Source organism: Echiichthys vipera (assembly GCF_963691815.1).
Source record: "Echiichthys vipera genome assembly, chromosome: 22".
In the NCBI taxonomy this organism is placed as follows: Eukaryota; Metazoa; Chordata; class Actinopteri; order Perciformes; family Trachinidae; genus Echiichthys; species Echiichthys vipera.
Genome location: NC_139847.1, coordinates 19,629,218 through 19,885,272, shown reverse-complemented (window position 1 = coordinate 19,885,272; position 256,055 = coordinate 19,629,218). Strand labels below are relative to the sequence as shown.

At 41.6% G+C, this 256,055-nt stretch overlaps 8 protein-coding genes across 18 annotated transcripts; 7 read left to right on the top strand and 1 right to left on the bottom strand.

The window, feature by feature from the left end:
* Positions 1-6,773: 6,773 nt before the first annotated feature.
* On the top strand, positions 6,774-8,875 carry cth1 (cysteine three histidine 1; the record flags this gene model as incomplete). The annotated part of the gene is made up of 2 exons (XM_083937291.1): positions 6,774-6,782; positions 7,916-8,875. The coding sequence occupies 2 exons, from the start codon at positions 6,774-6,776 to the stop codon at positions 8,873-8,875; spliced, it is 969 nt and encodes a 322-aa protein (XP_083793417.1).
* Positions 8,876-13,639: 4,764 nt separating this feature from the next.
* Positions 13,640-23,198, top strand: taf6l (TAF6-like RNA polymerase II, p300/CBP-associated factor (PCAF)-associated factor). Of its 2 annotated transcripts, XM_083936762.1 has the most exons (12): positions 13,640-13,740; positions 14,781-14,950; positions 15,141-15,227; positions 15,907-16,057; positions 16,160-16,210; positions 16,562-16,656; positions 16,733-16,807; positions 17,088-17,308; positions 18,214-18,346; positions 18,636-18,764; positions 20,736-21,232; positions 21,315-23,198. In XM_083936762.1, the coding sequence occupies exons 2-12, from the start codon at positions 14,804-14,806 to the stop codon at positions 21,664-21,666; spliced, it is 1,938 nt and encodes a 645-aa protein (XP_083792888.1). In that variant the 5' UTR covers positions 13,640-13,740; positions 14,781-14,803; the 3' UTR covers positions 21,667-23,198. The 2 variants fall into 2 exon arrangements, with proteins under 2 accessions (XP_083792888.1, XP_083792889.1); XM_083936763.1 differs by lacking the exon at positions 13,640-13,740 and having other exon boundaries at positions 14,792-14,950; positions 15,146-15,227.
* A 144-nt stretch (positions 23,199-23,342) lies between these two features.
* kcnk7 (potassium channel, subfamily K, member 7) lies at positions 23,343-29,431 on the top strand (the record flags this gene model as incomplete). The annotated part of the gene is made up of 3 exons (XM_083937290.1): positions 23,343-23,679; positions 26,649-27,044; positions 29,175-29,431. The coding sequence occupies 3 exons, from the start codon at positions 23,343-23,345 to the stop codon at positions 29,429-29,431; spliced, it is 990 nt and encodes a 329-aa protein (XP_083793416.1).
* Positions 29,432-45,256: 15,825 nt separating this feature from the next.
* On the top strand, positions 45,257-97,616 carry ehbp1l1a (EH domain binding protein 1-like 1a). Of its 9 annotated transcripts, none has more exons than XM_083937443.1 (33): positions 45,257-45,528; positions 57,240-57,297; positions 58,210-58,305; positions 61,121-61,174; positions 61,289-61,467; positions 61,589-61,728; positions 63,732-63,800; positions 64,181-64,405; positions 66,748-66,924; positions 67,789-68,004; positions 68,131-68,259; positions 71,009-71,224; positions 71,461-71,520; positions 71,604-71,697; positions 75,494-75,943; positions 76,071-79,958; positions 80,049-80,114; positions 81,358-84,686; positions 84,776-84,830; positions 85,059-85,265; positions 85,538-86,125; positions 86,586-88,967; positions 89,215-89,308; positions 89,786-89,952; positions 90,067-90,115; positions 90,216-90,725; positions 90,826-90,880; positions 91,076-91,119; positions 91,215-91,326; positions 91,644-91,743; positions 92,034-92,107; positions 93,265-93,379; positions 94,405-97,616. In XM_083937443.1, the coding sequence occupies exons 1-33, from the start codon at positions 45,425-45,427 to the stop codon at positions 94,496-94,498; spliced, it is 14,196 nt and encodes a 4,731-aa protein (XP_083793569.1). In that variant the 5' UTR covers positions 45,257-45,424; the 3' UTR covers positions 94,499-97,616. The 9 variants fall into 9 exon arrangements, with proteins under 9 accessions (XP_083793569.1, XP_083793570.1, XP_083793568.1 ...); XM_083937444.1 differs by having other exon boundaries at positions 64,172-64,405; positions 85,574-86,125; XM_083937442.1 differs by having other exon boundaries at positions 64,172-64,405; positions 90,829-90,880.
* Positions 97,617-104,674: 7,058 nt separating this feature from the next.
* Positions 104,675-131,373, top strand: LOC310963738 (tyrosine-protein kinase receptor TYRO3). The gene is made up of 15 exons (XM_083936655.1): positions 104,675-104,859; positions 108,319-108,380; positions 110,312-110,933; positions 113,556-113,711; positions 114,347-114,679; positions 118,369-118,561; positions 120,837-120,928; positions 121,249-121,362; positions 122,372-122,452; positions 122,537-122,629; positions 128,153-128,274; positions 128,981-129,090; positions 129,374-129,533; positions 129,659-129,795; positions 130,407-131,373. Exons 1-15 carry the CDS (start codon positions 104,754-104,756, stop codon positions 130,732-130,734), a joined length of 2,709 nt encoding a protein of 902 aa, XP_083792781.1. The 5' UTR covers positions 104,675-104,753; the 3' UTR covers positions 130,735-131,373.
* Positions 131,374-132,110: 737 nt separating this feature from the next.
* On the top strand, positions 132,111-149,329 carry rab1ba (zRAB1B, member RAS oncogene family a). 2 transcript variants are annotated; one of them, XR_014593715.1, is made up of 7 exons: positions 132,111-132,383; positions 138,630-138,702; positions 138,861-138,956; positions 140,974-141,069; positions 142,421-142,552; positions 144,033-146,035; positions 146,110-149,329. XR_014593715.1 is itself a non-coding variant. In XM_083937066.1 (6 exons), the coding sequence occupies exons 1-6, from the start codon at positions 132,370-132,372 to the stop codon at positions 144,225-144,227; spliced, it is 606 nt and encodes a 201-aa protein (XP_083793192.1). In that variant the 5' UTR covers positions 132,111-132,369; the 3' UTR covers positions 144,228-149,329. The 2 variants fall into 2 exon arrangements, 1 of the variants encoding a protein (XP_083793192.1); XM_083937066.1 differs by having other exon boundaries at positions 144,033-149,329.
* Positions 149,330-158,452: 9,123 nt separating this feature from the next.
* On the bottom strand, positions 158,453-192,928 carry peli3 (pellino E3 ubiquitin protein ligase family member 3; the record flags this gene model as incomplete). Its single annotated transcript, XM_083937363.1, has 7 exons — positions 192,696-192,928; positions 175,737-175,937; positions 171,563-171,692; positions 170,469-170,570; positions 165,881-166,105; positions 160,826-161,014; positions 158,453-159,052 (listed from the first exon to the last, which is right to left on the bottom strand). Exons 2-7 carry the CDS (start codon positions 175,907-175,909, stop codon positions 158,453-158,455), a joined length of 1,419 nt encoding a protein of 472 aa, XP_083793489.1. The 5' UTR covers positions 175,910-175,937; positions 192,696-192,928.
* A 5,403-nt stretch (positions 192,929-198,331) lies between these two features.
* On the top strand, positions 198,332-209,117 carry rce1a (Ras converting CAAX endopeptidase 1a). The gene is made up of 8 exons (XM_083936703.1): positions 198,332-198,648; positions 201,777-201,879; positions 202,023-202,106; positions 203,183-203,261; positions 203,814-203,981; positions 205,987-206,058; positions 206,186-206,248; positions 208,017-209,117. The coding sequence occupies exons 1-8, from the start codon at positions 198,479-198,481 to the stop codon at positions 208,244-208,246; spliced, it is 969 nt and encodes a 322-aa protein (XP_083792829.1). The 5' UTR covers positions 198,332-198,478; the 3' UTR covers positions 208,247-209,117.
* The last annotated feature ends 46,938 nt before the right edge of the window (positions 209,118-256,055 follow it).

Below are 256,055 nucleotides of genomic sequence, written 5' to 3'. Positions count from 1 at the left end.
GTTATTAATTACCCCTGTAGTGTCTCTACGGTCCCCAGGCATCACAGCGGCCATTTTTATAAAAAATGAAATGAGGGTTTCTTTTGCGGTCAGGCCACATTTCATCTTCAGCCTCCCGTCACTTGATCGCCATGCTTTTATAGACACTTTTAGCCGCTTTGAAAGACAGAAGTTCCCCGGCTTCTGTTCTCTGACCCTCCCCAATCCGTTGGAACAGGCTGTGCTGAGTCAGCGGTGAGAGGATGAGCGCTCAGGAGTCTGTAGGTTTACAGTGTAGGACGCATCGTATGTAGTGTTTGAGGAAAATCCAATGAACGGAGACCATGGATTTGCACAAGTCCCTGTGTGACTTGCCATGACGAGAGAACACATTTGGCTTTGAGGTACTATGTTTGCAAGAGTCCAAAATGAAGCCATAATGTGCAAAAAAACAAAAGAAGCTGACCTCTTTGTGAGGGGACACTTGCTCCTGGGGTAGTATTAGATTAAAGCCACGGCATTTCTGACGACGTGCTGTTTGGTTGGTTTGAAGGAAACTGATGCAATGATGTTACTGATCAGTTGAGAAGTCTGTTAAAAAAAAAAGGCAGCAGTATGTAAATTTACAGAAGACACTTAGGGCCAGAAATGAGCTTCTGAAATCATGTTAGAAGTTGCAGAAAGTCTCCACATGTGGATCCATCCGAAGTGTTTTCATGAGGCGCTGGTGCTCTTCTGTAAATGTGTGACGATGCGGAGCAGAGTGATGTGTTGGATTGTGTTTGGGGGCAATCATGTGGAAGGAACCTTCAGCTGTCTCCACGTGCTTTCCTTCCCTTCCTTTATTTTGGTTCCCCCACGTTCGTACCGTTATAAAATGGTGAGTACTTAAATCAAGTTGTCAATTGGATGATTATAATTCCTGGGAAAGCCTGGCAGCAGCGAGGCCTCCCACGGGTTTTATAAGCAAGTTTGGTCCCAATGTGGGCTTTGTAATATTTCTCCCAAAAAAGAAATTTGAAGTGTCCAGTTTGTAGCAAATACTAATCTGTGTAAAGCCGAGTGGGAAACGGGCATCTTTTAAACCTTTTTTTACATCTAAAGTGTGTAATTCTGCTCCATTGTTGTGGAGGTGGCTCTGACAGGCTGCTGTACATGGGAAACGTTGCTCTCCTTCATAGGGCGGGGGGGTCGGGGGGTGGTCCTTTGAACCAGGGGCCACATTCAAAAGGGACGGGGTGCTGATTTTTGTATGATGGAGAGACAAACATGCTACAACTGAAAACTTTTTCTCAAGTGTTTTTTATTCCAATGTCTCTGTATCCTTTAATGTATCTTGATAAGAAAAGAAATAAAGATTTTTTTTTTCTTCGTGGTCAGTCATGGACTCTTTCTCCGCTGTCTTTCTCTCGCTCTTTACACAACGCTACCAAATCATTCGTGTTCTTGATTTAATATTGCAGGAGAGCTGCCCCCACCCCTCGTGTTTTTCTAAATATTCTTCCATCTTCAGCCTTTTGTCCCTAACATGGTCACGGGGGGCTGGAGCCGATCCCAGCTGACATCAGGCGTGAGGCGGGGTCCACCCTGGACAGGACGCCAGTCTATCACAGGGACAGGGACAAACAACCACTCACACTCACATTCACACCTATGGACAATTTAGAGTCATCAATGAACCGAACACCTGCACGTCTTTGGACTGTGGGAGGAAACCGGAGAACCCGGAGAAAACCCACGCAGACACAGGGAGAACATGCAAACTCCACACAGAAGGGCCCAAGCCGGGATTCAAACCAGCAACCCTCTTGCTGTGAGGCGACAGTGCTAACCACCACACCAATTTAACTAATTTAACCTCCAACTTTTTTTGTTCAACTGACACCAAAGTGTGTCCTCACAAACAAGCCGGACAGATTTGTAATGATCCAAAATGGCGCCCAGGTGCATTGGACCGTCACTAAATGATTTGACAGTATTTTGAATTGTTTCCTCTTGTCAGTCCTTAGAGATGGAGCAGTGTCCCACTCACTGAGCCATCGTTCTTTATTTGCTCCAGATAAAATCTTTTTCACACTCATTTGAAATCAGCCTTTCCATTTAACCTGCAACCAGCCATCCAACACACACGCACACACACACACACATACGTCAGGAAACGCAAAACTAAAAAGGGTTGGGTTTCATTCTAGAAGGAGGTCTCACTGCTGTGGCTTCTGATCCGTTTCCTCTGGATTTATTAAATCCAATGTCTTTAACCCTTTTAAACCCTCAATTAATGATCTTCTGATTAGGAATAAACCTTCAATAAATAATCTTCTGATTAGGAATAAACCTTCAATAAATAATCTTCTGATTAGGAATAAACCTTCAATAAATAATCTAATTAGGAATAAACCTTCAATAAATAATCTAATTAGGAATAAACCTTCAACAAATAATCTTCTGATTAGGAATAAACCTTCAATAAATAATCTTCTGATTAGGAATAAACCTTCAATAAATAATCTTCTGATTAGGAATAAACCTTCAATAAATAATCTTCTGATTAGGAATAAACCTTCAATAAATAATCTGATTAGGAATAAACCTTCAATAAATAATCTTCTGATTAGGAATAAACCTTCAATAAATAATCTGATTAGGAATAAAACTTCAATAAATAATCTGATTAGGAATAAACCTTCAATAAATAATCTGATTAGGAATAAACCTTTAATAAATAATCTGATTAGGAATAAACCTTCAATAAATAATCTGATTAGGAATAAACCTTTAATAAATGATCTTCTGATTAGGAATAAACCTTCAATAAATGATCTTCAGATTAGGAATAAACCTTTAATAAATAATCTAATTAGGAATAAACCTTTATTAAATGATCTTCTGATTAGGAATAAACCTTTAATAAATAATCTTCTGATTAGGAATAAACCTTCAATAATTAATCTTCAGATTAGGAATAAACCTTCAATAAATGATCTTCAGATTAGGAATAAACCTTCAATAAATGATCTTCTGATTAGGAATAAACCTTCAATAAATAATCTTCTGATTAGGAATAAACCTTCAATAAATAATCTTCTGATTAGGAATAAACCTTCAATAAATAATCTTCTGATTAGGAATAAACCTTCAATAAATAATCTTCTGATTAGGAATAAACCTTCAATAAATGATCTTCTGATTAGGAATAAACCTTCAATAAATAATCTGATTAGGAATAAACCTTCAATAAATAATCTGATTAGGAATAAACCTTCAATAAATAATCTGATTAGGAATAAACCTTTAATAAATGATCTTCTGATTAGGAATAAACCTTTAATAAATAATCTTCTGATTAGGAATAAACCTTCAATAATTAATCTTCAGATTAGGAATAAACCTTCAATAAATTATCTTCTGATTAGGAATAAACCTTCAATAAATAATCTGATTAGGAATAAACCTTCAATAAATAATCTTCTAATTAGGAATAAACCTTCAATAAATGATCTTCTGATTAGGAATAAACCTTCAATAAATAATCTTATAAGGAATAAACCTTCAATAAATAATCTTCTGATTAGGAATAAACCTTCAATAAATAATCTTCTGATTAGGAATACACCTTCAATAAATGATCTGATTAGGAATAAACCTTCAATAAATGATCTTCTGATTAGGAATAAACCTTCAATAATTAATCTTCAGAATAGGAATAAACCTTCAATAAATGATCTTCTGATTAGGAATACACCTTCAATAAATAATCTAATTAGGAATAAACCTTCAATAAATCATCTTCTGATTAGGAATAAACCTTCAATAAATAATCTTCTGATTAGGAATAAACCTTCAATAATTAATCTTCAGATTAGGAATAAACCTTCAATAAATGATCTTCTGATTAGGAATAAACCTTCAATAAATAATCTTCTGATTAGGAATAAACCTTCAATAAATGATCTTCTGATTAGGAATAAACCTTCAATAAATAATCTAATTAGGAATAAACCTTCAATGAATAATCTTCTGATAGGAATAAACCTTCAATAAATTATCTTCTGATTAGGAATAAACCTTCAATAAATAATCTTCTGATTAGGAATAAACCTTCAATAAATAATCTGATTAGGAATAAACCTTCAATAAATAATCTTCTGATTAGGAATAAACCTTCAATAAATGATATTCTGATTAGGAATAAACCTTCAATAAATAATCTTCTGATTAGGAATAAACCTTCAATAAATAATCTTCAGATTAGGAATAAACCTTCAATGAATAATCTTCAGATTAGGAATAAACCTTCAAAAAAATGATCTTCTGATTAGGAATAAACCTTCAATAAATTATCTTCTGATTAGGAATAAACCTTCAATAAATAATCTAATTAGGAATAAACCTTCAATGAATAATCTTCTGATTAGGAATAAACCTTCAATAAATGATCTTCTGATTATGAATAAACCTTCAATAAATAATCTTCTGATTAGGATTAAGCCTTCAATAAATGATCTTCTGATTAGGAATAAACCTTCAATAAATAATCTGATTAGGAATAAACCTTCAATAAATAATCTTCTGATTAGGAATAAACCTTCAATAAATAATCTGATTAGGAATAAACCTTCAATAAATAATCTTCTGATTAGGAATAAACCTTCATAAATAATCTTCAGATTAGGAATAAACCTTCAATAAATGATCTTCTGATTAGGAATAAACCTTCAATAAATGATCTTCTGATTAGGAATAAATCTTCAATAAATGATCTTCTGATTAGGAATAAACCTTCAATAAATGATCTTCTGATTAGGAATAAACCTTCAATAAATAATCTTCTGATTAGGAATAAATCTTCAATAAATGATCTTCTGATTAGGAATAAATCTTCAATAAATGATCTTCTGATTAGGAATAAACCTTCAATAAATGATCTTCTGATTAGGAATAAACCTTCAATAAATGATCTTCTGATTAGGAATAAACCTTCAATAAATAATCTTCTGATTAGGAATAAACCTTCAATAAATTATCTTCTGATTAGGAATAAACCTTCAATAAATAATCTTCTGATTAGGAATAAACCTTCAATAAATTATCTTCTGATTAGGAATAAACCTTCAATAAATAATCTGATTAGGAATAAACCTTCAATAAATAATCTAATTAGGAATAAACCTTCAATGAATAATCTTCTGATTAGGAATAAACCTTCAATAAATGATCTTCTGATTAGGAATAAACCTTCAATAAATGATCTTCTGATTAGGAATAAACCTTCAATAAATTATCTTCTGATTAGGAATAAACCTTCAATAAATGATCTTCTGATTAGGAATAAACCTTCAATAAATAATCTTCTGATTAGGAATAAACCTTCAATAAATGATCTTCAGATTAGGAATAAACCTTCAATAAATGATCTTCTGATTAGGAATAAACCTTCAATAAATGATCTTCAGATTAGGAATAAACCTTCAATACATGATCTTCTGATTAGGAATAAACCTTCAATAAATGATCTTCTGATTAGGAATAAACCTTCAATAAATGATCTTCAGATTAGGAATAAACCTTCCTGTCCGTAGCTGCTGTATTTGAACATTGGTCTTAGTGGTGGGACTGGAGAGAGCCTGATATTTTCTGAGGTGGTTCGTCATGGACACAGTTTAAGAACCACTGGTGTAGCCTGTGTGGTTATTCAGTTATCAAAAAGTATTATAAAGATGTTAAGGATGAGCTCATACCAGTTAGTTTATCTGTGTGGCTGTATAGAGCCTATTGACTACCACTGTTTACTGCTTTTAATAAGAAAGATTGTAAATGGGGAAATGGAAGGATCTGTGTATTTAATGAGTAATTGTGTCTTTAACTTAAATAAAAACTTTTCATTCTTATTAGTTTTGTATCATTTTCCATACTACACATGTCCTCTCATGCTGATTTTATTAATATGAAGAGAATCATTTTCAGCCTTACATTGAATATTTTAATTAAACTCCATCCGTCGTGGTTTAAAATGGCCCAAACTATTCAAACAAAAACATTTGAAGGGGGGGTAAATACTTTTTTAAATGAATCCGGGATGAATGTGATTAGTCGTGGAGGGCCGTGATATGAGAAGGGTTCCTGCTAAAGAAAACATTAGCCTAGCTAAAGGAAATGTTGGTCTATTTGTACTCAGCTGCGTTCCTATCAGACGCCTTTTAATTAGAACGTTTGTTGGGACTACTTCCGACGGAGGTGTTAACCTCGACATGATAGCAGAGTGCGAGGCTCACCTTTAACACTGCGGATGTGGATTGAGCCGAGATAAACATCCGCCGGCTCGCGACCTGCTCCGTGTTTCTCTGTAAAACACGATAAAAAACAAACAACACAAATCAGTCACACCATTAAAGCTTCATACCACACACGGAAAGTTGAACGCGATGATAATTCATTCAGACTAACGCGGATATTAACGGAACTACTGTGACGCTTACGTTCACCGCTAACTGCCGCGTCACTGAGCGCGTTCCCCGCACGTGGACGTGATTGGTCGCTCCAGACACGCTTGTGACGTGGAGCTCGAGCGCACCTGAAGCTCGTTTGAAGTGAAGGCGGGAGGCGAGAGCCGGTTTAAAAGACACACGGGAGCTCTGGCTCTTTGCTTGTGACTCTGTAGCAGCAGGAGGGTGAGGGTCCAGCCGCTTCACCAACTCACACACACCGGGACACACACATACACAGCGGGGCACGGGAGGCTCTTTTCTGCCGCACTTCAACCTCCAGAATCCTCGCAACTCCATCTGTCTGCAGCCATGTTTGAGGTGAGTCCACTTGGACCGTGCTGTACTTTTACATTTGTGTTAGATATGACTTTTTGTTTTGGTGACGGTATTAGTGAGGTATTGTCAAGGTAACATCATTACAACATGGTTCAGACAAACAGAAGTGCCATGACTCACTGTGGGTTCTTGTACCTGCACCTGGTGTGTGTGTGTGTGTGTGTGTGTGTGTATGAACCACTTGGTTGGTTAACTAACAGCGTTAGGGGAGAGCGGGGTGAGCTGTGCCAGTCTTACTTGGTGTCTTTTTAAAGTGGAGGCCTGACAAATTCCTCCAACTGAAATATCTACATGTGTTTCAGGATGTGGTGAATCCGTGACAACCATCACTGTGGATCTAAAATAAATGGCTTTCAATTTATGACTTTCCAAAAAAACTCAATGTGCCCCCAACAAGGCATATGTGTATAAACTTGATAAGCATTTCCTGGGAAAATGATTCCCTGGTTTTATTAATACATTTTACGTTTTTCCTCCTTAATCCAGCTCATCTTTTTGTTCTATAACTCAAAATGTTGTCATTTTGGTAAAGTAATGTAAAATAATACTTTAATTAATCTAACAATAAACGAAGCTGCTATCTCAACTTGCCCTGCCATTTTAACACTAAGGGTGTCTGCAGCAGCTCAGAGCTAACGTGTAACTTTCTGAAGCACTAACTTGTATGAATGACAAATTTGATCTTCATTTTTCTTCCCACTTATTCGATAGGTCAATCTGTCACAGGGTGAGTAAAACGGCTAACTCTTAAACTGTGTGGTCACATGAGCGATTTTCTACAGTTTCCTCAAACTAAGGGGTGGCTGAACTTTCCCACAGGCTCAAATCCCCCTCTCCCCTACAGTCATACTCAAATCTGGAAATTTGTGATGTGCATTTTCATTTATAGGTAACTGAATAAAATAACCTGTGTTGATCATTAGATGTAGGTGGCTATAAGGAGAAAAACAGGAGTGAGGCAGATCCTGTAGTGGATACTGATGAGTTCTAAATGACTATCCTAATTGTATTGTCTGCCTGACACTTCAGCTATTGAGACTAAAGTGAATCTTCTAGCACTGTTCTATCATGCTCATCTTAACCTCTGGACTCTCTTTTTTTTTTTTTTCTCTCAGACCAGTAGTGATGACTTGTTCCTGCCTTCCTACCAAGATGAGGAGCTGGTGGACAACCTGCTGGCCAGTGAGGACTCTGGAGAGGGTGAAGGGCTCTCCCTAGCGAGGGCCCTGCTCCCCCTGGTGGAGTCCTCCTCCCCTCCGCTCATCCCCTGGGTCTGCTCCACCCGCTACAAGACTGAGCTGTGCACCAGCTACTCAACTACCGGTTTCTGCAAGTATGCCGAGCGCTGCCAGTTCGCCCACGGCCTCCATGAGCTCCATGTCCCCTTCCGCCACCCAAAGTACAAGACTGAGTTGTGTCGCAGCTTCCACACAACGGGCTACTGCTACTACGGCAGCCGCTGCCTGTTCGTCCACAGCCCCACTGAGCAGCGCCCGGCCCAGCGCTACCGCAGGAATGTCCCCTGCCGCACCTTCCGCTCCTTTGGCGTTTGCCCCTTCGGTACCCGCTGCAACTTCCTTCATGTCGATGGTGGAGACGTCGGCGGCAGTCCAGACTCTCCTGATGTTGGCGAGGAGAAGCCCTTGCCCGTTTCCAGTCCCCAGCTCCAACCACAGGCCAAGGAGTGGAAGCCACGAGGAGCTCTGTGCCGCACCTTCAGCTCCTTTGGGTTCTGCCTGTACGGCACACGCTGCCGCTTCCAGCACGGCCTCCCCAGCAAGATCAGAGCCTCTGACCAGAGCCCAGGAGGGTCCTTCTTCCCTCAGCCTTCCCTTGGCAGTTCTGGCTTACCTTCCCCCACGTCCCTCTTCCCTTCCACCTCGCCAATTTCTTCCACCTCCTCTTCTCCCCCACCGGCCTCCCCTTTCCCCACCCCGCCTGCAGAGGGCACGGCCCACAACGCCTTCACCTTCTCCAGTCAGCACCTGAGTGACCTGCTGCTGCCGCTGGCCCTCCACCTGCAGCAGCTTGAGAGCAGCAAGGCCCAGGGGATCTGGGACAACCGGGCACTCTAACTGGATGGGATTAGACTCCAGAATCAGCACTGAACACCACACCCCAATTCAATCTTTTCTTTTATTTTTATTTTTTAACCCTCCCCTTTCCCTAGGGCATTTTTTTAAATATATATTTTTTAATTTGGTTGCTTGTGTCAGCAGGTCAAGCAGGCCTTGAACTGTTCATTTGCAGATCAAGCAGTCTGGTACAGGTGGTCAGTCTCTGGAATCACTACTGTTGCTGCTTATGAGTGTAATATTTTTTAACTATTGTAAATACTTATTAATGAACTGAGTAAATGAAAGGTCTGACCTCAGAATCATGAATAAACTAATTTTAACCTAAGCTTTGTATCTATTGGTTTTTACACAGGTCAATGCCACACAGAAGTGAATATGAAGTGTAGTGTGTATTGAATATGGTTAGTTCAATGACAGGAAATATGAATGCTACAGCATACACTGATTTCTCTTTCAATGTTGTGTTTGGAAGGTCCTGTTTAATGTGGGAGAACACGGGCCTCAGTGCCCTGGGGGCACGGTGCACACAAAACGCAGTTTAAAAAGTCTTTCATGACTTTAAATTGAAACAAACACAGGGGTTTCCCCCAAAAAAGTCTACACATTTTAATACTCCTACTTAATTACTTAATTTCGTTTTCAAAATGTAATAGCCTTTAAAAACCTCGCTTTGTCACTGCCTGTTCTCAAACTGACGTCCGTCTGATTCAGACACTGCTGACAATGCCAAGCAATGGAATCGCACACATCACCAAACGATTCCGTTGGTATTTGTGTGCGTTCACGTTCAGTGGCTGCCCTCAGTTCAGCGACTGTTGCACGTCTCATAGCATTGACTAAAAAAAATTAAAATAAGACCACTGAATATGTATATATTTTTTTCTGAAATCAGCATCCCAACATGTATGCCAGCCCTTCTGTTCCGGTGTCTGTTAAATTCCAACACAAGCGCACCTCATTTCTTCTTAATGAGGTGCTGATTAAGTCATCACCTGAACCCAAATATGAGAATTCTACCTAAATTGATGAGGAAAAGTAAAGAAACTATTTTGGTCATCACTATCTTGCAATAGGACCAATTGAATGGCAAAAAAGTGCTGGTAGTACCTTTTTTAAAAGTAATCACACTCTAAACATAACTATGGACTATGCCAAAAATGTTTTGAGTGAGGAAATGAGGATTGGACCCTAGAGGACTGGAGTAAGGTCATCTGAGTTCACCTTCTGTCTAACCAGGTGTCTAACCCGACACCTGGTTAGACAGAAACCTGGAGAGAGGCCTAAGCCAGTGTCTCACCCCCACTGTGAAGTTTGGAGGCTCGGTGATGATCTGGGGGTACTGCAGCAAGGCTGGAATCAGGCAGATTCGGCTTTACGAAGGACGCATGAGTTCAATTTTATTTAAAGTGCCAAATCATAACAAAAGTTATCTCAGGACACTTTACAGAGTAGGTAAAGACCACACTCTATGACTTATTTATGATTTACAGAGACCCAACAATTCCCCCCTAGAGTACGGTGGCAACGAAAACCTTCACTATAACAGACAGAAACGTCAGACCGACCCAGCTCTGTGGAGGACGCACATCTGTCTGCACCGGTTGAATGAATCAAGCCACGTACAAGGTTATCCTGGAAGAAAACTTTCTTCTGCTCTGACAATGTTCCCCAACTCCCAGGACAATGCTCCATGCCATGCAGCTAAGTCAACCGAGCTGTGTATGAAGGACCATCAGATCAAGACCCTATCATGGCCAGAGCACTCTCCAGACCTGAACCCCCTTGAAAACCTCTGGAATGTGATCAAGGGGAAGATGGATGCTCACAAGTCATCACACAGTATACATACAGTATATATATATATATATATATATATATATATATATATATATACTGTATGTATACTGTATATACAGCTCTGGAATACATTTTACTGTATCTATATATATATATATATATATATATATATAGATATATATATATAAATGAATGTAGTAGTGCCAAAAATACATACAGCATGCATATCATAATATCATATTGTGTGTGTGTGTGTATATATATATATATATATATATATTTGTATACTGTATATTAATAATATGTTAATTGTTATAGCCTAATACTCTTTTTTGTGTACTGTCCGAATATTTGGACTAATTGTTTATTGATGCTTTGGCAACATTGTTATGGAAACTTGCATCCAAATAAAGCCCACTGACTTGATAAACTGATCTATCCACCCCCCCCCCCCCCCCCCCCCCCCTACACCGGATTGGGAGCAACTGCCTGGAGCAGGGTTCCAACATCAGGCTGAAATCTGGAACCAGAAGAGTGAGGCCGTTCAAAATAGAAGCACTTCATTTCCTGGCAATATCTGTGTGTGAAGTTCTCAGCAGACCGATAACATCCCTCAATTCCAGAGCAGCCACCTGTGTCTGACTGCTATCCAATTAACCAATCTGTACCTCCACATGCTCTTCAATCCACCAATCACCAGCCTTCACCTCTTGGCGCTTCACAGCACACATCAACATGAAGATAAAAAGAGCTTTTCTCCATGAGGAAAGCTTGATTGGCACTGTCATTCAGAAGACACAGACTGGGAGAAAGCATGGCCTTTACCTCCCAGATACTGTATTCATAACAAAGTAAAAGAAGCTCATTTCAAACACACTCACAGAATACATCCCGTTAAATCACTCATTTCAAAGGCATGGGTGTGTACCGCTCTTGGGTTTTTTTTGTGGCCGTGCTGATGAAACTTTCAACCATTTGTTTTCTGAATATCAAAGTCAAAGTCAAAGTCAGCTTTATTGTCAATTCTTTACACGAACTAGACAAACAAGGAATCTTAATTTGGTTTCTCCCTCTCCCATGCGTAGACTAGACAAGACAAGACACAATAGGTAAAGTGGCAAGACACAATGGTAAGTGACACAACATGAATGATCTAACTGCTATAGTAACAACAAAACAATTCAATAATGAAAAAATAATAATATAAAGTGCAGATGGTGGCATAATACTCTTACAGGCTTTGAAAGAATAATATATATATATATATATATATATATATATATATATATATATATATATATGATATATGATATATGATATATGATATGATATGGATGTAAACACACTGATGTTCCAGCAGATTACTGTGAAAGAGTAGTGTCTGTGAAACATTAGCAGCCATATATAGTCACAATGCAAATTTGGTCAATTTTTCCCTTCAAGATGTTATATTTTAGTATGAAAATCAAAACACGTGTCTTCAGTATATCATTTTTAATTTTATTTGGTAAATATTTTATCCACAAACGAAAATGTTCAAGCTTTTCTCATTTTTGTATTGGATGCGATTCCCTTTATAAATCCCTAGCCTCAGTCAAAAACAACGAGGATGCAACGTTTTTAGACAACTGTGAAAATGTATTTGATATACCCGGTGGCATTTAATGACATGTATGACGACAGGGTTTATTACATACATCTATGTATTGACATGACAATGTTTATTTATTCATTTATTTTCTTTTATATGACATCCTTGCTGTATGTACTTTTGAATGTGAAGACGCTCTCCTGTGTTGTGTTCTATGTTACTTTAACACTTTCTGTAAACTCTGAATATTCAAATAAAGAGCAAAAAGAACCGAACGGAGTGAAGTTAGCCAGAACTAAACCGTATGTGTGTTTTTAGTCAAATGTATTAACTTCGATTAAGAAACTTTTGAAAATACATCAATTACATATTTCCGTTTTACAGACTGCATATTTTAACTTATTGTATCAACAATGGGACATACCCATGGATGTATTCTTTTTATTTTATCTATTTTTGATATTCTATTTTATTTGTTTATTTATTTTAAATTCTTTTTCAAAAGTTTTTTATTGGATTTTGCAGACAAGAACACAGAAACATGTGTAGTACATGTACAGTATGTCTGCTTTAAGATGGAAATAAGAAAAAGAAGAAGAAGAAGAAGAAGAAGAAGAAGAGGAAGAAGAAGAGGAAGAAGAGACGAAGAAGAAGAAGAGGAAGAAGAGACGAAGAAGAAGAAGAACAAGAAGAGGAAGAAGAGACGAAGAAGAAGAAGAAGAAGAAGAAGAAGAGACGAAGAACAGACGAAGAAGAGACGAAGAGGAAGAAGAAGAAGAAGAAGAAGAAGAAGATGAAGAAGAAGAAGAAGAAGAAGAAGAGGAAGAAGAAGAAGAAGAAGAAGAAGAAGAGGAAGAAGAAGAGGAAGAAGAGACGAAGAAGAAGAAGAGGAAGAAGAGACGAAGAAGAAGAAGAAGAAGAAGAAGAAGAGACGAAGAACAGACGAAGAAGAGACGAAGAAGAAGAAGAAGAAGAAGAAGAAGAGGAAGAGGAAGAGGAAGATAAGAAGAAGATGAAGAAGAAGAAGAAGAAGAATTCCTTTTATTTATCCCGCAAGTGAAATTCAATTTTTTCAATCTGTTATTCATGTTACACACACACACGCACAAACAGGACCTATACATGCAATTAAGGAGAGATGTCAGAGTGAGGGGGCTGCCAATGGCTCAGCGCCCCGTGCAGTTGGGGGTTCGGTGCCCTGCTCAACAGCACCTCGCCAGCGCCCAGGACTCTCCCAACAACCCACGTCAGACAGGGTCACAATAAAAAATTAAATAAATAAATAAATAAATAAAAAATACAGTTCAACAATAGCTTGCCTTTATTTTGAAGGCTTTGCCGGAAGTGTGCGTTCCTCCTGCTTGCTAGCTTGACTGTGTTATTGCAGCGCCTTGTGTTGAGAGCAGCAGCTCCACTGATGTAAACCTTCCCTCCGTGTGATGAAACTCAGCATTCAGCCGTTCCAGTGAAGAAGGTAAAGTCTGGTTCAAATATGAACGTGTTCACGTCGCATTGTCTCTGCGCTGAGACAGCTAACTTTAGCTGTTAGCATGTGCTTACTGTGGCTAACTTCACGTTAGCTGCCACCGGTGATGTCCCGGGCTAGTACCCATAACTGGTTTCCTCGCGCTATATTTTACCTGGATTTTAGTTTGAAACAATAACGAATGGTAGTTGTGTTTGTGTCACGTTAACTTAAATAATATTTCCCCCAGTAGTTACTTTTAAATAGTTAGTTACATCTGATAGATGGGACCTTGATCGTGTTAGCACTCCGGACACCGTGTACCATTTCCCATTGAAAAATGTGGTTATTTAACAGTTTGTCTTATTGCCGTTAATATACAACAGATCCACCCAAAGTGAAGACCTGCAGCCAATCACATACATGCTTTTGTGAATTCGGGATATGTCTGATCCACCAAAACCACTCAATTTCAATACCGTCTTCTAAATGTAAACTTTAAAGCAGCAGCGGTAGCATGGTTGTAACGCTAAAGAGCTAAAAACAAATCTTAAAAAATATAATTGAAAATATATTATTCAAAAACATGTGTTGTGATGCATGAGGAATATTAGTCTTATTAGACCTTGCACAAGTGGTTTGACATAATTCAATGAAATGGTCACAGCAAGAGGGTTGCTGGTTCGAATCCTGGCTGGGGCCCTTCTGTGTGGAGTTTGCGTGTTCTCCCCGTGTCTGCGTGGGTTTTCTCCGGGTTCTCCACCTCCACAGTCCAAAGACGTGCAGGTGTTCGGTTAATTGATGACTCTAAATTGCCCGTGAGTGTGAATGGTTGTCTGTCTCTGTCCTGTGATAGAGTGGCGTCCTGTCCAGGGTGGACCCCGCCTCACGCCCAGTGTCAGCTGGGATCGGCTCCAATGGTTTAAATGCAGAACAGTTTTTATTTGAATATCAAACTGACTCAATACTGGCCCTTTGTCTTCGGTGTAAAAGGCCTTATGAACGGCCACAGGTAACAGATGTTAACGTAAGGTGCTTTTTCTTGCCAGTTTCCTGGTGGGTGGCCTTGAGCATGGCGGACCGGGAAGAGCGCCGCTTCGCCGAGGTCTCCCGGGAGTCTGTCAAACTCATGGCCGAGAGTGCAGGCGTGGAGCTCGGCGACGATGTGGCCGCTCTGTTGGCCGAGGACGTGTGTTACCGCCTCAGGGAAGCTACGCAGGTCAGTGTCGCCCGGTGCTTGGAAAGAGGACTGAAACATTTCTTCAGGAGATTCAAAATGCGTGCTTGTTTCATACTAGAAGAGTCATTTTGGGTGGAGCTTCATCAACTGATTACATTAGGAAGTGCACACACATGAACAAATGTTCCTAACAGGCTGTGTCGATCTGTGTTGTTCTGGACCCACACAGAGCAGCTCTCAGTTCATGAGACATGCCAAGAGGAGGAAGCTGACAGTGGAGGACTTCAACAGAGCGCTGCGCTGGAGCAACGTGGAGGTGAGGAAGTTGTAGTGCTCACCTCGGTGTTCTCTCCCATTCCACTCAGGGCGCACTCACACTGTCCGTCCGTACCGTGCCCCGTGCTTTAGGGTACTTGTCCTCCCCTCCCTCTCCCCCCGCTCCCCAGGCCCGTTTGTACTCACACTACCTGGGCCTCAGTGAATGCTTCTTGCTGCCTATACGTCACCACGCCGTAACACGCCACACGCATTGATGACGTCATTGCGATGCGTCGCTTTGTTTACAAATCTTTCCGTAGACCTCAGAGTTTTTGTGCGTCTTGTCGACTGTTTTTGAATCTTTTCATCGACCAAATCTGCAGTAAACACTCCACCTCCGCATCACACCAACGTGAACCTTTCGCCGCCATTGTTTTAAATGTCCGCGCATGGTCCCTCCTTCTTTTTTCTATGTCCCAACAGGCGCATAGAAAATGACGTCAGAACCGCCGTAGTCCTCGTGCTCCTACACGTGCGCACGCTTGTGCTCGTGCATGTGCAAACATGCTTTACAAAAGCCCACCTCTGCACTCACACTGGTCAAAGGAACTTTAGCAGTGAAACGTACTTTGGCACGGTACGGATGGACAGTGTGAGTGCGCCCTTAGAGGCATATGTGACATCAACACGTCACAGGGATCACTCCCTTCAGCTTCTTCATCTCTGTGTGTTATCAGGCCATATGTGGCTACGGGGCCCAGGACGCCCTTCCTTTCCGCTCAGCCAAAGAAGGAGAGCTCTTCTTCATCGAGGATCGGGACATCAACCTGGTCGAGTTGGCTCTGGCCACCAACATTCCCAAGGGCTGTGCTGAGACCATGGTGCGAGGTATGACCCACACACTGTCATAAACTATTAACAGAAGTATCATTGATGCTGAAAGTTCAGCATCTCTTACTAGTATTTTCTCTTGTTTTCTTTTCCTGTCAGTAAACGTGTCTTACCTGGATGGGAAAGGCAATCTGGAGCCTCAGGGGACAGGTGAGACTAGACCACAACTGTGAGCAGTGTCAGGAGAATCAGCTCCAGAGTTTCTCTTCCACACACACAGCACCCTTCACATTTGCACAACTATCCACCTCCTTTATTAAAACCCCGGGCGCTGACCAGACTGCTACATGCTAACAGCTAAATCTGCACTGACAGCGAGTCATGTTCATTGTTTTCCACCTATTATGTTAGGAATCCGTGCAGTTAAGACACATTATATCTTTTTGTTTCCAAAGAATATAATGTTGTTTAAATGAGAGACTTTTGTCACTGTCACTGAGTGTTGATCAATTGAACGCTGATGGAGGGTTTAAGTTGGACCTGACTGTTGAATTGTCCCAGTTCCCACAGCAGTGCAGTCTCTGTCAGATGACCTGTTGAAGTACTACCAGCAGATCACACGGGCCATCCTGGGAGAGGACCCCCACCTCATGAAGGTATGCTGCTGCTGAACACAGTGGAACGTTCAGTCAAAACACTGTTGCTTCTAACGTCTTTTCTTTCGTGTTTCAGGTGGCTCTGCTGGACCTCCAATCCAACTCCAAGATCGCTGCCCTCCTGCCATACTTTGTTTATGTCATCAGTGGGGTAGGTTTGTCCCATCCTGCAGACTTTGAAACAAAGTTAGATCCCAAACCCACACTGACTACAAACCGTCCTATTTATTCCATTTTAAATCTCAAAGTTGCAAAAAACGTTCCCAGGTTTCACAGTTGTGTTTAAAAATGTTTTTGATTGTCTTAAATTTAAACAGGCAGCTTTTTACTGCCACATATTTTACAGTAACTATATAAACAAGTAGGTAAATATGAAGGCAACAGAGTGATGTGTTTTCCCAGGTGTTGATTGTGCAGTTGTTTCTGTGCAGGTGAAGTCTGTGAGTCACGATCTGGAGCAGCTCAACAGGCTCCTCCACATGGTGAAGAGCCTGGTTCAGAACCCCTACCTGTACCTGGGCTCATACGTGCGCAGCCTGGTCTCCAGCGTCATGTACTGCATCCTGGAGCCGCTGGCCGCCTCCATCAACCCGCTCAACGACCACTGGACCCTCAGGGACTACGCCGCCCTGCTCCTGAGCCACATTTTCTGGTGAGTGTTCATAGGAGGAACAATTAGGCTATGTTAAGACAGGGACGATCTAGAAAGGAAACGCAAAAGTGGCGTTTCATTCCCACTTTTTATTCCACGTTTAGACAAGCGTTTTTGGGGGGAAATCTGCGTGCATACGGTGACGGAAAAGTGTGTGAAATCCGATGGGGGTGACTGGGTGGAGCTGTGAAGCACTGCCACACAACAGCACCCAGAGCTGGTGCATGCGTCGAAACTTCATTCTCCTCTCCCTAACAGCGGAGAAGCAGGACGCAATTCAGTGAGACAAGGATATGCAGCACGGTCTGCGGCCTCCCACCGCCTCGGCTCCACCCAGGACACTTGAATGTCCCACTGATGGAAACAGTCCCACATGTTTGTTGTTGTTTACCTGTACTCTGCACATGGATGTTACGTAAACGCTTACGCGATGTGAGCCAGCTTGACCAGATCAGAGCACACTTGAATGTTTTTACCCCTTTACACGGGTAAAGATGGAGCGTTATTAAGATTTCCACTCCTGGGGCGGCCGGTGGCTCTGTGGTTAGAGCAGTCGCCCCATGTAAAGAGGCTGAAGGTCCTCGAGGCAGCGGCCGTAGGTTTGACTCGAACCTCTATAATAAAAGGCTTGAAAACTGCCAAAAAGATAATAATAGAAAAATATATATACTATGTTTTGTAATTGAATAGCTGCCTCATGTTTGGCCACATGTTGAGTAAATTGAGAATACAACATCTGACACTATCACCCCTTTTAAAGTTGTAACAGCAAACACATTATCAGGCTGTTGTGATTCTCACATCCAGCTGACAGAGCAACACTAACACCCATTTGAGTCCTGTCTCAGTCCAATTAATGAATGGCCAATATTTATTCTAATTTTATTATTGTGTTTCCTCTCCAGGACTCACGGTGACCTGGTGAGTGGTCTCTACCATCAGATCCTGCTGTCACTCCAGAAGGTTCTGTCTGACCCAGTGAGACCACTCTGCTCCCACTATGGAGCCGTGGTGGGGCTCCACGCTCTGGGATGGAAGGTATGTTCCACCACTGTGTGGGTGTGTGTTAGTGTGTGGGTGGCTGCCTGTGTGTGAGTCATTCAGGGAGTGTTATATTACAAATTTCAATACAAACGTTTTACATCTAGTCCTGCAAAATCCAAAGTCGGCTATTTAGCATCTTTGGGAATCTTGAGCTCTACACTAGAGACTGGCTCCATCTGCAGGGTTCATCTCGTTGCTGTAAATCAGTTTTGTTTCCACTATATGCTCTCCTGTTGTTGAAACTCTCTCCTCTCAGGGTAGTAACGTGTGTTTTTGTGTGCAGGCTGTGGAGAGAGTGCTCTTTCCACATCTCCCTGCCTACTGGGCCAACCTGCAGGCTGTGTTGGATGACTACTCTGTTTCAAACGCCCAGGTGAAAGCAGACGGACATAAGGTGTACGGAGCCATCCTGGTCAGTACTGCAGCAACTAAAGTGCTTTCATACTGTCATCAGATACAAGGCGACACCCTGACTGATTAAAAGTTATCATTGCTTTGTTGTTGCAATAGCCACCAATGCTAATATGTATCTCCTGTACCATCTCATGAAAACACCCCATCACTCTGACAACACCGTACAAAACTGTGAGCCTCCGTCTGTCCTACACACAGAACACACACACGCGCTGTTTATCACTCCCCGTTTTCTTCAAACACACCTCTATCACCCCTCAGCTCTTCAGACAAACTCCTGTCATTCCCAGTCTTATTTCAGCTCCTGTCAGTCTTCATTTTAATCACACAAACTCTTGTCTCATCTCATCAGAACACCAACAACGTAGTTAGTGAACACAGAGTTTATTGAAAGAGTGTTTTAAAGACTTACCTACTGGCCCCTGTACCAGCTCCTCTCATAGTAAAGTCCATTCAAGTGGATTACCAAAGTCAATCCAAAAGGAAGGAGCCCATTGGTGATTTATTCCAGCAAAACACGTAAATGTTGTGGTTTGTGGCTGTTTGGTGAAATATAAGTTAATAATAGTGGTCAAAGTCCCACAGCTTTCCCTGCAGCACCAAAACATTACGCAGATCTCAGTGAGCGTCTGTTGCTGGAAGACCCACAGGTAAAGAGGACTCGCCTTCAACTTGAAGTGAAGAGAGACAGACTGGTTCGTGATTGTATCTTTCCCGGCTGTAAAACAAAAATGAAAGCTTACAACCCAGGAACTTTTCATAGGCTGCCATTGTGCTACGATGAGCGTGCTCTGATGAAACCAGTGGCTTATTGTTCTGAATCTGGACATTGAGACACTTTGTCTGCAGCAAACATTTGGAAAAGGACAACTTCAGAATTCCTAGAAGAGCTTCTGACCCAAAGTAACCAAAGAAGTTGTGTTTGAAGAAGAACGCCATTCCATGAGTGTAGCTACTGGCTACGGATAGACCGGAGGTAAAGATATTTCACCAAACAGCTAAAAACCACAACGTTTACGTGTTTTACTGGAAGAAACCATCAATGGGCTCCTTCCTTTGGGATCGACTTTGGTAATCCACTTGAATGGACTTTAGTATGAGAGGAGCTGGTACAGGGGCCAGTAGGTAAGTCTTTAAAACACTCTTTTAATAAACTCTGGGTTCACAAACTACGTTGTTGGTGCTTTGTTTTCTGTGTAGGGACTCTTATTTTGAACAGTATTAGTGGTAAGTGTTGCTCAGTAACCGGACTCCTGAGCACTGCTTCCAAACCTACTTGGCTTGTGACCCATGCTCTGCAGTTCTGAATGTCTCTGGGTTAATGCCAAATCATTTTAGAGACCCTTAGCTATATTGTGCTAAACAAAACAAGAAAACAAAGATTACAGCAACACCAGAAAATAAATCTAATTTTGTAATAGAATTTATAAATGAACATAAATGCGTTTAGTTTTGTTTTTGCTGGTCTGTACTGTTAATCTGTTGGACAACACTGCAGTGTTAAAACTAATTTATTAATATTTAATAATTCCTTTTCATTTTGCCACTTGGGGTCAGTGGAACAAGCTAAACATTGAGTTTCACAAGTTGTTATGGCAACACCTTACACATAGCCATGTCATCCATGGTTGATATACAAATGTTTATTTGTTCATCCATGCTGGGACGTAGTCAAAGCTGCACTGCTTATTGTTGCTATATTCTTAGGAGCTAACAATCTAAAGTGTGTATTCAGGGTGGCAGTATCGATGAATGGTGTTTACTTGCTATGAAATACTGTTTCTCGTGTGCTATGTTGACATTCTGTCCTAGAGAAATGGTCCCCAGAATAATGTTTTTGGCACCATCGATGTTCATAACAAACCTCATGGTCAGGGGCAAAATCTTGTAGCAGCAGACCCTACAGACTGTTGCCTGGTCACATTGCAGTTCCATGCCTTGTCTGTAAGTCCTCCTGTGTGTCCTGCAGGTGGCAGTGGAGCGTCTGCTGAAGATGAAGGCTCTGTCTCTGTCTCAGCCAGCAGAGGGGGGCTCCAGTGGTCAGCTGGGCTCTGTGGTCGGTGTGATGGGTTACAGGGTGAGCTCCCCTGGCCTCAGTCCCCCTCCAGAGCCACTATCAGAGGCCGCGCTGGGAATCGCCAGCCACCTTCAGGCAGGTGGGGCCGGCTGTCCCTGGGAGGAGTGGACCCCGGTCCCTCTGCCTGCCATGTACTGCGAGCTCTACTCTTTCTTTGGAGACAGCCTGGCTGTCCGGTTCAGTACAGGGCCCGGGTTTGGCAGCTACCCTCCCTGCACCCCGTCAACGCTCAGTGATACCAGGAAGGAAGCCTCCGGCCCCGCCTCCAACCCTGACACCACCCGAAAGATGCCTCAGCTGACTGCCAACCTTAACATCAGCCCCAGGCAGGATGGGAGTCCTCGCACAGATCCACCCCCGCCCAGCCTGGCAGCTACCGGATCAGGAAGGTAAAACAAACACATCTAACCCTTTCTGAAAACCAAATGATTAGGCTGGGTGTTTGCTGTACTGAATGCTTTTTCTCTTCAGGTCCCTGGCCCGCTCCTCCTCCTCCTCCTCATCCTCCTCTGTGCAGCGCTCCAGATCTTCCTCGTCTCGTTCAGGCCAGCGTACAGCAGGTCTATCTCGGGACGTTTTCCCCAAAGCTCGCTTCACCTCTCCTCAGACAGGACTCCCAGTGTTCACCTTCCTCATCGGCGGGCGGCAAATGGGTCGCCGTTGCCAAGGGCGCCGTCCCTTCCAGACCACTTTTACCCCGACTCCAGCTCTCCCTGCCATCCCACCACGTGCCTACGCCCACAAACTACCTGTCATTGGCAGGGTGGGCAAACCTGTGCGCCGCTGGGCGTGTTCCCATTACTCCCTTCATCTGCCTCTCTAGAGAACAGACTCTGAAATGAGCTCCAGACTGCACTTCTACACAGCTACAGACATTAACAGGCCCATACTTAGTTCTCAACTTAAGCCGTCTTTAATTCTTTTGTGATGATATTTTCATAGTTGAATATTGAAAGGATTTTTTATCCTTATTATCAAGATTGTAAACAACATTTTGACTGTAATTCACTGAGGCAACAAAAGTCTTTATGGTTGATACCGATGAGGGACTGGGAGATGAACGGACACAGACTACTGCAGCAGCTTTCACCAGGAGTGTTTCATTGTTTTTACAAATTGAAAGAAATGTAAAAGATGCTATTATTACATAAAAGTAACAAGTGTTAATATCAAGGGAACAACAATACAGTTTTGATTTATCTTGGTTCAGGGCTGGGATGTACTGCAAATCAAGAAAACACAAACAAATCAAGAGAAAGTTTCCCACTTTGAAATAATTTAAGCCCCTTTCACACAGAAATTCTGCAACAGCGCCATAATGAAGAATCGCTGCAGCGCTCGCTTTGTTCCATCAAACAGCCCCAGTTTTGTGCGTGTGTGCGCTTGCCGATCGGCACCGTTAATCAACCACTCGAACCCGACTCACAAACTGCCAACTTTATATATTATAGAAGCAAAACTGTTAGAGAGACAGACAGAGACGCTGCATGTTGTGTGTGTTTAAGAGAAAAGAGAGAGAGGAAGAGAAGTGTGTTGTTCCGCCCTGCCAGCTTTCCTATTCACAAAGACGTCTGTTTGGTGCTGGTGCTGCTCTTTAACTACCTTCTTCACTTCTGGCTCAGAGATGCAACAGATCTGTCCCCACATTCTGTATCCGGGCCTTTCACACAGACGGTGGGATGGAACAAAGGCGGAACAGCCCCGCAGGGAACAGGCTGTGTGAAAGGGGCTTTAGGCAGCTTTAAAAAATAAAAAACTTCACTGCAAACACAAAATTGTTTTTTGCTTAAGTGATAAATCTGGTCAGTCAGTTGATGAAGCCAAATCATCTTCAATGGCTGCAACAACGTAACTGTCATTATTTGGTTATTTTTTTTATGAGATTTGTGAAATGAATCGTTCAGAAAATAATAAATCGCAACATTCAAGCATTTTTTTTCTTGTTCGACTCAAAGTCGAATGGCCACATGTTCATTGTACAAGGATAGAAAGCAATGGAGAGCAGCAGAAAATCTGCATACAGGAGAACCAGAACCAGGGAATGTTTTGGGCATTTCTGTAGTGTGATTAAAATGTAAGTTTTTTTTGTTTGTATTGATGAATAGTCAACCAATAATTTGAGCACCATACAAATCAGATTAAAATGAGACTTAGGGCTTATCTGTAACCATTGTACTGTTTTCATGTAATGACAGAAAGGTATTATTTCTCTCTGAAACACTGCAGAGGAATACTTCCAGAGGACAGCGTTGGGGCAGATTGACAGCATTAGGCTGGCTGTGTATTTGGGAGTTGGACATCTTGTGTATAGCTGCTGTTTCCACTAAATAAACACTGGCTTAGTTTCCAACCTTTTTATCTGTATGTCTCATTGTTTTCAGCTGATCTATCCCTCTGATCGGGCCTGTGTCTGTGACCCGCTCTACCTTTTTAAATATTTAAAGCCTAACGTATCCTAAAGTATCTGGTTGCAGTCCTTGGTTGCAGTCAGTACCAACAATGGCCCGGTTTGTGTCTTCACTGGGACTGTTCTGCCACTCCAATGCATTTGGCTTCCTCGTTCTCGGCTACCTGCTCTTCGTTCTGCTGGGCGGTCTGGTGTTCGCAGGTGTGGAGCAGCCGGTGGAGCGGGAGCTGAGAGCGGAGGTGGAGGAGCTGCGTCGCTCCTTCCTGCAGGAGAACCCCTGTGTGCGGGAGAGCGGGCTGAGAGAGCTGCTGGGGAAAGCTCTCTCTGCTTACCGGAGCGACGTCGCTGTTCTGGAGGCTGACGCTGACAAGAGAGGCTATGATTTCACATCATCACTCTACTTTGTCATTGTCACTCTGACCACCATGGGTAGGATGCAGTTAAGAGATCTGTAGAGATAGTGGGCCTAATATGTATTATAATATAATGTAATAATATATATAATACTATATATATATTACTGTATATACTCCAGGGGTAGGCAATTCCGGTCCTGGAGAGCCACTGTCCTGCATGTTTTAGGTTTCTCCCTACCCTAACACGCCTGATTCTAATGATGTGGATACCAGGACCAGAATTGCCTTTCCCTGGTATACCCAAATATGTGACCTACTTGGACTTTTGTCACACTTTTGTTTTAGGTGTCATCCCAACTACGTCAGCAGCGATTGCTTTCCCTTTCTCAGTCTTCTCTGATAGTGGACTGAATATCGTTATATTTTGGTGGGGTGGTTGTTTCTTTGGGCCGTTGGGAATTGTGATGCATTTGAAAAGGTTACATAGCATACAGTAGTAAACTGGTGATCATGGTTCACTGTAGCACACATTACCATTCATTCATTCATCTTCAACCGCTTGTCCCTGTCGGGGTCGCGGGGGGCTTGAGCCGATCCCAGCTGACACTGGGCATGAGGCGGGGTCCACCCTGGACAGGACGCCAGTCCATCACAGGGCACATAGAGACAAACAGAGACAGACAACCATTCACACCTAAGGGCAATTTTAGAGTCATCAATTAACCTAACACGTACATGTCTTTGGATGGTGGGAGGAAACCGGAGTACCCGGAGTAAACACGGGGCACACACAACACACAGACACGGGGAGAACATGCAAACTCCACACAGAAAGGCCCCCAGTAGGGATGCGAACCTGGAACCTTCTCGCTGCGAGGCAACAGTGCTAACCAGTACACCACCGTGTAGCTACATACATTACCATTTTCTTAATTTTAATTTGTGACTCTGTGACTAAATTTGGTCTTTATTACTGTATATCCAGATATGTGACCTACTTGGACTTTTGTCATTTGTTTTGGGTGTCATCCTGACTACGTGAGCACCGATTGCATTTCATTTCTCAGTCTTCTCTGATAGTGGACTGAATATTGTTACATTTTGGTTGGTTGGTTGTTTCTTTGGGCCATGGGGAATTGTGATGGATATGTCTTCACTTTTTTTTCTTTTTAATTCATGTGCAAAGTCAGTAAAAGTGCATATAAAGTCTGAGGTTTTTACAAAGTGCTGTGTTTATAAGTTGAAGTTGCTCAATAGAAGGAGCTGTTTTTATCCTGGGTTCGTCTCCTCTGGAGCTCAGTGAGCACCTGTTTGCACACAGAGTTACTGTCTGTTACAGTCTGATGGAGGATCATAATGCATCGGGTCTTCCACAGTTTCATACACACGATGCAGATGATCAGCTGCATCAGCTCCTTGTGTTTTACTGTGGGGATACAGTACATGGCAGATTTATAAGATAGATCAAAGTTAGCCCCGTACACTTTGAGTTTGTCCCCGACTTCCTTACCACGTCCTGAAACTTTACAGACCAGGGATTCCCCACCCAGGGGACACTTGGAAAAAATGTGGAACAGCTCAACTCATTTGTAAAAAAAACTGACTTGAATAAAAGTATAGCCTTTATCAGCTGTGATAACTGAACATTAGCAACATGTTGCCGTTATATAAGAGTATGTGAAAACTAGTTAGCAAGTTAGCACAGAAGTTGAAACCGTGAGCTATATGAATAAATGAATAAAAGATGAATGTATCTTTGTGTCTGGTCCTTTCAAAGACCATTTCCCTCATGGGATTATTCAGAGATAAGACAAAAAAAAACCCAGAACTTCTCACTTCCAGTCTTATACTCTACTATACAGTTGAAATAGTTAGCCAAAAGTAATGATAGTTCACTAAAAGTAGACTTAGCAATTAAAATAATTTGCTTAACTAGCTAAAGTAACGGTTGATACAATTAGCTAAAAGTAACATTAATGGATGAACAGTTGAAACAGTTAGCTAAAAGCAACGATGGTTAGCTAAAAAATAGCCCTACTGATTAAACACAGTTTTAGTTAGCAAAACAAAAACATTCAGCTTCACTGGGGACCGTACCTATGTCCCCGCTTTGTTTGTGACTGGGAACATCGGGCTGTTCCTGACCCTAACCGTAACCTCTAACCCTGACAAAATGCTGGATTAAATCAGCGAAAGGTAGAGGCTTATGCAACCGGGGAACATCGGACCCTTTTGGGATGTCCCCCTTCACTCAATGTAGTAGCTCACAGTAGTACAATTGCAGGCCAATCCAACTGAAATACTGAGTTCAATTGTATAAATAGAATAGAATAGAATAGAATAGAATAGAAATACTTTATTGATCCCAAGCTGGGAAATTGCAGTGTAACAGCAGCATTACACACAGACACATCAAAGCAGTGATATAAAAATACAACATAAAAGACACCTAAAAATAAAATGTATAAATAAGCAGACTAATTGTAGTGCAAATGTAAACATAATAATCTAAGGTGCAGTGGACAGATTATGAGAAAAACACAAGGTGCTTCCAATTGTATTGTTGTGAACACTTGAACTGTTATTGTACAGTGTGATGCGTGTGGCAGGACAGATTTCCTGGATCAGTCCCAGTCTGTGTGAGAAGGTGCTCCGCTGTCTGACCACTGTGTGATGAGAGGGTGCTGATCATTGTCTATGATGGATCAGAGTTTGTTCAGCGTTCTCCTCTCCACCACGGACTCAAAAGACTCCAGCCTGAGCCCGAGTACAGAGTATATCCACTTTTATGTAATAAACAATGTTCTACATTGGACACATACACTGGTAACTGATGAAGGGGTGCGTCGTGTGTTTATCTGCCAGGGCTGTGGGGTTACCTCACACCAAGAAAGTTGGGATCCACTGTTATAGACACTGAAGCGATCCCTTCATTGAAAAGCTTGAGGTTTCACCTTTAATTGCCAACATGTTTCATGTATTAGCTGAACTCCTCAGTGGTATCGTCTTCCTTGTAGACCTCTACCCTCTCTTCTTCCTCAGGTTCTGACTCGTACACCCCCAAATCTGATGAAGCCAAGCTCTTCTGTATCTTCTACTGCACGCTGGGGATCCCCCTCACCCTGCTCCTCCTCAACCTGCTCTCCGACCTCCTCCTCCCCGTCCTCACCCACACTCCTGTCCACCTCCTGCGCACTTACTGGGGTTTGTCCTTCAGTCAGGCCTCCTTTGTCCACGCGAGCCTCCTCTCTGTGCTCGTCCTCTCCTCCCTTTTCTGCCTCCCCGCCCTCCTGGTCTGTGTGGTGGAGCCCGACTGGAGCTTCTTGGATGCTCTTTTCTTCTGCTTTGTAATCCTGAGCACTGTCGGCCAGGGAGGAAACTCTCTGGGGAGAAGCTGGGGCCCAGCGGCCAAGGAGACACTCCAACTCCTCACCACATGTAAGTCCTTTATTGCCTTATATTATTGTATTATAAGAGTTTCATTATAATGCACAAAATGTATTGAACTGTGACATCGTACCTCATCTCATCTTCAACCTCATCTGGGGTCGGGTCGCGGGGGTAGCAGCTCCAGCAGGGGACCCCAAACTTCCCTTTCCCGGGCCACATTAACCAGCTCTAACTGGGGGATCCTGAGGCGTTCCCAGGCCAGTGTGGAGACATAATCTCTCCACCTGGTCCTGGGTCTTTCCCAAGGCCTCCTTCCAGCTGGACGTGCCTTGAACACCTCCCTAGGGAGGCGCCCAAGAGGCATCCTTACTAGATGATCCTGAACCACCTCAACTGGCTCCTTTCAACGCAAAGGAGCAGCGGCTCTACTCCGAGTTCCTCACGGATGGCTGAACTTTCCCCCCTCTCCCCAAGGGAGACTCCAGCCCCTCTCCTGAGAAAACCCATTTCGGCCGCTTGTACCCGCGACCACGTTCTTTCGGTCATGACCCAGCTTTCATGACCATAGGTGAGGGTAGGAACAAAGATTGACCGGTAGATCGAGAGCTTTGCCTTCCGGCTCAGCTCTCTTTTTGTGCGGTAGAACTGTAAAGAATTGAACTGTGACATACTGTATCAATTCAAGAATTCACAACACTACAGTTTCCTGTTTCCTGTTTTTAGCCTCTTTTAGCTTTTCCGCCCTGTGAACTCAGCTCTCATCAGCCAATGGTGTTTTAAGTGAAAAAAGCTGTGATAAAGCCACTGTCCTCTACCTGCTCTGCAGCAAACAGAAGACACACACAGTTAGACACTAGCTAGTGATCAGTGGAGCATTTAACAGCTATAAGGACAGTCTGATATATGTCTTTTATATTTAACATCAGGACACCTGTCTGCTGGATGTGTAAATGGACAGTATGCTAATGCACTAGCCAACATATGTCAACTTTCTAAAACTGTTATATCAAACAAACATGTGAGATTGTCAGCTCGTTAGGGTTTAAACTAAAACTAAACTTAACTAAGAAGAATGCCACTTAGAACAGTGCTAAACTTTGAATCACAGTTAGCTGTCATGTTAGCATATTTACACATAACACTTTAACAAAGGAAGAAACACAGCAACACATAAAACGGTGTCTCGCTACATGGCATGGATTACATGAAAGGCACTTTCAAGGCCATAACTTTCAAAAAAGAAAGTATTTTCTTTCAAATAAAGTGAAATTCCGGCTCTAAATCATCCCCTCGTCATTTTAGACACTTACATACATCAAATAAGCCATCAAGACGGTTTTTTTCGTTGATCAACTATTAACGGAAAAATCTGGGAGAGTCGCTAACAGCCGAATGTGGCCTACACTGATTAGCTCGGGGCAGCACGGTGAAGGCATTAAAACGTCTTTTTTAACCACTAATACTGCTCAAAATAACAGCAAACCTCTGCAGCAGCATGAGAAGAGTCCCTACACAGAAAAAAAAGCACCAACAACGTAGTTAGTGAACCCAGAATTAAGTATTTTAAAGACTTACCTACTGGCCCCTTTACCAGCTCCTCTCATAGTAAAGTCCATTCAAGTGGATTACCAAAGTCAATCCAAAAGGAAGAAGCCCATTGGTGCTTTGTTTTCTGTGTAAGGACTCTTCTCATGCTGCTGCAGAGGTTTGGTGTAATTTTTGAGCAGTATTAGTGGTTAAAAAAGACGTTTGAATGCCCCAAACTAATCACTGTTAGCGACTCTACCGTATTTCTCCGTTAATAGTTTATACATGAAACAAATCTTCTCCATGGCTTATTTGATGTATGTAAGTGTTGAAAAGGACCATGGGAGGATTTTTGCACCGGAATTAGAGTTTAAATGTTCACTCATATAGACTGGGATTTTTTCTAACTACATGATTAAGTCAGTTATTTTTCTTCTGCACATTCCACACTTCATTGTTTTTTTCAAATTTAAAAATCTAGAATCAAAATAGTACCACTTAAAACGCTGCATGTAATTGCATGTTGGGCATTCATTTTAAAATGGAATATATACAGTAAAGTATATACAGTACACACTTCCTCATTCACGTGAATGGGAAAACGTGTCCAAACTATTGACTGGTACTGTTTATACTCTGCTCTCTCCACAGGTTACCTGCTGTTTGGCCTGGTGGTCATCATCACCTTCAAGGATACTGTCCTGCAGGTTCCCCAGGTCTGTGTGGTGATGAGGCTCTTCTCTGGTCCACAGTATGCCGAGCTGGAAGGGATTCACCTTAGTGAACTGACACTGAGTGAAGAAAACTGTGAGGATGAGCCTCAGTTCTCCCAGTCCATCTGTACCATCTCCTCCACTCCATTAGAGCTGATGAGTCCCTGTTCAGACCGACCCCCTGACACCCCCTGAAACCCTCTGACCTTCACAAAACCGTCCACAACCAATCAGCTTCTGAGTTACAACAACAAGTGTTTTCATCTTCATTGTTGGTTTGTACTCCTGGAGGTGTCCGGTCTCTAAAGCTGCACTAAGTCACCACATTTATATATTATAACACGATAAAGTTGATCAGCATTCAACATTGATCAGTTATGTTTGTGTCCATCTGACGAGCCTGTGAATGTTCTCATTTGTCCAGGTCATCGTTATCTCCAAAGCAATTTCAGTCAAAAGCAACTGGACTTGGTTTCATCTGATGAATATTTCTTATTTTTTTGCTCTGTTTTTGGTCTCCAACAACCCCTAAGAATAATATCTGGCTCAGTATAAACCTAAACGACTTTAGCCTCGGACAAAAGCTCCAGGCACACTGGCGTTGCCTCAGTGCTCGCACATTGGCGCTCGTACACATTCCATTTGACAATTCTGATTATTAATTCTGGTTAACAACTCGGAGCGCTTGTTTCTGGCAGGCATCCATTTTTGGAACTGAAATATTCCAGTGTCGTTCAGGGTATTACATCATTTCCTGTGTCATTTCTCATGTGTTTTTATTTGCCCAGTGAAAGATCTTGTAGTGTCAGCGTATGTCAGCCATGTGGGGTGAAAACCACAACTTCAACATTACAAAACAGAAGGTTGTGTAATGTGAAAAGTACGACGATCTGACGATTATAAAAGTTGTGTAATGTGAAAAGTACGACGATCTGACGATTATAAAAGTTGTGTAATGTGAAAAGTACGACGATCTGAAGATTATAAAAGTTGTGTAATGTGAAAAGTACGACGATCTGACGGTTTTAAAAGTTGTGTAATGTGAAAAGAACGATGATCTGATGATTTTAAAAGTTGCGTAGTGTGAACGAAGCGTTTGCTAAATGCTCCACTGTGTTCACCATCTAGTCTTCATACAGCTAACTGTCTGTCTGCTGTTAGCTGCTGAGCAGGTGGTGTATGGTTGGTTTATCTGAGCTTTTTCACTGAAAACAGCTGATAGAATAAAAAAAAAGAAAGTTCAGAGGTACAGTGAGCTAAAAGAGGCTAAACAGTGGTGTAGAGCCGAGGCGAGCTGTAGAGGTGGGGATAGAAGGTTCCTTACGACGAGCGACTTCTTCCACCCTACATATAGACATTTGAGCTATTGTTCATAAAAAACAATAATGCTGCTTTAAATTTGAAGTTCTCCTCTTGGTTACCTCCACCCTTGAGTCCACTCCCTGCATGGTGGAGCAGATAACAGCGCCGCCTGCTCTGGTCGAGGGTGTAGAGAGGGACAGGGGCTCTGTACATGAGCAAACTTTTCAAATCAGCCTGCTGTTCCAACCACATTACCTTAACAATTCTCCATTAAAACAGTATTAAATGCTGTGTGCTTAACAGTCTCTGTTGCTTTATATCACAGTGAAGCTAACTTCAGCTACACCTGACAAGAACAAGCTATGTCTGCATCATCAAAGTGGCAGGAACCGGATTTACCTTGAGGTTATGTACAGAAGAAAACCGTTTTGTGGCATATTGTGAAAAGTACGACGATCTGATGATGTTAAAAGTTGTGTAATGTGAAAAGAACGACGATCTGATGATTTTAAAAGTTGTGTATTGTGAAAAGTATTGATAGATAGTAACTGACAGTTTGCACAATTCTCCCTCTGGTGTTCAATTCAATTTCAATTCAATTTTATTTATAGTGCCAAATCATAACAAAAGTTATCTCAGGACACTTTACAGAGTAGGTAAAGACCCCGCTCTATGACTTATTTATGATTTACATAGACCCAACAATTCCCCCGTAGAGTACGGTGGCAACGAAAACCTTCACTATAACAGACAGGAACGTCAGACAGACCCAGCTCTCTGGAGGACGGACATCTGTCTGCACCGGTTGGGGAGGAAGAAAAGGAGAGAGAAAGAGAGACAGACACACTTCCAGAGATGCAAGCAACCAAAGCGTAACAGTGACTATAATAATATCTATAGCAAAGTGAATATGACTTAAATGTTAAGGCAGTTAATACAGCAGAATAGTAGAAACAAGCACAGCTAAGGTGATAGGTGTTAAATCTTATTCTTTCATAGGTAAAAGGCCTTAAAGTGTTTGATTGAAGTTTAAATTAACAAATGATGAGTACTGTAGGGGTCAAATGCTTCCTATGATACATTTTTTTGGTGCTTATTAATTTAATATTTGATTTTGGTATTGTTATTGCATTCCTACATAACAGTTGGGTGCATGCTTACTATGGGCCTGTCACTTTAAGAACTGCATTTTTTGATGTGCCGAAAGCGCCGGTGTGCAGCGTAGAAGGAGAGATAGTGGTATACTCTTCGGAAAGGTGTTAACACGTACTTTGGATGCTAGTTTGTGGACCTTTGGATCATTGTTATTATTTTAATTTTTTGCCTCAAGAAGCGTATGTATCTAAGTGGATTGGTGCTATAAATAGTTCAAAATAAAATGTTCAAAACGGAGCAACTTTGAAGACCTTTTTTGTTTTTCTTTTTTTCTTTATTTGACAACCTAACCAGAACATGCGTCAGCCATAAGGCTTCCTCCTTTCTTGGATAAACTGGGGTTTTATTGAGCCTGCATTCCCTACAAGTACTTATAATAATATAATAAATGTATTCATATAGCATTTTTCATAATGTTACAAAGTGCTTGACAAAAGGAAATAAGGCAGATACAAGACTGACCACAAGGTGTCGCAGCTAACTAATGTGCAGTCGCAGGAGAAGACTGAGAGACAGCAGGGTTTGATGAACACACATAATTCCTCAATAATTCTTGATGTGATCAAGCCTGGCCCCTCAGCTGTGTTGGTTAAACTGCAGGTAAACGCTACTGAATGACTCATGAGCCTCTGTGTGGTTTTTACAGATAAGAAGGGTGTGGAATATCCCAGCATATACTGTGTGTACAACCAGGGACTTCTCAAACAACTTTAGAACCCAGCCTTTTCATTTCCCTCAGTTATTTCAGATCAGTAAAGATTTTTTTCCATGAACAGATTGGTCTTCATATTGTAGCTACAGGCGTTTTAACCCCGATGTGGGGCCTGTCTGTCACCTGCACACATTGAAGAAATGCACTTCTAACTCACCCTGCTCTTGTTGAAAGGAACTTCCCCACATTGTTCAGCAGTTTAAGGGCTCGGTGGACGATGCAGCACACTGTGGAAAGATCCCGTAGAATGAAACCACAGAACTATCGTTATAAGCCTTTGCATAAAGCTGTGGAAAGTAGAGTGATTCAAAGACGCTCAGACAAATCATGAATTGACTGACGGTCCAATGTAAAGGTAAATGTAGTGTGTTCTCCTGGTCATGGAACAATCTTCTCAGGATGCATTCATTTCTTAATTTATTGCCATAAACTCAGCCCTGTTGCTTTTATGATCGTTTTCTTTTCTTACTTTGGTTGCTAAAGTATTTCGTGCAACATTTCACAGGGGACTCCTTAAAGTGTAATTCCCAGGGTCTTTTTTCGGCACGTATATTCATCAAATAAGCCATCGAGACAATTGTTTCCGTGTATAAACTATTAACGGAGAAATCCAGAGAGTCGCTAACAGCCCGACGTAGCTAACACTGATTAGCTCAGAGCAGTACGGTGAAGGCATTCAAACGTCTTTTTTAACCACTAATACTGCACAAAATAACACCAAACCTCTGCAGCAGCATGAGAAGAGTCTCTACACAGAAATCAAAACACTAACAACGTAGTTAGAGAACCCAGAGTTTATTAAAAGAGTGTTTTAAAGACTTACCTACTGGCCCCTGTACCAGCTCCTCTCATAGTAAAGTCCATTCAAATCGATTACCAAAGTCAATCCCAAAGGAAGGAGCCCATTGGTGCTTTGTTTCCTCTGTAGGGACTCTTCTCATGCTGCTGCAGAGGTTTGGCGTTATTTTGAGCAGTATTAGTGGTTAAAAAAGACCTTTTAATGCCTTCACTTAATCAGTGTTAGCTGCATTCGGCTGTTAGCGACTCTCTGGGTTTTCTCCGTTAATAGTTATTACACAAAAACATTGTCCCGATGGCTTATTTGATGAGTGTATTTGCCAAAAAAGACCCTGGGATGATTCTACTTGATGACATCGCACACTGGAGTTTTAGCACTCGCCTACTAATATTTTTGGACGGTTTTAGAGCATAGGTATAACATAAATTTTGAAAATGGACGTACTTCCCCTTCTATGCCTTCTCTGTACTGCTCTGAGCTAATCAGTGTTAGCCAGGTCTGGCTGTTAGCGACGGAATTTCTCTGTTATTAGTTCATACGTGAAAAGAACAGCCTCGATGGCTCATTTGATGAATGTAAGTGTTGAAAAAGACCAGGGGATGATTTGCACCGGAATTACACTTAATGTATAAGACGTGAAGTGAACATTTTAAAGAAATCTTAAGGAAATGACTTACGAGTGTTTGGTACAACTGATTTTCTTTAGGAAACCTTAACTCTTTAAGGGGTATCTTAAGTCAAGGTGTTTGAAATTGTTATTGTACCTTCATAAAGTTGGAGGACTGGCAAGACCGATCAAAGCAAGAATGGTAAAGATGGAAGCAACAGAGATGTCCAGACTTTTTATCCTTTGTGTGGGTCAAGCTCAGTAAATGTCTGCAAATGTACTCCATGATGCAACTCAATAAAATGACATCAAAGGGTCAAGAAACACAAGCAGCACAGGTTGGAAACAGACAGTCGGGTCATCCAAACACACACGGAAGAGTAGATTTATGCCCGTCCGTCACAGTTTACAGACATACTTGCTGTAACATTTTCTTTGCATTGTTGTGTGATCATTTCTGTTGTGTTGAGTGTTTCTAACTAATGACTGCTCCCGGTGCACGCCCCATCAGACTTCCTTCTAGTAATATGTAGAGACAGTAACAGTGTTATCATAACTGATGTTGAAATATAGTTCTTCTTCAAAAGACTTCTCTACTGATTTAGCATTGCACTCACTATAGACTGTTTCATAAAAGGATCACAATCAGAAAGAGAGATATTGTCTTTTTTTAATCCACCCTTTCTTCTTCTTTGTCTAAACCTACATATCCCAAAACTCAACCGTCTACAGCTGAGTGGGAGATTCTAATGTGTAATGCTAGGATCACTTGGTTTCAATCTGGGAACTCATCATCATCTGACAATGTATTCTCTGGGACTGCAGATAAATAAACAAAAAGCTGATGATAGCAGAGGGGTTCAGAGATGGTGTTCTGCCGGAGCCCCCACCACAGTGACTTCCTGGTTGATCCAATCAGGAAGTGCCAAAAACTGCGTATCCAGTAGAGGTAGGTTTCATAATAGAGCAGTTTATCCCCCATGTTAAACAGGCCGTTTTCACAGCACAATTAAACCTGTTTAAGGCCTAGGACAAAAGAACATTCTAGTCTGTATGTTTAGGTCATATCTCCATGACAACACTGAGGGGGGGTGAAGTTTTTTGTACCAGGCTAGTTTTTATTTTATTGGAGGTTTAAGTTTATGAATAATTAGGGGCGTGGCCTCTTGAGTGACAGCTAGCCTCTGGCCCTCACTTCACCTCGGAGGTAAACGTTAGCCAGACGGACGTATCTCCCTCCCCCCAACATCACATGCATGCCCTTTTTGGTAAGAGGAAATGAGGCCGAGTCAAAGTCTGACAAGATGGAGACTCCCTTAGCTGCGGACGATTGGATCAAGTTGAGAGAACGGACCTCGAAGGAGAAGCTATATCCATATTTACACAGTCGATTGTTCTGCGTCTTTTGCTCTCCACACCGAGTGTTTATCTGGATGCAACCGGAGCATGCTCACCACTCGGGCTACAAAGGGAAAACAGACTGGTTCTGTAACCCAAATGTTGTCCCCTTACCTACAGATTTTATATGTATATGCAGAATCAGGTAGTTTCTGTCTCCACACCTCCAGATGTTTGTCAAACTTGTAGTCATCAGACCTAACCATTGCAGACATTTAACTGTCTTCATACAGCTCCCTCTGGAAACACAAAAGGCTCTTCTCACATATACAGTTGTACTCTCCAACTGGAAACATGGTTTAATGTGTAAAATCTGTGGAATTCCCCTTTACGCTCTGAACCGATACCATTTAGCTTTGAATATGGACGAAAAGTCCCAGCATCACTTTGGATTTACATAAAAACTTTAATGAACTTCCTCCCTCACGCCTCCCCGCAGGTCTTTTTCTTTGGATCAGTCCATCCGGAGTGAATGCTCCTTTAATGAACAGTCTAAGTGAAGGTGCAGACGGCTTCACTTGGAGCTGGAACAGAGGCCTGTTCTTCTACTATGGCTGTGTTTGTACAAGGCACAGAGGGCAGGGGGAGGGAGGCACCATCAATCTGAGCTTGTGCCCAGCACTGCCAACCCTCACCCCTCCCTACACACACACACACACACACACACACACACACACACACACACACACACACACACACACACACACACACACACACACACACACACACACACACACACACACACACACACACACACACACACACACACACACACACACACACACACACACACACACACATACACACACACACACTCCCTCTCTCTCTCACATGATATGATTATACATGATATTTCCTTGTAGTTGTGTATAATTATGAACCATATGAAAGAATATCAATCAAATCTAACCTCATATTGTCAAAACATATGCACATCAATTTCGGTGCCATCTTAACCAAATATGACATTTTATTTAACGCGACTGTTACTTGTCTGTAACAGTTATGTTTAGTCTACAAAAGGTGAGTGTTAAGTTAAAGCTTCAAAACTGCCATTATATGACGGGATCAGATGAGACAGCAAAATGATTGGTTAAGATTAGAAAAAAGATTGTGGTTTGGCTTAGTACTCCTAGTCCCCTAGGTGAAAGGCTTGTGTTTTGGACCCATCCACCACTCAGACCCTCCTCTCTGCACTGATTTCCCTCTGTGCTCTGGACATCATTTCTACAGTTATAAATACGTGAGTTACAAAGGAATAACAGTGCATTACTTTTCATAGATATATGTATGCATTATGAGTAAGGACAGCCTGATCTGTTACCAAGGTTTCTGTATGTCAGTTTGTGGCAATTTGATAGCACACAACTTTATAGGAAGTTTATAGAGCACAATATAATAATATGATGAAAAATAATAATAAAGGTATTAAATCTGCCACAAGACAGGGAAACAGGGTCAGCGTATAACCACCTCTGTTCTCATAGTACTCTAATAGTAGAAAATACCTGCAAATCTTCAGCTAAGTTACCAACAACCAGGGATCATCCCTATGTTCCCCAGGGCTTATGTTCCCCGCTCAGGGAACATGATAAACAGACTTGTACTTATATAGCGCCTTTCTAGTCTTCTGACTACTCAAGGCGCTTTCACAGTATTTGTCACATTCACCCCTTCACATAGACATTCACACTGATGGACATCTGCGTACCATCTAATCTAATCTAACCATTCACACCACATTTACACACCCATGCGCAGCACAGGGAGCAATTTGGGGTTCAGTGTCTTGCTCAAGGAAGCTTCGACATGCGGACCAGAGGAGTCGGGCATCGAATCCTCTAGGATCCTCTTTTCACAGGAAGGGTCCTATGTTCCCCCGGTCTGTTCTTTTTTTCCAAAATCAGTGCCAAATTCCCCGGCAAATAGTCCTATGTAGACCCTAACATTACCCCCTAACCCTGACCCTAACATTACCCCCTAACCCTGACCCTAACAGTAACCCCTAACAAAATGCTGAATTTAATCAGCTAAGGGAGAGTCTTATACAACCGGGGAACACAGGTATGCTCCCAACAACCACATGCAGGTACACTGGGGCTGTTCGGGCTCTCGGTTCTCCATAAAACTAAAGGCCTGGCTTATAATTAGCTATTCAGTTCATCCCACTCAATGGTGTCACAAACTGGGAAGACTATTTCTTTATGGAGCTGGTTTTGTGCAATAAACAGGAAAGAACTAAAGAAACTGTTTTCTAAAATATCATTGTACCCTGTAAGATTTTCTTCAGCAGCCTCAATGCAAAAGTACGCCAAAGTATGTGGACGGGTGAGAGGGGCTTTGCTTTGTAGCGAAAGTCCTACATTACATTACATTGGAGCAAATGAGTGGTAGATAAATTAGTCTCCAATTGCTGCACAATTCTAAGAAACTCTGACATTTTGTCTTACTCATGGTTTAATGAGCTAGGTTGAGGCTGTTCTAGCAAAGCTTAGATTCAAAGCAGAGCAGAGGAATGAGTTAGCTTATCCTCTCGAGCTATTTCTTGACCTTGACTTGAAAGTGTATTTTTTCCTGTTATTCCGCTCTGTCTTTGTGCTCAAAATGTCCTTAACTAGTAACTTGCCAGCTTCAACTCAATTTGAAAAAAATATACAAAATTGGAAGTAAAACCATCCAACTGGCTAATGGTAAGTCCACACGATCGAAAACGAACTTTTGTTTCTCCGTCGTTCTTAAAAGGTTTTCCGTCCACATTGCCTTGGCTCAAGAAATATCTGCATCCACAGGAAACCAGGTAAACTGACTCCAAACGCTGTACTACACATGCCAGGCCTGGATGTGGCGCTGTAACTGCCACAGAAATACACCAACAACAGAGAAGAAGAAACAGTCAGACGCTGTGGAGATTACAAACACCCGAGAGTTTCTCTCCAAATCTGGAGACTTCCCAAATCCTCCTCCATCCTAGAGAGAAATGTGTCACTGTTTCTGGTGTTAGTGGAGACTTTGGTGCTGTTTTGGACTCTGATGTACCAATCACTCTGCAGTTAGTGTCAACACCGAGCAGAGGGTGCTGCTGGAAGCCCCTTCCCCATCCCAAAGCACTCACAGGCGGCACTGTCCCACCACATTTTGCAACCTTCTTGGCAACTTTATTTATAAAAAGCTGCTAGCGACCAGTTTAGCTCCTTATTCAGAGCATCAGGGAAAAGGGAGAGATCTGTGCTAGGCCTAATTCATTCCCATGCATGTTGTTCAGAGTCCAGTTCAGTAAACAGTCTCTGGGTCCGTCTCTCTCCTCTCACGCAGCAGCACTGTTGTTGTTATGTGACGCCGCGGAGTTAGAGGTCGGGCTGGGGCGATGACTGCATCGTTTAATAAAGTCTGAGCTTTCACTGTCCAGACGACAACGCCATGGGGGGGCGTTTTTTAAATCTTCCCACTCTGGGACCTGGTTACAAAAAAGACCGTTTTCAGGCTCCGATAACGCCGGCTGCTGTGGATGGTCGGCAAATACGATAACAAAGTTGTGCGGTTACAGGGAAACTTGTCTTTGTGCGGACAGGCCCTAAGTAGGGGAAAGTTTTTTTGGAACAACAAATATGCATTTAGGTTGTTGAGTCAGAAAGCAGGAAATGGTGGAATATCAGTTGTTTTGTTGCTGTTGTGTTTTGAGCTGAGTCACTGTTGAGTGCCTTCATTGTCCTCTTCCCCCACTCAGCAGTAAGCGCTGTGCTCCGACTCTGTGTTCCAGAGAGATGACTGATGGTCATGACAGCCTTGTGATGGCCAGTCACCAGACACATGAGCCTCCTCAGAGCTGGGTCAAACGATCTGTCAAATACCACGGACAACTCTTGTCCCCTGGTCATGTGATCAACACCATGTTGCCTAAGGGAAAGTGAACCGTTGGCTTCAAGCTGTTGGTCTAACAGCTACCTGCAACAGAATACATGTTAACAATGGCTCAAAGGGCTGTTTTATTAATGGCAATCACACATGGGCTTAGATGCAAAGTAGTGAGTGTATTTTAAACATGGATTTAAACTGGACACCTATTCAGTATTGATGCTGTTTCCTGTATTACTGAGCAGCTAATCTTGTAATGCCAGACTATCCCAACAGAGCTGTGTCAGTGCTGGATTTAACATTTTGGTTGGTGGAAAAACTCTCTGGGTTGTTTGTATTTTCTAAAACCAATTGGCGCTATGCCCAGGATGCAGCGACAGTGCCCTTGCAAAACAGATAGCAAAGATAGCGGATAACCAGACTGCTGAACAGCTAGAATGCTATGTCATTTTATGCAGACATAATTTAGAACATTGCTCTTATCCTGATCCACAAGAGGCTATATGCAAATCAAATCCTAAATACATATATAACATTATAGCCCCTATTTACACAATCTATGGCGTTTTGTGTCATCCGCTGGATTTCAACAAATCTCAGATGCGCCGTCCCATGGTGACATCCGCCACAGGACAGGCCAAACAATGTTCAGTTGGTCTGAAACAAAGCAATGACGAGGGCTGGGTACTGTCAAGAACATCACAAATTTGGTTTGGATTCTATAGGCTTCAATTTCAATTGGATATTGATGTAAATGCTTCGATATTGATTACGTAATAAGTGTAGATGAAAGAAATACACATCAGTTCATTAGAGTACCTTCTGATAATTGTTAAATTATAATGTGTGCAATATTTGTACTGGTTAAGAACAAACTGAGCCCAACAGAAATAAAGAGAAGATAGTAGGTAGTATTATTATTACTATTAAAATTACTTCATGAACAGGTTCGTAGGTTGTAATGAAAAGTTATACACAGAAATTGGTAAAACGGTGTTGTGTCGTGGACCACTTCCGGTCCGGCAGCTTTTAATGATCGACTTCCAGTCCGTCACCGTCTTTTGTCCGACTTTCGTTCACCGTTTTACCAATTTCTGTGCATAACTTTCCGTACAACGACCTACCAACCTGTTCATAAAGTCATTTTGTAACATGACGGGTAGCATTACACATGAAAACCACTTGGGTAGGATTAGAATAAAGGCTGTGGTTTGGTTTAGTGCATCCATGACATGAACGGCACCGGGACGTGAATGTCCACCACTCGGGAAATGAACCCCGCTCACACAGGTGAAACGCCGGCTGCCATTGTGTTTGAATAAACGTTGTTTGGTAGAATGGGGTCCGTCGCACAATGCAAATCACATTGAATTGGAAAATATTATATTGCAATGCATTGATGAATCAATATTTTTACCCACCCCTAGCAAAGACAGTTGCTGACATTTGCTCAAAGTCGAAAAACAGAGTCCTATGTCCTTTAAAGACATATGGCATTATAGTATGTCATGGTGTGTAGAGTCTGCTCAAAGGTCATACATGGGACTGTACCGTTACACCGTTGCATCATGGCTGCCTGTCTTCTCTGACCTTATCAATGTTGTGGCGCATGCTCCTGCTGCCCGTCGCCCTCTCTGTGCTACTGACAGACAGCTCACAGGTGTTTGGCTGCACCAGGCTATATTTACAAAGGTCATAGATGGAACTGTAGGGCATGTTACCAAAGAGGATCTGATTACTCCACCATTGGTAGATCACAAGAACATGTTTATCCATAAGAAATACAGATTTTGTGCTTGATATATTATTCCCTCAAGCGAGTTCAAAGCAAAAAAGAACAAAAAAACAGGGAAAACAAAGAGGATGAAATTAATTCCTACTTGAACTGAAATAGATATTGGTAACCACTGTTGTTTCAGTTATTTATGTAATGGGTTATAATAGGTGGATGACCCTGATTGCCCTATGTCTATATATGCCTTGTATATTGGTAAAAATGTACAGTCAATCACATTGCAATGCCCTTTACTCCAAAACAGGATGCCAACCAACTGGTGGCTGGCCTGCAGACAGGAAGTGAATTGTTTAGGAATGACTTCACCTCATAGTTGCCACCATGCCTCCCCATCCCCATATCCCTGCATTGATAAACAAAAAAGATCAGGCTGAAAAAAAAGCTTCTTTGTAGTCCCTGAAAAGTTGTCATTCTGGAAATACTTTGTCTATAATGTCTATTAATGGTCAGATTCCTATATGCAGGGAAAACCCCGTGTTTTTGTCATAGAAGCCATTCGTCTCCCAATTAAGAGCTGTTACTGAGCCACAGGAACCAGGAAATGCAATTCCCATAATAGTTATTCAAGTAAACATAACCTCACCATGACGGAGCTTTGGCAAAACGTTAACTTAAAAAAAACTGCTATTCCCACATGTGGAGGCTCCCCCCTATTCTTCCTTCTTTGTTGCTTTATTTTTACCCACCCAAATGCAGCTGTTTCCCAGCGTGCCTGCAGAGTTAAGTGCTGGGAGACAGGGAGGGTTGAGGGGCCCTGACAGGGAGGTTCAGAATATCTCTTAACAGAAACACCAGGGACTAGGATGGGAGCCGGACAAATCCCATTTGGGACTGCAAGCATGTGAAAATGATGTGTTTATATTAGCAGTACATCTGGTCCATTCACTGTTGTCCATCTAAGGCATTTATACTATGATACAACATAGTAGTTGTTGGTTTGTTTCTTCCTCTAGTCCTTTGTCATGGGGGGGCCCACAAGGCATGATACTTGGCCAGACTTTATTTAGTCTGTATGTGTGACCTCTTGTCTATATCAGAAGAAGAAGAAGGCATACTATTTAATCCCTCAAGGTTGTGAGGTGAATTGGGCACTACCAGGGGGCGAACTGACACTTCCCCAGCCAACAGTCCACATCCTATACTTGATCCAAGCTGGACCAAGTCTCCGTAGGTCTACACTGGATGATTACACACTTTGTTATTTACATTGACTTGCCAATGTTCAGCACCAATCCAATAAGTAGTTGGTACTTTCTGTTGTTAAGTGGAAAGTAAGAATGTGGAGTGACAAGTAGTGTGTATGACTTTTCTGCAGGACACAACTGACTGACTGGCTTTCCAGAGCCTCATAGTTGCCTAATCCTAACCTTTCCTTTTCCAAAGCTTTATGCCTAACAGTGATCTTTCCCTGACCTTACACACGCCAAAGTTGTCATGCAAAATGCTGCACCAAATAAGAATTTTAAAAACATTGGCATTTGATGTAAAAACCCGTAATTAAACATAATCAGAGTTTGCAGATATCATTCTTATCTTGTGATAAGGTTGCATTTTTACGCAGATGACACCCAGTTATATGTCTCAAGAGCTAACTTCCAACGTTCCGCCAATCAGTTCAGTCAACAGTTTCTGATCCTAACCACAATTTCAATCGGAACATTTAGATTCTTGTTCAGTCATTAGCAATATCAAATACCAAACTCAGACCATTGCGCACACAAAAATGTATTCAAATTTGGTTTGATTTTGTCCTTGTCCATGTATTTTGGAAACTGCCCCCCCCCCCCCACACACACACAAACACACAAAAAAAGACCACATAGGTTGTTTGTGCGAGCAGCCTATAATGACCCATATTTATATTTATAGTGGTGGCTACTAGTGGCCATAGTAATTACCATGGGATTAAAGGAGGCAGTCACATGATGTAGAAAGAGCACTAAAGTCTACCTAAAGTGTAGGGAGGAGGTTGGATGGATGTGTCAAACAAACACAGGACATATACCCAGGAGACCTTTGCAGCATGTGTCTTCTGGCAAGGGGACAGGTAAAAGTATTTCTGTGTTGAGCATATTAAAGAAGAAGTCATAATTAATGCATCCAAATGGTTGCAGACGCCAGACTAGGCGTGTCATGCGGCTTGGCATTCATACAGTGTAGTTGAATACTACCACTGTAGCTTTGGAAATGAATGATCATTGTTTAGTGAGAAAAGCAGGGGGCCCAGACAGCTTCCTTATGCAACTCAAAACTGCAAACAAAAGTCCTTTTTCTGTGATGCATGATTAGAAAGACTAATGTAAACAGTCATCCCTGTAATGTATTGAATGTTTGGAACTAGATAAGAATGCATTCAGAGACTGGCCCAGTTCCTAATCTGTAAACTTTACCCAGAAAATACTATGTGAATCTAATCATATGACCTGTGTAAACATGTGATTTTGAAACCATGTGAATTAACTTTAACTTGCTAGTGTTATAAAATTCTGGAAATTACTTAATATACTGTAACTGCCGTTAAACTAACCAAGAAGTATAATTTCCATCAGAGAAGGGCCTTGTTTTGTAATTCTATAAACACTCTTTATATCTGGAAAACATTATAAGGAAGCTGTATAAAATCAAATACCTGATATTAGATCTTTAACTTTCATCACACCGGGTGTGAACAGAGTGTTTATCCCTGTGTGTGTGACTGAGGCTGCATTATATTTCCAGCTGCTCTATATGTGTCAGTGACAGATTATAAATAGACTCAGGGCTTAACTGGAAAAGTCCCCAAAGCTGAGGGGGACTCATGACACAGGGGAAATTTCCCTGACATGCACACAGGTAATTCCTATTTTGTGGTCCGTTCTTGATAATATCCCTGAACACAACTTCATGGGAACTCACTAATCGCTGTTTGGCTCCGCTTAGGACTGTTTTTGTGGGCCTGAATCTGTTACATCTTACAGCCCTCTTTGTAAGTCACCAGCATTAGTCTGATTCAGGCAGGAGAGACATGGTTTGTTTCCATAATTCATCAATATATAAAATCAAATAATGTCTGTATACCAAGTAAGCTAGCCCTGATGAAAATGACTGTAATAATTGTGTAGGGACATACTGCCTGTGGCTCTATGTAACCTCACTGAACATTATTTCATCTCCAATGGTTGTTATTTCTACTGTAGCCATCCTATTTATATGTATTGTAGATTTACTGCCATTACTTCTGTGCTTCTGTGACTTTAGCTTAAGCATGCCATATCAACAACACTCCATTAATATTAACATCGTTATTACATTATCCTGCAGAACATGAAGTCATTGTAGGTGTGCCTTGTAAAGCAAAAGATAATTGCCCAATAACCATCTTGGCTCTGTCAAGTCAGCCACAATAAACGGTGGTGAAACAGGAAGTGTGGAAAGTGAAAGTGAAAAAAAAAGTCAAATTTTAAATTTGATTATTATTTTAGTTATCAAATTAAATAATGGTCAGTTTTAATATTCTCCTGGTTCATCAGTTATCATCTTTAACAGTAATAAAAAATAATTTCCCACCGTTGGCCTATTACGTAGTTGGCCAGACCTGCACATATCTCAAAAAATTGTCCTTGTCTCAGGTTTTTCTTTTCTTCTTGAGAAATTATTATAGTAATATCATAAAAAGAGGACACTTGGCTCATCCCGCTGGTCATGTTCTAAAGTGGCAGCTATAACGCGTGCTAAAGTGCCCTCTTCAGTGGCGAGGATGCACTATATGTGACCTTTTTGGTCCTTTTCTGTGCACGCCACTGTTTATACCATAATGTCCCACAGGGTCATGGCCAGAACACTGCCTTCTGTATGTTAACGGGAAGTTTTGGGGTTTGATATGGGCCAAATGTTTGCCATGACATAGAAATTAAAAAAAGCTATCTTAGCAATAACACTCTTCCATTAATAAGTTACAGTGTTTAGGTGGCTTCCAACTCAATATTTTAATTGACTACTTTAAGACCAACTAAATAATAAATGAATAAAGGCTTTTTTCCCAGAAGTTTATTCGATGCAGGTGGTGATACCTTTGGAATTGTTGGGTCTCTGTAAATCATAAATAAGTCTGTGTGTGGTTTTTATCTACTCTGTAAAGTGTCCTGAGATAACTTTGTTATGATTTGGCACTGTAAATACAATTGAATTAAATTGAACACAACATACACCTTTGTGTTGGTAAATAAAAACACAAATCCTGCCTTATAGAGAATCTGCACAAACCTAACCAAAGAGGATTACAACCTCTTTGCTATGACCGTGCCTATGTCAAGCTGCGCGTTCAGGTTTTATTTTGAAAGTCCTAATCATCCACTCTTCCGCTTCAGCTTGTTTAGCCTGACGCGAGCGCGAGGCGTGTGCTGGCTCCGGAGCCTGTGGAGTGACGCCGGTGAGGAGTGGGTCTCACACCGCCGCACACACCGGTGGGAGAGCCTCAGTCCGGTCAGGTCCCAGCGGAGTGGCACGGAGGAGGGATACACGGTTCCTTCGGGCTGATATCGGTTCACCGTGTTTTTCAGAGCATTATTTATTATTTAACAAGTGCGACCATGACTTCGGTGTGGAAGCGGCTACAGCGGGCCGGGAAGAAGGCGTCCAAGTTCCAGTTTGCCGCTTCATTTCAAGAACTGATGCTAGAATGTACCAAGAAATGGTAAGTTACTATTACAGCGCGTCTAACTGGCTAATATCAGGCATATGTGCTGCCTGTCATTTAGCAAAGCCACCCCGTAGTGTGTCCAAGTGTTAAAGGGACTGTCAGCCGGGGTGTGTGTATGCGTGTGTGTGATGTGTGTGTGTGTGTGTGTGTGTGTGTGAGAGAGAGAAAGTGATGCCAAACTCTATTCCCAAATATTCACATTTTTATTTTCAGTCATGAAGGCCACACAACAAAGTAGACCCTGTTCCGCGTTCACAACAGACGCTTTTATTTTAATTAATGGTTCGTTACGCCTTCATTATTACAGCTCGCCACTGTTTACATGAAGGGCGGAAGCGAACACCAGCTGTTCCTAAAAGTTGCCGATATAAACAGTAAATAGTGTCTTGTGGTTTTGAATATAAACGTCAGGCAAGCTGTGCATTGTGCTATTAGAAGGACGTTCTCTTAGCTGAAGATTGACTCATGTTGTTAATGCAGCTGGTGTTAAAAAACAGTCCAAATCACTTCCGCGTCTGCTTCTTTAGATTGAGCCTTTCTTAGTTGTTACAGATGTGGTGTGACATCCTGTCAGCTATGGCAGCCAGGGGTCATGCTAAATAAATAACCTGGCTGTATGAAAGAGCGGTTGTTTCTGGAAGAAGGGTTAGTGTCAGGTGGAGAAAGGATGGTGTCAACACCATCAGAAGCATCAGGACCACCCCACCATCATCCACTCTTTATGATTAGTCCCTGTGGTCAAATGAAGCTGTCCCCCCAGTGCTGGAGTACTGTCTCAACCCATGTTTTTTTATTTGTATTTGCTTTAGTGGTTCAACAAGACAAAAGTAGTATCACTGCCCTGCAGTTGTATGGCCAACCAGTTAACTTGCTGTTTACATCCAAAGTGTCCAGACTTACATTATATACACTGGAGATCAAAACTAGAGAACAAAGTACAAATACTTGATTTATTCTGAAATACTGTTATTTCTTTAGTGTTCATAATCTGATAGAATATCCTCTGTGTCTATACCACTGCTGTACTAGCATGTTTTTTAAATAACCAAGGCACTTCAACAAAAACCTTTATTTCGTAAAAAAAACAGTGATCAGAATGAGAGAAGAGTGTTGATTGTGTCAGAAGAGAAGATTTCAACAATGTTTTCTTCTCTAGGATTCAAAACTGAACAGGAAGTGTAGAGGCCACAGCTTTGAATGACTTCAGCACATCTGCACCCACAGGACATCACTAGTTTCTCACACTGCTCTGGTTTGATCTGGGTCCATTCTGACTCACTCTCTAACACAGTTCACTAACTGGAGTGGGTTTCTTACCAGAGATTATCTATGGGGTTTAGATCTGGACTCTGGACATTTCATTGTTTCAACAGTCTTAGCTTTAAGGAACTGCTTCACCTGTTTTACAGTGCAACAGGGGACATTGTCTTGCATGAAAACTGCAGATGATTGGGAGACAGTTGCAGTGAAGGTGTTGCATGTTGCTGAAGGAGGTTCACATAAACATTTGCATTCACCCTGCCCTGTAGCTGTAAAAGAGGCCCAACTCCTGCTGCAGAAAACATCCCGCAAACCATGACACTTCCTCCTCCAAATGGAACTGACTTCTTTCACACTTTGGGTTCAGTCTTTCCTCAGTCTTATCCTGAACATAATGTTTCCATCAGACACAAATAAAGTGAAGGTCCTCTCATCACTGAAGTCACTCTGGACCAGTTCTCCTCTGTCCACACAACATGCTGTATACAGTATATAGTATAATAGTAAATAGTTAAAGTGATTTACCAAGCAATTAAGGGTTAACTGTTGGTTGGAAAAAACAAACAGTGTGTGTCATTGATGGTCAGATTTAATCTGTTGGGGGGCCCGGATTGAACCCTTGTTTTTTGGCCTCTGTTAACTCTCTCTGACAAACGCATTTACACATATGCACCATCTGAGCAAAACTGAAACTAAAGTAATTAAGTTCTTCACTTTACTTCAACGCAGGGCTTCTCTACAAATCACAAAAAAACAGTGATACATCTGGGCCCCTGCAGCAGTTGCACATTATGCCTATGGGTGTACATTAACGTCACCTCAGGGGCTGGGAAATTGTTTTTATTTTATTTTTAAATTGTGTCAAATGTGAGGAATCAGATTTGCTGCTGTTCTCTGTCTAACCACACTGAGTTGACCTGTGTAGTTATTGTGCTATACAAATAAAATTCACTTGACTTGACCCATGGCTAGATCAACCTGTATCTAAGGGGGGGGGGGGGGGGGGCGTTGTCATGCCATTTTATAGTCTTGTCTAGGCTTTAGTTAGAAACACTGTGCTACTGTAGTCCCATGATCCCAGAAATACTTGACATTAGTCATTGTTGGATCATTTCACCAGCTTGAGAATCAAGCTACACAAACAAAGCTTCGCATTTGGCAACAAAAGGTTTAATTCCTACAGTAGCCCTGGTCTAAAGAATGCCTCTCCCATTTAATAGGATACAAGGTACATAATGAGTCTGGGTTTTCTCAGGAGGGGGGCTGGAGTCTCCCTTATAGATAGGGTGAGAAGTTCAGCCATCCGTGAGGAACTCGGAGTAGAGGATGCTCCCTGGGCGCCTCCATAGGAAGGTGTTCCAGGCACGTCCAGCTGGGAGGAGGCCTCTGGGAAGACCCAGGACTAGGTGGAGGGATTAGATCTCCACACTGGCCTGGGAACGCCTCAGGATCCCCAAGTTAGAGCTGGTTAATGTGGAAAGGGAAGTTTGGGGTCCCCTGCTAGAGCTGCTGCCCCTGCGACCCGACCCCGGATAAGAGGCTGAAGATAAGATGAGATGAGACATAAAGAGTCTGTCTTTCAGTGTTTTGGGGGAACACTGAATATGTTTCACCTTGTTCTTTTCAGCATGCTCACAGTCAGATTAAACAGCAGCATACTGATGGAAACCTTTGGGGTTTGGAGCAAAACGTCCCCACCCAATGTAGAGCTAAGGGTGTAGATGAGAGTTATAAAGAACAATCATTCGATGTTAGTCTTTGAGGTGTGGGTCTGTCTGCTTCAGTCTTGGCACGGAAAGAGCTCCTTTAATTCCATTATCATTACTCACGGTGCAGTCAGCATGTGTTTCCAATCCTCCAGCCCTGGCTTGTAGAGTGGCCTAGCTTCCTGTCACTCTGCTCTGTACTACCCAAGAAGTATCACACACAGGGACCAGTATCAACACGTCTCTGTCCCTGCCAGATCCTGCACAGGGTGTTTATCCACACGGTGCGAGGATTGATACGCTTTGCTTGAGCTGTGCTATTGCGACACAACAATACATTATATTACACATAAGACGTATAGGGAAGCAGGAGCACACTGTGCATGTGAGATACATATGGGGTCTGGAAGGATGTTTGTGGAGGGGTCATGTTTTGGGGGTTTCTTAAGGTTTTTTCAAAGGTCGATGTTAGCAATGACAAAAATGAAAATACTCACGGTAAATCAATATTATGACATCAAGATTGTTACCTAAAAGGGGATGGGAATTGATTTCATTGGTATTAGGCCTGTATCCATTCTGCTCATCAGTCTGATTCTTTATCAACTCCCTCATTGATTCCTGATCAAATAAAAGCAGGCCTGCAGAGATTTCCAGTGTCTGTAACTGTTTTATCTGAACACAGTGCAGATGAAATGAGGGTACATCTGTACAACATACATTTTCATTTAGGTTTTCTCGGACAAAGAAAGAATCTGCTTAGTCCGCCTGCATAGTGCTAGTTACGTTATTATAACAGGATATTTATCCTCTTGTGTGTCAAAGGCATCGCATTCCTGGCCCAAAGAAAGATGTTTCACATGTTCAGTTTCCACACTTACATAAAAGATGATTTTACTGACATTACAAGCTGCATTGTTGTCATCTTAAGTCATGTGACGATGCCACGCTTTGGACGCTTTCTTTCCTGTCCCCCATGTCTCCTTCTTGTTGGAGTTGGAGTTTCCAGCAGTGCATGAGTTTGATGTCATTGTTTTGCAGTGATCAACTGTGAGAAAAACATGTCGACATTGCTAAAAAAGAATTGACAAGTTCAGAGGCATACAATTGGGGTACCAGTTACCAACTGGAAGCGGTTCCCGATTCCCATCACTATGAAATAGTAATCAAAACTATGTGCTTGTAAATCAAAAGGCAAAGGCAATTAAGGAAACATATTGTCAAAATTACAAAACTGTGATCATTTTAACTTTTCAATACTAAGTGCAATACTACTAATAATTACTACTAATTTTGACTGACAACTTGGATGTCTATATGGTAAGTTTTTTTTATGATTTTAACTACAGAGGACATAATTTAGGTTCAGTATACGAAAATAATGACACAGTATATAATATTTTCTACAGTTTTGACTCAGGAATTCAAAATTGACCAATAATTATTAGATACTGAGTCAACATGTTGTCTTTTTAAGTCAAAATCACAGTGATAACTTGACATAACTTAAAGTTCGAACTTAGACTCCAGAATTGTGCAGACTTACATTGCGGTGGATATTAACTCATTGCAGATACAGTATAAATACTGTTTATCAGAGTATATGTCAGCCGGCATTAAAATGCCCTGCACAGCACATTTCTTGATCACAATAGTGATGTATATTTATTAGTGGTGGGACACGATTCAAAAAATGGATCTAATTAATCAGAGGCTTTGTAATTATTTAATTATGATTAATCACATATCGATATTTGACTGAAGAAGCAACATCTTTCAATTTAAATGATTTTGGTATATGACTTAATGAATGAATACACACAACAATGAGTTTAAACAATAAAATGTGTTTATTTTTTTATCAGTGAGCACTAACATTTTGTAAACTTTTACGTCTTAAACACATTCGTTTTGGTTTATAAAAAATAAAACAGTACTTAGTAAGGTATATTAAAGAAAAGTGGAAACCTAACATTGCAAAAATATTTAGAATAATATCCTTGTCATAAAATAAACAGTTTAACACATAAACAATAAACAGTTTCTCCCATTTGTGTTTTCAAAAACACAGAAACAAAAATGATCCATCAGCTAATGACACTCCCTAGGAGCATTGTCTGTGCTAACGTTGGCTGCAGCATGTTCAGTGTTGTCTGTGCTAACGTTGGCTGCAGCATGTTCAGTGTTGTCTGTGCTAATGTTAGCTGCAGCATGTTCAGTATTTCCTGTGCTAACGTTAGCTGCAGCATGTTTAGTGTTGTCTGTGCTAACGTTAGCTGCAGCATGTTCATTTCTTAGAACTTAAATGTCGCCCACTGAACCCAGCAACAACTCATCATCTGCTTCTCATCGGTTTCATTTCTCTCCTGTTTTACGGGCCGGGCGGGAACTCGTCCAATGAGTAATGTTCCGTACACAAAAATAAATTGCGATTAATTGCGTTTTTTTTTGTCCTGTTATTTTTTTGTCATGTTATTTTTTCTGTAAATAATTAATCGTAATTAAAGCGTTAAAGTCCCAGCCCTAGCATTTATGTTATGCCCTGTATAAAAACAAAATAGCATTGGCTAATATACTGTATGTATCAAATATATCGATATATCGGTATTAAAAATTAGTTGGGCTATACATATTACCTTGTATCGTTTCTTATTTTGACATTTTATGTCTAAAGTTTTATTTCCTATTTCCTAATTATTACTCAGTATATTATCATTTGAGTCATATGTTTGATTTAGGAAGTAAAAGTTTCAATTTATTTTATTATGACAACTGAGTCATATATCGGTCACTATCAGTCTTACTTTTCATCAGGTTTTCATTTTGTATTGACAGAAATGGGCTTCCATAATTTTGGAATGATTGCCTTTAATAGAATAGCTCACACAGTGTCCCAGGTCTGAAGGACTACTCCAGACCTAGAAGACCCTCTTGTTGTATTTGACTGATAAATGTTTGGATGTATGTGTTTACACTCTCAGGTTCAGTGGTTTGAAACACAAAGTCCTGCTTTATTTCTTCAACATTAACAACATCAGCTCCTATTAAGCTGAGCCTGTATATGTGCACACTTTACATGATTTCACGTGATGCTCTGAAAGCACAGGACACACAGGAATGAGCACTTGTCTGAACCCAGATATCATGTGTCATTTCATTACAGTGCGTGTAAATGGTTGGGTGGATGTTTACTCACTGCACTGATTACAGTAATAAAGATGTAAGGCTGCGTTCTGTCTCACCTTGAAGGAGTAGTTCAACATGTGAAATACTCTCATGTGCTTCCTCATTGGAGATCAATCTTAATCTCATGTCTACTCCAAGTATGGAACTGGAGTCAGGATGTAGTTAGCCTAGCTTAACATAACAACTGGAAGCATAGAGAAACAGCTAGCCTGGCTCTGTCCAAAATGAAAGAATACACCTACATAGCACTAGACAGATTACAAATCTGGGTTAGACTTTCTGCCATAGTACTAAAGTGGTTTGAGTCCTTCTTTAAAGAACAGGGACTACTTTGTGTCAGTATGTAATTACACATCTGAGCGGACAAATACGACATGTGGAGTTCCCCAAGGCTCCATTCTGGGGCCTTTTCTGTTTAACATCGACATGCTTCCACTGGCTCAGATTATGGAAAATAACAAAAAAAGTTATGTTAAGTTAATAATTATGCAGACAACAGATACATTTACATAACCATATCACCAGGGGACTATGATCCAATACAAGCACTGAGTAAGTGCATTGAACAAATCAACTTGCCTTTCCTTTCTAAGAGCTGTAATGCTTAGCGGTTAATGTGTTGTATCTGCTTTGCTAAAGTGTTAGTTTGCGATTGTGGTTTTAGGAAGAGTTGTGGGCCGGAGCTGTTTCTTAACGAACAACACAGCGATGCCTTGAAGTCTAGGCATCACAATGAGGGTGGCAGCTTTGGTACCATGGTGCTTGTACAGAGACCAAAACCTGTGCTCACTCACTGTAGCTGGCAACCAGTGAGAAAGGTGGATATATCATAATAATTAACATGTTATCTATGTTTTTTTTATTCTCTACAGAAACTAAAATCGAAATTGACAATTTGTTGTTAAGGGGAAGTCGTATGCTGGAACTATTTCTTAACAGCAGTGTATCCATCCACCCAATACTTCTCTGCAACGCCTCTGTGTTGCCAGACACAGTTAGTGAGCACAGGTTTTGTTATTCCCCTCAGTGAAGGCATGATGGTACCAAACCAACCTAACTGTGACGTCACCAGTCACTGCCCCTGGCTGTTAATCATAAAATAGTTCCAGCATGTAACTCACAAAAGCAACCAAGATACAACATGATAATCAGTGAGCGTCAGAGCTGTTGGTAGGCATATTTTTTAACTTTAAGTTTAGCAAGAAATAAAAGTCATAGGTGACCTACGTGTGACATCACAGACAGTACGGCTGTGTTTTCTGCAGTCTGACAAGAATGTGTAAAATGTGGATGAGCCAGACGGACTGACTCCCTGAACTGATTAGAAAAAGCCACCTACAGTGAAGTAAGAGTGTATAGACAGTGTGGGGAAACTATTTAGAAGTTATATGATCAACAACTTCCCTCCCGCCCTCCAGCATTCCCTCATATGGTAACGCTCAAACACCTCGTACTTCAAGCTGAGGAAAACAAACACTGACATGTATTCTGTCTTGAGAAGCTGTTCTCTGCAAACCACCAGGGCTAAAAGCACTATTGTGCATTTATAAGTCTGCCTGTTGCAACACCACAAGAACATGTCTGTGATAAATAGAGCAGCAGGTGGAGGATTGCTATTAAGCCTCTGTGAAGTTCAGCAGGGCAGATATCTATTTCTGTTCCCTCTCTTTCACTCTCACTGCTCTCTCTTTCACAACCATTCTCACCAGTCCACACATTAAGTATGAGAATCAGCAACACGAGGAGGCCCACTGTCTTCTCTCTGAGCAGTAGTGCTCTTTAAAGGCCAATACTGAAAATAACGAGGCAAGGCAAATTTATTCATATAGCACATTTCATTCATACCCAAAGGAAAAGTTCTTTACAGGTTCCACAGGTTAAATCCCCATAAACAAATGCAACAGCACATGGAATAAAAACATTTAAAGAAAGCAGGAAAAAGCACAGAATAAATCAATTAAAAAAACAACAATCAAATGCATTCACAATAGAAACGTAACTAAACATGAACTAAAATAAATGGTAAAAAGTCAAAGGTTTTTAGCTTAGACAGTAGTCAGCATTGTCTCAACTCTAAGCTCTTCAGAAATCAGAACTGGGAACTGGGAATAACGTCACACTCGAGTTGACCACATTCCAGTTACAAAGTCAGAAAACCTCTTTGTCAAAGTTTTGATGTGTTTGTTTGCATTGTCATCAGATAATACAGTGCACACTCTGCCATACTTCCAAATTGATATTGTAAACTCTGACACAGATTGGGATTTTTATTAGACCTATCTCAAAGTGTGTGACACCCAGTGAATCTGTAAGATTGTGTTACTGCACAGTCAGTGGCGGATTAAGGCAGTCATGGGCCCCTCGGTTTGTTTGGGCCCCCACATTATTAATCATGCTTTATCAGAAAAAACCCAGCTAGAACAGATGAAGAGTCCACAACCTTGAAAAATCCTGTCATAGGAATTTTCTTTAGCAGATCTTGGCCCTGTTGTTCTTTCAGTCATTGTGCTTCTCTTTTTCGTGCTCCACTATCATATTTCCTTTATGACTTTTTGCAGCTGTAGTGTGTAGTAACAGTGAGTGACGTACCATTGACAACAAAACTGAGCTTATGAACCCGGCCACATGATGGCAGCTAATTGGGTAAACGTGTCCCATATCCTTCCAATCAGTGACTTCATTTTTGTAATGTATTAAAGGGCCCTAGTATGAGCCAAGTTTTTTTTTTCCCATTGAGGTAAATTAAAAACATTAAAATAGTCTGGCCAATCCGGGGCCCTTGCACACCTGGGGCCCCTAGACTGCAGCCTAGGCCAGCCTGTGCATTAATCCGCCTCAGCGCACAGTGTATGGGGACCTTTAGCGATGTTGCCATGTTGTAATCCCGTCCTGAGGGGAAAAAATGTACTGTTCTACATTGACTTTGTATTGCGTGAAGGTGCCTCAGAAAAATGCCTAAAATGACTAGAAGCTGCTGTTTAGTAGGATTTACTACCCGCAGAAGCCAGGACTACGTTTGTACTTTATAAGTTTGTACTAGGTTTCTTTATTTCTCACATCAGTGTGCGCTCACCGTCTTTTCAAAGGCTGAGTATTGTAAACGTGATATTGTTTTCACAGCAATGGCTTCATCCACATCTTGGTTCTGCGTACAGTGTCGTATGTGAGCTTTCACACTATTCATATAGTATGTTTGCAGTGTTTACAGTATCCTCCTTACTCTTTCACACAGGCACACGTCCAATCAGAGGAGACTTACTCTCGCTCACACAATCACAAGATTTTCATTTCTCCCCTGGCTGAGCTCTTCACCTCAGTGTTTTGAAAGCACACAGATGGGCTTGTGCTCACGCTGTGTGCTTTTTTGACAATCAGCCCTCTTCTCCTGGGCCTGTGCTCTTCCACGGGCTACATAATTAGATTACATGAAATTAGATGATGTGAAATATCTCAACTGCCAAATAGATTGCCATGAAATGTAACGTTTCCCACAGCATGAACTATAATCACTTTAGTGATCCCCCTGAATTTCCATCTAGTCTGTTAACATTGTCATCGAGCATGTTAGCATGCTGACATTAGCATTTAGCTCGAAGCCCAGCTGTCCCTGTTCAGTCACATAGGCAGGTGTGGCTTCGGACTCCTTGGATGCATCTGAAATGACTCACTATGCTGCCTAGCAGACATGTGACTCCAATCATTTGGTTCAAGTCTCAAGCAAGTGCCAAGGGATTTTTTCTTGAGCAATTTAAGTCAAATCACTTCTCCCACCCAAGGTATTGCAGTTTTACCTACAGTATCCAGAGAGAGAGAAAAGACAAGGTATTAGTACTTTATTAATCTATTAATGACATTATTGGCCAATTTATCAAACCTGTACAAAAAGTATTCCGTGAAATAGATATTATTGTAAAAAACACAAATCACTTTAAAAAAAAAAGATTATGCATTTCTTAATTTCCTCTCAAAAAAATACTCCCTCTCCATCAGGTTTTCCTTTTTTCTTCACATGTGAACCTCTTGAATCTGAGCGATGACTCTTTGGACACAGGCATCATGATGATGATCTGATCCATAAACCATCATGTATGTTGAATGACAGGGTTGTCGTCCAATCACGACGATGCTGTTCCGTGTGTGCACTTGCATAACACAATAAATATTCAGTATTTAAACTGAAATCATAAAATGAACACAGACGTCATTCAAGTCATCATGTCTGGAGCCAAGTCATTAACATCCAGTCCAAGTCCAAGTCGAGTCTCAAGACTTTAATTTTCTGTGAAGTCCGTTTAAAAGTCGTCCAAACTGTGAACCAGTCTCAAGTCTGCTATGTAGTCCACATCTCTGCTATGTAGTACACTATATTTACTTTTTGACAGTTAAGTCCAAATTCTTAGTGGGAGGTTTATAAGTTTAAGTTTTAAAGTTTGAAGTACCATCACAAACTGCCACGGTTCAATGAAAAAAATTCTATCCATGGCATGCGCACTGCTTTTTACTAACAAGCAAGGGTCAGTGACAACACAAAAACATTTTTCTGCTCACTAAAGAGTAAACTGTTTAATGTTTATTAAACAGTGCATGAGTGAAAGAGGGAGTGATTTCAGATACAAGCCCAGTCTTGTTACCGTCATCACATTAATTGTGATCAAGCATTAGTCACTTTATTTACCATAGAACTTTATTTTTTATTCAGGAGAAACTCTGGGCACAACAAAGTGAAGTGTGAAGAGTCTTCGGTGATTAGACCCCATCGTCTCATCTCATCTCATCTTCAACCCCTTATCCGCATCCTTACTAAATGATCCTGAACCACCTCAACTGGCTCCTTTCAACGTAAAGGAGCAGCGGCTCTACTCAGAGTTCCTCGGTTCCTCGATGGCTGAACTTCTCCCCCTATCTCTATGGGAGACTCCAGCCCCCCTCCTGAGAAAACCCATTTCGGTCGCTTGTAACCGCGACCTCGTTCTTTCGGTCATGACCCAGCTTTCATGACCAAAGGTGAGGGTAGGAACGAAGATTGTCCGGTAGATTGATAGCTTTGCCTTCCGGCTCAGCTCTCTTTTCGTCACAACGACCCCATCGTGATATAGTATATTATGGGGAGTAGTGTAATTAGCTTAAGAATATCCTGGTCTAGACACTGGCGCTGGTGAAGCGAGTGGGCTGAAGATCTGGATGATGGGATCAGGGGCTGGAGCAGGGCTGTGTTGAACGTGATGATGTGTGGAGGTGAAGGGGTGGAGGAGGGTCGCAGCTTTAAAGTTTTGCAGCAATGATATGATTGGCTTAGGGAGGCTGTGGCAGAATCTGGTTGGTGGAAGAGAGAAAGAGATTGTGAATGAATGAAAGGGTTAAGAGACTCTTTCTTACTGAACTTTTACTAAGCTTTATTTACACACACAAAAGGTCAACAGTCAAACTGAAAATGCAAGTGAAACACAGAACAGAAAGTTGTTAGTATTCCTACATGGGTGTGTCTGTATGTTACATTTATGCTGGTAGTGATGAAAGAAACGCTGAAGACACTAAGATGTTTTTTGATTGCAGGCAACCAGACAAACTGAGAGTGGTGTGGATCAGGAGAAACAGACGTCACAGCACAAAGGTAATGAGAAGAAGAGCAAAGAAGAATGAGAGGAGATTCATTGAGAAGTATTCAGAAAAGCCTGCCTTTCTATGAAATATGTTCTAGGATAAATTTTCGTATACGTCCACACAATCGAAAACACCTTTTTTTCCGTCCGTTTTCCGTCCACTCGGCCTCGGATTAAGAAATATCTGCATCCACAGGAAACTAGTGAAACCGACTCCAAACGCTGTAGTTCACATGCCAGGCCTGGATGTGGAGCTGTAACTGCAACAGAAATACACCAACAACGGAGAAGAATAGACGGGGAGACGCTGTGGAGAATCCAAACACCAGAGAGTTTCTCTCCAAATCTGGAGACTTCCCAAATCCTCCTCCATCCTAGAGAGAAATGTGTCCCTGTTTCTGGTGTTAGTGGAGACTTTTGTGCTGTTCTGGACTCTGATGCACCGATCACTCTGCAGTTAGTGTCCTCAACGAGCAGAGGGTGCTGCTGGGAGCCCCTTCACCGTCCCAAAGCACTCACAGGCGCCACTTTCTCACTACATTTAGAGACTTTTCACACCTTCTTAGCAACTTTATTTGTAAAAAGCTACGAGCGACCAATTTAGCGACTTATTCAGCACATCGGGGAAAAAGGAGAGATAATTCATTCCCATGCATGTGGCTCAGAGTCCAGTTCAGTAAACAGTCTATGGGTCCGTCTCTCTCCTCTCTCGCAGCCATGGGCTGGGTGTTTTCAAATCTTCACACTCGACCATTTCCAGGCTCAAATAACGCCGGCTGCGTGTGGATGGTCGGCCAAAGCGATACTAAAGTTGTGCGGTTACAGGAAAACACGTCTTTGTGTGGATGGGCACAGAGTGCAGTGTCTATAATACTGTCCACATGAAACATTGGCAACAATTGAGACTGTATCTTTTCTTGCAGCTCCACGGCTGGCAGCCAGGGATCAAAAACCCCTACAGAGGCGTGGTGCTTTGGCAGGTTCCAGAGAGCTTGGACATCACTGTCACACTCTTCAAGGTGTGTATTTGTAGTTGCAGATAGACATGGGACAATATGGAAATGTCGTGGCAAAATAATTCACAATATATTCATCAAAATAATCATGTTGTCTTGTTATGAAACTAATGTTTTTATTGCATGAGAGGACACATCTTTTTAAGTGAACATCAAACATCTTAAATAAGGTAATCATAAATCATAAGCTCCCCCTTATTGAAAAAAAGTCATAAAAAAGTCATAGTATAGTATGCTATAAGCAGAGCAGCAGAATGGACTCGCGATCACAGATACGCCCAGTGGAAATGTAGCATTTCTCCCTGCATACAGCCTATTGAATGATCAAACCAGGGACCCCACGTGGCCTGGTAAACCTGGAAAACACTTGACCAGATTTCTAGTCATGGAAACACATGGAAAATGAGAGAAAACGTGAAAAATCCTGGAAAATGAGTTCAACATTCTCCTATTTTCCTTCAAATTCAGAATAAACTACTATGCTATCTATCCGAGCGCCTCAAAAGAAATAGCCATCTGAGAGGGTGATAGAGTTATGTTCATATTAATGTTCAAATGGTAAAACATGGACTAGAGTATATTGAAAAGGCAGTTATGTTGTGAAAAACGTCAGATTGTAGCACGTGCAGGTTAGTAATGTTATTGTCCTTCAAATTAATAAATAATATAATTATTGGTCACTGCTGGCTAATAACTGTAGTTGATTTTAGTTTTTAATATTCAATGATCATTTCCAAGCATGTAAGATATGAATTCATAGATCTGTTATAGCCACGGACTGTACATGTTTTGAATCGGACTTCCACAGAGAGGAACATATCAGTGCATGCTGCGAACATCACTGGAAATGTCCTGGACAAGAGCGGGAACTCAAAAACTTCCATTTGTTGTTGTGGTTGATAAATACATGTTCAACGATTCAAACAGCGGTACAAACAGATGCTATTTACAAGGCACAGGGAGGAAGAGGGGTATGACAAACACTAGGGGTCTCACATTTTGCCATACTTATTTTGGTTATTGTTTGTTGTTGTTGAGTGTATTAAAAACAAAAAAACAGGACACACAGGAAGTAAGAAAACCTACAGTTCTCGGTACTACGTGGAGAAGGGGTAGGAATTAATAAGCTAATGCTTCTTCCTACTCCTTTTCAAACATACAAAGGGTTTTAATGACTAGTGTTTCAAGTGTAATATGTTTTTCACATGTTTGAAATAAAGAATTCATTCATTCATGTTCTCTTTTAATAGGCTATATCAAATGAGAAGATGGATTTATGTAAAATGATATACATCTACTTGAATTGTTGGGTCTCTGTAAATCACAATTAAGTCATAGAGTGTGGTCTTTACCTACTCTGTAAAGTGTCCTGAGATAACTTTTGTTATGATTTGACACTATAAATAAAATTGAATTGAATTGAATTGAATTGAATTGAATTGAATTGAATTTAATTTAATTGATTTGAAAGGTTACACTGAAAAAATAACTCAATTTTTCAAGTACATTTTACTGCTGGGGTTTTTCTGTTTTTTCCTTTCTTTTCACCATAAAGCAGACACACTGCACAATGATTATACTTTTTCTTGTGTACCTGTATAACTCTGCATAACCCAATAAAAAAATAAAAATAATAATAATACTTTCACCGCTGAATATCAAGTACAAGTCACTCAACAATATTAAGTGTAATGTACTTGACTTTAAGCGTAACATGTGAATAAATGAAGTAAATGCTACGTGACATGTAACGTAGAAGTTATATTTATCTAAATGAAATAAGTAAAGTCTAAAACTTTTTTTCATAGAAAGGAAATTGTTGTTAATAAGGAGATTTGAGTATTTTCATTTACATTTTGACATTTTCAGGTAATTAGTTGTATGAATATTAACCAAAACACTGTAATGATACTTTAGAGGAGTATTTTCAGCACAGTCAGCACAGGAGCATGTTTTAATGTGCCGTACCAATATCATGTACTCTCTCCATCAAGACTTATCTGTCGCGGTGGGAAGTTTTTAGTAATTTTACATGTATATATATTTATATAATTATATGATTATGATACCTGATATTAAGACCAACACAGTGATATATCATACTTGGTGTTCATGATGTGCTATTGGTGAGAAAATGCAATTTTATTGATAAAATATGTCCCGAATGCATCATGGAAGTTTCTGGTTTGGCTTTTCTGCCGTGTCTCTGTAACAGAAGGTCGTAGAGAGATGGAAGTTGATATGTTGAATATGTTTTCATGTGTGGGCTTTCCAACGGTGCCACCCCTGAGAGTCTGTGACCTTCTGTTCCTGAGAAATGTCAGTTATCACAAATAGGAGAAAGAAAGCTTACATTTATTAGAAATGACTCACCCGTGATAAAACGATTTTCAGATTCAAATTTCAATTGTATTTGTGAATATATAATAAAATATACTCTTGCTATTCAGTGGATTTATTACATGAATAAAATGTGTAAATATTCAAATGTTAACTTAAAATGTTCCAGTTCCCACTGAATTTTAATTTTACTGTGTATAAATTACTTTGATTTATTTAATACATTTTACTATACCAAAAAGTCAGTTTTTCAGTTTACTTCTTGGCTGTGGCCAAATGAACGTTACAGGAAAAGATGAAGTAAACTGCAGTCAATTGGTGGGTCAAGTCTCTTGTGAGAGTATTCACGATTATCCTAATGATGGAAATCAACCACAACCAAATTACTGTGAGTGTTTCTCATTGTGAAAAAACATCGTGCTCCCATAAATCATCTAGAAATGGGAATGCATAACTTGGTGTATTTGTCTGTCAACAGGACCCTACTGCAGAGGAGTTTGAAGACAAGGACTGGACCTTTGTCATTGAAAATGTGAGTTGTGATTTCACATCACTGACTTTTAATTGTAGAACAGTTTGTTCTCAGGAAGAAGGCTTTTTTCTGTGTTCAATCTTGACCTCCATGTGCACTGGTTTTATTCATTAGGAGACAAAAGGCCGTAGGAAGGTGTTGGCATCAGCAGAAGTCAATATGAGGAAGTTTGCCAGCGCCACGCCGGCCCAGTATGATGTCACACTGAAGCTCAAACCCCTTTCCGTCAAAGTGGTGGAGGCCACGCTCAAACTCAACTTGTCTTGTATCTTTCTCAAAGAGGGCAAGGCCACGTAAGTCACTACCCCAGCAGCATATCAATATCATTTATTGACAGATCCTCAAAGAAGAAGAATTGAAATCAATACTGATATCTGAGATCTCATTTAAGAGGATTCTTTCTGTGCTCTCCAGAGATGAGGACATGCAGAGTTTGGCCAGTCTTCTGAGTATGAAACAGAGTGACATTGGAAACCTGGATGACTTTGTTGACAGTGATGATGAATGCGGGGAGGAGAGGAGGACCAGCTTTGGACCAGCTACTCCTGTTACTGGTAAGACTTGAGGATCACCGGGATGAATATAGCAAAACAATATGAGAAGAAATCCTAATCCAATCCAATTACTAAAGGCGCTGATCCAAAACTATAAAGTTAAATTATTGATATGAGCTGAATGAAAGCAAATCAAGTCCTGTTGAAGATCATAATAGACAATAGTGTCTTTCCAATTCTAATGGATCTATAAACAAGATTGGTTTATCTTCTGTTTATCACTCAAGATCATTTTTTGTGTAAAAACTATTAACGGAGAAATCGAGGAGAGACGCTAACAGTCGCTAACAGTCGCTAATAGCCAAATGTTGCTTATACTGATTAGCTTGGGGCAGTACTTTGAAGGCATTCTAACATCTCTGTTAACCACTAATACTGCTCAAAATAACAGCAAACCTCTGCAGCAGCATTAGAAGAGTGCCTACACAAAAAACAAAGCACCAACAACGTAGTTAGAGAACCCAGAGTTCATTAAAAGAGTGTTTTAAAGACTTACCTACTGGCCCCTGTACCAGCTCCTCTCATAGTAAAGTCCATTCAAGTGGATTAGCAAAGTCAATCCAAAACGAAGGAGCCCATTGGTGCTTTGTTTTGTGTGTAGGGACTCTTCTCATGCTGCTGCAGAGGTTTGTTGTTATTTTGAGCAGTATTAGTGGTTAAAAAAGACCTTTGAATACCTTCACTTAATCAGTGTTAGATGCATTCGGCTGTTAGCGACTACCTGGGATTTCTCCGTTAATAGTTATTACACAAAAAAATTGTGAGTGTATTTGCCAAAAAAGACCCTGGGATGATTCTACTTGATGACATCACACACTGGAGTTTTAGCACTCGCCTACTAATATTTTTGGACGGTTTTAGAGCATAGGTATAACATTGAATTTTGAAAATGAACGTAGTTCCCCTTTAATTTTGTTCCGTCTAATCTACCAGTGGAAACACCTGCCATTATAACTGAGTTGGTCCGATAAAGAGACCAGTATTGGAAATGCCTCTGATACTACCTTAAATGCTGGTATCCATAGCAGCAAATACACAACATGGATCTGATACCACGTAATTTAGCCCCACAGAAAAACTACTTCAAAGTAGTTCAGTTTTTATTCTTTTTCTGTATTTTTCCACGACTGACAGTTAAACTTCATTAAAAGAAAGTTATATGGCATTCATTCTACATCCTTAAATAACAAAAAAATAATAATATATACTGTTGAAAGCACTGTATTCGGTATTGGCAGCCTACCGTAAATACTTTGTTAGTGTACTTTCTACTTTCTTTTGTATAAAAAAATAAAACGTTAGTGTCTGGCGGAAACATTGTATGTTCAAAACTGTCATTTTTCAGGAATGGGAGGTTTTGCTGACAGTTTGAGGATCCAATGGTGTTACGAGAGTTAGTCACATGCTCTTTTTCCATCATTTTCATTGGTTTAAACTTTATAAGACCCACACACAGATATAAAAACTGACCACTGCCACTGATTTATGAATAAATAAATAAAAAATATGGACATACGAGGATTCTGCCAGACAGAGACGATATTTTATACATATTTTATGTTACCTAAGAGGTAAGTATGTCAGTTATATATTAGTTATTGACATCTGTAGTTGTAAATGTAAGTATTATAATGTAATGTTTGTGTAAAGATTTCTCTCCAGAAGATTTCCGTTCTGTTTTCAGCAGCATTGAAACAGCCACAAGCGCACCGAAAGCAACACCATGCACACGCTTCCAAAGAAATGTGTTCTAAATACAGTGTCGCAGCGCCACACAGACAGGGTCTAATTCATTCTGGGAAAGACTCCCAACTCCCGCCATGTTGTCAGCCTTCACTCTGTATTAGCTGTGAGGAGTGAAGCAAGGCTGCCCCCCTTCTTACCTTTCTCTTTCTCTTTGAACTGCTTTCTCAAACTGCTGCTTCCTCTTCTGTTGCCACAATTAAAACTCTGTTCCCTTTTCACATAACCCTGTCTGCTGTTCCTTTTTCTTTCTGTACCAGCCTCTGCCTCTTCTGTCACGAGAGTACATGATCTGGCTTGGAGGCCTGTGGCTCACTCAGGCCCCGCAGGTAAACAGTCCGTTCCCCCCATTCACTCATCCACCTTCCTGATTGCCCCCTCATGGATTTGACATTTTTTTACTCATATTCACCAAAGTAGCCTAGCTTAGTCTATGACATGAAAAATAACAAACTTTTTTCAAAGTTCAACCTTTTCATCTCATTCCTCTTCCTCTTTTCACTTCCTCTCCTCATTGTGTTTCCTCCAATATGCTGCAAAACCTAGCTCCCACATTTGCTCCTCCATCTCTACATCTTTGTTCTGTGTTTTACCGTTCCCGTCTTCCCCTCTACTTAAACTTCTTTTGCTTTCAAACCTTCATTCAATCTGCCTCTTCACCCGGTGCTTCCATTCTACCCATCTCTTGTCTTTCACCCAGTAACCTCAGAGATGGATTGGAAAACGTCCTCTGGCATTTCCTCCACCATCTCGGTCCCATCTCGTCCTATTCTGCCTGAACCCCCAGACCCCTCTGTTCCATCCTCTTTGCGTACACGACCACCAAGCAATGCCCAGCAGGCTCGGCCCTCGCCCTATGCCTACTCACTGCCAGCCTTTACACGTGCTCACCCTCCTGCACTTCCCAAAATCTTCCAGCCCGCTGCCGGATCAGGTATCGCTCAACAGATATCCCTCATCCCGTGTGGTCTCTGCTTTCGTTAGGGTCAGATTATTTTTGGTAGATCCGTCATTTTTTAGTAAAGAACTGAATTCATCCTGTTCCTGGGTTATCATTCAGAATGTACTCTCCAGTCAATGCTCAAGTTTTAAAACTCAACTGTAAAGTGTCAAGTTTTGACATTTTAAGACATTTTACAGTTTGGCCAAAATGTTCTATTGCGATACAGGTCATTTCATATCTCAATAACAAAATATATCACAATATAACATTTTCTTTGGCAATTCAATAAATACATAGTCTTTACATATAAATATTTAAGAACTTCAGTGCAAAAATATTCACATCAAATTTTTGGTTAATATGTGCTTATAATAGTATCAATTTAGAGGATGTAATTGGGTATAACGATAATTCAATATATGACTTAATCAGGATACCTATCCATTGAAAGACAATAAATCATCATATCCAATTATCGCCCAGCCCATGTTCAATTGTAGTTTGAACATAGTCTGGGAACCAAATGTTGAAAGAACAAATTATATTTACTGAACGGGAGTGAACAGTAACACAATCAAGAGCTCAGTGGCCAAAAAAAGAATCTACCTGATCTACTCCGATTTCAGAGCATCTTGACCAAAAACTCAAAAACTAAGGCTTTGACATATGAGCCAAAAGGTCAAAAGTCCACTTCACTGTGACATCATCATGTTGTAAAACTCAGATGGTCAGATACTGAACTGGTGACACTGATCTTCAAACTGTGCTGACTGTAGAGATCTGAAGATGTGTGTCAAGCATCCACGTTACACCAAAAAAATACACTTAAAGCAATTCTTACCTTTCTGGCATTTTTACACTTTTCTTTTGTAATCTTCAAATGCTCCTAATAAGCGTTTGGCGCGCTAAAATGTAAAAGAAATCCACCAGGTGTTGAAACTCATCAATATTCAATTCTCATATATTTCTGATAAACGTCCGACCAATCATTTTATTCGGTCTAAGTAAAAGTATTTGCTGAGCTTCCTGCAATCATTGCAGCGTCCCTTCCAGTTGCCTACCACTGTCACCGCTTGCCAGTCGGGAGGGGAGGGGGCGTCATAGGTCAGGCAGGGGGAAGAGGGTGGGACTTTGGAGGGAGGTGGAGTTGTTCATGTTCATGTTCATGTTCAAAAAGTGCTGTGCCACATTAACCTGACTCCTTCAGATGGATTGATTCTCATTGTCTCAGCAGATCCATCTGGGAACTCTGGTTTGGAGATCTTTTGGGAAGGGTTGAAAATACTGGTTGCTGACTGGATAAACTATCTGTCTATCACCAACATACAGGCCAATTCAACCAATCAGATCACTGAAGCGTATGACGGTCTAACAGCGTGGAGGCAAAGCTCAGAAAGTAGATAACTTGTGGGTAAAGGATATTTTCCGTTTGTGTAACGTGAATTTACGGATCAAAGGCCCAATTTCAGGAGCCCGGTCCATATTCAACAGAAGGATCCAGAGAAAAAAGAGTTAGTGAGCAGCTTGATCCATAGCTGCTCATCTCATCTGTGGAAGCCTCCATGTTGTTTACACTGAACAGTCTCTTCTAGTTTCGTCACTTAAATCCACCTCAAAACCAACTCTGATTGGTTTGGTCTCTGGTCAAACTTCTCCAAATTTTCTCTGCCTCACGTTTCCAGACTGATCTGAGAGTAAAATACAATGGAGCAGGGCGGCTTGTGGCACAGTGGTTAGAGCGGTCGCCCCGTGTAAAGTGGCTGAAGGTCCTCGAAGCAGCTGCTGCCCTTTGCATGTCTCCCCCTCTCTCTCTCTCACCCCATTTCCTGTCTGTTTGCAAGATCGGGACGGTCTCATGAGGCTATGCCACATGCCAGAAAGGAAAGAACTGCTTTAATACTTTTTTTTTAAATTCCTTCAAAGTCTTCACTAGATAATACATGTAATACTGGACAGTTTAGATGTAAACTGAAACTTGACTTTTTGGCATCCAACCACAATGTGGTAATTCAGGTTTCTTTCTCATTTCCTTCTTCTTCCTGTCACCCTCCCAAAAAGCAAAAGCAATGCAGAAGACTTTGCACCACAGTTCAAAATACCTATCAAATGATGATAAAATGATGAACTACCCAAATGTTAATCAGAAGGTCTAAACTACAACTACAAAGCCGTCTATGGAAAAGTTATGAAAGAGGGTTAGAAGTTCTTTAAGGTTCCTCTCAGGTTTGGTCACCTGTAAACATTCTGTGTATTTCCAGTTTCACTCACCATGTTTCTGTCTCTTGGTTTGTCTTCCTCTCCCCTTTTCTGTCTGTACTCTGCTCTGTTTTCAGTGCCTATTTCAGCCAAGCAAAGGCCCCATAGCTTCCACAGTGACTCCTCTCCAGCTGAGGGCTTGGAGACTTTCGCTACCTTCACCCCCTCCAAAGCCACCTCCTCCTCTTCTCTCTCTTCTCCATCCTCTGATCCACCTCTCCATACTCCCTCTCTCTCTGATACCTTACAAACAGGTATTACATTATTCCGCTCAAAATTGGGATTGGTTTCTGATTGAAATCAGTACATTAGAGTACGGTTTGATTTGCTTTAAAGGCTAATGCTGCATTCACATTCAATAGAAAAGACAGGCATGAAAAATACCATTCATTCAGCATTACCTCAAACATATCTTGAGAAAGCATCATGGAAATCATCTTTGGCCTTTGTTTGTGGTGTTTCGGACAACAGTTTTCTAAAGAGACGGGAAAATCGACTGTCAACAGCTTTTTTTTAAACTTTTTTTTTTTTTTTTACATTCTTCTGGTCCTGCACGTCAGCCTACTTTATACTGAAAAATATTGGGTTTTGCATGTACTCATAGAAGCTAAAAACGCGTTTCCATCAAACACTTTCAATATAGTACCTTTAGAACCGTCCGTATATGTAAGGGTAAGGGTATATGGACATGTACCTAAACACTAGATCTGTTTCATGTTTCCACCGCAGACAGTATGGTGGGGTTATTACCGGATGGTAAAAGCCATGGACAGCCATGGGAAATGAGCTGAAAAACCTTTTCATTTTCTACTGCTCCATCCATTCCTCTTCACTGATGATACAGAGGAACGTCTGCACCAATCAATGGACTGCAGTGTTTCTAGCTCCACATTTTTTCAGTGTGCAAGGAGCCGAGTGGTTGTAATGGTACCAAATGCAAAAATAACCTTTGTGGTTACGGCAGAATCTATTTATCCCGACATCCCTAGCTTGTTAAAATTGTGGCTTTTTAAAATTCCTCTCTTTTAAATCCCAATGTTGATGCAGCATTAGTCTCTTAGTATGCTTTCATCATCAGTAATTTCTTTAATTTGATTCTTTGCGTCTTCCTCTCTCAGCCTGCCCCGGTGCCTGGAGAGCACAGAGCGTTCCTTCTTTTTCGTCTGTGTCCACCTCCTCCTCCTCCTCCTCCTCTTCAGCTCCTCTCAGCTCCTTCCCTCCTTTACCTCCACCTCCTGCTGCTCCCAGACAGCCCAGCACTCGCCTCACCTCTGTGGGGGAGCCCTGCTCTGTCCTCACCAGGCCCACCAGCCTTCCATCTGCCCCTGAGACAGGTACAGGGACAGATCCTGTCAGAGGCTAGTTCACGCCTTTCAATTCATACACCTGTGACTATACCTTCACTTGTGTTTCGTCCTCCATCCTGCCATGTTTTTTTTCCTTCTCCTTATATTTTCCAGCTTCCTGGCAGAGTGAATGGAGGCCTCCTAAATCTCAGGCTCCTCTAGCACAGCCTGCCCACTCTCCTAAGTTTCTGCATTTCTCTGCCAATGATCCTGGACAGCCTGTAGTGCTGCAGAAAAAGCCATGTAATGCTGCTCTACCTTTTAACCCGACTCAAGCCTGACATACCCCCAACATTACCCCCCCCCCCCCCCCCCACCCTGTTATTCAGCGTCAGCCTCCCTGCTGTACTCCCGTGTCCTTTCATTCATTCTCATCATCTCTGTTCATATCTGAACACAGTGCCCTCTCTCCGGGGCTCACATTTGATTTACTAACATGAAGCCTCATATAATATGTGCTTAATAATATGTTCCCAAGCCCAATTAAGACATTAGGTTATTTTTTTTCACATTCAGATTTGCTCACATGCTGTTTGTAAACGACTTTGCTGGTTATTCTTGCTGTAAGCAGTTGAAGTGGGTGAAACATGAAACCTGAAATCTCATGGGGACAATCCGGTGATATTCCATACTTGCGCAACAATGCACTGACCCACTAAAATACACTTTGGGTTTTGACTCAATCACACACACACACACACACACACACACACACACACACACACACACACACACACACACACACACACACACACACACACACACACACACACACACACACACACACACACACACACACACACACACTCTGCCAGTACTCATAAGAGCACCAAATGTGTCCCCAACAAATGCATCATCTCCTCCTGTTTGAGTGATGTCTGAAGAAATGACTGAGTTGAGAAGGAAAAAAAGTGAAACTATATTTTTGCTGCTAAAAAGATTTTTAGGAACCAAATATCGCACATCATGTGAGCAAACGAGAGTCCCAATAACGTCTTGTCTTTCTATGTTTGTGCGCTGTCAGATATTATAGAACAGGCAGCAGAGTTCTTTATCTAATTCTACCTGATGAAATGTAGGAGAATGTATTTCACTGTGAGAGGTGACGCAAACGTCGTAGCTTTTTTGCAAATAAGGCTGCAAGGAACTTTAAAGTTACATACTTCTAGTTCTGAATGACAAAGCCATGTGGGCCCTGTCGACTTTTTCTCTTTTAAAGGCTGAAGCAGGTTCAGTTTTAGAGATAGGGTGCAGATATTTAACCTCCTCCAGAGGATTGATTCTTATTGTCTCAGCATATCCATCTGGGAACTCTCGTTTGGAGATCTTTGGGGAAGGGTTGAAAATACTGGTTGCCGATTGGATAAACCATCTGTCTATCACCAACATACGGGCCAATTCAACCAATCAGATCACTGAAGCGTATGACGTACTAACAGCGTGGAAGCAAAGCTCAGAAAAGGAAACAACACGTGGGTAAAGGATATTTTCCGTTTGTGTAACGTGAATTTAAGGATCAAAGGCCCAATTTCAGGAGCCCGGTCCATATTCAACAGAAGGATCCAGAGAAAAAAGAGTTAGTGAGCTGGTGCTCCATAGCTGCTCTCTCATCCGTGGAAGCCTCCATGTTGTTTACACTGAACAGTCTCTTCTCCTTTCATCACTTAAATCCAGCTCAAAACCAACGCTAATTGGCTCGGTCGCTGGTCAAACTTCTCCAAATTTGCACGCTACCAGACTGATCTGAGAGTAAAATACAACGGAGCTCAGAGATCAGGATGGGCTCACGGGGCTAGAGTATATTTGTATCATACGAAACTTGAAGATCCATGCTGCATACTGGGGTCCATTAACAGTCTTGGAATTTGCATAACTTGGGTCTGACTGTAAAGCTGAGACTCTTGTGGATTCAGTCCAGTTATATTCATGTGAGCTGATGTTAGTCCTCATAGGAGCTATTTCATTGTAGTGAAAGCATTTTTTGAAACTTCAGCTCACTGTATAAAGTGAGCTGTTGTGACTAGAGCATAGATCTGGCCAAGAAAATCCAGGGTCGGGTCAGGGTCGGACTCGGGCAGAGAATCTAAACTCTAGTTGTAAACTCTAGGATAATCAGAGTCTCATGAAACTATACAGCCACAAACTAGAGACCTGGAGCATTCAAAGGATGGATGGTTTTTATAGTTGTTGTTTTTTTACAATAAGGGGGTTTATGTGCAGTTTACACAACTACAAGTGCTCGCCATCCAATCACTGAAAAAAGGAAACACTTGCAGAAATCTAAAAAAGTTTTTTACATTTAAAAAAAAAATCCCAAATCACAGCATGTATTTTTCTATGGGGTTCCTCAAGGTCTGGGTTTCTTAATGTGGGATTTTAGAGGGATTTCATATATTTAAATCTTGAGTTACTAAGCATGAGATGTGAAATTGCAAACACATTTAACCATGATATTCATGTTTCAAAAAGGCATACAGAAAGAATCTTCTCACTAACTGTATCTAAACTGTCATGCTTATTATCTACTCTGCTTCATCCTTAAAGCGATAGCTGGGCTATTTTGGAGCTTGGTTGTATGAGGTACTTATCTTATGAGCTACTACTGTATGGCAACACACTGACTATGGATAAGTACTTTATACAACCACACTTCAAAACGTTGAGCTGTCCCTTTGAGGACCTGACCTGTGTCAATCTTCTATCTTCTTGTTCTTTCTTACATGGTGTTTTTGTCCCTGTTTTTTTGCCCCCTGCTTCTATTGGTCCCTTTCTAAGTATTGCACTACCTGCTGTCCCTCTCACCTCTTTGTTAGTTACCCACCGAGCTAAGTGACAGGAACTAACACTGGAGAAAATGCCTGCTGAACTGATTTTTGGAAAGAACACTTTCGTTATGTTTCATTGATATTCCACTTTTCATTCCCTCTACTCTTCCCTCTGTCTTTCTTCCTTCCCATCATCCCTCCCCCCCATTATGTTTCCTCTCTGTCAGCTTCATTCTCTCTCACTGGTCAGTCTTTGGAGCAGAAAGCCCAGGGAGGGTCTGGATTTGTTCCTTCCTGGAGACCCCAGGTCACACCTACAGTAGAGACGCCCTCACCTTCTCCTTTAAATCCTTCCTCTGCTCTTGTTCTCTTTGGGCCTCCTCCTCCTTATCCGCCTCATATATCCCAAACTGCCATAACCTCCCACAGTGACCAAGATGAAGGTACAGAATAAAAACAGGAACCATGTTGTTCCAGCTTTTTTAGAATTAGCATCAACTCCACCAATATCCAAGCATGTGTCTCCCCCTGCTGGTTGTTATAAATAAAGCAGCTAAACACTTGATTCCACACAGGTGCAAAAACAGTATTCACTGCACATGCTGTGCTGGTGAGGTGGCACATGAACACTTTCAGCTTCTGATGTAAAATCTCTTCTATGCTTTTCTTTTCATTTTAGAATTCAAAAGACAGTTGAGCACCCTGAGTGAAGAGGATCACCAGTGTACAGCCCCTACAAGTGAGTGTGGACACTGAATAGAGTAGAATAGATGTATATGCAATGACTTCATGGTGAACCTTATATGACATTTTATTGTTCAGTCCCTGATCCTAGTTGGAGGCCAGAGCCGCCCAGGTCCTCAGAGCGGAAGAGAGATGCACATTTTGGAATCGAGGTTGTGAAGGCATCAGCAGGGTGAGTAGATATAAAAAGTTGTTAGGTTTGGTGCTTACTAATATTTGGTGTGGTTGGCATGGCTGCAAAGAAACACAAATGGATGCCTTTAAACACTTTTAAAGGCATCAGTTTGTAATGCCAGATGTATTAATGAGTTGTAGAGATGTTCGGATAGGAGGATGAAAGGAGGAACATCTGTAAAATATGTGCTATTTGATTGGTTCTTGCATACTTGCCGATATTAGGCAGTATGTGAGGCATTTCCCAGACTTGTATCTGTATCAGAACAACTCCAATGAGTTGTAAGTGTGTAAAGGTTTTTGCATGGATGTTTATTTGGGACATTTGGAGAAGCAGTTTGCTTTGGGTTCCAAAAAGCTAGTAAGAGGACCATGATTTGGCATTTCAAAGTTCACAGTACTGTGCTTTCCAAAATCATTTAGCACAAAATATCAAACAGACAAGATAGTAACGGAAACAAGACCAAGAAAATACAAGAAAAGTAATCTAGTGTTCAGTGAGTCTTGAGAAAGTTTTTATTAGAGAGAGGAAAGACGATTCAAAGAAAAGAGTAACAGCACATATTCTGCCTCTCTTTAGTTTAGGCTATGGTCTGGGAATATCCAGTGGACACTGGGTAGCCCACCTGTGAGATTTTAAGTTATTATATAGAAATGTACTGAGGGCCTTCATGATGTAGTGCCTGCTAGGTAATAACTAATATATAATTGTATAAGCTGCATATGTTTCCAGACATGCTCCACGTACATTCTTAGTATACGGCTTAATATTCAAGGTTAAGGGTCACACACACAGACACTGCTGCAGGGTCGTTTGAGTATTCTCATAGCCGATAATACAGTATACCTCTGTTTAGTAAATTAGATTGCTGAGATCAACGCAGTGACAGTACAGGTGGGTGCTGTCTGGATATATGAAGCTGCAGTTGGGGACTTCCTAGTTCATGTTCAGGAAATATGCGAGTGTGGAAATGTTTGGCTGCTTGCTGCTGGTACGTTTCCTTCCAACAATGCACAACATTTATACATTTCCATCAGAATCAGAATCAGAAATATTTTAATAATCCCAGGGGGAAATTATTTTTGTTACAATACTCCAGATATACAAACAACAAATGTTATACAGACTAAACATATATTAGAAAAAGCTCAAATTTAAATTTACTGAAATGAATATTTACAGTAGTGAAATATATACCTGATCAAAGATTGTCTGTGGTTGAGTCTGAATTACAGAGAGATGTGTGTGCAGTTTAACACACAATGATACTTTTCTTTTTCCTGCCTGTCACATCTTGACAACTGATTGGTACTGAATGTATTTAACAGCTGAACACAGGGAAAATACATTGTCAACCAACAACTTATGCCTGGAACTGCAGAGCACATTGCTGCTACATTTAACAGTGTTAGAGCATATAGTGGTAGATTTTTCATTTTTTAATATATTTTTTGTCTAACATTAATTTCACTGCATGTATGTTACTGCTAACAACTTTTACTGTGTAATCCTACATAGCAACACATTATTTGCATAGTGCATATGATATTGTGGTCTCTTCCATACTTACATTTGGAAACTTAAGGACATGGGTTAATATTTTTATTCAAAGCCAAAGGAGATTTGCAGTGACTGAATATAAAGATTGTTGAGAGATGTAGTCTGTTATTTTTGAGACATTTTCTATCTAACCAAACATGGGTTTATGTTGCTAGATTCCAGGATGACAAAAGTTATATATATTAAAATGGTGGCTTGTGTGGTTCTATGTAGGAGTTGGCACTCAAAGTATGTAGTGCTTCTCTTTTTGCACAGCACACTGCAGTGTAACAGGGATGTTAGTCTGGCTTACCAGATGATTGTGATTGGTAGAAAGTAATGCAAACATGCCAGAGTGTTTTTACCCCCATCCCAGAATGATAAGTAGTATAGCAAGACCATACTCCAGTGTTGACACAGTGCTGTGGCGGTAAGTCCGGCTATGTGAAACTACAGGGATATAAGTTCCAAACTCTTTTAGCTCTCTGAATGTGAGGTTGAGCAAAGCGAGGCTTAAATGAGGTTTGAGAGGATTCATCTCGATTCCCCCCTGTTATTATAGGTGAAATACGGTCCAGAGCCTTGATCAATACTGAAGTAAACAAAGAATACTTTGTTTATCCTGGCAGACCAAGAAAAATCATTTCTAATCTTGTCTAAGTGACAAGACAAATGAAGGATAGTAAGCCAGAGCAGACCACAAATGGTACAAATAAAAGGTTATGTATTCCACATTCAGAGCATTAATACAGCAGCAAACAACAGTTTTCTATGTAAAGATACAGTGAAGTAATAGTGTCCTGAGGCAGAGAATAAAGTCACTCTCCCTCTGTTTGTGACCTCTGTTTATTTGTTTGGTAACTGGTCCAGCAGCCCATACATGTTAGTGCATGTGAGGGCCTTTTTGGTATCAGACGCTGAGGGCCGTAACAAAATGGCAGTTTTTGACATGTGGAGGTAATCCCAGCCCACTTTACTTTCCAGAATTTAGAGTACAGCTCCTTTAAAGCTAAACAATATTGTTAATTTAATCATTGCATCAAATGACTCCCTGTACTGTGAAAATGTTGCTAGTGACCACACTTTGCAGCTTTGTGCAGTTTCAGGATAACTGCTTTGGTTTGCCAGCTGGTATAAATTAATATACAAGCATTCACAGCTACCCTTAGTTCACAAGCTCATACGTTAGTTATGGTACCTGGCCAGTGCAAAATTGTGGAAGCAAAGTAAATGATATTATTTCCAAAAATAAATAGACTGGAAATTGTAGACTTGCATTTGACATTTAACCATAAAAGAGTACTCCAAAGGAATGCCAATCTATCTATGTCTTTGCTCGATGTGTTGCCTGTACAAATTAAGTAAGATCATGAGGCCTGAGCTTGCTTTGGAGATCTACTTAATTCCTTCTAGCAGTCAAAAACAGTTAATGTGGCTTTATCGAAGACCCTTTCTACACAAGGGTCACAACATCGTTAAAGTAGCTAATATAGTGTAGCATGTTTTGAGGTGCATTTGCCATTAATTGGTTGTGTTTGGATAAGTAGCTTTGGCTTTAGATACTTAATCCCATGAACAAACCAACTCCCCATTTGTTTGGCCTAAAATCACTTCTGGGAATGTTTGAAACAATTTTAGATTAAATAGAGACCTCTTTACATTAAATGAGGAATGCACTCAAAGGCAGAAAGTAACAGGTTTGCCCTGTCAGAACTTCAAAATTTCCATAACAATAAAATGTTTTTTTAAATGCACATGTAGTCAAACGTACCTGTTATACAGATTCGCGTTTCTTAGCCCATTACAGATCTTCTTTAGATATCAAAAATCCTTAAATACCCAGTTGTTTTCACTGTAAAATCTGGTGAAGCAAGACCCCGGTGCCCTCTGTTGAACAGTTTCTACTATTTATAATCTTGTTTCACTATTTAAAAAAAGTGTTAATCACACTGCTTGTTTAGCTGAAATTACCTGGGATATGTGATTTTTAAAAGGGTTCTTTGTATGTTGAAATGTAAGCAAAGGCAACTTGGACATTCCTTAAGTTATTTATCACAAAACTCTGGTTTGAATCTCCTGTTGTACATTTCTGCTATATATCATTTTTGTAGTTCCATGTCACATTGCTCATTTGCTTGTGTGCTGTTAAGTGGAGTTGTGCGAATATGGCCTGGGTATGGACTGAATTACTGCGGTGAAGACTTTCCTTATGGCATTACATCATAACTCTGATGTTCATTTGTTTGTCCCTCAGACCTGAGAGCATGGGCTCACTTCTGCCCCTTAGCCCCAGAACGCCCGTAGCTCCAGGGCTCAAACATTTTGAGATGCCAAAAACACAGATGGATCAAACAGAATCAGGGCTAACAAGGACATTCCCTAACATCGAGCCAACACTTCCTTCCTTAACTTCTTCACCTAAGCAAAATCCTGATTCTCAAGATTATACATCTGCTTCAGTCAAGGAGCTTCTAATTAAATCAAGAAGTCACTTGTCCAAGATGTCCATTCAGTTAGGGAATCCAGTAGCCCAACCAGAGCCCATTCAACATATACCCCTTTTTCCTACAAACTCCCAACCTACTTCAAGATTACTCCAGGAACCTTTATTGCACTTGCCCCAAATTGCTACAACCTCTGACACAAAACCAATAGGAAGGATAGGAGTGACCCATCAAAAAGAAGCTGTAACTTTGGATTCTGGGTAAGTGTGATGTGGCACTCTATCAGTTAAAACCCCATTTTATTGTTGTACGTTTGGGCATCAGTGTTCTAAAGCACTCCAGCCTTTTTGTTCTGACATCAATCTTTGGTATACTTTACTCCTTCAGAAATGTGTCATCTTGTCCTAGAGATGCCAGTTCTGCTTTTCCTCCAATGGTGATGAACCGAACACCTGAAGCCCAGTCTGGAGAACGGTCCATTGTGAAAGACTTACAGTGGGAGAAGCCACAAAGTAACATTAAAAAAATAAGCCCTGTTGCTCCATTACTTGTTATGGATAAGAAAAACAACATGACTGCCTCAGACCAAGTCACTTCAAGATTGGACTCTAATTTTGGGTTTCTCGCAGCACAGCAGGACAAAACAGACAATTTATCAAAACAAAGAGAAGAATTTAAAGTGGATTTTACACTGTCTTCCACAAAAAGCTTTGAAGTGCAGAGTCTGCACCCAGAACATGGTCTGGAGGAAGGGAGAACTGAAAGTGTGTCTTGGTCTATGGATAAGAGACCGTTGTGTGAAAGAGATATGAGAGCTACACAGGAACTTGTGTCACCAAGCTCTGCTGACAGTATGTATATATCTAAGGTGGAACTTGGTCCATTATGCACAACAGGGAGTTCTCATTCACCATCCACTTCACAGCCTGAAGCTCAGATTGAAGGGACCGTAGAGGTGCCAAGTATGATTAAGTCAAACTCAGGTTCCCCACAATATTCCAAGATTCCTGGCATGCCATCTTTACAATATTCACAGGTTTTAGCTTGGCCTGATGACAGGGTTTGGTCTCTAAGTTTACCCAGCAACAGACTTCCTTTACTCTTGTATTCAGGTTATGCAAGTTCCCTTTATCAGGGTAGTGCAGTATTTGGAAAAATGGTGGACTTAACACCATCCTGCTCCAGGTCTGCCAGTATTCCTGGATTCCCATCTGCTCTGAAACGTGAGCCAAATATGACTTGTCTTTTACCTCTGTGTCCCAGAATTTGCAGCATTCCAGGGTTAGCTGCTGCTGGATTGCTGACTGGATATGATAAGAGTGTTTGGGACAGAGGTTCCCTATGGAAGAAACCATTGCAGATAAAAGAAGCATTTGTTTCACACATGTCTTGTGTTCAGGAACAAGCTGTTAATGATACCAATATGATTAAAGTTATGGTGGCCATGTTGCCAACATGTTCTAGAAAGGCCAGTGTTCCAGGGTTCCCTTCTGCACCATTGCAGAAGGCTTCAAATTCTTCAAGTATGGCCAGTCTTCTCCCTACATGCCCCAAACAGACAATGATTGCAGGTATGCCAGGTAGAGAAAGCGTTATAGCATATAATGACAGCTGGCACATTTTGAGGAAATTCATTTTAGATCGACCGTTGAGAAGTAATCCTGTACTGGTTCAGGAAAAGTCACACGAGGAGGAAGAACATATAAAACATATGGTAGATGTGTTACCATCTTGTCACTGGAAGGAAACAATCCCTGGGATTTCCTCTTTGCCAAGAAATGAACTTAGTGCGCCTGGTATTCCATTTGCACTAAGTCAAGAACCCAGCATGGCAATTTTTTTGCCTACATGCCCAAGAAAAACCAGAGTCATTGGTTTACCCTCTAAAGAACTAGTTAGTGCTCAAGGTGAGGGTTTGGATATAACCAGGAATAATTTGATGGAGAAGCCTTTGAGTAGAGCTGAAGTCTTTATTCCAGATTTTTCCCCAGGTGCTGCTCAGGATCCAGACAGTTCAGTGGTCATGTTGCCCACTTACCCTGTGAGAACTTGCCTTGGTGGTACGCCCACAGGACCCCAGAAGCTATTACAGAGTAATGTCAGTCTTGTCCCTGTATGCCCTAAACAGACCCAAACTCCTGGAATGCCATCTCAAGCTCAAAACTATTTAGAGAACAGAGATTGGCATGCCTTAAGGCCATTAATTACCAAGAGACCTGAGAAGAAAACACAAGCTTACATTGTTCAGTGGATAACAAAAGACACAGAAATCCCTAAAGATATAGTAGATGTGTTGATAAGTTGCTCACAAAAAGACAAAGTCTTTGGGCTACCCTCTGCTCCACGACCTGAGCCCAGTATGGTTAATGTTATGCCTTCATGCCCCATACATAGTGGAATCCCTGGTTGGCCTTCAAAGACCAGAACAAAACTTGGTTTGTCCAGCTCTGATACATGGTTTGCTTCTAAAAGCTTACAGTCGGAGAACCCATTTATCAAAAAGAAAGTTCAGATTCTAAATGCAGTTTTGAATTTTGACAAAAACACGGCTGAAAGTATGAGTGCAATATTGCCCTCTTGCCCTGAGAATGCTAGTGTACCTGGGTTTCCCTCTGCTCTGACACTGACATTAGAAGATGGCCCAACTATGGTAAATGTAATGCCTAGTTGTTTAAAGGAATCTAGAGTTCCAGGAATGCCACTTAGAGATACCACCAAACAGTTAGAGTGGCTAATGGAAAGTAAGTCGCTGCTTCTCCCCAGGGTGAAGTCTACAATTACGTTTAATTTACAGGATGTTAATGTGTTCTGTTATGATTGTGATAAGATCATAAATATGGTATCAATATTGCCCTCATGTCCACGGACAGCCTGTTTACCAGGCTTTCCCTCAGTGTCATGTCAGGTGTTGGCAGAAATACCAAGAATGATCAATCTGCTGCCTACTTGTCCAAGACATTCCACAGTATGTGGAATACCCTCAAGATTCCACTGTGAGACTGATGAGGCAAAATGGAGTGTAGACAAAAGACCAGTATGGGAAAGGCCATTAACAAACTCAGGAAGACTGCCAATAATACATGACCATAACATGTATTTTAAAGTAAAGGCAGTGGTTAGAATTATGGTATCAATGTTGCCACCCTGTCCAAAACACTCATTTATTTCTGGAATTCCCTCTAAGGCAGGAGAGAGACCAGTGGAAACTGTGCTGAAAGAGGCTTTCAGCATGTTAAAATCCTTAGCCACTTTCCCAAAAAACAGTGAAGTTCCAGGTCTACCTGCAAAGAATAGTACGATAAATGATTCTGATGGCTGGTTTGTGGACAAAGGTGTACTTTGGGAAGCCAAATTTAATAGAAAGTATGGGGTTGTTCACCAAGATTTTAAAGTTAAGGAAATGTCATGTCAGAACAAAGAAATAATGCTGAGTATGCTTCCGTCATGTCCACGGCAAGCCCTGAACACTGGATTTCCATCCGCTCCACGACCCCAAGCTGTGGATGGCATTGTGGAAATCAATCTAGAGATGGTACAGTTGCTGCCTTGTTGCCCAAGACAGTCGAGTATCATTGGTTTCCCCTCAAGAGTGTCGATTATTTCTGAATCTAAAGTAGGGGGCTGGCCAGTGCTGATAATGAAGAAGCAAGACTCTAGTCAGTTTTACACAAAGTATAGTCCTCCTCACAAAGATATAATAAGGGCAAGTCTTTCTCTTGAACCTTCTTGTCCAAACATTTCTCTCACAACAGTTCCACTGCCTAATGTAGTACGGCTTCCGAATATGATAAATATTGTGCCATCTTGCCCCAAAAAAGCTTCTGTTCTTGGGATACCATCAACACATGTGCACCATTCAGAAAATGGGTGGCCAGGAACAAAAACAATTGGAAAGGAAAGAGAAAACCTTATGAGTCAACAGCTGTCACTGGAAGAACATTACCTTTGTAAGGTTTCTGTCAGAGGGACATCTATGCAGTTAATTCTCCCTGAACAAGATGTAATGGAGGATGTAGAACAAAGAATGATTGACTCATCAACCTGTAGCAGTGCGGACAAAGACTTGCCATCATCAAATTATAAGATCCAAGTGGACCAACCATCCTCTAAAGTTAATGGGATTGAGATGTTATGGGATGAGGCCAGTCCAACCAGATTAGATCTTGACACGAAGAAAACAAAATCTGGCATGTGCTCAGCTTTGGAGAGACATAAAGATGAACAGGGCGTTTGGATACCGATTGAGGCTGAGGAAATAGCTGTTCTAGAAAAAGGGTGAGTGAGTTGTAGAGTTGGAGGTAGAGTTATCTCTGTGATGTCAGCAGATTCAATTTTGAAACATATGTCTGTCGATTCTGTTTTCAGAAATTTGCATTTTAGAATGTGGCACTCCATTCCTGACCTGCCAATATTCTTGAGTGTTAGGAAGAGGTGGGTTGCCTTGTCTGTCCAGTGATGCAATGATGTTTTGCATTTCCACAATATTGCATCTGCTTTATCTTAACACCATCTGACTGCACATTTTAAGTTCAAACTCAGTTATTTGTCTAGAATGGCACCAATTGCTCCAGTCGGATTGCAGTGCAGAGGCATCCATACCTGTACCCGCACCCGGTGGAATCCAATTAATCGATGTAGAAAGACAAATAAATCGGTGTCAATGAGAAATACCACAAAGGAATATGTGAGGTTCTTCAACAGTGCCAGAGCAGTTGTCTGTGGCTATTTGTAGCGTCCATACCATGAGCTCATTACATTTTTCTTCAAACCACCATGCCATTAAAATCTCAGTCATAATTATTATTAAACATCAGAAGGATGTCCAATGATTTAATTATAGCACTTACACTCATGTTGAAACTAACTTTACGAAGAAACCTATTTAATAATCAAGAAATTAATGCTCAAATGTAAAAAAAAGAAATGTATCACTCGCATTATATATCTTAAAGTTACATTCATTAATGCACATTTGATTGTGATTCCACAGAACGCTGCTTAGCTTCCATAAATGTATAAAATGAAAATCAACAAAATAGACATCTACAATAGACATCTCAAACCAATGTTACCGGTCTCTTAATTTAGATACAATCACTTAACTCTGTTGTTCAGTGCCAAGCGTGTATGCATGGTCAGAATGTTTGGGTGGGGGATTAACAGTCCCACTCAGGGCTTTACCGGGAGGGACAAATGGTGAAAGCCAACTCTTCTTTGTTTGGGAAGGGATAGAGAGATACAACTGATGGAGATCTGCACTGAGAGCACTTTTCTAGTTTGAAGTATGTTTTTCGTTCAGTATTAACACTGGATTTACTGCACTGACTTTTATAACTGTAGCTTTCAAATCAACCTGAGCAAATGCTGTGGCATGATGTTTTGTTTGCAGTGCAGCTTTTTAACTCTAGTGGAGTTTTATTTTTAAATACAGGCTGTTTGGAATTAATAGCATTTGTTGAAATTGCATGCATAAGAATAAAATCCCTTTTTAAAAGAATGATGAGTAGTGATATAGTTCTTTTATAGTTAAGTTTATAGTTTTTCTCAACGTTGCTATCATATGTTATAGTTGTAGTATAGTATGCTATAGTTGTAATACTGTGCATTATTATTTTTATTTGGCATCTTCCAACTGTAAACTTTGACGATGCCTTTGCATTTACCTTCTCTTTAGACATGAAAACGTGGTTTCCCTACAGCCATCATGCTCGATTGTTGCCGGTGCAGCAGAACCCACATCCCAGACCCAAATAAATGATGAGTTAGAAAAATATCTCCCAAACAGGACCATAGTATGGGAGGAGCTACCAAAGGCCACTAAAATAAAATGTCCTACAGACAAGACCATACTATGGGAGGAGCTACCGAAGGCTACAGAGGTAACTAGAAACACATTGGAGGAAGAAACAGAAATGATAAAAGAAAGTCTCAATTCCATGATGTTAGACACTGGTGATCAAATCAAGACAAATATAGAAGTTGGGATGAAAGATCAATTGCCAACATGCCCACCAGTTAGCGGCTTATTTGAGTTCACTACTACTGCTAAAGAAACAAATGAATGCCTACTGGACAGCAGGTCTACTTGGAATACCAATAAAATGGTGGATAAAAAGTCATCCTCTCCTTGTGAACAATGTGTGCCAAAGTATGTGAAGCCTGAGTATAAACAGTCCACTTTCTTGGAAGCATGTCCCAGTGTGACAAACATTGCTGGCATGCCATCAAAAGTGCCTCCAAAAGAAAAATACTGGCTTTTAGACCAAAAACCACTCTGGGAGAAACAATCAAAAATGAAGGAGATATTACCACAATATGCATCAAAGGATGATGAAAAGAACAAAAAAGACATTGTTTTGCTGGTACCCTCTTGCCCAAGAGAGGCCAGAAATCCAGGGTTTCCATCTGCACCACAAAACAGTTTCGTTTTTTATGGATTGAATATGGTGGATATGTATCTCTGTTGTCCAAGTATATCAAATATACCTGGTTCACCATCTATCAGTAAAGCCAGTAACCGGTCATGGGTATCTCAACAGGAACCACTTTTGGAGAAGAAAATGAAGACTGAACTTGTTGTCATGATAGTGCCACCAAAAGAGCAGAATGAAATAAAACGTATGGGAGCTTTGGTCCCAACTTGCCCAGAGCATTCTTGCATACCAGGCATCCCTTCAATTCCACAACTTGGTTTTGCACATCATGGATCGGACATGATGAGCCTTTTAAGCACTTGCCCCCAAACCTCCTGTATTGACGGTGTTCCATCATTAATGAGACATTTGAGCAAAAGCTGTGCTACAGATTACAAACCCCTTGGGATAACACAGCCAAAAATCCACACAGTCCTGATTGAAGAGAGACCTTACAGTGATGACATGAGAGGCATGTCAGCTTTAGCTCCATCATGCCCAAAACAAGCTTGCATCCCTGGGTTTCCATCTGCTCTGGAACCTACAATTATCACTTATAGGTTTAGTAGGGTCAATCTCCTTCCATCCTGCCCAGCCACCTCAAGTATGGCTGGTTTTCCTTCAATGCTTAAAGCTGACAACAAAGACTGGAACATTATTCATCAGCCATTATGGGAGAAGCAAATAAATAAAGAGCCTGTGTTACTCCTGGAGAACGATAAAATGGACAAAGACATGAAAGGAGCCGTGTCTCTTGCACAAAGTTGCCCAAGAGAATCACTCATCTCTGGCTTTCCCTCTGTACCAAAACCCAGAAAGGTTAGTGTTGTTGACATGACAAATATGGTCAGTCTTTCAAGCTCATCCTCAAAAGTGTCACGAATACCAGGATTTCCATCATCTAATGAATCAAAAGAGTGGACCATGAGCAGGGAACCACTATATGAAACAAGACTGAAAGACAAGCAGGTGTCATTGATTGACAGATATGAAGGAGATAAGAGAGCAATGAAAGCAATGGTTTCTCTTGTACCATCCTGTCCAAAAGAGGCACGGACGCCGGGATTTCCTTCTCATCCAAATCCCAATACCCCAAATATTATCAGTCTTTTTACATTGTGCTCGCAAGTTTCCAAAATTCCTGGATTCCCATCAGTTGATGGGGATGTGAGTGTAGGATGGGTAACAGAGGAGGAGTCATTGCTGAAGAGGCTACCAAAGAAGACGGTCATATTTGACACATTCACTGACAACAAAAACATAGCAAAGTATATGGTTTCATGTGTACCATCCTGTCCTAAAGTGTCAAGGACAATTGGATTCCCATCTATTCCAAATCCCAAAATGGTGTATTATAGCCTTAATGTACTAAACCTTGTTCCTTTGTGCCCCCTAGTTTCTATCATACCTGGAATTGCATCCATTGAAGAGCACAGGGAAGAAGGGTGGGGTAAGGAACTAGGTTTACTGATGCACAGACCACAAAAAGACATTCAGTGTAAGATTAACAGCTCAGCAATTAAAATAGCCAAACCAAACAAAATGCTTGCTTTGGTTTCTTCTTGCCCAAGAGCAACAAAGACACCAGGCTGTCCATCTGTTCCACAATATAATATGCTGTGTCTTGTGCCTATTTGCCCCAAAGTATCCAATCTCCCTGGGTGTGCTTCTTTTGAAGGGGCCTCAACATTTAAATGGGTTTTTGATCCACACACTTTGTGTGATAAGCCATCAAAGGAGACAGTTTTCGTGATAAACAGTCCCAATAAAGACGGAGAAACTCTGAAAACAATGTTTGCCTTAGCACCATCTTGCCCAGAAGCATCCAGGATTCCAGGGTTCCCCTCTGCTCCTCAAACCAAATCCAAGATCGAACCTAATATGATACGTTTGGTACCTTGCTGCTCTAGTGCTTCAAGTCTTCAAGGATTTGCATCTATGACCACAATCCCAAGCACAGAGTGGATAAATGAATCAAAAACATTTTTGATAAAGCCTCAGGAGAAGAGGGGACACATGATTTTGTCACTTGTTGGACAGGACAAGCTACATTTTTACAACATGAAAGGCATGGTGACATTAGTGACATCCTGCCCAAAAGAGGCCAGAGCATGTGGTTTTCCTTCTGCTCAAATAGTAAACAGACCACCGAACATGGTCAGCTTATACACATGTGCTCCATGTGTTTCGTGTATTCCAGGTTTCCCATCAGCAAGGATGCTTAGCTCTGAATGTACAAATGTACAAATTAGGACAGCACACAGCAAGTCCTTGTTTGAGAAGCTGCAGAATGAGAAAACTGCTGTCATTGCAGAAGTCCCAGCGAAAGATAGACATGAACAAGATGAAATTAAGTACATGGTCGCAATTGCTCCATCATGTCCACATTTGACTCAAACCCCCGGGCTCCCCAGCATTTCACAATTGAATCCAAAAAAGAAGGAAACAATTCCAGTCCCCTGTTCTACTGAGAAGCATACATCACAAGAATTGTCTCACGCACAGTCAACTCAGTCATATTTCAAAGACCCAAGAATGCCTGGTGTTCCCTTCACATCTTTTAGCCTCCCCAGCACAGCACTTGCATATGGTGAGACATTCACAGTGTGAAGATTGAGATCATATTCACCTTTCTTTGTCCTGGTTTTGTGTATTTTACTATGTTTGCTTTTATGACAGAAGAGAATTTCAAAGGCGGTGCAAAGCAAAAGATAGACCTTTGTGTAGATAACAGGTAAGAACAAGGGCCCAGTGCTCTTGATTTGTTTGCTGTGAAAGGACTTGGTTTAGAGCTTGCCTAATATGGACTGTTTGGACCAATAAACGGTAGCTTTAACTTGACAACACAGTGCATGGTAGATTTCAGCATCTCTGTGAAGGCTGTATTTCATTACATTTTTATTGTGTTGCTGCCTGAGTTCTGTAGATCACACCTTAAACTACTCTGTATCTGGGTCCTCAGCAAATCAAAAATAGAGAGGATAGTAGCAGAGGAAGCCCAAACAGGGAAGAACCCATTCGACAAAACAGAGACAGCTGGTGTCTTGGGTTGGGAGGTATTGGAGGCGGAGGGAACAATTACAGAAAAACATGCAAAAACTGCTTTGACAGCAAAAGAGGAAGAGACATCAGGATTAGTAAAGGCAATTGTGGGTGTTTTCCACAAGGGGTAAGTGTAAGACTGGTGTGAAATAATGTCAAGCATGCAACATGTGCATCGATTATTGGTAACCCTGAATGGAGTTAATTTATGGTCCACTTTGTCATACATTAAGCTCATTCTATTTTCAAATGTAGATTTTGACATTCCAAGTTTGTGGTAAAGTAAAAACTGGACTACATTTGCATGGGATTTAATTTTACTAACCATTCACTGGATACTCACTGGTTTCTTTAATTAGCTACATGATCATTGAAACCATTGTCTTTGCATGGTTCCAGGTTTCACTCACTCACTCCAGTATCCATGTCTCCCAGTTATGACACAGTAGCATCCATTTTGGGGCCGTCTAGCTCTACTTTAGCTGAAGTGGAGCACCAACCCAAGGCTGTCTCTTCTATGGATCTGAAAGACAAGACACTGAACCCTTCAGATGAGTTTTCAGCACATTATGTGGACGACACTACTCCCGTAGAGAAGATAGAGGGCCAGTTTGAAGACATTTGCACTAAACATAATATTGAATTTCCTACAAGTGCTGAGCCTTACATGTGGGACTTGGTAGGTGATCGATCAGCATCTCCATCACCAACTACCGACAGTGATGAAGGGTTTTTGGTTTGTGCAAACATGAAGAAATGGCCACCTCTGACAGAGGCAGATATAACTGAAATATCAAAGGAAGATAGTGAACAAGTAGAGAGACAAGAAGCCTCTATTGATCAATGGCTTACAAAGGAGCCATCACTTACAGGGCAGGACTCTTTTGAAACATCAGTGTGCATTGGAAGTTTGTTTGGAGGGCACCAGACTGAGACAGAACAGGATGAGGTTAGGACAGTGTCAACTTCTTCACAGCTGGATAAAGGGTGAGTGCTGGGGGACAATGACCCAGTTAAATGTTTTGTTGCACGGTGTGATAGTGTAAATGTAATGCATTGTTGGCGATAACATTGTCTCTTGTTCTGCATACTAGTCAGGAAATTGTGATGGTCAACTATTTAAAATGACAGTAAAGATTGGCATTGTGATGAGGAATGGTAATGTTTCCTTTTTGTGTAGCGTTTTGCGTAGGTGTTAAGGGCGACTGTGTCTTTATGTGCTTTATGTGCTGCTGTGTCGTTTCAATGACATAGTGCATGTACACAAGATCACTAAAGCAGAATATTGAAATTGGCAGGATGGAATTTTACAATGTGTCATAAGATTCAGTTGCTGTCTTTTTGGTTGAGCAAATTACTGTAATTGGTTGGAAATGGGTGCATGGTACAACTATATGACAAAGTAAAGGTCAGCAAATTCTGAAGCGTGTCCTTTCTTTTCCTTAAGCCCCCAACAAACAAGCATGAAGGACATGTCTGCCACTTCCCTGCAGCCCACAACAAATGTATCACTGAGCGATGCTAATGTACATGGAGAGATACTCATGGACAAACCCTCAGATATACAGGATATTACTTCAGTTGGACCACAAGCTGATATTAGAGTCCCTCAGCGAGGCAGAAAGCCCAGGAGAAAAGTTCCAGAACCTAGGCAGAAAGGGGGTGATCAAGAAAAACACAATGTTCCTCTAAGGCCACTCAGAAGGAAGGATTTAACACCAGACCACAAGCAAAAATCTGATGGTTTGTCAGTCAAGCCCCTCCCTGAAGTTGTTCTAGTAAAGTCTATCAGGAAAGATGCTACAGGTGAGATACAACCTGCCACTGATCGATCTTCCTGCACAAAGAAAGGAGACAGTAGCATTCCTTTCGGTGTACCTCAGACTGGTTATGACCAAGAAATGGTTAGTGCTCAAGTGACAGCACACACAGGTGACATAAGACAAAAAGGAGAAGTTGGATCTGTGCAAATATCCATGGATGTTATTGCACCTCCTCGTGTGAAAAGAAGAGATGGTAGTTTGCCATCTGAAACTCCAAATAAAACTACCCCTTGCAAGCCTCTGAGGAGAAAAGACAGTGCCACTAGAGAGACATCTCTTCCAAATGCTAATGACCAACAGGATTTGAAAGCCCAAGTCAGTTCTGCTTTGAAAACTACGGATGCTGTTTATCCTCAACCCTCTGAGAGAAGCTCTGATACCTTAGGACCTCTTGAACCTTTACAGAGCATTGATAAACCTGGTGAAACAGCTACTGAAATGATCCCTTCACAACCTGTTTCAAGAAAAGACCAAACAACCAAACAACACTCTCAAGAAACAGATTTTGTTGGGAGTGCCTCTCTACAGTCAGACACAGACACAGGAGTGATCTCCTCAAAGGACACAGAGCAAACCTCTTGTAGCCCAAAATGGCCCAAGAAAGACATTGATAGATCTGTCCCGAATTCTTCTCACTTAATTCCTCCTTTGGAAACAAAGGGAATTGAGAGCATCACCCCAACGCCAGAACTCAAGATATTTCATGTTGAGCAAACTGCTTCTCTCTCAATCATCAAGAAGATATGTCTTCCACAACGTGGCAAGAAATTGCCCTCAAATAAATCTGGCAAAAAGGACAGTGACAAGGAGTCTGTAGGACCAGCCCAGGTCAACAACACTGTTTTGGAAGAAATAAAGCAGTCATATACAGCTTGTGAAACATCTGTTGGTACGGTTGACATCACATCTTCTAAGAGATCCGTGGATGCATCAGAGATAGCAGAAGCAGAGACGGACAAACAAACAACTCTTCGTTTCCCAAGGCCTCGTGTAAGGAAACACCTCAGTGGCTCCTTGCCATTACAAATTACTGCTATGGAGAGAAAATCTGAGGCTTCCCATGAAGAAGATGGATGTGCATCAAGGCAAGGTGGTTCTTTATCGATTTCCCCAACAACTAAAGAATCGTCAAAGGTACATCACGGCAAAGGTTCCCCACAGTTGTGTGATGAACCTTCTGCATCTACAGAAGAGGTGGCACCAGTAATGCTGAGGAGAAGCAGATTGACCATTGAGGATAGTCATATCTCAGAGAAGACACCAGGAACTTCCAGCTTGCCTGTACCAAAACCTAGAGTAAAAAAACGTCTCAGTGGTTCGTTCCCAGAGGACATCATGACACCTCCCTGCCTGCCACACACAGTAACGGACACCACTGCTCAAGAATCAGTTCAAAAGAATGAACAGTCAAGCTTGCCTGTTCCATTGCCAAGGGCCAAGAAACGCCTCAGTGCGACTTATTCAGATAGCACATCACCGGTAGACAATTTATTCCCCCTAGAAATGGAGTTATCCCAGAGAAAGCCAGAGGATACATCTGTCACTAGCAAGGAAACTAAACAAGGCTCAACCTCGCTGGATTCAAGTGTGATCTCTGAAGGAGGTTTTATCACAATCCAAGGAGAAGATGATGTGGCATCAGAGTTGGAACGGGAAGTGCTAGAAGCAATGGGAGAAGAATTTCCTCAGGTAGACTCAGGAGAGGACACTGAGAAGACCCTGGATGAAATAATTGAAGGCTGGACCTTTACAGAAAAGCCTATTGCTTTAGATGACTCAGAGAAGCCGGCAGAGGTAGCGTGTGAGGAAGCCGACACTGGAACGATCCCAGAAGCAGGGGTTGTTAGGTCCACTGTTGCATCATCTCAAGATGACTGGCTGCATGTAGAGGATGCTAAAGATAGTGAACCAATGGAAATAAATGCAAGAAAAGAAATAAGGGATGAAGAATTGGACTTTGGCTTTGTGTCTATAGATGTAGATGGTGGTTGTATAGAGGAAGAAAGGTAAGATTAGTCAGTACACATTAAGGTGTGGGGGGTGTGCTCATAACTGACTAACTATCTAGACTTCAGAAATTCTAATGTCTTTGTAATTTCTAATTACCTAACTTGGTCTATGTATGTGTTTCCATTAGCAACATGGTTTACAAAATCATCTTTAACAAGTGTGTTGTTGTTTATGACAAATAATTATTCAAAGAAATTGTGAAATGTATTTCTCACTTTGCTTTGTTTTTCTGTGTCTTTCCAGGCAAAGTGAAAAGTCACTAGTTGCTGGCCTCCACCAAGCCAATGAACCAACAACACCTCAGAAAAGACCTGCAGATGGGGCTGCCTCTCTGGAAGTATGTTAAAGCTGCACTTAAATAAGAATTATCATCAATTCAGCTTGTTAGCCTCTTTCCTCTCATTGTTTTGGTTTTATGACCTGCAAACTCTATTATCATCAACCTAATTTCCAGCAGCATTGAGCAGTCCTTTTCAGAAAAGAGCTGATTAACCCACTGTCTACCTGCCCAGCACCAAACAGTAGACGGACACATTTAGTGACTAGTGACTAGCTAGTGAAGAAAGTGGAGAGTCAATGCTAATATTGCTCTGTGTCCGATGGATAAGTTGATTGACAATAATGCTACATATTTCATGTTCAAATGTGTTATTCTTCTGCCACCAAAATGACAAACAAGCCGTTTATCAATGGTCTTTATTCAGTTACAAGCTCTGACTCACTTGATAGTTTAGGGACTATATATGTTCTGTAGCGTCTTTAATATAATTTATGTCACAATCCTTTCCCAATATTCTCATTTTGTGTGTTCTAGAGCTTTTCCCCCAGTCCCAGCTTAGTAACATCCAGTCAGTCTCTACTGGATTGGTGTCAGGAAGTCACACAAAGTCACAAGGGAGTGAAGATTACCAATTTCAGCACTTCCTGGAGGAACGGCCTTGCCTTTTGTGCCATCTTACATCACTTTCAACCAGAAAAGATGTAGGAAACAGTTGAAAATAGTTTGTCTACAGATTTTTTAAAGAGACATTTTATTCCTCTTTAGGCCTATACTGTTTAATGTGTTTATTTTTCTCTTCCTTTTAATTTGTGTAGTAATTTTGAAATGCTGGACCCGTATGACATCAAACACAACAACAAAAAGGTGACTGGCTATTGATGAAATTACCAACATAGCATAACCTTAACTTCTTCATGTGGTGGCAGATTATTCCTAATCTCATTTATTTTTCTACAAATTGAAGGCCTTTGATGGCTTTGCCGAACTTGGCATTTCCAGGCTGATGGAGCCTTCAGATATGGTCATGCTAGCAGTGCCTGACCGCCTCATAGTCATGACCTACCTCAACCAGATCCGCACTCATTTCACGGGCCAGCAACTCAGTGTGCTTCACATAGAGAGGGATAGCAGCGAGTCCAGCTATGCAGTAGCAGGGGACCGGGAGAGCCAGGAGGACCCTGAGGCAACTGTTCGCTACTGCACCCAGAGGCTCCAGGAGGAGGGTATAAGCCTTGAGACTAACGGCACGACAAGTGCAGGAGAGTCAGACAGTAAAACAAGGGAAGTGGTTCCACCTCCGAGAACAAAACGGCTGCCAGCTGCTGGGGCAGGTGGGACTCAGTTACCAGTGGCACCACCAAGGACTCATTTCCTGTCCAAGACTGGTTTCTCTCATGTCAAAGATGCTGATCTGGTGAAGAAACGAAGGTCACAGCGGAGGAGTGGGTCATTAGAAGAAGGAGAGATATCGGTGGTATGATACCTTATTGCCTTATTCATTTATCCCTATAAATACTTATCATTAAATTTTTCTGTTTTACCTTTCTATAATATATGAGGAACTTTTTTGTCAGCAGGTCATTGCAGGTGAAGAAGAGAGTGTAATTACCCGGAGGAAGTCAGACACTGGTCAGTCCTTCTCAAGAACAGACATTATATATGTGTGTTAGCATGTACTGTATATCATCCACCATTTTAAACACCTCTTTTGTTGACTTCATTTGGACATTGTGATTTGTTATGTATTTCCATTGTTGAAATTAAAGTTGTTAAGCATTGATTTATTCAAACAAGTGGTATAGTTGATTTGTGTTTGTGTCACAGAGAGAACAGAGGCTGTGGTTGAGGAGGGAAGACCAGAAGGCCAGGTCGGTTACCTTTTGTTTCATTGTAGGGTTGAATATCTATAAATGACCCTAACGTTCTGTAGATAATTGTGCTTGTTTGTGTGTATTGTGTCCAGGACCCCAGTCTGTATGTGCTGAGTCAGATAGAAGCCCTGGAAGCAGAACAAAACCATATTGACAACAGAGCAGGTGTGGTGGAGAGGAAACTCAGACAACTACTGGAAACAGGTAAGATAATCTTAATAATGTGCTCCTTGGCTGGGTGCACAATAAATGAAGAGCACATGAAATACTGGATTACAATGTTATATTTTGAGGGAACAAAGTAAAAATTGTACTATTACATTTAGGGAAGTAATTGACATTTCCAGATCAATTTCAAGGAATTTATTACTAATTTGGGGCTAGAGGTTAAGAAGCATGTTATGTGTCATTGGAAATTCTTCTTCCCTCATTACAATTACTGTGTTAAAGAGAAATAATACATTTAAGGACAATCATTAACAGTATAATTAATTAATTCAATAATTGATTTTCTCCTGCAGGCAGCGACAAGGTGGAGGAGGAGAGGTTGATTCAGGAATGGTTTACGCTTGTCAACAAGAAGAATGCTTTAATCAGGAGGCAGGATCATCTGCAGCTACTGTAAGACACCCACAACACACACTGCTGGAAACATGCATAGTATAAACTGTAGAATGTACAGTAAAGTATTTACAATTGACAAAAAGATCTCACCACAAGGTCCATTTAGCAGCAGTCAGAGCTTTAGATCATTACGCATTTTCCTCAGCAGAGGGAGTCACCCAGTTGTCATTGAATTGTACTGTACAATTCAACTACAGGGGCTTGTCATGGATATTGGCTTAAACGAAAGTTAACTTGTTCAGAAAATATGGAACACATGATGTAATGTGTTGTCTTGTGATTGCCAGGCTGGAGGAACAAGACTTGGAAAGAAAGTTTGAGCTGTTAAACCAGGAGCTGAGGGACATGATGGCAATTGAAGGTACGACTTTATTGCTAAACATACACCGCTTCAACAACACTCCTGGACAAAGTCCACGACAGGCTGACACCACAGGCTGTGGTTAAATGCTCATGTTACAGCCTTATGCTGCTCATGACCTTCTGTCCCACTGAATGGAATTAGAACAGAAAGTCTCCAGATTTCCCTGTAAGTGTAGGATGTGTAGGAAGTGCTTACTGTGACTGCAGCTCTGTGGGTTATTTTTACAGCCTCCTAACTTCTCCTTTTAACATTGGATAGGGAACTCTTGGGTGATACGCAGACCTTCTGTGATTAGGAGATTGGAGCTTCTCAGCTTTGTTCGCACAACTCATGTCTACCGGGAGATACAATGGCTTTCAACTTAGCACGAAAAATCAAAAGAGCCTGTAAATGACATGAATTTGAGCTGATTACGGCTTTTTAGCACCACAATAGCTCTAAAACTCCACAAGGAACTTGATTTTTAAGACCCTTCCTACAAAGGTTTTTAGGGGGCCTCAGGTATGAACTAAGCAGCAACCTCCAGGGCTGAAAAATGAAGCCAACACTACGTGCCAAAAACTGCTGCTCCTCATATGGCCACATGAGGCCTGCTCCAAAAGAGTCAGTCTCCATAACCCTCGTGTTAAAGGGAAATTCCAGCATAAAATCCTCCCAGGGTCTTTTTTGGCAGATACACTCACAGATACACCATCGAGACAATTTTTTCCATGTAACAACTATTAACAGAGAAATCCCAGAGAATCCCTAACAGTTGCTAACAGCCAAATGCTGCTAAACCTGATTAGCAGGGGCAGCAGAGTGAAAGCATTAAAACAAACAGTAACAGCAAACCTCTGCAGCAGCATAAAAAGAGTCCCCTACACAGACCAAAGCACCAACAACGTAGTTAGTGAACCCAGAGTTTATTAAAAGAGTGTTTTAAAGACTTACCTACTGGCCCCTGTACCAGCTCCTCTCATAGTAAAGTCCATTCAAGTGGATTAACAAAGTCAATCCAAAAGGAAGGAGCCCATTGATGATTTGTTTTCTGTGTAAGGACTCTTCTCATGCTGCTGCAGAGAGTTGTCGACCTCTTTATCATTTGACACTTTTGTTTTTCAGAAATTTTCCAAGCTTCTCACTCTCCTTTGTTTCTCCGTGCTGTGTTTCAGAGTGGCAGAAGAGTCAGGCTCATAAACACAGAGAGCAGCTGCTGCTTCAGGAGCTGGTTTCACTGGTCAACCAGAGAGACGAACTGGTCCACAATATAGACGCCAAAGAGAGAGGGTGAGACGCAGCTGGGCTGTTTGAAGGGTTGATATAGTCTGTTTTTTTTAAGTGGACGGGGAAATGCTACTGGTGGTTCATCAGTCTACATGCACACATACATACTCTTCTGTGATAAACTTAATGCAGCTGCACTGTTTTTTTTTCTGTCGTTCTTGAAAAGTTTTCCGTCCACTCGGCCTCGGCTTAGGAAATATCTGCGTCCACAGGAAACCAGTGAAACTGGCTAAAAACTGTGTAGTTCACGTGCCAGGCCTGGATGTGGCGCTGTTACTGCTACAGAAATACACCAACAACGGAGAAGAAGAGACGGGGAGACGCTGTGGAGAATACAAACACCAGAGAGTTTCTCTCTAAATCTGGGGGGGGGGCGTTTTTAGATCTTCCCACTCTGGGACCCGGTTTCAAAAAATCTTGTTGTCAGGCTCTGATAACCGGCTGCGTATGGATGGTCGGACAAAACTAAAGTTGTGGGGTTACAGGAAAACGCGTCTCCTTGTGGACGGGCCCTCAGGCTACATCCACAGTTCTACATTTTCATTTTAAAACAGCATTTCAAAGCAAAAACAATCCCCGTCCACACAAGTGTTTTAGCTCTGTATCACAAATAATAGGAGTCCATAATAACAGGCCTGAAAAAACACATGACCTGTCCATTCACCTCACTGGGCATGTGCGTGCCTGTGTAAACAGGAAGCAGATTGTCTAACGTCTCTTGCGGTTGAAAACCATAGATATCTAAGATGAAAATACAGAAAACACCTCAGAAGAAGAACAACAATGGTGAAAAGTAAGACTAGAGATTTAGTAGCTTTTCCAGACTAAAATGCAATCCCAGAGTTTTTTAAACCAAAGCGTTTTCAAACATCCATTTTAGGGGCTCAGAAACCCTGGAGTAGTGTGGACACTAGGCGTAAACGTAGCAAAAGACGTGACTTTTTGAACCAAACCATAGCAGTGTGGATGTAGCCTGAACCACATCGTGTGCCGACAGCCTGTGACTCTCCTCCTCTTCTTGTCTTCAGAGCTCTGGAGGAGGACGAGCGTCTGGAGCGAGGCCTGGAGCAGCGCAGGAGGAAGTATTCTCAGCAGCAGAAAGAGAAGTGTGTGGTGCAGTGATTCCATCAAGCCTGGCTCACCTGCGGGAAAGGAAGACAAAACCAAGAATGGGACAGTTGCGTTTGGTCCCATTTCACCTGCTTTCGGACTGGCTGGTGTGGTTTTAGGTCGGCAGTAAGAGGACATGGAGATGAACCCGTGTGAGGTGGATGTATTTCCAGTGGCCCAAAACCAGAGTGAGGTTCTGAAAAATGTCAGCTATGTTTAGGCTTTTATTTGGGTTAGCCTCCCCTTTTGACTGTCTTAAAATGTAGCACAAGGCTCCATTTTATGACCAAAGATGAAGGTAATTGAAGTGAGCTGTAGTGTCATTTCCACTAATTCAATGCATGGTCCATTTACCCTAAAAAAAAGATGTTCAGCACCCAGTGAGCAGCATCGGGTCAGAGCTGCCTGTATGTTTGGACTGTTTGCTGTTTCTGTGCTGTGTTTTTTTATTGACTGTTGTCACACGCTGTGACTGCGAGATATGTGTTTGATTGAAAGTGTGTATGAGCCTGGAAATGTCAGGTACAGATACGAGCTGCCATAAACAGGAGCGTGGGTTTGACGTGTTTGTTTGTTAAGGCTGCAGCAGTACGGACGAGTCAGGACTGGACCTGCTGATCACCCAAATCCAGCGGCAGTACATTCAGAGTTCCAAGGATTCAGTGTTTCCTGGTGACTGTTACTCATGGCAGGGTGAGAAGGCCTCAGAAATACAAGGCCTCCAAATGGAAAGATAAAACACACTTTTCTTGCCTTCTTAAAACCATCCATATGAATGTTTGCAGGACATCTTTTGTCAGTCCATATCCAAGACTAGACCAATGATTCATAAGTCTGTTTTCTGATCTGGGTGTGGGTTGGATAAGTTACTCAGACTTAGTTCGTGTTAAGGAAAGATTGTGATTTAAAAGGACTTAAGATTATGGAATGATTGTGGTTAAAGCTGATGTTGACCACGTACAACAAGAGTGTGTAAAACAACTAATCGGTCCAGCCCCAGAGGAAACAACAGTTTTTGTACATTTACAGTTAAAGTGTAATTCTGGCGCAAAATCATCCAATGGTCTTTTTTTGCACTAACATACATCAAATAAGCCATAGAGACAGTTTCTTTTGTGTAACAACTATTAACGGGGAAATTCAGTAGAGTGGCTAACAGTCAGACGTGGCTAACACTGATTAGCTGGGGGCAGTAGGGGGAAGGCATTCAAACGTCTTTTTTAACCACTAATACTGCTGAAAATAACAGCAAACCTCTGCAGCAGCATGGGAAGAGTCCTTACACAGAAAACAAAGCACCAACAACGTAGTTTGTGAACCCAGAGTTTATTAAAAGAGTGTTTTAAATACTTACCTACTGGCCCCTGTACCAGCTCCTCTCATAGTAAAGTCCATTCAAGTGGATAAGCAAAGTCAATCCCAAAGGAAGGAGCCCATTGGTGCTTTGTTTTCTGTGTAGGGACTCTTCTCATGCTGCTGCAGAGGTTTGGTGTTATTTTCAGCAGTATAAGTGGTTAAAAAAGACCGTTGAATGCCTTCTCCGTACTGCCCCGAGCCAATCACTGTTAATCACGTCCGACTGTTAGCGACTTTCCAGGATTTCTCCGTTAATAGTTGTTGTTATACTTTAAGGGCAGTCCGCACCAAGAACAATAACTAAAATGAAAACTCTAACGATGTGAGCGTCCACACTGATGAACGACAACGCTCTGCAAACAGCTGCGGCCCCTCGTCTTCTGCATTGTTTATTTTCCTGAATGCCGTCAAATTGGCTCAAATTAGTCAGAAACAGCACATACAACATTTCTAAAGCTTTTGATTTAGCTTGTATTTGTCAAATTCTAATTACTAAGAATGAGAAGAAAACAGTTGAAAAGTAGCCGCTGCGGTGAGGAGAGATGATTTATTTCAGTTTGTACACTTAATTTATTATTATAGCTTGAACATCATTTTAAAAAATTATATAGTTTAAGTTACTATGTGAGTATTAAAGTCATTATGAAAAAAAAACATTTTCAGTGCAGGTTTTCATCCCATGGTGATTCCACTGGACCTGAATGTAGGTCATTTTCTGCCCGTGTGTTCAGATGTGTTTGTTGTTACAGAAGCTACTTGGAAGTCTGTTTGAAGGGTGGCACGGTAGGGTGGTGGTTAGCACCGTCGCCTCACTGCAAGAAGGTTCTCTGGTTTGAATCCCGGCTGGGGCGCTTCAGTGTGAAGTTTGCAAGTTCTCCGGCTTCTGTCTCTGTTCGTCTCTATGTGTCCTGTGATAGACTGGCATCCTGTCCAAGGTGGAATCCGCCTCACGCCTGGTGTCAGCTGGGATCGGCTCCAGCCCCCCCCCCCCATGACCCCGATAGGGACAAGTGGTTGAAGATGGATGGATGAATGGAAGTCTGTTTGAACTATTGAATGTTTCCATCATGTATGATGGGATTAAGGTGCAAATGAAAGGCCAAGGGAAACAACCACGGAACAGATTAGTCTTCCAAATAACTCATTGGTTTATTTAAGACACATCCAGTGGAGAGGCAGCCACACAGATATGTCTCTATAGGAGCATTTGACTTCATCTGTGTGGAAAATGTTCATAGCAGAATTCATAATCACATATAGGCAATATTTCTGACACATGTTCATTTTTCTTCAGTAACTGCTTAGAAAAAATGCTGTGATACGGTTTAAACACATTCACTGACTCCTGCCCTTTGTTTTTTCTGTTCAAGACTAGTTTTTCAACATTAAGCAAATGTGTTTCTTTCTGAAATGAGAGGTGAAGGTGAGACTGTTTCTTCACAATCAAGCCAAATCTGCGTTTTTAGCTCAGGCATTTGCTCAAAGTGAATCAGCGCTTCCATATCTTCCAAGGATGAAAGGATACTTCCTTCTGCTCTCTGCACTCTGTGAGACATTTTGACTTCAGTACAGTGATGTTCTGTAGCAGTAACATGTCCGACCCTAGAGGTTTTATTTTCTCTTTGAACGTTTGCAGTTGTCATGTTGCCCTACCTGCTCTGATCCACCTGTGTGAATTGTTACCACCTGTCAGGTTTGATGTTTTTATTTGTGGTTTTTAATGTTACATTTGCACTATTTGTAAAGTTTGGAAAATACAAAAGATTTGAATGCCTTTACGCATCTTGTGCATTTTTATTTAATAATGTATATAATAATTGACTGTGGACGCCTCGGTGGAGTTAATTATTATTCAAGAGACAAGATTCAAGAAGCTTTATTTGTCCCGAGGGAAATGATTGTGCAACAGTTCCAATACAAAGGTGGGAAATGATCAGAGTGACAATAAGCATAAAAACATAAATCAAATCAAATAAGCTAACATCAAATAAATCAAACAATAACTAAATGTGACAGAGTGCAACAGACATTGTGGTTAAATGTAGGTAAATACAATATACAACAATACGCAGCGTGCAGTTTATCAGCAGATTGAAATAAACTAAGTACAAACTAAATAAGTGATAAGGAGCGATAAGTAATAACAGTGTTGAAAATGTAGCAGCCTTTACTACAGAAGTTTTATTTTTATTATTGATAATAATTTTTGAAAAGATTTAATTTATACACGACTTTTCTTCCATGTTCCAGAGCTGTACACAATGCTGAAAGTGCATTTCTGAATGTGGAAATATTATAACGTTGTAAGGTGTACAAAGACACTGAAACATAGAAAAAGGAATGAAGAATAACAGAAACAAAAACTCATTTTCATGCTATGATAGTGTGCCAGCTATAGCCTCTCTGCAATGGTAAACCAGATTTTACGGCACATGCTTCAAACCCTAAAGCTCAGACATTTGTTTGTGTTTCTTCTAGAGACCCGGTTTGTGTCTAACCTCGTCAGCCTGCCTCTGTGTTGTCAGTCTCCGTATTGTTACCTGGTCATAGTGTCCCGCTGTTTTCCAGTTCCCTGCCCACCCCGACTGTGTATTGTTCTTGTGATTAGTCTCGTCCATATATAGAGTTTCCTTTTGTTCCTTGTCAGTTCGTCATCATGAATCCCAGTGTTGAAGTGCTCTCTCTATATATTGTCTCCTGCCTGCTGTGTCTGCATTTGGGTCCACCTGCCAGCTTTAACTGTGACCGATGGCTGTGGAAGAAAGTGACTGGTCTGCAGGGCCGTAGCTGCCACTGAAGACACCAAGGGCTCGCTTGCTGTGTTTATTTCTTGAAATGTGCTCTGCATGTTTCTCAGATGTATGAATTATCCAAATTAAACCAGTTTCAGGTGGACTGTGAATGTGTGATCATCAGTGTCTGTGTAAGAAACCACAGGTTCATATGTGTTATAGTGGAGCAGAGCACAGATGGATGTGGAGGAACAAATATGTTTGTCAAACATTATTTTCCACCATTTCAATCATTTCTTTTGAGATGTGAATCTAAAATGTGAAGAAGGTGAAGTCTGAAAATACACTTGTTCAATTGTGAATAACCTAGGAGTAGTATATCAGGTGCACTTTATAAGCATTCATGTGTACGAGCATGTGCGAGTGGGGTGTCGCGCGCAGGTCCGTTTTTTTTTTTATTTATTTAAAAAAAAATTCAGTGCGTATTTTTTCATGCATTTGAAATGTGTGAGCGAGGTGTGTTATAGCACGTTGTTTAATATAAATATTTTATGTTTTAACTCTGGTGGTGCTTGTGGGGAGTCCTTTTGTTAATGTATTTTCTGAGTGTCTGTCTGTGTGTGTGTGTGTGTGTTCCAGCGTGTGTGCCTGTGTTGTCACTGCGCATGCTGCATGTCCGGTTTTAGCAGTCGACGGATATGTTCATTCTTAGCATCAGCAAATGCACAGGTGTCAGCTAGATCTGGCAGGCTCCTGATGTATTCCTCCACGGCTTCCCCTGGTTTCTGGGAGCGCTGATGGATGAGTGCTCTTTGGTGAAATGTATTTACTTTGTAATTTTTACAAAGTAATTTTGCCATAACATTCTCATAATCATCCGGATCATCCTCGTCCTCCTCCGAAAACATGAAAGTCTTATAAAATTATTCCGCTTCTTTCCCCAGCGAGTAGAGCAGTGTACAGACCTGCACTTCTCCATCTCACTTGTTTAGCTTCGTAGCTATCCTGTATCGATGAAACCTGTGGCGCCATTCGGGCCATTGTTCCAGCCGAGCAAAGTCAAAATTCTCTGGAAGTGGGAACTTAGCCATCGTCCGACGACTTCTGACACCATGTAGTGTTATGGAAAAGATATCCGTCACTGATGATCATCTTCTGGTCCACTTCTTTATTGACTCTAGGTACAAATAAAACACAGGGATGACGGACTGCTATTTACGTGGGCTGATGTTACCGCCTAAAAGGTCAGAATCTGGACTACCGCTATTTGGTTCCTGTGATCTGCATAACACCATTACAACACACTACTAGGGTATTTTTATTGGTGGGGTCAGATTTCTCAGAAACCCCCCCCCCCCCCTCACCCACCTAATGTTGTTATGCATGTAATATAACAGTTTAAAGCTATGTGTGCTGGTTATTATGGACTATCCATAGGCACTTCAGATCAATATAAAGTAAGTAATAACGGCGTTTGCAGAGACATTCAGAATTTGCTCTATTGCAGCGCTAGAGGTCAAAGTTCAAGTTCCGTTGTCCTCAGTACACACAATGAAATGACTGACAGAGGATAGGCTGATTCGGTTCACCTAAGTCTTAAAGCTGTGCTCACTGTTTCTGCCTTTCTGTTTGGCTCCAGATGCTTTGGTGCAGGGTAGCATTTGGTTTGGTAGATGAGGAACTAGAATATTGGTAGTGAGGAAGTTGTCACATTAAATGTTGTGTCTGCAATTTGGTAGCTTAGTCAGGCATTTTTGGTGATGCTACAGCTCATGCTTTGTTTGGTTGGTGTAAGCTTTTTTTAAATTATTGCTGAGTTTTCAAGTTTCTTGTGTGTCTTGGAACAAATTGTTTGGCTAGAGAGCCTTCAGGTCTGTGTGTAACACGTATAAAGTTAGATCATTTAAATAAAGTATGTCTTCTTCTTCCTCTGCAGGGGACACAGCTCTAAACGTAAGTACCTGTCACACAGCCTGTTCAACGCAGGACGGTTGGTTCCTCAGTCTTTTTATGGAGAGCAGGAGATCCAGCCACACATTGCATGATGGATACAGCCCGATGAGTTGACTGACCGTTTACTGTATCTGAATTTGCATAATCATGATTCCACCTCAACTTCATGCAAATGAGGGCCATCCATAGCAACGAACTCTGCTCGCGATACTCAGATCGAACTGTCGAGGCAGCACTGATCAAATATGAATCAAGATGCTGGTACTGCATATTTCGGCTACCAAGCTCCTCTCCGGTGGAACCAACTCCCAAGTGTTGTTCGGGAGGCAGACACTGTCCCCATATTTAAGAGTAAACTTTCATCTTTGATAAAGCTTTCAGCTAGGGCTTACAATCCCTTTACTCTGCTGCTATAGGCCTAGTCTGCCGGGGATAATACTTTTCTTGATCCTCTGAGCTTCTCTCCTCTCTGTCTGTATCATTCATGCATCTCATTCCTGCCCGGGTCCAACAATTAGTTTTTTAAATTATAACATTTGTAGCCATAAGATCATCATCAGTAATATATCTCATTATATCACAGCTGTTCACATTACTATGGATATTATTATAGTTACTGTTACTTTTGTGGTTGCTTGCATCTCTGGGACTGTCCATCTGTCTGTCCATCTGTCTGTCTTTGTCTCTCTCTGTCCATCTGTCTGTCTTTGTGTCTGTCTTTGTCTCTCTCTGTCCATCTGTCTGTCTTTTCTCTCTTTCTCTCTCCTTTTCTTCCTCCCCAACCGGTGCAGACAGATGTCCGTCCTCCACAGAGATGGGTCTGTCCGTTCCTGTCTGTTATAGGGAAGGTTTTCGTTGCCACCGTACTCTACGGGGGAACTGTTGGGTCTCTGTAAATCATAATTAGGTCATGGAGTGTGGTCTTTACCTAGTCTGTAAAATGTCCTGAGATATTTTTGTAGAATTGAATATTTCTTGCCTCAAATGATTTCAGACATGTTTATTAGTGTACTGTTTAGCCTGAGTTGGTTGAGCTTCAGCACAATGGTGCATCTCCACCACGTTAATGTCCACAGTAGAGTAGGTCACTTACTTGGGAAGTGGGAAGATTTTATCCAGTTGCCATTTGAGTGGAGCAGCGTATCCCCTTGCGTCCTCGCCTGACCTGGTGAAACGCACTGAATGTTATTAATAACTTACAGAAACATTGCATGCACCAGTCTTTCTCACTCTCACACACTGACACACACACACACCACAGGGCTCAGTCTGTGTCTGTCCTTCTCTTCAAGGACAATAATGTGCCACTATGATGCATTTTGAATGGACCTCGGTTTCCAACAGGCGTGATAGACTCTGGATTTTATTTATTTTTAAAGCCCTCACTGGTCTCTTAACATCCTATTCTTTAGTATCTGTTCATGCAAGTCTTTATCATTTACCCTCAAAGGACTGGCTCACACTGCAGGTTCCCTGTGTTAACACCTGCAACCTGGAACACTGCAAAACCACCTGAAACTTAACACACGTATCATTAGGACAATTAAAATCCATAACTGTATCCTATTTTTACTTCCAACTGCTCCTGTTTTTAACTTGATTTCTCTGTTTTCGTTATGTTGTAACTTTACTTTTCTGATATTTCAGATTTGCTTATATATATTTAAAATGTTTTGTTTTTTTATCTCGGCTATATTCCAAATGAGGTTGCTCCTTAGTACATTCCCCAGTTTCAATAAAGGTTAAGAATAAATTCGGTTGGCGGCTGTGGTTGAGGTGGTTGATTAACATATTTTTGAATGTTGGGCGGTTTGGTTCCATACACTAGACACGTCCGTTTCTTTTGCTTGTGGAATGTGCCGTGCCATCTAAAATCTCACACTGGGGCGGCATTATGCTGGTGTTGTTCAGTGTAAAAAGCCGAGCACAGCCGGGGCACCTGCAGACCTTCATTAGGCAGTATATTGTGGAATCTGTGCGTGAAAGAGCCTAAAGTCAGAACAAGAAAACAAGAAACTTCTTTTAACCCCCAGAAAGTTGAACTTCCCTTCATACTGGAACAAACACTGGTCTTGAAACTAAAGATAAAAGAACACAGATCTATGACACATCATGACAAGTGCCAATTTGTTTTCGCAAAGTTCTTTTCAGATATCACATTTGAAATGAATACCATTGTGCACTTTGACGGTTTTACAGTGTCAGTCTTTTTAGTTTAATCCTGGGTGAATAATATGCTTTAAAAATAGATGACAAAAAGCAAAAGACGTCAGCATTTCTAAAGAGAGAATAGTAGAAAGAGGAAGTGAGAAAGTCTTACCTAATACTAGACGGAAATTATTTTTGGGATGGAAAAACTGCAGAAGACTGCCTGCGGTAAATCTAATTGGATTAAATCTAAGTGTATTATAACGTCTTATTGCATTAAAATTTTACCTATAGTTTGAATTTAGATATATTATATTGAGATTCATTTTTAAACTCATCTTTGAATGTGCAAATGTGGTCTGGTTTGAGATTTGTTGGGTTGTGTAAGGAGTTGTCCTGTGTGAGCCGCTCTCTTACTGTGGCCAAAGCCTCTATGGTTTGAATACAGGTGAACAAGGAAGTCACGTTGTAGGTTACCATGGTTTCATCTGGATCCATTTTGAAGTCTTGGACATTGTTCACAAAGTTTTGGATGGTGTTGCTCACCAGTGGTGCCAGAATATTGGCTACGTTCTTGGGAATGTTATAAGTGAGTGAGTTTATGCTGCTGACAATGGGCCTGAGCGGGGCCCCTTCTTTATGGATTTTTGGGAGTCCATATAAGCAGGGGGTTGAGTCCTGGGGGTAAAGCCTGTAATACTGTGGTTTGCTAATGACTCCTTCTTTTTGTAGTTGCTGTAGACACTCTATCACCTTCTTTTTGTAACCGCTGGTAGGGTCTCGTTTCAGAGTTTCATAAGTGTTAGAGTCACTGAGAAGTGCAGAGTAACAGTAAGTGAGCGGCTCACACAGGACAACTCCTTACACAACCGAACAAATCTCAAACCAAACCACATTTTCCAACTTCTGGATTTGTGCCTGAACACCACATATTTCCAATTTAATGGCACTTTTTACAGACAGAAACACGGCTGTGCCATGGGTTCACCAGTATCCCCTATTGTGACAAATCTGTACATGGAGGAGGTAGAGGACAAGGCTTTGAACTCCTTCAAAGGAGTAACCCCGAGCCATTGGTTCAGATATGTGGACGACACAGTTTAAAATCAAATCCAAAGAGGTGCAAACTTTTACTGAACACATCAACTCAGTGGACAGAAACATCAAGTTCACCAGAGAGGAAGTTAAGGACAACAGCTTGCCCTTCTTGGACTGTGACGTCCATATGGAGAATGACAGGAGCCTCCACATAGGGGTATACAGAAAACCCACTCACACTGATCAATATCTACTGTTTGACTCCCACCACCCCCTGGAACACAAGCTTGGCGTTATCAGAACACTGCAACACAGAGCTGATAACGTACCCACCAGCTCACAGGCTCAAGGGGAAGAACGCAAGCACCTGAGAGGCGCCCTCACAACTTGTGGCTACCCCAGCTGGACCTTTGTGAAGACGGCAGCTGCTTCCAGAAAGAAAACCAAAGTGGTTGAGAAAGAAAAAGAAAACAAGAAAAACAACATAGTCGTTCCGTATGTGGCTGGGGTATCAGAGAAACTCAGGAGGATCTTCAACAAACACTGCATCCCTGTGTATTTCAAACCCGGTAACACACTCAGACAGAGACTAGTACATCCCAAGGACAGAACACCACACACCTACAAAAGCAATCTGCTTTATGCTGTCCAATGCAACGAGGAATGCAAAGATCCCCAGTTGCTTTTGACTGAAATTTGTTTTTGAGATATAAATTTATGAGGAAAAGGAGTATTTACTTTTGATTAGTGCATTGTTTCTTATGTTATTGCCGTATTTTGAGTGTTCTGGAGTTCTGTTTATTGTAAAGCAGCAAGAACAGCAGTATAAATTCAGGAACTCAGATGGCCCAAAGGGGGAGGCGTGTTTTCCAGAGGAGGAAGGCTCATTTCAGCTGTTTAATTACGACATTCCTCTGAGCCAAATCACAAGTTAATGTAAACAGACCACTCATTTGACTGACCCGCTGATGAGCACACTGACAGGCTGGATGTAAGAACTGGCAGCAGATTATGATAGACCTTTCTAATGAGCTGGAAACATGGCAGTGTGTAACTCAACACTAAGGTGTGTCTGGCCTACTTTATTCCTAATGTGGATCTGGACGTGGGAAGCCGGCTGTGACATACAATATCAAGCAGAGGAGGGTGAGTGTTCAGGTGTTTTTACACTTTTCTTTTCACTTGTACTTACAATTCATATATAAAACTTTAAAATGCATTTGTGATGGTGATGGTATTGTAATATATTTATTGTATTTAAACTTCGAGGCGTATCCCACTGGACTTTGAGGAAGAGAGTCATTTCTTTGACTAAAGTGATATGGATATATATGATGTTCAGCTTCTAACTGTTGTCTCTCCACAGACACTATACTGTATATGTGTAAATGTAATGACTCATTAATGACTAATTATTCAAACATGAGTTATTGTTTGTGTCCTGTATGTAAAATGATGCATAACACTGACTAATTACTCAGAAGTTCATCACCACTTCCTCAAAATCTAATGATTACTTACTGTTTAATGAAGCATAATACTGACTAGTTACTCATAAATTCATCATTATTCATCATCTACATATCTTTACATCTTTAATAAACGATCTGAGACAGCAGAATTCTTACCAAGTGTGCATTATATTCAGACATTAATATTCACACTAATGTTTTCTTCCTTAGGTGCTTCTCTTTGTAACTCATCACAACAATCTTGTCTTTACTAAATCTTGTGAGGACCATTCCTCTTTTATCATCTAGAGTTTCAGAAGTGCAGTTAAAACATTGAATTCAATGTTGTCGTTGTTTATATTACTAGCTTTACTCTTACATTTGAAGTAAAAGTGAATAGAGTGTTTGGTAATTGGGTTGATTTAAAAATGAAAATATTAAAATCAAACAAAACAAATATAATGGGTTGAGTCACATCAACCTTTGATTATATTTTCCTCAATGGGGGATATTATACAATACAATTATTTATATTGACAATGCAGCAGTTTGCACACTCAACCAAACAGATTTTAGGTTTCCAAACACAAAATATTTTATGAACATACTTATAACATGTTATGCTTATATACTACCATCTTACCTGCGTTTCAGTTGACTCATATAAGTCACACCTATTTTAATTTTTAAATGTTGGGGTGACAAATGATACTCATTACTAATTCTAGTTAACATATGATTTGTATTCTCATACTGTGCCTACTTTTTAGTTTTTGTTTTTTTTATAAATGTGTAAACCAGGTATTTTTACATATGGCACACAAATAACTCACACTGCAGATGATGAGAAAGAGAGCTATGTCATGTGCAGGAAAAAAGTGGGGGCTGTGATAATGAAGGGGTATAATAACCCTAGAAAATTACATGTGGTGTGCCACAAGGTTCTATTCTAGGGCCTTTTTATTTTTATGCATATAAATGATATGCCAGCCGCTGTGAAATGCAAACTCTTGTTATTTGCTGCTAATGCTGCATTACTGGTATCTGGGAATAATGTCAGTGAGATTAAAAACACTAGTAATGAATTAGAAAGTCTAAGAGGGTGGCTCATAGATGACAAGCTTCGGCACATTTGGCACAACAGAGTTCTTTTTGGAAAAAGACAATGTTATCTTGATGTGCCAGCAGGAAACACAAGTTCCTGTTTCACAGAACAAGACTTTTCCACTTTTCCACTAAGAAACTTCTTGTGACATAATTGTTGTGTTGTTTTGATTGTGTATGTTCTGCTTAGTACAATGGTCTGACAGCTAAATTTAGGAACAATAATATTATTCAGTATTTATTAAATGCACCCCCTGAAACCCCTGAAATCTGATTGGCGACCCCAGGTGCCACCACAATAAGAGACCTGCAGGACTTGACCAGTGAGTGGTCTAGGCCAACATTACTGTTTTTAACAGGCTGTAGCAGGCAAGGTTCTGAAGGTAAATATGAACATATCTGTAAATATAGAACTGGATGATCCATGTCATGCTAGCTCATCAGTGGGCTAAATCATGCTCCAAAGTGAGGCTTAATTTCAGCAAGGGAAAACCTTGCATGGCAATTTTAATGCAGTCCCCTGACCTTTCACCTTAAAGTGTAATTACGTAAAATCATCACAGGGTCTTTTTTGGCAAATACATTCATCAAATAAGCCTTCAAGAAATTTTTTTTGTGTATACACTATTAACGGAAATATTCCAGGATGTCGCTCAGAGCCGCTAACAGCCAGATGTGGCTAACACTGATTAGCTCATTGTTAAATCGGCTTTTCAAACCACTAATGAGGCTCAAAATAACAGAAAACCTCTGCAGTAGCATGATAAGAGTCCCTACACATAAAACGAACCAGTAACAACGTAGTTAGTGACCCCGGAGTTTATCAAAAAGGTGTTTTGAAAGACTTACCGACTGATGACTGAAAATGAATGAAAATACAGACATGCCCACCGTATGCTAATCACATACAGTTTGGGGCAAAAACTGTGACCTTTTGGTTCCCTGTGGTCTTGGTGTTTTAATGTGGTATTTTGTATTGATTTTTGAACATTTCTATCAATTCTTAAGTGGTAAAATATAGTCCCAGCTCTGTGGAGGGCGGACATCTGTCTGCACCGCTTGGGGAGGTAGAAAAGGAGAGAGAAATAGAGAAAAGACAGACGGATGGACAGAGAGAGACAAAGACAGACACAAAGACAGACAGACGGAAAGACAGAGAGAGACAAAGACAGACGCAAAGACAGACAGACGCACAAACAGAGAGACAAAGACAGACAGATGGAAAGAGAGAGAGACAAGGACAGACACAAAGACAGACAGATGGAAAGAGAGGGACAAAGACAGTCACAAAGACAGACAGGCGGACAGACAGAGAGAGACAAAGACAGACACAAAGACAGACAGACGCACAGACAGAGAGACAAAGACAGACAGATGGAAAGAGAGAGAGACAAAGACATACACAAAGACAGACAGATGGATAGAGAGAGAGACAAGGACAGACACAAAGACAGACAGATGGAAAGAGAGGGTCAAAGACAGACACAAAGACAGACAGAGAGACACTTCCAGAGATGCAAGCAACCACAAAAGTAACAGTTACTATAATAATATCTATAGTGATGTGAATATGACTTATACGTTAATATAGTAGAGTTTGTTCACAGTATACTCAACTCTCTTGTCTCTGTCCTGAATATAAAAACTAATTTCTCAGTTAATATGTATTTGACATGAACACAAAGGTCCTTTAACTGAAATAGTCTCATAAAATTTCCCATTTTGTGAGAGCAAATATAATCCATTGAACTCTACTACAAGGGTTTTATCTTGAAAGAGTAAGCAAAGAAGCACCACCCTGATGAGACAAGCTAAAAACACTTGGGAAATTGGGGAATTTTACTGAATCACGAACAGCCTCATACTGAACGATACACTGTGAGGTGAAGTAAAGTTCCAGCCCTGATCTACAGGTGTACAGTTTGGTGCTGATTGTGCTGGAAATGTGCTGCTGTTGTATTTCAGTTTGGAAAATTTGTTCATACAAAGTCCAGCATGATTCCGCAGAGTAATAGTGTTGACTCTCTTTCGTCTTTTTTCTTTTGTTTAGTGGAGATTTTCAATTCTGATAAACAGACCAGACTGGGATGGAAATCTGACCCACCCAGAAAAGTAAGTCGGGTGACTAAGGGACACTTCATTATAGGGCCTGCATCATGCACAGTAATGAATCGATGAATAACATTACACCAGTTTGACTGAATTGTTAAATGCTAACTGTACAAACATGTTTGAAAATTGCGTTGTAATGTTAATATGTATGGTTTTTTTTCTTTAATGACATTTTCAACCAACTTAGGCTACGCTCACACTGCAGTTCCATGTGACCTGAATGTGATTTCCCCCTCATGTGTGACCCATATCTGATTTGCTTTAGACAGTGTGAGCAGCACAAGTCCCACTGAATCTGACACTTTCCATCAGAATCAGGACACTTTTAAATGTGCTACTGAATCAGAGACGTATCAGAGCAGCCAGGTTTTATTTAATGCAGCTTTGACGACATTCTGACCCGCGCTGCACTGTTGTGTAAATGAATGACAAATAAAGTTGACTGAAAACAAAAGTGTGCCTCAGGCGGGAGCCAGGAACAGAATCCAAACAAACATGGAGGACAGCAGTGAAGCAGGCGGCAAGAGGAGGGAGACAGAAGTTTAGACCTCATTAGTATTTGCCACACACTGTTTTTACCATTAAGCCATAAAGTCCTTCAATACCGGTTACCGTTTCCATGTTCCCTTCCGTAAACACCATTGTGGCGTGATGTCATCAATGATCGAATGTGCATGCAGATCACTTCAGGAGCGTGAGCAGTTCACACTTTCTCAATCAATCTCAAAATTTAAAGACGTAGTGTGAACAGCAGAATAAAAAAATCTGATTTGATTCATTATTTAAATCATAGGATACAAATTTGAAAAAAATAAATAATTATTGGACGTAGCCTCTGGGTGTGAAAATGAAGCCAATGGTAAAATGCCTCCAATCTGCATTCTTTCAAATGTCCATCAGGGGCTTCATTGGCTCCAAACAGAAGTCTGTTTGTATAGAAGTCAATGAGAAAATGAGCCTCCATTTATTACCTCAGTAAACATTTTCCTAATGAGTTTAAGGTCTCAATCTCTAGTTTAAAGTCTTCTCTTTAATACAGCATGATGTTCATAGTCCATTCAGAGTCAAATAGACAATATATCAGAGGATGCTTTAGGGTGTGGTTACCTTGTGATTGACAGGTCGCCATGCTAGCAACAGGACAGATATTAAGTCATACATATTTACTTCACTATGTACATTCAAATAGCTGCGAACCTGTTTTTGGCTATTGTCAGTGTTCACATTTTGGGGACTTTGACCCTCTCACAGTGTGTTTTCACTTCATTAAATTTAATGAAGTCGGAGTTCAATCACACCTTGCGAGCGCTAGCTGATAACTCCAGGGAAACTGCAGATTTCCAACCGGCTCTGTGTCACTTCAGTTGGAACAGTACATGCAGATGAATGGCGGCAGCACCTGGTGCTCCTGCTCACACGTTGTCAGTAGTCCACTGGATGACTGGCATCAGCTGGTTGAAAATCATCAGTTTCCCTCTTTACCATTTAGCTTAGCTTTGTAACGACAGTGGCTCATGGTCACGTTCCTTTGCAAAAAACAACATGGCCACAGCCCAAATACCAAATTTGAGGCTTCAAAATGTACAAACTACAAACCAATGGGTGACATCACGCTAGCTACATCCATCTCTTATATACCGTCTATGGTTTCAACTATCTCACAACATATAGTAAATGAATAGTCAGTCTTCCAGTCTGAATAACATGGACAGCGTGACGGCAGTTTACCTTATTACTTATTTTCTATAAATCTCACAGTGTGCTTTCACTTCATTAAAGTAATGAAGTAGGAGTTGATAACTTCAGGGAAACTGAAATGTTCGGGGTTTAGTCTTGTACAGAGGTTACTGAGTCTCATCAGGGGTTTTGTACTTGAAGTTCTACCTGCAGCTTTTTACTAATCTTCTCTTGCATCTTCCCCATCATCCTAGTGGAGTGAGATTTCTCTCAGAGTGGGTAAACAGAGTCCAGTACCTGTGCTCCAAGCTTGTGTAAGAGGCATAACGAGAACTATTTTAAGCCAGTGGATGGAGCGGAAAGATGCTCACTATCTGCTGATGGATATTTCATTTGCCCAAGAAGAAGAGCTTGACCCACTACAGGTACATCCACTGCAAGTTCACCTCTTCGACCTACACACACCAATCACACAATTTCAAAATAGAGGAAAAGTCCTGGACCTTCAGACCTCCAAGCTATTCCCTGGCACTGTACCTGCAAGCTCAATATCCAGCTTCCTGAACCGCAGCCTGGCTCTGAGCCTGGGCCCTGTCAGCCACAGAGGCTTCCAGCTGGCCTTCTCCTACTCAGGAACATGTGTGCTGATAACATCCATCAGACTGTACTACAGGAGCTGCCCTGACATTGTGGCTCACCTGGCCTTGTTTAAGGGGACAGGGGCCATGTCAGGTCCCTTGACGGGTTCCTGTGTGAAGGGAGCTGTGGAGGTTCTTCCACCTGTAAGAGAGTGCGATGTGGATGGGGTATGGGGTCCACTGCAGGGGGGATGCACCTGTGAAGCCGGGCATCAAATCATGGATGAAACCTGTCAAGGTATGGAAATCATTTTACAGTTATTTCATATTTTTCACATGTTATTTTGAATAACTAATCAAACAATTAATATTAACATTGTGTTCGCATACCAGAAAAGGATCAGTTCTGGCACAACAATCAGTAACAATATATAAGTTGATCACAGCATGGACAGTCTATGGAAGCCCTGAAAGGCGAGGTAGAAAAAAACATTGGGCATTGTTGGCCAAAACCTAAGTTGATCTCCTACGTAGGAGATACTGTCTACGTACAAATACTATCTCATACGTACGAGATAAACTTTGAGGCTTAACCCCCTGAAGTCAATGCTCGCAAGGTGCGGTGCGTAATTTTACGCGCAAAAATACAGTAGGCATACAGTCAAAGGTGAATGAGTGTCCAAACTTTTGATTGGTACTGGATATCTCGTGTTTATCTTCTTATATCACCTGAGAACAACAGCAGTCTGCTACATTTAAAACACATAGACCTTCTGTGAAACCGCCATGTCCAGATGCATCAGCTGTGATGTTCAAATAATGTCCCCTCATGTCCTTAACTTGCTATTTGTTGTTACACTTATTTTACATGTTACATTTCTTGCATCTGTGTGCATCATATACACATTAGGTAGGTTAAGGCTGCCTGCAGGCATCATGATCACCCATGACGTGAATATTAAGTAGCCATGTGGAACACGCACAAAATGATTCCATCAGACCTTATATCTACACTGTTTAACCCCAACCGGCATCTATGCACAGTCCCATTATGTTTTACAGACATTTGGAGTTCACTAATTAGGTTAAACATGTTTATGCTGCATTTTGCTGAACTTTCACTTACCTTTGTTTCTTGCGTCGCCCTCAAAACATTTTTTTTAAATAATTTCCTCTCGCCTTTCAGGGCTTCCGTAATTTTCTGATATTCTAAAGAGAAGACAAAAAAGATCTACTCCTGATATTAAAGTTAGAAATATAAAAGAAAATCTAATTTTACAGAGCCCCGAAAGGTGATATATATATTTTTTTTCATAATGTTTGCACAAGATAATGTGACACTTATCCTCTTCCATACATATTTGAATGTTTATTTTGTATAGTCCCCAAACACAGTATAACAAGTGCATGTTTATTTTAAATTCAACTGAAATTCATCAGCATGAGGAACACTTTTTCTGTATGTAACACATTACCATCTGGTTTCTACATGAACTGCCATGGAAGACCATAATAACATTTGATATTTGTCCAAAGTTTCTGCAGAAGCACACAGCTAAACACACAACCAGTCATCTGCTTACACATTTTACAGTTTAAGTGTCTTGGCAAAACAAACTGGGAACGACTCCATATATGACTATGTCCTCTCCACTTATAATCTTCTCAGTGTCACATGTTTCCTGTGCATTGCTCAACCAATATCATTCTCAATTTGGTGCCTAAAACCACATTAGTCATTCTCCCTTCGCATACTGACACCTTTGCTATTCTTAGTGCCGTATTTGAAGTTGGGCTGATCATGGGGGTTATTTAACCCTCCTGTTGTCTTTGGGTCAAAATGACCCGCCACTGTGTTAAAAACCAAACAAAAATCCCCTTAACGATATTTTTTTAACCTGAAATTTTATGACTTTGCCTCGATTGGCACCAACAGTAGAACAAGTGAAATGTTGCTTTTATTCACATTTCCATGTAAGCTACAAAAAAAGGTACAAAGGTCGTCCTGGGGTCAAAAAGAGTTGAACTCAAGGTCACAGAGTTATTTACAAACCACTGAATGTTACAATGTTTTAGTTGTTTTAATCAGAGGCAGACGTAACAAGACAGATCATGGGGTCTTCTCACGGACTGCTGTGCCTTTGATCAGTCTCAGATCAATGAGTAGCAGACGTGAACGAGACAGTAGCAGACGTAAACAACACACAGGTGTTATCGCAGACTGCAGAGATTATAAAGGTGCTGCAGACGACAGGGCCCTGAACTCTGTCTGTGCTGAAGCCGTGAGTGTGCGTTACAACGCTGAAGAGGCTCTAGAGCGAGACAACTCTGATTCAGAAGAGGAAGTGGAGGAATACAACCCAGAGCAATGGGTTAGGTTATTTTTCATATCTTGTATTGTACATTGTCTTCAATTGTTCAAACTGAGGGATGAATGAAAATGCATTCAAAACTCTGTTTTGCACATTTTTTTCTTTTCTTAAGCTATAGAAATGAAGTGAAGAGGGAAAACTCAGTTATTCACACATTTTGTGGTGAATGACAAGTTGTTTCTTCAAGCAAGATGAAATGTTTAAGTGTTTAAATTCAATTAAGCTGCTTATATTAAGGGTTTAGTGAAGACTGGTCATTTTGACCCGGAGGACAAAGGGTGTATACAGAAAACGAGGACAACAGGAGGGTTAAATCACTTTGGAACTGTGATTATGCTAAAAAGAAAATGTCAATAATGCAATTTTTTTGTTGTTGTTTTGTTTGATTTTGTTGTTTGGATAATGTGTTCATGGGACCAAGGAGCAAACATTTTCTGTTTTAACTGTTTGTCCACCCTATCGAATAAATGAATATCGCGACTAAATACATCACATATGAATCAGTATCTGAGGTAGGAAAGAGACAATCACTATTTCTGTTTCACCAGTGTGTAGGATGGGCTACTACAAACCAGCCAATGACAGTGGAGGATGCCGGCTGTGCCCACCGCATAGCAGGACCCACGGGGAGGGATTAGAGAGGTGCGACTGTCTACAGGGTTTCAGCCGCCTGCCAACTGACCCCGATGACCTTGGCTGCACCAGTAAGAAACACTCAGTGATTCATTGGAATAAGGTGTTGTTATATTATAAAACTAATGTATGGGATTAAACCATAGACTGTATAATAAATGGACGTAGTATACCCGTCGAGGTCCATTCTCTCAACTTGATCCAGTCGTCCTCGCCTATGGGAGTCACCTTCTTGTCTGACTGAAAAAGGGTATGTATGTGACGTTGAAGGTAGGGAGATAGTGAGGGTCAGAGGCCAGCTGTCACTCAAGAGGCCACTCCCCTAATTATTCATAAACTTGAAGCTCCAATAAAATTCACCCCCCTCAGTGTTGTCATGGAGATATGACCTAAACATACAGACTAGAATGTTTTTTTGTCCCTGGCCTTAAACAGGTTTAATGATGCTGTGAAAACGGCCTGTTTAACATGGAGGTCAATGAAAAACTGCTCTGTTATGAAACCTGCAGACTGTGGACACTCGAAGAACTGCAGCTTTTGGCACTTCGGTATTGGATCAACCAGGAAGTCGCTGTGGTTGGGGCCTGGTTTAGACATTGTGAATATGTAAATTTGTGCTAATGGTACTATCAGAAAAGACACTGTGGCAGACAATAATGCACACCACTTGCTATTATGTTTTTCTTCTCTGTCTTGTCCTCCACAGAGCCGCCCTCTGCCCCTGTGAATCTAACAGCCCATCGTCATAATGACTCTGTGCTGATAATGACGTGGGACCCTCCTCATGACTGGGGAGGCAGACAGGAAGTGAAGTATTACATCAAGTGTGAGAGGGCGGTGGATTCTGGTCATCAGTGGGAGGCATGTGGGGGCCACGTGGTGTTCCTTCCAGGCTCTGCAGGGCTGACTAACACATCAGTCAGCATCACAAAACTGAATCCGCAGCATGACTACAGACTCTCAGTGCAAGCCTGGAATGATATATCCACACTGCGGGGGGCTCCACCTTCATCCACCACCACTGTTACCATGCATAGATGTATGTATCCCGACTAGATAATCACAACACAATAAACACATATACAATACATCAGAAATGAGAATGAAATATTTCTCCCAAACAGGGAAGAGGCAACCAATGTGGTGGGAAATATTCTGGTTTCAGTTCCCAACTATTAACTTGGTTTCCTACTATGACACTTAGTTTGCTTATCTTAAGCGACGATAAAACATTTTCTTCCTCTTTCAAAGGAAACGTTGAAGTCATACGCAGCAAAACACATTCTTGCTCAATTCAATACACTCACACTGTAGATTATGTTCCCACCATCTTACGTGGTCTGGTGGGAAGCGTACAACACCCACTGGATCTGCTAAAAAATGGATAATGAAGAAGATAAAAACATATATAAGTGACAAGTTATATAAGTTTTTCTCATAATCTGTTCACTGCACCTTATATTATTATATGTTTACATTTGCACTACAATTAGACCGCTTATTTATACATTTTATTTTTTTAGGTATCTTTTATATTGCATTTTTATATTACTGTTTTGATGTGTCACGGACCAGTTTTTCACTCTCGCAAAGAACCTGGAGGGGGTCTGGGAGTATGGCCATCCAGTCTACATGTGCTTTGTCGATCTGGAGAACCCATATGACCGGGTCCCTCGGGAGATACTGTGGGAGGTGCTGCGGGAGTATGGGGTGAGGGGGTCACTTCTGTGGGCCATCCAATCTCTGTACACCCAAAGCGAGAGCTGTGTCCGGATCCTCGGCAGTAAGTCTGATTAGTTTCCGGTTGGGGTTGGCCTCCGCCAGGGGTGCGCTTTGTCACCAATCCTGTTCGTGATTTTCATGGACAGGATATCGAGGCGTAGTCGTGGTGGGGAGGGGTTGCAGTTCGGTGGGCTGAGGATCTCGTCTCTGCTTTTCGCAGATGATGTGGTCCTGATGGCATCGTCGGTCAGTGACCTTCAGCACCCACTGGATCGGTTCGCAGCCGAGTGTGAAGCAGCTGGGATGAAGATCAGCACTTCTAAATCTGAGGCCATGGTTCTCATCAGGAAACCGGTGGATTGCTTACTCCAGATAGGGCATGAGTCCTTACCCCAAGTGAAGGAGTTCAAGTACCTCGGGATCATGTTCACGAGTGAGGGGACGATGGAGCGTGAGTTTGGCCGGAGAATTGGAGCAGCGGGGGCGGTGTTGCAGTCACTCTACCGCACCGTTGTGACGAAAAGAGAGCTGAGCCGGAAGGCAAAGCTCTCGATTTACCGGTCAATCTTCGTTCCTACCCTCACCTATGGTCATGAAAGCTGGGTCATGCCCGTAAGAACGAGGTCGCGGGTAAAAGCAGCCGAAATGGGTTTTCTCAGGAGGGTGGCTGGAGTCTCCCGTAGAGAAAGGGTGAGAAGTTCAGCCATTCGTGAGGAACTCGGAGTAGAGCCGCTGCTCCTTTGCGTTGAAAGGAGCCAGTTGAGGTGGTTCGGACATTTAATAAGGATGAACCCTGGGCGCCTCCCTAGGGAGGTGTTCCAGGCACATCCAGCTGGGAGGAGGCCTCGGGGAAGACCCAGGATCTCCACACTGTCCTGGGAACGCCTCGGGATCCCCCAGTTAGAGCTGGTTAATGTGACCCGGGAAAGGGAAGTTTTGGGTCCCCTGCTAAAGCTGCTGCCCCCACGACTCGACCCCGGATAAGAGGTTGAAGATGAGATGAGATGAGATGAGATGAGATGTGTCTGTGTGTAATGCTGCTGTTACACAGCAATTTCCCAGCTTGGGATCAATAAAGTATTTCTATTCTATTCTATATTTTAATATATAAGTCGCAGGACCAGCCAAAACATGAAAAAAGTCTGACTTATAGTCCACAAAATACGGTACCTATGTTCCCCGCTTTGTATGTGACCGGGGATCATAGGACCCTTTTTTAAAAGAATGGTCCGACGGCAAATAGGCCTATGTAGACCGTAACACTACCCCCTAACCCTGACCCTAATCGTAACAAAATGGCTTATGCGACCGGGGAACATAGGGATAACCCCGTCTGGGGCGACCAGTAGCTCAGGATGGCTAAAGTTAGCTTACTTTCGATAGATATTGTACTTGTATACTCATATGAGGACATTACATTTTGGGTTTCCTGCAACGTATCCTTTATTCTACTTATCTTAGGATACGTCTCTGCCGTTCTTAAAAAGTGTTTCGTCTACATGGAATCGGCTCAAGAAATATCTGGGTCCACAGGAAATCAGTGAAACCGACTCCAAACGCTGTAGTACAAATGCCAGGCCTGGATGTGGAGCGGTAACTGCCACAGAAATACACCAACAACAGAGAAGAAGTGACAGGGAGACGCTGTGGAGAATCCAAACACCAGAGAGTTTCTCTCCAAATCTGGAGACTTCCGAAATCCTCCTCCATCCTAGAGAGAAATGTGTCACAGACTTTTGTGCTGTTTGTGCTGTGGACTCTGATGCACTCATCACTCTGCAGTTAGTGTCCTCAATGAGCAGAGGGTGCTGCTGGGAGCCCCTTCCCCGTCCCAAAGAACTCACAGGCGGGCACTGTCGCACTACTTTTTGCGATCTCTTGGCAACTTTATTTAAAAAAAAGATAGAGACCAATTTAGCTCCTTATTCAGAGCATCAGAGAAAAGGGAGAAATCTGTGGTCGGCCTAATTCATTCCCATGCATGTGGATCAGAGTCTAGTTCAGTTAACAGTCTATGGGTCCGTCTCTCTCCTCACTTGCAGCAGCACTATTGTTGTTATGTGGCACCGTGGGGTTAGAGGTCGGAGGTGGGGCGATGACTGCATCATTAACAAAAGTATGAGGTTTCACCGTCCAGACGACAACGCCATGGGGGGCATTCTCAAATTTTCCCTCTCTGGGACCTGCATACAAGCAATGGTCGGACAAAACAATACTAAAGTTGTGCGGTTACAAGAAAACGCGTCTTCGTGTGGACAGGCCCTTAGACCTGTTTTTCTCGTACGTAAACTTTTTTGGTACCATCGAGTGGTAACAAAGGTGTAAAAACATGATGGCGGGTATCTTAGCCAAGTCTCTCTACAGCTCAATCCTTAGAGAAAAGCAGTCATGTTCAATACCTTGTTGAAACTTGTTTAATTATGCTTGATAACGTTTCATGGAATATAAATTTGGCAAATTTAAGCAACTGTAACAAGCCACACACTGCTAATTTAGGAAATCCTTGTTTGAGGACATTGAGACTTTATTATCATTCATGCAAAGTGAAAGTGAACAGCTAGGATTTGTAAAGATACCAACCGTTCACAAGAGTATATATAGTTTTTGCATGTGGCAAATGTTATATTTATTTTAATAGCTTTATTCTTATGTGACTCATTTCCATGAAATATTTCTCAAGAGCAGAGAGATTGCTAAATAGTAGTAGACAACTGTGAGGTGGAGGACTTTTCTGGTCATGGTGAAGATGTTCCTGGTGGAACAACTAAGCAAAGAAGATTTAAAACATGAATGTGATTGAAACAAGTGTTACACACTGGTGACTGATAACTAAACTAAACCCTTTGGCCCTTTATGAGGACATCGTTTTTTCCCCCAGAAACTACTTCCTGTTCAAAGACAATACTTACCTGCTATAACAAAAACCCAAACTCCATTTTTGAAGTTAATAGAAAGTCAAAAGCACTGTTGATTTCTGAGCCGCTGGAAACTCCTGTTTTCTTACAGGGAAAGTTCCTCCTGTGGTGATCACTGTGAACCCTGGCTCAAACATCTCAGAGGATGAACTATTGCCAGCTCCTCAGCACCAGGGTCGCTTCTCCATATGGCTGACAGTCGGCGTTTTATTTGGCATTCTGCTGCTCATGGCTGTAATCCCCACTGCTGTGTGTGTCCTGCGCAGCAACTACTCTAAACTCAGGTAATGTAACCTTCCACTTCTGTTTCTTTAAAACCTACTTTAACGTTACTGTCTGCAGTTTTTGTAGGACGCTGGTGTATGACTTTTTACCGATTAATTGAGAGTGAGACTTGGACATGCAGAGTTTTTGATTGTGTTAGGCCACCAAGATGGACCAATGGACCCATTGCTGTGCTTGGAGGATGAGGTCAAGAAAGCACAGGCGAGGTGAACAAAGAAATGTAGGCGGCTGTGTTTTTTCGATGTAGAAAAGGCCTTACGATATGCTGTGGAAGGAAGAAGTATCTGAAAAACTGCATCAGTTGGGAATCTAGGGTAACATGTTTAATTGGATCATGGTTTTTTAAATGGGAGATCTATTCAGGTGAAAATAGGGTCAGATTGGTCTGAGAAATATGTGGTTGAAAATGGAAGTGTTGTTAGTCAAACTTTGTTTGCAATTATGATTAATGATGTATTTGGGAACATTTCACCAGGCGAGGACAGGGCATTATTTGCAGGTGATGGGGAAGAGGGGAGGGGGTGTGTATATAGTGAGGAAATAGGCTCCCTACGAGTTACGGAAGTTTGAAATGTTATACTCCCCCATGAAAAGAATTTCCCTTATTTGGCTATTAATTCCTGAAACGTTAATTACTGTAATGCATGACAGTGATTGCATGGATTTACCCTAGGTCCTCTGTCAGGTTCAAGCAACCTGTTCAAAACATCCGAAACATAACAAAAGAGAGAAAGACAAGAGTTATATGTTTTACTTGCAAGGAGAACGGACAGAGATGCGTTCAGTTACAATCTCATACCGCTCTGAAGCACACTCTGCCGAGCCCTTTCTCTTTATTTCCTTTAGTCCCTAGTTACAGTATGAGTTATAGCTCTAAAGGTGAGGGGGCACACAACTGCAACTCGTCACATTTAAACAATTCATTAATCAGTTGAGCAGTGTCTGTTTTTGCACAGATACCTCTTTGGTGACTCATCAGCAGTCATGCTTATCTGATTTTTTCTACCGGCAAAACAACTCTGCACAAATTGGCTATACACACACACACACACCAAGTAACGTTAGTTAAAATGTAAAGGCAATTGGAGTAAATATGAGATTACTTTATGTACAATTATTCCAACATCCTCCTTCTTCATTTGTCAAATAATTCTCTGTGATGGTGTGGGTTTCCTCCGGTTTCCTCCCACTCCACAAAACTTTCTTATTTTGTAATGAATTAATAAAAATGTAATATACATATATATATATATATATATATATATATATATATATATATATATATATATATATATATATGTATATATATATATATATATATATATATATATACATATATATATATATATATATATATATATATATATATATATATATATATATATATATATATTTATTTATTTATATATAAATAAAAAGTTGTGTTAAATATAAATATATATTGAGTTTCTATTTTGATGAGACGATTGTAATTTTGAAGTCAGCCATTGCTTTTTCCACCTTCCCCCGTGGTTTTCCCAGCATGCTAGTGGTTACCGTCCACAATTAGAGGAGCTCCCCCTTGTGTATACTGACAGTCATTATTAATTATTAGAGACATATTTGTGTTATGTACCTGATGTGTTACTTTTCTTTTTACTTTTAGCATACTGCAGCTGTTCTCACAAAGTACGTACTCTTGCATGCAGTATGCATGTTACTGGGCGCTACATCTTCTACATCATCTTGTGCCTTGAGCTTGAACCATCCGGCATATATTGTGCAAAGGATTGTGGGTCAGAATAGCAATGAAAACATGCTGGCTTTAATACTGCAAAATCTGACTGGATGTAGAGGACAACCTGGTATTTTATGAATACTGCATTTAGACAAATATTAAATCCTTTTCTGTAAGTTATATATCAATATATATTGACATGAAGAGAATGTTTTGAGACAGCAAAAGTTACACAATGAGAGGGTTTTGCATAGATTTTGATCTATTTATTTGATCCAGTGTTTATCAAGGTAATATTATCAACATACGTTTACCACCAAATTTTTATTTCACTTGCCAGTTTCTGTGGGGATATCAGATAAGAAATGATTGTAGGAACTCAATGCCAACAGAAAAATGTTTTTTTCTAGGAATATAAATGAACTTAACTTAAATAAACAATAAACCTACAATTACTGTATAATAAAAAATACCATATGTTCCAATATGTGTAGGAAACCGCCTGCTTCCAAGATACAATTACTGATAATTAAATCAAAGTTACAATTTTCCTGCAGGTCTGACCATGAATTAGAGCTTTTGCCGATGAACGCTGAATTTTCCTACCGGCGTCCACAGGAGGTGGAGGCTCCACTCCTGCCGGCCAACAGTGAGCACCATCTTCAACTTCTGATACTTGAAACATACTGCACAATGCTTTTGACACAAATCTCATCCCGTACAAATACAGTTTTAGAATCACAGAATTCCTTTATGGAATGTTGCTTATTTTATTTACTGTATATCAAGAATTTGAAAATAGCTTATTTCATCCACTTTCTTAATTGATTAATTATTACAATGAGTGGATTTTTCTGATATTTTTATTCAAATATTTATGATTCACTAGATTAATTACACTGTGAAACATCTTCGAAATACACATTTATTACGTTTGAGAAGTACATTTTCCTCCTGATTGTTTCTCAGTGGAGGAGGGTGTGGTCCAATTGTTGGAGGGGCTCAGCGGCAGGCTGCTGGCCAGTCTTAAAGAGGTCCTAGTAGAGAGAAACACGGTCACCCTCGGCAAGGAGCTTGGCAAAGGTCAGTTCATAACTTCAGGAAACTTTATTGAACTACTCATCGATGGATTATTAAATGGGCACAGGGGCCCAGAGTGGCACGGGCCTCCATGGCCTTCACCTGCTTAATGTCACTTGAAGAGACACATACTGACCACAAAGACACATACAATCATTACAAAAAGGCACAAAACCATGATGCAAAATGACTGCAAAAATGGGCAAAACAACCACAGAAAACTGCAAAGAGACACAAAACAACTACAAAGAGACACAAGATAACTACAGAGACCAAAACAACTACAAAGAGACACAAGATTACTGAAAAGAGACACCAAACAACTACAAAGAGACACAATATTACTACAGACACCCAACAACAACAAAGAGACCAAAACAACTACAAGAGACCAAAACAATTACAAAGAGACACAAGAAAAACAACAAAGAGACCAAAAACAACTACAAAAAGATGCATGATAACTACAGAGACCAAAACAACTACAAAGAGACACAGGATAACTACAAAGAGACCAAAAACAACTACAAAGAGACACAGGATAACTACAAAGAGACCAAAAACAACTACAATGAGACACAAAATAACTACAAAGAGACCAAAAACAACTACAAAGAGACACAAAATAACTACAAAGAGACCAAAAACAACTACAAAGAGACACAGGATAACTACAAAGAGACCAAAAACAACTACAAAGAGACACAGGATAACTACAAAGAGACCAAAACAGTTGCAGAAAGAGGCTTAACAATCTATTGTCTCATAATCCTCCCAGGTAACTACTTATTTTTATATAACAATGTGTCTGCAGGTTTACCACAGGAGGGGTATACTATGCCATAGTACACCTTATACTAGGTTATTGATTAGTAGAATCATTAAAAGACTCCAGTGCATGGAAAACCAAAATAGAAACCAATCAAATAATTTAAAACATATGAGCAAAAAATAGCTTAGTCTAAACATTTGATATCCACTGTTTAAAATATCCTTCTTTTCTGTTCTGCAGGAGAGTTCGGTTCCGTCTACGAAGGGGTCTATACACCAGACGAAGGCGAAGACATCAAGGTGGCTGTGAAGACCATGAGAGGTGTTTACTGAAATCCAACCCTTTATCAGAACTCTACTCTGCTACTTCGTATTTTTGTAATTTTTCTCTGTTCCACACATCTAGTTGGAATCCACAGCCAGGAGGACTTATATGAGTTTCTGAGAGAGGCAGAGATCATGAAGACCTTTGATCATGAAAATGTTGTCCGACTACTCGGTGAGATATACTTTCTAATTCACTATACCAATGCTGAACTGGACACATTTCTTACCCCTTGTATGGTGTTCGGGTCAAATTGACCCTTTTCAAGTTTTCGCAAGAAGAAAAGTTTATATTTTCTAATTTTTTTCTACCTGAAACTCAGTGGCCTTAGCTAGCTTTCTGTGCTAAACATGTACAAAAAAGAAATTGAGAACACATGCTACTATCGCTTACAGATTTACATCCTTCATATGGCAACCTTTTCATATGACCAACATACACAGAGACACACACACACATGCCCCCCCCCCCCACCACCACACACACACATATAATGTTACATCATAATAATTAAGCACAGAGAAGCTGTTTGCTCTCATTTTCCCACTCTTCCCCTCTGTCATGTGTCCACCTTCACCACCACATAAATCAAGTTCAAAAGTTGTTCAGGAGGAGAGAAACAGTCATCACAAAGAAAGCATTCTTTATTTACATTTATTAATCAGAGCATTTACAATAATGACTCAAAATCAGCAGGCGGAACTGCTGTCTCTTCACTTCCCTCGCCTCTCTTTTGTCTGTGGTTTTAATGGAATTGAAGCTCAAAGTTCAATTTACAACCACGAAAAGCAGGCAGGCTAAGAAACCATGACATGTTCTGTCAGTCGATCACCCTGTTTCAGTACTACAGACAGCGCCGCTCCTACACGTGCAGACTGTTTTCACAGCAGACATTTTGACTTGAAAGGCCCGGATGGAATTGATAACAACAATGATGCATTCCATTTAGGAACCTGGTACCAGAGCTCTGGCATGCTTGCTCACTAACAGGGTATACTGGGACAGGTTAATGTGATTATTGACACCTGTGCTTCTGCTGCTTTGACGGATCAAAATGTCTGCTGTGAAAAGGGTGTAGTTAGCCAGATTCCTTTCATCATTTCACAGCACAAACACACATTAGCATAGCAGTGCAGTAACCTTATGCTACAATTGATAGACACCAGAAAGGATTAAACCACAAACACTTGTTGGAAGCTTTGGAAGCCTTGTTTGTTTCAAGGCGACAGTCAACATTGGTTTTGAAGCATCATGAGCATTCCACAACCTTAATCATGTGTTTATTCTTGTAGCCATGACGATGAAGGTCCCCTAACCTTGACAAAGGACAACCCCAATATACATGAAGCTGGAAAATTGTAAACACTTTCACACTATATTCAATTCAATACACCACAAAGACTAGATATTTAATATTCAAACTGATAAACTTTATTGTTTTTTTTTGCAAATATTCACTCATTTTGAATTTGATGTCTGCAACACGTTCCAAAAAAGCAGGGACAGGGGCATGTTTACCACTGTGTGACATCCCCATTCCTTTTAACAACACTCAATAAGCGATTGGGAACTGAGGACACTAATTGTTAAACCTTTGTAGGTTGTAAGGTTCCCATTCTTGCTTAATTTACGACTTCAGTTACTCAACAGTCCGGAGTCTCCGTTGTGGTATTTTGCGCTTCATAAAGCGTCACACATTTTCAGTGGGAGAAAGGTGTGGACTGCAGCAGGCCAGTCTACAGTCAGTTTGAACATTCAATATCGTGTCTTTGTAGTGTATTTAATTGAATATAGATTGAAAAGGATTTGTAAATCATTGTATTCTGTTTTTGTTTACGTTTTACACAATGTCCCAACGTCATTGGAATTGGGGTTGTACTTATTTTAACATAATAATCTATGATATTTGCCTAACTAAGTCGTGTTTGTGTCTAAAATGCCTTAAACCTTAACCATTGTGTTTTTTAATCAATAACTCATTAAATTCGTCTTGCTTCACTTTCAACTTAAATCAACAGTTACACAGAGATTATGACCTCATATAATAATTTCTAAAGCTGTAACCAAGTTACGTAGAATGCTGAAACATTTAAAAGCGGAAAACTTCATCTCATCTCATCTCATCTTCAACCGCTTATCCCGGGTCGGGTCGCAAGGGCAGCAGCTTTAGCAGGGGACCCCAAACTTCCCTTTCCCAGGCCACATTAACCAGCTCTAACTGAGGGATCCCGAGGCGTTCCCAGGCCAGTGTGGAGATATAATCTCTCCACCTAGTCCTGGGTCTTCCCCGAGGCCTCCTCCCAGCTGGACGTGCCTGGAACACCTCCCTAGGGAGGCGCCCAGGGTTCATCCTTATTAAATGTCCGAACCACCTCAACTGGCTCCTTTCAATGCAAAGGAGCAGCGGCTCTACTCCGAGTTCCTCACGGATGGCTGAACTTCTCACCCTATCTCTAAGGGAGACTCCAGCCACCCTCCTGAGAAAACCCATTTTGGCCGCTTGTACCCACGACCTTGTTCTTTCGGTCATGACCCAGCTTTCATGACCATAGGTGAGGGTAGGAATGAAGATTGACCGGTAGATCGAGAGTACCTGGAGTAAGCAATCCACCGGTTTCCTGCTGAGAGCCATGGCCTCAGATTTAGAGGTGCTGATCCTCATCCCAGCCGTTTCACACTTTGCTGCGAACCGATCCAGTGAGTGCTCAAGGTCACTGACCGACGATGCCATCAGGACCACATCATCTGCAAAAAGCAGAGACAAGATCCTCAGCCCACCGAACTGCAACCCCTCCCCACCACGACTATGCCTCGATATCCTGTCCATGAAAATCACAAATAGGATTGGTGACAAAGCGCACCCCTGGCGGAGGCCAACCCCCACCGGGAACGAATCAGACTTACTGCCAAGGATCCGGACACAGCTCTCGCTTTGGGTGTACAGAGATTGGATGGCCCACAGAAGTAACCCCCTCACCCCATACTCCCGCAGCACTTCCCACAGTATCTCCCGGGGGACCCGGTCATATGCCTTCTCCAGATCCACAAAACACATGTAGACTGGATGGGCATACTCCCAGGCCCCCTCCAGGATCCTTGCGAGAGTGAAGAGCTGGTCCGTTGTTCCACGTCCAGGACGGAATCTGCTTTGTTCCTCTTCAATCTGAGGTTCGACTATAGGACGAACCCTCCTTTCCAGCACCTTGGAGTAGACCAGGGAGGCTGAGTAGTGTGATACCCCTGTAATTGGCACACACCCTCTGGTCCCCCTTTTTAAACAGAGTAACCACCACCCCGGTCTGACACTCCCTTGGCACTGTCCCAGACTTCCACGCAATGTTGAAGAGACGTGTCAACCAAGACAGCCCCTCCAAACCCAAAGCTCTCAGCATTTCTGGACGAATCTCATCAATCCCTGGGGTTTTGCCACTGTGGAGTTGTTTGACTACCTCAGTGACTTAACGCCAGAGATATTGACAATGATTCCCCATCAGCCCCTAGCTCTGCCTCTACAAAAGAGGGCGTGTTAATAGGATTAAGGAGTTCCTCAAAGTGCTCCTTCCACCGCCCGATTATCTCATCAGTTGAGGTCACCAGCGTCCCGTCCTTACTGTAAACAGCTTGGATGGTTCCCCGTCTCCCCCTCCTGAGATGTCGAATGGTTTTCCAGAAGCACCTTGGTGCCGCCCGAAAGTCCTTCTCCATGACTTCTCCGAACTCCTCCCCTCTGACACAGCAGAGGCTGCAGCCCTTCTGGCCTGTCGGTACCTTGCAACTGCCTTCGGAGTCTTCTGGGATAACATATCCCGGAAGGCCTCCTTCTTCAGTCGGACAGCTTCCCTGATCACCGGTGTCCACCACGGTGTTCGAGGGTTACCGCCCCTTGAGGCACCTAAGACCTTGAGGCCACAGCTCACCACTGCAGCTTCAGCAATGGAAGCTTTGAACATTGCCCACACCGGGTCAATGCTCTCAACCTCCACAGGGATGACGGAAAAGCTCCGCCGGAGTCGTGACTTGAAGATCTCTCGGACAGGGGCCTCCTCCAGACGTTCCCAGTTCACCCGCACTACTCGTTTGGGCTTACCTGGTCTGTCCAGAATCTTCCCCCATCCTCTGGCCCAACTCATCACCAGATGGTGATCAGTTGACAGCTCTGCCACTCTCTTCACTCGAGTGTCCAAACCATACGGCCTCAGATCAGATAATACGATCACAAAATCGTTCATCGACCTTTGGCCTAGGGTGCTCTGGTACCACGTACACTTATGAGCATCCTTATGTTCGAACATGGTGTTAGTTATAGACAATCCGTGTCTAGCACAGAAGTCTAATAACTGACGACCACTCGGATTTAGATCAGGGAGGCTGTTCTTCCCAATCACGTCTCTCCAGGTGTCTCCATCATTGCCCACGTGGGCGTTGAAGTCTCCCAGCAGAACTATTGAGTCCCCTACTGGAGCCCCATGCAGGACTCCATTCAGGGTCTCCACGAAGGCCGAATACTCTGAACTGCTGTTTGGTGCATATGCACAAACAACAGTCAGAGATTTCCCCCCTACCACCGGCAGGCTTAAGCCCTTCTGGCTTATGCCGGGGTGAACTCCAACACCGCGGCGCTCAGCCGGGGTCTTGTGAGTATCCCCACACCCGCCCTGCGCCTCACACCCTGGGCAACTCCAACGAAGAATAGGGTCCAACCCCTATCCAGGAGTACGGTTCCAGAACCGAGACTGTGTGTGGAGGTAAGCCCCATCAGATTTAACTGGTAGCGCTCCACCTCACGCACAAGCTCCGGCTCCTTCCCTGACAGAGAGGTGACATTCCACGTCCCCAGAGCCAGCTTCTGCTGCCCGTGTCTGGTCTGTCGAGGCCCCTCACCTTCACTACCACCCGTGCAGCAGCGCACCCGACCCAAGTGGTTCCTCCTGTGAGTGGTGGGCCCACAGGATGGAGAGGAGGGAGGTGCCACGTCACTTTTTCAAGCTGTGCTCGGCCGGGCTCCGTGGCAAACTCGCCGGCGAGCCCTCCGTCTGAGTCTGGCTCCGGACGGGGGCCCCGGGCTTCCTCCGGGCAGGGTCTCTCTTCCTCTTCCTCGTTTGTCCATAGAGTCTTTGTGAACCATTCTTAGTCCGGCCCCTCGCCTATAAGGTGATGGTTCCCGGAGAGGAAAACTTCTTCTTCATTATGAGACTGTCTTGCGATGGGATCACACTAGCCGTGACGCCAAATCGGGCCACTGGAGTGAAACAGTGGGGCAGTGGCTCCTTCCCTAATTTCTACCCCCCTACTCCCTGCCTCCTTGCTCGGACCACACCCATCTTTGAAGCTGGCCTTCATCTGATCTCAACTACACACCTGTAAAATTCAGTGACTGTATCTTTTATGGTTGCAATGTAAACGCATTGGCAAAATATTCAAAACCTCCTCTGGGGTAGTTTCCACTACAGCAGGTGTTTCCAGGACCACATTTAGGGAAACTAGTAAATCTGACAGTCTGCGTCTGCAAGAGGCAATGTAAAGTTTGCGTCTTGCAGCCACATAGTTTAGCCTACTGTCTTCTATAGCAGCAGCAGCAGCAGCAGCCGCAGCAGCAGCAGCCGCAGCAGCCGCAGCAGCAGCAGCCGCAGCCGCAGCAGCAGAAGCCGCAGCAGCAGCAGCAACCCTGTGAAAGATGTGCATGTGTTTGTCCTGCAGGGGTTACTTTAGAGAGAGAGCAGCACTCTCCTCTGCCTGTTCCTTTGGTCATCCTGCCTTACATGAAACATGGAGACATGCGCCGCTTCCTCATTGCTACACGATACGGCGAAATTCCTATGGTGAGATGCAGTCGGCACATGCATGTACATTATTTATTGCAACATCAGCACAAGCTGACATAGACAGATACACAAGGACACATTGACATTTGACTCTTGGAACCCGTAGAAGATTGGTTTGAGAGAGGTGTGCTGCCTCACTATGAACAGCAGAAAGAACAATTCTGGTTTAACACAACTACATTTTTGTTTTTGGAGCCTTGGTCCATTCTATTGCTTTCAATAACATTGTTCTGCAGAAGCTTAAATTCTCAAATAGCAACATCGATATCGACAAGGCAAGAAACACAAATGGACAAAGAATCAGAATTGATTCTTAAAAATAAAGTATTATAAACCGCACCCCAGTTACAAGGCTTTAATAATCTAATATAATCAAACTGGATTTCACAACTCTGTAAAGATGTCATGCTGACAATCATTTTATTCACGATCTTGTGTTCTGCATGACGTTAAATTATGCTGTGACAACAACCCTGTCTTTGTGTTGTTGCCATATGAACATTTAGCTTTAGTTTACGAATGTTTATGAGACAAAAATAAAAATGCATGAAGAAAATGAAAACATAGCAGGGATCAAATAACAAAAAAATTGACCTTCATCAAAATCCGACATTCTCTATATCACCACCCACACCCTCCCCACAACACAGCACCTGTGTGTCTCTGAATCCCAGAATACACCCTTCTCTTCCTCCTCTGCCAGTTTGTGCCCCATCAGAGTCTCCTACGCTTCATGGTCGACATTGCAGCAGGGATGGACTATCTGAGCTCACAGGGGTTCCTGCACAGAGACCTGGCTGCACGCAACTGCATGTGAGTCCATCAGAGGGAGACATTGAGAGCTTGAAATGAAGGGCTCCTTGTTCATAAATGACTGTGTCTCTGTCCTCTCCTATTGGTATTCAACCACGGCTTGTATCTGGGAAGGAAGCTGCTTCAAATTTTAATAAAGCAGACTGAGGGCTTCAGAGGAGACGGTGTGTTGGGACAAAATGTAGACAACAGTGGGTCGGAACTATAATCTTGTTGTTTGATCTGACTCCAGCGAGCCTGTGCTGGTTATGCAAATACTTTTACAAATTTTTTGTATCCACAGGCTGGGTGATGACCTTAGAGTGTCTGTGGCTGACTTTGGCCTGTCCAAGAAAATCTACAGCAGCAATTATTATCGTCAAAAAATAGCCGTCCGTGTGCCAATCAAGTGGATGGCGATGGAGAGCCTGTCAGAGTCGGTCTACACCACCAAAAGTGACGTGGTGAGTTCAGTCTTCATAGAACAACACTTTATTTACACATTCACACGATCAACAGCTCTGAACGTTGAGACTAGACTCTCATTTTGTGATATTTACTGTAAAACTACAATTTCTTGTCCTCTCAGTGGTCCTTCGGGGTGACCATGTGGGAGATTGTGTCTCGGGGGAGGACTCCCTATCCTGGAGTTCACAACCACGAGCTGCTGGAGCTGCTGCTGTCCGGACACAGGCTCAAACCACCCGAGGACTGTGACCACAAACTGTGAGTTCCTCCGCTCGTCCATGGACTTTTCTCGTTTTCTATTTTTTTAATGAGACTTTTTAAAATATTAACAGAAAGCTGGGGGTAACGGAAGTTAACTGATGTTGTATGTATGCATATATATATATATATATATATATATATATATATTTGTATGTAATATTGATAACAGAAGGCATTAGGGGCATATCCCAGGAATACATACAGTAAACCCTAGCATACAGCAGACTGTTAACAGGAGAAGGAAGGATGTTAAAGGGACTGTTTATGTGACATTAGGTCACAAGCTTTTTTTTAAGGTCCCATATTTTAAACAGTGAAATTTCCATGTCTTTATGATTATAAAGCAGGTGGGGGTGCTATGTAAAGACTGTGAAAGTATGAAAACGTTCAATCCATAGAGAAATGCACACAGCCCATATTCAGAAACTGTGTCTTTAAACGAGCCGTCAGGACTATAGTTACAACTATACAAAATGTAGGTAGAAGGTGGTGCTACAGTGCAGCTTTGGCTTTGGCTACATCCATCCCTATAGGAAATATTCTTGTATAATCTATGTATGTAAATATATCTCTCTCACTGCGCCTACTCCATCTCACCACAAACCCAGTTATGAAGTCATGCAGAGCTGCTGGGAGAAGGAGCCCAACCGCAGGCCTGGCTTCGGGGAACTGGGCGAGTCACTGAAAGGTCTTCTGTCTGAACTTCCAGTGCTGGAGGCCAGCCAGGAGGCCAGCTACATCAACCACGGCCTGGAGGTTGCTGCGGCCGCCTGTCAGGATCCACAGACAGATTCTGGGGGAAGATGGGAAAATGTCTACCTGCCTACTCCCGTGGGTGCTGCTGCAGTCAGAAACGAGGATGTGGAAGTAGAAGTAGAGGATGGCTATCTTAAGTATATTACTGACTCAGCAGTTAAGAGGGATGATAATTACTAAAAAAGTTACAGAATCTAATTATGTGTAAAAGTGAGAATGGGACAGAGATGTCTGTGTGTTTAAACTGCTCAGGGGCATTTCCAGGCTGCCAGACAGCCATGGGTGGCACATGTGGTTGACCAGCGAACTAAATATGGAAGTTGAAGAAAACGAAATGTATTTTTGCACTTTTAAAAAATGTTTGTTTATCTGTATATATGTTTTCAGTTTCTAGAAATGGTACACAGGTTTACGGAACAATATCTGCCATAAATGGTGCATTCATGTACTCCTCGTATGGTCCAATATCCCGAGCCGGGAGTCGTTCACCCGGCGTTCATGAGCCTAAAATAGTAATGTGTAAAAAACACGGACGCTACAAAGAAGATGTAATATTATTTTACAACAGCAATATGATATAATAGTGTTTAAATGACAAGTTGAAAGCGGTTGCCAGTTTCTCCAGTTTAAATATTTATTATTAACTTTGATCCCCAGACTTCAGATCAGATCAGATCAGTACATTCCCTAAAAGCACATACATGTTGCTTGTTTTCACATTAATGCTAATAAATAACTTTTTTAGGTAATATAGGTCCAACGACATACGGTTACAACCTAATACCATATTACAAATGACATGTAAGAAAAAAAATGATGATTTCCAATAAATGAATTAATAGAACAGTTAATTAACATCAACCCAACGTTTCCTTTTGTCCGCAATGTTTCTGCACATTATATATATATATATATATATATATATATATATATATATATATATATATATATATATATATATACACCGATAAGTCATATTCACATTACTATAGATATTATTATAGTTACTGGAAGTATGTCTGTCTCTGTCTATCCGTCCGTCTTTTCTCTCTTTCTCTCTCCTTTTGTTCCTCTCAACCGGTGCAGACAGATGTGCGTCCTCCACAGAGCTGGGTCTGTTTGTTCCTGTCTGTTAAAGGGAAGGTTTCCGTTGCCACCGTACTCTACGGAGGAATTGTTGGGTCTATGTTTATCATAAATAAGTCATAGAGTGTGGTCTTTACCTACTCGGTGAAGTGTCCTGAGATAACTTTTGTTATGATTTGGCACTTTATATAAAATTGAATTGAATTGAAACATATATTAAGTTGACCTTTGATAAGTATGGTCATTTTGTTTAAATCACCCAGAGCTAGCAGCTGCTTGAAAACAGTTTACCATGTTGTTGTCAGTGAGTGCAGGCCCCTGTATAGTATGTAGTTGTTTTTAAACGTTATCTTTTAGGATAAACTACAAATCCCAGCACCACCCTAATTCTCGACTCTGCTGACATCTGAGTAGTGACACGTCACCTCACGTCACTACCGCACCTGCGCAGCCATCTTGAGCTTCTAGCAAGCAACGGACACAGAGAGGCAGAAAATAGGAGTGAAATACAACAGCCTAACCCGAGGAATCAAGGATATGTCCGCTGGAATCAAGGGTTTATAAAACAATAAAGGTCAAACACGGGGGAACGACCACGGGACAGTAACGGAGAAGGGAAAACAACCATCTAAGTGCCTCGGATACCCGGACCTTCAAGTCATCGTTTTTTGCCGGAGTAGGAAGGAAGAGCCGAGTCGCCGACAGAAAAAACACGTCCAGAGTGAAACCATGAATCCCGAATAGTGAGTTTGAACGTTTCGTTAAACACGCTCCGCTGTGAGGAGGCCGCTGTCGTGTTTAGTTTGGTATTATTATTGTGTGGTTTAGGTGTAACCGTCGATAAATAATGCAGGCTAACTGTTCTGTCGATAAATGTGTTGTCGGGCACCAGCTAGCTGGCTCTCGCGAACAGGGCGCGGACGGCTTCTTTAATGTGTCAGTCTCGCGAACGTGTTCTCGTTAAACGTCAGCTGACAGTTGGCTCGTGACAAATAACCGAACAGTGTGTGAAAGCAGAGTGAAAACGGACAGAGGGGACGCCGCCACGAACCAGCCCGGGAGCTGGAGTGGTAAACGAGCAGCATTATGTTTCCAGTCACGTTACAGCAAGTAACGAAGTAGCGTTACCAGATATGGGAGGGCTGACCTGTCGCCTCGGCAGACAGCCTGTGTGTTGTTGTTTTGCATAGGAGTGACCTACACACCTTTAAGTTGTCGTCTTTAATCGCTCAGGTGCGTACTGTACACATCATTTAGACCAGGGGTGTCAAACTCAGGCCCGTGGGCCAGTCATTATATTTGGCCCGCAAGATCATATCAAGGTTCTGTGAGAGCTGGCCCGTGAGTTTAAAGCACATACACGTCTACTTTTCTGTTGACAAACATGAGCATCCATGCTTCCAGTCTCTGCAGACAAACTTAATCCACCCCTCCACAAAAACGGCCAAAAGAAAGATGGAGAACAGGAGCTTTCAGCAGCGGTGGGAGGCAGATGATCTGTGTCTGAAGGTAAAGAGCTGTTTGCCACCGTGGCTGTTACCAAAGAATCAAACAGCAGAAACACCACGACAAGAACATGACCTGCACTGAAAAGGTTCAACATTACACATCTGGAGAGGAGAACATGCACATTTGCAGACTTTAAAAAAATAAAATAAAATTTAAGTAAATATTGAGTTTGGCCCAAAACTTTGTCCCACTTTTTAAATTTGTCCCACTGCGAATTGAAGTTTGATACCCGTGATTTAGACACTCTAAATGCCACCTTGTAAAAATATAAGTTTTAAGAAATGGCTTTTTCTGTTTCGAACTCTTTGGTTTGTGCCGAATTAAAACATCACATTACCCGATATTGAATGCTGTTGTACCGGCTATGCAGCTATGTTAATTGGTTTGTCGGGGCTGGCATCAGATGATACGGCAGGGAGCAGATGTTTGTCGGCTGACCTGCAGCCCTGAAATGAGAGGACACCCGCCTGTCACCGAATCTGTCATCCGGTGCTGAAGCGTCTCGCTGTCACAGCGGCTTGAAACCTTATGGAACCCTGTGTAACTAGCTTAGCCAATACCTCCACACCCTTAGCAGACATTCTGTGTTCCCCCTGTTTGTTTACACACAGTATGTTTGTCTCTCCTTATATTGCCCACCATTAGGCACTACATCTTAGTAGTAGGCAGTGTAAGAACACTTGATTGGGGTTAAGTTATCCATCTGCAAAGGTTTGGTGCCAAGTTCTAGTAAGGCATCCCTTGTAAAGGGTGCAACTAATTGGTTTATTAATGGTTAAAAGATATTTACTAATAATTAATAGAGCAGTTATAAGCATGCCACCTTTTTGGCTGTCACATTGTAAGAAAGGGTCAGTTTGACTGGTGTTTATTCTCCTTAAAGGTTGAATAAGTAGAATCTTTATTAATAGCTCTGTATTAAAAAAAAACACTTATAGGCCGTTTTGAGGGGTACAGTGTATTGCTTTCCCACTAACAAATGTATATGCAGTCTCAATTAATATTTGACGATATCTGTCACGTTCTGTTTACATTGTAGCAGCCAACAGCGTTGGTCGTTGCTGGTTGCCAGGGTTGTTTGTTTTTTGCTACAGAAACAAACAATAATTTAGAGTTGAGAGCTAGTTAATGGATTACACACCACTCAAAGAAAGACTTCCAGTTCAAGACTGGCTAACGTTAAATACTGTTGTAAATTCATTGATTAGTCTAAATAAAGCGCTACCCTGTATGATACATCACTGACATGGAGCAGGCTGGTTGCAGGACACACTCGGCAACGAACCTGGCAACCCGACTGCGGGAATTCTTTTTTGTTTTTGCCACTATGATCTTGAGACACTAGATTGCGGTGTTCCTCTCATTCTCCATATCCAACCTTTAAACCTGACATTTGATTTGTCTTTTTAACTCAGACTTAAGTTAATCAGGAAACCCTTCTTCAATGGATCGTTTGACCACATATATTTTAAAAGGCTGCCAAGCATCTGGATTACATTCAAATTATCGACTGTTTAATACCATTTAAAGCTGCAGACCTTAACATTCAGAACTGCAGACAATGTTGCCCAAAACATTGCATTGTTCAATTTAACCAGTAACTTTTTTTAATTTTTTTTTTATTTATATTTAAGTAAATCGTATTTGCTGAACCTGTATATCCTAACGGCACAATGAGACCTGATGATCTCTGAAATATTAATGTATCTCTAACTCCCTCTGTGTGCCTAATGTCATCTGCTAGATCCACTGCAACTGACAAGCAACCAATCAGAGCAGAGGAGTCTATGATGCCGTGTCAGTGAGTGCTTCGAACTCCAGTCAAACTATGAAACTGGGCAGCTCCTGCTACACTGCTGCTTTTTTGCATATTTCTTTTATAAAATGTTTGCTGAAAGGTATTTTAGTATACCGTTTAGCTGTAATATGAGAAAGTGTGTGGGTGGGGCTTGATTTTGGTAACAAATTTTCTCATTAGACAGCTAAATGGTGCACTAAAATATATTTATGAGAACAGTTTATGTGAGAAATGGGCAATACAGTAACATAGTCTTGATTCATAGAGCTGCCTAGTTTTACAGTTGATCAGAAGTCAGAGCAGTTATTGACTCCTCGGCTCTGAGTGGTTGTTTTTCTTCTGGTGCGGTGGGAGCTAGCTGATCCTGTAGCAGATGCCAGTAGGAGCACACAGAGGGCTCTGTGAGCAGACAGGAACAGAGGTAGAGCTACATGACTATGCTTCAGATGACCAAGATTTGTTTGATTCAAGAAAAAAACTACCAGAGCATTTGGTGTTCAGTCAACAAGTATACAGGTTCCATCCATCCGTCCATCCATCCATCCATCCATCCATCCATCCATCCATCCATCCATCCATCCATAACCGCTTGTCCCTGTCGGGTTCGTGGGGGGCTGGAGCTGATCCCAGCTGACATCAGGCGTGAGTCGGGGTACACCATGGACAGGACGCCAGTCCATCACAGGGCACATAGAGACAAACAGAGACCATCCATTCACACTCACATTCGGACCTACGGGCAATTTAGAATCATCAATGAACCTAACACATGCATGTCTTTGGACTGTGGGAGGAAGCTGGAGAACCCAGAGAGAACCCACACAGACACAAGGAGAACATGCAAACTCCACACAAAAGGGCCCCAGCCGGGATTCAGACCTGGAACCCTCTTGCTGTGAGGCGACAGTGCTAACTATTGAGATACAGTGATACACAATTATATTGTCTAACTCTGGAGGCCCACTGTCCTGCCTGTTTTAGGTTTCTCTCTGCTCCAACACACCCGAGTGTAACGATTATTAAACCTGTGACGAGTTTTTAGCTGCTTGATAACGAGCACATCATTAGACTCAGGTGTGTTGGAGCAGAGAGAAACCTAAAACATGCAGGACAGTGGCTCTACAGGAGCAGGACTGGGCAGCCCTGGTTTAAATTGATAATAACAAGCACATACTAACTAGAATTTCTCAGAAAATCTGATGTGAAATACTATTAGGTGAGCTTTTGTTTTAACACCACACTTTTTGTGTAACATAGCTGGAATTCTTTACTCTATTATTTCACTTTTGCACTAAAGTTCTTAATAAAATAAGAAATACTAGAGTATTCAAATAAGTGCTTTTCCATTATTTCATATAGACTATTATAGAAAATATGCTATATAACTGATGTATCGTTTTCCAGATATGAATGACCAACCCTTGTACATCTTTGACAGCCTGCAACAGTGTGTTTAACATGAGTATTGACTTACTCTTTACTTTAATGTATCGATTGAACATTGGCTTAGATTCTCTCTCTGTTGTATGTGTTCTTTTTTCCGATAATTGTAGATTTTAATGACAATTTTGCCAATTTTAGACTAATGTAGTTCTTGAATGGATTTTTAATTATGGACAACATGAACAAAAAAACCTGAAAAAGCAACCCTTTTGTGTCACAGCCAAAAACCATTTATTGTTTTATTACTAGTATTGGAAAGTTTGAATTGATACACTGTCCTACTGAAGCAGGAAAAGTAAAAGCTATTAATGTTTAAGTATTAAAAGGCTGCATACTTAATGTTCTTTGTATTGCTTGTTACAATGAATGATAACCGATTGACCAGTCCTGGTGGTCCTCAGCATCAGTCCACATAAGAAGCTATAGCCATGTAGAGTCATGTGAACTGGGCTGATTGCAACAGTGCAGTTGCATCCAGTGTTTGTGAGATATTGCCAGTTGATCAAGTTTCAGGCTGTGATACACAACAGGTCTCAGTTTCCTGTGACACAAGAATAGCAGTGGCATTGGGTAATTCTCTACAGCTGTCTGTACTGTGTCAAATTAATGTGATGGTGTTTTCCTCTCAGTGATTGGGTGTGAAGTAGGGTGGAGGATGTTGTTCCATCATTTTGAGTTCTGGCCCCTCTCTAGACAGGTTTCCTGTTGGCCTTGCCCTGGACGGACCAATCACAGTCATTTAGCTCATGTGGGGAGGGTTTAAGACGATGACTGACAGTATGACTGTCCAGTCTACAGGTCTGTCCAGCGCAGTTTACCAGACTCACAAAACTTCAATCAACTGTCAAACCAGGCAGCGCAGAAACACATTTTAGTGTACTCTTTAACTTTAATTTGAGAGAGCTTGTCATCCGGCGGCCATTTTTTTTCCTTCTTCAAAACCAACCAACCAACACTGTTTCATTGTTTTGATTGGTTGGAGGTCTCATTTCCTTGCTCTGATTGGTTGTAGGTCTCATTTCATTGCTGTGATTGGTTGTAGGTTTTATTTTGTTGCTGTTATTGGTTATAGGTCATATTTCGTTGATGTGATTGGTTATAGGTCATATTTCGTTGATGTGATTGGTTGTGGGTCATATTTCATTGCCGTGATTGGTTGTAGCTCTTATTTTGTTGCTGTGATTGGTTGTAGGTTTTATTTTGTTGCTGTGATTGGTTGTAGGTTTTATTTTGTTGCTGTGATTGGTTGTAGGTTTTATTTTGTTGCTGTGATTGGTTGTAGCTCTTATTTTGTTGCTGTGATTGGTTGTAGCTCTTATTTTGTTGCTGTGATTGGTTGTAGGTTTTATTTTGTTGCTGTGATTGGTTGTAGCTCTTATTTTGTTGCTGTGATTGGTTGTAGCTCTTATTTTGTTGCTGTGATTGGTTGTAGGTTTTATTTTGTTGCTGTGATTGGTTGTAGGTTTTATTTTGTTGCTGTGATTGGTTGTAGGTTTTATTTTGTTGCTGTGATTGGTTGTAGCTCTTATTTTGTTGCTGTGATTGGTTGTAGCTCTTATTTTGTTGCTGGGATTGGTTGTAGCTCTTATTTTGTTGCTGTGATTGGTTGTAGCTCTTATTTTGTTGCTGTGATTGGTTGTAGCTCTTATTTTGTTGCTGTGATTGGTTGTAGGTTTTATTTTGTTGCTGTGATTGGTTGTAGGTTTTATTTTGTTGCTGTGATTGGTTATAGGTCATATTTCGTTGCTGTGATTGGTTGTAGGTCATATTTTGTTGCTGTGATTGGTTGTAGCTCTTATTTTGTTGCTGTGATTGGTTGTAGGTCATATTTTGTTGCTGTGATTGGTTGTAGGTTTTATTTTGTTGCTGTGATTGGTTGTAGGTTTTATTTTGTTGCGCCGTCTATTTCCTTCCATTTTGGTCTGCACCAAGGATAACGCCCCCTTGAAGTCGGAGGGTTCCAGACTATTAGATTGGGGATGCCAGGTTACCTTTTCATGACAGGGCCTCAGGACAGGATCAGTAATAAAGTAGGACCTACAGTCGGGCCTTAATCATGTCTTAATGATGCATATTCCCAATTGAAATGTCACTTGAATTAGTGGCGCGCGGTGAGCCGGGGACAAAAGTGTGCGTCAGGAGAATGGCTTCAGACACTTCAGCACTTGTGTCAGATGTTGTACATGGGGTAGGGTTAGAAATGTGGTCCCTGTTCTAACCTGGATTGTTTTTGTTTCAGCGACTATCTGTTCAAGCTCCTGCTCATTGGAGACTCTGGAGTAGGAAAGTCCTGCCTTCTGCTGCGTTTCGCTGTAAGTATTTCTGTCTCACCCTCTAAGTCATATACTCACCGTTGGCCTCTAAATGTCTCTGTTCCAACTGCAACCCTTAGTCTTTCTTAACTCTGCTGTCGGCCTGACCACTTCCTGTTCTCCCTCACTTCATCTACCCCCCCCCCCCCCCCCCCCAGGATGACACCTACACGGAGAGCTACATCAGTACCATCGGAGTGGACTTCAAGATCCGCACCATCGAGCTGGATGGCAAGACCATTAAACTGCAGATTGTGAGAACACATGCACACAGAGAACGCCCACTGTATCCCTTACCTGAGCTAGAGCCCAGATCCAACCATTGTTATCAAAGTGTGCGTGTGTGTGTGTGCGTGTGTGTGCGTGTGTGTGCGTGTGTGTGCGTGTGTGCGTGTGTGTGTGCGTGCGTGCGTGTGTGTGTCAAACCAAGCTGTAATTTGATAATGTTAGCTAAGAGAGCAGGTGATGCCACCTTCAAAATACGTGGTTTGTCAAGAGGGGCTCTGCTCATACAAACATACATACTGTACATACACAGAAAAGTAAAAGCCCAGTGTAGTTCTGTTTAGGGCTGCCTCTAATGACTAATTTTCTGATTAATTAGATTTATCTATGTCCCTGTTTAAGATGGTTCTTCTGTGTAACATGCCCACAGAAGAGCTTCTGGCTTCTGCTCAGCCCAGACTGAAATGCGTACAGATATCTCCACCGTGTGCCAACATGAGTATATAAAAAACATACTCCTGCTATTATCAGTGAAACGCCTTTCACACATGCACTGCAAACTTTAAATTATCTACACATTACCTCGTATCTGCGGGACGCAAATGTCCGAATCAGTTGGATCCGACATCAAAGTGGTGTTTGGCTCCCGACTTACGAAGACAGTGTAATCTGCGAGCGATCCCATGTGTGAGTACAGCAGCTCATTGGGCGCAGAATTTACAGCGAACAAGCGGGTGTCGAAACTTCCAACAGTGAAGAAGGAGGGTTATTTGCACAAAGTTGCCAACGAAAATGTCTAACTGGAGAGACCACGAGCTTCAGGACCTTCTGTCAGTAAAAGCCGAAAATGAAATCATCAGACAAATTCTAGACTCAGACTCTTTTTTTATGACCAAATTAAGAACCGGCTCTGTTAGCGTGGTGTAATCGGCGTCATGTCCTCCCTTCTGCGTTTTACCAAGCTACCAACCCCCTAACCTGAACCAAACAGCATGTCCAGGAAGTGAGAACACATCTGACATGGAGTATCTCTGCCCCTTAATCACATTTTTTTTCAGGGGCATTGAATTCTCAGATTTCTTAGGGCATCTTGCCCTTACCCCTTAATTTCTGACCCTGATCCAGAATGTATGTCATGTGAGACAGCACTGCCTCCAACCCACTGAAAGTAGGATTTAGTGTCACTTCCCAAACAGTGCATGGATGTATTTCCAGGAGGTCGTCTCCGAAGAGGGTGGACAGAAGTGGAAACAAAAGCAGAACCCTTGACAATGACTACACTTCAGGTTCTGTTGTTTCGCAGTGGAAAAGGACCAATTATACATAATGGTTTGACTACAATGGTCAAAGACAATACAGGGTTATCAAATGGAGTATAAGACAGACCTGCTGATCCGGCAGTCACACAAGTTTAAAGCAGGAGTGAAGGAATGCAAGGACATCAAACCATCAGGCACGAGAAACTACAAAAGAATCCACTGTGTCCTTCACAGGCACAGAAATAGAGCTGATAATACATTTAGAATCAGGCATACACCTGACCAGGGAGGCAGCCTCACAGTCAACTGCACAAGTTTATTTTTTTCTTTTCCAGTAATACTTTAGATACGGTTATAAACTGTAACAAAGAACGGTGGCTAATAAAGACGTTGAGGAGGTGAGCCGTACTCTATCAGCGTGTAAATTCATTTGGTAAACTACGACATCACTAAAGTCATGTCATACTCACCACTCTGCTCCACTCATTTTTTCCTTTATCCACAAATTACACTTCTTTGTTGCCCTTTCTTTTCACTGCTACAAAGACTAAGCTTAATTTAATCAAAGTCAATTCAGTAAATTAAGTCGAACACACTATTTTTGCAGCACGACCTACTGCCTACTGCTCCATTTCCCACAGCTTTATGGGGAGGGGATTGTTATTAAGATGTTAAAATGTGGGAGTGAAGAGGGATTATTCATTTATGACAATGTATTTAGTTGTATTGATTACTAATATTTGTTCCTTCTTCTTTTCTTTTCTGTCTCTTTCTGTCTCTCTCTCAGTGGGACACTGCAGGTCAGGAGAGGTTTCGTACCATTACCTCCAGTTACTACCGCGGAGCCCACGGCATCATCGTTGTGTACGATGTGACAGATCAGGTAGGTCAGCTGTCCTCAGAGAAGGAAATCAGTCCAATACTTTATGATAGCTTAGTTTTGTTCCATTGCCGATGTTTCAATGGTGTCTGATGTTTTGAGGTTCAGTATAAAAATTTGGAGGATACTTTTTCGACTTGTTTTCAGTAATTTGCTACAAAACACAGTTGTTTGAGTTTACACACAGGTACACATATGGTAGGCTACATCACTCCTGTTCATCTGATAAACTGGAATACATTAGCAGTCATTTGAATGGGATTTTAGCTCTACAAACGATCTAAAGAAAGGTCAACAAACTTTACTGTACAAACAAATACATGCATATTTACATAAATAAAAACAAACAGGCGAGTAGTTTGTACATTTGTAGTAACAGTGAGTCTGTAGAAGTAATGATCTTGTCAGAACAGCACCTTATGATTAATTACAGAATGCATTGCAGTGAACATTAGATCGTATATGAGAATACTATTTACTGCAGGGCTTTAGAACTGGACCCCATTAAATTGTGCAGGTGTTTGTACAAAAGAGTCCTGCAGGAATGAGTCCTAAAACTCAGAAGTGAATTAGCAGCATTTTTGCACTTCCTGTTCCCTCGACACAAAGTCAGAGGGTTTCTTGGTTAGATGTCTTAAATAAGCTCTGTGGTTAAAGATGCACTCTGTAAGATTTTCATCTTTTTAATTGTCTTTAAAGTTCCTCTCTATCAAAGAGTGAGTTAAAACCATGGCGATTGATCATGACCCACTAATGAAAGCACTTGTACTTGTACTACCTTTTTGCCTTATTCCAATATCCCTGCAAATGTAACAGGAACATGTGCGTATGGATTGAAGAGGGTAACATATAGGCGAAAGACCGGCAGTAGAGACGTGAATGCCCTTTCACTAAAGTTTTTAAGAAGAGAAAAATCAAATCAAAACACATCTTACTGCCACAGAGGCCGCTAGAAACAACGTCTCTCAATTCTTATGGAGTACAAGTTTAACACAGGCTGTAGAGCATTTTAAACGTTTTGTTCCTATGACATCAAATCGCCGTACCTCTGGAGTTTGTGTTTACGCTTCAAAACTCATACGGTGGAGTTAATTTGTGAAGATTATCTTTCTGAACCAAACATGTAAGTATCGTAAACTTCTGTTCATCCTAGAACTTGTTGTCTGCAATAAATCCCTTTTTGTCGAGGGAACCAGGACGATGCTAACTTCAGGGTCAGCCTACAAAAATAATTTGTCCCTGCGGCACTCTTTTCTCTCTCTCTGTGTTTATACCACTGCACAGTCACAGTGGTGTAAATTCACCTGCAGTGAGCTCCAGTGTTTCACATACTGATATTCTTGTCCTTGTGCAGGAGTCCTATAACAACGTCAAGCAGTGGCTTCAGGAAATCGACCGCTACGCCAGTGAAAATGTCAACAAGCTTCTGGTGGGCAACAAGTGTGACCTGACCACTAAGAAAGTAGTGGACTACACAACAGCCAAGGTAAGGCTGCTCTCTGTGCATGAAGTAACAACATGTTTATCATTATTGGCCCCTTATGCACATTTATACCATTATTTTGATGAGGTAATGTTTCCCTCAACAAAAGAATAGTCAATCATTTCAAATAAAAAGTGGTTTTCAAGTAATGACTGTGTTCAGCATGACCAACAAGCCAGTCAGTCAAAAACACTGAGGGGATTGCAATAGCCTATATATGCTATAATGGTAAATTAGTGGTCATTAAAATATGTTCCAATATAATAGAGTATACTGTATTTCCACAGAAGAACATCCCTTTTCTCGTCTACAGAGCACTTCAAGCTCAGATGTCCCTGTTGTCTTGATAGACTCAGTATGAAAATGGTCATTATTTAATTAAAAACAGTATTTCTGTTAAAGACAGTAGCTCAGGGGAGCAGAGGGGTGAGTGTGACATGATTGCTGTTGGGTTGATGGGATAGTGCTGTGGGTGGAAGGTATAATATACTGATCTGTCAAGACAACAGGTCAATGTCAATCTTTACTTTATATCTGAAAGGACTCTTTGGATTTTAGCTGCTGTATTATCCGGACTATAAGTCGCTCTGGAGTATAAGTCGCACCAGCTAAAAAATGCACAATGAAGAAGAAAAAAACACACAAGTCACATTTTTGGGGGAAATTAGTTTTTATAAAATCAAAAACTGCCATTTCATCAACGGAGAAAGTCATTTATATTCATCGCCTTGGCAACTATCTAACGTCGTTCAAGCACCCATTTGTGAACTTGTTCCTCTAGCTGTGGCCATTTCGCTTTTATCCCACGATGAACTTTTTTGTTTTCTTCATTGCAGTTAGAGTATCCTCCGCTTTTCACCAGTCCCGCACAAGTTTATCACTTTCTTTCTGCTGCGCGATTACCCTTTTCATCTTTAGTGGTACAGGAGTAATAGGAGTAGTAGATACTGGCACACAAGAGTATTTTAACATATAAGTCGCACCTGAGTACAAGTCGTGGGCCCAGCCAAACCATTAAAAATGTGTGACTTATAGTCCATAAAATACGGTACTTATAACTGATATTAAGCATATTTATATTGAAACAATTCAATCATCCTAAATGTTATTTCTGTCAGCCTGGACAAGCGAGTCAGACAGCATTTAGGCCGTTAAGGGACAATAAAGTGTGTGTGTGTGTGTGTGTGTGTGTGTGTGTGTGTGTGTGTGTGTGTGTGTGTGTGTGTGTGTGTGTGTGTGTGTGTGTGTGTGTGTGTGTGTGTGTGTGTGTGTGTGTGTGTGTGTGTGTGTGTGTGTGTGTGTGTGTGTGTGTGTGTGTGTGTGTGTGTGTGTGTGTGTGTGTGTGTGTGTGTGTGTGTGTGTGTGTGTGTGTGTGTGTGTGTGTGTGTGTGGTCAGTATGACAGACTTAATTTTCTACATCCTCTGTTGGTCTCTTGCTGTTTTGAGAGTTTTATTACAAGTTTCCTCTTTCTTTCCTGGCAGGAGTTTGCCGACTCTTTGGCCATCCCCTTCCTGGAGACGAGCGCCAAGAACGCCACCAACGTAGAGCAGGCTTTCATGACCATGGCGGCCGAGATCAAGAAGCGCATGGGCCCCGGGGCCACAGCCGGCGGCGACAAACCCAACTTAAAAATCGAGAGCACCCCTGTCAGGCAGTCTGGAGGGGGCTGCTGTTAAAAGAGCCCCTCGTCCCCACCACCTCGACCATCACCTCCACCATTTCCACTGAAATCTCCCTTTCTTCTCCTTCTGTGTTCCCACCCACCATCTCCGCCACTTCCACACCCCACCATTCCTCCGTAACACCTTGTAACCCACACCCAGCGCCTTGACTCCCCTTCTATCAGCCCCTCTGGAGATCCAGGGACGGTTGGCCAAACAGAAGAGTAAACTGTAAGAGTGCTCAGATCAGAAAACAGATTGAAACCTTACAAGGGTTGATTCAGGCCTGTACACCCATCAAACACCTGAGAGAGGAAAGCAGTCTGTGGACGGAAACAGACACGAGGCCGCATTTACTTTCTGCCCAGAGGACAGAAAGAAAACAGATACAGGGGGGAGATTGGTATCGATTTAAAGTGGAATTAAGGCAGTGGAAGATTAGGTTTAGATACCAGTGAGTTTATCTCTATACACACACACACACACACACACACACACACACACACACACACACACACACACACACACACACACACACACACACACACACACACACACACACACAGACACAGACACAGACACACTGTAGCGGGGTGGCAAGGGTGAAAGAGATTGAAGCCTTTTGGCCAAATACTTTTCTCCTCAGGCTGTGTCTGTCTTTGCTGATCTCATCTTAGGGCCACCTCCCCTCCCTACCCCAGCTTTCACACACACACACACAGACGCACACACACACACACACACACACACACACACACAGGTGCAGATGCTCTGTACACAGTAGGAAGTTTTCCTGAACACTGACTCATCATTGCTGTTTATTGATGACGATCCAGGAAAAGCCCTCTCAGTGAGCCTCCTCTCCCCCCCATCGCTCCTCTTCCTCAGCTTCCACTCCTAAGGTGTGTTGAGACAGGAAGCAGAGGGGATTTTGAGTCAGTTTAACACAGGTGATGATCTGACTGGGCACAGACCTGTTCTTCTCATGCATTGCTCAATTCTCTGTATGTACATGCTGTCAATTTAAAAGAAATACTAATGTCTGCCAAAAGAGCAAATGACGACAGCAGTACTTGGCAAATAGCCAATCAAATTGTAGCTGGGAAACAGGTAATCAGACACACTTGGCATCAAATCTGTGCCATCCCCTTTCATTGCCAAAGGCTTTGGGCATGGGTATTGTTGTTTTCTTAACACACATAAGGATAAATAACAGCAGCAACCAAGGACTTCTTAATGTCATTCATTAATTATGTTAATTTCTATGTTACTCAGTACCACTAAAACCACATTTCTCTGCTGCCAGCAGTAGGGGTAGCAGGGAACCTGTCTCTTCTCTAGCTGTAAGCTAGCTAGATATGGACGCACAGATGGTGTGTATATGTGTTCAGTTCAGTCTCTGACTAAACTCAGAACGTATTTCCCTCTCTCCTGTTTCCTCTCTGTAGAACTAGATTCACGATGCCCTGGAATGAGCTTGAACTTTTTTGTTCAAGTCAAAACATTTTCAACTCCCACCGACATGCCTTTGCACCATCCCAGGTCAATTTGCATCTATTCATGCCCACTCAAGCCTTTCCATTGTCTTTGTACGCAATCTCTCCAGCTCTAAAATTCTCCTCACATTCTGTCTGATCACACCTTTAAAGGTACAGATGTAGTCGTGTGAAGACTGAACAACGAGAGCTTTCCCATCTCTTCACACGTAGCCAGCTTTTGCATATGGCCCCAGTCATACGGAGCACGTTTTACAGGTTCTGCCTTTTGTAATGAAGCCAGGCTGATGAGACAAAGCGTTTCCAGCTGTCTTTTTTGTTATTTTTGTTACCAGGCAACCACCGAATCACCCGTCTTCAGCTGTTATTTGCTGTGAAGTTCTGTATGCTGCATTTCTCAGAAAGACCCCGCATTTTTTATTTTTTTTTTGTAATAGAAACAGCGAGTGAACACCAATTTGAGAGAGCGTGCCCTGAAACTTCCCGACATTTTACCCTAATGGAAACGCACCTATTGGGCACTTTCCCACCCTGAGTTGAAGTTTTTTCAACATGGGTCGCTCGGCAACTCAAAAGCAGCGAGGATAACTACTAATGTACAACCAATTCCAAAAAGCGGCCTGTGTGCTAAAACGGGTTCTGTCTGACCGGGGCCTAAAGTGGCATGATGTCAGATTAATGTTCCAAAAATGGGTGCAGATGCAGTCCCCCAATTCCACCATGGAAAACAGGGATTTAGATTCTGTTAGACAGTTTGACGAGCATTTTATTTGAAGCATACTGAAGTGGTAAACGGCGAAACAAGCTAGGTAGCATAGTGACTACTTGTGGGGCCAGTGGGCAAGCTATTGTGGCTTGTGGCTAGTGAGCTAACTAGTCACAGTTGTCAAGCCAGCTAGCGGTAAGTTAACAAAGGTTTACCCAAGAGACTAATCTGTCTATGTTTGGGGAAAGTTTATATAAAAGTGGATGGTACAACACAGCTACTACGCTATCCATTTTGGACTCTTCGGTTCCCATTAAAGCCAGGACTGCCAAGCTAGTTTCAAAAAATCTCCAAACATTACTGTTCTAAATTCAGGTGTGAGCAGGCCCCCTGTGTGAACCTGTAAAGAAATCCCATACAGGAGAAAGATCCACACATCACAGACTGAAATTAGTTTGGACCGAAGCATTAACCAAACTCCCTGCTAGAAGAGGACCACGGCAGGTCAGCGAATTCCACACACAGACGTCACGTGGTTGTGACAACTGCAGTATATGGTGTTTGTTTTTATTTTTTAGTCTTCATTTCATATATAAAAGAAAGCAATGTGACAAAAACGCTGTAACATTTAGCACCGTGACTTCCTGGAATGACACTAATTATCACAGTCCCAGGGCCGATAACACTGCACACACAGAAGTGAGGGGGGGGGGGGGCACTCTGTGCAACTGGCAATACTGATCTTACAATTACTGTTTTATTATTGTTGTGGTTTTATTGTTTTTTATTTCCTCTATTCATGCTTCTGATTCAGACGACTTGTACAAATCGCTTCAGTAGGTTTTCTGTCATTTCATCGTTGCTTGTCTGCAGATGAAGCCGAGGTGCAGGTGTGGTGTGGGTGTGTCTGTCGGCTCTTACAGAAGCTGCTGTTCCTTCCCTGAGATCGCCCCCCTCCTGTCTCTTATGTCCCTGTGCATTTCAGCTCAGACGCTTTAGTGTTCCAGTTTGTGCCACTGGTGTTAGTCTCCTTTGAGTCGTCAACATCGATTCCTAATGTGTCAGTATACTTTAAATGAACTAGGCTGCACGTTTGTTACCCCACAACATCAAAAAGGGGATTTTAGACACACTCGATTGCACTATTGAAGACATGGACACTGGAAGATTTCCCCTATTTTGAAAATGGACATGTCTTCAAAAACGTGTTTCGGTGTGATTAATGATCGGTCACAGCTTTTCAAACTTTACATGTATTTTAAACGTGAAATTTCACTCCTGACGTCAGAATAATCGGACCTCTGGAGCGTTCACCGTCCTTATCAGCAGAATCATGTAATGACTTAAGAGGAGCACACAGGAGCTAGCTGTTGTACGAGACATTTAAGTGAGCTGATCCAGACGCAGGCCGGCCGCCATCGACTGCCAGCAGTTGGCATAGTAACGGTGAAATCCGCGACAGGTATGACGCTGTTTACAAGCCCGTAGCTGTGAGCGGCTCTGCTCCTCAGCTGTGTCGGGTCTCAGCGGTATTTCCAGGGAGACTGGAAGGAATGTGAGGAAAAGAGCATCCCCTGCCCTTATAGAACTGAAGGAAAGACTCTGAGAGACCTCGTCAATCTGAGCCGCAACTTTTTACTCTGTTTTTCAAAGAACTGGAAGATCTGGTTAAATAATGAACATACTGTACTGAAGTAGCATTAGGGTCTTCTGAGAACTCACTCTGTCATTAGTCTCGGTTATCTGTGGTGTGTGTACGCAACAGGGGGACCCACGCTGAACCCAGTTGCTTTCTCTCCTAGACCTAAGTCCGTTTCATCACTCGTGTTGTGTTCGAGGGCGTCTGGAGATTCAGGGACTGACTGGTCTTGGTTTTCTGACCGGATATGAACTCCCAACTCTTCCCCTCCAGCCAACCATGTCACTGCAACTTGTGGAATTCCTCAAGATCCTCCCTGACTGGCCCCTCCACTCAGATAAGGGGTTGTCACCCAGGCTTTGGTGTCATCCCTGGGCCCGAATCATTCACCAAACATCTTTAAGCTCCAAGATGTTTTCTAACTTGCTGATTTAGGATTGCTCTAAGGGTATTTCAATGTGAGTGTTGTTTCTCTTTGTTTCATGTTCAGTCATTTGATTGACCACCTACAGCCAATCACAGTTTGATGAAACATGACATCACTATAGCAACGGGGTCAACTCCGCCCTTTTCTCCGCCCAGTGAAGAGGTTTTAAAGGACACTTAAGTGAGGAACTTGAGTGCTGCAGGAGAACCCCTGGCGGGAGATCAAATGTTTTGCGAACACAGGTTCTCTCTGCAAGAAAAACCTGTCAGCATTCAGGTACAGCCCCAGCACAGGCGTCCCAGTTGTCCTGAAGCCTGAATATAGATGAGTCCACATTACGTTGAGGACAACAGCCTCACATATGCTTTAGGGCAGAAAGCGTCAATTCTGTAGTGATCAGAGTGAAGCACTGATGTGACGTCGGCTACACTTGGAGATGAGTCGTGTGTGTGTGTGTGTGTGTGGTGGCATCATTTTAACCGGATGTATTTTTATCCTTGTGTTTTTCAGCCTTGTTAGGCCAAACTGGGATGCTGTGGTTTGCCGTGCAGGGCTGGACTTTAAGGGGAAGGGAAGGAAACAGCTGTGTGGGCGCGTGCGTTTGTGGGCAAACATTCCTGAGCTTTTTGGAAAAATGTTGGCATCCTGGCATCACGCCACTCTCACTTGAGTAGATGCAGAACAAGCAGTCTTATGAAACAAGACACACACACAAACACACTCTGGATGTTTTGGGGTTTGATGGCTGATCTTCTTTTTTAAAAATCTTTCTTTCAACAAGTCTTGTTATTCTACTGATTTTAATGTATTCATTGGATACTATACTGTGTCGTGTAGTCCATGGAAGTATGAGGGGACACTGGGGAGGGCGGGGTTACACAGACGCAGGGTGGGGGCGGGGGGGCTTTTGCGTATGAATGTGATTCTGATGAAACAACACTTGACTTTTATTCTTAAGTTGACTTTTTGTATTCATTTGGGCTGGGTTGGGGGGGGTTTCATGTCATTTGCACACCTGTCCATCGCTGTTCATGGCTTAATAAAAGGCACTCACTATAGGTGTTCTTTGTTAATAAAAAGCACCGGGCAGGAGCTCGCCTGTCACTCACCTTCTGTCTTCTTTCTGTTTGGCTTGTTCACTTTGGTGCTGTCTCCCTGCTGAGTTTGATCATGTTTTTTTCTTTTCTGTACATATTATAAATATATCTATAATAAAATGATGAAAAAGATCAACGTCACCACGAGGGCTGGTCTGCTATTGTTACTCAACAGTATCATATAATAGGTCCTTTAACACTGAGGTTCTGTATAAAAGGATGGGTGAAGGGAGGGGCTGATGTTTCACTCTGTAAAGTAGCTGTGAAAATACTACAGTTTGTTAATATTGATGACTAAAAGTGTGTCAAGACTTTAAGTAACCCAGTTGAATCCATATTATGGTAATAGACCAATCCTTTCACACCGTTCTGACCTGTGATAGTTTTTTACATGCCACAGGGGGAAAGAGAAGTACAAATAGTAATCTGGGACCTTTCTCTGCTTCTCCAGCTGAAAGACTCATTTTTGTACAGTCCCTAAAACTATATATCCATTGCCTCATCAGTGTCTGTGCTGGAAATTAGTAAGTATTAAGTAAAAATGCCTCTAACAGCTGTTAGACATCAGCAGTCAAACTTCCACTGAACAATAAACTGAGCATTAGGAAAGATGATAAAATAGATTTTTCATGAGGTATCTGAAAAAAGTTCCATTTAGCGAATGTAAAAGTCATCGCTTTCAACATACACCACCCATCTTCCACCGCTTGTCCCTTGATCAGGGTCGCGGGGGGCTGGATCCCCACCGATCCCAGCTGACATCAGGCGTGAGGCGGGGTCCACCCTGGACAGGACACCAGTCTATCACAGGGCACACAGACGAACAAAGACAGACAACCATTCACACCTACGGACAATTTTAGAGTCATCAATGAACCGAACACCTGCACGTCTTTGGACTGTGGGAGGAAACCGGAGAACCCGGAGAGAACCCACAGAGACACGGGGAGAACCTGCAAACTCCACACAGAAGGGCCCCAGCTGGGATTCAAACCAGGAACCCTCTTGCTGCCGCCCCTTCAATATACACCTTGTCTGTAATTATAGTGCTTATAGAATAACCACGACGACTTATCAAGACTAATTTGTGTGAAATGTGTTTTAGTGAATATGATTTGGTTCTATAATTCAGAAATAATAATCAAAGGGTCACTCCTGTTATTTAGAATTCCAGCAACAAAAAGGTCAAAATGGAGCCAGCTCAGACTGACCTGTTCTGAGTCACACTCCAAAAACACTGGATCCTACATTTCCCAAAATGCACCTCGACAGCATCTTTTTGTTAGACAGTCCATGCCTGGTGAACACGCCTGTCCAGTTCCACTCCTCCAGTCTGCAGGCCGGCTCTGTGACGGATCCTCATGTCCACCCTCTGGACTTCAGTCTGATGGTCGTGTCTACACGGCAACCCAAGGTCGGATTTGATTCATTGGGATCTCCATTAGCTGGGGCCACAGCCACAGCTATTCTCCCTGGAGTCCGCACAACACCTGTGCATCCTTACATCGCAGTGCATTAATGACATCAAACCACGATCACAATAACAAAACAGTGATAAGGAAAATAACAGAAACAACACTACACACACACATGGCCTAAAATATTTACAGAATGTAGAGAATAAACATACATAAATACCCTAATGGAATGTATGGCATGTATCTATGATGGTCAGGACAAACATAAATAAGCATAAGTAAAACCCCTTCATGATTCTAGATCTTAATGGGAGGGGCAGCATCCGTCACATCTCAGCAAATGCAGAGAGCTTCTCAGGAGATGTTTTTAAAGTCATTTCATTTCCGAATGTGTCCAGGCATGGCATTCCATTTACTCATGAGATGGTTAAGGTTGGTATTGGATTTATTTATCTATGAATATTTGTATGACCCTATTTTTTTGTTTGTTTATGCTGTCATTCTTTTTTTTTTAAATGAGTTTGAATAAAGAACTGTTAAATGAAATGAAACGGTCGGTATAGGTGCTTGGGAAGTTTCAAGAGAGTTTTCCCAACCCTAGGGTTACCATCTAGACTGCGATGTGTTCACTGTCATCACTTCAAGTCAACTAGGGCGAGAGACCGCAGAGCTGCTGATTGACGGGTATCAAGTCCGCTTCGCTCGTTGCTGTGGAAACGGAGCAACAACTCCAATCATGTACACAATAAAATGGTGTCTTCCCTGACAGGCCTGTGCTGCAGCTTCTTCTCTTCTTGCTGGTTTGAGTGCATTCCATTGTTTGCCCTACAGCAGTCTAGAGACAACTGATTCAGTCAGGTAACAGAGACAGGGAAACACATATGTACTGTGAGGCACAGACTAAGAGAAGGGGTGATCTTTATCTACACCAGTACGGCAGTTAGGTGTAACCGCCCTTGCAATGTTGTTTCTGAGCTTTAACACCAGTAAAACCGTGTTTGGCCTTCCCTGTCCTTCCTGTATTCTGATTTGTCTGCACTTCTCCTTTAAGATGATAAGCCTCCATTACGTTTGCTTTACTCATCACGTCTACATAGCCAGGCAAGCTTCTCGCTCACACGTTGAACTCTGTGGCTCAGCTACTCGTGGTGCATCTAGGATTGTGAAATAGTTCCTTTTAAAAAACCTAGCCTTCTCTGTTCATGGGATAATCATTTGTTTTGAATTAAATGATTCTGAAGCCTGAAGGATTTTAACATGTTGGCCACTAAGTTGGAACACCGTACTCTACGGGGGAACTGTTGGGTCTATGTTTATCATAAATAAGTCATAGAGTGTGGTCTTTACCTACTCTGTGAAGTGTCCTGAGATAACTTTAGTTGTGTTTTTGCACTATAATACTTGAAATATTGAATTGAAATAAATTGAATTGAATGAAAAAGGACAGTGGCAGAGTCAGGGATGCTGCTACCTCACATGAATGTACCCTGCATTGATATCATCCCACTAAATTTCAACACTTTTTTGTGAGAATATCATTTTTTTTGTCCAGATGGTGGGGCTAGAGGAAAGGCCAGGAGGGTCATCAAAACATTAAGGATCAGTCTTCAAGGGCCCATGTATTTCTGGGTCTGTGTTCACCAAACATTTGATCTTCCACCAGGAGTTCTACTACAGCACTGAAGTTCCTCACTCTAAAACCTCTCCACAAAGCTGCTGACACTCACTTTTACTAAAGAACTGGGAGAAGTCTGAAGCTCAGAGAAAGGGCGGGTTTGACCCCGTTGCTATGGTGATGTCATGTTTTATCAAACTGTGATTGGCTGTCTTGTGTTCCTGTCAGTGAATTCTTGATAGAAATACTGTAGGAGGTGTGTTTCCATATTCATATAAAGAGTTTACAATCAAATGATTGAACATGGACCAAAGAGTAACATCAGCTGCAGACCAGTCCAGTATCTGTGCAGGTAATTATCAGCCTCTCACATGTCTGACAGCTCGTTAACAATTAGCAGGTATCCATGTTAGAAGAGCCGTAATGATCAGACTACAATATAAATGAAAGGTTTAAAGAGGATACTCGTATGGTCATTTAGGAGAACTCTTTGTAGGAAGATCGAATGTTTCATGAATATGAGTTCTGGACCTGAGTACTGAATATGTGTAGATTGTTATCATCAGGTCCAAAATACAATTTATCGTTCATTACATCAGGCACACTGACTGATATCTAAAATTGTAATAAAAGTAGGGCTGCAACTAATGATTATTTTTATTGTTGATTAACAAGTTTCTCCATTAATGGATTAGTTGCTTATAGTTACACCTGGTGAAAATAGCTTTTACCATGAGGTTTGGTTATTTACACCTGACCCCTCATCCACCGCCTCAAAGAGCGACCAAGTGTGTTATTGTGGTAGTTAACTGTGGGTGAGTCCATTAAGTGTTGGACTTTGAAGTGAAATCATCCCAGGGTCTTTTTAGGCAAAAACACTCACACAATTTTTTTCGTGTAACAACTATTAACTGAGAAATCCCGGACAGTCACTAACAGCTGGACGTGGCTAACAGTGATTAGCTCAGGGCAGCACGGTGAAGGCATTCAAACGTCTTTTTTAACCACTAATACTGCTGAAAATAAAAGCAAACCTCTGCAGCAGCATGAGAAGAGTCCCTACACAGAAAACAAAGCACCAATGGGCTCCTTCCTTTGGGATTGACTTTGGTAATCCACTTGGATGGACTTTACTATGAGAGGAGCTGGTACAGGGGGCAGGAGGTAAGTCTTTAAAACACTCTTTTAATAAACTCCGACTTCACTAACTACGCTGTTGGTGCTTGGGTTAATGTGTCAGGACTCTTAAGAAAGAAAGAATGATCATATTATTATTCATGTTACTCATGACCTTTATACATGCAATTAATGGAGAGATGTTTTTTGTTTGTTTGTTTGTTTGTTTGTTTGTTTGCATGTCAGAGCGAGGGGGCTGCCAATGGATCGGCGCCTTGCTCAACAACACCTAGGAGATGAACTGGCACCTCTCCAGCCAGCCATGCACACTCCATTAATGGTCAGGGACTCAAAGTGACAACCCTCCGGTTCCCAGCCGAGTCACCTATGGTTCAGTATCAGCTAATCAGTGTTAGCCGCTTTCAGATTTTAGCGACTGTTAGCGACTCTACCAGATTTTCTCCGTTAATATTTCATACATGAAAAATTTTTCTCGATGGCTTATTTGATGAGTGTTTTTGCCGAAAAAGACCCTGGGATGATTTTACGCCGGAATTTCACTTTAACCCAGGAGACCATGGGTTGATTCCAGCCTGGGATGTCATTTTAAATTTTATTGACTTATTATTTTTTGCTGTATGGTTTGGGTGAATAAAAAATTGGGTGAAAACAGCATTGTTGGCTACTGACACCCGAGTACAAATAGCATACATTGATATTTGTACACGGGTGTAAATAGCCTTTGCCTTAGTTGTTTGGTTTGTAAAAAATTCCTCCTTTTAAATCCTTTTAGAATTTTCTAATGACTCAAATCAATGAATCAATTATCAATATAGTTGCAGATTAATAGTTGACAACTAATCAATGAATCGTTGCAGCTCTGAATGAAAGCCCCATTATGTTGTATGTTTTACACATAAACATACACACACAGTCCATGCTCTGTTGCAGTCTCCTGGAGCCACCACAGGAAACAGATCCCTCCCCAGCAGCTATTACCATACTGTAGATCTCCTCTGCTGCCTGTCATCCACATGGCGGCCGCCCTTGATTTGTACCCCTGCCTCCCCCTGTGGACCTTTAAATAACCACACACACCAGGCACATCATGTGTAGGTGCAGGCAGCTTGGCTGTAGTGCATCACTGACAAACAGAGATGCTGGAAGGGCAAATGAACACACACTTGACATTGAATATTGCCAGTTGCTCAGGGTCTGGCTCTGATATAAAAACCCTGCGGTGGGACTGCAGATACCCTCTGCATCCACTCTGCAGTGAGACCTTTTCAGCAGATATTACATGAAACATACAAGCAATTTCTGCTCATATCCAGTCCTAAACACCACCTCTGCTTACATGAGGTTAGAGTGACGAGGTGCAGCTTGTAGGACATCCTTGTGGAGTTCTTGAATCAGGAAAACCTGAAGGCTTTGTCACTTTGGTCAACGCCTCCTGAAGTGTTGAAAAGGTGACGTGCATCTTTCTTGATGATCAAGCTGCCCTGTTGTCCACCCCCCCATGGTGGGGAGGCATAGGGTGCTTAGTGACCTTGAGTTATTTTTAGCACAATGGGAGCGCTGCAAACTGGGAGCAAGGCTCAGAGACACTGTGGATTCTGCAGTTTACCACAGTGTAGTGTGTGTGTTAGTCTGTGTGCTGGTTGCCTTTACAGAGAGAGGTGTAACAACACGCAAACCTGTAGTGGATGGAAATCATAAAGACATGTAGAGCAGCCATGCTACTCGGTTGTTATGCAGGTACTTTAAAGTGAAATTTCGGTCTAAAATCATCCCAGACTCTTTTTAGGCAAATACACTCATCAAATAAGCCATTGAGACAAAAAAATTTTCATGCACAAACAACTAACGTAGAAATCCGGGACAGTCGCTTACAGCCAAATGCGGCTAACACGGACTAGCTCAGGGCGGCGAGTTGAACACACAAAAAAGTCTCTTTTAACCACTAATACTGCTCAAAATAACAGCAAACCTCTGCAGTAGCATGAGAAGAGTCCCTACACTTAAAACAAAGCAGCAACAACGTAGTTAGTGAACCCAGAGTTTATTAAAAGAGTGTTTTAAAGACTTACTTACTGGCCCCTGTACCAGCTCCTCTCATAGTAAAGTCCATTCAAGTGGAATACCAAAGTCAGTAGGGACTCTTCTAATGCTGCTGCAGAGGTTTGCTGTTATTTGGAGCAGTATTAGTGGTTTAAAAAGACAACTTAAAGCCTTCACCATACTGCCCTGAGCTAATCTGTGTTTGCCGCATTTGGCCGTAAGCACCTGTAAGCGACTGTCCCGGATTTTTCTGTTGGTTGTTCGTGCATGAAAAAAATGTCTTGATGGCTTATTTGATGAGTGCATTTGCCTAAAAAGAGCCTGGGATGATTTTCCACTGGTATTTCAAGGATAATTATGTTCTTATATACAACTTCTGTCTTATTTTTAAAAGTTTTGCCCATCATTTCTAGCAGTTAAAAAACAGCTGTCATGTTCTGCTGTACTTTAAGTTATTTTTTCCTGTTTATTCAGTGTTTTCTGTCTTATTTTATATACTCACTTTGTCTCTCGCTTCAGGTAATTTTCCTCACATTTCCCACCTGTGCAATGGTGCAATTTCCAAAAACTTTTCCATCAACTCTTCTGACAAAAATCCTTGTGATCCTCTTTTTACATTTAGAAAGTGAATCTAGCTGTTGTTGCTCCGTTGCTGTGTTGTTCCTCCATTTTTCAGTTTAAATTAAGTCCAGACTTTTCCACTACGTAGACAAAATGGCAGCGATCGAGGGCGTTGAGTGTCCATTGGTGTGCGACTAGAAAAATGCGGTACACTGCATTTGACTGACTTTGAGCGTGAATGCAAAATGCAGTTTGAGGATGGAAGTGCACAATTTGGGACACATCTCAAATTGTACACTTCCACTTTTTGAGCGCATGTTGTGTCCGGGTGGTGAAAATGCGGGCAAGGAAGTTGCAGCGGTTGCAGTATAAGTGGTGAACACCTATATACAAATGTGAGATAGATAGTGAGAAAACAAGCTGGTATATATTTTGGCGGATGACAGTCTGTGGCAGGAAAGCTCCGGCCGTTTGTAATTCACCATTAAAAAGTAGAAGTTCCTAGTGAAAGTATTTCCTGGTGTTTAGTTTCTTCCTATATAAGCATATCTGTTTTTTGGGTGGACTTACCTACCTGTTTTAGAGTTATTTTCTACGTCTTCTGATCATTCTGTATTTTCGGTCCAAACCTGCACAAACTTGACAACAGCGAAGTCTGAGGGGTCAAGAACTACGAGCAGTCTCTTGAGTGCACCTGAAATGTTGGTGCCCAAGAAAACTGTGTGTGCACAACTACAATCAAGAACCGTTGATGCAGTTGGAAAGGTGCGAGCTGAACCAGAAAGTGGGTCTACATGAGCTGTGATATGCTTATCTTCTGCATCCAGGCAAAAGGCAACAGCTGTTTCTTGTGTTTGAATCCACTTCCAAACTGGACGTTGGATCAACCAATCGACTTGTTTGACACGCAGATGTTGGTGAATATGTTATAATTCCTGCTTAAAGATTCCCTGTGGAGTTCTAGAGCACTATGGGGCTGTTTTGTGGGTCCTCATTATTGTTTATCTCATGCACACACACAAGTCCTACCAATGGTGCCACACCACAAAGCACATAATGCAATTTGGTGAGTAACACTGATTGTAAATTTACAAGAAAACTCCACAGGGCACCTTTAAACTGATGGATCTTTACATCAGAGAGTTTTAATTATAATTTGACCATTTTGAGCGGCTCTGACTTGAAAAATGTCAATTTGGGATTTCAATTCAGTACATTCCAATAAAAACTGTAATAAAATTGTATCGTGACGGTGATAAGATGGTCGTAACTGAAGAGTTATATTGCATGTAGCCTGCTGCCCACACGTTAGCCAGTTAGCTAGCTAGCTAGTTAAGATTGGTCTATGTTGTGTGATGTGACAAGCTGAGCATTGTACAGAAGCGTAGATTTTTATTCAGAGGGCATCCCATTTGTTATACCATTCCTCCATATGTCATTGGATGTTAGTGTCACATGATAGAGGCCATAGGGCATTGCTTCTTTCACCTTTTTGTTTTTAAGGCTCTGGGTCATGTCTGTTAAAAAGCAATAGTGTAGATCATATGGTGATTTAATTCACAATTCGGCAATTATGGGCTACTCATATTTATGGAACAACAGCAATAATTAAATAAATAGGATTTCCTCCTGAGGGGCAGCCAAAGAAGACAAATGGGCTGTTGCTCTGGCAACTTCCGCCAGGCCTTGTGCGCGTCCCTGCATATTGTTTTCACCTTAGTTTAAGCTTGACTAACCTCAGAGTTGGCATCCAACATGTCTGACCATCTTATTTCTTATGGCTTCTTTTTAGTGCTGCCAGTTGCACATCCCTGAGACTAAGCAGGTACTTAAAGAGGAGAAAAAAAATCACAAGAACGAATGCTCATTTCAACACAGTTTATTTACATATCCTCATACACCTCATATTCCATTTGAAGCCTTGGCAATCTACTATTGCATGGCACTTTCAGTTCCTCATTCCAATGGTCCTTTTCCTGTTCTTGTCATCAGTGCTTTCTCTGTCATCCCACACTTGAGTGTTCAGATTTCTGTTCGAGCACGCAGTCTTTCCTCAGCCCGTCCACCTCTGCTCTGAGCCGCTTGTGGCTCCCAGGTCTGGGCTTCAGTCAACGGGGCCCTGGAAGATGAGTTTGATGTGGCCCTGCTCCCCTGTCAACCAGGTACCACAGAAGGGGCAGGCGGCATGGAAGGCATGGGTGCCGTGGGGTAACGGGATCTGGCTCCACCCCACCACTGTCTTTTCTGAGCATACATGGCCGCAGGGGCAGAAAGCGTGAGTGGGTGGCCCGGCATCAAGGTACAATCCTCCCTCACAACCCAGCCACAGCGGCACATAGGGGCCCACTCGCCGGCACATGGGGCACTCCCTCTCCCCAGTGCTGGCTGGCGCTGTACCCCCAGGGCCGGCGGGACCCTTCTCCTTGCGGTAGCCCCAATTGTGGTAGCCGTGTACGTGGCCACAGTTGACATAGACCCAGGGCTGCTTCTTGTCAACGATCTCACGCTGGGCCAGACTAGGGAAGGCCAGGGTGTTGAAGCCCACAGGACACTGGGGCCGTGCGGCGTTCAGCTCCTGGCGAAGGGACTCCAGCTGTTTGAGGGTGGGGGTATGGCGCAGTCCAGCGGGGGTCCTCCACAGCAGGGTAGCCCCACAAAGATCAATCAAAGAACCATCCTGGAGGGTGTTTGACTCATTTTCAACCTCAAGAGCAGAACAGAAGATGGAAATGTAGCAGGGGAAAGAGAAGAAGAGAGGGCTTGTCAGCTTTTGTCGTTAGTGCCACCGGATGGGTTTGTTACACTGGGAACAACGCTACACTGGGCTGGGACACTTCCCCTTCTGTACCACCACATGATGGCACTGTGCTCAACTAGTTATGGTTCAAACAGCTGTAACTTATCTATTGTTAAGTGGCTGCCCTCAAAATACCACCATCATCAGCATGTACGCATCACATTTACAGATGGAGTCTACAAATCACTCAATTAAGGAGAGTATCCTGTGACAGTTTGACTTGTTGCAGGGGAGGATGCAGGAGATTGAAGTGAACAAGGCTCTCTACGTCTGTGGTCATTTACAGCAGGGCTCCCCTGGCTGTTTTGGCTCCACTGCTGTATTCACTTACAAATGAGTGTATTTCCCACTCCCTGTCTGTTAAGTGTTAAAGTGTGTGGATGAGGCTGCATTAAAGGCATCGTTTGGCTGTATGACTCACATACATAGAAATACACTGACTATGCATATGTACCGTATGCATAGTCAGTGTATTAATGACAGGAGATGACAGTGAGCTTAGTTTGGTGAAGCACACGTGAGTACTGACATAGACGCTAATGCATATAGGAATACATTGAGAAAATGTATTACCAAAGGTAAAGGCTGTCTGACAGCAAGTTAAAGCAGTGAAAATATTATAAATATGGGGCACATTTAAACCAATATTGATTTTTTTTAAGTTGACCAAAGTATGTTTAGCTGCAGCTGCTGCCTCCATCCACAGCAGCTTCTGTGTTAGGACTCCTGTCTGCTTCTCCTAACTGACGGCGTGCATACATCATCTACTGTAGGAAACACACTGACGACTGTGCATAAGTGGATAAGTATCTAATGCAACCCCACATCAAAAAAGCCAAACTATCCCTTAAAAGCAATTCTTACCCTTCTTGCATGGCTCACACTGAGTCCGTACAAAGTCTCACCCACTTCCCCCTGCCTGACCTCTGACGCTCCAAATGACACATGCACTGAGAGAAATGCTGTGTTCCAGTGCCATGGCAAAGTGCACCGGAATGCCTGTCAGTGGAGCCTCCTCCACCTCCTACTAGTGAATTTGGGGCAGGTCTATCTCCCCCTAATGCCACCTTGACAGGCATTCCAGTGCACTTTGCCTAGTTGGAGGTCCGAAACTACGGACTTCCCATGGCATTTGAACGCAGCATGAGCAGCACATGTGAAAAAGAGCTATGGATGACAGGCAGGACGCTCTGCAAATAATCTTATTTGGACCGAATAAAATGATTGACTTATATCACAAATATGTGAGAATTGAATATTGATGAGTTTCAACACCTGGTGGATTTCTTTTACATTTTAGTTTTATTATATTAGGAGAATTTTAAGATAATACTAAAACAATGCTGAGGAAAGCTCAGCATTTTATTTTATTTTTAAGACAGCTAAAACATTTTTTATGATTCAATTTAATCATCCTGGTATGTGTGCAGTTTACACCAATAGGAAAAAGGGACAAGATCGTACAACATTATACAGGGCTTTATTTCTCCCTTTCTTTAAAAATACTTCTAAGTCAATTTGACAGCCAAGACCTGCAACAGCACCAGGGTGTCACATCCTTACATTAATGAACCAATTTAAACAGAAATGCCTGCAGTTCATAGGTCAGTAACCACAAACTTTGTGACCGTATCAAAGCAAACAAAGAACTTATTTTCCCATCAGCCCCCTTCATCTTACCAGTTTTCCCCTCTGTTGGGCTGAGCGAGTCTCCCTCAGGGCAAAGACATTTCCACAAACGGAGATTTCCCTCCAGACGCCCGGAGCCGGCTCAGACACAAACTCCCCCGCCGGGTGCATCACCAGCACCCCGTTGGTGGTCAGGCCATCCATCAAGCCATCCGACGTCCTCCATTTGGCGGCCCGCTCCTGAGAGACCCACACACATATACACACAGAGCAGACAGGTTAGAAGAATATTAGGGAGGCACAGAGGGATGATAGTGGAGGTGGATATCAGAGGTGGCTGGCTGGAAAATCAGCTAACGCTGCTTTTCTCTGCTGCTATATTTAGCTCAGTACAGAGTGACTACTCTACTGACTAATGCACCCACACTTAAGAAGGAACCCATTCCTGGGAGAAAGAAAGGATGTATTATGAACCCAAATCAGCTTTGATGGAATCAAACAGCAAATTTCAGGTGTGTGTAGCTTAATATTCAAAAATAGCCAGGGCAGTAAAAAAAAGAAAGAAAAAAAGTCTGGACATTTAGCACTGTAAACATTTTGTTGAGGAGGAAACATTATTTCACTGGATCAGTTCAACACTAATGTCAAGGCCAAAGAATCATAGTTTTTTAGATCACAATTAGCAAGTCCATACAAAGTCAATGCTAAGACGCGAATAGATGCAAATTCAGGGCAAACACACGAAACACTGCAGCCTTAACACACACTACACCCATTCAAAATGAATGGAAGGACGTGCGTTTTTGCACCTGAAACCTGTGTGTACACAGTCAAAAAACATTGGGGAGGACAGGAGCTAATGAGACATAGTTCTCTTAGGAGTTGGAGGTCACAAATACCACCATGATAATTATATTTGTTGTCAAACCTATGTTAAATATGTTTTACTTTAAAACACACTGCAGAGGGTGTGTATATCTGAAATGTAATCAATCAAATGTGATTTTTGGGGGGGTGAAAAACTAAACCTTGCCCATCTTATGAAACCAAACTTGACTTTATTAGCTCGTAGGTCGTAGTAGTTAGCAAAGTGATATTGTGGGTCAGAGGTGTTTAAATTTCCAAAAGAAGAGCGTGGTAGTCAGGGATTACCAACCATGGGTACTTGTACCCCAGGAGGTACTTGAAGAGATTGTGGAGCAGCTCAACTTATTTGAAAAGTTGAAATTTTGATTTGATTATCAGCTATAAAATCTGAACACTACACCTTGAATGTAAAAGTGCATGAAATCTAGCTAGTTATCAAGCTAGTACAGGGAATTTAAACAGGTAGCTAAATTGTCCTAATGAACAAATGGTTGAAAAAGTTGTAATTGATAAACAGGATAAATAATTAGCTAAAAGTAACAGGTGAATGGTTGAAATAGAGTACAAGTAGTAAGATTTATAACTAACCTAAATATTCAGTGTATGAAATCCCCATTATCCATAATGATTAGTATCATACATTTGTGACACTGTGAATTGATGAAGGCGTGTGAGTTCACCTGACAGGGCTGTGGGGGTACCTTAGATCAAAAATGTATGGAACCACTGGTCTAAATTATTCTTTTATCCCCGTTTATCCTCCTCCTGGAGAGGGAGGTGTGTATGGAAGATAACAGCTTTATATCACTGTGGTTCTCAGATAACCCATGCTCACTAAGTCACTGAAATTAAAACACTTGAAAATACCCTGCCTGTATGTTTAATTTCACTAGGAAAAACAGACTGTTATTTTACCAGATTTTAAAGCCACAGTGTGTATGAGGAGAAAAGTTCGTCGCTTGTCACAGTGTCAGCTATGACAGACAGCAGGGCACATTGCCCGGAGCTGTTACTGTGTAAGAAACGAAACAGAAGAATATCAGCTGGTGCGTCTGTTTAGAAAGCAGCAAACTTACAAGTTATTAGGATGATTTATTGTTGTTTTTCAGATTTTATTCTTTCTTTGTCATTGGAACTCATTTGAAAATGATTAGTAAATATATTGATGTTTTAAAAAAAGAAAACAAAAATTGGCAGAGAGGATAAAGGACACTGTTGTTTGTATAAAAACGACATCTAATTTGACTTCAAATCAACTAGATCTCTATGTAGAATGGGTGACATTATCCGACTGTTTGTTTCAGAAAATTGAAAAATGTTGTAAAGGAGGTTTCACAGGGGCTTCATGGCACACCAAGCCGACGGTCCATGATCATATGTCGCAATCATTTTTGTGGCATGTCGCAGACAGTTAGCACTAGTTTGCCCTTGGCCTACACTGCATGTTGAGTCGAAACCCGGGTGTGTAGCATAAGCGAATCAGTGCACAAGAAAACAAACGGAAGTGAGGAGTGTAAACAAACTTATTATTTAGCTCTTTAGTAGTAGCAATTATTTGTGATGTTGTTTGCTTGCGCATGGTATATATAATTTGTTCTTTCAACATGGCGTTGTATTGTAAATGTGCTAGTGTGTCCGGGCCTTTAGATGCAGTTCGACTATTTGAAAAGCACTCTGTTTGAAGCACACTGGGGCCTTTAGGAAGACAGCCAACAATGTTGTCCAACATGGTAATACTGAACTTAGATGCCCTGCTCGGCTACTGATGAAAACTTAATAAGGTCATAAATAGTATCAAAAAGAGGGCCTGGTTTAATGAAATCTAAAGGATTGCTACTTTAAGATCATGCATCATTAATGAAAGGCACAATAACAGTCTTATCTGCATCATATCCATCAAAGAGTTCAGAGGTCAACAACAGAGCCTGGCTTTTAATAAAAGGACAATATTTGTTCCATATATCATCGCAGTCCTGACGACTGGAGGAGTTATACAAGCCTCAGTCATTGTGCGTGTGTGTGTGTGTGTGTGTGTGTGCATATGTGTGTGTTTGTGTGTGTGTGTGTGTGTGTGTGTGTGTGTGTGTGTGTGTGTGTGTGTGTGTGTGTGTGTGTGTGTGTTGAGCAATGGTTGCTGACGTCATCTCTCTGACTGCTGGCCTAGTTGTCGGGGGTCCTGATGAATCTTGCATGGGATGAAGTCATGCTGTGATGAGAAAGGGCTATTATTGGTTTGCATGGCTTTGTGCACCTAGATGTCACGTTTTAGACGGTCCCACCCCAGCAGGTTCTGCAGTGGTTTGGAAGCTTTCACATCATGAAATACAAAGAAGAGTCAACTAACTGAGGACAGTACAGGGGAAAATACCTACTACCTGATTAGTTCATGTGGAAAAAAAATTTATTGATTAGAGTTGGGGGTTACCTCTGAAAATGTGCCTCTAGCTGTTGGCTTATAGCTAACAGCAGGGTAAGGTTTGAGACGGCTCCACTCATGAAATTGGAGATACAGCAAGACCTAGCGCACCAGTGATACATTAATGAACATAAGCCCTGCGGTCCTTTCTATTTAAGGCTTATTCTTGTTGGTTATTTCCATTTCGGTCTTCCTTTTGTAGTTCTGGCAGTCTTTCCTATGATACCTTTGTAGTCACCAAGTTAAAGGAAAACTATTATTTATAACAATTTGGGTTTAATTTTATAGATTGTACTACTGGCTAAGAGCTGAGATCTGGAAGGGTGGCTTCATCGCTAAAAAATAGCTCCAACAGAGTGCGAAATGAACTAGCCCACAGCGAACCCCTAATCCCCAAATCTCGATATCTATTTTGGTCAGTACCATATCTAACTATAAAGCAAGGAATCTCTGTCCTTCTGTCTGCGTGTAATTCACAAATCTCGCGAACTGCTCATCCACGCTACTTTACCTTCAGCAGGTGAATTTCCTATGGACCCAATCATGGATAAATAACGAAAATTACAGAATTTGAGTTGTTTCCTTTGAAAAGTGAAACTGCTATGACTAAAAAAAACCCCGGATGATCGGATAATCGACTTCCGCACTATTGGGCCCATAAAGCAGGCGCACTAGAGACTTGTCCCGGCTGAGCTGGTGACCTCCAGCTTAGCGCTCCAGCTAACTTGAATGGGAATTCAAAAGACTTTCACTTTTGCGGGGGTTGTGATGCTTGAAAAACGTTATCCACAGATTTACATATGTCTCTTTCGCCATGTGTAAAAAAAAAATTTGTGCCCCATGGCATCATGAGACCGACGACAAAAGTTGTGATTCCACTGTATGGCAACTACGTCAAATTGGCATTAAAGTCCGATGCACTTCCTGGGGGCTTGGACCCACTGACATGCTTTGTGTTGAATTTTGTGCAATTTGGCCATAAGGTGGCGCTATAACAACAACACTTTACGTTATGGCTTGTAACTTTTCAACCTTAAGTGTCAAAACAAATATTTTATATATATTTATCCATATAAGCCACGCCTATTTGTGTCTAGATCGATTTCTACCAATTTAAAGTGTGTCTGTATTTTCGCTGCTACTCCTAAAAATGTCGAGCAATCATAACCAAATACATTACAGAACATCTCTAGACCAAGCCGAAAAAAGTTACTTTTCCAAATTTAGTTTGCTAGTTTGAGTTTTTCTATAGCTGGCCTTCAAATTGCTCAAACGCTACAGGCTTATATTACAAAACATACATATCATATGTCTTCATGCTTTGTCTGTGTATATATGTATGCATGTATGACTGCCCTTCACATATAAGAAGAACCGTTCATCCAATCCACTTCACACTTGGCAGGAGGACATACCTCTCAATCAGTTTGAGAGAATAAAACACGGCCAGTTTCCTAACACACATGACTAACACACAACTAACACACACACACACACACACACACACACAGACACACACACACACACACACACACACACACACACACACACACACACACACACACACACACACACACACACACACACACACACACACACACACACACACACACACACACACACACACACAGAGAACACGGCTCCCTCATCTCCCATGCTTTCTCAAGCCAGGTCACAAACACTGACAGCCATCCTCACAGCTATGATGTCACCCGTGGGCGGCACAGCCATGTCCCTGATGTCTCTTCCCATGGTTGCCATAGTTACCAGTCCCCGTGTAGTTTACCAGGAGAAGCCTGGTACCCACGATGGAGAGCACTCACCCCCAGGAAGATGTTCTTGGAGGAGTCGAAGCCGGCGGCGTAGATGCGGGCCGTGTAGGGAGCGCTGCGTTCACACATAATGCGGCAGGCGTAGCGGGAGATGGTGCTCTGGGCCGACTGACCTCCGCCGCCACCCTCCCCTGCTGCACCCCCGCCCTGACCGCTGCTGCTGCCCGCTGTGTCCGTCACCACGAAGTCGATCATGCTCTCTGTGGACCGGCCAATCTGAGACAACCAAGAGAGAAGAAACCAATGATAAACATAAGAATGGTACACAAGAGTAAAACTCACAAACTACATAAATCTTACTGGTTTATAGTGGGCATTAGCCATTCAGGTTTTATTTAGGTTTTCATATATCTTTGTGAGATTTCCACCGTGGAAGACTAAATTGTCAAAGTCATTGACCAGGTCAGTTCTTTCTTACATTGGAGCTTCCCAATGATGTCTAAAAGCATCATTGTGTTACAGTGTTCCCACCCATTTGGGCTACTTATTATTTATCATTTATAATAAGTGGGTATGGCTGTGGGCTGGTTGAGATCATATTTGTTGGGCATTTTACCCTGATGAAAGGTCAACTGTTATAGTCTAATAAATTGCCCCCCCCCCCCCTAAATTGGAGGTAGCCTCTCTGTTGGGGTCAGTTCTCTCAACTTGATCCAATCAGATTCGCCTCTGGGAGCCGCCATCTTGTCAGACTTTGACTCCGCCTCATTTACTCTGATGTCTGGCTGTCACGCCGCGGTGAGGTCACTTGCCCTTCCTCTTGTGTCACCCGTATGACGTCATTCCCTGATCCTTGATTGTTTCCACCTGTGGCCCCTCTCCCTTCATGTGTATATAATCCGTGTCTTCCCCTGTCTTGTTGCCAGAATATTTTGTCCGTTTGCCGAATGTTTCCAGCCCGTTTTCACAGCCTTGTCCATGTCATAGAGATCTTAGTATGAATGCTCTTTTGGTCACCTTGTTTTTCCTCCTGTTCGGAGCGATCTTTTGTTTTGTGGTTTATTGGCTCTGTGCCTCACGCTTTGGATTTTTTAAGAATAAATACCAGTTTGATCGGCGAACCTCCGCATCTGAGTCCTCATTCCTGCCTAGGTCTGACACTGGCTGACGTATACTGAATTAGCAATATTAGCACCACCACCCGGGCGCTGGGCTAACAGAACACGCTACTAGATAAACAGGAGCGGGAGTCAATGTTGAGATTTTTTCCGGGACCGGGAGGGAACGGGAGTCATTTTTTAAATTTCCCGTGTCTCTATTGGAGATTACACCGAGTCAAGTGCAGGCAGCATTTATGATTTCTGATTTAAACTGATATTCAACTCAGTACCATGCCCATAGACTGTAAAACACCGACCCTTACGGCCCAGACCTCCCGCTGCTCCAGATTAGCATCGAGTGTAGGTGCCATCAATAGTAGGCTGTATTCAAGTCGTGGTGCAACTACGGCTTTTTAATTAGCATAACAAAGCTAACACGATGTGTTCCTAAACCACCTGTTGGTACAGTCGATCGAAGAGAAAACCATCTTGTCACTTATGGAAACACCACAACACGAATGACCACAGTCCAGCTGGAGATGACCGAGTTAGCATGCTAATCCTGACAACTAGCCTCTGAGGAGAAGTGAGGGCCAGAAGCTAGCTGTCACTCAAGAGACCCCGGCCCTAATTATTCATAAACTTTAACCTCCAATAAAATAAAAACTAGCCTGGTACAAAAAATTCACCCCCCTCAGTGTTGTCATGGAGATATGACCTAAACATACAGACTAGAATGTTTTTTTGTCCCAGGCCTTAAACAGGGTTAATTATGCTGTGAAAACGGGCTGTTTAACATAGGGGTCAATGAGAAACTGCTCTGTTATGAAACCTGTCCCTAGTGGACACTCAGAGAACTGCAGTTTTTGGCACTTCCTGTTTGATCCAATCAGGAAGTGCCAAAAACGGCAGTTGCTGTGGTGGGGGCTTGATCAAGACCAATAAAACCTGAAATCAATCCAGTTCATTACAACTACGCTAAAACACTTCTTGTGCTGACAACTACAGTAAGTACACTAGCTCAAAGTTGAAGCAGGAATTTGCTCTGTAAACTGTGATGAATGTTTAATAAGAATCAGAAATACTTTAATAATAATAAAAAAAATGTAATTATTTAAATTAGTCCATTTGATTCCTTGCAGTTTCTTTCAAGATCTTTTTTTCTTTTAAGATGCTTACTGACAGCGAGTGGGTGATGCTCCTTCCTCCATTCTTTTCAATTGCTACACCAGGGGCGCTGAGGTTGGCTATGGCAGCAAGGAGAGCGAACATGCAAACTAGCCATAAGCTCCAGCGGCCATTGAGTCGAACAAAAAAGTCGGGAAAAAAAACGGAAGAAGCATCACCGTTCTGGAGTTGAAATCTTTTTCAAATGTCATTTTCCAAAACTATCATTATATGAATTCCATTCGCCTCCATTGTATTGGGGTGGAGGCAGAAATATATCTATATATCTATAAGTATATCCATAAACATGGATGAAGCAAGCCATGTGTGTGAGGTAACCCTTTAACACAGCAGACAGAGGGAGACATGGATAGATTGGAGCGGAGCCATGTAAATTCTGTCTGCTCATAATCACGGCTTTGTATGGATCTCCTTGATGATGAGGGAAGGTTGTTGGTGTGAACTATTGAGAGCAGACAGGTCTGACTCATCTTCTTCCCTCCTTCTGCCTCCTTTCATTCCTGCTCGTCCTCTTCCTTCCTGATGCCCTCACTGCTCTGCTATTCTCTGACTCTAAAGGGCTTACAGCGTCAATTACTGTTTGATTAATTATTTCAATCTGAAAGACACCCTAAAGGAATACTTCAGGAGTCAGCATGTGGTTAGCCTAGCTTATACTGGAAGACACAGCTAACCTGTTACATGCCCTATATTACAGCATAATTACAATATATAATTAAAGTGGCAATAGACAAGTTCTTTGCTTTAATTCATCATTATGAGATAAATATTGATTGTAAGATGTAATGGCTATAGAAAAATGGCATGATCGAATCTAAACCAGCATTTACATTGGTTCAATATAAGCCTTGCTTTCACTATGCCATTCTGTCTTCCATCGGGTTCGATCTCCTGTCTTCCATTGGGTACAATCTCCTGTCTTTCATTGGGTACAATCTCCTGTCTTTCACAGGGTACGATCCTCTGTCTTTCATTGGGTACGATCTCCTGTCTTTCATCGGGTATGATCTCCTTTCTTTCATTGGGTACGATCTCCTGTCTTTCATTGGGTACGATCTCCTGTCTTTCATTGGGTACGATCTCCTGTCTTTCATTGGGTACGATCTCCTGTCTTTCATTGGGTACGATTTCCTGTCTTTCATTGGGTACGATCTCCTGTCTTTCATTGGGTACGATCTCCTGTCTTCCATTGGGTACGATCTCCCTTCTTTCACAGGGTACGATCTCCTGTCTTTCATTGGGTACGATCTCCTGTCTTCCATTGGGTACGATCTCCCTTCTTTCACAGGGTACTATCTCCTGTCTTCCATTGGGTACGATCTCCTGTCTTCCATTGGGTACGATCTCCCTTCTTTCACAGGGTATGATCTCCTGTCTTCCATTGGGTACGATCTCCTTTCTTTCACAGGGTACGATCTCCTGGCTGCTGCCAGGTACAATCTTGTGTCTGCCACCGGGTATGATCTCCCAGGAAAATGATGGCTAGTTTTACGGCTCAAAGGAGGAGGAGAGCACTGACTGTGGTCCCTGTTATGAAGGTAATGATGATAACACAGAGGCGCCATAGTCTCAATGATGGTCTCAACCAAAGTTGAAAAGTTGTTTCTACTATAAATGGTTTAGCAAAGGTCTGGGGATGAGCATCGGGCGCGACTGCCATCCTTTTACCTGCTTAATAGTGAAAGTGGCGCTCAGTGGAAGCACACCACAGATTACTGATGCATTCAATGCCAGAGTGAAGCATTATGGATATTACTACGTTAAGCGAAGACATTGTTTTCTCAATGAAAATAGGTTGACAACAATGGCATGGCTGTAAATAGCTGCTTTTAATACAGGCTGTTTGTCAAGGCTAGTGGTGTGGGTGGATGAGATGCAACAAAATATTAAACCAATACTACTATCTAAAGAAATGATTGAAGTCACCAGTTACTGTTGATTTAAACATGATAAGTGGCCAAAATGAGCTGTTCGTACCATAAACTTTACCCACCACCCAGTGTCAAAATGTGCACAGAAGCTTCTTCAACCAGTCTTGGAGCATGATCCACTTCTCTGCTGTTGATCCATACATTAAGTATTTGTTGGCTTGGTTCAAAGCATGGTTCTCTCACTGATTTATCAGGCTTTTGATTGACTTTTATTCAACATGCTTCTACTGTATCTTGACTTCCGGCGTCCTATTGCTACAGTAGGTCACACAGCTAAAATGTTGAGTTGGCATGGCATATGTGGACGCACATGTTTGTGTGCGTGCGTGCGTGCGTGCGTGTGTGTGTGTATTTGTGCGTGTGTGTGTGCGTGCGTGCGTGCGTGTGTGTGTGTGTGTGTGTGTGTGTGCAGACACTCACCTGAAACATGTCTGTGTTGGTGTCATGGGTGTACTCCACAATGACAGAGTGGCTCCGTGACAGTGTGTAGGAGATGCTGTGCTGGCTTTTGTTGCTGAGTGCCTGCCAATGGAAAAGACATTATATCCAGGTCACATGACAAGGTGAGCTGAAGGTCTGGCCTCCAGGAAAATCTACCCAGAGGACATTTCCTTTTCTAGAGGGACTACCCCAGCTCTAATTAAAATGAGTGATACAATTTTATTAGCTGATTGGTTTTTATGATGGAGAGATTGTCTTATGTTAAAGTACCGTGGGGCAGTTTTTTTTACAACATGCAAGCGACCATTCAGAACATATATACAATACATTATATTTACAATATATTGTACATATACAATACAGTTAGGCCCATTAGTGCTTTGAGCTTAGTGCTAACGTCAGCATGCCAACATACCACGGGTAACGTTTAGCATTTTTAAATATTTCATATGAGCTAATCACTTAGGTATGTGACAGTTTAATTGAAACCATTTCTAACATTCTAACACATCATGTATTTTAATGTCACATATGAAGAAAATAAATATAACCACAAATGGAATTCTGCAAATATGAGTTTTTAAAGCTTTTTTTTCTCCTTAACATTTTGGTATACACACTGCCACCAACTGTCCATTTAAATATCTTTAAATTCACCCATTTTCAAACCATAAATGATGAGAGTTTATAATGAATTGGAGAGAATGTGTCTTAAGCTTTATTTCATTTGTGCAAATTATTATTATATTATATTATATTTATTTGTTTTTTAAACACATTTGCAGAAACCTGAAATGAACAGTAGGAAGAACATGCCTACATGCCACTACTAAAACTACAGCTTCTGCTGTTTAATTTACCAGCCTCATTATATTTTATGTTTTTCCTACTTTTTCTTCCGAGATTTCAAATGAATGTATAGGTGTTACAGAAGACATTTTCACTACGGATGTACTTTATAGTAAATGCGTCCTAGAATATAGAATCTGGTTCTTTTCTACCTTGGACAGGAAAAAACACCTCCTCAGTTTGAATGACAACCTAAACTGTAATCATCAGTGCTGTGTTCTCACCTTTGACACCAGAGGGGTTGAGACATTGTGGATAACATCAGGTTTGACCCCGTTAGCTTTAGGTCTCTTATAGAGGGCCAGGCGACTTCTTCTGCGGCCCTTGTCCCCATTGGCCAGCGACCCATTGTGCCTGTGAAGCATAAGCGTAAAATGTACTTTACGTTAGTTATTGGGGTAAATTGATAATGAATTACTTGTGTTCCCTCATCATTTAGTTAAGTCTTACCCCCCCCCCTTTAAATTTATTCGTGGCTTCAAAATTCCAACAGTAAAACTAAAAATGTGGAATTTATTTTTCTCTAAAACTCCCATAATGGTATGTTTTGCCTATGATATATATCATAAGTGCTTTTATTCAACACTTCCCTTGTCAGTAATGGTGAAACATTATTACTCACATTGATGACGACTGAGAATTTACTATGTCTAAATGATGAAGGGCACACATTACATTAGGGGTTTTTATATTGAAAATGCGTCACATTGGCGTCCAAGCAAAGGCTGCAATTTGAAGTCCTGTCGGTGAAACCGGAGGAGTAATATTCCACCTTTCCCATCAGACGTCTTTCTGGAATAGGCGTAAAGATGTGACGTGAAGCACAAATATGGGCGTACAGTGACGTAAAACATATGCATCAGAAGAAGTTAGCACAGTGATCTGATAATTCACGACTTTCTCTGCTGTTCACCATCTCACAGATTTCACAGGCTACAACGATACTTTGCTGTCTCTCGTTCCTGTGATCAGCTGTTTTCTGCTTTTAAAACTCCCGGCTGTGGGTCGCACAAAACTTCCTGTCATCAAATTTATTTACATGGATAAATAGCCGCTAATAGGTGTAGCCTCCGAGCCGTCACATTAGGGTGCTAAATCAGGCCAGCAATATACCTTAGGCTTCCCCGAACAGGCCGTATAAAAGGCAGCCAGATTTCCGTCTTACTGTCCAGTGTAAAAACACCCATGGAAACGAGTTACCCAAAAGTGCCATATCTTTGAACTTTGACTGTATCTAGAATTATACCTATGCTGTCTAGGCTCAAACACTTAGAAATAGTCTAGCACCTGGAAATTCAGGCTGAGCTGATCTGGCATGACACGCACATCAGCGGTATGAATATTCTCATGCGAGCATTCCACATTTTCTTGTACATGGATAAATAGGTTGAGTGGAAGCACAAGTGTGTCTCTGTGCCTGGAACAGCCCCATACCATGCATATGGGAAAGATTTACTTCCCTCACACTCATGGGCAATGTACAACATGTCTATCTGTTTGGTGTTTCTCATGGAGGTGAAAGTTTAAAATTGCCACTGTGACTCAGTGTATGAATGGGATCTTTGTGTGGCTATTTTCCCTCTTGCTAACTGCCTTAAATAAGGGTCTGTTGTGAGGTATTTTACAGTAGATTGGGCAAACAGTTTCTTTCACCTCACCAGTCCCCAGCTTGTCTAACAGATGAACCCCTGAGAGAAGTGAAAGGGTTTTTGTGAGGGTGACTGAGTCAATGTCATACTAATGTAAAACAAACATATAAGCACAAGATGATTTGTTACATGTAGCATAGCCTTATAGAGTGTGGTGCAGAATACCAAGAGCCTATGTCCTCATAGTCTTCAGCCCACACTGAGGAGCCAGCAGTGGTTACAAAAACATTTTTCTTATTGTTCAAGCTGGGAAATTTACTCCAGCTTTAGACTGAATCACCATGACGTAGCGCTAACAACAGTCACTTCCGTGTAGACAACTGGCACCCAATTTACATTGCAGACATATGTGAAATTGGCAGACTTGTTGATTTCTGTTGCTTCTTTAAGTCCGAACTATCTTGCATTTCTGTTTCGCTTATGTTATACACTGTGTTGTTTTGCTAGCACCATCTCACCACTGGTCAAACTTCTAGTTTTGGGTGGTGTCATTTTAGTCTGTGGCCCAACAGGTAAATTAGGTCTCCAACCTCACATTAGTGAACGTGTAATGAGATTTGAAAGCATCAAACATACATTTTAGATGAATGAGAGGAGAGTATAGCAGTTGTTCCTCATCCCTGTTCAGCGCTGTTGTCCTGCAGGGGTTTTCTAACCAGAAGTAGAGTAATATTGTAAAAAATTCTGTGATTGTTTTTAATTTGCCGAGCCCGGTAACTTACTGGATCACATTGAGCTTTGAGTCACTGGCATTTCCCAGCTACTTAGGTTTCTAGATTAGGCTGCTTAAAGGAATAGGCCGGTTAGAGTGCTAAAGTTAAGACGTGGCTAACTTATTTAAGAATATATTCTGAAAGCAAGAGCAAACAGCTAGTCTCCCTCTGTTCATAATAATCTTTACATTAATATTATTAGTCACAGCTAAGGAATCATGACACCTTTAAGGGAATAGTCTGACATTTTGGAAAAAACTCATACTGCTGTTGATGAAAAAATCTATACCATGCTCATATCTTTACACTACAGCCAGTAGCTTGTTAGTTCAGCTTAGCACAAACAGGTAACAGAATCCTCTTATCAGCAGTTGTGAAATCATAAACTTAAGTATCTACTCCAATTTCCTTTGCCTTTTTTTTATCAATTCAATAAATACGATGTCATGAACTAGGTGGATTTTGTTACGTTCAGTCAGATCAGCTATTCCCTCTGTTTCTCTTTATGCTAGGATGAGATAGTTGTGTGCTTGCTGTAGCCTTATATTTAACAAACAAAAAAAGAAGTTATCGATCATTTCATCCCACTTTCTGCAAGAAAACAAATGTGTACTTCCCAAAGTCTTAATATTCCTTTAAAGGGTATGTTTATCCCTTCAGATTCTGAAGCTTTTGGACATGATGCAACATGACCCCTCTGACTCCGAGGCTAACCATACCGTAATCTCTCAGTTTTCTGCTCACAGGTGGCATGACATGGAGACGTAAATCCTCTCAGACAATTCTGCATCTGAGAACCAAACCCCAGGTTTTGCTTTGTTCACTGCCAAGACACAAAACGCATTTGCATGGAGCAGGAGTGCAGAGATGCAAAATGCAACCTGATGCTGTGTTTCCACTGTATGGTATGGCTCTGCTCGACTCAACTCGACTTTTCTCTTTATGTTTTCCACTGCGGATAGTACCCCCTCTGTGTAGGCAGGAATCTCTGTGGACGCCACTTCAAACTACTGTGACATCATCTTTAATGTGGCACTCGAATCCTTTCATCGGCAACTAAACAGAGGAGCATCTGCACTTTGTCAATTGTACATTTGTAATGTAATTTTTGCAATGGACCATTAAAAAAAAAAAAAATTGGGTAAAGTAAAAAAAAAATTGCATTATGAATTTAAAAATTGTGGGTTTGTGCAGGATGCCTCGTGATAAACCAGTGATGATTCTTTCTGACCAGTCAGTGGTCAGCCTCAGCTGAGGTGGTGAAAACGGCAGAAAATCTTTAGGGCCTCTCTAACCCCTTGGGCTTTCAGTAGTTAATACATGGTTCATAGTTCAGTAGAAAATATATTAATGTACATCTGTTTATCAAATGTATCTCAGATGACATGTAAATCTGCCATTGGTCTGACTTTGTTGAAATGTTGGCCGCTGTTAATTCACTCTTAGTTGGTCAATTCCAGTGGCCTTAATGGGGATGATACAGTATAAGATTCTCAACTCAAACAAAAAAAAAGATTTGAAAAAGACCAAAGAACACACAGACACATAGACCCACATCATTATTAGGGACCTTACCCAATTCCTACAGATTGAATAAAACTAGAGAGACGAGACCAAATAAATAAGACCCAACCAATACTTGGTTCCTAGTAGGATCTCACCCCTTATAATCAATCTGAACTTGGTTCCTAGGACCTGACCCTGGTCTCCTGCAGACCTTGATGACAGTGTGGCGCTTGAAACTGTAAGCTCTCATGCATCTAGTTCCTCCCTGAATTTAAAAGCCACACACCACAGGTCTTTGGACTATCTACACTGGACCTGTGGAAATGACTTTTCAAAAGAAGAGACTTATTCCAAAAGAAACCAAAGAACACACACAGTAGACAATAATAATATCATTTAGATCTGGCTCGAGTCGGGTCCTCGGTCAGAGTCCTAAAAACTCACATGCATATCACAAGCTCATACTGTCTGTCTCAAGCAGACATACAAAGACAATGTACATCAGCAGAGATGGCACTTCAATGTCTCACCCTAAGACTATGAGCTCGCCGTACTTGACGGGCTCCTTGTCCTCAGGGAAGACTCCGTCGTGGGGTTGTGAGCTTGAGCCCAGAGGAGGAGAGGGCTGGCTCTTGTTGCAGGATGGACGCAGCTCCAGAGATGGGGGGGGACACAGCGCCTCTGAGCTACCCTCCAAAACCATGCCCACCGGCCACAACTGGGGCTCGCTGCTGGGGAGGGGAGGATAGAGGTTCAGAGAGAGAGAGAGGCAGAAAATCTTGTGTTACTGAAGAAGAAACTCCAATTAATGTGTCAAAATAACATGCAATAAAACACTGTATGTGTATGATGAGAGTTCCTTGTGAGTCCCACATGCATCTACTAGCAGTTAGCTACTTCCTAGAAATACATACCAGACTATTTCAGCATTAGATTGTGAGAAGAAAATCATCCAAAAAAGTTACATTTACATTACAGTCACATAACAGCATTATTAATCTAGAGCTGCAACAACCAGGCGATTGACAGAAAAATGATTGCCACCTAAATTGTGTAACGGTTAAGGTAAGTTTTCATGCAAAAATGGCTTTTTTAAATATCACATTAAACTGAATACTTTGGGGTTTTGAAGTGATGAATCAAGACATTTAAAGACATCATCTTGAACTTTGAGAAACTGGAATGGACTTTTCACAATTTTCTCATTTTTAGACCAAACAATTGATAACCGTTTTATCGATAAAATAATCATCAGATTAGTCAATAATAAAAAATAATTGTTAGTTGCAGCCTTATGTTACACATATGTGTGTATGGATACAGATTTAACATTGAGTTAAAGTCCTAATCCATAATAATTGAGATACGTTGTTTCTCTTCTTCTGTAACTGCAGCTGAGCCTGTTCTTTCAGAGCCTCAATCTTGTCACGTTCACGGTCACTCTGTGTGTTGACTTTTTTTTTGTTGCTCTTTTGTAAACTTTATTTAAAAAACCCATTCCCCTCTCTTCTTCTGCTCAGTCCCTTTTATGTTCCCCTCTTAAATCCACACACACACACACACATGTTCCTATGACACTTCTGCCCTTACTACAAGCCTGACTCAGAAGTAAGAAGTTCACGATTACCGAGTACAAGTGAAAGCAGCATAACCGTTAGTGACGAGCTTCACCTGGCAGACCAACCTCTGTCAGCAGCATCACTAATATAGTGGCGTATTTGCATTTAGGGAGGGAATGTCTCCACAGACACGGATATTTAAATACTCAGCAAAAAGGCAACAAGTGCTTTCATTAGTGAGTCATGTGATCAATCACCATTGTTCGAACTCACTCTGTGATAGAGAGGAACTGAACAGACAATTAACCAGATGAAAATCTTACAGAGTGTAACTTATAGTTAATTTATTCACAGAGTGTACACTTGCACGTTTGCCGTGCAATCTGGCTATCTGCACCTGACCTCTCATGCACCGCCTCAAAGTGTGTTGTTGTGATAGTTAACTGTGGGATTGTGGGTGAAGTGTTAGACTTCAACCTAGGAGACCATTGTTCAAATCCAGCCTGGGATGTAATTCAACATTTTATTGACTTATTCTTTTTTCGCAGTTTGGTTAGGTTTAGGCAAAAAAAAAGGGTGAAAAAAGCATTGTTGGCTAACGACACCGGGTTACAAATAGTATACATCGATATTGTGCCCAGGTGTAAATAGCCTTTGCCATTTATTTAATATACCAGCTCAGATAGGTTTCATATATAAAATACATCATAATCACCCAGACCCTCATTTACATCACTATTATTAATCACTGTGGAAAAAGGCCATAATGACATCACCCACATGTTGTAGGTACTTTTGAAGCCTCCAGTTGTGTGTAAGTGGCTTCTTTGTCTTTTGAGAGGGATACCTTGAGAGAAACGTGTCAGCAGCACTGATTCAGCACTTGATTTTATTTGCCAATTGGGCACAATGATTTGGGGATCATCGTCCCAAAAGTACGCTCTACATCAAATGCTCATATTGTCATTGCTGATATATGAGTCCTTAACAACCTTTGCATCCATGTAAAAAAAAAAATCAATAAGTGTAATTCAGGAATAAATGGCAGAATGTGTTATTGCTGCAGCACAGGATGAGAGGGCAGCTGCAGTCTTTGTGATGCTGGCTCTTCTGGAAACTGTCACCCTCCTTAAGCGACTGAAGTGCTTTCTGTTTGCTGACCCAGGGCCTTAGCGAAACAGCCGGCCCATCCTAATATGATTGGATGGGCATAAGGGATTTTTTTCAAAAAGGCAGATAAACTGATATCGGCTTCTATGAACCCTAATACTTTATGATTAATGTGCTGACTCTGATTTCTGGCAAATGATACGAAGCCCAGAGAGGAGAGCTGGGAACAAGAAAAGCATGTCCCCTTCGCAGACTCTTACAGTTAACAACGAGACAACCATCAACTGACATCAACTGTCATATCCAAGACTGTTAAGGAAACTCAGGAGGCCATGAGCAGCAGCCACCAAACACAGAGGTGGAGCCGGCTCACAATTCCTGTCTTTCATCTCTACTCACTCACTCAACTTCAACCGTTTATCCGGGGTCGGGTCGCGAGGGCAGCAGCTCCAGCAGGGGACCCCAAACTTCCCTTTACCGGGCCACATTAACCAGCTCTAACTGGAGGATCCTGAGGCGTTCCCAGGCCAGTGTGGAGATATAATCTCTCCACCTGGTCCTGGTTTTTTCCCGAGGGGGCATCCTTACTAGATGATCCTGAACCACCTCAACTGGCTCCTTTCAACTGCTTTCATTTCTATTACAGTTTTATTTCAACGGCATTTCAGTGCTTTTGATGCTGTGTCAAATCAAACTACATTTGATTGGCATTAAAACACCTTGGACTCAACATATATGTATAGAGAATAGAGAAATCCATAATACACAAACAAAATGTCAATGACAAGCATTTGATTAATTGGCAAGAGTAGAATAAATATGAATATTGTTAAAAAAAAGAGTTGGCTCTCTTCTGCCACATACAGTATGAATCACCATGGATATTTTGACATTTGTTTTACACAAGTCAAACAAAGCTCATCCCTGTCTCTGCACAGAGGTTCTAAACCAGTTCTTAATGCTCAAGCCTATTATAAATCAAAAGTGGGCGAGACCACCTACACGATGGAAAGCGAGCGGTGCAAAAGCATGACAAAGCCCATGAAGCTTTGTTCTCCCTTTGAGCAGATTAGATAATCATCCTGGGAATGTGAACGTAATATTACTCAAAATACTACCCCATGTTTGGACGCTTCCTTTCCTTCCTTTCCTGTTTGATTTTTCTGTGTCAGCATTAAGGAAAGGCCCTTTAAGATGATCATCCATACAGAGCTAACCTATACTGACTACACTACCAGTGAGTGAACTGCATGGTCATTATTGGACGATCGAATTTTGGCCATCTGATGGGGCCCGATGAGGAGAATACCGCCTCATAATCAGATGACGGATGGCAGAAGGCAGATTCAGGCAGTGGCCATTTCATTATCTAGGCTCTCTGTTGCGCTGGCTGGATATTGAGCGGTGAAAAGGATGCCGAGGTTGAGGCAGAGTGGACTCAGGGGAGGCTGGGTGGACACAAGCAAATGAGGGGAGAGGGAGAGATAAGAGCAAGAGGAAGAAATAGACAGTGGAGAAGAAGAAGAAGAAAAATGGGGGCTTCCTTTAGGCATTGATTGTGGAGAACTTCCAGGTCCCTCCAGATCCTGGTGAAAGAAATCTATATGCACATTTAGTTTAAGCTGAGCAGATTTCTGAGACAAAATCCGGGGACATTTTAGGCTCAGAGGCGTAAAAACCTCCAAAACATGTCGTGTTTTGTCTTTGAAACTAAAACGGGGACACTGCTCTTACCATTCATAAAGCAGTTTGTCTCACCATATTGTTCCCGAATTGCAAAGGAATGATTAACAATATTTTTTCCCCCTCTGATCAAAGTAGCTGAGATCAAGAACATCCATAAAATCAGCTGTGATAAACGGGTATCAGCTGTTTATTACAGCCTTCACCCAAACTAAGGCCTCCTGCTTACAACAGATGATTCTCACAAGATTTGGGGAAGAGTTTAAAATAGAAAATGTCACAGTTCATGATGAATGACAACCTGGGGTATATGGTTTTAAACAAGATATTAGTTTAAGGTGGTTGTGTCAGTTTTCCATTAATGTGGGTAAAAAATAGCTACAACCTGGAATGACATACGGTATCTCTTCTTGTTGTACAAAATTAATGTCTTATTATGAAGGGTCCCTTACAGAATCAGAATCAGAATCCGAAATACTTTAATAATCACAGGGGGAAATTATTTACTTGAAATAAATCAATTTTAAATAAAAAATGACAAATGAAAGCAGGTCCAGCGGTTCAGTTGGGTCCAGTTGGGTCCAGTATGGTACGCAATTCACTGGATCCGTCTGTTCGGTCTGACGTAACACCCTTTCAAAATACGACTTCTGGGTCTAAACTCTGCACTGAAACAAAATAGACAACAACGGCAGAACATGTGAACAATTCTGATCACCTCCTTCTTCAGTGAAACACTTTTTCATCGATAGGAAAGGGGTGAAATGACAATTACGTTGTTTTTTTAAAACTCAGATCTGTTCAAACAGCGGGGAACACGGCACTGCAGTGTTAAAGAAACACTAGGCCTGGTCCCGTAAATCATAGTCTGAAAGGGTGTTATGTCACGACATAACAGACGAATAAAGGGGGCCAAAACAACAGACCCTTACTGTACCATTTTATGGCACCCTTCAGTAGGAGTACCAAAGGAAAATGGTACAATAGGGTGGAGCTAGACCGGCTACACCCACTACTGTACAGTCTGTTGATTGGATGACAGAAAATAATCAGTCCTTGGGAGAACAGCAGGCACCTCCTGTGTTCATTGTCGTCGCACCCGCTGTTGGAATTTGGCCTACAATGGAAACACTCTCAAGGCCAGTATTGCCATTCCAAACCGTACCATACTGTACCGAACAAAACCACACCAAGCAGTGGAAACGCACCATATGTGTGGGAAACACTGATCTGTAATCAAATGTGAAACAACATCTCTGCATGTTGGTTGATTCAACTCCTATCAGGAGGGGGGGTTTAAAATGAAAAACAACACCCAGGTAAATGTTAAAAAACTATCCAAAAACAACCCTGCAAATACAGTATCTCTGACGTACTTCATAGAGGGAGGGTAAAAGGTCCATCAATGGTTTTCAATATAAAAATGATTTAGCAGCTTTAAAAAAAGTATATCGCCACTGTAAAATGGCATAAATGATCCCCCTCCTGTCTGATAATGTGAGAGGTTAGTAGAGATGTCACTGCAGATGTGTACTTTTGTCAGTCTCTGAACTGTAAATGATCTAAGTGAGCAGGATTTCCATGAGGATAATCGATAAAAGCAAAAGCAGGACTGCCATGGGGGGGATGAGTGGATGTAGACAAGAAGGAGGAGGAGGATTGTGAGGTGGGAGTCAGAGGAGGAGGAAGAGGAGGTGGAGTGGGTTTGAAGGGCAACGAGAGGTGAAGGAAAGAAATGAAAGGAGGGGCAGATGTTAGAGATGCTTCTGGTCCCCTGGAAGACACACACACACGCGCGCGCGCGCACACACACACACACACACACACACACACACACACACACACACACACACACACACACACACACACACACACACACACACACACACACAAACTGCAAAGCTTGAACGATCTGTGTGGATGATGAAGAGAGGAGGGAAATGAGGAAGAGGAGAGCGAGGCGGAGGGTGTGTGCGTTTGTGTGTTTGGGTGTATGTGTTAACAAGCGCATGCGCGGAAGTGGCTGGCTCTGGCAGGGTGATGGATTGCCTGTTCTGTGCCACGCATTTTCTAATCAACCCACAGCCACATCCTGGGGGTGGAGAAAGAGAGAGAGAGAGAGAGAGAGAGAGAGAGAGAGAGAGAGAGAGAGAGGAGTGAAACAAAGAAAAGCTGTCAGACAAAGGAAGACAAAGGAAGGAGAGAATAATAGAGAGAAATAGATAAAGGGAATGCAGTCCATACGAGCAGAGTGTTGTGGCTTGAGGGTCTGTGGTAGGAACGGCTGCTTCTTCTTCTTCTGCTCATGGTGCTCAGGCTAAACACACTCACACACAGTATTACACAACACAACACTGCAAAGAACACCACCCTGTAGTCCACGCAAAGGCAACAAACCAGGACCACGCAAGAGAAAACACTGTGTCACAGCACTATACAACTCTACACATCACAGTCTAATACATAAAACAAACAGAATTATTCAAGAGTTAGAAATCCAAGTTGGCTGATAAAATGTTAGTGGCACACCATGACACTTTGTGTGTTATACCAAATCACCAAGTTTGTTTTCAATAACTTACAGTACAACACCCCTGCGTCCCATACATACAATTCAGAGGCCCTGAAAAAACACACAACAAAGAAACAAAGAAACAGGAGGATACACTCTCCTCTCATCCATCTGAAATGTATATGCTTTAATATGTCATTAATAACATCACTTTCACTAACATTAGGGTTGGAGACCTAATCTACCCGTTGGGACCCAAAACTAGCAGTTTGACTAGCGGTGAGACGCGTTTTTAACGCTAAATTTAATTTATCAAAGATGCTAGCAGAGCAACCAAGCACAGCAAAACATCAAATAGGTCAGACCACCATGTTTAAGTGTTATCACAGGTAACCTGGGCAACTTCCTTCTCTTTCATCCCCACAGCGCCTCAGCTGGGCCAAGGCCGTTTAAGCAGCCTAGCTCTGCTGCCCATTGAGAGGACACTGGTAAAGACGCCTAGTTGGTACCACAAGGTCACAGATCATTTTCTTAAAAAGGAACAAAGGGTAGAATTTACATATAAATAAACAAACACATTTATGATGTAGGCTGGAAAAATGAGCTTCCCCTCCTTGAAAGACCAACAGCCCCCACTGATCTGTACATACTGGTATTTATGGTCTAACATTTGGTTTGTGACCAAATACCTGCAAAGGTAATGACATTCCCTGCAGCCTGAAATGTTATGTTTAGTGCTAATTAGCTAACATTAGCATGCTAACAAGCTAAGCTGACAACCATGGTAAACATGCCTAAACTGTTCCATTGTGAGCATGTTAGCATGACATTAGCATTTGTCTTAGGACAGCCTCTCTTAGACTCTTACATGTGGTCGGGCTTCAGTTGGATATAATCAGGGCATGCTGCAACAGCATATGGCTTTGTCTTGGTTACGAAGCCTGGAAACGCTGTTTTCAGTTAAAAAAAAAGAAAAAGAAAAAGGTTCTAAAGACCCACTGTACACTACCTGCTCAGCAGAAAACACCAGAAAGACACAATTAGAGACTAGCAGGTGAATATAATAGAGCTTAGTAGCTTAGGTAGATATTTTTCTCAGGAGTTGGAGACCAAAACAGAGCTAAAATAATGCTAATGTTGCTTCGTTACAGCTGGATGTGATAGGCAAGTGTTAGCTACCAAGCTCACCATATCAGCTTTATAACATAAAGTGATATTCAGTGTGAACAAGTCTAGACTCTGTTCTACCAACTTCTCTAACTCAGTACTACCGGCTACGATCCAATTTGTAAAAAAATATCACCGATATGATATATAATAAAAGATAATATGAACACCAAATGAAGGCAACCAGCAGTTTTTTTAGTGCAAGTTGCAGAACACAATACTGGGTGACTCATTCTGTTTGTTTTTAATCTGTTTTTCTGGTGGCAGGACCATTTTAGGAGGAATATAGTACATGCATAATGTGTGTACTATCATATCATCATTGTTTTTTAATAGTGTAGCTCAATTCCCCCCCCACTCCATCCTGTTTTTCTTGGACATTTGTTGTCTTCTTTTGTTTTTCTGGCTTCCCAGTCCTTCACTCCCAGCATTCAGTCTCTCTAACCGCCCACTGCAGGGGAAGGGCGAGTGTGTGGAGTGTGTGGGAGTGAAAGAAAGACGAAAAAGAGGAAGAAAGGAAGAGTCAAATTTGTCTCTTGCAGAAACAAATGAACAGAGAGCTAAATATACTCCAACTGACAAATGAACTCTGCAGTGAATTATGGCCTCATGACAAAACTCATCTCACTATTTCTCCTCTTGAACCTGTTTAAATAAAGATTTTCCTCTTAATGTGTATTCTTAGTCACAGGAACTGAGGCAGTGCATTTGGTTGGTATGTCATAAAGAGAGGGTCATAGTCTGGTTAAATCCAATTAAAATGTAACAGTAAGGGCAGATGCATGTTTTAATCCAACAGCAAATCATACACACATTGGTGGTGTATGTTTTCATGTTTGAAAGCATGCCAGAGACATAGAGCATGTCTGCTTCACATTATGTAACAGTTTTTACTGTACAAATCCTACAAGCCAGTGTTATGAACGGATCTGTTACCCTCCCCTACTACCAAATCCAGCCTCCACTCTTTCCATTTCTTTCACTTTCCTCTTTCTGCTTACATTTGATTCTATTCATTGTTTTTCTTAAATTCACTTATGACACTTTTAAAGGTTTAACTGAAGTGTAGTTATTGATATTAAGGGGTTAATCTAACCTAGTTCCAGAGTGATGCACGAACCCCAAAAAGTGCAACTTTCTAAAGATACTCAGATAATTGCCATTGCTTAGAGCAGGCGTACCAGATACTTGGGCCTATCGAGCTGCGGCTCTATTCAAATTAGCACCCCGGCTAACTTGAATTGGGATTAAATTATTAACCTTAAAGATTGGCGCAGCTCCTGGGGACCTGGAATCACCCACATCTCGAAATGATTTTTAACAATTCAAGGTATGGTGTCGACCAATCCGAGCTTTGTTGGCCCAGCCACATCTATGACAAATGGTTACAGAAAAAGAGTGACATGTGAATGAGATTGATGTAGCTGTACCGTTGGGGAACTGTCAAAGACGTATACAAAAAAAAAAAGAAAGGCCTGCATCAAGCCCCAAAACACTACATATCCCCTAATGCAACTTCACATGGCCTTTCATTATCGAGCCTTCACGTCCTATGGAAAATATGGCAAATACCAAAAGCCAACGTGAAAATTGCACATGAATACCCCCTCATGTGGTAATTTCCACTTGGAAGCTCGTAGAATATTTTGATACACAAGTTGAGAGATGAGATAACCTTTGACCTTTTCAACATGGCGAAGCGCAACACAAGAGTCTACTTTATTAAAACAACACTGTTTTTGAGCTGGTAAGGAAGATTATGTGCTTCAGATAAGTGTAGACCAATCTTATGTAGATAAAAACAGAAATATTTGTGTTTTGATATATCCTCTTCTCGCTGGAGCTGATGAATTATTGTCCTAAAATGGTTTTCCCCAAGTAACAGGTCAGGATCTGTCCGTGATGTTTCACTTAACTACGACAACAAACGCACTTGAACACAACACACTGGTAATTTCCAGTTCACAAGTGGAAAGGACCATCTTTTCCAAATTACGTGAAGGCAGCACTAGACCTTCCTTGCCTGGTAAATGGCTGATGGTAGACTCCGGAGAGTATGACTTGCCCTACTCTGCCTCTGATTGGTTTACACTGATACTCTTACCTTTAATCAATCTCACTCCTAATGAGTGAACCTAACCAACGTAAACAACAAAGGCAATGATTAGCCTACTAGCCAATCAGAGGAGGGTAATGGCTTTGCCCGTCACTCTGGATAATTCATTCAAGTATCATCCCTGGTAAATGTTCATGTCTTTCAAACTTCAAACCTCCAGTTTTAACAAAGACTTTCTGTCATGAATGTATAGTTCCACGTTGAAACTCTGATGATGCCATTAATATTTTTCATTATTCAGAAAGCACTCTCCAGAAACACAGAAGACCTAACTGTTTTCATAAACTGTACTCCTCATGACTAGTAAACTGAAGTTCATGCGTTAAATCCATAAATCTGCCTTTATATCGACATATTGCTTCTATCATAATGAAAAGGATTGAGTGAACTGCTGCTAGCAACTACTGCAGCTCTCATGTTGACTGGAAATGAGCCTGTACAGATGAAACAAAACAAAATAACTCCTAAACTCACATGAATGAAAGACTAATCCATTGCCGTGCTAACAGCTCTGCAAAGCCCTATTTAGGCACAGTGGTACTTTGAGCTGAAGGCTAACACGGGTCAACCCAAACGTTCCCAGGGTTCCCCCTTTTTTCCCAAAAGGGTCCTTCGCTGATTTAATTCAGCATTTTGATAGGGTTAGCGGTTACAGTTAGGGTCAGGGTTAGGGGTTAGTGTTAGAGTCTACATGAGCCTATTTGCAGCAGAATTTGGCACTGGTTGTGGAAAAAATAACAGACCGGGGAACCTAGGACCCTTTTTATGAAAAGAGGGAAACAGTCACATACAAAGCGGGGAACATAGGACCCGGGGGACGCTCCCATGCTAACGTAATCATGCTAATATGCTCACAATGACAGTCTTAGTTTAGATAAGTATCGTGCTAAGTTACCTTTGCTAAGTTAGCTACTTAGTAGGATTCTCAATGCATTTTATGTTATTCCATGCTCAAACTAGACACTCTTGTGTGTTGTGTTGTGAAATGGGCACAGAAGTATGTCCCGAAACGCCACAGTGTTCCTATAAGGCCATGCCACCATGTAATTAATCAAACTGCTTCAGATCAATTTTGTGTCATGCCACTTTAGCAGTGTGTTACCATACATCTTAAATCAGTATGCTAAATGCAAATTTACATAATCCAGAAAGTTTTTATCCATGATTATAACCCCACCTAGTATTATGCATCTAGCAACAGAGATATATTCGTGTGTGTGTGTGTGCGTGCGTGTGTGTGTGTGTGTATTTGAGGCTGCTGCTGTGCTGTGATGGAGTATGTGTCCTACAGCCCTGTCTGCTCCTAAATAGCCCTGCTGTCTAGGCTGCAGTAAGGTGATAGAAAATGAGGAAAAGAGCCAGAGAGCTGGAGAATGGGAAACGCTCAGATGGAGAGAAATGCACCTGTAGCACTTATCAGGTCTATTTGTATACCAAAGAGGGCCAGTTCACAACAGGCCTGACCCTGGGAGTGGTGATGAAAGTGAAAGTGAATGTTACAGACTCTCACCTTTGTTCTGTCCTCTCATCATTAAGCACTAGTCACTGCAGTTCAAAAAGCCGTCAACTAGAGACACAAAGAGCTGACTCAAAAGCCAACGTACCACCCACATCATGGCTCGTGTAGGTCACTGTCAGGGTTTGTGTTGATCTTTAGTAAATATGGAGGGAAATCTGTTTGCTCATGGGGACAGGGCCTTCTGAGTGACAAATGGCTCAACTAATCATTTGAGTGCTGAGCTCTTCCAACTCAAAGTTCAGCTACAAGCTCAGTGGCATGAGGTACGTTACACCATATGGTTACATCAAGCCTGTTGCTATGCAACATAAAGTATGACAACAGCTTGTGAGATATATCATAGAGCATCACAGTAATTCTGATAACTGGAAATGAGTCAGCCTGCAGTCAGCATATCTGAACTATGCAATCCCAGAACATAAGGCACGTGGGTAATGTAATAGCAAGCAATAATAGTGCCTCCACCACAAATCTCTACATTTCATGTGGGAAAATGAAGTGAAACTGAGCTGGATGTTTTTGTCCATCATTGCCATCCGCTATGATAACACTGTACTCACCAAGTTAATTGCTTAATTTTACATCTGGGTGACATCGCTAAAAAAGAGTCTGATTGGGAAATAGTCTAATGAACAGATGGCTTGCAGACAAACCAACATCCATCCATCTTCAACCCCTTATCCCTATCGGGGTCACAGTGGGCTGGAGCCAGTCCCAGCTGACATCGGGCGTGAGGCGGGGTCCACCCTGGACAGGACACCAGTCTATCATAGGGCACATAGAGACGAACAGAGACAGACAACCATTCACATTCACACCTACAGGCAATTTAGAGTCATCAATGAACCTAACACCAGCATGTCTTTGGACTGTGGGAGGAAACTGGAGAACCCGGAGAAAACCCACGCAGACATGGGGAGAACATGCAAACTCCACACAGAAGGGCCCCAACTGGGATTCAAACCAGCAACCCTCTTGCTGTCAGGCGACAGTGCTAACTGTCCACACCACCGTGCCACCCAAACAAACCAACAGATGATCTTTATTTAAAGGACAAACTGAGAGTGAGTACCTGAAATGTTACTAATAATCCCTTATTGTACAGAAACACAGTGTGTACACCCCACCACTGTGAGTAAAAGTTTGTAAACTGTGATCTGCAAATTAATGTTTACAAAAAACTGATGGTCGTGTGTCTTTGTAGCGATGTCACCATGCTCAAGCTTGGCTGCAATCTTCAGAAAAGTCCATCCAAGTCACCTAACTCCACCCCTTCCTGCTTCTCAAGCTTTCCATCAAAAATGCAAAAAATGAGTAGAACCCATACAGAGCATCACTTTGGCAAACTCTTGATGGACCACTATAGAGTGCTAGACCACCTGACAGTTAGATGGAGCCAAGCTAACATGCTAGCAAGCTTCTCCACTGACACCGGTTAATTCTTATAGTGTAAGTAACGTTAGCTTTTTTCGCTCACTTGGCCTAAGATTTGCCATGTCTGTCTGTACAGTAGTCTGCTGGCTCCTCATAACTAATTTGCGTATTGGAAAAAAACAACCACGAAGCAGGCAGAACTGAGATATTAAGAACACCTAGTAAAAGTAGGTGTAAATGCAAAAGCCCCATGATCAGATGTCTTTACCCAGACACAGGCCACAAGGTAATACCAGATAGAAATAGTGCACAGTAGAGGCTGACATTTTCTCCTCTGAACAGGATGGTCCCACGGAATGGGAGTCAATCTCAATATTCATCAGGAGACAAGGACTGGACTTCATTCACAAATATCTTCCTAAAGTTTTCCTTATATTTGTTCTAAAGATAGGTCCTTAAAAAGTCTCCATGGATTTTATTTTCTACCTCTGTTCACATAATGATGAATCGCAGTTGATCCTAATTAGCAGGTAAACATTAACCTGACTCCTCCAGATGGAGTGATTCTCATTGTCTCAGCATATCCATCTGGGAACTCTCCTTTGGAGATCCTTTGGGAAGGGGTGAAAATAGTGGTTGCTGATTGGATAAACCACCAACATACGGCCAAATCAACCAATCAGATCAACGAAGCGTACGACGTACTAACAGCATGGAGGCAAAGCTCAGAAAGGAAACAACATGTGGGTAAAGGATATTATTTCATTTGTGTAACGTGAATTTACAGATCTAAGGCCCAATTTCAGGAGCCCGGTCCATATTCAACAGAAGGATCCAGAGAAAAAAGGGTTAGAGAGAAGCTTGCTCCATAGCTACATACAATGGAGCTCAGAGATCAGGATGGGCTCACAAGGCTACTTAAACACCCCCCAATCCACAAAAAAAGGGCCTGAGACTGCAAGGTGTCGTGCACACAGCCACACACAGGAATGGAAAAGAAAGATTTAGAGAATTAAGTAAAAAATGTCCAAATGAAAGATGGAGGAGGACTCAGGACTCAAAACATTAAAAAAAAGTTAAACATTTCTGACGTGGAGGTACCTCTGCAGAAAGTGAACACAAAATGAACCGTCTATATAAATTGGCTTATAAATAACGTGATCAATCACTTATTACTGGACGGCATGCTGCTCAAAGTGTTAGCATAGTGTTTATTTAATTAAAAAGCAATGTAAAATAATTTATAATAATTATTAAAATGTTATGACTGATTCAAAAAAAGATTGTAAGTTAAATCCTATATCATAAAACTATTTGATAAAACAATAACCAAATGTTTTGCACATACATGTCGACACTCAAATGCCAAAAGTGCGTGAGACAGCTCCTGAGTGTGTGCAGATTCTGTTCTTACCTCAGAACAAATCTCAAATAAAACATTGTTGAGTGCGTAAGAGGGTTTGAAGAAGTAAAGTCTCCTTCAGAATGGTTGGTGAATGAGGCCCATAGGTCCAGGTCTGGGCTTCAGGATGACATGGATTGAAACTAGAGCTCATAGAGGCACTTCAGAAGAGTTTACCAGCGACTCAATCTATTTGGTGTTATTTTAAATCGCCCGTTCTTTTTACTGCAAGTTTGCCTCCTCTCAGTTTGACCCCGGAGGCTTCATAAGAGCCTGACAGGTGGGCTGCTACTGTGTTACCTCATCTCTGTGTCACACACACACACACACGCACACACACACACACACACACACACACACGCACACACACACGCACACGCACACACAGTGGTTTTGGAGGTGATCATTTATTTGTCTAACAAACCTTAATACATTTGTAAATGATCTAAGCTCATTTGCAATGTCGTCCCTAGATGAGCCTTTAAAATACATGAAACCCAGCAACAAACTTCAACAATTAGGCAAATACACTAAAACATTTTTAGTGTAAAACTCTCATTTTTCTCACATTCAAATTTTGATTCATTGATAAGAGAAGCTAATGCTGGTTTATCTGCCTACGCTACATGGTTCAGATTAAATAAATGATATTTGAGTATAATTAAAATATAAATATTGTTTTCAGTGGTAATAAAACCTGCTGTAAACATGTATCTTAGATTAGAGTCGATGTCGTGTTGAGATGCCTCAAGTGTCAAGTACACATTTTGGGGGAAGTTTTGTTGATGAGAGTTTAAATTGGAGAGAACAAACAGACTGTGTTGGTAAAAAACTAATAAATCTATTGGTTAAATAAGGAAGGTTGGTTGTATCCTCACACTACTGTATATTTATCCATATCTTTCATTTTGTCATATCGTTTGGGGGACTACTTTTCTGACTACTCTTCACAAAATGAAAGAAAGGTTTTGTTATTTGACCCAATCAGAGTCACATATTTCATCTGCGCCTTTATTTCACAAACACATTCTTACCATTTATGACATAAATATTTTACAAATATGTGTTTTTATTTACAAAATACGTTGAAGTGAAGGGAATATTCCTGTGCAGTTTATTTTTAAAGCAAACTCACAGTTACATTCATCTTCATCCTCCTAACTTTCTCACTCAGAGGTCAATAAGATTTGCATTTTTCAAATTATGGAATAACTTTTTCTATTTGGCTAAAAATTGTATCTGAATAGAGTGTTCCAAAAGATGCTTAAAAAGCATTTATCTGCTGTTTTATAAATGCTTTTCTTCATGTATTGTTGTCGAGGTCTTATATGTTTTACTCCGAGTTAATTTACCTTTTCGGGGTCTATACAACAAAGAGAACCCCCCCTTACACACACACACACACACACACACACACACACACACACACACACACACGCACACACACTCACACACTCACACACTCACACACTTCCTTACATATTTCACACTCACAGTTTTCATTTTTAAATGGAAATCATTATTGTCCTTTCTTATTATTATTGCTACCAAACTTATTTTGTCATAGTTTTACCATCACTTCTATTATTTTCTGCATTTTGTGTATTCTGAAATCTCCATAACTTTGTGAACGTTTTTTTTTGGTGGAGGATTCAAATAAGATGTTTTTCCCCTCTTCCTGCACAGTTCATCATTTGTCAATTTTTACATGTTTACAGTAGCAACAAAACCCCTGAGTGTACAGAACTGAACAAATGACCGTTGTTGTGAATGAATACAGATTTTCATTTGTGAGAGGAATATTATTTTGTCTTCTGAAACACATACATAGGCTCTTTACTTCTTTAACACCTCATACATGAAACTGATGCTAAATGTGCGAGTCTGACTCTAAATCACTGGATGTTATCCTAACTTGTCAGAATAAATCCCTCCATGTTAACAGCTGCCTCAGACGGGCCTCCACATGGATCATCTTAATATTAAACATGAATTAATAATAACGTGCATCGCATCCATTAATGCAGAGGTGGACCACACTGACCATCTGCAACCGGCCCATAGGCCCAACACTGTAATCCCCCAGCATGCTACAAATATGACTCCAATCCAACTCTAACATTATTGGATCAAGAATAGCATCAAAGCGCTGCTCACTACTTTAGTGCCATTTTGAGCTCATTTCCCCTATAACCATCCCACCAAATCCTCCCCTCCTGAAAGCTTTCTAGAACCATCTAGCAGAGGGGGGATATTGCATAGTGTTAATGCGCCAGAACTGCTTCATTTCTGGTCCAGATGATTCAAACATGGCCTCTATCTCCTCTCGATTATCCCTGCTCTGTCTGCGCGGATTGCAGCGGATTGCGTTTTCCCAGGGCCACGCTGTGCGGATGTGGATGGACGCGCACTTGTTCTGCTCTCTAAAACATGATGGACTAACCTGACGGGGGGGCTTTACTTGAAAAAAGACAAACGGGCAAGTCCCGCAAGATCTATTATTTCCTCCTCTCCTTCACGAGTGAGCGTCAGTTTGTGCCGACATAAACAGAGCTGCTGTGCCCGTGTAACGCGCACGCACGCACGCAGGCTGGGTTTGGACACGGGGGATTCCGCCGCACAGACAACACACACGTTGAAGCCCTATTTCGCCTCACTTCACGCACACACACCCTCCTTACGCACAAACACACACCTCCCCGTCATACACACCAACAGCAGCAGCAGCAGCAGTAGTGATGTAAATAATAAAAAAACCAAGAACATAATCCTCCAGAAAGCCCTCGTTGAAGCTCTATTTCGCCTCACTTCCGACAGTTTGACATCACTTACCGATCAATTTACCTCATAGAGATTCACATCAGCTCGAATAAAGGAGAGGAAGTCAACAATCCACAAATACAAAGGTGACTTTAGCCTCCATCATTGCCCCAGAGGAGCAGGAAAGCAGACACCAGGCCAGCTGGCGTACCTGGCGTCTGCTGCCGCGCGGATGGATGCTGGAAGAAAGACAGGTGATGGGGGAAATCACAGAAACAGGCCCGTACCCGCTGATGTTTGCCAACGGAGGTCCGGGACCGGCTCGGATCTGTGCGTAATTCCTCCTCTGGATGGATGGGTGTGTGCGTGTGTGTGAGTGAGTGTGCGTGTGGGTCCGGGTTCTGTCAGTCCCCGTGCGGCCTGGGAAGTGTGAAGACGGAGAACAGCAGTGGTGAAGAAGAGGAAGAAGAAGAAGAAGAGGAAGAAGAGCAGAACATCAGCAGCGGTAACATCGCCTCTCCTCCCGTTCACGTTACACCGGAGACTGAGGCACGGTCCTTCCTGCCGGATATAACAGCAGACAGCCCGGTGTCACGCCTACGTCTCTCTCTCTCTCTCTCTCTCTCTCTCTCTCTCTCTCTCTCTCTCTCTCTCTCTCTCTCTCTCTCTCTCTCTCTCCCTCTCTCTGGCTCGAGAAAGAAAAATAAATCTTGTCACACGAATATTGTGTTGCCTTTAGGTGATGCTAGTAAATTTGGGATTTCCGAATCTGGTGCCTTCAAGGACTTATCCAGTTATGTCTAAATGCAGTATTATCCCCAATGCATCATATTCTCCTTCACTGGATGATGCCATGTATTTTCTTCATTTACAAAAAAACAAACATTTATTTATTCATTTATTATTATACTTTTTTATTGGCTTTTTCAAGAGGAGTTAACAGCTCCACATAAAGGGGCTGCGCCAGATGAGGAAACATACAAAATAGACATGGTAACAATAAGAAAAACAACCAGGCAAACATTTACATATTGCAGTTGCATAAAATGAGAAAGATTCAATTCAATTCAATTTTATTTATAGTGCCAAATCATAACCAAAGTTATCTCAGGACACTTTACAGAGTAGGTAAAGACCACACTCTATGACTTATTTATGATTTACATAGACCCAACAATTCCCCCGTAGAGTACTGTGGCAACAAAAACCTTCCCTACAACAGTATAAAGTACATTATGATTGGCTATGTGGCAAATGTATAGATGATGTGAAGTAGAAGAGGTCCATTACATCTGGGGTGCATTAAGAAAGGAGGAGAGTTAAAGCCTATTTCTAATGTAGTCCATGAACGGCTTCCAGATTGAATAAGAAGGATCAGATTCCGCGCCAACAAGGTGACGGTTTTTGTCATTTTCAGATTGGTTCCAGAAAGATTTGTATTGTTCTCTCTGACTACCCCAAACATGGCTGTTATAGGATCTGGCACCATTTTGAAAACTTCTGATAATGTGTTGAAAATCGAGCTCCAATAGGTGTGTACGTAAGGACAGAGCCAGAAAGAGTCAGTGCCAGAGTGCCTGGTGAGAGCCCACATATATCAATTAAATTAAATTCAATTCAATTCAATTCAATTCAATTCAATTTGAATCAATACAATTTTATTTATAGTGCCAAATCATAACTAAAGTTATCTCAGGACACTTTACAGAGAAGGTAAAGACCACACTCTATGACTTATTTATGATTTACACAGACCCAACAATTCCCCCCTAGAGTACGGTGGCAACGAAAACCTTCCCTATAACAGACAGGAACGTCAGACAGACCCAGCTCTGTGGAGGACGGACATCTGTCTGCACCGGTTGGGGAGGAGGAAAAGGAGAGAGAAAGAGAGAAAAGACAGACAGATGGACAGAGAGAGACAAAGACTGACACAAAGACAGACAGATGGACAGAGAGAGACAAAGACAGACACAAAGACAGACAGATGGACAGAGAGAGACAAAGACAGACAGATGGACAGAGAGAGGCAAAGACGGACAGATGGACAGAGAAAGACAAAGACAGACACAAAGACAGAGACAGACACACTTCCAGTGACTATAATAATATCTGTAGTAATGTGAATATGACTTATATTTTATGGCAGTTAATACAGCAGAATAGTAGAAACTAGCACAGCTAAGGTGATAGATTATAAGAATAAGAATAATATCCCACAATGGGTCAACACTTCTCCAACATTGTGGAGAGTCTAACCTTTGTAAAGTGAAGGCGATGCAGTACCTTAAAGAAGGGATCACTTTCTAAAACGTTTCCATAGCTTCATGCCTATTGATAGGGATAACTTTTGGGTTGCCAGGTGTGATCTGTGTTTATCCTCCTTCATCCCACTTACTTCAGCTAAGTACCACCCACATGAAAATAAAGGGGCTTTATAGGCTACACAAACTCAGAGAGGTAAACATACTGTCAATTAATGTTTGTGCACTGCGCTCTGAGAATGCAGGGCTACTCGATGTTCCAAGAGTCTCCAAAAATAGAAGGGGAGGCAGAGCCTTCAGCTACCAAGCTCTTCTCCTGTGGAACCAACTCCCAAGTGTTATTCGGGAGGCAGACACTGTCCCTATATTTAAGAGTAAACTTAAAACTTTCCTTTTTGATAAAGCTTACAGCTAGGGCTTACGAGCCCTTAGCAATGTTGTTATTTTTAAGCTGATATTGTTCTGCTTTGTCGTCTCTCAGGTCTCTGCTGATCGTGGTAGTGCCTGCTGCCGTGGTCCTGCATGACGCTTCCTGCTACTATTATAATCTATCACCTTAGCTGTGCTTGTTTCTACTGTTCTGCTGTATTAACTGCCATAACATATAAGTCATATTCACATTACTATAGATATTATTATAGTTACTGGAAGTGTGTCTGTCTCTGTCTTTGTGTCTGTCTTTGTCTTTCTGTCCATCTGTCCGTCTTTTCTCTCTTTCTCTCTCCTTTTCTTCCTCCCTAACCGGTGCAGACAGATGTCCGTCCTCCACAGAGCTGGGTCTGTTCGTTCCTGTCTGTTATAGGGAAGGTATTTGTTGCCACCGTTCTCTGCGGGGGAATTGTTGGGTCTGTGTAAATCATAAATAAGTCATAGAGTGTGGTCTATACCTACTCTGTGCAGTGTCCTGAGATAACTTTTGTTAGGATTTGGCACTATAAATAAAAATGAATTGAATTGAATTGAATTGGCTGGTCTGAGTTTGGCAGATTATGATCAGTGGGGGCTACTGTGACGTCGGTTATTTTCTCAGACTTGTCAAAACTCCTCCAAAGCCACAGAAACTAGACGACTGTTCTCAGAGGATGATTCATACTCCTCATGACGTGCGCTTAATCTGAAATCTCTTTGCCACTTAATACTAACAAAGCCTCATCTTGCCCCAAATGTTTGTTATTTAAGATCGCATAAAAAAATAAAATAGAAAATCCAGATTGTTACCTTAATAAGATACTCATATGTACCCAAGTCAGAACGAATGCCACTACATGTATAGGTTTTGAACAGCCATTACTTTGGCGCCATCTGGTGACAATAGTTTCAGAGAAACAATAGGGCTTTTTACACTGCATACTGTGAGTTGACCCTGGTCAAACTAAGCACCTTTTCACACACTGGTAAACCTAAGCCCAGGGATGTATGATTCACAATGCTGCTCTTCTACGGCTCTGGGTAAAATGTCAGTTTCTATTTACTTCTTATAGCCCAGTTTCACAGGTTAGGTCAATTAAATTAAATTAAATTAAATTAAATTTTATTTATAGTGCCAAATCATAACAAAAGTTATCTCACTTTTATCTCAAGTTTACCTACACTTTACAGAGTAGGTAAAGACCACACTCTATGATTTATTTATGATTTACATAGACCCAACACTTCCCCCGTAGAGTTAGGTGGTGTTGGGGGCAGCAGTATCTCAGTCCATAGTTGACTTGGCTGGGAACCGGAGGGTTGCCAGTTTGAATTTTTCGAATTCAATTTCCCCAATGCAGGACTAATAAAGGAATTCTTCTTCTTCTTGATAACCTTCCCTATAACAGGCAGGCATGTGGAACAGACCCAGCTCTGTGGAGGACGGACATCTGTCTGCACCGGTTGGGGAGAGAGAAAAGACAAAGACAGACACACTTCCAGAGATGCGAGTAACAGTAACTAAAATAATATCTGTAGTAATGTAAATATGACTTATATGTTATGGCAGTCAATACAGCAGAACAGTAGAAACAAGCACATCTAAGGTGATAGAATATTAAAATGATAATAATTATGATTAGGGGCAATAGCAGCTAAGGTAAAGCTAGACATACCACTGATGGGGTTTTTATGGCTAAATTTTATAATTTATAAGACTAGTGACAGTATATATGACTTATATTTATAGACAGCTTTCTAGGACCAGTCCCAGCCTGGTCCTGGTCCTGGTCCAGTCCCAGCCTGGTCAGATGCGTACATGAACTGATGAAGCCTCTTGGATGAGAGGTGAAACGTCTTCCTAGACAAAGAACCAAGTCCAGTTGCTTTTGACTGAAATTGCTTTGGGGATAAAGACGACCTGGACAAATGAGAACATTCACAGGCTTTCTAGGGATAACCCTGCAAACTCTGGCTAACCCTACTCCGGAGAAGCACCAACAAGCCCCAGGCTAAAGTCTGGGTTCGCCCGTTTGGAATGTGCCAGATTGTGCCAGTGTGAATGATGTCTTAGCCCCAGGCTAACAGCTTCTTTAGCCAGGGGCCAAGCGCCCTGTGAAAGGCCTTCTGCTATCAGAATAAGAACAGACACTACAGCTCGCAAACAATTCTGTGAATGGCGCTAGACAAAGATAATAATCACAAAACAGAAAATGTGCTTTATAATCTTCCTCAGAGGTGTCATGTTTATTTCTGTAACAGAGATCGTTCCAAAAAGCAAGAAAAGTGTAAGGCATTTCACTAACAGACAAATACGTTTTAGGAAGTTATCAACTGTTCTGTAATAAGTATAAACAGATCAAAGCTGTGCCATATATTCAGAAACATATATTGGTTTACTGAAGCAAAAAGTAACAAAGTATCATATCCAAACTTTAATGGAGTAGGAACAATTAAAAACAAGTGTATTGAGGTCAATTTTGTTCTGTTTGCAAGCTTAAGAATTCTCAAATTCTAAGCCAACATCAACAAAAGGTCCTTGAAGTGGCTGAAAAAAAGGAGATTCTGAAAGCACATGTGTAACTAATACCATTAACGATAGTTCCGTTCTCTCCCAGTGTCTCAGTAAATAGTGAGTCCGCATGAACCAAGACCCTGGAACTGGAGCAGCTAAATAAGAAAGTTGTGCTTCTTTTTTCTTTTTTTAAAGAAACTTCTTAAAAATACAACTAACAGGTTGACTAAATAAGTCAGCTAAGTGCCCCTCACAACTGACTCTATCACAACACAGTGTTGTTGCTGTCATTTTTACATATCTTGATATATATATAGTTTTATATTTCCTATCATTTCTTTTTCCATATATATAATATATTGTATTGTTGTTGTTGTTATAGCTAGAGTTTGCAATGAAAATAATTTCCCCCTTGGATTATTAAAGTTTTTCTGATTCTGGTGTTGACTGTTTGTTGTTACTGTTACTTTAACTTATGTGTACTTTAGAACCTACTTGTACGTTGACCTGTTTTCTATTCTGACTTTATTTTTCTTTATAGCATCAATACAGAACTTAAAATCTCAAGTATTTGTCGTTTTTGTACACTGTTCACTGACAAGAAAGATATTCTACTCTATTCTATTCTAAACTGCACAGGATGGCAGTAATGCAAAAACCAGAACGCCAGCTGCCGTAAAACCGCGAAGAAGAAGGGAATGGTGACGTCATTATAGAGCGCCGCAGAAGTTAGCGCTCCAGCTAGCAACGTTAGCTTCCGTTTGGAAAGGAGATCATTGACACCTTCACGCCTCATGCCAGTGGAGCTTTGATCTTGTTAGATGGTCCTCCAACCGCCCCGGCGCCGACAAGTGGTTTGCTTAAGTCTCAACCGGCGGTCGTTATGGCAGAGGAGGAGGATTTATCAGCAAACCTTCTGACAGGGGAGCTGAAACACAGCAATGGCGACTTCGTCCCTCCGGACGGGCTGTGCTGGGTGTCCGTGCTGTCCTGTCTGCTGCTGGCGTGCTCCTACGTCGGGAGTTTATACGTGTGGAGGAGTGACCTGCCGAGGTGAGACGCGCTCTCTACGGGCACATACTGCTACATTGCTGTCTACTACACGCCCATTAGGACACTGTTTACTTATCCGAAAGGCTCAGTTTGCTTTTACTTTAAAGTCAAAATCAACATATGTATCAGAAATCATAATTCAAAGGTTACGTGTTCCTTCCGAGCACGTCGCCCTCTCACTGTACGTGACAGTGGCTCCAGTAGCGCCGCTATGTGGCTGATACCCCCATGATGGGATGGACCACCCTCATTAAATCCAAATCCCTAAACATCACTAAACACGTGGTCCTTGAAGTGCCTACAAGACGAGCTTTATTTCAGACTCAAGGTCCATACAGGAAGTAAAAGCAAGACACAGTACAAGGATTAAGAATCACACAATAAAATAAGAATAATTAAAACATAATAATCTAATGACTGATTTTTAAAGACACTTATACCAGTGCCCCAAAACTGAGACGTGCAGCGCGTGTCACTATACATAATGTTCACCAATGCCACAACATTTAGATTCTCAGAGTCATTTGACCGGCAGATGAACCCGTGCATTACATTTCTCAGATCCGCTGGCAGTGTGTTCACTCCCGTGCTCACAAACAGCTCACTCGCACTGGTCCATCTGGGCCTTTTAAAAAGTATCCTCAGAGCATCATTGTAGCCCCTTGCAGTCTCTGAAGGCTGGCTTTTGTATATTTCACCCACAGATGTGCAGTGTACATAGGTGAACAGAGTCAGCTTCACACCAACAGTGCACCAACCCAATTTACGTGCCAATACATTTGTTCGCACATTCAACATACGACACTGACGAAAAATGTCCTCATCATCTGTCAGTTGGTCTGTGATCACATGACCAAGATATTTCGCTTCACTGCAGATATTTAGAACCTTACCTGAGAGTTTAAAGTCAGGAAAAGTCATATGTCTATCTTCCAGGGTTCTGCAAATCATTATCACACTTTTTGACTCGTTGTACTTTATATCATGTTGTTCCCCATACACAGAACATACATTTAGGAGCTGCTGTACACCAGCTGAGCTAGGACTAAAGATCACACAACATGTAGTGACTGATGATGTTTATGTTAGAATGTGTCACTGTTGGAGTGAATCACTGAGATGTCCCACAGGTCAGTGAAGTTACATGCTGGAAGCCTGGAGTTGGGGAGAGAAGGAGGGGGGTGGCCAGAAAAATAGGGAACTTGTTGGAGGGTAATGAGGAGGAGTGAGTAAAACCCGGGTTAGAAGGCTGTTCTTTTTGTTGGCGTCGGCTGCGGCCCACAGTAGCAGGTTCAGTTAGAAATAAAGCACAACAAACTGGATAAAGTTCCACCGCCTGACCATTGAGGGACGCTACAGTGTAATACCAGATAAGCCATTAAGCAAAGAAATGCTTTATTTCAATTACATTTTATTTACAGTGTCAAATAATAACAAAGTTATCTCAGGACACTTTACAGAGTAGGTAAAGACCACACTCTATGACTTCTTTATGATTTACAGAGACCCAATTGAGATTAGATTTCACCTCAAGTTAACAATGTATTTGATTACAGGGAAGAAAAAAGAATGCATCTGAAAGAAAAGTTAGCCTAAAATTAGTCCTTGGAAAGTTACTTTGTCTGGGAATTTCAAATGTGGCTGTTTTCTGTGAGCAAGAAGACAGTGTGACTGAGCATGAGCAGAGGGATTGTGTTCACTCTAGCACACACACACACACACACACACACACACACACACACACACACACACACACACACACACACACACACACACACACACACACACACACACACCTGTGCACAAAGACACTGTCACAGATGATGATGTCTCATTTCTCTTGGACTAAATAAATGTCTGCATCATGTCTCAGATTTGAGCACACAGACATGACACATACACTCAGCGGCCACTTTATTAGGTGCACCAGGTGCTTAATAAAGTGTCAGTGTGGTCTTCTGCTGCTACTACTGTTGTCTTTCTATCAGCTCCAACCAGTCTGGCCATTCTCCTCTGACCTCTGGCTAAAACGAGGCATTTGCGCCCACAGAACTGACGCTCACTGGATCTTTTCTCTTTTTAGGAGCATTCTCTGTAAACCCTAGAGGTGGTTGTGCGTGAAAATCCCAGTAGATCAGCAGTTTGTGAAATCCTCAGAGCAGCCCGTCTGGCACCAACAACCATGCCACGTTCAAAGTCACTTCAATCACCTTTCTTCCCCGGTCTGATGCTGCTTTGAACTGCAGCACATCCTCTGCAGGGCAAGGGACCAAGGCCCTAAAAAGGTCTAGAGTAGCAGAGTTGTCTGACTGTCACAGCAATTTTTTTAAATATTAAAAATGTATTTATTTTGGGGTGCATGTTTTTCTGTCCCAAATCCCAAAATGTAAAGGCCAAGAATTGGTTGCCAGTTACCAATGGCAACTGTTATATCTTTAAATGTTACAGTTAACAGACAGACAGAACAAACAGAAATCAACAAGTTTGCTGATGTCCCAACGCTACACAATGTAAACCATCTGTGTTTTTAAAGCACTAACTCATAACTGTACACTGCGTGAACGGGTTGGATGGTGCTCCTCATCAACACGCAGACTGACACACCTGTATATTCTTGTTTACAAGGCTTTCTGAGGTTTACTTCCTTACGTCTTTCTACATCAACCGAAACAACAATCTTCGGTCTCGGGATCTGTTCTTGCTGTCTGTTCCAGAAGTCAGAACTGAACCGGGAAAGAACACATTTAGGTTTGCTGCTCCCTCAGCCTGGAACAGTTTGCAGAAAACTTTAAAACAGAATGAGTTGTGCTCATTGAAGACTCACTCACTCACACTCACTCATCTTCAACTTCTTGTCCTTATCGGGGTCGTGCTGTTGCTGTTTTGGATGCAATGTTTTTTTACTGTTTGTGTGCACCTTGTGTTTATTCTACTGCCTGTCTTGGCCAGGACACTCTTGTAAAAGAGATTTTTAATCTCAATGAGTCATTTTCCTGGTTGAATAAATTTAAAAATTAAGAAATTGACTGCTGTAACCCACAGCTGCTCACCTGGCTGTGGCAGCGTGAGTTGTGTCTCTGCTCGTCTGAATCTGTGTGTGATCATTGTCTCCACTGATCCTTCCTCAGGGATCACCCCACTGTGATAAAGAGACGCTTCACCAGCGTCCTCATCGTGTCGGGCCTGTCGCCTCTCTTTGTGTGGGCATGGAGAGAATTCACAGGAGTCAGGGTTAGTCCATGTCTTCCATCTACTGACCATGATAACTTATTATTGATAACTTATTCATTTGGCCGTAACTGTGCTGTTGTGTCATGCTGCTGTGTATTATCAAAGTCTGTCTTTTGACTTGTTGGTGTGTGTTTGTGTGTCAGACTGGCCCATCGTTGCTGGCTCTCATGGGGATCCGCTTTGAAGGCCTCATTCCTGCCATCATACTTCCTCTGATGCTCACTATGGTAAGAAACAAATCTTCTATGATGATGATGATTCATTGGCTGGATGGAAGTTGGCTGTTTCTCAAGCTCTGAGCAAAATGTAACCACCAAACGATATGACAAAATGAAAGATATGGATAACTAACAGTAGTGTGAGGATACACTTAGTGGTGAAGATATGACCAACCCTCCTTATTATACCAATAGATTTATTATTTTTTTTACTAACCCAATCAGTTTACTCTCTCCAATTTAAACTCTCATCAAACAAAATTCCTCAAAAATGTGTTCTTGACAGATAAACCAGCATTAGCATCTCTTATCAATGAGTCAAAATTTGAATGTGAGAAAATGAGGGTTTTACACTAAAAATGTTTCAGTGTATTTGCCTAATTGTCGAAGTTTGTGTGTGTGTGTGTGTGTGTGTGTGTGTGTGTGTGTGTGTGTGTGTGTGTGTGTGTGTGTGTGTGTGTGTGTGTGTGTGTGTGTGTGTGTGTGTGTGTGTGTGTGTGTGTGTGTGTGTGTGTGTGTGTGTGTGTGTGTGTGTGTGTGTGTGTGTGTGTGTGTGTGTGTGTGTGTGTGTGTGTGTGTGTGTGTGTGTGTGTGTGTGTGTGTGTGTGTGCTACATTTCTGTATTTATGCACAATGTCCATACTTAATGTACCTAAACAAATCCTTGAATATACATACTTTAACCATACAAAGTTTGAGGATAATCATGTAGTGTAAAGACCTTTTCAATGGAATTCCATTACTAGGCAACAGCCTGGGTCCTTGTTAACTTCCTGTCAGCTGATGTCATTCACATTCACTGCAACGGGAAATAAACTAGGACTGTTTTTGGAATGTTTACATCTTTGAAAAGGTAGATTGAAGATTGAAGATGAAGATTTGTAGATTTTGAGAACCTTAGCACTTAAACCCATCGTACTGTAACTTATCCCAGTCAATGTAAATGCCTAAAACATAAACTTCTGTAACCCTGGACACTCTCAAATTTTGAATGAATAAAAATATCACCAAGTATGAAAAAACAAGGTTTCAAACCCATCGACTGTCTCCCTGTGTGTTTTCCTCTGTTTCCCTGTGTGCTGCAGGTCCTGTTTCTGGGCCCTCTCATGCAGTTGGCCATGGACTGCCCCTGGAGCTTCATGGATGGGGTCCGGGTGGCCCTGGGTGAGGGAGCCAACATAGTGGATTTGTCCTCTCTTGTTCTTATGATATCACACATTTTATGGCCCTTGAATTTGGACTAAACATCGTACAACTTGATGCTTTTGGCAGATTTGAGTTGGTTCCACTTTGTGTTGTATCCGTCTGTTAAGACGTGACGCCCTTTCAAAATATGAGTTCAGGTCCAAGCCGATCCAAGCCTAGTATTTCTTCAACGCCGCAGTGCTGTGTTCACCATTGCTTGAACAGATCTGAGTTTTTAAAAAACAACGTAATTGTCATTTTACCTCTTTATCGATGAAAAAGATGTCAAACGGACGAAAGAGGTGATCGTAATTGTTCACATGTTCGGCCGTTGTTGTCTGTTTTGTTTCAACAGCGTTTGGACCCAGAAGTCGTATTTTGAAAGGGTGTTACGTCAGGCTTAACAGCCGGATAATCCCAACTCAAGGCCACATGACAACAGCCATTTCTTCATCCAAATGTTGTCAGTGAACTATAATGAAGTGAGTTCTCTACAACAGAGGGAATAATTCTGCGTGTGTTTTCCTGCAGACCCGTGGTTCTGGATGTTGTGTTTCAGCGACATGCGCTGGTTGAGGAATCAGGTGGTGGCCCCGTTAACAGAGGAGCTGGTGTTCAGGGCCTGCATGCTGCCCATGCTGGTGCCCTGCGCTGGTCCTTTCACTGCCATCTTCACCTGCCCCCTCTTCTTTGGAGTGGGTGAGTTCTGCCGCTCTCTGACTTTATCTCCAGACTATCCACCTTCAAAATCTCCCAGGGACCAAAGAATATTAATTTTACTTTGTGCTTAAGTGAATGGGCAATATAATTAGCTTCTATTTGATTTGATAAAGAGCCAGGGGCCATACCAGTGTTTTTTAAGTCTGCCAGTTGTATATTGTTTACATTTCCACAACCGTTTTCAAATCCTTGCTGTACAGTTTTACATCTTTGATGTATTTTTCCACCTGTTCCAAGCCAAGTTTTATTTTCATATGGTACCAACAGTAGGGCTGTACTCCACATTTTGATATGCTGTTTAGCTGTCATTTGAGAAAGTTAGTGACCTGGTTGCCATTGTTTTACACAGATCAAGCACAAGTGTTTCCTTGTAGCATTTGGCTGTGCACTTTTAATAACGCCCCATGGAAAATCAAGCATTTGCGATTAGACTAATCAACTAAAGAAATCTAGTCGCGCTAAACCCGTGGTGTTCTACTGACTACTACTGGGGCGGCTATGGATCACGGGAAGAGTGGGTCGTCCTCCATTTGAGAGATCGGCGGTTCGATCCCTAGTGTCCTTGGGCTAGACGCTGAACCCCCGAATTGCTCCCTGTGCTGTTGCATGGGTGTGTAAATGTGGTGTGAATGGTTAGATCAGATGGTCTGTAGATGTCCACAGCCATCAGTGTGAATGTCTGTGTGAATGGGTGAATGTGACAAGTAGTGTGAAAGTGCCTTGAGTAGTAGGAAGACTAGAAAGGCGCTATAGAAGTACAAGCCCATTTACCATTTACTACTTGACTAAGAGGGGGCAGCCTTAATCAACAGACTCATGGAAGCTGCTTGAGTTCTTCTTTTGTTTGTTTGTTTTTAAACTTACTGCAAGACATGGACAAAAGTATGTGGACATATGTGATAGTGGAAGATTCCATTCCGACACTGACAGCGGGGGTTCCGTTTCATCTCAGTGGTGTTAAGCCCAGTCCAGACCAATGATTTGCAACGTGACGACTTACAACTTCATTTGCCCATTCACACCAGTGAGACGAGGCGAGACGGTGTATCAACTCCATAGCAATGCCTCTCTGTACTTTTCAGGCTTTTTTTAGCTGAATATAATCTGTAGCATTATAAAATATAAATGAGGACAAAGACAGTGAGATACTGGCTACAGCTGCATTTCTAGAGGGGGTTGAGGTCAGGGTTCTTTGTAGACCATGGAGCTGGCTTTGACCACAGGGACAATGTCATGTTGCAACAGGAACAGGACAAACACAAACTGTTGACACTAAGTTGGTGGAAAGCTGTTGTCTAAGCTATTATTGTATGCTGGAACATTAAGATTGCCCTTCACTGGAAACAAGAATCAACAGAGCCAGAGCAAAAACACACAAAACTCTGTTCACTCACGTCCACATACTTAACATAAAATGTCTCTGCATGGTCATGCTGCGTAGACTTTTCAAATAAATCTGATTTTAAAGTGCCCAACCATGAGATGAAAGCTGCTCTAATCAATATTGTCATTTAATAAAGGATTGATTGACTAAGGGCGCACTCACACTGTCCATCTGTACCGGGCCCCGGGTTTTAGGGTACTTGTCCCCCCCTCCCTCTCCCCCCGGGGCCCATGCCCCTTTGTACTCATACTACCTGGGCCCGGCGAATGCTTCTTGCTGCCTATACGTCATCACGACGTAACACGTCACACACATCTGACCAAATCTTCAGTAAACAGCCGCAGGCCTCCTGCTGGTACACGTGCACATGCTTGTGCTCGTACATGTGCAAACGTGCTTTACAAAAGCCCACCTCTCCCAAACGGGTCGGCAAGCGTACAGTTGCACTGAAATGTGCTTGGACATGGTACGGTTGGACAGTGTGAGTGCGCTCTAAAGGTGTCACTCGTGTGACAACCCCAGAGAGAATTCTCAGCCTCTCTGGTTGCACAGTTGATTCATGCTGCTGCTTGACTCAGTCTCTGCCGTGTTCTCCTCCAGCTCACTTCCACCATGTGATTGAGCTGCTGAGGTTCAGACAGGGGACGCTGTCAGGGATCTTCCTCTCCGCAGGTGAGAACTCATGTGTTTAATGATGTGTCAGAGTGTACGGTGCATTCACTGCCACTGTATCACAGTGATAGATACAGTGGTAGGAAGGAGGTGATGATGAACCATATCTCTCTCTTGTCTCTAACAGTGTTCCAGTTCTCCTACACAGCCGTGTTTGGGGCCTACACCGCCTTCATCTTCATCAGAACAGGTGACAAGCTCTCATTTACAACTTAAAGGACAGTTCACCCCAAAGAAAGAGATTTTCCATCTGACCTGTAGAGCTATTTATCAATCTAGAGATGTCTGCTTTGTCTCCAGTACAGAATAGTAGATGGACCTCAGCTTGTGGTGCTCAAAGCACTAGAGAAATCAGGACAGAAATCATGACCCGGTTGCTTATGATAATTCACAGACCTGTTGTGAGCAGTAACCAGTTCTTTCTAACCACCTACACTCACAATTATGTTGGAGAGAAGGCAGGCATCTCTACGGTGATATCTCCAACACTGGGCAACTCACACCAAAACTATCTATCAGCACTACAAGTCAGAGGATAAATACATATCTTTGATTTAAGGGTGAACTGTCCCTTTCACATCAGCATTGTGTATTTTCTCTTTTTGTTCGTACCCTCCTGACCTGCTAAAAGCTTTGAAATGTGAGACTGTTTTCACGCCGAAACCTTCACATTACCAAGAATTTGGTGTTTTACAGCTTGTGGACCATTTTGGGATTTTGAAATATTTCATTAACCCTCGAGTATCAGTCAACATCTTTCTCAAATTAGTTTTTTTGAAATATAATCTATGTTTAAATTTTGTATCGACTGATGTCACTTGTGTAAGCAGACAGCCACATGTGCTCTGTAGTCAGAGATGAAGTTTATGTGAGATTAATAGATGGTCTTCATCAGACAATCTATGCTTACAGTGAGTCTGTATTAAGCTTATTCATCTCCAGTGTTAATGTGTCCATATCCACTGGTAATGTGTCCATCTCTAGTGATAATGTGTCCATCTCCAGTGGAAATGTGTCCATCTCTAGTGTTAATGTGTCCATCTCTAGTGTTAATGTGTTCATCTCTAGTGTTAATGTGTCCATCTCTAGTGTTAATGTGTCCATCTCCAGTGGTAATGTGTCCATCTCTAGTGTTAATGTGTCCATCTCTAGTGTTAATGTGTCCATCTCCAGTGGTAATGTGTCCATCTCTAGTGTTAATGTGTCCATCTCTAGTGATAATGTGTCCATCTCCAGTGGAAATGTGTCCATCTCTAGTGTTAATGTGTCCATCTCTAGTGTTAATGTGTCCATCTCTAGTGTTAATGTGTCCATCTCCAGTGGTAATGTGTCCATCTCTAGTGTTAATGTGTCCATCTCTAGTGATAATGTGTCCATCTCCAGTGTTAATGTGTTAACAAGTCCATCTCCAGTGTTAATGTGTTAACGAGTCCATCTCCAGTGGTAATGTGTTCATCTCCAGTGGTAATGTGTTCATCTCCAGTGTTAATGTGTCCATCTCCAGTGTTAATGTGTCCATCTCTAGTGTTAATGTGTCCATCTCTAGTTTTAATGTGTCCATCTCTAGTGTTAATGTGTCCATCTCTAGTGTTAATGTGTCCATCTCCAGTGGTAATGTGTCCATCTCTAGTGTTAATGTGTCCATCTCTAGTGTTAATGTGTCCATCTCTAGTGTTAATGTGTCCATCTCCAGTGTTAATGTGTTAACAAGTCCATCTCCAGTGTTAATGTGTTAACGAGTCCATCTCCAGTGGTAATGTGTTCATCTCCAGTGGTAATGTGTTCATCTCCAGTGTTAATGTGTCCATCTCCAGTGTTAATGTGTCCATCTCCAGTGGTAATGAGTCCATCTCCAGTGTTAATGTGTTAATGTGTCCATCTCCAGTGTTAATGTGTCCATCTCAAGTGTTAATGTGTCCATCTCCAGTGGTAATGTGTCCTCTCCCTGTGTGTTGCAGGTCACCTGATAGGTCCAGTGCTCTGCCACTCTTTCTGTAACTACATGGGTTTTCCAGCGATCAGCACAGCGATGGAGCACCCGCACCGCCTCTCCGTCCTCTCCTCCTACCTGATGGGGGTCCTCCTTTTCCTCCTCTTCCTCTTCCCCTTCACTGACCCCTCCTACTACGGCCTCCCCACACCAGTGTGCACCCTCACCTCCTCCCCCAGCTCCCTCTGCCTCTCCTGATCCCTGCTCCCACACAATTATCTGCTTCTGTCCCGTCACCTTCCACTGATGAAGCATTTGAGGGTGTTGTGTTTTTAATTTTTTTTTTGCCAAGTTAGAGTTCAGGTCAGGTCCAGTTTGGGCCGACAGCGTTAGCCATGTGGACTAAGTTGCCATGGAGAGGTGGGGAAATCTGTAGCCATTACTGTGGTCTATGGAGCCTCGATATGTCGATGCATTTACGATGACATATTCCAGTTCATCAGCTGAAGCTCTTCAACAGAGTGACTCAGTCTGAGTTGGTTCATGTTGCTGGGAATGAACCCCAGACCATGTGGATCAAGGACAGCCTCTGTGCTGCCACCACCCTGATTCTGGTTTTAGTGTAGTTCTAACACTGAAGGACAGACCCTCCTCACGTCCTCTCACACTGATAGATCTCATCCGTTTGGGATGAAGCATCATAATGTACCTTTTTGGTGTACTCATGCTCCACTCAGCCTGCCTCATCTTTTTAAAGGATCATTCAGGTTTATTTCAACGCAAGTCTTATTTTGTCATTTTGGCAGTAATAATAATAAAAATTAAGTTATTGCAGAGATTTGGAAGTGATATTTTGACAGGTGTAGGCATAATCCCAGGGGAATAGTAAAATGATTACCCAACCTTGCACTAAACTTTATGCGTGAAACAAACAATACAGTAACTGAATATGCAGTCAAATTTGATCAGAGCTGGTTTGACAGTTTGATCTTTCATTAGCCTGCTAAACTGAATGGACCTTAAACCTTTTCTGACAAAACAAATGAAACATGAGTCTGCCAGATTCGTCTGGATTCCAGACTAACAATTTAGGTCAATATATTCCATCTTTTAAACGGGAAGATATTGATAGTGGCATTGAACAAATGAATCCAGTAGTATCTTTGTAGTTGTTATGGACATTTCAAGTGTTTTGACCTGTACAGAACTCTGTCAAGTTTTAATACACCAGAATGATCCTTTAATGCCTTTTGAGCATCTCCTGAGGGACACATGGAAATGGTTAAAGTGTGTTATTGTTGAGACCGTGAGAGTCACAACCCTTGCATACCCTATGGCTGCACTACATTCTGGTCTGTAGAGGCTCATAGATATGTTGGCATCTTTGCCTGTACTGGTTGAGGATTGCTGTAGTTGCACTGGAATTGCGATATACATCGTCTATAGTTGTTTTAATGTTCTGGGCTGTTTTTAACAGTGATTTGATTTCAGCTGTTTGAAGTCAGACACCAGGACTCTGCTGTTGTAGAGGAACGTTCTGCTGGAGGCGGTCAGTGTTTTGTATGATATATTAATAGTTATTTATATACCTCTGCATGTTCTAGTGCTGGTAGTGGTTGTTGGTGAAGTGGGTGATGGGATAGTTTAGGGGTGTTCACTCTTCATAGTGGCTGAAACATACTTGTAAGTGCACAGACACAAATGACAAACATGTACATACTTATAAGAGTATGGTGTACTCTTAAAGAGTGCTGTAGGAATGAGCCTGAAAATCTTCAAATGAGTTCAAATTTTTACTTCTGAAGTAAAAAAGTTTTTTTTTTTTTTAATTTTGAAGTTTGTACGTGTCTTTAAAAAGGTGTTTGCTAACAAGTAGCTAAATGAGACTTCACGTCATCAAGCTGTACAAGAGAGATCAGGTGAAGCTTGAGGGTGTTGGAGTGGTGGTTCATAGCCTGACGTTAGCAATTTACTTCTGCTAATTACATTTTCTCTTGAAAATATCTTAATCCAGCGATGCTAACTTCAGGGTCAGCCTACAACAATACATCATCCCTGATTTATTACCTCAGTAAACATTTTCCTAAGGAGTTTATGGTTTCAATCCCTAGTTTTAAGTCTTCTCCAATACAGCATGATGTTCATTTAGTAAAGGATGGTCCCATTTAGAGTCAAATAGATGATAAAACGGGGTGCTATAGGGCGCGGCTACACAGTGACTTGTTATTCAGGATAGAGGCTTAGCAGTGCAAAAATAGCAGTGGGCTTGTCTTTGGGTGCTGTCAGTGTTCTTTTTTTTTAGGATTATTTTTTGGGGGCAGTTTTCAAGCCTTTTATTATATAGGACAGACAGGAAATGGGGTGCTTTGACCGCTGTTCCACCGGCCACCTCATAGTCATTGTTTTTTTTTGTAGGACTTTGACCCTCTCACGGTGTGTGTCACTTCATCAGAGTTGATTGTAGCTTTGGTCGGCTTAAAAATTTTCTTAATTAGCATTCAATAGTTTCACCTTGCTAACCAAGCTAGAACTAGCTGATAAATTGAGGGAAGCTCACGTACCCGCAACACTTCAGGTAAAAGTTTCCTTTTTTTAGCATTTAACATAACTTAGCACCATTGAAACAACAGCAACTGAAAGCTCCTCCCCAGCTCCACCCCACTTTTCCAAATATGGTCACTTCTGGCTCCAAAATACCAAGATGGCGACAGCCAAATGCTAAACCCCTGGCTTCAAAACGTTCTGTTTTCGAGTCAATGGTTAGGCCTCAAAGATACACACTGTATTGGGAACAAACACTGAATGTGACAAAACTTTTGTTTGTTACCAAGGAAACGCCACATGGCACCTTTTTTAACATAGAGAAGAGCAATTTCCAAGTGAACTGCTAATTTAGGGATAACTGGTTGTCTTATGAAACTCTGCACTCAAAACTGCATTCTCAGTTCCATTTTAAGGAAAAGCTATTTTCCAGTGTTTAGTCATGTAGTAAAATAGTTTCTGTTCTAAACACATGGTTAATGTTAGAATTGAAACAAAGGATCTTGGTTAGGTTTAGAGAAAGATCAGGATTTGGGTTAAAATAAGTGTGTTTGTACTGAGGTATGTAAAGTACATGACGTAGGTTAAGGCTACATGAACAAGTCAACGTTGACTTTGGGTTTCATGCGGTTCCCAAACAGCGGCCTCCTTGATGAAAGTCCTGTTTTTTTACCCATCCATCCACCCGACCGCCTCCCTTCCAAGACTTTCCTGCACTTCGATGAGATACGCATTTGTGATACACCAAAGACAAACATAACCCTTGGAAAAAAAAGTTTCCCTCGTACGTGACTGAGAATGCATTTTCTTCATATGAGAACATCATTTTTAGAGACAGGGCTGCTTCACCAGAGCCTAGCCATATTTCTCATTAAATGACATCATAACCAGGTAGAAAAAATGGAAAGGGACAAGATGAGGCTTCAACAATTTACTTTTGTTCATGACCGACATTTGATTTCAGACTGTTATTGTTGTATACGCTAGACTTCTGCACAATCTTGTATTCTCTGTCTCTAGAGGGGGTATCAAGGTGCATCACTGGTTTCTTTCTTTAAAAATGTTATTTCATTTTGCCCTATAGAGTGAGGAACAACTGAACTGAGTGACTGAAGTGGAGTGTGAGGTTATTTGTAGCTCACAGTTGTTGTTTGAGGTGCTTCTGAGAGTGACGGACGGAACTAAATCAGCTAGAACACTCTATTAGCCATACTTATACTGTGAAGAAGACGCGGCCTGTTTGGGTCTTCAGCAATAAATCTCATCTTTGGATCCATGCTATGTGACTGAGCAAGTAAAGCGATAGATTCTCTGGATGAAAAATGGCATATATGTATATTAATCATTCCTGGCTTATAATTTCCTTTTAATTTAAAAGTTTACAAACCCTTGGCAGGTAGAGAACTCGGACAAGTCTTATGATGTGAGTTGTACCTTACCTACTTGAAGCTACCAGCAGATGGCGTCCATGCACTTCATCAGAGACAGAGCTGCCGTGGACTGGCTGAGGGGAACTCTCCACTGTGTTAATAAGCCTGCCTGACATCAGTCATCCGTCACTGCAAAACCAATTCACTCCAAGTTATTTTTACTCTAGCTTCTGCACAATTTTAATCCCAATAGAGGAGATTGATGCAGAGAGGAGGAGCCCAGTGGTGAGACTGACGCTTGACCTGTTAGTTTGAGTTAGTCCTGCCTCCCACTTTGCTCTACTCCAACATACATTTGCTTTCTTATACCACATCCATGTTTTACAAATGAGCTATACAACAGTAGTCCATAACACCTTACCCCCCTCCCCCCCAAGGTTGAATTGTATTCACATATTACTGGAACATTTCAAAGAGACGGGAGTCCGGTCTGGGTTTCAGTGGAGAGTTTAATGACGCTTTTTATATTAATACCCAGGATGCCAGTGAATGTCAAAAAGTCATGTCAATCCGGGTATAGTATAGTTTAGTTGTATAGGGTTGGGGCTCAACTTAAATGTATAGAAAACGTGATGTGCCTCAGACCTATTCCGTTAAAAGCGAAATAAAGCCACAATGTGTAGATTTTACAATTCATTTAATTATTAGCCCTGTGAGCCCATCCTGATCTCTGAGCTCCGGTGTGTTTAACTCTCAGATCAGTCTGGAGGCAGAGAAAGTTGGAGAAGTTTGAGCAGCGACCGAACCAATCAGCGTTGGTTTTGAGGTGGATTTAAGTGACGAAATGAGAAGAGACTGTTCAGTGTAAACAACATGGAGGCTTCCACAGATGAGATGAGCAGCTATGGAGCAAGCCGCTCACTAACTCTTTTTTTCTCTGGATCCTTCTGTTGAATATGGACCGGGCTCCTGAAATTGGGCCTTTGATCCGTAAATTCATGTTACACAAACGTTGAGCTTTTGCCTCAACACTGTTAGTACGTCGTACACTTTGTTAATCAGATTGGTTGATTTGGCCTGTATGTTGGTGATAGACAGATGGTTTATCCAATCAGCAACCAGTATTTTCACCCCTTCCCAAAAGATCTCCAAAGGAGATGGATCTGCTGACACCATGAGAACCACTCCATCTGGAGGAGTCAGGTTATGCAATTATAGCATCTTTAAATTATTCTAATGCCATCTAATGTATATCTTTGAAGAAAAAAAGAGACAATTAGAGTGAAAATAGTTGGTTACAGACTTTAGTTTCCTGACAATGATGCTGTGGTGGTGTGTTTTGCTCATATATCATGAAACATGAGGACCACTGGTTGCTTTCAGTCGCTTGTTTTCATTGTCCAGGGGACGGGTAGTTCTATATGGTTCTTCTAAATGTGCTCCGAGCACCAACAGTAGTAACAGTTGTAGCAATACACAAAAAAATGACACATCTGTCTTATTTGTGTCTCACCAAATTAGTAGAACACACAGTACTGTCCATCTTCTATATTGGACATGTTGCTTCAGTGTTTGTATGTGCCAAATACCACATAATGCGTTATCAACTGGTCTTAGCAACAGTGTCTTACCTGGCTAGCGTCCCCCCACCCGGTTTAATATTTTTTCGACTTCTAATTGCGGGTAAATGGAACCCAGTATTACTGTCTTCTTCATTTTTATTTGTTGCCAACACTGGTGGGACATTTTCAAATACTACACATAGTGGCTTTAATAAAAGAAAAAAGAAAAGAAAACTACATTAATCAAATAATCACCGAAGATCAATTTTAGAGAAATTCCCAGAACCTTATCTGATCCCATGTCAAACCAAAGGTAGACAAACAAATATACATTATATGTGCTGTTATTGCTCTTTGAAGCACAGTTTTATTAAAGGAAACAATTGCTTTCTGCAGAATTGAAAGAAAAATACCCTCCAATCCTGCTAAGAAATACTGACACATTGATTGATGGACTATAGATTGACTCATGTTGCTATTTTTTTTGTGTCAAGCTTCATATTAGTAATGTCCCCTTCTTTTTTCCTGTTAGAAATACACCAAGGTTGGCCTCTGTCCCCGTTACTGAATGTCTTATTCATTGAACCCTTTGATCGAGCTATTCCACTATCAACTAATCAAAATCTCATTTGTTTTTTTATAAAAGAGGCTCTCCTTCTTTTCTTTAGAACTCAATATGTGCATTATTCCATGTTCCACCAAACAGCCCGGAAACTCTGAATTATTTTTCCTTTTTGTCTGATCGTGAGCTCCAATCCGCCGAACACCGGCGGAAAGAAACACTTCATATTCGTTCCCAATCAGTGTCCTCAGCCAATAACAAGACGTGTATGTGCTGTCGAAGATGGGGAACCCGTGTTGACATGCAGAGAGCAGCATCGGCCAAGACTGAAGAGTCTATTTTTACCGAGCCTAAGCAGCTACATTATTTTAATACACAACATCCAGAGGAAGAACATTTCAAATGTGCATTTTCAGAACTCGTGAAAAAGAGTCAGCTGGCGAAACAGAACTCCACAGATGTTTATATTGAGCACTATCTTTTGTAATCAGATCTATTTTGGTGACAGGAACAGAGTGTACAGATATGCGCATGTATTTTATCCTCACCGTGTCACACTTGTAATTCAAGTTAGAGATAACAGAACGTGATTTAGTATGACAATCTTTTACAGAAACTTTGGATTTCACTGCAAAATATCTATTTGTAAATAAATAATGTCTTTTTTTATACAACGCTCAGTGTCTGTGCAGTTATTGATCATCACTCACTCATCTTCAACCACTTATCAGGGGTCGGGTCGCGGGGGCAGCAGCTCCAGCAGGGGACCCCAAACTTCCCTTTCCCGGGCCACATTTACCCGCTCTAACTGGGGGATCCCGAGGCGCTCCCAGGCTAGTGTAGAGATATAATCTCTCCACCTAGTCCTGGTTCTTCCCGAGGCCTCCTCCGAGCTGGAACACCTCCTTAGGGAGGCGCTCATCCTTACTAGATGATCCTGAACCACCTCAACTGGCTGAACTTCTCACCCTATCTCTAAGGGAGACTCCAGCCACCCTCCTGAGAAAACCCATTTCGGCTGCTTGTACCCGGTCATGGCCCAGCTTTCATGACCGTAGGTGAGGGTAGGAACGAAGATTGACCGGTAGATCGAGAGTTTTGCCTTCGGGCAGACAGACAACCATTCACACCTACAGGGGAAATTTAGAGTCATCAATCAACCTAACACGGGCATGTCTTTGGACTGTGGGAGGAAACCCAAGCAGACACGGGGAGAACATGCAAACTCCACACAGCCGGGATGAGAACCTGGAACCATCTCACTATGAGGCGACAGTGCTAACCACTACACCCCCTTTATTCTTTTTTACTGGTAATGAGTGAAAGGGTTGTAACCTAGCTTCATTAATGAGACCTGTCCTGACTTTAACAGCCTGTTGACTGACTTCTGGGTAGAACACTTGGGATGAATTTTCCACGAAATAACAAAGGATGTGATGTCTTGCACGCTCCCGAGTCCCCTTGCCTCTCTTCGACTTGCTTACAGCCAACAGCGTGCAACATTAGCTAATGTTAGCTTAAAAATGGAGTCTGTAACAGCAGCAACTAGAATGCTAATCCGGCGGGGAGTCTTATCAGAGTGGGTTCGGAAAAACTAGCATTGGATGAAATTTGGGCCACTTTTTTCAACAATTGGCTGGGTTTTGAATATATTCAATTTCAATTCAATTTTATTTATAGTGCCAAATCATAACAAAAGTTATCTCAGGACACTTTACAAACTAGGTAAAGACCACACTCTATGATAAACATAGACCCAACAATTTCCCCGTAGAGTACGGTGGCAACGAAAACCTTCCCTATTACAGGCAGGAACGTCAGACAGACCCAGCTCTGTGGAGGACAGCCATCTGTCTTGACCGGTTGGGGAGGAAGAAAAGGAGAGAGAAAAGACGGACAGATGGACAGAGACAGACACACTTCCAGTAACTATAATAATATCTATAGTAATGTGAATACTTATATGTTATGGCAGTTAATACAGCAGAATAGTAGAAACAAGCACAGCTAAGGTTATAGATTATAATAGTAGCAGGAAGCGTCATGCAGGACCATGGCAGCAGGCACCACCACGATCAGCAGAGACCTGCGAGACGACAAAGCACAAACAACTCCGGGGAAGAAGTTGAATTAGTAACATGCATTTATGAGACATGAATGATACAGACAGAGAGGAGAGAAGCTCAGAGTATCTGGAAAAGTATTATCCCCCGGCAGACTAGGCCTATAGCAGCATAATTAAGCAGAACTAAATCAGCTTAAAAATAACAACATTGCTAAGGGCTCATGAGCCCTAGCTGTAAGCTTTATAAAAAAGGAAAGTTTTAAGTTTACTCTTAAATATGGAGACAGTGTCTGTATTCCGAATAACACTTGGGAGTTGGTTCCACAGGAGAAGAGCTTGGTAGCTGAAGGCTCTGCCTCTCATTCTACTTTTGGAGACTGTAGGAACAACAAGTAGCCCTGCATTCTCAGAGTGCAGCGATCTAGTCGGGTAATACGGTACTATGAGCTCTTTAAGATACGACAGAGCCTGACCAGGGAAGCATATATAAGGTGAATAGAATCGGTCCAAGGACAGAACCCTGTGGAACTCAGTGACTAACTTTAGTGTGCATGGAGGATTTGTCATTAACATGTACAAACTGAGATCCATCTGATAAATATGACTTAAACCAGCTCAGTGCGATTCCTTTAATGCCAATTAGATGCTCCAGTCTCTGTAGCAGGATGTGATGGTCAATAGTGTCGAAGGCAGCACTAAGATCTAGTAAGACAAGTACAGAGACAAGTCCTTTGTCTGAAGCTATTAGAAGGTCATTAGTAATTTTCACCAGTGCTGTCTCAGTGCTATGATTTGCTTTAAATCCTGACTGGAAGTCCTCAAATATCTCATTATTATGTAAAAAGTCGCACAGCTGATTGGCGACTAATTTCTCGAGGATCTTAGAGAGAAAAGGAAGCTAAGATATAGGTCTATAGTTGGCTAGTACCTCAGGATCAAGACTGGGTTTTTTAAGAAGAGGTTTAATTACAGCTACTTTAAAAGACTGTGGTACATAACCTGCTGATAAAGACATGTTAACCATATCTAATACAGGAGTGCTAACTATAGGTAACACTTGGGATAGAGTCTAGGAGACAAGCAGAGGGCTTTGATGCTGAAATAGTACATGTTAATCAGTACATGTTAATCAGGTCTGTCAGCCTGGCTACCGTGATGAAAAGAAATCTAGGATTGTTCTTATTCTCCTCTATTAAAGATGAGTAATAGGCTGCTCTGGCATTACAGAGGGCCTTCCTATATGTTTTTAGACTTTCATGCCAAGCTAAGCGAGATTCCTCCAATTTAGTAGAGCGCCATTTACTTTCTAATTTTCGCAATACTTTTTTAACGTTTTAATTCACGGGCTTGTGAGTTATACCATGGAGCTAACTTCCTCTGTTTCATTATCTTCTTTTTTTAACGGAGCAACAGAGTCGAGTGTTGTTCGTAGAGAGCCTGCAACAATGTGATCAATTTCAGAGAAACTAACGTCAATGCAGGAATCTTGAATATTAGGATAAGGCATTAAAGTAAATGCAGATGGAATCGCTTCCTTAAATTTAGTTACAGCACTATCAGATAAACATCTAGTGTAGAAACTTTTGCCTAGAGGTGAGTAGTCCTGTAATATGAATTTAAAAGTTATTAAATAATGGTCTGATAAAATAGTAATCTGTGGAAAGACTATTAAGTCATTGATTTCCATTTTTTCCCAGAAATTCAGAGTACGGACCAGGAGCACGGTACACTACAACAAATATAATTGGCTGCACAGTTTTCCAGGTTGAATGTGAAAGACTAAGAACAAGACTTTCAAATGAATTATAATTTAGTTTAGGTTTAGGGTTTATTAATAGGCCTGAGTCATAAATAGCTGCAACGCCTCCTCCTCGGCCACTGCCTCGAGGAATATGAGTATTAATATGAGTGGGAGGAGTGGATTCATTTAGGCTCAAATATTCTTCAGGACACAGCCAGGTTTCAGTCAGACAGATTAAATCAATATGGTTATCTGATATCAGATCATTTACTAATACAGCTTTAGATGACAGAGATCTGATGCTTAAAAGTCCACATTTTATTTTCTGATTTTGTTGCATTTTTGCAGATTTGGTGTTGATTTGTATCAAGTTTTTCTATATAGCGCCTCTTCTGTTCATTTTTGATCTGGTTAATTTAAATGATCGTGGGGCAGACAGCGTTTGTATACTATACTGAGCAGGAAAATGCTCCACAGGGAGCGCAGAGAGGTGTGTTAGACTGCAACCCTGCTTCCTGGGCACCTGCGATAAGGGCAGCGCAGAGAGGTGTATTAAACTGCGACTCTGCTTCCTGATCCCAACACTGGGTTGTCATGGTTTTAGAGCGCTAACAACTGCGTCCAGGTTCTTAGATATGAGAGCGGCACCTTCCAAAGTAGGATGTATACCATCTCTCCTAATAAGACCAGGTTTTCCCCAGAAAGACTGCCAATTATCTACAAAGCCCACATTATTTACCGGGCACCATCCAGACAGCCAGCGACGGAATGATGACATGTATAATGACTATACATGTCATCGCAAGTCAAGTTGGGCAGGGGACCAGAGAAAATTACGGAGTCCGACATAGTTTTTGCATAAGCACACACCGACTCCACATTAATTTTAGTGACCTCCGATTGACGTAATCTGGTGTCATTACCGCCGACGTGAATAACAATCTTATCATATTTACGTTTATCCTTAGCAAGCAGTTTCAAATAGGATTCAAAGTCGCCCGCTCTGGCCCCTGGGATGCATTTTACTATGGTCCCTGGTGTCGCTAAGTTCACGTTTCTCAAAAAGGAGCTGCCAATAACCAGTGTTGTTTCCTCAGCAGGCGTGTCACTGAGTGGAGAAAACCTGTTTGAAACGTGAACGGGCGGATGGTTAACCATGGGCTTCGATTTAGAACTATGCCTTCCTCTCACAATCACCCAGGAGGACCCTGCCTGCTCAGGGATTGCCGGGGGAGGGTTAGCAGAAGCTAACGCTACACTATGTGGCTTTGCACCGGCTAAAAATATAGGTGGCCGGCTAGCTACTGTAGCACAAGACTGAGCTTCCATGGTGCTAAGCCGTGCCTCTAACTCACTGAGTCTCGCCTCCAGCGCTACAAATACACTACACTTATTACATTTACCATTATCACTAAAGGAGGCAGAGGAGTAGCTAAACATACGACACTCCGAGCAAGAGAGAGCAGGAGAGAGAGCGGGGGAAGCCATCACCAGCCGGGAAGCTAACTTCTAAGTTAAAGTGGCTAACAGCGTGTAATGTTTAATTAGCAAGAAAGTGGCTGAAAGAAGGAGAGCTGTGAGTGCTTGAGTAGAACTTGTTGATGTTTAAATGTTAAGCGGTTACTCTCTCTCTTCCTGTTACCGTAACAACAAGCAACAAACAGTCCGTTTTTGAGGTTCCTGCTCGAAAATGACATGCTCAGAATAAATAGGGTATATCTCTGTAATTACAAGCTTTATGTGCATTATCTTGGTATTACAATAAAGGTTACACATGTGAGATGGCATCAGAAGTGTAAGCAGCACTATTAATGCAAGTGTGTCAGAGTAAATGCAGATGGAACAAAGCAAAAATGGAAGAATTTCTTCCCTCGCCAAAAAAAAATTGTCATTTTATATAAGTATCCCTTTGAAAATAATGCCACAGTAGCCAAAAAACTCAATAAAGCCATGGAACAACATCTGGACATCACCTGTGAGAAGTTTGATGCTGCTAAAATAAAGCAGAGGAACAATTATAGAGGTCTTATTGAAGAAATATTTAGGCGTCCTCAAGTTTGGCATATTTGGCACGATTTGGCACGATTTGGCACCATTAGTGCCATTTGAGATTTCTTAGGTACCACGTTGTAAAATTAATTTAATTTAATTTAAATGTCATTTTGGATCTAAGAGAAAACAGTTTTTGAAAAAAAATAATAATAATAAATAGGACCCCCCCCCCCCCTACACACACACACACATAAACCCTACAAAAGGACTACATTTGTCTCCAAAAGGGTCAGATTACTGTATTCACTATAATACAACAATAACTGTAATAATATAATAATAGTAGGGACATAGTAATTAAAATAGTAACAATAATGATGGAAATCAGCAACAGCAACAACAACAATGTGCCACTACAAAGTGCAATAGCAAAGTGCTGGCCAAAATATTCTGCAAACAACTATTTACAAGACACAGATCCGTGGCTTGCACAGCCACAGGAAGATAAAGTGCATAAAAGCAGCAGAACAGCGAGTGTCAGTCCGTGTATTCACGCCAGCCTCAGTCCGTCACCGTGCGTCACAGCGCTAACGGCGCTAGCGCGCTAGCGCCGTTAGCGCGACAGAGCCCCTTTGCCCTTACGCGGGGCTATATCTTCCGTCCACATTGGTCAATCTTGAAGCATGACACCTCGTTGGAATCGTAAGAACCAATAGAATCAAGTTGTGAGCGTTTTTTTCACTTAAACCACACGACTAGCGAATCACAAAGGGATAAGGACGAGCTACACTACATGACGGACAGGCGCTATGACCCAATCAGAGCCTTTGAAAAGCGGGCTTAGCAGGTCAAAGAAGCCGGAAAAACCTCCAAAGCATGCTGGGAGATGTTGTCCTTCCATTTCAGCGGTTTTTATTTCTGTGGATTAAACTTTTCACTGTGATACTGCAAAGGTAAGACAGCATTTCTGGTTTTGGTTTTCAAATGCGCTTGTTGTTTTCTGTCATATTTGGCTGCTGGATCAGTGAAACTTGGTCGTAGAGTGATAAAAATAGTATTTTTGGAACGTGTGGAGACTCTGCTATGGAGTGGATGCAGTGAAATCTTGCTGATATCAGTGCAGCCACTGTGCCAGCTTTATTTGTCTGTGTTGCTCTTATTTCTGTTTTTTCGCCTCATATTGTTTGATTGCTCGCTGTTGTAACTGTGTTTGTTGGTCATACAAATGGTTTATATGAGCGTGTAGAAGAGATTCTTAGCTTTCTGGTGGTATCCAGCATGTGTGTCTGTATGCAAGCTACATGTTGCTGCAGAGGGGGATGTTGTTATACTGCGTGATAGCCCCCGCCGGCGGGGGCTCAGGGAAGAAGAGGTTAAAAAAGAAATAATAAGCAGATTTAGTACAATGACTAAATTAATTTAAAAGTACATTAATAAAAAAAGATAATAATAAAGTAATCCTGTGTTTCCACTGCAGCTTTGATACACACACCAGCAGCCGCTCCTTACTCCTTCACGTGACGGAATCTCATATATATTGTGAAAATGAGCTGTCATTTTGTGGTCAAAAACAGAGATACAAAATTTTGTTAACTTAGTTGTGTCCACTCACAATTAACTATTTGATTGACATGAGCTTTAGTCAGTCTTTGTTAGGGATAAGACTTCCATTTAATTACATTTAAATGTAAGTTAGAATGTTTAGAATGTTCTGGTGGTACAACAAAACCACTTTCCCTGTGGTAGGCCTACTGGTAATCCTAGAGAAATGCACTGTAATTTTTTTCTAATGTTAGCTTGGTTACAAACAGAGAAATTGCTAGCAAGCTGACCTAAAAAAATACTTCCTTGAGTGGATAATGTCAGCTAATTCATCCAGGCTCCTGAGTAGATATGTTAGCCAAATAATTTCACCAACTAACCTTATCCATGATACTAACCTATGTATTATGACAAAAAGTGTTGATTTTAGCCAGCTTTAAATTATTTGTATGGAAAAGGTGTATAACTAATGATTGCCTTCTACTAGTCAAGGCCGATACAAGGTGGGGAAGGCGGACTATAGCTCACCACAACCTAAGCTTGCTTGGCTAATGTGTGTCTAATACTACTACCATACTAAGTATTTTATTTAGTGGTGGTACACGGCTAAAAAAATGAATCTAATGAAATAGACACAATATATTTGACACAAAAAGCAACATTTTTCAATTTAAATTATTTTGGTTTATGACTTAATGAATAAATAGACACAACAATGAGTTAAAACAACAAAATTTTGTTTATTTTTATCAGAGAGCACAAACTTTTTGTAAGCTTTTACATCTGAAACACATTTATTTTGGTAAAACAGTTAAAATAATATCTCCGGCCTAAAATAAACAGTTTTATGTTTTCAAATACACAGAAACAAAAACTATCCATCATCTAATGTTTGTCTGTGCTAACGTTAGCTGCAGCATGTTCAGTGTTGTCTGTGCTAACGTTAGCTGCAGCATGTTCAGCGTTGTCTGTGCTAACGTTAGCTGCAGCATGTTCAGCGTTGTCTGTGCTAACGTTAGCTGCAGCATGTTCAGAGGCTGAAGAGCTCCGGTGGGAGGTGAATTTTTACACAGCTGTGGTCTTGTCCATGTTTCCACTTGGTTGCTTGCTTCTCATCGGTTTAATTCAGGTTTCATTTCTCTCGTGTTGCGTCCTGTGCGTGAGTATTATGGGCCGTGCAGGAACTTGTGCAATGAGCAACGTTTCGCAATGTGTAAAAATAAATTGTGATTGATTATGTTATTTATTTTATTGGTTATTTTTTCGGTATTTAATTAATAAATCCATCTTAAAGAACGTGTTAAAGTCCCAGCCCTTATTTCATTATATAATTTTTAAGGTATAATGCTAGACGAGTAGTTGAATATATGGTGGATTCAGGTGTGTTTATATGTAACAGTCGAAGTATTATTATTTATTTAATATTATTAACTTTTCATTGCCTTAAATGTCTCCTTTCGTCGTAGGGCTTTGACCCTTGCAGACTGTTTTCACTTCATTAAAGTTAATGTTCCTCTAAAAATGTCTTGTGTAGCGTTCAGTTGCACCTTGCTGACAGATTGCTGATTGCTGACCAGTGATGTACAGTCAGGGGAGGCAGGTCATCATGAGAGGAAAAAGAAACGAAATAATAAAATAACACAAGTATTAATATTTGTCCTCTGGATTATGATTTTGGTGTGGTTCTTAATGTATTTTGACCGTTTTTATAGTAAAAATCACAGAAAATTCTGTATTTCCTGCTTAAATAAACGGAGTCTCTTCGGAGACGAGAGGTGAGGCACGGACACCCGAGCCTCCCTCCAGATTGTGCAATCACTCACAAACTGGATTGAGCGCGTGCAAATGGCGCGTGCTTGTTCCCATTTCTGTGTATCTTTCCAATATGATGGTTGAAGACACTTTTATGTAATAAAAGTATACGTCTTCTTTTCCATGGTGTTCAGTAATGTATTTTACGTGTGTGTGTAATATTTACATCTTATTGATGTGACATAAATCCACAGGGGAAATGCCTGGCTTGAGGCAGGCAGTACCTCTGTAAACACAAGAAGTATGCTGTGCGACGCTGAAGAGCTTAGAACAAGCTGTCATTTCTCGCCCTGAAAATGGAGGATTTGATTTCTAAACTAAGACATTTTTCAAAGTGATGTACAAGTAAAGGTAAGATATACTGCAATATACAGTGACACTGGTGTTTTAAAATGGTTTTCAGCATCCTATTCTCTCCTATTCTCTCACCCTATCCTATTGGCCTCCTACTGTATGTTTGTAAATCTGACTTATGAGTCAGTGCCTCCCAACCCCAACCCCCACTGCACGTCACTGTTGCTGACAGATTGCGGACCTTCCCGCTCACCTGCTGGCCAAAGTCCACTTGATGATGCGTGTCAGCCGGTTGACTATCTGCAAAGTTTCTCTCTTTGGTATTTAGCTTTGTACAGTGCTGCTGTAACAACCCAGCTCCGTCCTCTCATCCAAATGTCATTTCTGGCTCCAGAAAAAACAAAATGGCTACAGACAAAATGCCAAGGCTTCAAAACGGTAGTCTCTACAAACCAATGGTCGACGTCACAGTAGCTATGTTTATCTCTTTTATACAGTCTCAGTCCAGAGGCATTTTGGTCTGCAGCCATTGAGAACGCCCCTTGGAAATCATAAATTAACTGACAGGTTTCAGACTAATAGGCATTTGCAAATTAGTCTGGGGATGCCAGGTTAGCTCTTTACACAACCTTTGAACGAAATTCAGAATAATAGTGTAATATGACGCCATTTTCCGATATGAACTCCATTGTTTGAAGCCCTTTCACAAATGTAGCACACAGCAGCGGTGCTATCCGTATTACTGAAAAAGAGCAATCAATACGCAGACAGAACACGCCATGGTTTCTTAGCCTGCTTGCTTTTTGTGGTTGTAAATAAAATTTCGGCTTTAATTCCATTTCATCCAGAGACAGAGAGGAAGCGATGATCATCAACATGCCCATTCGTTCTCTGTGGATACTCTCACATAGGCTCAGTCAGGGATTACACAGACGTACCATGGAGCTGGCAGGGTGAAGTCTGTTTGATGTCCATTCTTACATACAGCTCCTCCGAGTAATGACCATATCATATCAGGTATGCAGTGTATGTGTGAAAGTGGCTTCAACGGTCCACACCAACAACTATAATGACAACTAAAAAGATAACTATGTGTTCACACTGAAGAACCATAAAACAGCATTTGGAGTTGTGTTTGTGGTTACCTGATGAATGCAAGTTGAATATTCACATGCTTTAGTTCCGTTTTAGTCTCCACCAACTCCTGAGAAAAATATCTGTCTCTTTAGTTGCTAAATGCTCCACTGTGTTCACTAGCTCGTCTCCGGCTGTGTCGGCCTGCTGTTTGCTGCTGAGCAGGTAGTGTACAGTGGCTTTATCATGGCTTTTTTTACTGAAATCAGCTGCCTGCTGCTAGAAACATCCATGATGAGACTGGAGCCTGTTGGCATTTTGTCAGCAGTTTCTTTCTCTAGTCAGCATGGGTTTGCTCAGTAATCTCATGATAATCTTTTATTTGAGTTTGGTTAAAGTAAATATTTTTTGCCTGATTGAAATGCATCATGCATCGCGACAAAAAGTAGCTATCACAGATGAATGGCAAATGGAATATTGCTTCATATCACAAGATTCTCTTGAGTGATCATTTAATTCAATTCAATTCAGTTTATTTCAGAAGGGGGCAGTACAAATGAATAAAACACATGATCATACATGGGTTGAAAACACATGATCATACATGGATTAAAAATGCCAGAATTAGCCAAAAGGCTAATTTTCATCGGTAGTCCCCCTGGCATCGATATATATAAAAAAGAAAATACAAATAAACAAGATAAAGAACAACAACATAAGTAGGACAGAACTCAACAGAACAAACAGAACAGGTAGTAAAGTCAAGTAACCGGAATAGCGCAGAATACAAAGCACCAGTGAAAAACAAAACAAAAAACAAAACAAAACAAACCCAAATACATAGTGTGTTGAGTCTGCGAGCCAACAGATCCTATTCACAACAGATTATTTTAATGCTGACATGTATATGTATTGATCATCCATTGTCTTAACTGCTTAGTAAATGTGTATGTGTTAAGTTCTCTGATGTGTTGTGGGATTGAATTCCATTATCTTGCACTTTTGACGGACCAGGCTGACTGACTAAAGTGTTTTTTTCGCAACGGAATAACACAATCCCCCCCTAGACGATCCCCTTGTGACTCGATCAGCACCTGATCTTCTGTTGATGTAAGCAGCAAGTGGTGGTGGAGCTAGATTGTGATTGACCTTAAAAACCGGCATACATTAAAATATTAAATATTTTTAACTGTCTCTTAAACAGTGTTTAAGTGTTTCTCTGGGATGCTACAAAAGTAGCGTAACAATAGAACAGACCCCATAATGTCAGTTACACAGCATCTAGGGTTGCTGTCAAATGTAGCCTGACATTTGTGGCATGTGGCTTGAATTTCATGGCTCTTTTCATATATCTACTTCCAGATGTACAAGTTTAACTTCTCCAGGCCCGTTGGGTTTTTAAAGGCTTACACTTGAGAAAAGGAAACTTGTGATTGACAGTTGAGAGTGAGGAAAAAAGGAAATCAAAAGGAGATAATTGTATTTGTTCTGTCTAACTATAGGGTCATACTGACTTTACATTCCTGCGATGTAAAGAAACAGAAACAACAAACTCCAAATGTTATATCAACGCCAATCAATTAAAACATTTGTCTGACCAAAGGAAGAAATTAGCCACGTGGATTTGCTATTATGGCTATCTGCAAAGTGATCCACTAGGCATGGGTTAAAGTAGGTTTGGGAGGCACATTCCATATTCTCTCTCTCCTCAGTCTATTACTGCCTCCATCTTTTCCCATATTCCCCTCCACCCTCTACGTCCTCTGTCACAATCACTCAGCTTCAGTTAAAAACAATCAAATGTAAATCCAAAATTGGAGGTGATTAAAATGGCCTCAAGATAGTCTCAACAGCCTAACGAGAGGGAGGTCAAACTAGGAAAAGAGTGATTATCAATTTCATCTCATTAAAGTGACTGGAAAGGGCAAACGTTCTTCTTGTGTAACTTTGATCTTCTCTCAAGGGATGTTGTTTTAACGGCAGGACTGGATAAGTACAGTAAGGTCTTGATGATCTGAAAGATCTAGGGGCCACCTGTTGAGAGTAGCGTACTGTCTGTCTCTATAACTGTAGGACATTTATTAAAAGTAAAAGCAAAAAAAAATTACACAAAACAACAACAAACAATAGTCAGAATGTATTAAAAAGGAACCTAAACCTTCAAAACAGTTGTCAATTCATTTCAGCTAACTCATTGATCAACTATTTACTTCAGGTCATGGTACATTGCAATAATGTGCAGAACACAGCAGGCCATGGTTATTTTACTGGTTCTCCAGGAGACTGACACTCGGCCATCGCCATCTTGGTATTTTGGAACCGGAAGTCGCCATATTTGGAAAACAGGGCGGAGCTAGGAGGACTGCTATGCTAACTAGCTAACTTGCTTAAAGTTACCACTAGATGAGTTGACTTACAACCTATACAGTTACTATCTGTAGCTACATTATGTGGCAATTTCTCTTATCCCTGGTCAAAAGAGTTACTAATTACTTTATAATGAGTTGAACGTTGCTGTAACGTTATAATGTTATGTTGTATCACGTCCATGCCACTGTTTAAGTATAAGCTAATTATAAGCTCAGCCACACAACCTGCATCACTAACACCAAGGTAAACAATGCAACTTAATATAAACTGTAGCTTATAAAGTTAGGTAGTGTTAAACAGCACATACTGTAGCCTGTAACGTTAACATAACTAATGTTAACATAATTAATGTTAACGTTACTAATGTTAACGTAACTGTATATAGCAAACGTTATATGATAGGGAGAGAGGGTGCTTCTATAAGGTAGTAACATTTACTTTAAAAGTTAGTTATACCAAAATATTAAAGTTGTATTTTTTACCTTGGTGTTATTGGTTAAGGTCATGGGGCTTATCAAAACTAATGAGGCATGCTCTCGTACCCTCGGATGTAGCACTAAGCCTTTAGGTTGTTGTGTAACCCAGTCCTGAGGAATCCCCTGTTTTAATGTCTAGTTGACTTTAAATGGAACCATAACTTACTAAATGAACATCATTCTGTATTGACGAAGACTTGAAAATAGAGATTTGGACCCTAAACTCATTAGTAAATGTTTACTGAGGTAATTCAAGTGAGACGTTTAGGCTCATTTTCTCATTGACTTCTTTACACTGACTTCTCTTCTCTTGAGCCACTGGAGTCGCCATAAGAAAAAATGCAGGTTTGTGGTACTTTTTAGACCCGGAAGCCAAGTCCATTATTTTTACACTCTATGGTTGAAAGGTAATAATGTACTGAACTGTTGTGCGGCACACAAGACTTGCCACAAAGGCTCTTAAATTGTTTAAGATCAAATTTCCTGTCCTGAAGTATCTGTCATTATTGGATGCTATAGGTGGTGTAAATCTTCTCCAAACACTGACGGAGGTGTTGCTGCATTTCATCTCTGTCCCACTGGGTTTTCTCTGTAATGAAACACTCCAGCTGTCCTCTCCTCATGTTATCTCTTCTCCCACCACACAAAACATATGTGGCCCTGTGGCATGGCGTCATTCTCGTCTCCAGGTTCAGTAAATAAATTGAGCTGATCTGAGGCGATAGCAGCAACTTGGCTGGTTATGAACACTGTTTGGTTAACTCACTCCCTTCTGCCCAGCTCTATCTCACTGTCTCAGTATGTATAGACACAAATATACACACAGGCTCAGTATAGCCTTTTCTCTGTGATTACATACCAGTCCGATCTCACGGCAAGCCAGGCCCAAGCTTGTTATTCTATCTGCTGCAAGGGCTGAAAATTCCTTTGTGTTTCCAGAACGAACGGAACACTCTGAGGTGGTAAAGTGTGTAGAGAATGGAAGGGCATGTGTGTGTCAGAGAGAAAAGTAAATGCATACATCTCTCAGGTCGCAGTTTCATTAGATAGGGGCAGAAGGTACACAGCATTCACATGACCTTTGTTTGTGTGTGTATAGCCATGGGTTCTCTCTGAAGGATGAAAACTATGCTGAAAGAATGCCTGCCCGGCTCCTCATTGCTCCTCTGTGTTCATGGTTAAGAGCTCTGGGTGGGGAAAAGAAAGTAACAGGGCAGACACGGAATGTGGATCTGATTTATCTCTAATAGGAGCCGTTCCATAGTTTGGGAACTCCATGTTTGTTTACCCTATGATGTCCGATGAGAAGATCCATGAATGGAAGCAGTGGGGAGCTACTAGACTAGTTCAACTTCACACAGCCAATGGCGATTTTAGGGGGTGGGTGCCAGGGCCACCCCGGAAATCTCATTGGCCACTCCAGATCTGATAGGTAGTTGGTGTTCATCAACACACGGTCGGGAAAAATGTTGATCAATCAGTGATGACAGTTATTCCACTGATTCAGTAATGGTAGGACTTTGGTCATAAGAACTGATCTCTGGTCAGCAAAGGTCTCAAAAAAGGCATATATGCACACTAAGGGTAACCCCGAATAGTTGACTATTTGACGATTTGCTCCGAGGAGCCTGATTCTGCCAATCTCACAGTCAAATCGTCGCAAATGTGCATAATGTGCAAAATGCGCAAAGTGTGGTTAAGAAACAATGGATTATTCCATTCTGGCTTTGGGGGTGCTGAATGTTGGATTTTACATAAAGATGCTTGGGTTCTCCCAATAAACCATGATAAATAGGCTATTTGGGTATACATATAAGCCTATTAATTGATACTGTTGCTAAAAAATGTGACAATAGCTCATTTTCTTTTAATCTGTCTCCTTAGTGTGCAGGAATAACCCCCTCCCCCTCTTGGACTAAGTTGTTCTATCCAGGATCGGCACCGTCAGAGCGCATCTTTAAATCTATCAGGGCGTCAGAAATACAACCGTCTGCTCCTGTTTAATCCTCAGCATCATTTACTTTGAATATTTGCCCATTTGTTGTTTTTCATTATAGACCAGGGGTGTCAAACTGATCCAGTAAAGGGCCGTGTGGCTGCAGGTTGTCATTCCAACCAAGCAAGAACACACCTGACTCGACTTACTCAATCACCTGAACTGTCTTAACAGTTGATTTGTTGAACCAGGTGTGTTTTTCATTGGTTGGAATGAAAACCTGCAGCCACACGGCCCTTTACTGGATCAGTTTGACACCCATGTTATAGACGTTCAGTCCGACACAGTGCCGTGAAAGTGAAACTACAGTTCTCAATATACCGTCAGCTATTGTCAAAGAAAGATACAAACAAAACACATTTATGTTAGAACAACAAATACTTTTAATAAGATGCTGCTATCAGAAATCAGAAATCACATCTCACATTGCTCGCCACCCCGGACCAGAGGGTTTTTCAAGATTCGACCATTAGTCGACTATAGGCAAGACGTGAACAATCAGATTCAACTGTGAAAATTTTTAGTCGGGACACCCCTAATGCACACACATCCGTGCCACGCCACTGCTGGCCTCCTCAAACCTGTCACTGACATCTGTCGAACCTCCTGCTAGATAATTCGGGGGAGATCGACCTAACCCGAATTCGCTAAGTAGGAGATTCCACTTTGACAGATATTCCAGTGCACTATGCTTAGTTAGAGGTCCAAAACGTCAGACATCCCATGGCACTGGAATGCAGCATGAGCAGCGCAAGTGAAACAAATAAAATGATTGGTCAGACTTTTATCAGAAATATATGAGAATTTAATATTGATTATTATCAACACCTGGTGGATTTCTGTAACATTTTAGTGTGCCATATGCTTCTCAGGAGCATTTCAAGATTACAAAAGAAAAGTGTAAAAGTGCCAGAAAGGGAAGAATTGCTTTAAATGTAGACTCCTTACTAGCTTGCTAGCCCGACTGGAAACCAACCAGCAGTTAGCACTTGCTTTTCTTTTGTCATGGAGATACTGCCATGAAATGGTGCTGTGTTTACTGAAATGAAGGCAGAGTGCCTGAAAGCTTTTTGCAGGACTGTGTGTTCAATTTAACCTTACAGTTATTCTAACTGTTTGTGAAGTACCATGATAATGGAGCATCAGCATACTACTACTACTACTACTACTACTACTACTACTAATAATAATAATAATAATAATTATATAAACCTCTTTTTTATAATTATAAAAAAAATTGTCTGAGTAGATAATTATATAATAATCAATTCACAACATTAGTTTTGAAAATATGTGCTGCGTTAACATGGGGATACAGTATTTTTAAGAGACACCTGGAACAATAAAGACACTCCTTAGCTATTATCATGGATATTATGCTATTATTTGCACATTACGACTGTTTGATTCAGCTAAAAGCACCTGTTTTCTTCAGTGGCCTGGCTCCTCTGCCCCTTTTGTCCTTGTCATGGCTGGATCGTTCGCACCATAACTATTGAATCCTGCACAGCCTCAGCTCAAGCTGTCCTGCGCAAGACCAATCACCATTCAACAGCTCCTGATTTCTACAATGCCTCAGCTCCACCCGCCTTGGATCATTCTGATTACTTCATCTTTTGGCCACAGTACTTTCGTAATGCTTGGTTTGATGGAAAGTACAGCCAAGCTGGACGCCCTGCTGCTACTCAATCAGAGACATATACCAGGTAAACATCGGCCCACTCAAGCCAAGATTATCAGTAGTGCACTTTCAAGGTCCACTTTGTTGCAAGCTTGGTCACACTAGAATGTATAATGGCAAGAGGACAAAGTTCTCAGCGTTTTCTTGCACAGTTAAACTTTGATAAACTTTGACACTCAAATCTGTGTCAATGACCATTGGCCGACTGCTTTGACAGTGCTAACCTTTGAGGGAATGGAGAGAAATGAGATCTACTTTGGAGGAAGGATATGAGTTAGCTGAATTGCATCATCAACTTTGATAAATTCATCATCTAAGTCTCTCAGTACTGACCTGGTAGCTTTTTCCTGACCCCAACAGAGAAAAAAGGCTGTTAGCCAATCTCTAATGATTCTTCTAGCCTTGCTCTTGCAGCACTGTATGGTTTCCATACCAGGGATTGATGTTTCCGTCAGGATGCTCTTGATGGTGCAGGAGTAGAAATTTCTTCAGTGTTTGACGGGGTACACATTATTTCCTCTGACGTCTAAGGTGAAACAGTTTCTGTCAGGCCTTTCTCACCACTGAGTCAGTATGCAGGATACCAAGGTACTTGAAGCTGTGCAGCCTCTCCACAAAGGACCTTTTTTTAATATAAAGGGGGGTGTAGTTCCTTTCCTGCTTCAATCCAAAGTCCACTATAATCTCCTTAGTCTTACAGACTACTTACTTTTCATAGTAGGGTAATTGTCCTGACACTAGCGGGTCAGTTCAGCTACTTCTTTCAGATAGGCCTTTTCATTGTCATTGTTCATCTGTGGTCAAGCCCACCACAGTGGTGTCATCAGTAAACTTGATGATGGTGTTCAAGTCTAAAACGGCTACACAGTTGTGTGTGTAGAGGGAATACAGCAGGGGCTCAAGACACAGGGGGCTGTGGTGTTAAGGTTGAGGGCAGAAGAAATGTGTCCTCCCACCCTCACCATCTGGGCTCTGCCTGTTAGGATATCATGGATCCACATGCACTTTGAGATGTTTAATCCCAGGTCCTTGAGCTTTGTGACAAGCCTGGAGAGAACTTTGAACTGAACTGTTAATGAACAGGGGGGAATCGTTGGGTCTCTCTAAATCATAAATAAGCCATAGAGTGAGGTCATGACCTACTCTATATGTAAATTGTCTTGATATATCTTTTGTTATGATTGAATTGAATTGCATTATTCTGGTCTTGGCTTAAAGTCATAGAGAACTGTTGAGGTAGACACGAAGAACAGGTAACATAAAGTTCATCTCGATTACACAAACATCTCCTGAAATGCATTGAGTACCAGCCGGATGATAAGTGACACTTCCTTCGCTTTAGCATGGATGCATATGTCATATTCGTAGACTAAGCTCTCAGGTTGCATTAGCAAAGCAAACAGCTTGTGGGTCGCTCCTGAAATAATACCGCCAAGTGGTTTGGAGAGTGTTATCTGACCTGTCACCCCTGTCACTGCAGCAGCAAGGCCTTCCTCTGAACTTGCGCTATATGGACTTGCATTCATGTTAATTTAATTTTGAGAGAATCTGTGCACTGGTATGCAGTCAAAATGACCTTGACCCCTTCCACTGGTGTTGATCCTTCTCAACAGGAAATGCCTCTGCTGGATTCCTGCTGCTCAAATTGTTGGGGCTGCTAACTTGTGATATAAGGAAGGCAACACAGTTGGAGAACTATGCAAAATGTGTAGTTCCAATGATCTCAGGAGGCCTTGAGCACATAAATGTAGAAAATGAGGCTTTCCTCAACAACCTCACAGGGTGGTTATTTAACCCACCAGGTTAAAATCTCCTGAACCACAGTGGAATCATAGTGGAAGCTTTAATAGAGATCCAACCAGTACTACGTTGCTGTTTTAGTAGTAAAACAAAATCCTCTTTCTGCACAATCCTGGAGGTCCTCTTTAAGTACAGAGACTTTGTCCCAGTGGGTCAAGGTCCAAGGCCCCCTTTCCCCCTTTAATACATCCATCAATGCATGTGCAAATAACTGATAGACAACTGCATGCCATACATTCATCTTTTTTGGTACCAGTACTATTCTGTGTTTTTTGTTTTCCACTGCAGATAGTACCCCCCTAGGTCTACTGATGAGTGTTGTGGATCCTACAGGTTGTGGGTAGACAAGGGTGATCAGATCACAGGGCGACAGCAGTGTTCTCTATTGTATCGACACTAGTGTGTGTAGTGGATTAGTCTCTTCACTCGGGGACCCATTTCTTTAAAAAGGCACAGAGCAGGTAGATTAGCATTAGCATTAGTATTGGTAAACAAATTTGACTCTAAATGTAAATATTCAAATGGTCTATTAGGTAGTTGTAAGGAGATGAGTTAAATTATTTGTTTAAATGAACTTCAATTAACAGAATATCTTCTAAATGATACTGATTCATGCTCTTCTTCTTAACTGATGTGAAGTGTTCCAATAAGTTTTAGAATAAGCAGCTAAATGTGTACATATTTTTTTTTTATTACGCGGGTTGTAAGATGAATTGTAGGGACAATGGCTCATGCAGGCATGAAAACGGGTCAGTTGTGAGAAAGGTGAGATGGATACGAAGGGAATATTATTTGAAAGCGTCAATATTTTCAGTATTTATTTATATATTCAATATTTTCATCAGCACTTTGAGAGAAAAATTGTATAAATATACTGTATATATTAGAATGTCTATCTATACATGGTCACACTATGCTATATAAGAAATGAGACTGATAACTTCTCTTATGAAATGCGCAAAGGGACAGGGGTGAGAGGGGTCTCTTTTTTTTCTTCTTTGACGGGCCCAGTATCTTCATGGACGCTTTTGCTGTAATTCATTAATTTCCCACCAGAGGCTTGTTAACTCGGTTATCTCTCCTGCTGTGTTAGCTAACAATATGCATCAATGACAGATGCCTCTTTCAGCAGCTTTAATTCTTCTAGTGATATACAGTATCATCTTTAGCTAACATTAAGCCTGTATCAACAGAGCCGCTGGGGAACTCCGATAGACCAGAAATGATTCAAATTATTGAAACCATCACTCACCAAATTCAGTCAGGCAACTAACGTTAGCTATTCCACTTTCCAAATCGGTGAGGCTTCTTCTGTTAAGGTTCTGAGTGCTTTGGTCTGCACGAGCGAATGGCTTGCACATTTCACAAACCAATCAGGTCGCAGTATTCCCCGACCTTCCCAGAGAAAAAAACTGGTAATGCGAGGCCCTTCAGCTAATATTTCCTTGCTCTCGTGCTTGTAGAACTCCCTTCAGGCGTGCACACATGCTCGCAGTTCACTGATAATCTCTGGTACCTCCATGCACTTGAACAGGTTTAAGTGTGTCCATTGCATGCATTAAACTGTGCCTTGACTTCACCAAAAAGCTGCTTCAGTCCAACTTCTTGGACTGGCTGACCCCTACCAGGGACATGTTCAGACAAGAACCGGAAATGAACCATCCATCCCCAGATGTAAAACTGAGAGATATAGTTTCAGATATGTGGACGACACAGGTTAAAATCAAATCCAAAGAGGTGCAAACTTTTACCGAACATATAAACTCAGTGGACAGAAACATCAAGTTCACCCGAGAAGAAGTCAAGGACAATAGTTTGCCTTTCTTAGACTGTGACGTCCATATGGAGAATGACAGGTGCCCCCACATTGGGGTATACAGAAAACCCACTCACACAGATCAATATCTACTGTTTGACTCTCCCCACCCTTTGGAACACAAGTTTGGAGTTATCAGAACACTGCAGCATAGAGCTGATAACGTACCCACCAGCTCACAGGCCCAAGGGGAAGAACGCAAGCACCTGAGAGGCGCCCTCACAACCTGTGGGCACCCCAGCTGGACCTTTGTGAAAACAGCAGCTGCTTCCAGAAAGAAAACCAAAGTGGTTGAGAAAGAAAAAGAAAACAAGAGAAACAAGATAGTCATCCCGTATGTGGCTGAGGTATCAGAGAAACTCAGGAGGGTCTTCAACAAAACTGTATCCCTGTGCATTTCTAACCCAGTAACACACTCAGACAGAGACTAGTACATCCCAAGGACAGAACCCCACACACCCACAAAAGCAATCTGCTTTATGCTTTCCAATGCAACGAGGAATGCAAAGATCTCTACATTGGAGAAACAAAACAACCACTGCATAAACACGTGGCCCAACACAGGAGAGCGAACTCCTCAGGCCTGAACTCTGCTGTCCACTTACATCAGTGACGTGCAGTCAGGGGAGGCAGGTGAGGCTGTGCCTCCCCTGTCATCATGAGAGGAAAAAGAAACGAAATAATAAAATAACAAGTATTAATATTTATCCTCTGGACTCTGATTTTGGTGTGGTTCTTAATGTATTTTGACCGTTTTTATAGTAAAAATCACAGAAAATTCTGTATTTCCTATTTAAATAAGCGGAGTCGCTTCGGAGACGAGAGGTGAGGCACGGACAGCCGTGCCTCCCTCCAGATTGCGCAATCACTCACAAACTGTATTGAGCGTGTGCCCTCTGCGCGTGCTTGTTCCCATTTCTGTGTATGTTTCCAATATGATGGTTGAGGACACTTTTATTAAATAAAAGTATACGTCTTCTTTTCCATGGTGTTCAGTAATGTATTTTACGTATGTGTGTAATATTTACACCTTATTGATGTGACATAAATCCACAGGGGAAATGCCTGGCTTGAGGCAGGCAGTACCTCTGTGATAGTGAGCAGCCTGATAGCCTGCAGGTCACGGTGAACTCTGACCTGTGTGCAAAAAGTAAACACAGTGTGTGCTGTGCAACGCTGTAGAGCTTAGCTTAGCTGTCATTTCTCGCCCTGAAAATGGAGGATTTGATTTCTAAACTAAGAAAATTTCCAAAGCTGCACTTTCAGTCAAAGCGAGAAGTCATGTACAAGTAAAGGTAAGATATACTGCAATATACAGTGGCACTGGTGTTTTAAAATGTTTTTCAGCCTCCTGTTCTCTCCTATTCTCTCCTATTCTCTCATCCTATCCTATTGGCATCCTACTGTATGTTTGTAAATCTGACTTGTGAGTCAGTGCCTCCCCAACCCCAACCCTCACTGCACGTCACTGACTTACATCTAGTGTTGTTTTTGGCGGCCTGTTTTACTTTTAGTTTTAGTCTAGTCTTTGTGTCAAGCTGTCATTTTAGTTTTTATTAATTTTAGTCACAGTTATATTCTTTTTAGTCTAGTCAAGTTTCAGTCGACTAAAGGTCTGAGCATTTTAGTCTTATTTTAGTCAGAATTGTCCATAACTATTTTAGTCTACTTTTACTTATGACATTTTAGCCTAGTTTTAGTCGACGAAAATTGTATATTAGTCTCTTTTTAGTAATGCAGTTATATGTAATCAATATAAGTAGTAGAATTGACGCAACCAACATATTCTTTTAGCCAAACCCATGCAGATATATTTTGTTTACATGCATGTACGGGTCTAGAATAAGTTATTCAAAGTCATGTTGATGCCAAATTCAGTCCAGTGTGAATAACAAAACTAGTGAAAGTATTTGGCCAACAAGGGGAAGTTTAGTGCACTTATAGAGTGAGTCAGTCAGGTAGGAACTAAAAACCCACTTTACACTCTCACACACGTTAACCCACATTACTCTCTCAAAAACAAATATACATACACACGCTAGTCACACACATTTGTTCTCAGCTCCAGTGGCTAACGTCTAAAGCTAGCGTTAAATTTCGGACACAACAACCGTAGCCACATGAGTTGGCATCATGTCGCACTTCTTAAACAGAGAGTATCATTACTTTAATGTCTTGACTTACCTAAATGTCATTATGGGATGCCCTGAGATGTCTCTTAAGATTCGTGGTGTTTTTTCCTGTGATTTTGTGGCCGCATTTCTTCCTTTCTTTTCCACGTCTATGTAATGAAAGTGTTTCTTCTTTTTCTCCCAAAGACGACCCGCGGCTGGCAGCCATCGCTCCCTTTCTCGGTGTCAGACTTTGTTCTAATTTTTCTTTCTTGGTTGTTGTTAATGCTAACCCACAGCAGCGGCATCTTCTGAATCTAAATAATGCCGCGTGTGGGGATTGAGTAAGTGACGTCGCCCAGATGCGAGACACAGGAAACAGAAAAACTGCAAAATAATAATAATAATAACGTGACTAAACGAGACGAAACAACGTTATTTCGCCTTGTTTTGGTCAATAAAAAAATGAAGGGACATCTTAGCGTAATTTTTATTTCGTAAACCACATTTAGTCTTGTTTTTTTCGTCAACAACATTGCATTATATACTTAATTATAGTTATCGTCACATGACCAGCATTTAAGTTGCGTCTAGTTTTCCTCATGTGATAAAGGTTCGTTGACGACAATATTTCGTCAGTATTTTCGTTGACGAAAGCAACACTAGTTACATCTCAGGGAGAAAGCCCACTCCTTTGATGACAACAATGTCCACATCCTGGACAGAGAGGACACATGGTTTGAAAGAGGAGTAACAGAAGCCATCTATGCAAAGGTAGAGAAATCATCGCTAAACAGAGGAGGAGGTCTGAGACTCCACTTCTCTCCAGTTTCCAATGCTGCCCTTTCATCCCTTCCCATAAGATTCAACAATCTAACCTCAAAGAACAACTGTTCACAAATGGCCTCCTGTGACTCCAACGACGTGTCGTTCTAACCCAGTAGAGCACTAACAAAATGGAAACCAACTTCCCACCAATGACTGCCATTCTAATGGCACCTCACCGATACAGCTGATGCTCAGTAGATGGGTATCAATGAACATAAGGCTACTGTTTTAAACAGCTGTTTCTGGTCTGCAGCTTTCTCTCACTCACAAGCTACCGTTGTATGAGGTTGTGTGTTTTGGAGTCAGATTAATGCACAGTCTGACCTAGGCTGCAGCCTAGGGCCATGTGCACATGTGCAAGGGCCATGGATAAGCCAGACTATTTTTTATTGTAAAACTTTACTTCAGACACAAAGCACTGAAAGAGCACCAAAACCTACTAAAGACAACCTCTAAGTTGACAACAAAGTTTCTTCCCGTTCTGTGCTGCTGCAGAGGTTGTACCTTTTGGTTTAGAAAATTAACTTACCAGCCTGCAGATGAACTGTGAATGGATTTTTCTGTAGCACTGTTATTTATAGTAAAGGCTGTCTCAAAGTGTGTGTATGCCAGTGCACTTCATGTGTGCTTGTGGGCCATGTAATATTTAAGCAGGCGATCATGGAATTAAATTACTTTTTTTTCTGGTAAAGCATGACGAGTAAGGGCACACTCAAACTTGGCCTGGTTGATCCACGCCATGCTTAAGCATGATTGTCCCCCGTGATTGGGCACAGTATGAATGCCACGTGTGTGCCCTAAGAGGGGTCCCATACAATGAGTAACCTAATAGGCTGCAAAGTGAACGATAAAATCTTTTAGAAAAGGATTCCTGCTCCGCAGCCTCATCTACACAATCTAGATGACCTAACATGACTTAATCTTGCCACTCTCTTGACAAAAAGCAGCTATCTTATTGGTGTAGCACAGTCACGTGTTGAACCCTGCCACCACCAAATATTATTCCGATCTGAAGATACTAGTTCTGCATAAAAGAATAGATGCATAGATAATCAATTTTTTGGTAGCTTAGCATCACTCATTCTTTTTTCTTCTATTCTCGTATTGCTTTATATTGTTTATACCTACGTTTAACCACAATGTCTGTTGCACTCTGTCACACTTTATTGACAGATTTATTTTACATTAGCTTTATTTTGATTTAATTATGTTAGCTTATTGTTACTCTGATCCTTTCCCATCTTTGTATTGAAACTGTTGCACAATAATTTCCCTCGGGATAAATAAAGCTTCTTGAATCTTGAATCTTATGGCCTAAAGGGGCCCATGAGCAATTTAATCTGTCCCTGGTTGCCGCTTGTTTAGGGCATGTTTCAAGACAAAAAGAACACTCTACTTTGATGTGTTTGTAATGAAATAATAATGTAACAAAATTAAGATTGGAAAAATCCAGAAATTATTTTGTAAAAGTTTCACTTCTGATACAAGATGTCTCCAACACAGAAGGTTCCATGTGACATACTTTATTATTAGCTGCAGACAACTGTAGTTCGAAAAAAAAAAAACATTTTTGACTGGAGAGGGACTTTGAGTAGTGATGTTCAAATGAAGCTTCATAAAGCATTTTCTTTCAGTCAGTCACTAGATGGAGCTCTCTGTTCAACAAAGGGTTGAAAACACACTGAATCAGCATTCATTGAGCCCTTTTCTTTAAACACAGAGCTTCATCTAGTGGACTCAACAAATACAACTGATGCTTCATGAAGCTTCATTTAGACATCACTAACTTTGATCATACAAACAAAGTCACTTTGGTAGTAGCCAAGGTCACCTGACCGCAGTCCTCAGATTAACAGGTGTCCACAGATCATTTTGCCCCCTGGTGTTTAATCTGGCCTTGGTGATGTTGTTATCACCGAGGGAGATCTGCCCCCTCACTTAGATGCTCCCACTCTATTTGATATTACACCAAGAAGTGAGCTGTAATCAGCTTAGTGTTGGTTTTAGATGCCAGGCACGAGGAGGTCTGCTGCTGTAACTTCCGCTGACAGATGGGATCTCTTTCAGCACTGTAGCATCACGCTCATTTTTCATGCTTATCTTTCATCAGCTCCACTGCTGGCCTGTTACAGAGCATGACATCTTGTGATAAGATTCATGGGAGCCCATCTTTAAAAAACATGATGTTCTCCACCTGTCATCACTGATAACACAGTATGGCACCCTGGGAACAATGATTGTGGAATGTTTCTTTGTGTCATTCTGCTTTGGCTTTTATTCCACATTGTTGTTTGCTGTTTACAAAATGGCAGATTAACAAAGAGGTTCTTTAACAATGGGTCTTCTGGCTCTTTGTCTTCGAGTGTGCGGCTGAGTGACTAAAAGCTTCACTGAATTTGTAGAAGCCTCTAGCTCAATTGGTAAAGCATGTACCCCATACATCATACCCGTGGAGGCATAAAAAAGGCAAATAAAAACTTTAAAAAATTTAAAAAAAGCTCCACTGAATATCACCATCCTCATTACAGCAGGCTCTGATATGGATAAGAGTTTAGGGTTTTCTAATCCAAAGGTTCTGGACAGCCAAAGGCATCTTTAGATAAATCTGAATGGTCATACCCTAGAAATGGAATAAGATTAGAACAGAAATTCAATTAGTAGCTTTATTTATATAGCACCTCTAAAAACAAACATTTGGCAAAGACCACACTCAATGACTTATTTATGATTTACAGAGACCCAACAAGTCCCCCATGAGCAACAGTGGCGACGAAAACCTTCCTTTCAACAGGCTCAAACGTCAGAACAGATCCTAGGCTCCATGGTGGGCAGACATCTTTCTTGACCATCTGAGGGAGAGAGAGAAAGAGAGGGACCCAGAGATACACAGCAACCACAAAAATAACAACTGTCATAATATGACTAATAATAATGATGATGGCAGTGAATATACTCGAACATCACAATCACTACTTTATAGTTTTCTTGAGGAACCATCAATAGAGATATGAGGCAATTAAATTCAGCAATCCTCAATTTAGATGAAAGGCGGACGTTATCCCACTACAATGGTCACAGTTCCATTTTCAAAAAAGGATTTGTTCAACCAAAAAAAAACCTCATAATTAAGGGGCCATTCTAAGTCAGTGTTTCTTCAGACCTAGAGCAAAATGACAGACGACAGATGTCATAAACAGGACAAGGGCAGCACCACAAACAGTCTTTTGATGTCGTCTAACATTGGATTTTTATTTTAAATGACATGATATGAAAGCAGTGCCTACAAAAACCAACAAAACAAAAAAAATGTCCGGGATCAGGGCCCATCACAATCCAATGCTTAAAAAAAGTCCAAAACGTAATATTTAATCAAACCTTTTCAATTGTATGTGTAAATTAAGTAGTATTTATTTTACAAATATTAAAAATAATAATTTTGAAATGTTTTAAATGTACTTTCTGGTCAATTGAAAATGTGTCCGGAGTATTCGTCACATGTTCAATTTATGTACAAAATCTACACCTAGGGGGTTGAACCAAAACAGGTTTGGAGAGACGAAACACAATTTAACAAAAATGTATTCATACTGTATATAATCATAATATATATAATTTAATTATATAAATATTTTTTATAAAAATCAAAACCTGTTTTGTCCCCTATCTCAAGAATCACTGAACTGCTAATAATATTAATAATAATAACAATTTTGTAATACTGTGATATATTCTAACACCGTTATTAAACACCATTAAAGCCCTATAACGTGTTTATAAGTATACAAGGGTGTGATTTCTACTGTGGATGTGGGGGGAATTTTCCCCCCTCACTTTTCAAAAACCTGTTCTTGTCCTCCGTACCTTCATCTTTACCGAGGCCTCTCACACAGTTCAGTCAGGTTAGAGAAGAGCGGAGTACGTAAGGTATGGATGCATATCTGAGTAGCCTTAAGTTATTACTGAAATAGTTGCTTTTTTGTTTTACAGCCTGAAATGATAATACATAAAAAATATCATTTTCCAGCGTGATTTACACATTTCGCCTTACAACATTCCAGTGAATTTTTTTTTTAAATTTCTGAAAATGAATAAAAAACTAAAAACTAGAATAACAGCGTTGGAAAAGTGCTGAGTCCCCAGATTTAATCCTTTGTGGAGGCACCTTCTGCTTTAATTACAGCATCAGTCTGTTTGGATCTGTCTCTACCAGCTTTGTGCACCTAGAATGGAGAATATTTCCCCATTCTTTTCTTTTTCTCATTCTCATTCTTTTCAGTTCAGTTCAGTCAGATTCTGTGGTGAGTGGTGAAGGACTGCACTCTTCAGGTCCATCCACAGATGTTCTGTAGGATTCAGGTCAGGGCTCTGACTGGGCCACTCTAGGACCTTCACCTTCCTGTCCTTTAGCCACTGTGTTGTTTTTATGGAGGTGTGTTTTGGGTCGTTGTCATGCTGGAAGGTGAACCACCTGCCCATTTTCAAGTGTCTAATAGAGGGACAAGGGTTTTCCTCAAGAATTTGGGTGGACTTGGCAGCATCCATGTTTCCTTCAGTCCTGACCAACTGCCCAGAAACAAGCCCCCAACATAATGCTGCCACCACCAGGCTTCACTAGGGAGGGTGTGTTTTGGGTGGTGTGCTGTGTTTGGTTTCTGCCAAACATAGCTCTAAGAGTTCAGCCCAAAAAGTTTGCCACATGGCATCAGAATCTTCAATTTTTTTTTTATGAGACTCAGTGTGACATTTCTTCAGAAGAGGCTTTATTCTCTCCACCATGCCAAACATGTAGAACTTGTGAAATTGTTGTCACATGCACAGATGGACCAACCTCTGTCATTAAGACTTGTAACTCCTTCAAGGTCACCATTGGCCTCTTGGTAGCTTCCCTGATCAATCTTTTCCTGGCTCAGTCGTCCAGTTTGGAGGGGAGGCCCGATCTAGGCCAGGTCTGGGTGGATCCATATGCCTCCACTTCTGGACAATACTCTGAACAGTCCTCAGAGGGAGAGTTAAAGCCTTTGAAATCTTTTTAGATCCTTACTCCCTCCTAACTTGTGCCTGTCCACAACTTTATCCCTCAGCTCTTTTGAAAGCATCTTTCCAACCATGGGGAATTATTTGTGTTACCATGCACGACTAGGTGTGGAGTCCTCAAGGAACGGCTGATTTTATTCTTCAGTAAAAATCAGAAACACCGCAGTTGATGTCATGTAGAGGCCAATTAACTCGGTGTGTGATCTGGAAGGTGATTGGTTATACCTGAGAATGTTTATAATGGTTATTCTAAAGGGACTCATCACTTTTCCAACACAGATATTCTAGTTTTTCATTTTTTATTCATTTTCAGAAATTTAGAAAAAAAATTCCCTTAAATATTGTAAGGCAAAATGTGTAAATCACGCTGGAAAAATATATATTTTTTCTGAATTATTGTTTCAGGCTATGAAACAAAAAAAGTGACTATTTCAAAAGGGTATCATGACTTTCTATAGGCACCGTACACTCATCAAATAAGCCATTGAGACAATTCTTTTCGTGTAAAACAACCATTAACGGATATATCCCAGAGAGTCGCTAACAGCTAACAAAGCACCAACAACGTAGTTAGTGAACTCAGAGTTTATTAAAATAGTGTTTTAAAGACTTACCTACTGGCACCTGTACCAGCTCCTCTCATAGTAAAGTCCATTCAAGTGGATTACCTTTGTTTTCTGTGTAGAGACTCTTCTTATGCTGCTGCAGAGGTTTGCTGTTATTTTCAGCAGTATTAGTGGTTAAAAAAGAATGAAGAATGCCTTCACCGTACTGCTCCGAGCTAATCACTGTTAGCCCATTCGACTGTTAGCGACTTTTCGGAATTTCTCCTTTAATAGTTTCTCCTTTAAAAATTGTCTCGTTGGCTTATTTGATGAGTGTATTTGCCGAAAAAAGACCCTGGGATGATTTAACGCCAACATTTCACTTTAAGGAGAATTAAAACCTGCTGTGCTGAGAGAGGTAACTTATTGTTATTGTGACAGCATAAAAGTCATTAGATTCGACAACAGCTTATCCAGCTGTGCTGCGCTCTCCCAAGCTCTCTTCTTCTATGTTCACACCTTTTTTCATCCAACTTGTAGCTAGGCACTGACAAAAAGGCAGTGCTGTGCTCAAAGCACCACTTTCACATGAAATGATATGTCTTTAGATGTGTCTATAGAGATATGTTGTGGACACAGGCGCTAACAGTGTCTACATGGCCTTATCATCCTCCCTTTCAACTCACACACTATCTGTGTGTTTCATCATGACTCTGCTTTTACTTTCATCTCTTCATTGCCCTGGTTTCTTATCGCCCGTCTCCTCCCTTGCAGCAGCAGGCTTCCCCGGCCCAAGCCATTGCATCACAGGCTCTTCTAATATCAAATTCAGGGGAGATAGGCTTCACATTCAACTGAAAATACTCTACACTTAACTTCAAACATGCAGCATCTCATGCATAAATAAGTAAATAAATAGATAAATAAATAAAGAGGTCTTTTCCGGGCCTTTGTGTAGTTGATGTATGAAATGGCAGGGGTCAAAATCTGCTCTGTGTTATGCTGTAGAAAAAAAAATGAAAGACAGATTTGACTCCCACACTGAGATTTCTATACTACCACCCTCCTCAGACACACAGTGGCACTGCAGCACAACACACACTCCCTAGGTGATTAATTTACCTTCTGGAAAAAAATAATCTCTTTTCTTTCTTCAGTTGTATTATCATGGATCAAACTGTGTTAGCGTGTGACAAGAAGAGTCAACCTGGACCATCTTCTCTCACCAACAGTTCTGTGTATTTTTAACAGAATAATCGTTCCTCAAGGACCATTTGGTATCTGTTCTGGAGCGCTTAGTCATATTACAAGATTTTTTTAATCATCAGTTTTTGTCACAGAATTGTAGATGCTTAAATTTTAATTTTTATCTTTCTACATCCATCCATTTTCATCTGCTTAGCCAGGGCCAGGTGGCGAGGGTAGGAGGGTAAGCAGAATATTCCAGACAACACCCTCCAGCTCCATATTGGCTCTCAAAACAAAGTGTAGCATAAACCCTATTGTAATCTTAAGGGAACTAGATACAAGATACCTTGTTCATTCCTATGAAAGCTCAATTCTGTGTCTAAAAATACTGATGATTGGCACTACCTCCGCCATACTTTCTGCACTCTTGGGCCCACAGAGCAGGCGCACCACTGACTTCTCCCGGCCAAGCCAGATACTTCCAATTTGAATGGGAAATTTGAATTATTTAATCAGGTGGCTCTTCTAGACTTTCAGAAAGTTATCAATTGATAGTGAAACAAGCCATTTTGTGGGGGGTTGTGACGCTAGAAAAAATGTGTCCATGGATTTACAGATGTCTCTGGGTATCTGTTGTTTGGGCCCAATGGCATCACAACACAAAAGTTTTTGGAAGTAATTCCACTGTTGTTCCACTATTTCAAAGTCCTGCTCACTTCTTGGGGGCCAGGTTAACCCTGGTCAAAAGCATTCAAAATGTCTGTGTGGCCAACTTAATTGATGTCCATTAATTAAACCAAGCTGGTGTAAATGGGTCTTCCAAATCGTCTACCAGGAAAAACTAAGTTAGAAGGCTGGAAAGGCTCCTTGAATGCAGCTAGTGTTCTGGATCCCTCGACAGCAGCATTGCAGTGGGCTCCTAAGGGTATTTACTGCAGTTCTTGTCAATGATTGCTGAGTTTGTACTAGAAGTTGAGTTGGCAAAGAAGGCGGTGAAGACTAGTTGGCATCAAAGCTGTGGAAGGAGGCTAGGGCACCAAAGAAAAATGTATATGACACATGCAGAGTGGAGCTGGGGGGTTTCAATATTTGGTACTAGAATTAAAGTGATGGATTCCGCTCAGGGGCTCTTTGGTTGCGCTTGGGCTTTTTCTTTATTTCAATTCAATTCAATTTTTCAATTAAATTTTATTTAAAGTGCCAAATCCTATTGTAGCAGGACGCAGTCATTTGGCCTGTGACATCACGCAGGAGGCGGCTCCAGCCAATTGCGGTGGGTGAAGGCTGCATAAAAGGGGGTGGAGAGTACCTGTCTTCCTCTTGCTTGCCTGGGGCCAGGCCACGTCATTTCCTGGTGTCCGTCACTTCCGCCCCTCTGTTAGCAGAGGCTCGCTTGGGTGTTGCTGCTGGCTGCATGCTGCTCACCGCTTCGTACCGCTCCGTACGCTGCTCGCTGCTGGTAGGTGAGCTTTCTGCCTCCCGTGTCTTCCCCTGTAGCATTGCACGTGTGGCAACCTGTGTGTTTGTTTACAGGTTGTTTTCGTGTAGCGCCGAACTCTCCCCACGCTGCATTGTCCGCGACTGCCTGACCGGTATGTAGTAGAGTGACAGTAGCTTCCTCCTTCAGCCACTTGTAAGTTTCTCATGTTTGTTTATTATTGTAGGCTAAAGATGTCTATGTAGCGGCTTAGCGCCGGCTAATCTGACCACTAAACCACTGCTGCTTTGCCTGGTTTGAGCTGTGTGTCTGGCTGGAGCTGCTTGCCTCGCTGGAGCTGCTTTGCCTTGCTGGAGTTACCGTGTCTCGCCGAACCTCCTTGGCGTTTAGACACCGCTTATTGCTGCAGATCGATCGCTTGCTGTACCACCTTTTGCTGCTGTGCTTGAGCTCCCATTGCCGCCTCGGCCGTCTCGGCCCTCGCCTGCTCTGTTAGGCTTTAACTGTTGGGCTGGCTGGGTGTCTTCGGTGCTGCCCGTCGCTGCCTGGGCGTACCTGTGGTTCAGCAACGCTGTCGCTACATTTATTCTGCCACGTCTTAATGTATGTGTGTGTGTGTGTGCGTGCATGAGAGAACAGTGTGGGAATGTTTATGGTGGTTTCTGTTATCTTGTGTTTGTTTAGTAGTTGTTTGCTGTATGTTCATTATTATAATTTTCTTTTCTTTTGCAACCCATAGATTTGGTTAGTCATTATTTCTTTTTGAGGGTTGTGATTTTGTATATTTTGGGTAAGCAATTTGATTTGCTATTGTGCCTAATTATTGTGTGTATATATTGTAAATCCAAGTTTATTCATTTCTTTTCTTAATAGCTATTATATTGTTTTCTCTGTCCCTAAACTGTTTCTCTGGTGCCCCCCCCGTTCAGGTGCTGAGCCTACGGTGGTGGATTGGTGTCTGGTGGTGGTGCCCTTCCCTTTTTTTGTGTTGTCTTCACTGGCTGAGTATTCACGTTATCCTTATTTTGCTGCACGTGTGGTGTTCCTGGTATCCCCGTTTTGTTGACCCAATCTTTCACTAGTAGGTCTTAGCCCCGATTGGTTTCATTTAATTTCCCCATAGTGAATGATTTCGTTTAACCCTTTTTAAATAACAGAATAATAATAAAATAATATTTTTGTATCAGTGAACTACTGTCTCTGCCTCATTTTGTTACGGACCTGAATGCCTTCCCATTTCAAGTTAGTTCACTTAAAGTCCCTGGGTGAAACTCCCAGGGTGGCGTTGTCTGGCAACAATTATTTGATGTTCTAAACACCTTACTGTAAACTAAAAATCATCTCCTCGTGCCGCCACACTAACAAAAGTTATCTCAGGACCCTTTACAGAGTAGGTAAAGACCACACTCTTTTACTCCTTTACTGCGCATGTGTCATACCCCAAAGCTCCGCCTTTTTTTTCTTTTGACTCAGCCTCTTTCAACTAGTCTTGGACGGCATTGTAATGCTTTACTTGATGCGCCAGTCTTCTGTTGTGGTTTTTTTTTAGTAGCTGATAGATAACCAAAGAAATACCCCTGAAAATTGTGTGCCATTACTCCATGTTTGGCATCACAATGTCATCCACCGGGTTAGCATTCTCATCCACTCTCCCTTGTTAGTTCGCAATAACAAAACAGTCCATAATCAGCTAATTAGCTTTAGCTTCAACACACTGAGACTACTAGAAACTGCTAAGACCAACTTGAATGTTACCACACATGAACATGCAATCACACTTGTAGAGAGGTGTCAACCAATCAAATCCCACAACAGTCAGCAAAGGTCAATGGTCATTATCACTATTTATTTTCATGAAAAATATGATTTTGTAGTTAAGTTTTGTTACATATAAATAGATCCATAGCATAGACTATATATAACGTTGGACAGCTCGACAGGGAAACCTCGTCCATTTTAGTGGATGGGACACGGGCCAAACTAAAGACTCAAAGTACACCTCAAATACATTTTTTAGATAGTTTTTTCTACGCGGATGTTTGTTCAATTGTTCATTTTTCTTTTAGGTTTGGTTTTAACTAATCATCTGATTCTTTATAGGGTGAAACTTCACGATTGACACATGTGATTGACTTGCGATCGGTCGGGCGGGTGTACTGTATGGACGTCACTTCAATGAAGTGACTCTACTACCCTATTCCTCCTGCGCAGACTGTGGTTGCAAAATTAGAACATTGTGGCGCTCGTATCTGGGATATATTAGCGTCACATTGTACAGTGGGAGGAAGTGGAGCTGTCGTCCATCTTCATATACAGTCTATGGTCCATAGACATATTTACTGTATTTAATTTTTTTTTTATCACACAATTACTGGGGGTTTTGGGGGAGGGTTTTCCAACATATCTTAAGTCTGTCTATGTGGGTGGCAGGGTAGCTGACTTCCACATTTATACAGTAATTTAGGAAAAGGTTCCATAAGGAAAACCAGTCTACAGCCATGCTAGAAACACTATGACGCTGAACTGAGCTAAATGCAATTTGAAATTTTACCTGCTGTTGACTCTAGATGAAAAGTCAGAGGATCACCAGAGTTAATACAGTTCATCCAGAGGGGACCGTCTGACCCAAATGTCACAGCAGTGGCGTAGAAGAAGTTGATGAGTGTACTACAGGGTTATGGAGGACGAAGTGAGTATATACTCGGTGGGTATACCGTAAACTGGCAGATGGCCAAAAAAGTTGAGGTAAAACGATAAAGTTAGTTAGTTAGTTGTGTAGAGTCTACACTGTAGACTACATATCCACTTGAGGAGAGACTTCCTCATCATTTTTGCTTAAGCTATATATATATATTTTTTTAAATCAGGCTTTAGCAAGGACAGCCCTTGCTGTCACTTAATAATGGAAATAGAATCTCAGGCTGTATATTTTGTGGAATGCCTTGACAAATCTGTTTCATCAAGATATTCTACTGTACACACTTCAGAGGTGTGTGGAATGTGACCGTGCATATCTTTACCTTCTAATCCATCCACATTATACACTACTGCGGTGAATGTATTTTGGTATATACTGTAGATTGTCTGTCAACAGGATCTAATTTCCATATTCGCAGGGGAAAATTATTTATTCATTCCATTTGGGGATTGGTATGACGCACAAGTGTATTGTGCATTTCCATATAAAAAAGAATGTAAAGCATGTCAACAACAGTACACAAACAAAGAACTGACGCAGCTAACATACAACATGATGCTGAATTAGTAATCCCACTTGAAAACAAATCAGTGGATAGTTATGCTTTTAATGGTCCTTCTAGTTATAAACAGCTGGGGCCTGGGCCCTGCTGAGGAAACCACTGGCTCCTCACTTCATTAAGAGAGAGACAACAAGACACATCTGCATTCATAAGATGCTCTGTGAGCTCTGCCAGGGCCTGGATCCTGCTGTGGTTCAGTCTCTGGGTTAAAATGGCCCTGTCATCCATCACTGCGATTATGCAAGCTGAGGCATTTACATCTTAATGATTCACACTAATGAAAGTGGATCAACTGTTATGGTGAAGAAAAAGGCAGCAATGGCTCCTGGGCCTATTCCAAGGCTCTGTGAGGTAAAAACCTTTAGAGTTGCCTTAGTTATTCTGCTTTATACTGTTTTAGTGGACAAAATTACCCTTTGTTTCACAACATTTGTTGTTTGCACCTTTGCTGCTGTGTGCTGCCTAGACAGGCCATACATAAAGGAGATGAATCACACTGTCACATCTGATAAAACGAGGTGAGCTGGAGCTGGCTTGCAGTGATGGACCACTTTGCTTATTAGTATTGTATTTTATGAGAACATTTCTATAATTGAGATTCAGTATTCCCATGAGAATCCACATCTCAAAGACCAAACTCTTGATTTTTCTCTTGTTGCTTCAACACCTGTAGTTCACACAAACAAATCAGTGTCATTGCCCAATCTGTACCAGTACCCTGATCCGTTCAGGGTACTGGTACAGATTGGGTAATGACACTGGCCCTTTTTATTTTAAAGATTTGTTCTCAAGCTTTTTCGCCTTTATTTGGCAAGTGCAGCTTGAGGAGTGACAGGAAATCAGGGCGAGGGAGAGAGGGGATGGCATGCAGCAAAGGGCCACAGGTCGGACTCAAACCAAGGCTCTTCACCGAAAATGCTTCATGAAGCTTCACTTGTAAAGAGTCAATCAAACTACCATAAATAACAGGTAGAGCACCTGCCAATGGCTGTGAAAGTGGTCATTTGGCATGTGGATGAGAAAGCACTACATAAATTCCCCACAAAATTTTTGCACATTTATTGCTATAGCGTGCCATTGGCACCTGTGCCCAGGGTTGCTGAGCCCTGCTCTAGACGATGAGCCAGAGGCAGCCCCACTTATTGCACATTTTATTCTGTGGTCAAGTTTGTTGTTGTCTTCTGGCAGTGGTGGTAGTGAATACTTGGCTCCGCCTGTAAGAGAGTGGCTTTATAGTTGGCTCCAACAATACTGTTTGTGCATATATTTGTTCATAGTAGACAAACAGCAGGTAAAGTTACTTTTTGTTTAGTTTTCTGTATGTCCTACAATATCATAATATTAAAGTTCGTGCTAGTGAATTACTTTAGCAAACATTGTTTAAATTTACATTCCACTCCCCTGTCTTGTCTACCTTTATACCTTTATGTAGCGTAGATAAAAACAATAATCAGAGAAGTTACACTTATAGTTGTAGAGAAAAGGCTAAATTAAAGATAATCGGTGCATTCCCTAGAAACAACCATCAGTGTCTGTACATCGACATACAAACATATAACCCATTTATTGTGAGGTTTTTGGAGTCTATCCTTTCATGTGTTTATGTAAGCATTATGTCCTGAATATAATCATAACAGGGATAAGTCTCATGAAGGGGTTATTTATATCCATGTAAACGTGCTCCATTTTGCACAGTGGCTATTTCTACCAGGATGCAGAGCGGATGGAACACTTATTCCAAAAGGAGACATGACTAAGGGTTTTTTGAAAACAGAAAATTGTATCAATGGAGACTTGTGGAGCACTCTAGACGTGACCAGCTAACGGAGGTGGATTTTACAGTTTCATGTGGTTGGAGATATTTTTTATCACACGGGTGGTGTGGATGGGATTATGAACGGGGGGCCATAAAAGTTTGGTTTCAAATATACCTGTGTTTGTGTGGACTAGGCCTCAGACTCTTGACCAAAGCCTTGAGATTTGGCTTGGACTCACATGAAATGACTTGTGAAGATCTCTGGCCCGCTCACACTAAACAATAGTAAAACACAAAGTAACTTGTACTTGTGTAAGTTTTTATGGTAGTAATTGTACTTTTATATTTAATATTCAATTTGAAGCTGTGGATTATTTCATACTTATTTCTCTATAGTTTAGGATATCTCACTTATATCCATCCATCTCTAATACTACTGCAGACTTACAGTATACGCTATTGAATGCAACCTGTCAGTAGGCGTGTTAGTGAGAATCTTTGCTTTAAGAGGGAGCAACATTAGCGTTTTCCCACAATCTACCCATTATGGTGTTGGGGAAGACTAATCATATTTAACTGAGGATTCCACAAAGTTTGTGCTGGTCCTCAGAGAGAGGCTGTGAGTCATGTTTATTGGATCTCCATGGGATTTTCTGCTTCCCATTCTCCTCTCTGCCCCTCAGGGTGACGGATACAGCTTGTTCCCACTCAACCGGATCATAAGCAGCTATTTATAGAGTGTACAAAGGCCCAGACAGGACTACTGGTGCTGCAGAGCAGAGGAGTTTTACCCCAAAGTGGCTTCGGGAGCAAGTGAGGTCAGCTCCTTACGGGATAAAGAGGACACCCTTTTCCTCTTTCTCTTTGTCATCCTCTCCCATAAGAACATCCTCTCTTGCTCTCAGCCTTCCTCTTCTCCCAACATCCGGGTGAGAAATTCAGCTGAGAAACAGTGAAACAGCATCCTGTCATCCTCTCATGAGTTTGGCTTGCTCTTGTTTTTGTTTGTACTCCCTCCCTCCGCTTCAGGCATTTCATGAACATGAAATATCTGCCATTTTTGTCTTGGTGGTGACTTTGACTCACGAGTCCCATGTGCCCCGCAGTGGATCAGAGGCGCAGAGAATGTGACAGATTGCAGGGACTTAATCTTTAATCAAATGATCTTTTTTTCCCATTTAAGGCTGAGGCGCACTGACTTGTATGAGTGAAATGAGTCTGGCTCCACAGCTCTACCTATAATACTGGATCCCTTTAGCTATGTAGACGTGGTGATCAGTCATTTGATTTGGCTTTGAGACCATGTTTGGAAAGGTAAACATATAGCTGAGCTGTTATATTTTTTCCTGTCACAGGATAAAGACATTCTTCGGGGTGCAGGCTTGAGTAAGAAACCATGAATTGATGAAGATCAATAATGTTTCCCTTATATTGTCCTCAGAGCAATTTCAGTCAAAAACAACTGGACTGGTTGTTTGTCTAGGAAGACGTTGCACCTCTCATCCAAGAGGCTTCATCAGTTCATGTACACATCTGACCAGGCTAGGACTGGTCCAACTAACTGGTGTGGATATCCAGGTATTTAACCTCTCACAAGGCCGATGATGTCACTGAAACCCTTTGTGCTCCAAAAGCCCACGCCCGTCGTTAGGGTGACAGTCGTTGAAGGGCAGTTGGTTTCGACTTTGTTAGTGCTCTATTGAGTCTGAACGACAGTCGTTGGGGTCACACGGGGCCATGTGTGAACAGTTGTCCTTTGAGGTTAGATTGTTGAATCTCCTGGGAAGGGATGAAAGGGCAGCATTGTAAATTGGAGATAAGTGGTGTCTCAGACCCCCTCCTCTGTTTAGCGATGATTTTTCCACTTTTACATAGATAGCTTCTTTTACTCCTCTTTCAAACCATCTGTCCTCTCTGTCCAAGATTTGGACATTGCTGTCATCAAAGGAGTGGGCTTTCTCCTTGAGGTGTAAGTGGACAGCGGAGTCCAGGCCTGAGGAGTTAGCTCTCCTGTGTTGGGCCATGCTTTTATGCAGTGGTTGTTTTGTTTCTCCAATGTAAAGATCTTTGCATTCCTCGTTGCATTGGACAGCATAAAAGAAGCCATCTATGTAAAAGTGGAAAAACCATCGCTAAACAGAGGAGGAGGTCTGAGACACCACTTATCTCCAATTTACAATGATCGTAGACCCACCCAACCAATCTCAAGTCAATCATGACGTTTCATACCATTTATCATCAAATAACTGATTAACACCAACCTTGTATGAAAAAGTAACACTTGAACAAACATCAGCATGATGTAGAAGAACTACCTAAAATGACAGAAATTATTTGAGGTTGATTTAGGTTGGTCCATGGAGGACGGGTGGAGGATGGATTTATGACCTATACTGCAGTCAGCCCCCAGGAGGCTTCACTTTCAGGGAGCTGTCAAGCTGTCCATCCTCATACATACTGTAAATACAAGTGACTCAGATGTTCAATGGGGAAAATTGATCTAGATCATATCATCGGATTAACAATTGAAGTGTCAACATATTCAGGTAGTAGTACATAGTAGTCTGAACATCCATGGTTATTGTGCAAACAACATCCTTTTTATTCTAGAAACACACACAGTGTCTCGTTGTTTAAGACTTTTTGGAGTGAAAGCCCACTCTGCAGTGACCAAACCTCTCATCAGCAGAAAGAATAAAAGACTGAACTTGCCTTTGCTGAGGTGCATGTTGTGTGGACACAGGAGGACTGGTCCAGAGTGACTTCAGTGATGAGAGGACGTTCAGTTGTCATGGTTCGGTTTCTGCAGCATTAGTTGGGCCTCTTGTACAGCTACATGGCAGGTGAATGTAAATGTTTATGTGAACCTCCTTCAGCAACATGCAACACCTTCACTGCAACTGTCTCCCAATCAGCTGCAATTTTCACGCAAGACCATGTCATACTGTAAAACAGGTTAAACAGTTCCTTGAATCTAAGAATATTGAAACAATGAAATGTCCAGCCCAGAGTCCAGATCTAAACCCCATAGAGAATCTCTGGAAAATCCTCAGCATCAAAGTAATGTGTAATAAACCCACTCCAGTTGGTGAACTGTGTTAGAGAGTGAGTCAGAATGGACCAAGATCAAACCAGAGCAGTGTTTGAAACTAGTGATGTCCTGTGGGCGCAGATGTGCTGAAGTCATTCAAAGCTGTGGCCTCTACACTTCCTGTTCAGTTTTGAATCCTAGAGAAGAAAACATTGTTGAAATATTCTCTTCTGACACAATGGTTATTACTGTCATTAGAAAATAACTGAACACAGAAAATTAGTCAGTCTAGATGATTTTCAACAGCTTTCTGTCCACAGATCCCTATTAGATCTGAATTATTATTATTTTTTACAAAAGACAAAGCACCACCAGCTTCTATAGGATGTGCCTCTCTGCACATATCTTTCACACTACTACTACACTACTTGTTTTATTATGTTTTTGTGCCTCAAATTTAACTACATTTAAATATATATATTTCTTGTTTGAAAATGCATAAATACTGCAAACTGAAATTAGAAATCCATAGATTGTTTTAAATTGCTAAATTCTTTTTATTTATTTATTTATTTTTTTAAAGGCAGGATTCTCCCTGGTCTTTAAAAAAAAATCTGTCTAAGAAAACAAGTTTTATTATTTTCATTGGATATTAGCTCACATATGAACATAATTTAAATCTGAGTGCAAAACTCTTTCTAATTTAGTAATTTAGATTGTCGGTGCACATGGTCAGCCAATTAGAAAATCAGTAAGAATCAAAGTCCTTTTTTCATTCAACATTATCATTATGGTCTTCTCAGGAGTGCACTGAACATTATTTGTTGGTGGAGAATTTTCATTTGTCAGTAAAAAAGAAGTAATGGATTTTAAAGCAGAAAAAATATTGTGCAAACAAATGTTAGGTCAAAGTTCAATTTGTATACATAATTTAAATATTGGCAGCCAATGACTTACTTATTATGTGAATTTGTATTGGAAATAGATTTTACTACTTGTTTTATGGAAAGCTTTTCCACCTCATTTAGATGGAGATTTGTGCAGTGTAGTGCCGGAATACTGCCTCAGTGTTCACACAGGAACACCGGTATCTCTATGTGACTGTATGATGTATTTACCTCAGTTTGGGGTCATTTGTATCAGTTATAATGTGGGCTCTGTCAAAAGCAGGTCTTACTCTACCCTTTAATCAGCTGTGCATGCTGAAAGAGGATCTTATTATAATTAACACGTGTAGAGCAAACTTACTCTGGAATGCTAGCTTCATGTACTTCTTCATCCTCTGTCTGCAGTTTAGAGGTCATATCCTGTGTGTGTGGGAGGCTGCAGTTTCAAATAGAACCTTTTTAAAAAACATGTGTGCCTTCTTTCACAGAGCTGAATGAGACAATCAGTTTCATCTCCGTGTATCCAGAACAAAGAGCCCGTAGGTCCTTTATTGGGGTTTTAGCCAAGCTTAGCACAGAGACGAGAGAAGGGTGTGTTAGTGTCATAGGTCCATCAGCTATGAAAAAATCCCTGCCTTACTGTGAATCCAAAGCTTTCTTATTTACATGCTTTACATCATTACTTCTTGTTACCAAACACAATAAGATAGAAATGTAAAAACTGCATATTATGGTTTGAGGAGCAGTTATGTATTTTTTAGTCTAGACGGAAAAGGAATAGGAAGGAAAAGTCCAGTTAGGTGACATCTTGAGATGTAGACTCATTGTCACAGGCCTCTCACGCCTGGAGTGTGACAGTCGCTTGGTCACACAAATTGTAATTCTTACGCAGAAAAAACATTTATTATATGACGCAGCACCCAAAAATTCTCTGCAGTAGCGCCGCTCTCACTATGGAAATCATAGATAATGAAAAAATAAGAAAGGGGCTACACAATAGTCATTTACAAAATAAAAATCTTGTATCTGGGTAAGATTTAATGCAACAACCAATGAAACAAAGCGTAGTTATCCTGGAGGTATTCACGTGATTCTGCTACAGCCATCTTGGAGCTCCCAGCATCACTTCCAGCACAGAGTAAGTCATCTCCTGTTTTAATGTTACGTTCAAACAAATTCACAACTGTTTGACACAAACAATGACAACTTCACTGCTGTTAGATAATGTTGCCCAGATATGTATCATCATGACGGGACAATTTCACTCTTGCCTTTCTTGTGTAGAATCAGAATTT

Coding starts and splice junctions, on each gene's coding strand:
- ehbp1l1a (XM_083937441.1), top strand. CDS start 45,425: ATGACTTCGGTGTGGAAGCGGCTACAGCGGGCCGGGAAGAAGGCGTCC. Junction 66,925..67,788: donor CTCTGATACCTTACAAACAG/GTATTACATTAT, acceptor TTCCTCTCTCAG/CCTGCCCCGGTGCCTGGAGA. Junction 80,115..81,357: donor TTCTTGAGTGTTAGGAAGAG/GTGGGTTGCCTT, acceptor CCTTCTCTTTAG/ACATGAAAACGTGGTTTCCC.
- taf6l (XM_083936762.1), top strand. CDS start 14,804: ATGGCGGACCGGGAAGAGCGCCGCTTCGCCGAGGTCTCCCGGGAGTCT. Junction 16,058..16,159: donor TGCTGAGACCATGGTGCGAG/GTATGACCCACA, acceptor TTTTCCTGTCAG/TAAACGTGTCTTACCTGGAT. Junction 17,309..18,213: donor CTCCTGAGCCACATTTTCTG/GTGAGTGTTCAT, acceptor TTTCCTCTCCAG/GACTCACGGTGACCTGGTGA.
- rce1a (XM_083936703.1), top strand. CDS start 198,479: ATGGCAGAGGAGGAGGATTTATCAGCAAACCTTCTGACAGGGGAGCTG. Junction 198,649..201,776: donor TGGAGGAGTGACCTGCCGAG/GTGAGACGCGCT, acceptor ATCCTTCCTCAG/GGATCACCCCACTGTGATAA. Junction 202,107..203,182: donor TTCCTCTGATGCTCACTATG/GTAAGAAACAAA, acceptor TGTGTGCTGCAG/GTCCTGTTTCTGGGCCCTCT.
- rab1ba (XM_083937066.1), top strand. Junction 138,703..138,860: donor GCCTTCTGCTGCGTTTCGCT/GTAAGTATTTCT, acceptor CCCCCCCCCCAG/GATGACACCTACACGGAGAG. Junction 142,553..144,032: donor TGGACTACACAACAGCCAAG/GTAAGGCTGCTC, acceptor CTTTCCTGGCAG/GAGTTTGCCGACTCTTTGGC.
- LOC310963738 (XM_083936655.1), top strand. CDS start 104,754: ATGGCAGTGTGTAACTCAACACTAAGGTGTGTCTGGCCTACTTTATTC. Junction 113,712..114,346: donor CGATGACCTTGGCTGCACCA/GTAAGAAACACT, acceptor TGTCCTCCACAG/AGCCGCCCTCTGCCCCTGTG. Junction 128,275..128,980: donor GATACGGCGAAATTCCTATG/GTGAGATGCAGT, acceptor CTCCTCTGCCAG/TTTGTGCCCCATCAGAGTCT.